The sequence below is a fragment of the Bufo gargarizans genome, chromosome 4, assembly GCF_014858855.1.
Source record: "Bufo gargarizans isolate SCDJY-AF-19 chromosome 4, ASM1485885v1, whole genome shotgun sequence".
Classification (NCBI taxonomy): Eukaryota; Metazoa; Chordata; class Amphibia; order Anura; family Bufonidae; genus Bufo; species Bufo gargarizans.
Window position 1 is genome coordinate 138,399,847 of NC_058083.1, and position 269,491 is coordinate 138,669,337.

Here is a 269,491-nt window from a genome sequence, read left to right on the forward strand (position 1 = left end):
CAGAGGGATGCAGCACTCTTAAAATTGCAAAGCTTCTGAAGCGTGATCATCGAACAATCAAGTGTTTCATTCAAAATAGTCAACAGGGTCGCAAGAAGCGTGTGGAAAAACCAAGGCGCAAAATAACTGCCCATGAACTGAGAAAAGTCAAGCGTGCAGCTGCCAAGATGCCACTAGTTTGGCCATATTTCAGAGCTGCAACATCACTGGAGTGCCCAAAAGCACAAGGTGTGCAATACTCAGAGACATGGCCAAGGTAAGAAAGGCTGAAAGACAACCACCACTGAACAAGACACACAAGCTGAAACGTCAAGACTGGGCCAAGAAATATCTCAAGACTGATTTTTCTAAGGTTTTATGGACTGATGAAATGAGAGTGAGTCTTGATGGGCCAGATGGATGGGCCCGTGGCTGGATTGGTAAAGGGCAGAGAGCTCCAGTCCGACTCAGACACCAGCAAGGTGGAGGTGGAGTACTGGTTTGGGCTGGTATCATCAAAGATGAGCTTGTGGGGCCTTTTCGGGTTGAGGATGGAGTCAAGCTCAACTCCCAGTCCTACTGCCAGTTTCTGGAAGACACCTTCTTCAAGCAGTGGTACAGGAAGAAGTCTGCATCCTTCAAGAAAAACATGATTTTCATGCAGGACAATGCTCCATCACACGCGTCCAAGTACTCCACAGCGTGGCTGGCAAGAAAGGGTATAAAAGAAGAAAATCTAATGACATGGCCTCCTTGTTCACCTGATCTGAACCCCATTGAGAACCTGTGGTCCATCATCAAATGTGAGATTTACAAGGAGGGAAAACAGTACACCTCTCTGAACAGTGTCTGGGAGGCTGTGGTTGCTGCTGCACGCAATGTTGATGGTGAACAGATCAAAACACTGACAGAATCCATGGATGGCAGGCTTTTGAGTGTCCTTGCAAAGAAAGGTGGCTATATTGGTCACTGATTTGTTTTTGTTTTGTTTTTGAATGTCAGAAATGTATATTTGTGAATGTTTAGATGTTATATTGGTTTCACTGGTAAAAATAAATAATTGAAATGGGTATATATTTGTTTTTTGTTAAGTTGCCTAATAATTATGCACAGTAATAGTCACCTGCACACACAGATATCCCCCTAAAATAGCTAAAACTAAAAACAAACTAAAAACTACTTCCAAAAATATTCAGCTTTGATATTAATGAGTTTTTTGGGTTCATTGAGAACATGGTTGTTGTTCAATAATAAAATTAATCCTCAAAAATACAACTTGCCTAATAATTCTGCACTCCCTGTAATGTGAAAGGTCAGAGGAGAATGACCAAGCTGGTTCAAGCCTACATGGAGGCAAGGTTAACAGCCCAAACAAATAAAAGGTGCAAACTCACATATGGATCGCCAGCCACCCAGTACCTACCAGTCATTGCATGGAAGCTAAGGGGGAAATTTATCTAAGACCGACGATTTACGCCAGTCTTTGAAATCTCCTACGATACCAGAGAATGTGGCTAATTTATGACGAGGCCCATGCCTCGTCATAAATTAGGTGTATCCTCCAGCAGACTGTGTGCCAAAATAAAATATACTGCAGCTCGAAGCCTTAATTTGCACCAGAAAAGTGTCGCAGATGAAAATAAATGTGTCTGCCTTGCTGGCCATGCCCCATCCCTCAACACGCCCAGAGAATGGTAAGCCTTCAGATGGATGGACTAGTCCAGAAGAAGACAACAGTAAGTTCCCCTGACAGCTAAAAAAAATGGGCACATGCTTACCAAAGCACAACTGAAGATTGAGCCCATCCAGCTTGGTCTGAGGAATCTCAGGCTTTGGCCTCATGCACACGACCGTTTTGCTGGTCCATATCCGAGCCGCAGTTTTTGCGGCTTGGGTGCGGACCCCTTCACTTCAATGGGGCCGCAAAAGATGCGGACAGCACTCCGTGTGCTGTTCGCATCCTTTGCTCTGTTCCATGGCACTGCAAAAAAAATATAGCATGTCCTATTCTTGTCCGTTTTGTGGACAAGAATAGGCATTTCTACAATGGGCCGCCTGTTCCGTTCCGCAAATTGTGGAAGGCAAATGGGCGGCTTCCGGTTTTTGTGGATCCGCGGTTTGTGGACCGCAAAAAACTGAACGGTCGTGTGCATGTAGCCTTTACTGCACAGTCCAGATAGTGGACCTTACTTTGGTGGAAAGCCATCACTCATTAAATGTTACCTTGTACCAATGTCTATGGCAGGTGGTAATTTAATGTATGGAGGAATTCAACAGCCTACCTAATTATTCTTGCTGACCAGGGTTAGATTGGCCCACCAGAGTACCAGAGGATCATCTGATCGGCCCATGGTCTAACACAGTAACGGTCAACTAATACAACAGGGCCCCCCAATAATCAACTTCAGATGATTTTGGAACCAATAACCAGATCGGGGGTGGATACCCTATATGTGCAGTCTGTGCAGTTGCATATGGGCCCAGTAGGACAAGGGGCCCACTACTATGTTATCAAGAAGACACCAATGCATCCTAATGTCTACTTACTTTTATAAAGGACTGTTAACTATTGTGATAGCTGTTACTGGCGAATGAAATCTGCAATAGAACAACTTGCTAGAAAGAAGCTCTATGACAAAGAGATATGCAAAGTTCTCAAACATTTTATTCGCCTGCTTCGCTGAATTGTACAAAAAAAAATTTGCTTCGTGAACATGAGATAAATATTAAGGACTTGCAGGGGTTGATAAAAAAAATAAAAAAAAAAATCATATTTACCTCATCCATTTGTGCGCGAAGAGGCCGCTGTGGCTATCTTGCTTGAAAATCCAGGGCGAAATCTTGTGTCTGATGATGTCATCATGTCAGCCAGAGTGGTGATGTCACATGTCACCGCACACAGAATTTCACAAAGGATCCTCAAGCAAGATGCTGTGGAGGCCTCTTCGCGCTGAAATGGATGAGGTGAGCAGGGCCGTACTGGCCTACCGGGATACCGAGAAATTTCCCCGTAGGCCACCTGCCCTGTGGCGGCTGGGGCCGCTTTAAGATGTGCCTGCACTTTCGGGCCGAAAGCTCTGGTGTAGTGGAGCTGAGCAGGCCGGCCGGCCTCCGTGGGAATGGGGCCCTCCGACCACCTGGTGTCGCTTTCATTTTCAGGCGCCGCCCATTCACTCGTCCCTTTCAAAAAACTATTTTTTAAACATATGCAAATGAGCTTCTGAAGGTGCCCAGGGGCAGCGTTACTGGGCGATGTGCCCAGAAAAACACACCTCTTTCAGCCCTCCGGCCCGCCCTTCTGTCCTATTATTGCCTCCTCCTCTCCCTCCAGCCGGCAGACGTCACGAGTGGCAAGAGAAGGCTGGGAACTGTCCCGCATCTGCGCACTGCTCTGCCCATTATGGGCAGAGGAACAGCTTTTCATATTGCGCATGCCCGGCCAACTAAACACAGCTGGCCCGCCGGCCTCTGGTGCCGCTCCTGACTTTCGCCAGCTGGAGGCGGTGGAGGTAATAGGACAGAAGGGCAGTAATAGGACAGTAACTGCCGCCCCTGGGCACCTTCAGAAGCTCATTTCCATACGTTTAAAAAGTGTTTTTTTTCACTATCTGGACGAGGGACACAGAAAACAAAGGTACCATTGTAATGAGGGTCAAAGAGTCTATAACCTGATCTAAATGGTCTAAAACGCTCATATTAGGTGAAAGACTCCCTTTAAATATACTAAGTTGGAATAACCTAGGCATCATCTGGATATCATTATAAATGTACAGCTAACAGCTGGTATATATTAAAAATCTTTAATGGACCATGCTGGTATAACCTGGGTACCTCCTGTATATAATGATATATGTACAGTTGGTATAACCTGGGTATCTCCTCTATATAATTATATATGTACAGCAGGTATAAGTTATACATCTTCTTGTATATAGTGATATGGACCATGCTGGTATAACCTGGGTATCTCCTGTATATAATTATATATGTAGAGCCGGTATAAGTTATACACTGTATACAAGAAGATGTATAACTTATACCAGCTGTATATATATAATTATATACAGGGGATACCCTGGTTATACCAGCATGGTCCATATCACTATATACAGAAGTTGTCTAACTTATACCGGCTCTACATATATAATTATATACAGGGGATACCTAGGTTATACCAGCATGGTCCATATCACTATATACAGAAGTTGTCTAACTTATACCGGCTCTACATATATAATTATATACAGGGGATACCTAGGTTATACCAGCATGGTCCATATCACTATATACAGAAGTTGTATAACTTATACCAGCTGTACATATATAATTATATACAGGGGATACCCTGGTTATACCAGCATGGTCCATATCACTGTATACAGAAGTTGTATAACTTATACCAGCTGTACATATATAATTATATACAGAAGATACCCAGGTTATACCAGCATGGTCCATATCACTATATACAGAAGATGTATAACTTATACCAGCTGTACATATATAATTATATACAGGGGATACCCAGGTTATACCAGCATAGTCCATTGAAGATTTATAACTTATACATCTACTTGTATATAGTGATATGGACCATGTTGGTATAACCTGGGTATATCCTGTATATAATTATATATGTAGAACCGGTATAAGTTGATTATTCTTAGTTCTGACCCAATTGGATGGGATAATGGTCTACTGTAGTGTTTCCCTTCCAGGATTCCTCCAGCGGTTGCAAACGCTGTCTGGGCATGCTGAGAGTTGTAGTTTTGCAACAGCTGGAGGCATCCTGGTTGGGAAAAGCTGGTCTACTGTAATAATATGAACAATGGGGGTTCTACAAAAGAGCTATTGTGGGGCAAAAGTTCATATTCGTGTTTACACACATGTTTTAAAAAGAACGCTTTCCCCTTTTATAAACAAGTAAATAAGGACACAATGCTGTGGGGCTGGTATGCAACTTTTTCCAGGGCTGGTTTTTATCCCCAGTCCAGCCCTTGAGGTGAGTATGATTCTTTATTTTTAACGCCATTTCAGGAAAAATCAATTTGTTACCATGAAGCACGAGGAAATTCGGCTTCACAGCGAAAATAATTTTTCCCTGAAATTCGGATCGCTCAAAACTAAAGACAAGCTCCTCACTCTCAACAAGCTAGCTGAAACATAAAGGGGTCCAGATATCCTATTAAACCTTGTTAATGATAAGCCCAATGATGACAAACGTTGTGGTGGACATGTATATGTCCTGTGTACATAGAGTGTGGTCCCTCAGAATCATTTCCTCTGGTGGACCCAAGGAACTTCAGTCCAACGCTGTTGCCGAAAATGTAAATCCACCTATCACCTCATCTTCACCCAGCAGGATCACACCTTGTCACAAGGCACATGGCACCTCAGGCCTGCTCCATGACATCAACCAGCTCTGAGGCAGGAACACAAATCACACTGTAAATGACTTTTAACTCAGTACAATAGAAGTGGTGAACTTCTTCACACGGTTTTCTCCTAAAGTAATTTTTTAGTAAATAATTGAGTGGACGCCCTCCTTAGAGTTTGACAAACAGCGTTAATAAACCTGTCAAGGCCCAGTTGGTGGTTAAATGTTGACTTAGCTGTGCTTGTAGGGATGCTGCAAACGAGACATCACCAAGTGCCAAAGGAGGATGAACACTTGTGAATCCTAAAAGGGCTCTCGTCCAACACTCTAACGAGTGAGTGCTCCAAGACATGAATTTTTAATATACACGTTATTATTAAACCTAAACATTTGTCCACGTTTTGTGGCCACCTTTGCATTCCTACAGTGACAAAACTTTCATTTAGTTGATAAAATGGACCATGATATAGGAAATTTGTTCTTCCCAGGACACCAAAAGAACAATGATTTACATTGAGCTTAAACCAAATGTTTAAGAGACAATTGACTGAAATGTTTATTGGACATGAGGATTATTACGTGTCTTTGTGACATATCTCATATCACAATACACTAATCCACAATGAAGCCCCAGAGATATAATAAGCATGTCCACCGTGATGGAAACATTTCTAGGACATTATGGGAGAGATCTATCAAAAGAAAGGAAACGTAGAGCAGTTGTCCATAGCAACCAATCAGATCCTAGCTCTCATTTCTTTGGGGTCCCTTTTTAAAATAAACGTCACAACTAGAGATGAGCGAATTTCCGCTTATGAAATTCGTTCACACGAATTTCATAAGCGGAAATTCGCTCATCTCTAGTTGTGACATTTATTTTAAAAAGGGACCCCAGAGAAATGAGAGCTAGGATCTGATTGGTTGCTATGGACAACTGTTGGTTAAAGGTGAATTGTGTTATGGATTCCGTTACCACGGACCATAACGCAATTCTATGACAGAATGCATAACGGAATGCATTATTCATTCCGTCATAATAGAAGTCTATGGGCTGCAAAACGTATCCGTCCCGTTTACGTTATGCAGGAGAGGACTCCCCTGCATAACGGAAACAGGACGGATCCGTTATACAGGCCATAGACCTCTATTATGACGGAATGAATAACGGAATGCCTCTAAAGGCGTTCCGTTATGCATTCCTTCATAGAATTGCGCTATGGTCCGTGGTAACGGAATCCATAACGCAATTCACCTTCAACCAACAAACGAAGCGTGAACGGATTTAAAAATATGAAATTCGCTCATCTCTACTCACAACCTAATTGGTTGCAACCAAACTGCTATAGGATCACCCTATACATTTGCCTGCCGATCAGGTATGTTATACATGCAATGCTGAGCAAACCAATATATTCTGAAGCACATTGGTTGAAGCAAGAATACTATTATACATATGCGATAACAGAGGTGAAGGGGTTAATGGTAGCCTTTCCAAAAGAAGCCAAAGAGGAGGAGAGGGGAGGATCAGATTTTAAGGAGAACTGGATCCCCTCCTCCTCAGGACTACAGGAACAAATGGGATATTCATCAGGAGCATGTCTATGCCAGAGAACCTCCCAGAGGGAAATGAGTAGAGACTCAGACTATAGGGCGATCTTCCATATAAAGCCCCTACAGCTTTCCAGCTCATACACCTTCCTTTAGTGCGACTGGTGAGGTAGTCATGAGCCCCGGACTCCGAGTGCTGGTCATCTCCATGCTCCTGGCTGCTCACAGCTCAGCCCAGCAGCATCCGCCCCATGAGAGGTAAGGAGATACATTGCTATTGGGATGCCTGACACTACACCCTGGTCTGCCAGGCATGCCCGCTGATATCTGCTCTACATCTTAACTGCTGCACCCTATATATATATTATACTATGTTCTTATTCAATGTCTACTGAACGTGGGAACTGATACATTCTGTTCACAGCGCTGCGGAATCTGTTGGTGCTATAGAAGTGATGAGTGATATTAGGAATACATAAGCATGCCGGGGTTGTTATCTATTACAATTATGGAATGGATACATGACTGAGCACTGTATTGCGTTAGCATCGCAGTAAGCGGTATGTCATTCTGTGGGGAGACCTTACTTTGTGTGTTTCTCAGGTAGAACTGTCCCGAGTGTCATGTGTTACCTGGGGTTATTATAACCATGGATTCAGAATATACTGCATGATGATGATGATGCAGTCTCATCTGTATCTGTCTATCTATTTCTATCTGTCTAATATCTCTCTATCTTTGTAATGTCTATCAGTTGTAGTAGAGATAACACTCATGCTTTATGAGACGTGTGATCTAAACTAAGTGCGCTAAGCAAACACTTTCAATTGCTTTTCAATGGCTTTTGTCTCAAGATAACGCGATGAGTTAAGAAATTGGAGTTAAGAGTTTGTGTGTTACCCCTGCTACATCTGTATGTCTATCCTATCTAATCATCTGTCTAGCTACAGTATCTATCTATCCATCCATCCCATATCTATCTATCTGTAATCTATCTATCTATAATATATATTACCCCTGCTACATCTGTATGTCTATCCTATCTAATCATCTGTCTAGCTACAGTATCTATCTATCCATCCATCCATCCCATATCTATCTATCTATCTATAATCTATCTATCTAACCATCTATCTATCTAACCATCTATCTATCTATCTATAATCTATCTATCTATAATCTATCTATCTAACCATCTATCTATCTATCTATCTATCTATCTATCTATCTATCTATCCATCCATCCCATATCTATCATCTATCTATAATCTATCTATCTGTAATCTATCTATCTATAATATATCTATATCTATCTACAGTATCTATCCATCCATTCCATATGTATCTATCTATAATCTATCTATCTAACCATCTATCTATCTAACCATCTATCTATCTATCTATCTATAATCTATCTATCTATAATCTATCTATCTAACCATCTATCTATCTATCTATCTATCTATCTATCTATCTATCTATCCATCCATCCCATATCTATCATCTATCTATAATCTATCTATCTGTAATCTATCTATCTATAATATATCTATATCTATCTACAGTATCTATCCATCCATTCCATATGTATCTATCTATAATCTATCTATCTCCTATCTATCCATCCTATATGTATCTATCTATCTATCTATCTATCTATCTATCTGTATCTATCTATCTCTATCTATCCATCCATCCATCCCATATGTATCTATCTATAATCTATCTATCTATCTATCTATCTTTCTATCTCCTATCTATCCATCCTATATCTATATATCTATCTATTATCTATCAATCCTCTATCTGCTCTCTCTCTCTTTCTTTGTTATATACGTGTGAAATGTTTGCTCTTGTCATACGTCGTGTTTACATCCTGTAACATCTTCAAACGCTCCAAATAAACCCGTTTGCTTCACGTATCTCCTGCGCTTTCCTTGATCTTTCCATTCATCCTGCTCGGTCTGCAGGGGATTTCGGAGACTGCTCCCATTTGTTATACAGTGGATGCCTTGACATTGGCTCCCCTGTTATTGGTCAGTGCGCTCCACTCCCTTACCATACCCTTCTCTGCATACATTATCCGGTTTCTTGATGTGATTCGATACGGTTTTTCTGATGTGGTATTAGGCTGCCTGTCTGGTACATATGATCTATTTTGGCGGCTGATGTGTGAAAGCTTTAACCACTTTAGTGTCATCCCTTTCCGAACATTTGCAGTTAATGCAGTTTTCTCTGGTCTTCCTGAATATCAGGCTCCTTTTTAAGGGGGCAGACGTTCATTTGATCTTATTATACAGCATGTGGTCGCCACACATCAAGGTCTATAAGAAGCGCGAGCGCTCTGCTAGCTGTCCATATAACTTCTTACCATGCATGCACTATTTCATTGCTGTAGTAGTGTACATATTGGATTCAAATTCAGTTGCAAATCCAACATATATTATACTACAAAGAGTTTAAAGGGGTTCTCCCATGAATAATATAAAATATGAAAATCATGCATCATATAGTACATGACAGCCTCTTCCTAACAAAGCTAGAACCAGCCCTGTACCCCACATGGATCTGGAGATCTCCCCATTCATTGCTCCAGTTGTTCTGCTAGATTTATTTAAAGCTGTCAGCTTAGAAGGTGTTTCCTTTCTCGGGGATGTGTCCTTTCTGCTGCAGCTGGTGGCTGTTGAAGGATAGAACTGAGCATGTGCTTCTATCTTAGTGAGCAGGACAGAGAAATTAGAAAAAGAACAAACAGCAGGTGGCGCTATACAGACAGACTTAATTGAATAATGAAAACTATAATACATTTTTAATTACTTGCAATTACAAAAGTGTTCAGATCCAGGTGCTGATTTGAAAGCTGTAGAATATTTTTTGTGGGACAACAAAAGTTTAAAGTTTCTGCCCTGGATGTGCTGTGGTTGTGAAGCAGATCCGCATGAGTGTTAGCTCTATGTCTAAGCCTCATCTTTTCCACACGGAATAAAAAAAAGTGCAGATTCTTTCTGTAGTGGTGCCAAAAATCTGCCACTGAATTTTCCTTTGAATGTGATTTCAGATGTGGAAATCCCATTAATATGCATTCACACGGGATGCAGATTGGCGTCAGAATTAAAGTGGATTTTGGCACATATTCCATGCCAAAATATGTGTCGAATCGGACCTGCATAAACGGACTATGGCACTATGAGGAGATCTATCATTCCCTGTGCGCCTTGAAAAGCGTTGTTAAAAACAAATAGATGCGACTTCTTAACTGCGATTTTTTTTCTACAAAATTGTCGCATCTGCCACTTTTTATGTCGTCCTCGTCACTTTTCATGGCAAGGGCAGGGAAGAGGGCGCGACCTAGGTAATGCGAAAAATTTATCTTCATGCATGACAGTTTTCAGTTTTTTTTTAAATTTATGTTACGTTTTTTGCGTTCCGTATACGGAACCATTCATTTCAATGGATCCACAAAAAAACCGGAAGGTACTCCGTATGCCTTCCGTTTCTGTATTTCCGCTTTTTTGTTCCATTCAAAGATAGAACATGTTCTATTATTTTCCGCATAACGGACAAGGATAGTACTGTTCTATCAGGGGCCAGCTGTTCCGTTCCGCAAAAAGCAAAATGCACACGGACGCCATCTGTATTTTTTGCGGATCCGTTTTTTAGTGATAAAAGCCAAATGGTTGTGTGCAATAGGCCTAATTTATGATGAGCGGTGTGTGCCTTGTCATAAATTAGGCGCATCCTCTAGCAGCGCAGGGGATATCAAGACAGGCGCAGAAGGCTCCAGTCTTGATAAATCTCCCCCTAGACATCTTTTTTTAGGTTGGTATTAGTGTTGTATCATGGATATTCATGGCTGTAGATCTGAGTAGTTAAAAGGATTCTCCAGGATTTACATACTGATGAGCTATCCTCAGGACAGGTCATCAATATGAGATTAGTGTTGAATGGGCTGAGCCGCACCTCATGGGCTCATGGAGTGCTGCAACCTCTTTGTACAGCTGATCGGCAGGGGTCCTGGGAGTCAGACCCCTCACCAATCGGAAATTGATGAACTGTCCTGAGGATAAGCCATCAATATGTAAATCCCCCCCAAACCCTTTAAACTACTAGATAAAACAAAAACTACTGAGCTCTGATGCTCCAACTACCACCTGCTTCCTCACACTGTCTTACCTGTTCTTATATCTCTAGACACTAAATCCACAGGCATCGTCCACACATTTCATTGTTCTTTTACTTAAAAAGAACTGGCATAAAAGATAAAAAAATGTGGCAGGACCGCTAGCCCCCACCCTTTCCACCCCTCCTTTTCAGGAAAGTGGCAAAGCAGCCGTAGGAACTTGCACAAAAATTGTTAAAAATGCTAAATTTGCCCCATTGTCCCTGTCCTTGACACATACAGAGCCATTATTTTGCTAAACAGGAACCAGTGCTCACAGATGACTACCGTGTTAGCTCTGTAGAGACAGACACAGAAGAGTCAGAATTCAGATCCCCAGAGGAGTAATTTAGGGCTGTATCGGCCAGGTCATCGCTAACAAGTGTCTGTAGGATCTGCTGGTGCCGCCGATTACCCGTTAAATGTTCATTGGGCAATAGCATCTTTTATGCAGTCACAAAAATAATCGTTTGCAGCAGATCATGCCCTCTAACCACTAATTTGCTATAGTCAAACAATGATTCTGTGTGGGGATGAACGAAGGCATTAGCTATCACTCCTCTCCCACTGTGGGGGCAATTGCCACATGTAAATGCAGTCGTCACCTCCACGGATGAGCAGGCACTTGCCGCAAAGGAACGGTTCCTTCTTGAAAATTGTCAGCCTCATCTGCTAGTGTAATACATCCCAGGTTTAAAGGCTATGTGCACCGTTGGGGGAAATTTTATTTTATGATTGCATTTTTTGGCTAAAAATCATTAGTTTATTTGGATTTGGTCCTTATTAAAAATATTGAGCCTTTCTGTCACAAATGGTTAACTCTTTTTCTGGCTGTGTGAATGGTACTTTCACTTTGTGCCAGTTATCTAATAACTCTTATCTCTAAAATACTAAAAGGTCATCAATACTTATTTAGGCAACTTTGTTATCAGTGAGATAAGAATTGAGCTATAATGAGTATTTAGGAGGTCAGAGATCATAGATATGGAGCCTTCAGCTCAGCTGCCTGGTGGAACAGAGTGGAAATTCAGATCCTGCTATTAGAGAAAATCAAGGCTGCACAGAGACAGGGGTTTAAAATTGTTAATAAAGACCAATTGAAAAAAAGATTTTTAGCTCAAAATGAGTACAATTCAATAATAAAATAAAATTGCCACCAAAGATATACATAGCCTTTAACTGTGCGCGCACCTACATTATCAGGCTTTGAGAAAAGATAAGCCTTGAAATTGTAGTCTGGAAATGCAAAAGCACCACACAATATACTTACGTGCATTGTCAGCCACCATTGTCACTGGTTGCTTGTTATTGTCCTTGCAGCACAATGAAATGTAAGCCAGCATGGCGGCACATCACATGTCCAGTGCAGCCAATGGCTGGTCTCCATGGCAATAGTGTGCAGTGATGTTATTACAGCACGCTAACCGCTGTGGTCATTGGAATAGATGTCATTATGCCTAGATAGCAACAAGTATTAAGGGATTATTGTAAGGAGATTTTAACCCCTTCAAGCCAGGCCTTTTTATTTTCATTTTAGTTTTTTCTCCCTGCCCTCCCATAGCCATAACTTTTTTTATTTTTCCATTCACATAGCCGTAGAAGGGCTTTCTTTTGTGGGATAAGTTGTACTTTCTAATAGCACTATTTAACCTATTGCCGTATGGGATAAATATTTTTATCTTTTAATAGTACGAGCGTTTTTGGGTCAATGCCTGTGATGTTTTCTTTAATTGTTTATTTTTATTTAAATTTTGTGGAAAAGGAGTGATTTTAACTTTTATATTTTTAAAATTTTTATATTTTTTTAAAACATCGAAATCTCAAGCAGGCTTCTGCCCATCACTACACTCCAACATCTTTCCAATCTCAGCTGGGGAAAGCCGTTACCAGAACTGGAGCACACAACTCCCGCATTTTCACCGCTCAGATGCCGTGGTCTCACTTTTGAAAACTTCATCTGAAAGGTTAAATGACTGCGATCAGAGTTATCATCGATTGCAGACATTAGCTCCAGGCCTTTATTGTGTAAAACACCAGAAACCTGGCAGCTTTGGCGCCCACTGCGTTCACGTGTGGGTGCCATATTTAAAGACCAGATATCTGCCGTACATGTATGGCGGATGTCCTGAAGGAGTTAAAGGAAACCTTTCACGTTGAACTAGTGCTTTGATCTGATAAGCTGATCTTATAGAGCAGTAGAACCTGAGCAGATTGATATCCCACTCAGTCATTGACAGCTTTCCCTCTATGAACATGCATGTATACAGAGATATCTGTCAATCACTAGGCAGGACGGCCCACTGGACTCTGAATCCCAGAATATGCATTGATGTAAAGAAATAAATGACAAGTTAGGCTACTTTCACACTAGCGTTCGATCGGATCCGTTCTGAACAGGATCGGATCATATTAATGCAGACGGAGGCTCCGTTCAGTACGGATCCGTCTGCATTAATAACTTAGAAAAAATTCTAAGTGTGAAAATAGCCTCGTACGGATCCGTCCAGACTTTCAATGTAAAGTCAATGGGGGACGGATCCGCTTGAAGATTGAGCCATATGGTGACATCTTCAAGTGGATCCGTCCCCATTGACTTACATTGTAAGTCTGAACGGATCCGCTCGCCTCCGCACGGCCAGGCGGACAGCTGAACGCTGTCCGCCTGTCCGTGCGGAGGCGAGCGGAGCGGAGGCTGAACGCCGCCAGACTGATGCAGTCTGAGCGGATCCGCTCCATTCAGACTGCATCAGGGCTGGACGGAGGCGTTCGGGTCCGCTCGTGAGCTCCTTCAAACGGAGCTCACGAACGGACCTATGAACGCTAGTGTGAAAGTAGCCTTACCGTATATTTTACTGAACCTTTTTAAAAAAAATGATACACCCGTCTCTGGCTCTATAAAATGATGCTGCTAGATTGGACTGCATTTTCATGTTGAAAGGTTCCCTTTAGGTGAGTAGCGTATTATGAGGTTTGTTTTTTGCCTAGTAGAAGATTTTATTAGGAGTAGAAATCCCTGTTTTCCCCATTTTCAGAGGAATAAAATGTGTTAAATGTTCATGCATCCCATACTGTTATCTTTTCTGACTAATTTTCAGTCTGAGCAACCATGCTATTTGCGGTATATGGTAGGAGAGATTTAAATTGTTAACATGTGAAGAATGTAAGTCCCTTTTCTGCGGGATACGTTATACTGGCAGCAGCAGACAGAAAGCGCTGTACATCTGGAGGAACCACGATCACATGCTAAATATTGGTAGAGTGAAGTGATCTTTTCCGTAAAATGAGGTTATGGAGAGGAGGACAAAAATACATAAGGAACCTCTTATGTCTAAGTCTCACTGTACAGTGTACGTGTGTGCGAACCTATGCCAAAATTCCACCAGCAAATTCCACCACATAAGCGGGTAATTACAATAATCCTATCATTTAGGGTTCATTAACACAACCGTAATTCTGGGTCCCGCAACTGTTCCTCAATTTGCAAAATGGGTGCGGAACTATTCATTTTAATGGGACCGCAAAAGACGCAGACAGCACACCGTGTGCTGTCCGCATCCGTAGTTCCGTTCCATGGCCCCACAAAAATAGAGTGGACAAGAATATGGTGCCGGCCATGTGTGGACTGCGGTCGTGTAAATGTAGCCTAATGCTGATACATAAGACTTATGTATATTCAGGTATGACACACACACACCGCCACCAGTTCCTTTATTAGCGGTATATAATGTCTTCTCACTGTCCTTTGTAGATGTGTTTATTTCTTCCAACTAGAATTACAAGAGGCTTGATGTCACAGTGCAGAAAGGAGTAGAACGTTCTACATCACTTATATAACAAGAATGCATGAAGTTTATGAGGTCCCAGCTGAGTCTGAGATCTTTTGTGGTGTAGGACGCAATGCTCTGGCTGACATCTCTTCTTGCTTAGTATTGAGTCAGACATAGCGGGCGGGTTTTAGGTTGTGGTATCTGAATAGTTTAGAAAACTATGCCAATTGCATGCATCAGGATGACGTACAGGGTGAAAACAGATGTCTAAGCTATTAATTTGTGCTTAGGATCCACTTCTAGAGGTTGTGCAAGTGACACGCTGTCTTTTTGTTGATAATTTTTTTATTTGTTTGGCAGCTTTAAATTTTTTTATTGTATTTTGCCATGAATAACAAAATGAAGGCGCTGACATCTAGTAGCCAAACAGGCTTTATTGTCTCATCTTACAGCCTACACTGAATGTTACAAGTAGGAAAGAGATTAATGGGGTTTTCCAAAAGTAAAATATTCTCAGGATACAGTAGGTCTTTAATGTCTGATCGCTCCAACTACTGGCACCCCTGACAATCAGCTGCTGGGAGGGGTGCTCCGGTGAGCGATGGAGCCTCTTCCTAGGGGAGTGATATCATGTTCATCGGTCACATGGCCTATGTTAAGCACAGTCCCTATCCACGTGAATGGGTCGGGGCTGCTATACCAAGCACAGGAACTATACAATGCACAGCGTTTGGCATGGTATGCTGTGACGAGTCCTTAGAACTCACCCGAGTGCTGCAACCTCTTCCAACAGCTGATGGGTGGGGTTCCAGGTGTCGGACCTCCACCAATCAGATATCAATGGCCTATCCTGAGGACAGGTGATCAGTATTGTACTCCCAGAAGGCCCCTTTAATGAAAGGTGTGTCGCACTATGTTTCTGTTCACACTTTTGCTTCCATTCTCAATACCATTACAATGAATTACAAAGTAGCTCTCCGGCATCTGCCTGGATGTCCATTGTTTAGAGAGGAAAACTAGCAATTCAGGAAGCACTATTTTTCCTATCATATATGACGGAATCCACATAAAAGGCTCTGACACAGATGTAAACATAGCCTTCCTCAGACAAAGCACAAACAATCTGAAAGTGTTAGTTTTCATGGGCGACTAAGCCTCACAAGGTCCACCAATATCAATAGGCCATGGTCATGGTCATGGCTCACCTCTTTTACCTCCCTGCACATTGAACTGTACACAAGTCACAGATGCCCATAACACTCTACTATACAGTCTACAGGCTCCTATGGGCAATGTGGCTGCTGTAAAGCACATCTCTGAATGCTGTTAACAGCAGTTCAGGCAAGATGGCTGCCCCCATAATCATATTCAAGAAACAGAATAACAACCATCAGTAAATTAAATCAAATTCGGTAGCACGGTGGCTCAGTGGTTGGCAAAATGGCTAGCAAATTCGACCAAGGACAACACTTGCATAGAGTTTATATGTTCTCACTGTGTTTGTGTGGATTTCCTCCGGGTTCTCCGGTTTCCCCCCACATTCCAAAGACATACTGATAGGGAACTTAGACTAGGAGCTCCACTGGGGACGGGAAGCAATGACAATGTTTGTAAAGCTCTGCGGAATACATCAGTGCTATATAAGTGAGTTGAATAAATTAGAAAAAAAGTGCTAGCAATAAAATAATAACTATAGGTGATACAGGTGGGACAGATCTGCAGAGGTCTTTTAATGTCACTAATAATTATACGTCCAGCCTCTGTTGACTGAACTGATGAGGGGGGGGGGCCCAGTCCTCTACTGAGGACTGTCTCCAAAAATGGCTCAGAACATGTCCCCTTCTGTTAATCCATTTGGAACTGCACTGAACAACTGTGGAGAACATTAGGCACTTTGGCAGTAACTCTGCAAAGATTGCATTTTTATTGTGACTATGATTTTGGATTGGAACTTCTGCTTTTGGGGGTTTGGGAAATTTGAACATTTCTATGCAGATATTTCATCCTCCTATATATGGATAATGTTAGTTTGATTTGTTTTCTATGATATCTGAAAATGTTGCTTTTGTTTCAATTTGTGATTCCGTTGATGTCGTTTAGCACTTGGGAATGGGAACTGCCAAAGCTTAGAACTGATAGTAAGTGTACAGTAGCATAGCCCTCTGTCAGTGCAGAGCGCTACCGCCTCGCTGCTCTCAGTATCTTCCCAGTGTAAGAGACATACTGGGAAGGCAGGGAGAAGAGTATGATGTGTCACTGTGCACTGTCATTGCTAAGCGCTGGCAGATCCCTGCTCTCTTCCCCGTGCCTATTAGGAGGGAAGCACAGGGAAGAGAGCTAAGCTAGCAGAGCTGCCAGTGGTTAGTTCTGGCAGCAGGTCAGTTAGGCAGGGACACAGCAGAGATAGGGCACATATAGGGAGGAGAGGCTGAGGTAGAGAGATAAGAGGCAGGCTGGAAGCTTCTGTATTTTACACACAGGCATCTTCCACACTCAGAAGAACGCTGAAGACGGACTCTCCTTAGCAATGTTCACAGCGTTTCTAAGGAGACTCTAGACCCCATTTTCTAGTACAAAGAAACACCTTTCACTAATTAAGTAGATTACACAAATGTTTAACATCCCAGTCCTTACATAATATTAAAATTATACTGAAACAACATTGAGGCATTCCAGAATATGCCAAGTGTGTAGAGTTTTTTGAGTTGAGACCTCCACACCAAGGTAGAATAATAGAGTGTAACGAGTGAGGTAGGGGGCGGCACCACTATCCCGGCTGCATACACAAGGATCATATGCTCCTGACGGCTGGAGAGGACGGCACACGATCGGTGGTGCTCAGCTGCACAGGTAAAGTTCGGTGTGAGCGTAATAAGAGATAAATGAAAACAGCGGCACTCACCCGTGTGATAATAGAATAATAGAGTGTTGTAGCCTTCATCATATCTCTGACTTATATTGGAAGATCTCCTAATGCAATGAAATTGAACTCCATATTTATGTGCCCCTGTGCCACTTTTCCTGTCACTTACGAATATTCCAGAAAAAGTGTGTGGGCTTCAGAATTGTGCTGGATAGGCTACATTTACAAAAAAAACAAACTCCAGATCTGACCTGGAGTTGTTTTCCCCCATGACAGATAAAGCACCAAATCACCAGGGCATGTATCCTGTTGAAGAATCTGCAACTCGGTGGCTGGGTGAGAGAATGGATCAACATTCGTCTTGTGTGCTACTATGAATACATCTCTCTCTTAATGTTTACTATATTGGTGCTTGTTATAACATGATGCTTAATATGTTTTTGTGTGCATTTGTTTTCATTGGGCACACTGTCAATATTAGGTTACTGACCATGAATATCCAAATTTGACAGTTTTTGTTGTTTTTTCTGAGCATCATTTTTTGCCTATCCAGGTACTGAATTGTGTTTTGTCTTGGACAGGTATACATTTACTTGTGGTGGAAATCTAACAGGAGAAACGGGAGTTCTGGGAAGTGAAGGGTTTCCTGGAGTCTATCCACCCAACAGCAAGTGTACATGGAAGATTACAGTAGGTTGATCTTTCTTTTCACATTGATTTACAGTACTTGCTTATTGCAATATTTTGGGAGTTTGAAAAGATATTATGTGGGTACAGAGGCTGTATTCACCTTGCCCATACTAAAAGGTTACTGATAACCTTAAAAAGTCAATGTATGCAGTACTAGTAATACATATTTATGAGTTAAGCTAGCCATAGGCACAGGATATTTATCTACAGATAATTGTCAATTTTAGATATTTATTTTTAGTAACTGTTGAGATGGCCAAACTCTTTAGGGTATAAGAGTATAAAGAACAGATACGGCTTCTCCTCTTTTTTAATTCACTCATGGTTTTGGCATCCAAAACGGCATCAATAAATATGACTATGTGGCTGTACCCTCAGATAAATCTTTAGCAACAGCCAAGGCTTTCCTATTCTGGAACTTTGCATCTTGTTATGTGTTGAGAAACTTTAAAAGGGTTGTCCTAATTATTTTTAAAAAAAGTACCCTAGAGTGCTAAAAAAGTGATAATATTAAAAAGAATGTCTACTTACCAAAGAGTCCCCCAGCCAGTCCTTCCCACTGGGCTTTGTTTACTTGGCTGCAGCAATGATGTTCTTTATACCCCACATCACCACCGCAGCTAATCACTGGCCTCAGCCATTTTGTGCTGAATATGGCTAAGGCCATTGTTTGGCAGCAGCAGTGACATGGCGTGTGGCACATCATTGCTGCAGCCAAGGAAACAAAGCTGGGCAGAGATAGCAGAAACAGCAGGTGATTAACTGGTGAGTACACCTTCTTTTCTATTTAATCACATTTCGTGGCTCTGCCCATATTTTGAAATAAGCAAAACGCCTTGAACAACCACATTGTCAGTTTTCCCTGAACTCCGCTCTAGGATGACTGGATACTAGTTGGTATATTGATGTCTCTCATACACAGCACACACAGAGGAGGTCTTATTCTCATATCTCTCTGTAGCAGACCCACAGAAATAGCAGCAGTAATGAGCAGTATAGCTGTGATTTCTGCACTGGGGTGAGATAGAAAATGTACTAGCAGCAGCTGTGTGTGCTCCTCTGCCTTTGTCTCCCTCTAGCAGCTCCTCCTCCCCCTCCCTGTGTAAACTGCAGACAATATGCAAACTGTACTAGCAATTGTATGTCCCCATGCAGTTTGCCTCAACCCGTTAAAAGGCCATTTAAACAACCCTTGATTAACTTTTCATATAGTTGCTCAGCACTCATTGTGGCCCCACATCGACCCATGCAAAATAATTGATTTTATTACTTTTCACTCGCAGAGAACTAAACATTTGTAATACATATTGCAAAGTGCACCCTGAAGTAAAACATAGGAAATGCTCGATAGCCGATCTATAGATTAGCATATGTAAACTCTAGTATCTTTGTAAAATACTTTCGCATTTCTCTAAGGCCCCATGCACACGACTGTAGTTCATTCATTTAATGGGGCCACAAAAGATGCGGACAGCACTTGTCCGCAAATTGTCCATTTTGCAGACAAGAATAGACATTTGTAACATGGTGCGGGACCTATGGAAGGGAAAATACAGGATGCACACCGCTGGTATACGTGTTTTGTGGATCTGTGATTTTTGGACATCAAAAACGGATATCGTCATGTGCAGGAGGCATAAGGGATCTGTCCTCAGTGTATGCTGCCCTCAAACAGGACAGCATAAAACTAGTGACAGATTCCCTTTAATAAGAGCTGAACCCGGACATATCCCATCTTCACCCCTCCAGCCCCCCTGATATGAGCATCGGGGCATGAAATGTTCCAATGCTCGCCTTTGCGCTGTTCTGAATCGCGCAGGGCAAAGGCATTTTTTGGAGATCCGTGACGTACCGGGCTCTCCATAAGGACTGCAGTGAGCGCAGTGATGTCACCGTCACTAATGGGCGGGCTTTAGCACTGCCCTAACCTTTAAAACAGCTAGGGCAACGCTAAAGCCCGTCAGAGCCGGTGACGACACCGGGAACACTGCTGGGCGGAAGTCTCCGCCTAGCAGTGTGCCAAGGTAACAAAACCCGAACAACCCCATTAATAACACATGAATGTCTGATGTTTCCTTTTAAGACATAAATGCATATAGTCTAATCACTATAAGAATAGGAAATATTAGATATAAATATCTAATGCTAATAAGACATACAGTTCATTTACAAGAGCACAAAATAATGCACTGAAAGTCCTAAATAATGTACATAAAAGGAATAACAGATCTGACAAGAGCAACTTGATGACAGTTTCCAAGTAGCAACATTGAACAAAGTAAAAACAAACTGGAATATCAATAAGATGTAAAAAGTAAATGAAGATATATTACAAAGGGATGAAATTTAGAGCCCTAGGAGATTGACTCAGCCTGTGTGCGCTCACCACTCCACTGGGGTAGCGGCATAAGGTATGTTACACTGTATTAGCTAGTCACAGAAGGTTACTGGGATGCCGATGAGTCAGCTGCCTATATGACAGTGTGATGACTACAGATTCCACAGATAAGTAAATGTCTGTTTTTCCAATTATGAACCTGTTACTAGCATGAATCCCATGAGTCATATCAGTAGGAGACATCAGTGTCTGTCTCTCCGTCTGTCTTCCCATCTGGCAGCATTGTCAAATTGAATGACATTGTGGACACTATATTAAGCAATAGACGAGATGCATCGGAATACAGGCTTTTCGGAAATTTTTGACAAAAATTTTAAATTGTGATTTGGCTGCATAAACAAGAATTCCCAGATATACTTCTGTTATCGGAAGCAGTAGGAAAATCAGATTATTTACGGCATTGAGTATGCAGAGGCATTTTTATCCAATGATCCATTAACTAGTATTGGAGGCCGAACAATTAATTCAGTGATTTTATGATGATTGGATATATCATTTTAAATCAGATATCAACCAAATAAAAAAATCACTGATCCATACATTCATTGATTTTTATGCCCTTGTACAGTTCTCTTTCTCTTTTGATAATACGTAAAGGGGTTGTCTGACTTCAGTAAACAGCATTTATCATGTAGAGAAAGTGAATACAAGGCACTTACTAATGTATTGTGATTGTCCATATTGCCTCCTTTGCTGGCTTGATTCATTTTTCCATCACATTATACACTGCTCATTTCCACGGTTACGACCACCCTGTAATCCATCAGTGGTGGTCATGCTTGCACACTATAGGAAAAAATGTTGGACTATGCATACTCCGGCGGTCCCGGCCACCAGAGAGCCTGGCATTTTTTCCTATAGTGTGCAAGCATGACCACCACTGCTGGATTGCAGGGTGGTCATAACCGTGGAAATGAGCAGTGTATAATGTGATGGAAAAATGAATCAAGCCAGCAAAGGAGGCAATATGGCCAATCACAGTACATTAGTAACTGCCTTGTATTCACTTTTTCTACATGATAAATTCCATTTGCTGAAGTTAGACAACCACATTACCATAGAGGAAGAAAGAATAAATAGTCTGATAGGGGAAAGGCTAGCAAAGGAACAGAACAGTTAAACCTATTCACACTGACGTTTACAATCACCTATAAAAATGCTACAAGAATGCACTACAATTAAGCTGGCCATATACATTAGATGTGTATCGGCCAAAGCCACCCATTTCAGCAGGTTCGGCTGAGCATGTAATGTGTATGATGGTCTTTTGACTCTCCTCCAATGGTTGCTATCAGGGAGATAAAGATTGGGCAAGTTGGATTTAAACTGCCTGATCCTTTTTTTCCCAGGAGGTAAGTTGCTGCCAGAGGTAGTGGCTTTCTCTCCTCTCCTCGTTAACTACTTATACATGCTCAGCCGAACCAAGCATGCATATGTATGGGATAATCGGCAGAGATAGCTTTTGGCGATATAAGCATTTAACCAAAAACTGTCTCATGTGTGTGGCCAGCTTTACCATACTTAATCATTTAATCCAATGTTGAATCATCAAGGGTCAAGCACAGAGGATATCTTTGTATGATGACATTGGCACCATAGCGATCATATGGCTAACCGTTCCCTGTGGTTTCCCATGACTCCATCAGAAGAAGAAAGAGTGGAGTCACTGCCCTGTAAAAGTGCTGATATTAACCATGGAAGCATATTAGGAAGTTGCTGTACACATAATTCCTGAACAATCCCCGTAAGTCTTTCCATTAGTAAGTGAACCTACACTAAATAAAATAAAGAAATACCTGCATTAACGATTACAACCTTTATATACTACTCTACCTGCACAAAGAACTTGGAAAGGCTAAACATTTTCCTATGATCCAATTGGGTGATGTCAGTATGTTTTTACAGTTATGGAGCAGGAGACATGTTGCCTTTGGTCCTTTCAATACATGCTCTGTATTACCAGCAATAACATGTTCTTATTACCAAACTCCAAAAGTTGAGAAGAAAAATCATAAAACTGTCCCTTCCACAGACTACAGGGTGCCATGGGTTGACAATGGAATTGTCCAGTCCTACATGCAGTAGAAAAATCCAGGTGTTCTACTTTGCCCTCGAGGAACTTGTTTGGCAGCCCGGGTGGTATATCTTATATTTACAAGTTTGCAGACCTTAAAACTGCAATCCCATGAGGGTGTGATGTTAGAAGATAATCCAAATGACTTCACTATATGTTCAGGAACATTAGGGAAAATAAATTCATTCCATTGTCACTACTGATATGAGGTATATGTGATCTTGCATTAAATAGGTTCTCTGAGATTAGAAATCAAAGGTATGGAATGGTACATGATCAGGGTCACTGCTGAGTAGGGGTGTAACTATAGGGGAAGCAGGGGAAGCGGCTGCTTTGGGGCCCTGACCAAGAAGGGGGCCCATCCAGGAAGAGGAGGACTAAAAGATTTTGTCAGGGCCCCCATAACAGTATAACACAATGATATTATATACAATGGCAGTATAGACAGTGTACAAAACGGATGGAACAGCTGCCAGGCCTCATCTGAGAGAGCGATCTTTACAAGCCACAGGAATGGGGGCAGCATAAAAGGAAGGGGTTGCGACAAAACTACTGGGGGAGGGGGGCTTCATTCAAAAATTTGCTGTGGGGCCCAGTCATTTCTAGCTACGCCACTGCTGCTGAGGCCACTGACTGGCCAGTCACTGTGACTAGATGGCTCATCGCACTTCTGGTCCAGCGATGACAACGAGATGGTAGATTGGCTTTGGCCCTGGAATGCTCTGAACAGAAAGTGTGCCATAAAATCAAGCAGCAACGTTTCGGCTGTATCCCAGCCTTTGTCAAGGCTTGAAAAAGGGCTAGGATACAGCCGAAACGTTGCTGCTTGATTTTATGGCGCACTTTCTGTAAAGTCCGTCCAAAAAAAGGATTCACTGGAGATGCTGCCGCTACCTCTCTTCATTTATTATCCTTAGGATAGGTCATCAATATCAGATAGGTGGGGTCTGATACCCCCAGTGTTCGGCTGTTTTGAGCAGCTGTGGCACCAGAAACTATACAGTGTATGGAGCAGAAGTGGAAGGCTCTGTACACTGTTTGGGAGATTTACACACCGGTCTTCCCCACTTCCATCAGATGTGCCACACGTATTAATAGGTGCGTGCCTCTTATTATTTGTGGCGCATCTGTGCAGGTCTGTTCACCAAAGCAGAGATCTACACCAGCAAGGGAGCTGTTGTTGATTTCTGCTATTATAATCTAAGCCAGTTTCCTGATGTAGATTATAATAAATGTGGCGGGCAGCCTATGCCACCCCCACACCACTTGCTACTTTAAAAAGTGGCGAGCAGTGCCTAAAACCCCCCAAAAAGTCGCCAAATTTTGTGCAACTACAGTGTGTGCCATACCACGGCTCTTTGGTGTTGGGATTTAGGCACACTGTATAGTTTCTGGTGCTGCGGCTGCTCACAGCAGATGATCGTGGAGTTGTCAGGTGTCGGACCCCTGCTATTGGTGACCTATACTGAGAATAGGTCATCAATATCTATCTCCTGGAAAACCCTTTTGATGTTTTTAGTTTAAAAGGGTTATCCAATGTCATAAACAGCCCCCCTCATGTGCCGGGCCCCTCACATGGAATATACTTACCTGGCTCCCCGCTCCTAGTCCCCGCACCGCCGCTGCTGCTTCTCTCCCTGTACACAGATGAAAACATCCAGTGTCGGGGGGGGGAGGGGGGCAGCCAATGGCAGGCGGGGACGGGGACGAGCCTCCCTAGCATTGTGGGTGACACTAAGGAGGCTCGTCCCCGCCTACCATTGGCTGCTTCCACCCGACACCGGATATTTTCATCCGTGTACAGGAAGAAGCAGCAGCGGCGGTGCGGGGACCAGGAGCGGCGCAGGGAGCGGGAAAAGCATGTTCCATGTCAGGGGCCCGGCACATGGGGGGCCTGTTTATGACATTGGATAACCCCTTTAAAGATGCAGAGAGCAGTCTGTTAATTGCAGTAGTTCCTGAACTATACAAATCAACCCCATTTATCTATGAAGATCTGCTTTATGTTACTCTGAGCATCAGATCTGGAATCAATCACTTTCTATCTACATATCCAGCAGTGAAGTAACATGTTGTGTGTCCAGATGAAGCGTACTGCAGGTTTTCAGAGCTCCGTTTACAGTAAACGCTCTCTTCAATTCAGCAAGGATCCATTTATTATTAGAAATTTGAAGACTGAGGAAAGCCGGCTGTATAGGGTTTCCGAGTATTGTTCCATGTTATGTCTTAACAGGGTCAGCAGTACATTTCACTGCAAGTAAATGTGTTTCCTTTATCTTCACTTCCTTCTTATTGGTATGTTGGAGATCACGTAGCAGATGGTACATTTGACATGAATGTTCTCAATATGTCTTTTTTTTAACTTCGAGAATGCTAAGGAAATTATCTTGATAAAACTTCACAGTAATACTGTACTGTATCTTGATATAAATGTCTGTAAAGGGGCGTCCAGTGAAGTAAACGGTGACCGCCATATTGTTATGTCTTGTTATATACATATGCTGTGTTGTGCTAGGTTATATAAATTGTGCTGGAAAGTGGAATATGTGAAGCATAATATACCTTTACTTGAGCTCTGTATGTACTGCGCCTTACAGACTGTAGCAGTGGGGCCCAGCCATAAATAGGAGCTGGAGCACCTCATGGTCAATCGACTAGCGTGCGTATCACAGAGCGCCGATGAGCCAGAGCGAAGTAAATACTGCAAAATCTAAAAAGGCCTATGCCGTGGTCATGCTCTGGACAGCTGCCAGTGACTGGTCAGGAGACATCTCTAAGTAACCCAAGTGTTTGTGGACCACTTCCAGCCTGTAACGTGGCGTGCATGAGAATGATACTCTACAGAGAGTAGTACCCAGAAATTTGGACCAAGCCATCTCGTGTGCCTTGTAACTGCCCACTAAGTATGTACGAAAAACTGTGAGTAGTTGCCCAGACAAGTCTACCCCAAGATACACTGTGACCTTAGTGTAGAGATTGTTCTGTAATTAGTGGCAACCTTCACTGTTGTGAGCACACTGCAATTGCAAGGAGTCTGCGTGTGTAGTACAGAGACTGTTCTACCACATGTAGATCACATATAGACCAGGTCTATTAGTAACTGCCATACCTCCCAACTTTTGAAAACCACAAGGCGGACCATGGCAAATGCTTCTAACTCTGTCTAATGCCTAGCTATCCATGCCTAATCCCACCCAATCCCCTTTGTGCCCCCCACACAGTAGTTATTTCCCATAGTGCTCCCATCATAATAGAATGCACCCTTAGTGCCTCCGTACAACAGAATGCCCTGTCAGTGCCCCCCACAGTAGTTACAACACAGCTGCCCTCTTAGTGCACCCCTTACAGTACTGCCCCTTTACAATAGTGCTGCCAGCTTAGTGCCCCCCTAATCCTTCTCTGGTCTGTCTTTAGATAATTACTTTTTGTTAGATGGGTCACCCTACAATAGGATGACCACAGGGTGTTCTGCTGCTGTGACCCCCTGTGATCAGCTGGAATCTGTAGCAGTACCTGGCAGCAAGTGTTCAGCCACAACAGGAGATATATAGAAAACGCATTGTCTGTCTGCCTCTGTTATTGGCTGTACCCATCAGTGATGTATTTTTTACAGGTACCTGAGGGTAAAGTTGTGGTCCTTTCCTTTCGGTTTATTGATTTGGAGAATGACAATCTATGCCGATATGACTTTGTGGACGTTTATAGTGGACATGCTAATGGTCAACGCATTGGAAGATTCTGCGGCACTTTTAGACCGGGCGCTCTTGTATCAAACAGCAATAAGATGTTGGTCCAAATGGTGTCAGATGCCAACACTGCAGGAAATGGTTTCATAGCAATGTTTTCTGCAGCTGAACCCAATGAAAGAGGTATTGTATGATACTCCTTGCACTAGACATAAATTTAGTAGTGTAAAACAGAATTAGGGTTAAGATTGTGTTTTTACCCTTTCCCATGCAATTTGTTATACTTGATTACTTGGCCGCCCAAAGGACATTTACACAAAGTGATATTTCCCAAACACTGAGGTGCGGAGAACACAAAAATCAACCACTACCAAGTGCAGTGTATAGTTGGACAGATTAGATTAGCAACACAGATGCTAGCAATTCCTGCCAAAGGGAAAGGTTGGAGACAAGGTCAGTAGTTATACAGACAGCAGGTGAAGTGGTAGTCAAGATCAAGTCTGGTGGACCATAAAAGAGCTGTACACATAGGTCAGGATCAGGTTAGTGGGGTCAGAGGCCACAGCCTAGGTAAGTAAGAGACAAGAAGTCAGTTTTAGCAGTTTAAAGAGGTTGGCCCATCTCACACATTGGTGGCATCAGAAGGATATGCGACTAATGTCAGATAGGTGCAGGTCCCACTTCTGGGACCCGCACCTATCTCTAGATATGGGCCCCCAAAGCGAAGGAGAGTTCACTGCGGATGCGGGCTATGCTCTCCATTCACTTCTATGAGAGTTCTGAAAAGAGACAAGCGACCATACTCTGATATTTCAAGATTTTCATAGAAGTGAATGGAGGGTGTACTGTCTCGTTTACTTTGGTGTCTCTGTTCTAGAGATAAGTGCGGGTCGCAGAGGTGAGCCTCTCTGACATTAGTGGCATATCCTAGCGATGCCACCAATGTGTGAAATGGGCCAACCCCTTTAATGCTATGTACAGGCACACCAAAGGCAAGTGTTTAAAAAGTTTAGACTGAGTACAAAGCAGAACACGTCCACCCCTGTAAATGTTGGGCATGTTTTTTAACAATAGCTTTTATTGATTTATTTATTTTTTAATAAAGAAGGCAAAAACTGTCAAAATTCAGAGAACGAGAGCACAACATCATGAACCAAAATCAGTGACATCTATAGAACTAAGTCTGGTTGGCTACTTAAGACCCGGGACAGTTGCACAACTAAGGTCCCCAGACTAAGGATAAACTGAAATAATAACCAAGGTTAAGTTTATAGGAGACCTGTCACCGCTCCTGAAATGTCAGTTTTAGTAACTACTTGTATTCCCCATGTAATAACAATTCCAGAGTCCAGAGCATCTATTCTTATGACTCTCTGTTGCGCCATTCCTGTATTATTCCTGATAGAAGTTTACAAATACATTGCCAGCAGTCTGCAGTAAAGGTACCTCTGGGTGTTACCAGTAGTGGGTGTGTCTGACTCTGTCCAATCAGTGCTGCTGGTGTCAGACTGTGCAGGGACACCCCCCAATTGGTAACACCCACTTGTACCTTTACTGCAAGCTGCTGGAAATGCATTCATAAATTCTAGTAGAAATTATAAAGGTACAACACAGAGTCCTAAGAATAGATGCTTCAGAATTGGTATTACATGGGGAATGCAAGTAGTTACTAAAACAGACATGTCAGGAGAGGTGACAGGTCCTCTTTAAGTTGATATGAGGAGACAAGGAGGACACAGGGGGGAGAGGGTAGGTAACTTTCTTACAATAGTATGGTTAATGTACTTTAAAATTTCACAATATTAATAGTACATTTTTGATGTTTAAAACCTAAAGGGGTTATCCAAGTTTGAATAAGTATGAATTGATGCCCAACCCTGCAACCCTGCACATACTTACCTGGTCCCCGATGCTGGCTTCATCCAGGTTTGCTCCACGGCTGCATCTCCTCTGCCACACATGACGCAAGGGGACTAGTCACTGCCGCGGCCTGCTATTGGCTTCACCCCCCCCCCATCAACGGCGATGGGGCGATCCTGGGGGAAGCCAGCATCGGGCATTCTAGAGGGGGGTATTCAAACTTGGATAACCTGTTTAACACAAAGCAAATAACATCTACATGTCTACAACTCATATATTTCTTCTGATTCTCGACCCATCATCCTAAATGAGAAGTATAATTGCAGGGGATCAGTACTGTGGAGGCCGCCTAGACAAACCTTCTGGAACCTTCAAAACACCCAACTGGCCAGATCGGGATTATCCTGCTGGAGTGACATGTTCATGGCATATTGTGGCTCCAAAACATCAGGTGAGACAAGAAAAGAATGACTATGATATCGCTCTGAACATTTACTAACCAAATTACTCCCCACGTCGCCCCTTGCCCTTCTGACTATTGGTTGACCAGCTGTATGGATCTACATGTATGGCATGTAGTCTGTGAGCAGCCTCATGCATACAATGGACCTTATTGTATTGTTTATTATGCTCAGTACTGTCCAGTCATAGCAGAGTGGACCTATCCCTCATACTATCCTTCCAGATCCACTTTCAGAGATGTGACTTGGTCTCTTAGTCAGATGATCTGTTACACCATTGTTTGTGGTGGCAATTCTAACAATTCTCCGCTCAGCTCCAGCGTCTGGTAGCCATTCTACCACCACAAGCATTGTATTCCTCCCTGTTTTATATTTTTCTGTGGTGTGGCTAAGATTTGCATTCTGTAATCTGCACTTTATGGCGCCTGCATGGTGAATTTTATCACAAGGCTGAAATTTCCCTTTATATATATTAAGAATTAATTTTCCAGGCCCAAATGTCCCTACGTCTAATTTAGGCTAAATGCACACGATCAGGATTGCGTGCGGATTTTCCGTGTGGATTTGAGTGCGGAAAATCCGCACTGTAGGTCATGTACATTTTATTCTATGAGAATTTTAAATTCTCAGGGCACACGATGCTGATTTTTTCCGCGCGGATTTTAACCTGTGGTGAGGATTTTAAAATCCGCAGCATGTCAATTTATTTTATTTTTCTTGACCGGATTTTCTTCATTCACTTAGTAAAATCCGCATGCGGAAAATCCGCACCGAAACCGCACCAAATCCACGCGCAAATCCGCATGCAAATCTGAACCAATTCATGCGCATTGACCGCACAGATTTGCCTGCGAACACCTGCGGATTTCAGTGCGGATGCTCCGCACATGAATCCTGAACGTGTGTATGTACCCTTACAGTTTACATTGGAATAACATCATATTACTGATGTATGGATTCTTATTTACAGCCTGCATTACAATCCAGAGGTGCATTTAAAATCCATCAGACTCCAGAGCTGAACTCACTCTCCCAGCATTTCTTGCTGCATCACAGAGCGTAGTACTATTGTGATTTGCTTACTGTCTATTAATCTAATCTAGAACTGACTGTCTTACAGCACTACAGAAGCATAACTAAAGGCCGCATAACATTACACTGTCAGATTCTTGTTTGCATCAGTCTATTATATAAGCCATCACAGTCGTTCCCTCCGTATTTATTTCTGTTGATTATCGGCAACACATCCCTCATAACACAGGAAGATGCGGTACCAATAACATGATCAAGATAGAAGATGCCCATCAGCTGATGAACAATCATTTGCTTGTTTATTGGTTGATTGACCTCATGATTATACGAGCCAGTTATCGGGAATGAGCGGTCCTATAAACACTTATTCTATCTGAAAGGCCTGAAAATTGCTCAGTGTAACAGGGGCTTAAACTGGTAGCAATGTGTCTACCTAGAGGCATATTCACCTTATCCATTCTGAGGGCTCATGCACACAAACGTATTTTTATTCCATGTCCGTTCCGTTTTTTTTGCTGCCCATATGCGGAACCATTCACTTCAATGAGGCCGCAAAAAACAGAAATTACTAGTGTGCATTCTGTTTCTGTATGTCCGTTCTCCAAAAAAATAGAACATGTCCTATTATTGTCTGCATTATGGACAAGGATAGGACTGTTCTATTAGGGGTCAGCTGTTCCGTTCCGCAAAATACGGAATGCACACGTATGTCATCCGTGTTTTTTGCAGATCTGCAAAATACATATGGTCATGTGCATGAGCCCTAAAGAAATTGGCAGCGAGGCTCTGTAGCATCTATGTCTGTCACTGCTTCTGTTACATTTGAAGGAAAAAAGCACTGCATGCCGATGTAATATGCAACCGGCGCCTCCCCCTAGGGCCATCTATATAACGCGTCCCAGGTGTAGAAATTGCCGAGTGGTATAGCCTAAAATGTCTCTTTATGTGTGTCACGGTGCTCCTACCTGGACACAGCTGGACCCCAGACTTTGGCTCCGAAGCAATAAATAAGTGGAATAATTGAGGGATAAAAGAATAACGAGTCCAGACCTTGAGAAGAAGTTCAAGGGCAGCTCCAAAACGATTTACAGGGTTTGTCTTGGTTCCAGCAGGGTTTAGCATGAAACTGGCAGGCAAACTCCACTCTGCTATATCTGTTTCTCTCTGACTCTGCTATACTGACAGGCTGGCTGTATAACTCAGGTTCTTCTGTATGCTGCACTTCACTTTGTAGTCTGACTCTAGGTGATTCCAGGTAACTTTCCTCCTGGCTCCTGAGGCTTTAATCCTTGGCCTCCATGGCCAGCAGAGCTTAGGGTGCTCTGGCTGGCGTGGACGTGCACCCCCTTTCCCCTAACTGGGGGTAAACTAGACTGACTATAACTGCCCCACCCTTCCTGCAGGAAGTAGGACTTCCCCACTTCTCTCCAGAGGGGGGTTAGAATGGAATGATAAGTTCCATTCTATCTACATACAGCTCTGCCGTGTTTGCTGCCACCTGCTGGTCAACCAGGCACATTACATGTGAACATAACAGTTCCATAACAAAATAGCAATGCACATTGTGGGGGACCTGGAATAAATACACAAGATGACATGAGGTTAAAGGCAGTAGCAGGGTGCAGAAGTAGTAACACCACTCTGGGGTGTTACAGATATCTCGGTACTCATGTTCTAGACAGCAGTCACAATGCTAATGTGAACAGAGTCTAAATTGTAAATGCAGCTTCTGACAATAAGAAAGGAAATAACTCAGCATCATACAAGAAAAGTACTGACGTGCTTAGATATACGCTCAACTTTTCATGTATTTCATTTGTGGTTCCCATTGATGTGAGTAGATGAAATGAAGGACGTTAATTTCCTTTTCTCTTGTTTAAGGTAATCGAAGTCAAGTTTGAGAAATTTGATGTGGAGAGGGACAACTATTGCAGATATGATTATGTGGCAGTGTTTAATGGAGGCGAGCTGAATGATGCCAAGAGGATTGGGAAGTTCTGTGGGGACAGTCCACCTGAGTAAGTAAACACAACTCACTAAATGCTAGAAGTGAATACAGGAGGTGATATAGAATATATTATATATGTAAAGAGCTCCAAAGCATATCTGAGATTGTAGCCACAATGTTTCTTATAATTTTTAATCATCTCATTGAGAGTCTGTTAATTGTTCTGTACACAGCATGCAATTTCAAAAGCCTGTCTATATGTCTATATGGCCAGGGCTCAGGTATTTGACTAGTGTATATTGGCCCATAAAAGATATGAATGTGGTTGGTTCTGCATCTCAGATTAATGTAACTGTCGTAGAAATTTCAGCAACAAATCATCCATATGGGTCATAGTTATATAGTACGATTGAAAAAAGACTGTCAAGACTAAATAAATGTAATTCCTATCTTTTCCCATAACTAAGACCCTCCATTCCCCAGCTTAGTCTTAGTCATTTGTACTAGTTTCAGCTCTAGGGCATCCTTTCTAAAAGCTAGTGTCCATATGCCGCACCAAAGCTTTGTAAAGTGGTAATATTACATCCCTATCCCGCGAGTCCATACCTCATTTAATACATGACAATATCCTGCTGGTCTTAGAAGCAGCTGATTGCATTAGAATTTTGCCACTGAAGTCTTTTAGGGTAAAAGGCCTTAAGGAAGGCTTTATCTTTGGTGCATTTATTTAGTCATTCTTTTATGTATCAGTGTTATTATTTAATTGTTGCAGTTTACCTATAATTGGGGTCTTATTTTCTGCTCCTTATGTTCAGTGTATTTACTTTGCTGCCCCCTATTTAAAATTCTTATTGAATGAATAAATAGTTTCAGTAGCTTTTTTTATACAGAGTCAAGTCTTCTGGCAGTCATGTCATTATGAATTAATTATATATTCATGTTCTTTGACACGTAGATGAACAGTATGTTTCCTGTTCAGTATTTTGATATTGATGTCCTATATTCAGAACAGACCATCAATATCAAATCAACAGGGGTCTGACACCCCACTCCCTTTCCAATCAGCGGTTCAGGAGTAGCTCTGGCGCTGGAACTACAAAGCTCTATTCCATTGTGTAGTCTACAGGTAAAGGTGCTGATAAAATTACCGATAAACTATAGAACTGGAGTCATTTAAACATAATTCTGTGCCAAAAACGTAGAGCAAAATACGGCAAAATTACAAGCCATCTAGTTTGCTCCAAATGTATCACATACCAATGTCAGTATTTACTCCATAAAGAAGGATTCGTGCCAAAATAGAAATCTGATAAGAAAAGTGCACAAGGTTAATAAAGTGGCGTTAGGGCCATCGCACTTATGAATGTGTTATGAGAGAAAAGGTGCAAATATTGTGTGTTCCTGCACAGATAGCCATATTCAGTACTTCCTGATCTTCTCCCATTAACTAGCATAAAAATGTTGCAATTTCCATCAAAATTTTGCAAGTCTGCACTACTCATTTATTATGCTCTGTACTGTATTTGATAAATTGGGCCTCAACTTTTAGAACTTTAATCTCCAGCTCTAAAAGTTAGTTATGGAGCAAATGGTGCCAAAATTGATAAATCTCCCCAAAGAGTGGTGTTAGGCAGTGACAGGCCTCATAGCTGCTAGGGGAGATTTATGGCAGGAGTTTCCATGTCTTCCCCATCAGTCATCAGGTCTGAGGCAGCACCAGGTGCCTCAATCAGTCTGGGATTAGAGTCCAGCCCAGGCTGTCAGTCAGGGGAGAGAGATTCTTTGTGAAACAGATTCCTGCTGAAGGCTCTGTACGAGTGGTCTCAGCCGGGCTGGCTTAGGAGCCACAGGGCTAGGTGCTAGCCTGGGCGTTGGGGGACACCGTGGCACCTGGGAAAAAGGGCCACAAGGCCAGAGTCGGGAGAACTACTGGGCCACAATCCCCCAAAAAGGTGTTGAAGGATCACCTGGACTGTATGGCTGGAGAAAGCCGCATTTATGTTCCACATCTGAACAGCGCTCGATCTAGGGTTTGTGGAGTCAGGGCTTGTGTTTTTGTATTAGCAAGTGCCTAGACTGGCAGGTGTTTGTTTTGTTTAATTTATGTTTTGTTGCTGTGAAAATAAGCCTCACGTTTGGACCTGCAATCTTACTGTTGTGAAGATAATTGTGAGAATGACCCCAGAAAAATTGCTAATCCCTCACAGTGGTTTAAAATGAACTTAGAAATAAACCATATGAAATAGAGATGAACAGATTTCCCGAGACTTGCTTAGAGTCCGATTTGGTCAATTTGGCCATCAGATTTAATTCAATCTGAAAAAATCTGACTCCAATAGAAAGTGCCATAGCCCTGAAAAGTCATGTTTGACACTTTAGGGTCTCCTAGGACTTTATCCAACCCCCTCAATAGCTGTCTTTAAAGGACATCTGTCAGCAGATTTGTACCTATGACACTGTCTGACCTGTTGTATGTGTACAATGCAGCTCAAGGCATCTGTGTTGGTCCCATGTTCATATATGCCCGCATTGCTGAGAAAAAGTAAGCTTTACTATATGCAAATGAGCCTCTAGGAGCAAGGGGGGGGGGGGGGTTGCAGTTACATCTAGATACTCTTCTCTCTCTGAAACTGTCACGCCCTCTGCACTTTGAGTGACAGGGCCGAGCAGTGAAAACATCATAATGCCTGGCCCTGCCAATCAAAATGGAAAGGCACTGGCAGTTGCAGAGGGCAGAGCCTTTAGGTGTAATGGTAACGCCCTCGTGGCAGACGCATAAGAACATGGGTTCAATACAGGTGCCTTCATCTGAAAAGCACGCATGCAACAGGTCAGCCAGTTTCATAAGTATCAATTTGCTGACAGATCCCCTTTAACTTTTCACTCACTAGGGGCGGACCTAGGTCCACCTCCTAGCAAACTAAAGGGTCTGAGTCACGCTCATTAACCCTGAGCTATCCATACAATACTATTGATTAGACAAATACAATAAATCTTAACATTTCGCTTAACAATTCAACATCAGGACAATCAACCTTGCATTAACCTTATTCTGGGGTACTGCACTACTACTACCCTCAGAGCCACAGCTACCATTTCTTCCATTCTCGCCTCTCCTCAGGCCACTGCACATATGCCATTAGGGCTAAAAGATAACCAGTTTCCACACTACCTTATACCTAAAAAGTAAGGCAAAATCTATATGCAATAAAACGTCACTTTTATTCATTTACTTAAAAGACTCATATATTTAAAACCGCAACAATATGTTGTATGTGTTACAGCAGTAACGGCGTGTTTTCAATTACTTACCTGGTAGGCCATACCTGCCTCCAACGGTCTTCCTCCGGGTGGGCCTAGCCGTGGAGTCTGCTCTGTTCCTTTTCGCAGGCTGCAGTCTGCATGCTGCAAAGGCCTCTTCTCCTCTGCCTGGAGTGTGCTTGCTCTCTCTGGCTCTTAAAGGGCCAGTGTGTGCACCCTAATCTTCACCAGCTGATGCCTGGCAAGCCTGGGGTGCCTAAGATATAAGTTTCTTTAGTATGCTAAGCCGTTTGCAAAGGTGTTCTGATCTGCTGTCTGCCGATGTACTAACCTCTACTTGTTTACTTGTATTGGATCTTCGCTGCCTGACCTGTGCCATGTTACCTGTATTGGCCCTACGCTGCCTACCCTGACCTCTTATTACCATATTGCACATACTCTGCCAGCGCTGACCTCAGCCTGTCCCTCATTACAATTTTGCCTGACCCCTTGGTGCCCTAGGGTCTCTGATACCCGTGCATTAGCTGTTAACCACATAGAGACTACTCTAGGAGGTAGCGGCCTGGTGGCTGAACTTCAGTGAAGTCCAGATCCCTGTTTAGGGGTTAAAGAGTGAACACCAGGGGACTGCCAGGATAACAACCTTAACAGTGTGTAGTGGATTAGATTAATGACATCAAATACACTGTTGAATGGCAGTGACAGCTGCTATATAATGTATAGTTGGGGAATGTTTCTGCAGGTCACATTCCTCCAAAATTATACACCAAGACAGTCAAGCTAAGCTAAAAGCTAAATTCAAAGCCCCCATGGTTCTGGCATTCTCAGGGGAACTGCACTGCAGCTTAGACCCTCACCTCTGCTGATTTTGGGTGGTCCTTGTGTATATTCCTGTAAAACCCTTTTAAGCGATCTTTCATTATGGTCCAAAAGTATGTGCTGTCTAAAATAGTGGACTCCTATCCTCAGGATAGGTCAACAATATCAAATCTGTAGGTCCAACACTTGCCACCCCCACCAATACGTTATTTTAGACAGCAAGATCCATCCACTGTGTTGTTTTTGGAGCCAGCATACTGCAGCTCAGCTCCAGTTTACTTGAATAGCAGCTCAGCTACAGTAGTGTCATCGACTGATATTGAGGACCTATCCCCAGGATACGCCATCCAAATGTAAGTTCTGGAAAAAAAGACTTTAAATCTATACTGTACTGTATATTTAATCTTTGTATATTTTCTTTATGTAATGAATTATACTGATACAGTGCCGTACACGTTTCACGGGGCGTAAGTTCCATTACCTCTTCATATTGGTATGAACTGTTTATTCTGCTTTTTCCAACACTTCTCTTGCACACATTCATATTTATTGCTCTGAACCAAGGACAAATGGGCGCGGTTCACTGCTTCTATTCCAAATGGCACATGTTCTAGGAACAAAAAGAGTGAAAAACAAAACTTTTTGTCCAAAAAGAAATAGACATTGGTGTTTTTTGAGAACTACATTACCTTCAGTTAGCAAGCCACAAGGCATGGTAATGGTTACATTCCCATTTGAGAAACAAAAACTACAAGATTTGACATTGAATATGATTCATGCAAAGAACATGGAATCACAGTAATTGTTAGTTTGATGTACAGTACTCTACTACATCTGTAAATGATCTGTTCTCCCCCCTCATAGAGCTATAAGTACATACCCAGAACTTCTTTAAGACAACAACAGTCCAGCTCTGTGTGCTATACCGATGCACAGACACACCTCAACAATAATGGATATCTATTAAACATCTTTAAGTAAGGGCCATACTTAGCTCAAAACGCGTAAGCAGTACATTTTTCCTGTGCTGGATCTTAACTTTATCAATAAAGCTTAAAGGGACAATAAAAGGGACAATGTCACCAGTTTCTAACCCCCACTTTTAAAACTATTGTTCTGTCCATGGCGCCCTTGTGATTACAAAGGTGTTGTTATAAGCTAAATCCGCCGTCTCGTTTTGATAAAAAAAACCTTTTATCTAACCTGTCAGTCATGTGGATAAGGTGCCCAGGGCGTTTCTCAAGGTCTGAAGATGCCGCCCGCCGCCGCCGCCGTTGGTGCCCAGCTCCTCCTCTGCTCCTTTCAGCGCCGCCTGAATGTAAAGAAATACGCCTCCAGACGTGCGGCTCCATACAGCGCTTGGCAGGCTCTGACTGGCTGGCGGCAGTGTTCGTCTTATGAGGAGGTTGAGCGAAGTGCGCGCGCATGCGCACTTCGCTCAATGAGGCTGAATCTAAAAGTCCGCACGGGCGCATCAGGCACAGGCCTGTGCGCACGCGTGGGATCTTTGAAAAGAAGGAGGGGGCACTGAGGGAGAGCCGGAGGCGTATTTCTTTACATTCAGGCGGCGCTGAAAGGAGCAGAGGAGGAGCTGGGCACCAACGGCGGCGGCGGGCGGCATCTTCAGACCTTGAGAAACGCCCTGAGCACCTTATCCACATGATTGACAGGTTAGATAAAAGGTTTTTTTTATCAAAACGAGATGGCGGATTTAGCTTATAACAACACCTTTGTAATCACAAGGGCGCCATGGACAGAACAATAGTTTTAAAAGTGGGGGTTAGAAACTGGTGACAGAGTCCCTTTAAGAAGTTTTAGCTAGGTCAGATGCTGCATTTTTTTTTTTTTTTTTTTTTTTTTGCGAGTTACTCATAACTTCCACCTTTGTGCTCCCTGTGAACCTTCAAATGTTTAGAGCAGTAAACAGGGCAGTGATTTCATATATTTTCTCCAGAGGTTTTGGCAACTAATGGACTCTATATTTCCATATACCTTAATCTATAGACAGGGACTTAAAGTAGTTATGTATGCTACAGTCCACCAGATATGTCGGCCGAAGGTCAGGGATCAAATTGAGAACATTAGAAAGTTTCACCTCTTTACATGCTAAAACAAATAAGGAGGAATTCTTTCATGAATGAGCCACAGAGTTTTTTATTCTTAAAGATAAAACTTTCACTATATAAAGCATTCCTCTAATGTTTGAAGGCAAAATATGAATATTCCTGAATGTCATGTGGTGGAAAAAATAATGAAATTATAACATTGTCCGCATCTTCATTGGAGGCTCCGTTCAGATTCCTTAAAAAATAGTCAGAAAAAGTCCACTCCAGTCTTTTTGACCAGAGTCTGTTTAGCTCAGTTCATCTCAGCTACATGTCACATCCAGCACTTCTGTTATTGTCACTGCTCTGCTCCTATAATGGAGCAGAACAATGGAAATAACTTGCAGTGATTTGAACTTACCCTTACTCCCCAAAAATAAAACCTGAGTGTATTTGGCTTTTATGATGCTAACTCTGGTTTCTCTGTCATCCATAACCCAAAAGGTCCTCCTCTTTCCACTTAGCTCATCCTGGTTGTCACAGTAAGAGAATAATACCCCTCTCACTGGACAGAGACATTCTTGGTAGAATTTTTACATGTAGAATATGAAACATGATCCTCTATCAGTGACCAAATGACAATTTGTTCACAAAAAACCCCATAAAAGTCTAGTTTAAGGCTCCATTCACACGTCCGCAATTTCATTCCGCAATTTGCACAACGGAATTGCGGACCCATTCATTCCTTTGGGGCAGCACAATGTGCTGCCCGGATCCTGAATTGCGGATCCGCACTTCCGGGTCCGTAATTCCGATCCCCAAAAATATAGAACATGTCCTATTCTTGTCCACAATTTCAGACAAGATTAGGCATTTTCTATTAAGTGCCTGTGATGTGCGGTCCGCAAAATGCGGAACGCACCTCGCCGATGTCCGTGTTTTGCGGATCCGTGGATCCGCAAAACACACACGGACGTGTGAATGGACCCTAATGGTGGCAAAAGTGAGAAAGGAATTAAGTAGCTTCTCTGACTATTTGCATTTCAGTGGCGTACATAGAGAAGCAAATGCCCCATAGCAAGGATAAAACCAGGCCCCCCACACAGGACAGAAGGCTTTCTGCCTAAACCATTTTCAATGACCTTTGGGCCATTTTTTCCACTGCTTCATTTGCTAACAGTTCCTTTAGAGGGTTGAGTCCTGACCAAGTTTCCAACTAAGGGCTTGTTCACACGAACGTATGGGTTCCATTGCCGTATTGCGGACCGCATATGCGGATTCGCAATAAACGGACACCGTTCCGTGTGCAATCCACATCACATGCGGACCCATTCACTTGAATGGGTCTACAAATCCGGAGATGCGGAGTGGTGCGGAACGGAAGCACAGAAAGGAAACTCACGGAAGCACTACGGAGTGCTTCTGTGGGGTTCCGTTCTGTACTTCCGTTACGCACAAAGATAGAATGTCCTATCTTTTTGCGGAACAGAGGGATGCGGACCCATTCAAGTTGAATGGGTCTGGATCCGTCCCGGAGGCCTCACAAACGTTCTCCATGCATTGCTGACTGCAAATTGTGGACCCAATGCACGGAACGGAACCCATACGTTCGTTTGAACAAGCCCTATGACTGGGCCCCTCTTGTCCTAAGCCCCATAGCAGTCAAATGGTCTGCTGCTATGGTAGTTACGCCCCTGATCTACTCCAGTCCCTTACTGGTGTAGATTTAAGTGTTCTTGTTTGCCAGGAAACTGGAGTAAAAGTTTTCTGGCAAGACTGGTGGAGAAATGCCGCTTGTGCATTCATTTTTGCCATGTATGACTTTCACACCACAAAAGAGGACTATTTTAATTATAAATCACCCCCATAGACTGGTAATGTGATAAAAATATTATGGAAGTGTCACTTTAATGTACCAAGTGGTCTACACATTTTTATCAAACAAATGTAGTAGTTCGATAGAGACACATACACTGAACAGTATTTTTGTCCATAAGTTGTTGTTTTTTAAATATACTTTGGTGGCGTCATTAAACCTTGTCTGTGACCTTTATCACCAGTGTTCCACTGATGAATTGGCTGGTGAATGTGACTTTGGTGATAGGAATAATCATTGTCAGAGCTCTAGTGGTGACCATATTGGTGGTCAGCGGTCCCATAAACAAGAATAACTAAAATAAAGTTGAATAGAATTGATAGAAGAGAACATATTTATTGGTATTTTATGGTCCTTCAACATTTAACACCCACCTAAACCAGACTATATACCATGTGTATGATCATTATATTTTGCATATGAATCAATATGTAATGTCTCATATTGTTTTCTTGTGAAGTGACACATTATCTGTCCTCTTTACAGACCCATAGTATCTGAGAAAAATGAACTTCTCATCCAGTTCTTGTCTGATTTAAGTCTAACAGCCGATGGGTTCATTGGCCATTACAAATTCAGGCCGAAAAAGTTACTGACGACCACGTCCTCTCCTGTCACAACAGCTGCTCCGACAACTGCAAGTAAGTCAGTCTGCCTTTCAAGAAGTACAGGACTGTTTGGCCAGTATGTTACTGGACATTTAAGACCAACAAAGGTTTCTGATGGAAAGGTTCTACCTGTAGCAAATTCTTCTCCTAATAGCTGAGATGCTAATCTGTAAATACCAAATTCTGCTTATCACAGATAAGAAAATGGCATTTTAATGGAATACTTCTGATGTTTATCGAGACAGGCCCTTTGAAGTTCAAGAAAGCTTTTGTGAACATCAATGAGGTTCCCAGGAATTACTCAGTGATTAGACAGTCAGTAATAGATTCCACTTAGCACAGCTTAATAACCATAATGAGAAAATTATCAGAAGGACGTATTTCAGCATTAGTAGTCACGGAGGCCTCTGAGAAATACTCTGTGTGGTCTTTACCATAGTTAAAGGGGTTGCCCAGGTTCAGAGCTGAACCTGGACATACCTCCATTTTCACCCCGGCAGCCCCCCCTGAATTGAGCATCGGAGCAGTTCATGCTCTGATGCTCTCATTTGCCCTGCGCTAAATCGCGCAGGGCAAAGGCATTTTTTGGAGATCCAGTGACGTACCGGGGCTCTCCATGGGGCTGCCAGGAAGCCCGGTGACATCACTGGCACTGATGGGCGGTATTTAGCACTGCCCTAGCCGTTTAACTGGCTAGGGCAGCGCTAAAGCCCGCCCATTAGAGCCGGTGATGTCACCGAATACACTGCCGGTCGGAAGTTTCCGCTTGGCAGTTTGTAATTGAAAACAAAAGAGACCCTGCCCTGCACGATTTAGCGCAGGGCAAGGGAGCGCATCGGAGCATGAGATGCTCCGATGCTAGGCTCAGGGGGGTTGCCTGGGTGAAAATAAGGGTATGTCCGGGTTCAGCTCTGAACCCGGACAACCCCTTTAACGCATAATTCCACCTAGTACGCCACATTGAACGGTCTAAAAGATTTACTGATATATTTATCTATTTATTGCTGTTACAGTGCTTTCACTCCACAGTAAAAACATTCCTTCCATCTTTCCTGCTTTTTACTAAAGAAAAATGACAGCACCCACATATTACATGTCTGTGGGATATTCAGACCAGTAACTTCAATGGGTAAATGCATGCCAGAAAATTCCATGTCCAAAATTTAACCTGCTATTTGAAGCTTTTCCTTGGAAAAAAGGACCTGCTTTTTGTTTAATCAGAACCTCTGTATTACCCCTGTGTAGCAGTCCTACAACAATGCAGGGAATTGGAGAGAAAAAATGTTAACAGCTAAAGGGGTTTTCCGGTTTAGTTCCTCTGTTGAGAATCCTTATCTCATGACCAAGAAACAAAGATTATCTCTCACTTTGGAGGACCTGTTTAGTCCTGCATTACACAAACCATGTATTGAATGTAATGGTGGTGGTCTGTGTCGACCAGCATCTCCACTCTACTGGCGAGGTTGACTGCTGGAATACTTACCCTCTCACTGCTGAACACCGCAGGCTGCTTGTGGTCTTCGCTACATCCTCCCTACTGCTCTCACTGGTGAGAGCTCCCGTAGGCATGCCCGCTCTTCCTGGCTCTTAAAGGACCAATGTGCATAGGCTAATCTGTCCCCAGTCTATGACAACATTCCCTAGGGTTTATATGGTGCCGTCACATTCAGTAAGTTGCCTGATCAAAAGGTTCTCAGCTTGTCTAGTCCGGAAAAGGTTGCTATCATACAATATGCTATGATCTCCTGTGCTTGAACTCTGTCTGATCACTGTATTGACCCTATGCTACCTGCCCTGACTTAATGTCTGTGTCCTGTATTGCATGAACTCTGCCAGCCCAGACCTCAGTTTGCCCTCTGACCATACTCCTATTTTTGTGGTGCCATGCACTGGTGTCTTTTGATCTGCCTGGGTCAACAGTCTCTGAACAAAGACTACTACTAGAGTTACCAGCCAGGTAGCCTCTGTAGCAAAGTCCAAATCCCCAAACAGGGGTGAAGGGGTCAATACAAGGCGACCATCTCCACAACACCCTCAGGAGTAGCCTCAAGCTAGATCTGTTCAGTGGTGCTGCAAGGAGATTGATTACCAAACCAAGTTTCCCCAAATATTACAGCTAATCAATAGAGGTCCAACTTTGAAAACAATAACTCAGTTATAGTTCCAAGGCTATATCAGCCCTCCATGGTTACATGCAATGACTATGTAACTACTTTTGATTGTAACATTCTTTGATCTCTTTGATTTGCACTACTCAATGGGACTGATTGCAACATTTCTCGTAAGAGAGGAAAAAAGTGGGAAATTATTAGCAGTAGTTTCTCTTTCTTCTCCTCCTTCTTCTTCTCCTTCCAGAAATATTTGTACTTCATTGTATGTTTCTTTCAAGCCTTGTAAGGAGTTACATTATAGTAATAACAGGTAACATAAACAGAAGTGGAAGTACCTCAGTCTTCTGGATTTCTGGTGCTCAATGGCGAAATGGACAGCTTGAAAGCTAAACACACTTATGGTTTCTCAGCTCACATATTGTTCTCCATAGACATTCATGGATTTGGCAGTCCCAAAGAAAGGTTTGCCAGACTCTACCTAATGGGATGCTGCAGACTATTGTACTTCAGTAGTACTAACATTACATTACATCATTATACTTTTTATTTGATATGGTTTGTATACTGGAGACTTTTTTGCTGGATCTTCGAAATATCGCATTGCAGTGCAATATAAAGGAAATATACTGAGGTGTTTCTGGATAGTCTTTTATTAGATTTTTTTGTGAAATCCTAATTAGTGTAACACAAGTCGTCTCCCTATATTCCATCAATGTCTTGTGGGTGCACAGCAGAGGAACAGGGTGAGTATGGACATATAAAGTAGTGGTCGTAGTTCAGCAGGAGCAGTACTATTTATGTAGTACAGCACTTAAGGAGGAGGAGACCGATTCCCTTCAAGCAAATACTCATGGTTAAAGAGGTTCTCCGGATTCAGAGCTGAACCCGGACATACCCATAATTTCACCCAGGCAGCCGCCCCTGACATGAGCATCGGAGCAGTTCATGCTCTGATGCTCTCCCTTGCCCTGCGCAGGATCGAGCAGGGAAAGGGCTAATTTATTCACTGTAACACACTGCCGGGCAGAGGCTTCCGCCCAGCAATGTGTTCTGTGACGTAATCGGCTCTAAAGGCTAGGGCAGCGCTAAAGCCCGCCCATCAGTGCCGGTGACGTCACTGGACTCACTGCTGGGCGGAAGCCTCTGACTGGCAGCCCAAAGGAGATCCCAGTACATCACTGGAACTCCACAAAATGCCTTTGCCCTGCGCGATTTAGGGGAGCTGCCTGGGTGAAATTCTGGGTATGTCCAGGTTCAGCTCTGAACCCGGACAACCCCTTTAACAACAGTATTATTACAGGAATAAGATCATAAACTGTAACAAACAACAACTAGCTGTGCACACATGGTTTAGGGATAATCACCCATATGGAAATCTCTGCTTTGGGCGAGCTCTTGACCTCTAATTTATGGGGTCTAAGGAAGACTGAACTGACCAGTTGGTTTAAAACTAGATTTTTTGAACCATTCTGCACCTATCAATGTTCTTGGGTAGGTAAATTCATAAAAAATTAAGCTGACAGTTGCCATAGATTAAAGTCTGTAACAATCTCAGACAGGGTGTAGTACTAGTATATATAAAGAATAAACTGTTTGTCATGCACATTAGGCACATTAGCTGAAAACTCGTTTGTCCAACAGCTATCTCACTCCACCATTGCAAAGATCGCAAAAATTGGCAGATGTGGTGGAGAAATCCTAAGACATACTAAACAGTGTGTCGTTTATCAGAATTATGTGATGTGTTAATGTCAGCTGAACCTAACTAGCCTATTCCTACTTGTATCTATGCCCCCGTTACACCAGAAATCTAACTTTTATAATATGTTAAACCTAGAAGCTCGTTTCTCCTACCTCTGTACTCGCCCTGCTGCACTTGATTGACAGGGCCAGGCAGCTGGTCTCCTCCTGCCGGCCCTGTCTGCCATGTATTTCGCGCCTGCGCCGTCCCGTTCAGCATTTGGCTCAGGCGCAGTGAGTGAAGGACGCTATATCAAGCTGTCAGTTCAAGGGGAGTCTCTTTTCTACTGGAGCTCATGGGGCATGTCCATTCTGCTGCAGTTCTCTCCCTATGACAGCACAGGAGGCAGTTGAAGGATAAAACCCATATCACTGAGATCCAGGTGCTGGTTTGAAAACTGTAAAATGTTTTTCGTGAGAGAACCCCTTTAAGTTTGGCCTAACTGAGTCCAATTTCTTCAAACTCATTTTCTACAGTCTAGATAGTAATATACATCAGTAATTTCTGAGAAGGTCTTGGAACAATTAGCATTATCATTTAGATCTTCCAAGATTATAAAAACCCTAATCCAGCATCTGGTGGCTTTGGGACGTCCCCATCTTACAGCTCATTATTTTAATAATAAAAGGTAGAAACAACAAATATGATCAATTTTTTGGCTATTTAATTGAAAAGACCTTACTGATCTCCACACTTTAATTTAGTAGTTAATTGGGTTGTAAAGTGTAATGGGTTTTGAAGAACATCACACTCTGTTGACCTTTACCACATGTACTCCCTGATGTGCTTGTGAATTTCTGTAATCTAAGCTGTAATGCCCAGAAGTTATTTCAAGCTGCCATACAACAGAGGTCTGGCTTGTTTCAATTGTCCGAAGGTTTTCTTTGGAGGTTTAGACTGACACTGAAAATTCTATGTTCAGTACTATAAATAAATCTGTCTGGGCGAGATGAATTAAAGGCCTGTAATATCTGACGATTACCTCTGTTATTTATACATTCCAACGTGGCTGACCACATAGCAAGCCAATGTGGTGTGTAAGCACTAGGTCCTTACATGTCCATTACTGCAGTGTTGATAGGGATGGTTCATCATTTAAATGAATTCAATAGGTAAGGATAAGACATTAAATACTCACTACACACAATATTATGGAATGAACACCACGTAGAAACATTATATCATAGACAGTATGTATCTTTAGGTTTCTTGTGTATCCCTTTTTGCTGAATTACCAGTATTCCATGTCCATAGCTTTAATGTTTCCAGATATTTGTGTTTTGTGTAATTCCCTTGCCTCCCCCGTGCTGTGAATATATGTGAATATGAACTTTTATTCCACCATATTCTGCTCCTGCAAGTGCACTGAGGGTGGCGCTGCACTGTGAAGTGCCCTCTAGCATCCCACCAGGATATCAGCTGTCATTCAATGCAGAGGGGACTGTGAAATATCTAAATGCAGAGAGCACTTCACAGTGAAGCCCTGCCTCGAGTGCACTTGTAGGAACAGAATCTAGTAGAATAAAGATTAATACTCGCACTATTCCTGATAATAAAAACTCCATAAAAAGGTATGCTTGTAGTGTGCTCCTGAGCCCCTACCTAGTGCTGCCAGTAGTTAACATGGTCAAAACTGCTGACAGATTCCCTTTAAAGATTTTGTCCCATGAATAAATAATACTTATCACAGTCAAATCAAGCAAAGCAAACCAGGAATCTCTACCCTGTCTATTCACAAGAGAATTTAGGTGGTGAGACTGAACTACTGAGCATGTGTGTCACTAGCACAAGTATGTGCCATATTTTACCATCAAAAGTGTGTGTGGGGGGGGAGGCAGTGTATCTTGTAAAGTGAATACTAGTGAGCGCTTTGATTATGGAAGCTCTCACTATTGTGCAGGGAGCGAAGCAGTGTGAGGGCTGCTGGGACTCACCCTCCCTTGTCTTCTTTCCTGGGGCCATGCTGCACTGTAATGTCTGACAGCATATAGCAGCAGGACGTAGTTGGTGCACTATGACCGATAGCTGCACGCAGTCAGATGACAGTGCATCGGGGGCCAGAGAAGACAAGGGAGAGTGACTGGAGGAGTGTTCATCAGACCTGGAGAGGAGTTGTGGAGCAGGAGAGGTAAGTGAAGTTACAGTATTTATTGTATATCTGATCTGAGGTCTGATGAGGGTCTGGCATGGAGGTCTGATAGGGGTCTGGCATGGAAGTCTGATCTGCTGTCTGTTAGGGGTCTGACATGGAGGTGTGATGGGCATCTGGCACGGAAGTCTGATCTGGGGCCTAACTTGGAGATCTGATGGGGGTCTGATATGTAGGTTGAATAGAGGTCTGATCTGAGGTCTGATGGGGGTCTGATATGGAGGTCTGATCTGAGGTCGGATGGGGGTCTGATGTGAGGTGCTGATATGGAGTTTCTTATTTTCCTAATCTAAAACCTGGGGTGCGTCTTATTATCAGGTGTGTCTTATAAAGGGAAAAATACGGGTGATGCAATATGAAAAATTGTTCTGTTGTGTCTGCTCTATCAGAGAAGTGTAATATTTCATTGAGGGATCACTTTCTTTCTGCATTGAACTATTCCATTTTTTCAATGGCTCCACAATATTATACTGATACAGTAGTGAGGAAAATGCAGCCCTGCAGTGTAGGCAGTGAAGTTTACAAAGCAATGTTTCAGCTACTCCACTGAGCCATTTCAAGCTTTGTGGAAAAGATGAAAGGTTGCTCTGTGAACAAATAAGGATTCACATCACCTTCTATGCCTCCGTTTGACGTATACATTACAAAAAAAGGATATAAAAATGCAGCACACCACGTTCTTGTATCCTGCACAACTGAGAACTCAAAATGGCCTTGGAAAAAAATAACTAAAAGTGGCCCCATGTTGTAGGTAGGTATAAACTGACAGAAGGTGGAGGAACACAAGTAGGTGGGCCAAGACATGTAGGCAATGACAACAGAAGTAGATTGTGACAGCAATACTGTAATGCAGAACAAAATACAACCCGAACAGAACGAAATACCACAGTGCAGCACAAAATACTGCCACCCCCGCAGCGGTATAAAACTGTATCATCGTCCCAAGGAAGACAATACAGTTGAATTTAAGAGGACACCTGCAGCCACTGGCCAGGTCCATAAGTACCTGATGCTCCTACATGATTTAATGCTGAGAGTTTTAGATCTTTATGTACCTGGTTGGTAGCCTTGAGAAGACCTTAGGTGGCCCCCTGGGCATTAGCCCACTGGAAAATTTCTCTGTAAGCTCTATGGCCAGTCCACCCCTGACAGTTTGTATTGAAATGAACTGTCTGTATAGTCTACATCTACATATGTTCTAGGTTCTACCGAGTAAGAAAAGCTGCTTGTAGCTCCTCTACATTATGGTTAATGGACCTCCCTCTATTTAATCAGACATCATTAATGGGGTATGGAAAAAAACTAATTAAATTAAGTGTGAACTGAACTTTAGATAACCCCTTTTTTCGTAGTTTTCTAGTTTTTTTTGTCTTTTTATGTCTAAAGATAGGGAACATACATGCATCGCTTTTTATTCTTATCCTACTTATGCTTTATCTATACAATTTTCCTTCATTTTGGCTTGTTTTTGTCCCAAGGCTACAATTTCCACAGCTTCATTTTTTTCTATATCTCACAATGATCACTAAATACAAATATACAAATATATTTGAAACGTTTGAGCTTCTGTATTATTGCCTTATTAATCTCAGCATGAATGTGTCATGATCTTCCTTTCGGCTGGTGGAGTGATGTAATGAAGAAAGTATGGAAAGCTGGAAGGAGGATAAATTATACCCCATATGTTGTCAGCCTCCCACATTCCTGGCTGCTAATGTTAAGTGGCATTAACCCCTGAATTGCTAGACAATCCAACAGTTTATTGGAGTACCCTCTATGACATGAACAGGGGCATGACATTTCCCAGCATAGTAATGTTCTTTCCAAGCTTCTAAAACAAATTATAACATTAGTGTAAGTATTTACAGCAATATTATGAAAATTCACAGATTTTGTTCCTAAATTCACTGCTAGAGAATGGTGAATATGTTGCCTGAAGTTAAAGGGGTTATCCAGTTTCAGAAACATCCCCCCATGTGCCAGGTAATATACTTACCCTGCTCCCTACGCCGCTCCTGGTCCCCGCGTCACAGGTGACGCTAGGGAGGCTCGTCCCTGTCCCTGCCTGCCATTGGCTGCTCCCCCCTCCGACACCGGATGTTTTTATCCGTGTACAGGGAGAAGCAGCAGCGGCGGTGCGGAGACCAGGAGTGCCATAGGGAGTGGGGTAAGTATATTACCTGTGAGGGGCCCGGCACATGGGGGGGTTGTCTCTGAAATCGGATAACCCCTTTAACTATATTAATTATAGATTTTCTGGATGTTTGCGGACTATTCAAAGGGGACCTGCCACAATTAAATGTAATTTTAACATACATCAGCATGAAAAACTAGTTACTTTTGTAATTTACTTACTGTTAGGCCTCATGCACACGACCGTTGTGTGCATCCGTGGCCGTTGTGCCGTTTTCCGTTTTTTTTCGCGGACCCATTGACTTTCAATGGGTCCGTGGAAAAATCGGAAAATGCACCGTTTTGCAGCCGAGGCCGTGATCCGTGTATCCTGTCCGTCAAAAAAATATGACCTGTCCTATTTTTTTTGACGGACAACGGTTCACGGACCCATTCAAGTCAATGGGTCCGTGAAAGAACACGGATGCACACAAGATTGGCATCCGTGTCCGTGATCCGTGGCCGTAGGTTGCTTTCATACAAACGGATCCGAAGATCCGTCTGCATAAAAGCTTTTTCTGATCTAAGTTTTCACTTCGTGAAAACTCATTTCCGACAGTATATTCTAACACAGAAGCGTTCCCATGGTGATGGGGACGCTTCTAGTTAGAATACACTGCAAACTTGGTACAAGACTGCCCCCTGCTGCCTGGCACCACCCGATCTCTTACAGGGGGATATGATAGCACAATTAACCTCTTCAGGTGCGGCACCTAAAGGGGTTAATTGTACTATCATATTCTCCTGTAAGAGATCAGGGCTGCCAGGCAGCAGGGGGCAGACCCCCCCCCTCCCCAGTTTGAATATCGTTGGTGGCACAGTGTGTGCCCATCGCCCCCCCCCTTCCTCCCTCTATAGTTAAAAATCGTTGGTGGCACAGTGTGTGCCCATCGCCCCCCCCTTCCTCCCTCTATAGTTAAAAATCGTTGGTGGCACAGTGTGTGCCCATCGCCCCCCCCTTCCTCCCTCTATAGTTAAAAATCGTTGGTGGCACAGTGTGTGCCCATGGGCCCCCCCCCCCTTCCTCCCTCTATAGTTAAAAATCGTTGGTGGCACAGTGTGTGCCCATCGCCCCCCCCTTCCTCCCTCTATAGTTAAAAATCATACTTACCTGCTTGCTGCTGCGATGTCTGTGACCGGCCGGGAGCTCCTCCTACTGGTAAGTGACAGTTCTTTAGCAATGCACCGCACAGACCTTTCACTTACCAGTAGGTGGAGCTCCCGGCCGGTCACAGACATCGCAGCAGCAGGCAGGTAAGTATGAATCTTCTACAATTGTACTATTGCTAAGTAACCATGGCAACCAGGGATGCAGTAGCTTCCTGGTTGCCATGGTTACCGATCGGAGCCCCAGCGATTAAACTGGGACTCCGATCGGAACTCCGCTGCCACCAATGATGGGGGGGGGGGGAGATGGAGGGGGGCGATGGTGGGCGCACACTGTGCCACCAACGATTTTTAACTATAGAGGGAGGAAGGGGGGGGGGGGCGATGGGCACACACTGTGCCACCAACGATTTTTAACTATAGAGGGAGGAAGGGGGGGGCGATGGGCACACACTGTGCCACCAACGATATTCAAACTGGGGAGGGGGGGTCTGCCCCCTGCTGCCTGGCAGCCCTGATCTCTTACAGGAGAATATGATAGTACAATTAACCCCTTTAGGTGCCGCACCTGAAGAGGTTAATTGTGCTATCATATCCCCCTGTAAGAGATCGGGTGGTGCCAGGCAGCAGGGGGCAGTCTTGTACCAAGTTTGCAGTGTATTCTAACCTGAAGCGTCCCCATCACCATGGGAACGCCTCTGTGTTAGAATATACTGTCGGAAATGAGTTTCACAAAGTAGCTCATATCCGACAGTATATTCTAATGTAGAGGTGTTCCCATGGTGATGGGTACGCTTCAAGTTATGTTCGGGTGTCCGCCTGGCCGTGCGGAGGCAAGCGGATCCGTCCAGACTTATAATGTAAGTCAATGGGGACGGATCCGTTTGAAGATGACACACTGTGGCTCAATTTTCAAACGGATCCGTCCCCATTGACTTGCATTGTAATTCAGGACGGATCCGTTTGGCTCCGCACGGCCAGGCGGACGCCAAAACGACTTTTTTTTCATGTCCGTGGATCCTCCAAAAATCAAGGAAGACCCACGGACGAAAAAACGGTCACGGATCACGGACCCACGGACCCCGTTTTTTCGGACCGTGAAAAAAAACTGTCGTGTGCATGAGGCCTTACAAAAATGCTCTAGTTGTGAGATATTCTCTATATTTAAAGGCACCCGTGTTTAATCAGTACAGTGGTATACATGCCTACCTGAGGTGGTCGCACATGCTCAGTTCCATCCTTCAACTACCACAGTACACACAGAATGATCTATTTCAATTGTTTACTTTTTTTTTAAAGTTGATGATTATGGCCTACAGCTAATGAAAACCCAAAAGTCAGTATCTCAGAAAATTAGATTATTACATAAGACCAATTATAAAAAATGATTTTTAATACAGAAATGTTGGCCTACTGAAAAGTATGAACAGTATATGCACTCAATACTCGGTTGGGACTTCTTTTGCATGAATTATTGCATTAATGCGGCATGGCATGGAGACAATCAGCGTGTGACATTGCTGAGGTGTTAGGCCTCTTTCACACGAGCGTGTCCGGATAAGGTCCGGATGCGTTGCGGCAAACCCACGCGAGTAGGTACGCAATTGCAGTCAGTTTTGACTGCGATTGCATTCCGTTGTTCAGTTTTTATCACGCGGGTGCAATGCGTTTTGCACGCGAGTGATAAAAAACTGAATGTGGTACCCAGACCCGAACTTCTTCACAGAAGTTCAGGTTTGGGTTCAAGGTTGTGTAGATTGTATTATTTTCCCTTATAACATGGTTATAAGGGAAAATAATAGCATTCTGAATACAGAATGCTAAGTAAAATAGGGCTGAAGGGGATAAAAAAAAAATTAACTCACCTTAATCCACTTGTTCGCGCAGTCGGCATCTCTTCTGTCTGTTGTGTGAGGAATAGGACCTTTGACGTCACTGCGTTCATCACATGGTCCATCACAAGATCCATCACCATAGTGATGGCATCACAAGATCCATCACCATAGTGATGGATCATGTGATGGACCATGTGATGAGCGCAGTGACGTCATCAAAGGTCCTTTTCCTCACAGATGAAGACAGAAGAGATGCAGGCTGCGCAAACAAGTGGATTAAGGTGAGTTAAATTATTTTTTAACCCCTCCAGCCCTATTTTGTATTCAACCATGTTATAAGGGAAAATAATAATGATTGGGTCCCCATCCCGATCGTCTCCTAGCAACCGTGCGTGAAAATCGCACCGCATCCGCACTTGCTTGTGGATGCTTGCGATTTTCACGCAGCCCCATTCACTTCTTTGGGGCCTGCGTTGCGTGAAAAATGCACAAAATAGAGCTTGCTGCGATTTTCACGCAATGCACAAGTCATGCGTGAAAATCACCGCTCATGTGAATAGCCCCATAGAAATGAATAGGTCCGGATTCAGTGTGGGTGCAATGCGTTCAACTCACGCATTGCACCTGCGGAAAACTCGCCTGTGTGAAAGGGGCCTTAAGGAAGCCCAGGTTGCTTTGATAGCGGCCTTCAGCTCATCTACATTGTTGGGTCTGGTGTCTCTCCTCTTCCTCTTGACAATACCTCATAGATACTGTATGGGGTTTAGGTCAGTGAGTTTGCTGGCCAATCAAGCACAGTGATACTGTGGTCATTAAACCAGGTATTGGTAGTTTTGGCAGTGTGCTGGTGCCAAGTCCTGCTGGAAAATGATATCAGCATCTCCATAAAGCTTGTCAGCAGAGGGAAGCATGAAGTGCTCTAAAATTTCCTGGTGGATGGCTGTACTGACTTTGGACTTAATATAACACAGTACACCAACATCAGCAGATGACATGGTTCCAGAAACTGACTAGAAACTTCACATTTGACCTCAAGCAAATTGGATTGCGTGCCTCTCCACTCTTCCTCCAGACTCTGGGATCTTGATTTCTAAATGATATGCAACATTTACTTGCATCTAAAATAGGACTTTGGATCACTGAGCAACAGTCCAGTCCTTTTTCTCCTTAACCCAGGTGAGATACTTCTGACGTCTCTAGGTCATGAGTGGCTTGACACAAGAAATGCGGCAGGTGTAGCCCATGTCCTGTATACATCTGTGTGTGGTGGCTCTTGAAGCACTGACTGCAGCCACAGTCCACTCCTTGTGAATCTCCCCAAATTCTTCAATGGTCCTTTTCATGACAATCCTTTCAAGACTGTAGCTATCCCTGTTGCTTGTGCACCTGTTTCCACCATACTTTTTCCTTCCATTCAACTTCCCATTAATATGCGTGGCTGCAACACTCTGTGAATATCTAGCTTCTTTAGCGATGACGTTTTGTGGCTTACCCTCCTTGTGAGTGAGAGTGTCTTCTGGACAACTGTCAGCAGTCTTCCCCGTGATTGTGTAGCCTACTGTACCAGACTGAGGACCATTTAAAGGCTTAGGAAACCTTTGCAGTTGTTTCGTGTTGATTATAGCTGATTAGAGTGTGACACCATGAGTCTACAATACTGAACTTTTTCACAATATTCTAATTTTCTGAGATACTGACTTTTGTGTTTTCATTAGATTGTAAGCCATAATCTTCAACTTTAAAAGAAATAAACGCTTGAAATAGATCACGCTGTGTGTAATGAATCTATATCATGCTAACTGTCAATTCTAATAAGTTTCACTTTTTAAATTATATTTCTGAAATAAATTAACTTTTCAATGATATTCTAATTTATTGAGATGCACAAGTATATGATGTCTGATTTTAGTTTTTAATTCAGTTATAGCATAACCCTTTCAAGGGGAAAGTATCATCAGAAAATGACGTCTTGTTTAGGTTTTTATTTTAAACATATTTTGAAACATTTTTAGTGGGGTTTTTGTTCTTGAAATATCGCAGCTTATACAATGGCTGCTTGAGCAGTCACAATAGGATCATTTGTCAACTTTGTTGTATAGGTTGGGACAGAATAGTCATCTAATTATCATCAGGGGTAGGGAATTTAATCACGCCCTTAGGGAAGTTTTAAGTTAAAAAAAAAAATAAGTAACTCCAACATTTAGGAAAAAAGAACAATGAATATTATTTCTAAATTGTTATACCGTAAGCTTCATGTTAAAATTAAAATGGTTAAACTTATGTAGACTACATTTCTTTGTAAGCTAGATAGGTTGTTATATACATTACAATGGAGGCCGGTCAAGAAGTGGAAATCATGAGGTGAAGCCTGTGCAATACAAAAGGTGAATGACAGTATGAGCTGTGGTGATACAGTGGATCACTGCTAACTCTTTGACCTTTCAGGGGAACCTCCTGTACAGTATTGCTTTTTTTAATTTATTCTATTTTTCTCTTACTTCCTGTCTAAAATGAGAAGCAGAAGGGGAACAAGGAAGATTTGGGTTATAGGATTGAGATAAGGCAGAAAATGGCTAGCATTACCTAAAGAATTCTAGTGAACTCCCATTCCTTCTATTATTTTAATTAATTTACTTTTTTGCTTCCTGCTTTTTCTTTGAGGATTATTAATACAAATAACAAGATATTATGCATATTAGGTACCGTATATCATGCTCCTTTATTTACATACAGAATCTAGTGAGAGTAGGATAAGCATTAAAGATCCAGTCTGTTTTAGGAACCGAATATTTTACTTTCAAACAATTACTCTGCAGTGGGCACAGAGTACTAGTATTTAAGATTCAAAATTAGCATAATAATAGTTAAATCAGCAGGGACAATCAAGAGAACACTCTAGGTTGGGTAAAACCCGAGCAGACCTGGGTGCATACCTGTAATCTAGACCGTCTTAGTGTCAAGGATCAGTGAGCATGGATACACTGAACCAAAAAACTGGTTTAGCTTTGGGCTAAACCCTAAGGCCCCTTTCACACGAGCGAGTTTTCCACGCGGGTGCAATGCGTGACGTGAATGCATAGCACCAGCACTGAATCCTGACCCATTCCTTTCAATGGGTCTGTGTACACGAGCGTTTTTTTCTCTCATCAGTTCTGCATTGCGTGAAAAACGCAGCATGTTCTATATTCGGCGTTTTTGACACAGCCTTGGCCCCATAGAAGTGAATAGGGCTTCAGTGAAAAACGCATTGTATCCGCAAGCAAGTGCGGATGCAATGCATTTTTCACTGGTGGTTGCTAAGAGATGTTGTTTGTAAACCTTCAGTTTTTCATCACGCACGTGAAAAACGCATCAAAACGCATTGCACCCGAGAGGAAAAAAAATTAACAACTGAACGCAATCGCAGACAAAACTGACTGAACTTGCTTGCAAAATGGTGCAAGTTTCACTGAACGCATCCTGAACGCATCCGGAGCCAATCCGTCACACTCGTGTGAAAGAGGCCTAAGGGTGTTATTCCGATGCTTCCCTGGCATTCACCCTTTAACCACTGTACAGGGATCTGGACTTCGCTGCAGGGGAACAACCAGACCACTACTTATTGGGATAGTCCCAGTATAGTTGGCAGCTGACCCACTGGGGTCAGGGACTGGTGCAAGCAGCAGAAGGTCTGGGCAGAAAAAAAACAAAAAAAAAAACACACCAAAACTGCAGGTATAATCTAAATAGTCGCATATTGATTATTTGGTTTTTGGGAGCACTTGACTGTAGAAAACTTGGAAGGATGGCTGAGATGCAGGAAAACTGCACCACAATTGTGGAAGCAGTTTGGACAGTTTCTATTACTGGAACTGCTGATAATAGCAACACAGAACTGGAGACACTAGGAGAGCTTGTGGGTGGGGTAGTGATAGATGCAGAAACAAGGATGGCAGGAACAAAGACTGTAGCACAGGCAGACAGACTAGGACAGTGATGGTGAACCTTTTAGAGACCGAGTGCCCAAACTGCAACCAAATACCCACTTATTTATCGCAAAGTGCCAACACGGCAATTTAACCTGAATACCAATACAATATATCTTCCATGTACTTTATCATTTAGCTATAATAGCTTAATAGCCTACATTCAGTGAGCCGCCTGTGCTGTTCATAGTGCGTCCTGTGCTGATGAATAGCAGGAAAAGTCTAAAGCATATTGGTACGCCATAGACTTTTTCAAAGGCGTGGGTGCCCACAGAGAGGGCTCTGAGTGCCGCCTCTGGCACCCGTGCCATAGGTTCGCCATCACTGGACTAGGAGAACTAAACCACAAACTTGAGCTGCGTTTCCTGCCACCCCCTGTTTTTTAGATCTGGCGTGAGTGGGGAAAGGTCGCAGATTTTTTGCGTATATCTGGCGCAGATTGCAGTGCAAATGTTATTTGGTCTGCAATCTGTGCCAGATATACACAAGACTTATGTTGACAGTATGTTGGTCCCCAACTATGACAGCCAGTTTTACATTAGATTATGTGTCTAGTAGCCTTATTGATTGAGAAATGACCATTTGCAATGCTATGCTTTGAAGAGAGCCAGCTGCTGTGTCATCTTGTTTTTTAGTGTATCCGACATATGTTCACAGTCCTCATATTATTGGAGCCATATGTCTATATATAATTCTCTCTCTCAACACCTCAGTAATTTTGAACCTTTTCCCTTTTTTACTCATTCCTTCCTTTCTGGTTTTTATTGTCATTTATATGACAGTGTATGTCATTGTTCTGGATTCACACAAAAAACTGTTAAACTGCTTATCAATTTCACCTTGCTTAAAGTATTGCATTGTAATACTACTAATGCCGTTGTTGACTCATCTACTTTAATGATACTCATTTCTTTCATTGTTTTTTCTTAGATCTGAAACCCACAGTTGCCTTGTGTCATCAAAAATGTAAAAGGACTGGGAACCTGCAGGGCCATTACTGTTCAAGTAACTTTGGTACGACAAAAGGGGCATCTCTAATTTTGTAATAATTTACTTCTGTGCATTTTAATACCAACTGGCAGAAAAAATCCTTCGGAGTTGACTTGTTGCTCGGCCTGTGTCTTACATTGCTGTCTGCAAAGTCAAAGGATTCCTTGAGAATCTGGAGACTGTAAACATCTGTCCTAGGCAAACGGCATAAACACAAATGACAGAAGGTGAACTGTTACTATATAAAGGTCTTTATTCAGACATCTTTTTCTACACGTTGTATTTGTGGAACGCGGTGGGTATTTTTGACCTACAAGGACAGGTTTGTCCCTTTGGGATCGAACCTTCTTAATGTGAGTTCTATAGGACGACAAAATGAAGGAAAACAGTAATTTAAGCATTTAAAACTATTTGGCTAAATAGTTTTACTTTCTGATTTTATTTTTATATTTACATATTGCATTGACTGTTAAACCAAAGTCATTTACATAGTGAAATCAATCACATTCCATTAAATAGACCAATTATAGTCAAAGTGGAGGGGACCCATTGTGGCTCCAAGTGCCCGGACCCTCATTGTTTAAGAGAATCCATTGAGGCTACTTTCACATCTGTGTTTTTGTTGGATTTGGCAGGTTTCTCCAAAAATGCTTCCGTCATGATAATACAACTGGCTGCATCCGTTATGAATGGATCCAGTTGTATTAGCTAAAAAAAAAAGCCACTAAAACCACTGTAAGTCAATGGGTGTCGGATCAGTATTCTTTTGTGTCCGAGAAAACGGATCCAGCACCATTGACTTACATTGTGTCTCATGCCGGATCCGTCAGCCCCTTTCACTTCAATGGGGCTGAGCTGCGCCTAGGTCATGTGACCGATGAACATGACGTCACTGGCCTAGGCAAAGCTACTGCGAGCGCCGGTGCCTTCTCAAACAGCTGATCAGCGGGGGTCCTGGGTGTTGGACTCCCACAATCAGATACAAATGACCTAGCCAGAGGATAGGTCATCAGTAAAAAAACTGTCAGAAAATCCCTTTAAGATACTTTGCATGTCTTTCAATTAATATGCTAACCATGGTTACATGCTGTATAATTAATTTCCGACCATTCTCTCAATTTTTCAAGTCATTACTGGGACCGTTATAACAACAGTGAGCAGAGGTGGAAGTGTGTATGCAACAGTGTCTATTATCAATGTGTATAAAGAAGGGACACTAGCCATCCAGCAAGCTGGAAAATCCATGAGTGTCAAGATTATCGTAGTGTGTAAACAGTGCCCAATGATCAGAAGAGGTAAGTAAACATTCATAGCTGACACCTGAATGCGAGAAATTTGAGACAATTGCTTTATCTTCAAATAGGGTTTTAACAATGTATAGTCTGAGATCTGAGTATTCTCATTTGGGGTTTGCCAATGGGATTTTTTTCTAATAGGGGCAGATTGGTTTTTAAAAAAATTATCAATACTCACCCTCACCAATCACCTAGCGCTGCCGTTACGATGCTTTTCTGATCCATGCTGCTCTCCGCTGCGTGGCCTCATGTATGACACACAGGAAGTCACTTGGCCTGCCTGTCCATACAATCACTAGCTGAGGTGGGGCAATGCTGTGGTCAGTGATTGACTGAGCAGGAAGTTCAAGGCATCGGCTCTTTGTACAACTCAGGACCAGGAAGTGGAGAACAGTGGGGACAGGCGCAGAGTATGGCAGTGAGGGGGCACTAGTGGGGGAGACTATTGTTTTTATTTTTATCCCATTATGCACCTAAAAATCCCCTTTCAACTTATTTTAAAAGATGAACTATTACAATACATTGAAAACTGGAATTATAGTAGTTTTCACACAGCTTTTCATAACAGGATTGTATATGCACTTACTTACCAAAATTAAATTAAAAATGAACTACCGTAGGTGTCAGCAGCAAAGCTTAAAGTTAATTGAACCTAACCTAATGTACAGGAAAAAACTGTTGTCCATCCAAAAGCAGTCATGTTGAATTTCAGGGGCTTAGGATTGGGAATGCATTCTGAAATTCTCTTTTTTTAATTAAAGCTGGTAAAAACCATACAGCTTATTATTAAAGGAACATTCTGTGAAGAACGTAAACATTGGGTTATGCTTAAAAAAAAGGGGTGTCACATGAAATCAGGGGTTGTCTCTTTTAAATCCTTTGTCATGCACTACTCTCTCAAGTCCGGCACTAGACAGTATATAGTGTATCAGTATTGCCTGGAGTGTTGCTTTGAGGAACATATTGAGGCAGATTTATTAAAGTATTTATGCAACTTTTGTGATGTAAATAAGTGGGGTGAAAAAGTTTATGTCAGAAAATTGTTGGCCTTGATTTAAATTTCGGGTGCATGAACTTCCAGAAGATGCTCCAAATTTATTAAGAGACCTGTGCCATTTAATAAATTTGCTACATCTTAAGTCAAGCGGCCATTTTACCAAGACTGGAGTATTAAATGCCAACCTTAGTAAAGGTTCCCCATTTTCAAATTTAACAAGCAACGCAAAGTACACCAACGCACACTAAGGGAAATCTGTCTTCATTGAGTCCTATTTATGAGTCAAATAGCCAAAATAGAATAATCCAGTGCGCCAAGTTTGCCTGTTTTCCAGTTTGAAAAAGGCATGGCTTATCATAAAGCGGTATGGCTTAAGATGCAACAAGCCAATTAACCATTGGTACCAACAGCTGGTAAGAAGTTAGAGAAAAGTGTCTAGCCCTGCACCAAATTTTTATATTTTGCAAACAATCACAAGCCAACCTAAGGGGGCATTATGTTCTGCTGGCTAATTTTGTAACAATGATGGGTGCCCTGAGAGTAGACACAAAATAAACCATGGTTAGTACATATTGTTATCACTGGTGCATGCTGTGAATAGGGACAGCCTGAATAAGGACTGACACACACTTAATTGTGAAATCTATTTTTGGGTCATTTTAATAAAGCTTGATGAAGGTGCACCATCGCTTCAACTATAACATGTAAATAACTTCTCATCTTATTGTTCTCTACTATAGGTTTGAATTATATAATCATGGGTCAAGTCGATGAAGAGGGGCGAGCAAAGATTTTACCGAGCAACTTTGTCATGAGCTTCAAAACAAAGAACCAGAAATTGCTGAACACATTGAAAAACAAGAGATGTTAGATGACGTTTCGGCATATGTGACTGTGCTTCTCCTGATGGAAGAGAAAGATAATATGACTTTAGGAATTCTGTTATTCAGTGAGTCTTCATCATCTCTTGGCAGTGCTTTATACTTTCACTGCTAGACTGGGCTGGCCATCATTAACCATTCTAATTTCTTGCACCTCCAGTCAGGGTAGCTCTAATATAAGCTTCTCCCTTCGAGATTCCATTGACTTATAAATTGAACTGTTCTAAGTTCCGACTACTTTTAAAGGGAATCTATCAGCAGTTTTGACCATACAAAACTTTTATCAGCACTAGGCCGTGGCTAGGGAGAACATTACAAACATACCTTTTGTAGAGTTTTTATTATCACGAGTAGTGGGAATATAAAGTTTATTTTGCCAGATTCTGCTCCTTAAAGGGGTTTTCCAAGTTTCAGATATTGGTGGCCTGTTCTCAGGATAGGTCATCAATATCGAGAACCTGGAAAATGCTTCTAAGTGCACTGGAGGCAGAACTGGAGTGACTCCCCACTGCTCTGAGTGACAGATGAAGTAGTCTCCTGGTTGGATGCTACAGCTGTCACTCAGAGCAGAGGGAAACAGCTCAATGCAAAGAGTTCTTCACATTGAAACCTCACCTCTAGAGTACATCTAGGAGGAGAAACTGGCAGATCAAAAGTTCAAATTGACATTACTCTTAATGATGAAAGCTCCACAAAATATATGTTTGTACTGCCCCAAACTAGTGCTGTCAACAGTTTAGCATGGTCAGAACTGCTGACAGATTCCCTTTAAATCTGTTTATTTATAGATTTCAGAAAATTATGAAAATTATATTTTTAGGAGTTAAAAGTATGGTGATGTAACATATGAGAAAAAACTAGTGCAATATTTATATTTTTAGTTTTTTTAAATTTTAGGAACATTTTTTCAGTGTAATAAATATTTTAAAATGCATTTTTTTGTTCAATTTATGCTTAATAAAGTCTATCCACTAGTATTTTATAGCCCATTCATTCTTTAAAGATTGGTGTAAATAAAAATAAATTAGACTTTCAATTATGGTAAAAAATGTAGATACAAACTATACAAATTTTGCAAACTTGACTAGCTACTAGTATTGTATAGTACTTGAATTTATTGGCTCAAGTGTATAAAGTTTAATGCAGCCTTAAAGTGGCACTATACTTTCATTAAACCTTTGCTATGTCATAGGGAGAGACATATCAAAAATTTAGGTTGGCGGGTGTCATAGTGTCATAGTACTGAGACTCCCATCGATCTCTAGAACAAGGGGAGAGAAGCACTCGCTTATGGGCCGAGATGGGGCCATAGACTTTATATTGAGTTCATCTCACTTTCTATCCTGCAGTGAAGAGAAAGAACGTGCTAAGTGAATGCTTCTCTGACCTCGTTCTAGAGATCATATGGGTTTCAGCACTCAGAATCCCACCGATCAAATATTTTTTATATGCAACATATCAAAGTGCCACTTTAAAGGGGTTATCCATCCTTTTGGACTTTTTTGTAACTGTTTGTAGAAGTTTTAACTATTGACAAAATCATGCTCATCAGCTCACCGTAATTCCGGTTTCGGCTCCCTGGACCTGTCCAGTTTTGAATTGGATTTCTCATTGTAGCAGTTCATACATAGGTTCACTTTCTTATTTCTGCATCTCCATTTTCTTGTGATATGTATCATTCCCAAGCAAAGTAATATGATGCACACTGCCTGGATCTTAGGACTCATGCACACGACCGCATGTATTTTGCGGTCTGCAAAACACGGATCTGCAAAAAATATGGATGATGTCTGTGTGACATCCGTATTGCATCCTTTTTTTTTTTTGCGGATCCATTATAACAATGCCTATGCTTGTCCACAAAACGGACAAGAATAGGTCATGTTCTGTCTTTTTAGTGGAACGACCATGTGGACATACGGAAACGGAATGCACATGGAGTCATTTCCATATTTTTTGTGAACTCATTGAAATGAATGGTTCCGCATATGGTCCGCAAAAAAAACAGAATGTGCATGAACCCTTACCCTGTTAAATCATAGCCAAGACAGTCCCTGAGCCGGGGAATACATATCACTGTTCTGGCATCTTGTAAATTAATTCCCTAGTAAAAGCAAGAATTTTAGGAGATACATAATAGAATTGTGGGACATGAGAAGGAAATCTTATTCTCATACCTGCCACCTTGTTCTAATGTCATATTTGTTATAGTTTCTTTTATATGTAAACAGAATATGCTTTCTATGTGTTCATCTTGAGAGAACATACATGGTTATGTAAAGTCTTTGACAGGTTGTATCATTTTCTCCATAGTCTTTATGAATATTTTGATCACATTCTAATCGAGCTATGACATGATAAATATCATTTGATCTGTTTTCTGCAAATGACTAATTGAACTTGACAGCAGCCTTCCAGCATAATTAATTGTGTAAGTAATTAGCTGTAGCATGGAGAAAATGCTTACATAAACTAATGACTAACAAGTGGCAATGGTGCAGCGTAGGAGTGAACGATGTAAAATAAAATAAAGTTATGTACCCTAAAATGTTACTAATGAAAAGTACTAGTCATCCCGCAAAAATTAAACCCTCACACAGTTCTGTAGAAAGAAAATAAAAAGGAAAGGGTTTTCGGATTCGGCAATGCAAAAACATTTACTTTTTCTTTTTTAAAGAGTTTTTATTGTGCAAAAGTAGTAGAATGTAAAATAGAAAAAAAATAAAAATTTACATATTTGGTATTGTTGTAATCAAGCTGATCCAGAAAGTAAAGTTATCATGTTATTTGCCCAAAAAAATGAACGCCGCAAAATGTATAACGTAAAAACTCAGTGGCAGCTTTATTAATGTTCATAATTATACAAAATGAGCCCTTTAAGGGCACACAGCATAACAATAAATACCCACACCAACAAACACAAAGACATACAAACATACAATCTTCCAGCCTATTACTTCTTAAGCAATGTAATCACCAAATTCTAAGGGTTTTATATTGTCAATTATAAACCCAAAATAACCATTTTCCTCCAATTCTCCCAAATTCCCTCCACCATCCCCTATCTTCTTCTCTAAGCATCAGGGAGATATAGATGTCAGCAATGAGTACTCAATAGTAAAAAAAAAAAAGCACCAGTGGTTTCTAATGCCTATTAAATTTCTGTAGCGTGTTGAAGCGAAGAGCCATCAATTGCTCTATTGGGTATATGTAGCTCAAGCGTCAAATAAGAACCTCATTGGATATACTGGGGGCCAGTTTCCAGAACTTACCTATTACAGTTCTAGTTATATGTAAAATATGCAATAGCAAGCACCGATAAGGCTTAGGGATGTTATCAATCCATAAAAAAGCAAAGCTAACACAGGATCCAGAGTTATTGGGACATCTAAAACCCTAGACATCAAAGAAAAAGAATCCTGCCACAAATAATAAATGAATGGGTATTCCCACCACATATGAAAAATAGGAACCCATTGGCCACATCCCCTCCAACACCGATCTGAGCTACTTTGATCACTTTTATGGATCTTCACAGGTGTAAGGCGCCACCTAAACATAATCTTCCTTGATAACTCCCACATTGCCATTCCCTTTCCAAATATTTTGGGCCAGAGATTTGCCTTCCTCCAATCAAGTGCATCATAAACACAATTCAAGTCATTCTCCCAACGCCTAAAGTGGGGGAGTTTAATAAACATTGGTGTAGTTATATTTGCGGACAAAAATTGTAAAATCCCGTCTGTAATTTAAGTGATTGAGTGAAATATGCTATATGTTCTACAGGAAGGCAGAGATCGGAAGTTGGGTGTCTCATCAATATAAGTTGGATTCTAAAATATGAATACCACTCATTTTCAGAAAGAGCAAATTTATCTCTTAATTCTTCATACTCAACAACCGTTCTCTATCATATAGGTAATAAACCCTATTAATCCCTGACTCTTACCATGGGGCAGGATCTAAATTCTCTACTTTGGTAATTAGATAGTTCAAAGGTAGCTTTATCCACTCGACCTCAGCTACATTCACTTGTCGAGACAAATACTCCCTTCAAACCTTCATGGAGACATCAATAGTAGACAAAGTTATCTGATCTTTATCCAACGTAGAATCTTTTCCAGACTTTAGAAAGCTAATTAAGAGAGCTTGAACCATAGCTGTCTCCTTCCACCTTTTATGTTTGTTTCGGGACCCACCAATCTTTCAGTTGGGACAATAGTACCGCACTATAATAATAGTTAATATCGGGTACACCCAAACTTCCCTGATGTCACATGAGCGCCAGAGGAGCGCAGAGCTGCACGATCGGTAGATCCTGATCAGCTCTGCCCTGTACAAATCCCCCAAAGGAGGGTGGTTTCCCCTGTAACTGGGGCTCCTTTAAATGCTCCAGATACAGTGGAAATAGTGCAAAAAAAAAGTCTCATTGTCTCCCAAGGGTCTTTTAGTGACCTCTAGGGGAGAAATTATGTCGAGAATATATATATATATATATATATATATATATATTAAGCTAAAAAAATTGCAAAAATTGGAAGCACAATAAAAAAAATATTTGAAAATACTAAGAAAATAAAAAAGCAAAAAAAGTCCTTTTGGTGGACATATGTGGCAAAAATATATTTAAAAAATAATTGAAAATTATATTTAAAACATTTAAAAAAGAATACAAGAAAAATAAAATAAAAAGGAAAAAGTACAAAATAAAAGAGTGCACACTGTCCCTCCAACAATCTTTTGATGACCTCTTGGGGACATATTATGAGGCAAAACTATATTTAAAAGAACAACTAATAAACCAATTATAAAAAATATAATAAAAATAAAATATGAATAAAATACAAATAAGAGTAGAAAATAAAAAGGAAAAAGTACAAAAGAAAAAAAAAGTGCCAGTGTCCTCTAAAGGTCTTTTTATGACCTCTTGGGGACATTATGTAGCAGAAATATATAAAAAATTAAGTACAAAAAAAAAAACACCCACACCAACCAAAACCGCTGCCATTATCGCCCCATTCACACAAAACTATACATATTATATAACAAAACGACATATGCAAAAAAGTGAACAAATTATAATTATTTATTATGGTGTCAGTTTAGATATTAAAAAAATAAGGAACAAAAGTTTGAAAAAAAATTACTTTTTAAAAATGTTTTGTACAGTTTCCCTCAAATAAAACTAAAAAATTATAAAGCGCTATGTCACGTAAAAAAAAGTTGTAACAATGATTTTGGTAGTCCAGCAAATGAAAAAGGTTACAACCATTTGTACCACCATGTGCGCTAAATCACAAAAAAGTGTCTGGTCATTAAGGCCTTTTTAGACTTGGTTATTAAAGGGTTAACCAATGAGCGCTTTCTCCCCCGTAACAGAAAGTGCTTACTGGTTATTGCAGGGCCCCTATAACTGGGGGCAGCAGGAGGTGGTAATGACCAGTGAGCGACGTCCTCTGCAGTGAAGAAAAACACTGATTTATGAATAGGAAGCAGGATGGAAGGAAATGTTGCAGTTTTTCCTGTAAAAATGATTTTTTAACAAGTTCTGCAGCATTGCCCCAGAAATAGAAGATTCATACTTAGCTGCTCCCTGATGCTCCGGTCCAACAGCACTGCCCCTGCTGCCTCCATCTTCCGGCCCATGCACTATTTACACCTGGCAGTGCATGGGCATAGTCACATGGACCACTGCATGGACCACTCCAGTCAATGACAGTGATTACATATGTGCTGAAGCCAGTCATTGGCTGGAGAGGTGTATGTGACTATGCCCACAGCCAGCTGGATGTAAACAGGACGGGGATCCGAAGATGGAAGCAGCAGGTGCAGTGTGGAGGACCAAAGCGGCGTGGAGCAGGTAAGTATAACTCTTTGGTTTCAGGGGCCATGTTGCAGGAATTTTTACTGGGAAATCCCATTAAGCCCCTAATACACTGCACGATATTTGAGCAAAATTACAGGGAACAAGTGTCCATAGGAACACTTATTCTTGATATCTGGCCGGTATAATTGTACCACTGATCGGCCGATAAACAAGGAATTGCTCGTTTGACGGCTGATTTGCATATTTTATCAGCATGAAAGATGTACAATTATCGTCAGCACAACTCCCTGTGTAATCACGGATGGCCTATCAATAATCAATATAACTAAATGAAGGAGGAATGATAGTGGTAGTGATCATTCCTCCCTATTCACTTTGCATTGGCTTGTGTACAGGGTCGGACTGGCCCACAGGGGTACAGGGGAATCCCCCGGTGGGCCCCTGAGCAAGGTCTCCCACCCCCTGCACAAGTGGCAAATAATACAGTAGACTTGCTGCCCTACATACATATATTCAATGTACAACACCTCAACCAGCTTATGTTCATATAAAAAACTTGTTAGATTATTTATTATATTTGAATGTATCCGTACGGTGGGCCCCCAAAATAAATTTTACTGGTAGTCCCTAGGTACCCCAGTTCGACACTGCTTGTGTAATAGGCGGTTGCAAAAGAGCGCCATTTTTTAGTTTGCGGCCCTTTGAAGTAGAACGATAGGACAATGCGGAGTGCAGACAAAAAAGGTTGTACACCCCTGCTTTAAACTGTATGAGCAACATGTGGAGTGAGCTGCCTATGACTAGGCTTAACCGTAGAACTGCAAGATGCCACCACATACATTATATGAGGGTTTAATAACTGGCTCTGGCTGTTCTTTATCCCACATTGAGGTCTGGAATGGCGCCAGTACACTTTTACGTAATTCCCCAGTGTTATGATATTTTTCTAAACCCTACAGAGTGCTTTCATTCATCCTATTACACTTACATTAAGGATAAAATAAAATTACAGAGAAAATAGAGCACGTAATAGATCATAGCCGGCTGCAGTTCAGTGAGGTACATTCAACTTGGTCTGCGAGCGGGAATAGAAACCCCCAGGCCATTCTGTGGATTCCAGAAAACGCTTCTGTTCCTCAGTCCTCTATAGTTTACACATTCCAGAAATAGTGCTAAACCACTGGGATTGCATTTAGCTATGATAGCCATCTCGAATGGCAAGAGAAGTCTGAAAGAATCACAATATCGTATTCCATAAAAGACGTGGCTAGAAACCTCACATCTTTCTGCTTAGGAATGGATCCTGTGCAATCGACTTTAAGCCTTTGATTTGGATTTAAAGGGGTAGTTTTTTATTTATTTATTTGATTATATAATAGGAAATCATACAATTGTCTAATATTCATGTATTTCACATTCTGCATATATACCTTTCTTATATCAGGTGGTTAACCCCTATATGCAGTAGAATGGTATAGCCCATGTATCAGTCCTGTGTATTGTATCCAAGACCTAACTGAAACATGAGATCAGTCATGTGACTCGCGTCACATCATATAATCCCTGACATTCAGTAAGCAGCAGGGTTACATGACGTACATGTGCTTGGTCAGCACACAGGACACATTCATGTGATAAGTAAATAGGACTAGTGGTGGAATCATGGTTTTTATTGCGGTTATTAGATTAACTATATTACTGTGTGCATTTACATGGTGGTCTGTCTGTAGGTGATTTGTAAAATGGCCGCCTGTCTCTAGGTTGTTAATAAAGATTAGTGTAGAAAAAAACCACAACAAACACAGATCTGTTTCTACACAGACACTGACATGCATGATGAGATACCACTACAGGTAGTAATACTGTATATACTGTATATGTTTTGCTCCTCAGTACACTACTATTAACTTCTTAGATACCTGGAGAGAAGCAGGATGTTGACCTCTCTGGATTCATTTGTATCTATGTTGTTAATATGCAGATACAATTTAGTACACTATAGCAGTGGTGTCCAACCATTTTTCGTCTGAGGGCCGCACTAGACTTGGTACAAATTTTGCGGGCTGGAACCAGGTAGCTTTGCAAGAAAGAAACGCAAACGCTGTGAGGGGGCACGTGTGAGCATTACTACTGTGAAGAGGGCACATATCTGGCATAACTACTGTGAGGGGGCACATATCTGGGCATAACTACTGTGAGGGGGCACATATCAGGGTATAACTACTGTGAAGAGGGCACATATCAGGGCATAACTACTGTGAAGAGGGCACATATCAGGGCATAACTACTGTGAGGGGGCACGAGTGAGCATTACTACTTTGAAGAGGGCACATATCTGGCATAACTACTGTGAGGGGGCACATATCTGGGCATAACTACTGTGAGGGGGCACATATCAGTGTATAACTACTGTGAGGAGGGCGCATATCAGGGCATAACTACTGTGAGGAGGACACATATCTAGGCATAACTACTGTGAGGGGGCACATATCTGGGCATAACTACTGTGAGGGGGCATGTGTGAGCATTGCATCTGAAGAGGGCACATATCTTGGCATTATTACTGTGAGGGGGCATGTGCTGTATACATGTGTGTAATGTATGTAGTGCAGTATGTGATTATCACACACTGCACTAGATACATTACACACATGTATACATCACATACTGCGCTGTCACCTTCTTCTGCAGGTCTACCTTGATGTCTGGTCTTTAGGCTTTAGTCAGATACTCCACCGCAATGCTTGCGCCGTGTGCCCGACACCACCAGGAGCTGGCCCCTCCTCCTTTCATCTCCCACCGGCTTCTCCTACAGCAGGGCACTATATCGCTCCAGTGCACGCCCAATCTTACCAATCAGGGGCGTAGCTAGAAATGACTGGGCCCCATATAAAAAAAAAATATGGCCCCCCCTCCCGGATCTCCCACACCCACATACCTATCGGACCTCCCACCCCTTCCAGAGCTCCCACCCAAACACCCCTCCAGGACCTCCCACCCCAACATCCCCACACCCCTCCCTAGATCCCCTTAAGTGTCATCCACAGATCCCCCCTCAGTGTCATCCAGAGATCCCCCCCTCAGTGTTATCCACAGATCCCCCCTTAGTGTCATCCACAGATCCCCCCTCAGTGTCATCCACAGATCCCGCCCTCAGTGTCATCCACAGATATCCCCCTCAGTGTCATCCACGGATATTCCCCTCAGTGTCATCCACAGATATCCCCCTCAGTGTCATCCACAGATATCCCCCTCAGTGTCATCCACGGATATCCCCCTCAGTGTCATCCACAGATATCCCCCTCAGTGTCATCCACAGATATCCCCCTCAGTGTCATCCACAGATATCCCCCTCAGTGTCATCCACAGATATCCCCCTCAGTGTCATCCACAGATATCCCCCTCAGTGTCATCCACAGATATTCCCCTCAGTGTCATCCACAGATATCCCCCTCAATGTCATCCACAGATCTCCTCCCCACCCAGAACCACTTCCTAGCTAATTTATTTACTGAACTTGCCTCTGTATAATTGAAGAGAAGCGTAGTAATCTCGCTCAGGCGCACTGGCAGAGGCCAGGAAAACGGTGCATGCGCACTTTGATGCCTCTGCCAGTGCGCCTGTGTGAGATTACGGCACTTCTCTTCAATTTCACAGAGGCAAGTGCAGTGAATAAATTAGCTAGGAGGCGGCACTGGGCTGGGAGATTGCAGGCACAGCAGCATCGCTTTGCTGCCCGTGCCGTTCGCAGCGCGCCCTGCGCTGATAAAGTCCTGTTACTGCGCGGGCCGCATGACACGGTTGGGGGGGCGTAGGTTGGGCATCACTGTACTATAGCATGCTAGCATGCAATACTGAAAGGTAATATGGAAACAGGTGTTCTGTGGATATGCCATAAATGTTGGCGCTATGGTGGCGGTCCTTGCACACCACCACTTCTCCCAGTGGACATGGCTGCCTCTCCTTTGCTCCTGTGTTGTTTCGGCTCAGACCTGACCGCTAGTGATGAGCGGCAAGGGCAATATTCGAATTCGCGATATTTCGCGAATATTTTGGACGAATATTTGCCATGTATTCGAGAATTCGCGGATTCATGATCTCCAGGCATTATTTTCTTGATTGCGAAAATTCGCATTAAAATTCGCATGAACTAGTATTTTTCGCAAAAATCGAATATTCGCAATTACGAATATATTTTGCGATATTCGAAATATTCGCGAATTCTCAAAGTGCCGATATTCGCGATTAAAATTCGCAATTCGAATATTCGTGATCAACACTACTGACCGCATTCCCCACATCCTACTTGGTGGGCCCAGCAGCCAGAGTAGTGCTGCTGGTGTTCCTCTCCTCCACACAGGCTGGGACCAGTCTCTGCTGTGCCTGTAAGGTGCACACACACTCGCTCTGGCTCTTAAGGGGCCAGTGTGCACACCCTCATCTTTCCCAGCCAATGGCTGGTCACCTAGGTGTACTTAAGGCACCTTCCCCTGCCAGACAGTGCTTGAGCAATAGGTTCTAGTATGCTACTTTCTTGCAATGGTGTGCCATAGCTTGTTTGCCTGTTCCATGTACCGACTTCTGCCTGACTTCTGGATTGGACCGTTTGCTGCCTGACCTAACCATAGACTGTTTATTGGATGGCATGAACCCTGCCTGTTCTGACTTTCGCCTGTCTCTGACTATGGTTTTGCCTGATCCCTTGATGCTGTGCACTGGTGTTTCTTAACCCCCATGGGTCAGCAGTCACTTAGACGCAGACTACTCCATGAGGTAGCGGCCTGGTGGTTTCCCTGCAGTGGAGTCAAGATCCCTGTACAGGGGTTTAAGGATGAAGACTAGGGAGGCACTTAGACAATGCATTTAGGAGTATTTTGAAGCCAAGCCCATTCAAGTGATACAGTAGATCCACATCCCCTTCATTGTGAGTACTCTTTTAGGAAAAGAACTGTTCTTGCATGTTTATTTTAACTACCGGTACGTTGTATTGTAATGGAGAGAAATGTAACTAAAAACATGTATTTTTATAATTAGTATTTACCTAGACCTGCTTTTACACTATTTCCCCAATTTGCAATACAGTTTTTCCTACATGGAGTTAAATGATTAACCTCTGGCATAATGTTTCATTTTCCTTCTAATAATCAAAATTCAGCACATAACATTCCACAATTTCTCAGAAACTTTGCAGTATTAAAATGGAAAATCAGAACTGTCCTCTTCATTTCCAGGTTTGTAAAACAACTGTTAGATCAATTTCACACTAACCATGATCAACTATGAAAGCCATGAAATGCATCTGGATTACTTAAATGCTTAAGCAGAAATAAATCTCATAGTCATAAATATAACATAATTACATAATTACTTTTTTTTATCTAGGAGAATGTTCATTACATCCTTATATCTATGAATCACAAGGGGCACCATATGATGTGATAACTAATAGTGCCACTACTGGTGGCACCATTAGGACCAAACAGAACCTTGCAACTCAATAGCATAAAAGAACTAACATTCTGTGTGTAGCATATCAGGGGCAGGTAAGACTTGGTTATGTACACTGTAAGCAATGCAGTGAGTGTGACAGTTATACCACCATTCTGCTAAATCGTCAGAGAAATTAGTCTTAATGCTATAGTCTGTGCATATGACCTGAACACTTGGTAAGAACCTGTCTATTGTAATAACATTCTACTCTGTCTATGGTAGCAGCAGATCCCTGATGGCGGTGGTGGGTTGTGCCAATTTGCCAGTAGCTACTTGGAATAATGCTAATAAGTGGCCCCTTAACAAAAAGTATATATGCAACCTTGATCCCTGGTGAGACAGTACTTTGAAGATCAAATGACTTGTACACATTTACTAGATTATAGACTGGATGAAAATATGGCGCAATTTAAAGCACCAAGGTTTAGAAAAGTTATCTGTGCCTAACCCATAAAGGGTTGCCTAATGTAAAGGGCATAACTTTGTGGCAAAGAGCATGGGCTAAGATGCGACAATTTGTGGGGTATAATTGCAGCGCAATTTTGGCATAAAATACTGTCTCAAACGTAGCCAACCAAAAGTTAGTATAGAATTAAAAGTGTCTCTCTATGGACCACATTTATCATGAGCCACGATGATAAATCTGGCATATGTCTAGACAGTTTGTTTAAGGATACGCCATCTACAGAATTTGTAAATCTGCCCCAATGTGTTTCAATATTATACTGTAAAACCCCTGTTACACCAGTGATATAATGCCAGTACTAAGTGATGTCATTAAGAAATTTCCATTCCTGGCAATCCAGTGAGTAGATGACCAAGTAGGATAATGTCAGGCTCTTGATGAGCCAGGAAAATCTTGTCTGGTGTCTGATGACTAAGTAGTCATTTCCAGGTCAGCCAGTGGGAGATTTTCCAGTTCTTTGTAATTCAGTTCCAGTATCCAATTATCGGGTTACCGTGCCCAGTTGTCATTAGGGCTGTTTCACACGAGCGGATGCCGTGCGTGGCATCCGCTCCGTGAAAGAGTGCCAAGACCTGATGCAGACTGCAGAGGCACGGAGCATTAACATGACTGATAATGCTCCGTGCCTCTCTGTGATCTCTTTACTACGAAATCACAGTTGTCACTGTGATTTCATAGTAAAGCATTATCAGTCATGTTAATGCTCCGTGACTCTGCAGTCTGCATCGGGTCTTGGCACTCTTTCACGGAGTGGATGCCACGCACGGCATCCGCTCAAGTGAAACAGCCCTTAACCTGGCTCTAAGTAATGTTTATCATTAACCTGGCTCTAAATAATGGTGCTTTGACTTTGCTTCTTTGCTAGAAAGCTAAAGATTGGCACACCAAAATAAGCTTATCCTTTTCTGTACCCATCCTAGCAGTCAGAGATTAATACTTTAGTCAAGCCATATATAGTGGATTAAAGGGGTTTTCCAGTTTGCATCAACATCCTTGAAAATAATCATTTATGAAGGTAGCTATAATTTGTAATGTATTTCTTTTACCTTTATTGCTTCTATCTTCTTCTGGGCTGTGGTCACATGACCATGTCCATGCAGCTCTTTATTTCCTCTGATGTTATGATCATGGGTGTGTCAGTGAGAGGGGAGTGTCTATGTAACTAACTGGGCGTCACTAGAGGCGGTGCTGGAGCTGTGGCAGAGAAGTGCATCATGGGATTGGTTGGATACAGCAACAGGAAATGCTACATACAGGAAACCAGAGTGATTTGCTTACATGGTAAAAGAAAATTGGGTCAGAAGAGTCCAAATTGAAAAAAAAGGGAAGATGTATTTGGGGATGTACATGATCATGGGGAAGATGCACATGATGTAAGCAACTATATGAGCATATCTGTTAAAAACCATAAGAATCATGGAACACCCCTTTAAAAACATCCACCATGATCAGTCATACTGGATGGCTCATTGTTTGGACAAGTAATTTCATCAAAATACGCTAGAATGTGACTAAGAGTTCATTAGCTATCACTGAAAGTCACTTTTGCACTACTCAAAACATGCTGAAAACTTAGCAACACAGTCATGTGCTTTAATACAATTTAAACAGCATCAAAAGATCCTTGGTTAAAGGAGTTCTCCGGGCTTTTAATATTGATGACCTATCCTCAGGATAGGTCATCAATATCAGATCGGCGGGGGGTCCGACATCCGGCACCCCCGCCGATCAGCTGTTTGAAGAGGAGGCGCGTGCCGTGCCAGCGCTGCCTCCTCTTCACTGTTTACCTTCTCCCCGTCGCCTCTGCAGCGGTGATCAGGTGTAATTACACCCAAGCTGTCCCATTCATTTCAATGGGACGGATCGCTCCTATACAAGTGTTACACCTGCTCACCGCTGCAGAGGCGACGGTGAGAAGGTAAACAGTGAAGAGGAGGCAGCGCTGGCACGGCGCGCGCCTCCTCTTCAAACAGCTGATGGGTGGTGGTGCCGGGTGTCGGACCCCTGCCGATCTGATATGGATGACCTATCCTGAGGATAGGTCATCAATATAAAAAAAGGCTGGAGAACGCCTTTAATCTCCATCCCCATCTCCAATAATAACCCAAGGATCCTGGGCTTGTATCACCCCATTCTATCTGAAGCTCCTGTCTCGGCTGATCTACCGCTTCTGTTCATCAAATCCAAAACTCGTAGTCAAAGATTCTGCAAAATTTTGCAAAAAACCTCAACAGTACATGCAAAAGCCCCACCACTGTGCAATCCCTTATTTTTGCCAAATAAATGAAGTTAAAGCCAGAGACATTTTGAGAATAATATATTTTATTTATAGAATTATTTTTATAGTGATTTCAAATAAATAAAGGATATGAAATAATGAATTTCTGCTCTGTAAAACAATGAAATAACTGTGACTCAAAGGAACAAACAATATAAATAATTTGATATTTTGTTCAGTTAAATAAATGTGTGTGAAATGAATGACATGCCAATGTACAGATGTAGCAGGGGTAACACACACACTCTTAACTCAAATTTCTTAACTCATTGCGTTATCTTGAAACAAAAGCCATTGAAAAGCAATTGCTTAACGCATTTAGTTGCATTTAGTTTAGATAACATGTCTGGTAAAGCATGTGTGTTAACCCTGCTACATCCGTATTTACAGAGAACCATAATAAAGCAAGGTATACATGTAAAGGAATCATACACCTCATAATAAACTGTTCTTAACAGAGCAGTTGAATGAACCATGTTATGCATTTTGTCATCATACTTTAAAAGGCTTGTGCAGGATCCTACAAAATGTAATTTAATTGTGTAAGCCTCGTCTGGTCTCCTACATACATAATAATGTACCTAAGTCCCCACTTCAGTCTCACTGCTCCCCTGCCCTCCACTGTTTACAACCCGAACCTCCAGGTTGTGGACGTAGCAGAGCAGCAGCCCATACTTCCCATAGTGCTGTGTGCTGCCAGATCCGCCAGAAATGTAAACTCCTATTACACCCTTCCCTGGGCTAAACACTGCCCACTAGACCCTCCATCATCCGCTTGCTGCCTCCTCCTAATGTTTCCTCCCACACATCATCAATATAACAAGAAGTGGACTCTGCCTACCCTACCTACAAAATAGTTTCTCCCGATCTCCGGAGTGAAACAGAAAAATGTACCATAGTAAGTTGCAGGGCCTGGCAGGGGAAGCACAGGGAAAGGGAAAAATGTATACTTGGATAACTCCTTAAGGGCTCATTTACACGACTGTACGAATGAGTTTGCATCCGTTCTGCAATTTTGCGGAACGGGTGCTGGACCCATTCATTTCAATGGGGCTGTCCGCATCCGTAGTTCCGTTCCTCGGCCCCGTCAAAAATATAGAGCATGTCCTATTCTTGTTCGCAATTGCGGACAAGAATAGGTATTTTCTATGATAAGCGGCGGCCATGTGTGGTCCGCAAATTGTGGAATGCACATGGGTCGGTATCTGTGAAACTGTGAAAACCATGGTGTCTAATGCACATTCTCCTCAGTAATCATGATGTCTAGTGCCACTGCTGTATCTTGTAGGTTTCTGAATAATAAAATATGAATTAGAATGGACTGTACTAGGATGATTGCATGAAATAATTCAGGAACAAACGGGGTGACAACTGCAAATATGCCTAGTTCTGTGTATTCCGGTGATGTCATTAAGTATTTTCCAGGCCGCTTCCTCTTGATGATGAAAGACTTAAAAAATAAAAGTAATCTCTGTTCCTCCATGCATGGGTTTGGAATGATCACACTGCCTGTGACATGCTGCATTACTGTGCAGCCTCACTTTTGTCGACCTGCATCTGTATTCTTCTAGCATCCTATTCAAGTAACATCACCTTCAGATACATGGGATCTGATCACAACTTTGTGTGGTGCCCCACCAAAGTATCATGGAGAATGTTCTTACCACACCTACTGCTGAAAGATGGCACATTCAAAAAATGTGTCCTGCTGCTTTCTTTAAAAAAAAAACTATAATGAGATGTACAATTTAAAACAATACGGAACACTGGGAAATCAGAAACATTTTTAAAAAATTCCCAACTCTTGCTCCCTTTATTTTCATACTGTATTTTCCGTGGTCCCACTTTGTCTCATATTATAATTAATACTTATTATTAATACTTAAATAAAACTGAAAAATCTCTCTGTGCACCAGGAGCTCATGCATGTCCCCCCTCCTCCTCCTTATGGTCCTGAGACAGGCTGTAAGACAAGTGGCCGGAGCATGAGCCTCCCTGCTGTGTCCTATCTGCAGTAGTACAAAAAGATTGTTAATCCCTGCCTGTTGGTTAAGCTCTGCTCTCTCTGTCGGACTCTAGTCAAATCTAGCTGAAGCAGATCAACAAGAGATTAACCCCGTTGTTCTCTGCAAGATTTCCACAAGACTGTTGTGTCAAGATCATGCAGAAAGTGCTGCAGACTGCCAAACAGTGAGGGCAACCAGATTCCTTGTTTACTTTTAGCATCCAGCTTTAGGTTTAGTGTTCGTTTTAAGGATATAAAATACTGGCACAAATGAATGCAGAATATACCAACACAAACAGCTCTGTAGACAAAAAGGGACAGTTCTATAATAAGGTCTTTAATTCCTGGGGTAGAACATTGCATATTTCGAGGTCCTGAAGCCAAGGAGGTCTCTCATCTCATTTCGGAATTTAGAAAGGTCCTGGCGGAGCTCATTTAGGTTTTCTACTGTGGCTTGGTCAGTGCTTTGCATCTTCTGCCTCATTGAAGTCAAGTATCGATGTACCAGACAGCACATGACCTTCTGGTAGTTCTCATCTCTCTTCTGCCTGAGACTCTTCCATTCCTATAATTTATAACCATGAACATATGTAATCAAATTAATTAGCATAAACCTTCACATAAATGGTAACAGAATAAAGTGAAACTCATAAGTAAGGAGTGTGTATGAGATTAGAAACACATGGCTGCTTTCTTCCAGAAACACTTCCACCCTTTTCGAGCATCATCTGATCCACATTTTTCAGTCCAATGCTTATAGCAGATGTAGCAACACCAACTTGACACTTAAAGTTCTAAATAAAGCGTTGCAACAACATTTTCACTTAACACAACAAAACCCAATAAGCAAGTCAAGTTAAAGTCTGCTGCAACATGTTGTTCTGTCTAGGAAATGAGCAAATGAGCAAGTTATCTTCTCCTCGTGCGGGCTAAGTGCAAAGTCGAGTGCTGACTGCTCCTTGCTTTGAAACCTTATGGTCCTAATGTGCCCATTAAAAAAATAAACTCTCACTTGACTGCAGTCCTGCCTTGCCCCGTTTCCTGCAGGATCAGGAAGTGACTTGGTCCCATGAACACTGTGGCCGATCACATTTGCTTGAACTGGCCAGAAAGAGCAGGAAACAGGACAAGGCAAGACTGCAGACAGGTGAGTGTGGTTTTTAACTTTAATGGGTCACAGGTTAGGATCATAAGGGTTTACTGGATCCTAAACCAGACAAACCCTATAAAGGGAACCTGTCACCACAAAGTGCAGTGCAACCTGCAGGCAGCATGTTATAGAGCAGGAGAAGCAGAGCAGAATGATATTTAGTTTTGTGGGAAAACATTAAGTAAAGTGTGTAATTTATACAGTTGAATCTGTGCTCAGACTGAACTCAGTTGTCCACAGGACCGTCTTATCAGAGATTGAAAGCATTCTCTGTATAAAGGCACATTTAGATTCAAATGTTAACAATTCATGTTGGGCGATAATCCAGTAGTGTAAATGTATGTAGTGAATGAACAATTGCACTGAAAACGCTCATTCAACGCATGTACAATCGTTTATGTGAACGAATAAATTAGCGTTCATCCTTACTGAATTGCCTTAATCTAAAGGTATATCATGAGATCTTTGGTGTCTTTTATGTAAATATAGTAAATGATCCTCAAATAGGTGATTTAGACTAGTTTCACACTAGTATAACAGCTCTCCGGCAGACCTGCAGGAGCTCTCTGGCTCTAGCATAGCTACATGTTACCGCAATGCCCACCAAAACTGCTATGTACGAATCCCAGCATATTTGACAGGTAGCAGCCGGATCTCCGCCAGATGACATTATAATCAAAGGGGCCAGTGGAAATTGCAGATGTCGGATCCAGAGAGTCTAGTGAATAGCTTAAATCGCATAAACAGTAGCTGTCAGTCACTGACTGCAAGGGGGTGGTCTTAACTTTAAAAGAGCAGAGACTTTTTTTAAAAAATTGATTATCTTTATTAATTAATATATCAAAACACTACAAATAGAAAAAAGGATGCAATTCCCCCCCAACCCCGATTCCCTAACCCCTCCCCTCCTACCTGTGGTGCGTCAAAAAAAAAAAAAAGAAAAAAAAAAAAAAATTATCACAACTAATCAGGTCCTCCAACCGGCCCATATCTTAGTCCACTTCTCCTCAGCTTCCCTCTGTTTATAAAGGATTTTCTCATAATTTTTTACCTTATTAATTAGATTTATCCATGTATTTATATCTGGAGTATATCGAGCAAACCAGGTCCGACTGATCAGGACTCTGGCCAACATCAGTATCCTACTCAGGAGGATCTTTTGATAGTTATGATTATTTAGTTTGGAAAGATCATTAAGCACAAGTACTTGTAGTTCAAAGGGGATTCGAATTTTTAGTTTATACATAATACAATTATTTATAGCATTCCAATAGTTTATGAGTTCTGGACAAGTCCATATCATATGAAGAAAATCCGCTCCTGCAGTGTCGCATTTAGGGCAGTTAGACGTGTCTCTTAATCCACATTTATTCATCCATAAAGGAGTGATATATAATCTATGGCAAATATAAAATTGTACTAAAACATGGTTAAAGTTCTGGGATAGTGAGCCTAAGTTCCCAAAAATATTCTCCCACCCTTCTAATTGTAAATTCGGACAATCTACCTCCCACGTTCTTTGTCCTGGTGACTGTGTATCACTAAACCGTGCCTTAAGTAATAACTTATATATATTTGAAATCTTTATTCTAGACAATGTACTCCCTACCCAATCATTCAAAAAGGATGAATTATCTATATCCAACACCAGTTTATCGTCCAGACTGGATAGTACTGAGCGCAATTGGAAATACCTAAACCATGAAAGGTTTTCTATATTATGTGTCATCTGTATAAATGGTTTAATCTCTCTATCCTTAACTACCTGTGAAATATACAGAATTTTATTCTTCTGCCAAAATGTGTCGGCTGCAATATCATCTAGCCTTTGTAGATACACATTATGCCAAAGAGGCGTAAATGTAAGTGAACCCTTCACCTTCAACCATGTCCTAGTTGTAGCCCACGTTTTCAGGAGTAGTTTTATAGTCTCTCTATAGCCTTGCTCATAGCTCTTCAATAGCCCGGATTCCAACAGGGTAAAAATATTATTATGAGCGTGACTGGTTACCAACTTCCCCAGCAGTGCGCTGTTCTCTGATTCATAGCACCTCAATAGCTGGGCTGCAATAAAATACCCTTTAAAGTAGGGGAGATTTAATCCCCCGCACTCCACTGATTTATACAAATATTCCAACTTTATTCGAACTCGCTTTCTTCCCCATATTAAATCATTAATTATTCTTTCCATGAGTTTAAAATACTTATCTTGTATCCAAATAGGTGTATTCCTGAGCACATAAAGAAATTGTGGTAGTATCACCATTTTAACCAATGAAACTCGGTCAGCTCTAGATAAGGGAAGTCTCAGCCAGATCCCTATTTTAGCTCTACTCCTTACCATTATGGGAATCAAATTAAGTTGTACAAAATTTTCAACCCGGGGTGATATAGTCAAACCCAAGTATTGAAAGGTGTCAACAATGTTCAACTGTGTCACAAGAACCTCTTTCTGTGGCAGGGGGTCTATTGGCATCAAGCTGGTCTTGGCCCAATTTATAAGAAGACCGGAAACCTCACCAAATGCTTTAACCATTTGAATAATCCTAGGAAGAGTAATTTCCGTATGGTCTATAAAAAAAAGAACATCATCCGCATATAAGGAAATACGGTCTTGTGATCCTAGCGTACCAAATCCTTTAACCTGATCATCCTGCCTGATAGCTATCGCAAGGGGTTCGATATAAATATCGAATAACAAGGGAGATAATGGACAACCCTGCCGCGTGCCTCTATATAAGTCAATACTACTACTCAGAATTCCATTAAGACTCAATTTTGCCCTTGGAGATCTATACAATAACTTGAGAGTACCTATAAACTTTTCCCCAAAGCCCATCCTTGCCAGGACCTTCCAGAGGAAGCGCCACTCCACCCTGTCAAAGGCCTTGGAGGCATCCAATGACAGGATGGAGCGAGCAGTCCCCCCAGGGGCCTGAATATTAGAAAAGAGTCGATGTAAATTATGATGTGTGCCCTTGTTTTGAATAAAGCCACTCTGATCCGGATGGACAATAGAGGAAATGACCCTAGAAAGCCTTATAGCCAGGACCCTCGCAAGAAGCTTTACATCTGCATTAAGCAGTGAGATTGGTCTATAGGATTCTAGATCTAAAGGGTCTTTGCCTTTTTTTGGAATTAATGTTATTACAGCTTCCATCATTGAATCTGGCAGCTTCCCTTCCTCCATTGATTCAGAAAAGACTTCCAACAATCTAGGGAGAATACAGTCCCCATATTTACTATAGAATTCATATGGGAGTCCATCTGAACCAGGAGTGGAATTGGCTGAGCATAATTTAATAGCTTCCTCAAGTTCCTGAATTGAGACCTCTAGTTCAAGTGCTTTCTTTTGCGCCTCAGTAATAGTTGGAAAGACGATCCCATCAAGATAGAAATCTATCTTATCATCTGTGATCTTGGATTCGGCTTTATACAAATCAAGGAAATAGTCAACAAAGGTCTTCTCTACCGGACCCTGTCCTGTGACCATCCTACCATCAGTCAGTCTAACCTTATCTATATATTTTTTGGATTGTTGGCTTGAGATTACTCTGGACAAAAATTTACCAGGTCGCCCTGACTCCGTGAAGTTTTTTTGCCCTTTAAAAAAAAGGCTCTGTTGGGCCTTGTCCAATAAAAAATTAGAGTATATCTGTGTTGCTCTTTGCATATTTTCCCTATTCTCCTCCGTCTTATTCATATAAAAGGATTCTGTCGCCAGTGATGCACGTTCTTCTAGATTTTTCAGTTTTTTCCCATACTCCTTTCTGAGGTTCGCGATGTTACTAACCATCAATCCCCTCATATACGCCTTAAAAGTGTCCCACACCACTTGAATTTTTGCTGAGCCATAGTTATTATCCCAAAATCGACCAATTTCATTTTGGATTATTTCATGTGTCTTTATAACTGATAGCCAATAAGAATTTAGTCTAAAAGGAGGTTTTTGTGTGTATCTTTCCTGAGATAAGCAGAGTTCGAGTAGTAACGGAGAGTGATCCGATATTGACCTCGTTTCATATTTCATTCGCTTTACCAGTTTCACATGTTTACTACTTATCAATGCAAGATCTATTCTAGACATCGATTTACCTGCTTTACTAAAACATGAAAAAGCCCTTTTCCCCTGTCCTAGATATTCCCAAACATCTTCAAAGCCAGCCTCCAGACAAAACCGTGCCAGGGGAGACCCCTGAACCAGACTATCACTCTTGACACTCGTAGAGACCCTATCACGTAGAGGATCAATGAGACAGTTGAAATCACCAATAATCAGTGTTGGACACTCTGGCCATTTATCCATAAATAATACCAAAGAATTAAGAACCGAAAAAGAAAATGGCGGTGGAATATAGACAAATGCCAAAATACATATCTTCCCCCTTAACCTACAATATAGAAAAATAAATCTCCCCTGACGGTCGACGGAGGATGCCTCACAAACGAAATCAATAAGTCTATGTATCAAGACAGTAACACCTCTCGAGTAATTGGAGAAAGTAGAATGATACGTGTGCGCGGCCCATCCCCTGTCGACCACCCTGGAGGTCTCTTCAGTGAGATGGGTCTCTAACAAGCATACTAGCAGAGACTTAAATGAATAAATGACAGGTTTTACAGAATCTTTTCTGCAGATTTCACTGCATTTCGTGGTAAAAGGTAGTCTTTAAAGGGGTTGTCTCAATTCAGCAAATGGCATTTATCATGTAGAGAAAGTTAATACAAGCCACTTACTATTATATTGTTATTATCCATATTGTATCCTTTGCTGGCTAGATACATTTTTCCATCATATTATACACTTCTTGTTTCCATGGTTACGACCAGCCTTCAATCCAGAATTGATGGCTGTGTGTCACGTTTCCTTGTGGGAGGGAAACACCACACCAAGCATAAGAGGAAAGGGCGGAACAGGGAATCAGGCCTGAGACCTAGCGAAGGAAGATGGATACCTTCTAGTAAAACCCTAACCAAAATCCTGACTGACTACCAGTATGAACAGATCCCAGAGGTAGGTGTGTTCATACGCAGGAATACATAGAAACATAGAATGTGTCGGCAGATAAGAACCATTTGGCCCATCTAGTCTGCCCAATATACTAAATACTATGGATAGCCCTGGCCCTATCTTATATGAAGGATAGCCTTATGCCTATCCCATGCATGCTTAAACTCCTCCACTGTATTTTCAGCTACCACTTCTGCAGGAAGGCTATTCCATGCTTCCACTACTCTCTTAGTAAAGTAATACTTCCTGATATTACTTTTAAACCTTTGTCCCTCTAATTTAAAACTATGTCCTCTTGTAGCAGTTTTTCTTCTTTTAAATATTCTCTCCTCTTTTACCTTGTTGATTCCCTTTATGTGTTTAAAAGTTTCTATCATATCCCCTCTGTCTCGTCTTTCTTCCAAGCTATACATGTTAAGGTCCTTTAATCTTTCCTGGTAAGTTTTATCCTGCAATCCATGTACCAGTTTAGTAGCTCTTCTCTGAACTCTCTCCAAAGTATCAATATCCTTCTGGAGATATGGTCTCCAGTACTGAGCACAATACTCCAAATGAGGTCTCACTAGTGCTCTGTAGAGCGACATGAGCACCTCCCTCTTTCTACTGGTAATTCCTCTCCCTATACACCCAAGCATTCTGCTAGCATTTCCTGCTGCTCTACGACATTGTCTGCCTACCTTTAAGTCTTCTGAAATAATGATCCCTAAATCCCTTTCCTCAGATACTGAGGTTAGGACTGTATCACTGATTTTATATTCTGCTCTTGGGTTTTTTTTTTACGTCCCAGGTGCATTATCTTGCACTTATCAACATTGAATTTTAGTTGCCAGATTTTTGACCATTCCTCTAGTTTTCCTAATTCTTTTTCCATTTGGTGTATCCCTCCAGGAACATCAACCCTGTTACAAATCTTTGTGTCATCAGCAAAAAGACACACCTAGCCCTAAAGGACCCTGGTACTAATGGCAGGGATGAGACTACCTGTTCCTCCAAAATAAAGGACGAACAGGAGTCTCCTACAGGCCTAATACAAACAATAAGGAAACGCAGTACACAGAACGCAAACAAAATACAAAAGGGAAAGGAAAGACTTAACTTTAACAAGGCTATGGAAGCATCAGAAAATCCGCCGAGATCCACACACCAGCTATCCACAACAAAAACTAAAGCTAAAGACGGCACGGCATTGTGGGAGATGCAACAATGAATAAGAAAGGTTAAATTACCACATTAGCAACACCTGAGGCAAGGGGAGTGGCCATTACCAGAAACAACACAGACACCTTTTGATCCACAAGGAAAATCTGTCAGATCAAACCACGTGTTGCCAGTCTCACTAATCTCCTGCCATCTGTCGCGGGAACGTCTGGGACACCGTGCTTGCACACTATAAAAAAAAAATGCCAGTCTCTTTGGTGTCAGGGACCATTATTAAAGCGTACATAGACCAGTGCTTTTTTCTATAGTGTGCAAGAACGGCCACCGATGATGGATTACAGGTTGGTCGCAACCATGGAAATGGGAAGTGTATAATGCGATGGAAAAATTTATCTAGCCAGCAAAGGAAGCAATATGGATAATAACATTTCATTAGTAAGTGGCTTGTATTAACTTTCTCTACATGATAAATAACATTTGCTTCATCTGTACCATAGAAGCCGAGTTCACAACTACCATGGATCTCATGGCGCTAACTATAGCCCTAACGAGGAATTTAGTTCCTACAGATTTATACAGCCTCAACAGGCCGTATTCAAATACTGCACATTTGATCAGTATTTTGCATTGGTATTTATAGGACAATCCTAGAAGTGAAACTTGAACACAGAGAAAATATATAATGGAAAGATTTAAACTATTTTGCACTCACTTCTGATTTTGGCGTGAAAATACTACTGAAAAGTTCTGAGAAAATCTGCAATGTGTGAATAAAACCTCATTATTGGCTCCACATACTGTAGATTCATAGCATATAAAAGCAATCTTAGGGTGAGATTTATCATCTCTAGCGATGAGCGAACCCGTGGAAGGGACTCGAACTTGACCCAAACTTGACCCCAAATCCGGACCCCATTAAAGTCAATGGGGACCCGACCTTCACCTTATTATTTTACCATGTTATAACGGAAAATAATAGCATTCTTAAGACAGAAAGCTAAATAAAATGGCCATGGAGGGTTTAAAAATAATAGAAAAAACTCACCTCATCCACTTGATTGTGCAGCCAGTATCCTCTTCTTTCTGCAGGACCTGCAAAAGGACCTGCGATGACGTCACTGCGCTCACCATGTGGTGAGTGCGGTGACGTCACCGCAGGTCCTTTTATCTTCATTCAGCAGGAGAAAGAAGAAAAAAAAGGATACCGGCTGCGCGATCAAGTAGATGAGGTGAGTTTTTTTTTAAACTATTTTTAACCCCTTAATGGCCATTTTATTTAGCATTCTGTCTTAAGAATGCTATTATTTTCCGTTAATACAATTTATACTTTATACCGAACTTCGCTCAACCCTAATCATCTCTCTTGGGCCACAAAAGTGACTTTACAAAGTCGCAAGCTGTGTGTTTGTGACTTTTTGAAAAAACTTTACAGGTTTGGCGTTCCGGCATGACGTTTTTTGTCCTCCATAACGGAAATCAGACGGATCAGTTATTTGTGGCCATAAATTTCTATTATGATGTATCAAAACAGAATGCTTCTTAACCTTTAGGATACCAGGAGGTTTTATCGTTTTTGCGTTTTCATTTTTCTTCCCTATTTTCCTTGAGCCATAACTTTTTTTATATTTCTGGTCACATAGCTGTATGAGGGCTTATTTTTTGTGGGACAGGTTGTACTTTCTAATTTCACCATTAATTATGGCATAAAATGTAGTGGGAAGCGGTAAAAAAATTCCAAATGGGGTGGAATTGGAAAAAATACACAATTCCTCCAATGTTTTACGGGTTTTGTTCACACATCATTTCATTTACGACAAAACTGACTCATGCCCTCCATTCTCTGGGTCAGTACGATTACAACGATACCCCATAGGTACAGGTTCTTTATGTCTAAATAGTATACAAATAAATTTAAACTTTGATAAAAAAAAATTAGATCATCATATTTTGTCTACTGAGCTGTTTAGGGGCTAATTTTTTGCAGAACATTCTGTAGTTTTTATTGATACAATTTTGGAGTGTGCATGACTTTTTGATCATATTTTATAAAAAAAAAATTGGGTAAGAGAAGAAAATGAAAAAAACGCAAATCGGGAATTTTACCCTTTTTTCCGTTACGCCATTCGCCGTATTGTTTTTTTTTTCTATTTTAATAGTATAGGCGTTTTTGGTCGCAGTGATACTCATGATGTTTATATTTATTGTTATTTAGGTATTTATTTTTTAATTATACGGAAAGGGGGATGAACTTTTATATATTTTTATTTTTTATATATTTTTTACTTTTTTTAATTTTGTGATGATTTTGTGGCTCATATATGAACCTATAAATGATGTATTTTCATTTTGTTCTATCAGGGATTTTTAAAATGCCATTTAAACTCAGTATTGCTCATTTCTTATCTTGGCCTGCCACCTTGTGGCCAAAATAAAAATTGCAGCATGAACACTTTCAGCCTTGTCAGCGAGGCTGAAAGTGTCCAGGGCACTATCGATGCCCCAATTGGCCACGCGGGGAATCGGTAGGAAGCCCGGGTTTTTGCGCATTTAGATGCCGTGATCTCAATTGGTCACAGCATCTAAAGCATTTAATTACCGCAATCGGCATTATTGCCAGTCACGGTAATTAGCCGCAGGTCTCTTCTGTTTGAAACAGCAGAAATCTGCCGGCCATGGCGCACGCTGCACGTGCGATCAGGCGCCATGTTTAAACATCGCTTCAGTGCCTTACATGTACAGCGCCGGTAGCGAACGGGTTAAAGGCTTCCATTTTGCATTCTGTCATAGAATTCCATTATATTCAGTTATAACGGAATCCAACGGGATTCCTCCACTGCCTGAACTCCGAACCTGAACCTGTAAAATTCGGGTTCACTCATCCCTAGTCACAAGTGCCTCTTTTTAAGCAACCTTCGCAACTTTTACAAAAAGGGCATGGCAGGGGTGGGAAAAGGGTGTGGCAAAGAGCCAAGACAAACTTTTTCGTCATTTACACCAGTTTTAGATTTCTGCTTAGGCACATGAACTGCAGGAGGATGAACCTAATTTATGACAAGGCCTGGACCTCTTCATAAATTAGCTGCATCCTCTGGAAGCCCAGTGGATATCAAGACCAGAACAGAAAGAATTGGTCTTGATAAATCTCTCCCTTAGTTTTATAGCTGAGGATCAGATAAAGCTGTGTATCCTTTTTATATGTAAACCAGTAATGCCATGCTACTGTATGATTAGTTCATATTTATGATCTGTCCTCAGGATAGGTCACCAATTTCAGATTGGCAGGCCAATCAGATATTTGAAGAGAATGCAGTGCTTCTGTGAATGCTGCATTGTCTTCACTTCTTGCCATCGACATTGCAGCAGTGAAGCAGTGTAATTACAGCTGCTCCATGCTATTCACTTGAATGGGACAGAGTGGATGTAATTACACTACTCCACCGCTGAGATGTCGACGGTAAGCAGGTAAACAGTGAAGAGAACACAGTGCTTACACAAGCGCTACATTCTCATTAAACAGCTGATCATATGGGTGCCGGGAGTTGGGTCCTCGCCAATCTGATGACTAGAGATGGCCTTGCGGTTCGCCTGGCAGTCATTTTGTGGCGAACTTTGCTCGTTAGCAATTCGCAAAACATGCAAACATACGGCGATGTTCGCATGCGCCATATTCTTTTGCATTGCGCTGAACTTTGACCCATGACATATCCATCAGGTAGGGACAGGACAGGCAATTGAGACGTTTCAGCACATGGACACACCCCCACCCTATAACAGAACCTGATCAGGCAGCCATTTTACATTCTGTGTTTGGCCAGTGTAGGGAGAGGTTGCTTTGTGGAGCAGAGACAGACTGTTAGGGACACCAAACGCTAGCTAATAGGGCCACAAAAGTCCTTTAAAGGACTGGTATAGGTGTGCTATCGATAGGTGTGATATACTGAGGGGTGTGATATACTTATAATATACTTTCTAACATAGAAAGTATATTATAGTGCATTTGTATTGTGCAGCAGTGTGCGGTTCTGCTGCAATACCTCAGGTATATAGAGGGACAAGCGGTACTGAAACAATTATTTGCAACGGGTGCGATATACCTGCTTCCACCAAATATTGATTGAGGCCTGCAATATACCTGCTTCCACAAAATAATGATTGAGGGGTGCGATATACCTGCTTCCACCAAATATTGATTAAAAGGTTCTATATACCTGCTTCCACAAAATACAGATTGAAACAAACAGCCAGCTGTCTAAGGTGTGTTTGATGATCCTCCATCTGACAGGGAAGCTTTGGGATCTGTCAATTGGTGCCGTGCTAAAGGATTAAAAGATGCATGCTGGAAAATAGCCACCAAAAGCCTGCTGTGGACAGCTGGGGGAAAACTGCTAACCAGGTGAAGATTTTGTTCTATGGACATTGCATGGTGTGTACAAACACCAAGACTGTGAATGGTCATTTTGTGTTTCCTTATGTGTGAATAAACAGCAAACTGTTTAAGTTAAAGACTTTGTAATTGCCTCTTTACTGCGTCCGCAAGCCTGTCTACCAGAGAAAAAGCCCACAATACCTGCTTCCACAAAATACTGATTGAGGTGTGCGATATACCTGCTTCCACAAAATACTCATTAGAGGGAATTGATATACCTGCTTCCAGAAAATACTGATTAAGGGATTGATATACCTGCTTCCACCAAATATTGATTGAGGCCTGCGATATACCTGCTACCACAAAATACTGATTAAGGGGTTTGATATACCTGCTTCCACCAAATATTGATTAAGGGGTTCTATATACCTGCTTCCACAAAATACAGATTGAGGGGTGCGATATACCTGCTTCCACAAAATACTGATTAAGGGGTTCTATATACCTGCTTCCACAAAATACTGATTAAGGGGCTCTTTATACCTGCTTCCACAAAATACTGATTGAGGGGTGCAATATACCTGCTTCCACAAAATACTGAATAAGGGGTTTAATATACCTGCTTCCACAAAATACAGATTGAGGGGTGCGATATACCTGCCTCCACCAAATATTGATTAAGGGGTTCTATATACCTGCTTCCACAAAATACTGATTGAGGGGTGCAATAGACCTGCTTCCACCAAATATTGATTAAGGGGTTCTATATACCTGCTTTCACAAAAAACTGATTGAGGGGTGCTATAGACCTGCTTCCACAAAATACTGATTAAGGGGATTGATATACCTGCTACCACAAAATACTCATTGAGGGGTGCGATATACCTGCTTCCGCAAAATATTGATTAAGGGGTTCTATATACCTGTTTCCACAAAATACTGATTGAGGGGTGCGATATACCTGCTTCCACAAAATACAGATTGAGGGGTAAAATACACCTGCGTCCACCAAATATTGACTAAGGGGTTCTATATACCTGCTTCCACAAAATACTAATTACAGGGATTGATATACCTGCTTCTACAAAATGATGATTAAGAGGTTTGATATTTCTGCTTCCACAAAATATTGATTAAGGGGTTCTATATACCTGCTTCCACAAAATACTGATTAGAGGGAATTGATATACCTGCTTCCCGAAAATACTGATTAAGGGATTGATATACCTGCTTCCACCAAATATTGATTGAGGCCTGGGATATACCTGCTTCCACAAAATACTGATTAAGGGGTTTGATATACCTGCTTCCACCAAATATTGATTAAGGGGTTCTATATACCTGCTTCCATAAAATACAGATTGAGGGGTGCGATATACCTGCCTCCACCAAATATTGATTAAGGGTCCATTCACACGTCCATGTGTGTTTTGCGGATCCGCAAAACACGGACACCGGCAATGTGCGTTCCGCATTTTGCGGACCGCACATCGCCAGCACTCTCATAGAAAATGCCTTTTCTTGTCAGCAATTGCAAACTACAATAGGACATGTTCTATTTTTTTGCGAAACGGAAGTGCGGATTCGGAAGTGGAGATCCAAAATGCGAACAGCACATTCCGGCCCCATTTAAAATAAATGAGTCATCACCTGTTCCGCAAAATTGTGGAACGGATGCGGACCCATTCTGCGGACGTGTGAATGGACCCTAAGGGTTCTACATACCTGCTTCCACAAAATACTGATTCAGGGTTTTTTATATACTGTAGGAAGGTGCAAGGGGCTGTCATTGATGGAAGATATGTGTCACCGAGGTTCCTGGCCTCGGTTAGGTAAGAGCTGATAGTTTTAAGTGTCAGCGGCAGCTAGTGCATGTTTGACACTGTTTGTTGTTAGTATGGCTGCAAAGCCGATCTGGACCGGCTCTTACTGGGAGTAGCCAAAGTGCTGGGTGGGTGGAATCGTCCCACGCTCCAGGCCGGGTCTTTATTGGCCTATAAAAAAACAAACAGCCAGCAGTCTCAGGTGTGTTTGATGATCCTCCATCTGACAGGGAAGCTTTGGGATCTGTCAATTGGTGCCATGCTAAAGGATTAAAAGCCGCATGCTGGAAAATAGGCATCAAAAGCCTGCAGTGGACAGCTGGGGGAAAACTGCTAACCAGGTGAAGATTTTGTTCTATGGACATTGCATGGTGTGAACAAACACCAAGACTGTGAATGGTCATTTTGTGTTTCCTTATGTGTGAATAAACACTAAACTGTTTAAGTTAAAGACTTTAAGGGGTTCTATATACCTGTTTCCACAAAATACTGATTGAGGGGTGCGATATACCTGCTTCCACAAAATACAGATTGAGAGGTGAAATACACCTGCTTCCACCAAATATTGACTAAGGGGTTCTATATACCTGCTTCCACAAAATACTGATTACATGGATTGATATACCTGCTTCCACAAAATGATGATTAAGAGGTTTGATATTCCTGCTTCCGCAAAATATTGATTAAGGGGTTCTATATACCTGTTTCCACAAAATACTGATTGAGAGGTGCGATATACCTGCTTCCACAAAATACTGATTAAGGGGATTGATATACCTGCTTCCACCAAATATTGATTGAGGCCTCGGATATACCTGCTTCCACAAAATACTGATTAAGGGGATTGATATACCTACTTCCACCAAATATTGATTAAGGGGTTCTACATACCTGCTTCCACAAAATACAAATTGAGGTGTGTGATATTCCAGCTTTCAAGAAATACTGATTAAGGGTTTTTTATATACCTGCTTCCACCAAATATTGATTGAGACCTGCGATACACCTGCTTCCACAAAATACTGATTATGGGGATTGATATACCTCCTTCCACAAAATATTGATTGAGGCCTGCGATACACATGCTTCCACAAAATACTTAATAAGGGGTTTGATATACCAGATTCCACCAAATACTGATTGAGGCCTACGATATTCCTGCTTCAACAAATATTGCTCTTCTCAAGGGACTTTGGCACAAGGTCATTTTGAAAATGACAGGCAGAGAGGCAGGCCGTTCCGCAGGGGTGGTAGGGGTTGGGCAGTTGCACCAGGCCGGAGCCTAAGTGGGAAGTTGGAGAAGGTGCGTACGATTACGTCAAAGGACGCACCAGAGTTGGTTGAGTGGCTCACTCAGCCTTCCGCTTCTACACCCTCCTAATCCTCTGTATCTGCACCCTCCTCACTCTCTGCTGTGCGCACCCCCAAAGACACCACCACCATAGCCCCTCCACTCGAGTCAGAGGAATTATTTTCCCATCCATTCCCAGACCTTAACAATGCGCAGCCATTCTTGGCATCGGATGAGGAATAGGAGGTAGCAAAAGCAGCCACACAGCGGTCTGGCGACAGTACCCAGATCAGCCCAAGGAGGGTGGTCCCCGCTATTGCTGCCTACTCCGAAATCTCTAATGTCAGTGGTGGTGAAGGTGACGATGATGACGTGCAGTTATTTATTACCAGATACCCCAGGGTCCAGGATGTCTTGCGGCAGGCCAGGAAAATCTCTGGCCATTTTAGAAGATCTTAAACGGCCATGGCTCGCCTTGCTGACGTTCAGCGGCGACACCACCTGCCCGTCAGACGTCTGATTTGTGACAGCCCGACGCGCTTGTACTCCACCTTATATATGCTTGATAGGCTGCTCCAGCAGCAACGTGCCGTTAACGACTACCTGTACGAACTCTGCAGCAGGACAGGTTCTGGGGAGCTTGGTTTCTGTTCACCGCGTCAGTGGCTGCTCATGCGCGACACATGCAGACTTCTGTGGCCATTTGATGAGATCACCAAACTGGTCAGTCGCAGCCAGGGCACCATCAGTGACATCGTACCTTACGCCTTCTTTCTGGAGCTTGCATTATGTTGTGTCATTGATCAAGCCGTCGAGGAGCAGGAGCTGGAAGATGAGGAAGTCGCAATGCTGAATGAATTCCCAGGGAGGGGTTACTCCATCTCAGACAAGTCAGCAGGAGTGTGAAGAGGAGTCAGAGGAGGATGGTGGCTGGGGGGAGGAGTAGGGGGAGCAAGAAGAGCAGGCTTTGAGGGAGACTTTAAACTTTTCGGGGATCCCTGGTGTTGTCCGTGGCTGGGGGGAGGAGCCCAAGGATGACATTCTCCTGGGCGATAAGCAGGAGCCAGGGCACTTCACCGCTTCCAATTTAGTGCAAATGGGGACCCCCGTATAAAAAGCATAAAGGGCAAGGACCAGTACTGGGTGGCAACGTACTTAGACCCCCCGGTACAAATACAAAATGGTGAACATGTTACCAGCATCACAGAGGGCTGGCAGAATGCAGCAATTTCAGGCCTTGCTGTGAAAGATGCTGCATTCTGCTGCTGCGGGCGCTGGCAGAGGAATTTCCACCCACAGCGAAACAGGTGTAGGTACCAATCCTACTGCGCCTACAAGAAGAGGGCAGTTTGAAGATGTGTTGGTCACTTTGGATATGAGATTATTCTTGCAGTCAACCCATTGACAGCCGCCGTACGGATCCAGCCTCAGGGAACGTCTAGACCGACAGGTGTCCAACTACATCGGGTTAACGGCCGATGTGGATGCTCTGAGAAGCTGGGTTGACTACTGGGTGTGCAGACTTGACCTGTGGCCAGAGCTGGCACAATTTGCCATGGAACTCTTGGCTTTCCCCTTGTTGAGTGTCCTGTCTGAAAGGACGTTCAGTGCAGAAGGGGGGATCGTGACCGATAAGCACACTCACCTAGCTCACGACAGTGTGGAATACCTCACATTTCTAAAAATGAATGAGGCATGGATCTCAAAGGAATTCAACACCTGTGACAACCATGTGTAATTGAATATCCTCTATCCGCCACCACCCAGAACAAAGAATGGTCCTTGTCTTATGTATATACAGCGGCATAAAAGGCCTTTTCTGTCAGGTGAATGCGTTTGGGGGCCTGTACTCCACGGGGCTACAATAAAATTGTTATTCAGTGACCGCCTAATGTACCTCCAGCCACATAATCACTTGTTCTTTTCTGTCAGGTAAATGCCAAATTTTTGGGGCCTGTACTCCACTGGCATACAGTAAAATTGTTATTCAGTGACCGCCTAATGTACCTCCAGCCACATAATCACTTGTTCTTTTCTGTCAGGTGAATACTTAATTTTTGGTGCCTGTACTCCACTGGAGTACAGTAAAATTGTTATTGAGTGGCTGCCTAATGTACCTCCAGCCACATTATCACTTGTTCTTTTCTGTCAGGTGAATGCCTAATTTTTGGGACCTGTACTCCATTGGCCTACAGTAAAATTGTTATCCAGTGACCGCCTAATATACCTCCAGCCACATAATCACTTGTTCTTTTCTGTCAGGTGAATTCCTAATTTTTGGGGCCTGTACTCCACTGGCCTACAGTAAAATTGTTATTAAGTGACCGCCTAATGTACCTCCAGCCACATAATTATTTGTTCTTTTCTGTCAGGTGAATGCCTAATTTTTGGGGCCTGTACTCCACTTGCCTACAGTAAAATTGTTATTCAGTGACCACCTAATGTACCTTCAGCCACATAATCACTTTTTCTTTTCTGTCAGATGAATGCATAATTTTTGGGGCCTGTACCGGCCTACAGTAAAATTGTAGGTTTGCACGGTTCGTCCATCACTATTGATTGACCTATCTTACAGATAGGTCATTAATATGGGCAAACTTGGCTTCAACTTTAAGCTGCATTTCTTCTTTGTATCCTCATGCCTTTTAGGGTATAAAATGTGAAAGGAAAGGCCCTGGCATGTTCATGGGGCCGTGTACAATGTAGGAACTTGCTGTGAAGGAAATCATTTCTAGAGCAGCCTTTACAGAGCCTGTCTTGGATTTTTCTAGTGTTCTAGGTCTCCTGTCCTTCACATGTTTTTAATGAAAAGCTGAGATGCTGGTGTTATATTTCACTCAAAAAAAAACTGTTGGGGTGATCATTTATTAATTAGTGCACATCCCTTAGTAGATGTGGTGCATTTTAGACTATTCTAAAGGCAGAAAATGAAGTCTATGGTGGGAATTTATGTAAATATATACACCTACAAAAGTAAAATTTGTGTGAAAGCATCATTTTGCACAAAAATATACAATCTTTTAAAATGTTATGCCATAGAAAGCAGGTGGAGCTTATAGTTAGGCTGTTCGTTCACATGGCCTACCAAAAGATGCACCAAATGTATTAGTATTTAGAGTTTTTTTGGGTGGGAAGCACATGGATTACTACTTCAGATGAATGGAACTGACTTTCAGTCACATACATTTTCTGCAATAAAATTGGCTGTGTGTGAAGGCACCCTAAAAGTTATAGGTCATGTCCCTCCCAGTAAGCCACACCTACATTTTCAACTTTTGCCAAACATGGTGAAAGAGGCAAAACTCGTGCTTAAAATGCAACTTTTTGCAAACTTGAAAAGCTGCTGATAAATTCCCACCGTGATGATTTTTATTATATTAAATTGTTTTATGGTCATGTATAGTATTTCTGCACCAAGTTAATAATTCCCCTAGCTTCACTGATCTGAAGGAATGATGACCCCTATTTAAAAATGTGAAGGCACAGAGATCTTGTTGTAAACTGTGCCCAAATTTAGTGCAAACTGACACAATGTGACAAATATATGGAGCAATATATGAATGGCTTTGCGCAAGAACGTGTATGAAGTGTTTGAGACATTTTTAATGTGGTCTGTGCCATTCCTAGCATTTTGTATTTACTAAGGGGTGGACAGATGTTTTGTGGGCACAGTTTAATTTTTAGCCAGATTTAAAACTTGTGACATTTGAAATGTTGAGCAAATAGTTTTTTACTCCCTGCCTTCCAAGAGTCAGTTTTAAATTTTTTCATTCACAAGTCATATAAGGACTTGTTTTGTTTCATTTTTTTTAATCTTTTTTATTAAATTTTTTGGGGAGATGGATCAACCAAAAAAACTGTAATTCACCCATTTAGATTTATTTTCCTTTACACATATAAATGCTATTATATTTTAATAGTTCGGTCATTTTCAGGGGTGGATATGAATAAGGCCTTAGGCTATATGCACACGACCGTGGTGTGTTTTGTGGTCCGCAAAACACGGATGGCGTCTGTGCCCGTTCTGCAATTTGCAGAACGGCACGGACAGCCTGTAATATAACTGCCTATTCTTGTCCTCAAAGTGCGGACAAGAATAGGACATGTTATTTTTTTTTTTGCTGTCCACGGAACAAAGCAACGGATGCGGCCCTATTGAAGTGAATGGGTCTGCATCCAAGCCGCAAAAACTGCGGCTCGGATGCGGACCAAAACCACGGCCACGTGCATGTAGCCTTATTCTCATTGTTAGCGCTGTAAAAATCTGAATGAACTGAATTCTCCTAGTGCTGCCGCGGTACCCATAGTAGTTGTGTGCTCAGCTTGTATGGTAAAGATGTAGCAAATGTTAACTTGACACTTAGCAAACTTTCACTTGACTTTTGCATTGTTTTTTTTTTTTTGTGTTAAGTGACAATTTTGCTGCAATAGTTTATTAAGCATGTTGTGTCAAGTTAGGTACATGTGTACGTATGTCACTGTTCCAAGTATTGTGACCTCTTTTTAGAGTAGATTTGATAAGGTGCAAATTGTGACAAATTTTATCACATGGCATGCAACTTTTTGAAATGAGCCCTACCACAATCTAGACACTTTCCACAAAATGCATCTGTTTCGAAATGTGCCAAAATTAAGAACTGGCGTGTGACATTTATTAAATTTGGAACAAAAGAAAATGGGTCAAACAACAGCAGACACTCCAAAAATCCATGAATAAATGAAAGTTACATGGAACTATCCATAAAGATAGTCTGCTTTTTCTATTTCATATTGTGCAAAAGCAGGGCGGGCGGAAGAAGCGGCAAGGCCTTGAGTGTAGGCTGCCTGCTCTCCTGCTTCTTTCTGCCCTCTTGCTTCTGCACAATATGGAATAAATAAAAGAAGATTATCTTTAGGGTCCATTCACACATCCGCAATTCCATTCCGTATTTTGCGGAACGGAATTGCGGACCCATACATCCTGAAAAAATAGAACATGTCCTATTCTTGTCCACAATAGCAGACAAGAATAGGCATAGTCTCTTAGTGCCGGCAATTTGCGGTCCGCAAAATGCGGAATGCACATTGCCGCTGTCCGTGTTTTGCGGATCCACTGATCCGTTGATCCGCAAAACACACACGGATGTGTGAATGGACCCTTATGGTGAGTGCCATGTTGTTTTAGTCTATTCTTGAATTTCTTTATGGACTTTGGGGGTCATTTATCATACTGAAATATGCCTATTTTAGGCGTATTTCAGGCACAGATTGAGGCGCAACGGTTAGCTGCGCAGTAATCTCCGACTTTTCCCCACTCGCGCCAGGTCTTGTGGGTGTGGCGTATGGGCGGGGAAGAGCCAGCAGGCCAGTCTCATTTACCATTTTCTACACCTGTTTCAGGTGTAGATAAAGGTCTAAATGTAAGACAGCTAAAGGCTATAGGGCTTTATTAAGACCAGCGTCTAAAACAGCGTTTTGCCCCTTGCTTCTTTAAATTGAGTGCCACCATAGTATACATGTGGCCCTGACCCTTTATATAATACTGTAAAATTTCTTCATAGTGGACAGTGCCAAAGGTGAATTTGTTTTCATTTTGGATTACACTCTCTAAGGGGGTAATGTATTATGAGGGCAATATTCAAAGTAATTTTTGGGATAAATTTACCACTGGATTCTTCGCCATTTGTTAAATTTCTTGCACAAATTTCCTAGTGTCTAATGCTTTCTATTATAAAGATGCCATCACTTTCTTCTCCACCAGGCGACTGAAGTAGACTTAAGTGATTTTTGGGCAGCATTTTAAAAATGTTGCAATTGATAAATATGGCTAAATATGTAACTCTGCCCACAAAATATCTGTGAGGCTACATTCACACGTCAGCGGAGTTCCGATCGGAACTCCGCTGCCACCAATGATGGGGGGGGGGAGATGGAGGGGGGCGATGGGCACACACTGTGCCATCAACGATTTTTAACTATAGAGGGAGGAAGGGGGGGGGGCGATGGGCACACACTGTGCCACCAACGATTTTTAACTATAGAGGGAGGAAGGGGAGGGGGCGATGGGCACACACTGTGCCACCAACGATTTTTAACTATAGAGGGAGGAAGGGGGAGGGGGCGATGGGCACACACTGTGCCACCAACGATATTCAAACTGGGGAGGGGGGGGTCTGCCCCCTGCTGCCTGGCAGCCCTGATCTCTTACAGGAGAATATGATAGTACAATTAACCTCTTTAGGTGCCGCACCTGAAGAGGTTAATTGTGCTATCATATCCCCCTGTAAGAGATCGGGTGGTGCCAGGCAGCAGGGGGCAGTCTTGTACCAAGTTTGCAGTGTATTCTAACTAGAAGCGTCCCCATCACCATGGGAACGCTTCTGTGTTAGAATATACTGTCGGAAATGAGTTTTCACGAAGTGAAAACTTAGATCAGAAAAAGCTTTTATGCAGACGGATCTTCGGATCCGTCTGTATGAAAGCAACCTACGGCCACGGATCACGGACACGGATGCCAATCTTGTGTGCATCCGTGTTCTTTCACGGACCCATTGACTTGAATGGGTCCGTGAACCATTGTCCGTCAAAAAAATAGGACAGGTCATATTTTTTTGACGGACAGGATACACGGATCACGGCCTCGGCTGCAAAACGGTGCATTTTCCGATTTTTCCACGGACCCATTGAAAGTCAATGGGTCCGCGAAAAAAAACGGAAAGCGGCACAACGGCCACGGATGCACACAACGGTCGTGTGCATGAGGCCTATGTCATCCGTTTTTTGTGGATCCGCAAAAAACGGAACCATGAATAAATTGCAATAATCAAATAAAGTTGTTTGGATTTCTTTGAAAAAAAATTGAAAAAAAAAATAAATAAAAAATTTGTTATGTGTTTCCATGTCTTCCGTTTTTTGCGGATCCATTGACTTTGTATTGTACCAGGATCCGAATTTTGCGGAAAAGAATAGGACATGTTTTATATTTAAACAGACATGCGGAACGAACAACGGAAACGGACAGCACACATTGTGCTGTCCGATTTTTTCCAGGACCCATTGAAAATGAATGGGTCCAGATCTGGTCCTGATCTGTTCCGCAAAAAACGGAACAGATCAGGAAAGAAAAAAACGGACGTGTGAATGGACCCTTAGCCCGTGTTTAAATACAAAATGCCAGGCATGGAACAAATAAACAAAAATAAAAAAAGACAAATGCTTCAGAAATAGTTAGCAAAATTTGCTCCACCAACAAAACAACAAAGAATACTCCACTGCCCTGTGGAAAATGTCTAGGCTGTGGTCGGAATATATCTGCTCTACTGTAAATAGCTCACCAAGGGGCATGGTATAAAAGGAAGAGATGTGTGTTAGCAGTAAGGGGTGTGTCCTGACATTTTACACCAAAACTGTGCAATAATTCTGGTGTAAAGTTCTGTGGCAAAGGAAGTTTAGGCAAAAGTGTATAGCCATGCACCAAACGTATCATCTAGTCTGAGCCACGGTGATAAATTTGCACTTTTCCAGAAAAATTGAGTGATTTTGCCAGTTTTGTCGGTGAAGTAGGCATTTACAAACTGATGACACATTTTGCAAATTTATTATTGCAACTTTTTGCACGGGGCGTACCCCAAAATGTTGCATCTGCATGTGGCCATGCTTGGTTCACCTCCACAGTATCTCCCCCTGGATTATGTTAACTGAAAATGTGTACTTTTATTCAATTTTTTGTATATTTGGACTATTCTGCATGGATATATTCTATATTCACTGCACGTGAGTTCATCTATCGAGACTGAAGAAAAAAGTAAAGCAAAGGCTGGAGCCCACTGTTGTATTTCTAGTGGATTCTAGTTACATGAGGTTGGGAGCCTGATGAAAGTGAATGCACAATGGTAATCCCTTATGTGTTGGCGATATTTATTTGATCATTCTGATCTTAGAACGTACTTTCTAAAGTAAAAACAAGCATGTTAGTGTTGAATAAAATAAAAATAAAAACTGACCTTTGCAATGAAATTATACTGTTTGGTCCCCTTCACATAGTGTTTATGGAAGTCACCAATTGTATGGAATCTGCCTCCCATTGATTTCAATGTGAGACAATGCTGGCGATCATGTGCCCGCATTTTATAGCCATTACCATGGCAAGAATGGACATGTCTATTCTTGATGCAGTCGCTACTATAAACCTTGGCCACATGAAAAGAATGGGAGGTAGTTTATGCATGCCTGCCGGCGGCTTTTTAGCATGGAATCTGCTCCTATATTATTATGACAAAAGACACCATGCGAATGGAGCCTTAGATAGTTGTAGTACTCTTAGGCCCCTTTCACAAGGGCGAGAATTCCGTGCAGGTGCAATGCGTGAGGTGAACGCATTGCACCTGCACTGAATCCGGACCCATTCACTCCAATGGGACTGTGCACATGAGCGGTGTTTTTTACGCATCACTCGTGCGTTGTGTGAAAATCACAGCACACTCTATATTGTGCGTTTTTCATGTGATGGACCATGTGATGAGCGCAGTGACCTCATCAAAGGTCCTTTAGCCAGGTCCTGAAGAAAGTAGAAAGAAGAGGAGATTAGGTGGATGGGGTGAGTTAAATTTGTTTATTATTTTTAACCCCTCAATGGACATGTTATAAAGGAAAAATAATAAAATCTACACAACACCGATCCCAAACCCGAACTTCTGTGAAGAAGTCTGGGTTCGGGTCTGGGTACCAAACATGCCGATTTTTCTCACGCGTGTGCAAAACGCATTAAAACGCTTTGCACTTGCGCGGAAAAATCGTGCATTATCCTGCAACACACCCATATCCTATCTGGCCCTCTCACGCGATGCCCGTGTAATAGAGGCCTTACAGTACTTACTCTTACAGTACTTCTGATCTTCAACAAAAAATTTCCTATCCTTTTCAAATTAAAAGGCATGTGTCATCAGAAAACAGCCTGGTTTAGATTAAGTTTTTATTTTTATATTTTTAGAATTCTTGGTGATATGTTTAATTTCGCATGTGACTATATTTTAAAAAAAAAATCCTGCAGTTTTCATACTGGTTTCTAAGCCTAATAATATGTCAAGGCTCCCTGTTCTGTTGAGATCCCTCCTCAGCAGTCATCTCATCACAGGCAGGTATACAATGACAGATATTACTAATATATAGATAACACAGGATCTACCATTTACAGTAGGTGATGTCACAGCTTATCTACTCCCCCTCTCTGCACAATGACCTCTACACGAATGTCACAGGGCATGCCTAGAACAGTCTCATATAGATGTCATTTGACTTATGGCCCCATAATCTTGCATAGACAATAAAATAAAAAATATTGGTTTTAATTGGTAAAAATATTGGTTTTAGTTTTCGGTCAAGACCTTAGAAATAATGCTGTTCTATTATGAGGTATACTGGACAGAGGAGTCACAGCAGGAACAGCTACCGTATGTAACATATGAATTAAATAGGTACACCTCTCTTTAAAACAGGTGTGGAACACCTTCAGAATATCAGCATCTCCTCTTACCATATGGCTCTCAGAAGATCCAATTTCCTGTATATGGAATAGGGATTTCAGGGCATAAATACTTCTTAACTTTAAAGTTCTATATTTTTTTGTCTTAATTATTGCTCGTGTTACAGTAAAATATATTTTGTACCTTCGTAGCACATGTTGTTTAAAATCAAATGGTACCACCGAATCCAAAAATCCTTTTTAATTTTAGGTTCTAATACAACAGGGGCTGGGGGGATATACTTGATTTCATTATACTTGCAACTTGCAAGTCACTATAGGTCTATTGGCTTCCCATGAAATTAGCCCATCTGTGAGTGTGTGTTGAGAAATTAGATTGTGAGCCTCAGCGGTTACAGAGACGTGATTGATGACAATCTCAGGACAGTTCTGCAGAACCATATGGGCACTATATAAGAACTAGAGCACCTGATCTTCAGTAGTAGTGGCTGTTATCAAACTAATAACAATATGGCTTAAATAAGCATTTATAAAGTCAGGAGATCAGAGATAAGAGCTACACATGAGCCATCAGATGATGGGATTCAATGAAAACAGAAACTGACAACCTGATTTTTAACAACAGACTGATTTTCAACCCTGTATCTTAGAAACGGAAGAACATTTTTAATAAATACCAACTGAAATTTTATTTATTTTTTTGCCTAAAATGCAATCATGAAAAATTATCTTAAAAGGCGTTTAAGAAGCCTTAGAAATAGGCTTCTTCTATGCTGCATTCCTTTTGTAAATCCTTGATATATATTTGGAAATTCTTGGAGGGTTAGCTTAGACTTGGATCTAAGGTAAGAATATTAAAGGGTTTTATGCTGTCTGGAATAGGTTAGAAAACAATTACTGATCTTACCTTGAGACTGTTCTGTCGCTTGACCCTTCCTGATGGAGTGTGGGAACAGATCCACTTGCTCAGACTGTTGAACAGATAGCATATAGTCTTGGGAGATGGGAGAATATTGAAAGGTGGGGGGAGCGTACATTTGTCATCAAAATAACTCAGCCACAGCTTAGCTCGGGCAAACTTCCACTCTTTATCCTCGTGGTTCTAGGAGGCCGAAGATACCAATAGATCAGACACAGATAGAGGGTAGGATGTAGAGAACTAGTACACCCAAGGTTATCTGCTTCGTTGGTTTGACCTCGGATCATCTGTATCCAAGTAGTAACAAAGGCATAGCTCCTTTGTCAAAAATGATAATAACTGCAGCAAAGGGTACATACAGTCAGATAACTGTTAATAGAAATAATATCCCCAAGGTCTTTAAGCTAAAAGGGACAGATCAGAGTGCCTTGAGCAATACAATTACTACTAATAATAAAAAATAATTATTGTAAAAGTCTCTCATACAATGTGACAGTAAATGGATTTTCACAATTAGAATTATATTTTCCGGTACTTATAAAAGAAAAAGGCAAAAAGAAAAAAGGCCCATATAGCCTCCAAAACGTCCTGTTTTGCCAGAACAGCTAATCTTTTTAATTGGACTTGTCCAACTTGAGTTTAATTTGGATGATAATAACTAACCATTGCCCCGCACACTTCGCCTGAAATATGCCTAATATAGGCATATTTCAGCTTAATAAATGACCCCCTACATCTTTAGAATACCTACATGTCGTCGCAACAACGGTTTTATTTGTATTATACAATATTAGACCAAATTTAGGACTCAATAAATAAAAATATATAGATAACTTACAGCGATGAGCCGGAAGCTTTTGTGCAGCATTGCTACCAGAAGCTTGGTCAATACAATCACAACCACCACGTTGTATGTGCCAACTATTACTGCTCCCACAAATGACGGAAGTTCATCATTGTAGCTAAATCTGGTTACAAAGAGAGCTACATGTGCCAGCGAGAAAATGTACCAGAACAGGGCATAACATGTGCCAATAAACCTGGAGAAAACAAAAAAAAATACAAAAGTATGGTAAAGTAGTAATTTATGAACACCTCTGCCTATACCACTTGTATGCACAATCACTATCTTACATGGAAGCACTCCTAGTACATCTAGAAACAAAATAAAAAAAAATGTAGCAGACTTTCACACTAGCGTTTTGGTTTTCTGGTATTGACGGATCCAGCAAAAACGCTAGTGTGAAAGTAGCCTTATTCATCACACGGGGTTTACACTGTAAATAATGTCAGATATAGTATGGCTTGCTAGTTTCTCATTTGACAAAACTCATAGTAACATCATTGCACCTATTGCTTTCTATCAAGTTACATGCTTGATAAATGTGGATTTTTAACAGTCTACCTTGTACAAACAAAGAGCATATACAGTAATGTGCAAAAGTTTTAGGCATGTGTTAAGTTTATTTTTATCAATTAACAAAGTGCAAAGTGAATGAACAACAAATCTAAATCTAAATCAAATCAGTATTTGGTGTGACAACCCTTTGCTGTCAAAACAGCATAATTTCTTCTAGGCACACTTACACAGTTTTTGAAGGAACTCAGCAGGAAGGTTGTTCCAAACATCTTGGAGAAATTACCACAGATCTTCTGTGGATTTAGGTTAGCTTAGATCCTTCTGTCTCTTTATCTAATCCCAGACAGGCTTGTTGATGTTAGGATCAGGGCTCTGTGGGGACATAATCATAAATTTCAGGACTCCTTGTTCTTCTTTACTCTGAAGATAGTTCTAAATGACATTGGGTCCAAAGATTTCTGCCAGTTCTGAGCAGTTGATGGCACAGCTGAACATCTGATTTCCAAAGCCTGATTTTCATTTTGGAAGTAAGCATGTAAGTTTTTAGCAAATGGAGTTGGGGATTTGGTCAGGGTTAATGCTGTCCTCAAAGATTTTTCAAAATGGTGTAAAGTAGAACTGGCTTAGTTGCCCATAACAAGCCAATCTGATTCCACCTTTCATTTTCCAATGGAGCTGTGAAAAATGAAAGGTGGAATCAGTTTGGTTGCTATGGGCAACTAAGCCAGTTCTACTTTACACCAGTTTGATAAATCTCCCCCAATGTCATTAAGAACTATCTTCAGCATAAAGAAGAACAAGGAGTCCTGAAAGTGATGATATGGCCCCAACAGAGCTCTAATCTCCACATCATCGAGTCTGTCTGGGATTACATGAAGAGACAGAAGGATTTAAGCAAGCCTTCATCAACAGAACACCTGTAGTTAGTTCGCCGAGATGTTTTGAACAACCTCCCTGCCGAGTTCCTTCAAATACTGTGTGTGTACCTAGAGTGTACCTACAAGAATTGATGCTGTTTTAAAGGCAAAGTGTGGTCACACGAAATATTGATCAAATAGATCTAATCACTTTGCATTTTGTTAACTGATAAAAATAAACTATTAGCATGTCTATTTTTGATAGCATTGTTCCTTAGTAGTGATGATCGAACACCTTAGTGCTTGGGGGCTCGGGCCGAACACATCGGGATGCTCGTGTGCTCTACCAATCACCTGAGTATAATGGAAGTCAATGGGAGGACCCAAGCATTAAACCAGGCACCCCCTGCTCTGAAGATGGGAGGGTGCCTGGTTCATATGAAAAGTTCATAAATTGATGGAAACACCACCGGAAATGATTCGGGAACAGCATGGGGAGGATGTCTGCATGCATCTTGGACTCCCATGTCGCTGCTGGGAGCGATGTTGTCCGGGTAGTACGGCACTTTTACAGACTGACAATAATACGCAAAAAAACAAAGATAAAATCGATTGTAGAGTAAAAATTGTTAGGAAACATTCTTTCCTGTATATTAACTTGTATATAAAGTGCAAGTTCAATCAAAAATGTTGATTTTCAGAACTGGGGCCATGATTAAGAGGGACGGCCGGTGGCATCTGTATTGTACAGCAAGAGGTGAAATTCTTGGACCAGCGCAAGACAAACCACAGCCAAAGCATTTGTTGCCATTAATGTTTTTATTAATCAACAATGAAAGTTGGAGGTTCGAAGAAGATCCCACAGGCGATCCGGCGGCGTTATTCCCATTATCCACCGAGCATTTTCTGGGAAAACAAACTCTTTGGGTTCCGGGGGGAGTATGGTTGCAAAGCTGAAACTTAAACTAATTGACAGAAGGGCATCACCAGGAATAGAGCCTGCGGCTTATATTTACTACGCACGGGAAACCTCACCCGGCCCGGACACGAAAAGGATTGATCAATTGATACCTCTTTCGCGATTCTGTGGGTGGTGGTGCATGGCCATTGTGAGTGGGTGGATCGAGACAATTATTGTGGTTCATTCCGATAAACAACGATAATACTCCTTCATGCTAAATAGTTACGTGACCCCCGGTGGTGAGGATTGTGTTGACCAGACTCTTGGATAGTGATACTGGACTTGTAGGTGAGGGCCTGCTGGTGAGCTGACCCTATAAAATATTGTAGGTGAGGGCTTGCTGGTGAGCTGACACTCTCAAACATTATGTGCAAGGACCTGCTGCCACTTTGTTGATTATGGTGACCACGGGTAACGGGGAATCAGGGTTCGCTTCCAGAGAGGGAGCCTGAGTAACGGTTACGGCTACCACTTCCAAGAAAGGCAGACGGGGGCGCGCAAATTACCAACTCCCGACTCAGGGAGGTAGTGACAATAAATAACAATTAACCTACAAAAGGCCACCTGTCAACCAGACAGCTACGATTACCACTCATAAAACATCTAAGGTAAACCAAAACGAACAAGTGGAAATGATGTATAAAAGTATAAATTTATTATAAAGTATAAGGGATGGAACAACTACAGATAATGCAAGAATACGGAGAAGCGCAGGGTCACAGACACCACAAAACACCAATGTATCTGTGGGTTATAACACACAGAAAGGTACAGTCCATTAATGATAATACAAGCTCGAGAGTTACCTGGATGGCCAAATGTTATGTCTCCGCAATGAGACTATGCACAAGTCATGCAAATGACCATACCAGGTACGAAAAAGAGCTTTATCACACTACACATGGTACTTAAATAGTTAAAGCAGACCATGGAAATAACAAGTACTCAAGTTGAAGTAAAAATCTTGATAATATGCACCATGGGTGTGTTGAGGGACTCACTATGGATGTATACAGAAGTCCCAGGCACCGGTGTGAACGATACTAACTCAGAACGTACCTGAGGACATGGTGGTGAGTGGACGGTCGGACCCTGGGCGCACAACCTCGACGCGCGTTTCACCTTACGGCTTCGTCAGAAGGTGAAACGCGCGTCGAGGTTGTGCGCCCAGGGTCCGACCGTCCACTCACCACCATGTCCTCAGGTACGTTCTGAGTTAGTATCGTTCACACCGGTGCCTGGGACTTCTGTATACATCCATAGTGAGTCCCTCAACACACCCATGGTGCATATTATCAAGATTTTTACTTCAACTTGAGTACTTGTTATTTCCATGGTCTGCTTTAACTATTTAAGTACCATGTGTAGTGTGATAAAGCTCTTTTTCGTACCTGGTATGGTCATTTGCATGACTTGTGCATAGTCTCATTGCGGAGACATAACATTTGGCCATCCAGGTAACTCTCGAGCTTGTATTATCATTAATGGACTGTACCTTTCTGTGTGTTATAACCCACAGATACATTGGTGTTTTGTGGTGTCTGTGACCCTGCGCTTCTCCGTATTCTTGCATTATCTGTAGTTGTTCCATCCCTTATACTTTATAATAAATTTATACTTTTATACATCATTTCCTACTTGTTCGTTTTGGTTTACGATAAATAACAATACAGAACTGTTAAGAGGCCCTGTCATTGGAATGAGTACTAAAAAATTACAGGGAGTGTCATAGGTATTTAGGATGAGGAAACTTTATACAGGAGAGGTACAACAGGTAATGACACTGTTCGCAGCGCCTACCGCAAAGGTACACTGTATCGCACAGATATACGAGGGCCTGCAGGTGAGCTGACCCTCTAAAAGATTTCCGCTGAGGGCCTACTGGCGAGCTGACCTTCGAAAAGATTTCTGCTGAGGGCCAGCATGTGAGCTGACCCTCGAAAAGATTTCCGGTGAGGGCCTGCTGGTGAGCTGACCCTCTAAAAGATTCTATTTTTTATATCTGCACACTTTACACTGCAGATGTGTCGTGGATAATTAAACTGTCCGCAGCGGCCACCATCTATAGATAAAGTATGATTAATGGCCTGCTGGTGACTCTCAAAAACATTAGGGGTGAGAGTCTGCTGCTGAGCTGACCATCTAAAACATTATGAGTGAGGGCATGCTGGTGAGCTGACCCTCTAAAAGATTTTCACTGAGGGCCTGCGGGTGAGCAGGCCCTGTCAAAAATTAAATGAGAGGGCCTGTGGGTGAGCTGACCCTGTAAACATTTTTATGAGAGGGCCTGCGGGTGAGATGACCCTGTAAAAAATTATATGAGGGGGCCTGCGGGTGAGCTGACCCTGTAAAAAATTATATTTGTGAGGACATATATACGAGGGCATTATATGCGACGAATAAGCATGTTGATATGATGGAAGAGGAGGAGAAAAGGAAGAATAAACCATATACCCTTTTTTTGTGGTGGAAGAGGTGCATGGGAATACAGAATATTCAGTATATTATAAACAACACATTTAAAGTGCCTTTATGTTCATCCGCTTTTCTCTGGTGGAGTCGAAAAGTCAGGGGAAATCCAGGCCTTGTTTTTTTATAAGAGTCATCCTGTCAGCATTTTCAGTTGACAGGCGGATACGCTTATCTGTTATAATGCCACCAGCAGCACTAAATACCAGCTCAGACAAAACGCTGGCAGCAGGGCAGGCCAGCACCTCCAAGGCGTAGAGTGCCAGTTCGTGCCACGTATCCAGCTTGGACACCCAGTAGTTGTAAGGCACTGAGGGATCACTGAGGATGCTGACACGGTCTGCTATGTACTCCTTCACCATCTTTCAAAACTTTTCCCTCCTTGTGAAACTAGGCCGCGCACCAGGGTGAGAGAGCTGGCGGGGTGTCATGAAACTGTCCCAGGCCTTGGCGAGTGTTGCCCTGCCTCTGTTGGAACTGCTGTGTGTTCCCCTTGTCTCCCCTCCTCGGTTGCCCAAGGAAGTACGGACTCTGTCGTCAGCGTTGTCAGATGGAATTTTTTTTAGCAATTTTTCAACAAGGACCTTCTGGTATTGCAGTGTTTTGCTCATCCTCTCCACCTGAGGAATGAGATATGACAAGTTATTTTTGTAGCGGGGGTCAAGAAGGGTGAATACCCAGTAATCAATGTTGTCTAAAATGCGTATAACGCGCGGGTCGTGGAAAAGGCAGCCTAACATGAAGTCAGCCATGTGTGCCAGAGTACCAACAGGCAAGACTTCGCTGTCGTCATCAGGAGGATGACTGTCCATCTCCTCATCCTCTTCCTCCTCTTCTGCCCACCCATGCTGAACAGATGGAATTAAACTTTCATGGGTACTACCCTCTATAACGGAGACAACCGTCTCCTGATCCTCCTCCTCTAAATTGTCCAATTCGCACTAAGAAGACGGACGGAGGGTGGTCTGGCTATCACCCTGCGTTATGTCTTCTTCCCCCATTTTCACCTCTTCCACATGAAAAGCGTCGTCCTTAATTGTGAGCAGCGAGCGTATGAGTAGACACAGAAGTGGGATGGTTACTCTGATAATAGCGTTATCGCTGCTCACCATCTGTGTTGATTCCTCAAAGTTTCTTAAAACCTCACAGAGGTCAGACATTCATGCCCACTCCTTGCTTCTGTTTAGTGGAAGCTGACTGGAAATGCAATGACCATGTAGCAGCTGGTATTCCACTACTGCCCTCTGCTGCTCACAAAGCCTGGCCAACATGTGGAACATGGAGTTCCAGCGCGTGCTCACATTGCACAACAGCCGGTAAGCTGGCAATTTCAAGCGCTGCTGCAGCGTTGACAGACCAGCTGAAGCTGTCGATGACTTGCGGAACCTTCACCAGTAGCTCAGGCAAATTGGGGTAGGTTTTGAAAACCTACCCCAGCTGAACCACTAAGTTTAAGACGTGGGCTAGGCATGGGATGTGTGTGAGCTTGCCGAGCTCCAAAGCCACCACCAAGTTGCGGCCATTATCACACACAGCCATGCCTGGTTGTAGTTTGAGTGGCTAGAGCCACAGCTCAGTCTGGTCTCTTATCCCCTGCAACAGCTCTGCAGTGGTGTGCTGTTTGTTCCCCAAACATATCAGCTTCAGCACAGCCTGTTGACGCTTCCCCACTGCAGTGCTACACTGCTTCCAGCTACCGGCTAATGGCTTACTGGTGCTGCACATAGATAATTCAGAGGTGGAAGTGGAAGAGGAGGCGGAGGAGGAGAAGTGGGGGTTGGAGCCACTAACGTAAGTGCTGGCGGAAACCCTGATCAACATAGAGCCTGCAATCCTCGGCGTCGGCAGCACCTGTGCCATCCCAGGGTACGACTCGCTCCCAGCCTCCACAACGTTCACCCAGTGTGCCCACAGGGAAATGTAGCATCCCTGCCTGAATGCACTTGTCCATGTGTCCGTGGTTAAGTGGACCTTCGCAGTAACTGCATTGGTCAGGGCACGTGTGACGTTTCGGGACACATGTTGGTGTAAGGCTGGCAAGGCACACCTTGAAAAATAGTGGCAGCTGGGGACAGAATACCGCGGGACGGCCACCGACATCATGCTGCGGAAGGCCTCAGTGTCCACAAGCCTAAATGGCAACATTTCCTGGGCCAGTAATTTTGAAAGGTGCGCATTTAGGGCTATGGTATGTGGGTGGGTGGCTGGGTATTTGCGCTTGCGTTCAAATGCCTGGGGTAAGGACATTTGGACACTGCGCTGGGACAGGGAAGTGGAAGTGGTCGCTGATGGTGATGGCAATGGTCCAGGTGCAGGGCGGGAGGCATCTTCTCCTGCACCTTCGACAGGCGATTGGCCAGCATATACCATAGGGGAAGAGGAGGCATTCGTCCCACTTATTACGGTGCTTGTATGCATGCTGGTGGTGAGGTTGCTAGTATTCACGCCCTGGCTCATTTTGGTGTGGCACAGGTTGCAAAATACTGTTCTTTTGTCATCCGCACTTTCCTAAAAAAAAGCGCCATACTGCCGAACACCTACTCCTTGGCAAGGGAGATTTACACAAGGGGGTGCTCCGTGGAACAGTTGCAGGTCTGTTTGGTGTGGCCCACCTTCTCCCTTTTGCCACTCCACTGCCTCTTCCAGCCTGTTGCGGTGTTGCAGATCGCTGCCCATCTGTACTGTTGTCCTCGCTCGGCTTTCCACCTTCCCTGTCAGTGACCTCATCGTCCACCAAGTCCTCTTCCACTTCCTCACTCTGATCATCCACCTGCTTTGTTGACCCAACCACAACCTCAGTGATTGACAACTCTGTATCATCCTCTTCATCAACCTCTTGAGACAGTAATTGCGGTTGACTTAATGGCAACTGTATCTCATCAGCATCCACCTCATTACACACTAATTGCAGTTCCCCACCGTCATCTTCTTGTGACTGTGGATGCTCAAGAGTTTGGAAATCAGGGCAGAAGATCTCATGTCCCTCTTCAAGCGTGCTTGGCGAGAGGGCCAAATCAAGTAATGGCGATGAAAAGAGATCCTCGGAATATCCGAGTGTGGGATCACTTGTTTGGCCAGACTCTCCATGGTGGGAGGAAGGGGGATCAGGGTGAGGATTCTGTTGACCAGACTCTTGGATACTGAGACTGGACTTGGTGAAAGACAGGGTGGTGCTTAACCGACTGGAAGCATTATCTGCTGCAATCCAACCGACCACCTGGTCGCACTGGTCTGACTTCAAGAGTTTTGTCCTGCGACACCCTGAAAATTGGGACATGAAGCTAGGTATCGTGGATGATTGTTTTTCTTGTGCTCTGGCTGCAGGCACAGTTTCAACGCGGCCAGGGCCACGGCCTCTGCGGGAACCATCAGCATTACGGCCACTTCCCCATACCTTAATGCTCGCCTTCTTAATATTAAATGTTATATGCACGCTTGACACACAAGATGTGGCATGGATGTCACAGTTCACAGCAAGCACAGTATATGGAAAAAGTACGCAAAAGTATGGAAAAAAGAAAATAGATTTCACTTATAGTTGGCCCTGACACACACAAGGTATTGCACAGATGTCAGAGGTCACTGCAGACACCCTTCTGTAGGAAAAGTATGGAAAAAATATACTAGATTTCACTTATATTTTTTCTATCTCTGGCCCTGACACACACAAGGTATTGCACAGATGTCAGAAGTCACTGCAGACACCCTTCTATAGGAAAAGTATGTAAAAGTATGGAAAAAGGAAAATAGATTTCACTTATATTTTTTCTATTTCTGGCCCTGACACACAGAACGTATTGCACAGATGTCAGAAGTCACTGCAGACACCCTTCTATAGCAAAAGTACGTAAAAGTATGGAAAAAAATACACTAGATTTCACTTATATTTTTTCTATCTCTGACCTTGACACACACAAGGTATTGCACAGATGTCAGAAATCACTACAGACAACCTTCTATAGGAAAAGTACGTAAAAGTATGGAAAAAGTATATTAGATTTCACTTATATTGATTGCACAGATGTCAGAAGTCACTGCAGACACCCTTCTATAGGAAAAGTACGTAAAGGTATGGAAAAAATATACTAGTTTTCACCTATATTTTTTCTATCTCTGGCCCTGACACACGCAAGGTATTGCACAGATGTCAGAAGTCACTGCAGACACCCTACTATAGTAAAGGTACGTAAAAGTATGGAAAAAATATACTAGTTTTCACTTATATTTTTTCTTTCTCTGGCCCTGACACACAGAAAGTATTGCACAGATCTCACAAGTAACCGCAGACACGCACTATAGAAAAAGTATGGAAAAGTATGGGGGAGAAAATTGATGACTATATTATATTGCTGCCACCACACACAATAGTCCTTGAAATGACTTTTGGGTCTTTGAAACGTTTTTCAACTAAATAGATTGCGATCACACTCCCTACACCATCTGTCCCTTCCTAAGTGCAGCTCTCCCTGACTAATAATGAGCCGAACACGCGCCATCGGGTGCTATATAGCACCCGATCACGTGTTCCGGCCAGCCAATCACTGTAATGCCAGTAACCAACAAGGCTACGGCTTTACAGTGATGGCAGTACTTACCTGCACGTTTATTGGCTGCATAGCAGCCAAGAAACGTGCGGGGAAGAGATTCGAGATTGGCGCTCTAGCACATGCGGTACTCAGCCGAGTACCAGCATGTGCCGAGCATAGCGATGCTCGAGTCGAACAGCAGTTCGGCTGAGCATGCTCGCTCAACACTATTCCTTAGCATAATATTTCACACTTGCATAAAATGTTTGCACAGTGCTGTATAATTCCCTTGATGTCTTTCTACCTCTTGCAGTTAGAGCCTACAATAACCCAAAAACCGAACCTCACTCCCCAACCTACTGCAACTTGTACAAAAAAAGAGCAAGGATTTAACAAGGTAAAAAAATCTAATTGTATTCAATAGAGTTGAGCGGACACCTGGATGTTCGGGTTCGAGAAGTGCTTCCCGGAACCCGAACCCGATCCGAACTTCGTCCCGAACCCGAACTCCATTGAAGTCAATGGGGACCCGAACTTTTCGGCACTAAAAAGGCTGTAAAACAGCCCAGGAAAGGGCTAGAGGGCTGCAAAAGGCAGCAACATGTAGGTAAATCCCCTGCAAACAAATGTGGATAGGGAAATGAATTAAAATAAAAATAAAATAAATAAAAATTAACCAATATCAATTGGAGAGAGGTCCCATAGCAGAGAATCAGGCTTCACGTCAGCCACCACTGCAACAGTCCATTGTCAGATATTTAGGCCCAGCACCCAGGCAGAGGAGAGAGGTCCCGTAACAGAGGATCTGGCTTCATGTCAGCAGAGAATCAGTCTGCATGTCATAGCAGAGAATCAGGCTTCATGTCAGCCACCACTGCAACAGTCCATTGTCAGATATTTAGGCCCAGCACCCAGGCAGAGGAGAGAGGTCCCGTAACAGAGAATCTGGCTTCATGTCAGCAGAGAATCAGTCTGCATGTCATAGCAGAGAATCAGGCTTCACGTCAGCCACCAGTGCAACAGTCCATTGTCATATATTTAGGCCCAGCACCCAGGCAGAGGAGAGAGGTCCCGTAACAGAGGATCTGGCTTCATGTCAGCAGAGAATCAGTCTGCATGTCATAGCAGAGAATCAGGCTTCACGTCAGCCACCAGTGCAACAGTCCATTGTCATATATTTAGGCCCAGCACCCAGGCAGAGGAGAGAGGTCCCGTAACAGAGGATCTGGCTTCATGTCAGCAGAGAATCAGTCTGCATGTCATAGCAGAGAATCAGGCTTCATGTCAGCCACCACTGCAACAGTCCATTGTCAGATATTTAGGCCCAGCACCCAAGCAGAGGAGAGAGGTCCCATAACAGAGAATCTGGCTTCATGTCAGCAGAGAATTAGTCTGCATGTCATAGCAGAGAATCAGGCTTCACGTCAGCCACCACTGTAACAGTCCATTGTCATAAATTTAGGCCCTAGCACCCAGGCAGAGGAGAGAGGTCCCATAACACAGAATCTGGCTTCATGTCAGCAGATAATCAGTCTTCATATCATAGCAGAGAATCAGGCTTCACGTCACCCACCACTGTAACAGTCCATTGTCATAAATTTAGGCCCCGGCACCCAGGCAGAGGAGAGAGGTCTCATAACACAGAATCTGGCTTCATGTCAGCAGAGAATCAGTCTGCATGTCATAGCAGAGAATCAGGCTTCACGTCAGCCACCACTGCAACAGTCCATTGTCAGATATTTAGGCCCAGCACCCAGGCAGAGGAGAGAGGTCCCGTAACACAGAATCTGGCTTCATGTCAGCAGAGAATCAGTCTGCATGTCATAGCAGAGAATCAGGCTTCACGTCAGCCACCACTGCAACAGTCCATTGTCAGATATTTAGGCCCAGCACCCAGGCAGAGGAGAGAGGTCCCATAACACAGAATCTGGCTTCATGTCACCAGAGAATCAGTCTTCATGTCATAGCATAGAATCAGGCTTCACGTCAGCCACCACTGTAACAGTCCATTATCATAAATTTAGGCCCCGGCACCCAGTCAGAGGAGAGAGGTCCCATAACACAGAATCTGGCTTCATGTCAGCAGAGAATCAGTCTTCATATCATAGAAGAGAATCAGGCTTCACGTCACCCACCACTGCAACAGGCCATTGTCATAAATTTAGGCCCCGGCACCCAGGCAGAGGAGAGAGGTCCCATAACACAGAATCTGGCTTCATGTCACCAGAGAATCAGTCTTCATGTCATAGCAGAGAATCAGGCTTCACGTCAGCCACCACTGCAACAGTCCATTGTCATATATTTAGGCCCAGCACCCAGGCAGAGGAGAGAGGTCCCGTAACAGAGAATCTGTCTTCATGTCAGCAGAGAATCAGTCTGCATGTCATAGCAGAGAATCAGGCTTCACGTCACCCAACATTGGAACAGTCCATTGGCATATATTTAGGCCCCGGCACCCAGACAGAGGAGAGGTTCATTCAACTTTGGGTAGCCTCGCAATATAATGGTAAAATGAAAATAAAAATAGGATTGAATGAGGAAGTGCCCTGGAGTACAATAATATATGGTTAAGGGGAGGTAGTTAATGTCTAATCTGCACAAGGGATGGACAGGTCCTGTGGGATCCATGCCTGGTTCATTTTTATGAACGTCAGCTTGTCCACATTGGCTGTAGACAGGCGGCTGCGTTTGTCTGTAATGACGCCCCCTGCCGTGCTGAATACACGTTCAGACAAAACGCTGGCCGCCGGGCAGGCCAGCACCTCCAAGGCATAAAATGCTAGCTCTGGCCACGTGGACAATTTAGAGACCCAGAAGTTGAATGGGGCCGAACCATCAGTCAGTACGTGGAGGGGTGTGCACGCGTACTGTTCCACCATGTTAGTGAAATGTTGCCTCCTGCTAACACGTTGCGTATCAGGTGGTGGTGCAGTTAGCTGTGGCGTGTTGACAAAACTTTTCCACATCTCTGCCATGCTAACCCTGCCCTCAGAGGAGCTGGCCGTGACACAGCTGCCTTGGCGACCTCTTGCTCCTCCTCTGCCTTGGCCTTGGGCTTCCACTTGTTCCCCTGTGACATTTGGGAATGCTCTCAGTAGCGCGTCTACCAACGTGCGCTTGTACTCGCGCATCTTCCTATTACCTTCCTATGTATTGTATTCAAATTCAGCTGAATATAAATTTGAGGCCTAGTATTTAGGCGCTGGGTGACAGGTATAGGTTTACTGACAGAATTAGACTTGGAAATGCACAGTAGCGGGTGTGTGAAGTTATTCTGAATGACCCTATGTGCACCTTGAATATGATATACCCTTTTAGGGATAGATTTCAAATAGCTCTGATACAGCAGAAACCACTAAATTATGAAATTGCTAAATTGGGAATTGTATTTCAACCCAGAACAAAACCTGTGCTTGGACGGACACTAAATAACTTGCCCAGCCACAGCAATTTAGCAGGATATAAATTTGAGGCCTAGTATTTAGGCGCTGGGTGACAGGTATAGGTTTACTGACAGAATTAGACTTGGAAATGCACAGTAGCGGGTGTGTGAAGTTATTCAGAATGACCCTATGTGCACCTTGAATATTATATACCCTTTTAGGGATAGATTTCAAATAGCTCTGATACAGCAGAAACCACTAAATTATGAAATTGCTAAATTGGGAATTGTATATCAACCCAGAACAAAAAATGTGCTTTGACGGACACTAAATAACTTGACCAGCCACACCAGTAACGACAGATTTAGCTGGATATAAACTTGAGGTCTAGTATTTAGGCGCTGGGTGACAGGTATACGTTTACTGACAGAATTAGACTGGGATATGGCCAAAAAATAACCACACTATTGCTGGTTAAATGCACTTGGTGTGACAGCTTGACCAACCACACTACTGAGGTTTAAATGCACTTGGTGACAGGCGCAGCTTGCCCCTGATGTAGTATATGGCCAAAACATAAACAGAATATTTGCTGGTTAAATGCACTTGGTGTGACAGCTTCACCCTGATGTAGGCTTTAGCCAAAAAACAACCACACCATTGAGGGTTAAATGCACTTGGTCGCAGCTTGTGCTGGCGCACCACAAGACACAAAATGGCCGCCGATCACCCCAGAAAAAAGTGACTGACAAACGGTCTGGGCAGCCTAAAAACAGTGAGCAATTGAGTATCAGCAGCTCAATGATGCACCGCTGCAGATCGATCAATTAATCAAGTCCTTTGGAGGAGTTAATCTGCCTAATCTCTCCCTACTGTCGCAGCCGCAACCTCTCCCTATGCTGATCAGAGCAGAGTGACGGGCGGCGCTATGTGACTCCAGCTTAAATAGAGGCTGGGTCACATGGTGCTCTGGCCAATCACAGCCATGCCAATAGTAGGCATGGCTGTGACGGCCTCTTGGGGCAAGTAGTATGAAGCTTGTTGATTGGCTGCTTTGCAGCCTTTCAAAAAGCGCCAAGAAAGCGACGAACACCGAACCCGAACCCGGACTTTTACGAAAATGTCCGGGTTCGGGTCCGTGTCACGGACACCCCAAAATTCGGTACGAACCCGAACTATACAGTTCGGGTTCGCTCATCCCTAGTATTCAATATAAATCATATGATCATTACAGGTGAGACTTAAAAGGGACAGAAAATGGAGACTGGGCCACAAAAGGGCTCTACAATGTGGAGAATCACAATGGGGGATAATATGACCATATACAGCAGGTAACAGACAATTGACAGAAGCTGTGAATATTGGAGTAGTTGCGGGTGCAATTGCTGTTCCCTGGTATTGAACAACTACCTGGCTCTTATTCACAGCGTCCAAGCAATGGATACTGTAGGGCAGGCATCCTCAAACTGCGACCCTCCAGCTGTTGTAAAACTACAACTCCCACAATGCCCTGTTATAGGCTGATACCTTCAGGCTGTTCGGGCATGCTGGGAGTTGTAGTTTTGCAACAGCTGGAGGGCCACAGTTTGAGGATGCCTGCTGTAGGGTATAAATGGACAGGGCAATACTACTCATAAAGATGGCATATAACAATAACTGCAAGCCACTAGTCCCACCCCAATCCAGATACCATGTTACCTACCCATGTTGCTGCTGAAAAATGGTGACACGGTTCCCCCACTGCTTCAACCTCTGAGTCTCACCTGTAATGATCATGTGATTTATATTGAATAAAATGAGATTTTTTTACCTTGTTAAATCCTTTTACTACCTCTTGCATACAATTACATTTATGAAGAAACTGGGCAGATTCAGGAAAGTGGGTCACATAAGTCTGCCAACTGCTTTGTTCACTTCCCCACAGTACTTCTAATAAAAATAGCTGTCAGGGAATTTAATGAAATGGAGGGGCAAACGAGGTGCAGCCAAATGCAAGCCTGGCCATGGAGAGATAATCAGTCATGGTAGGGTTAAGTTTAGGACAAGGGTCTAGATGTAGTGAGCAGGATCAGGAGTCTGTTATGGATTGGTCCAGGAGAACAGTGGAAGGAGAGAGAACTGGGTATCAGGCAGAAAGAGACACTATTCCCACCTGGAGCCTAAACCAGAAACAGCCCATCTGCCTTGGAGGAACCTTGTGGAGAGAAGGTCATGGATGGCATATTGAGATGGTCGGGACCCATAAGAGGTATAGTCACCATTTTTCAATTAATTGTTATGGACAGCATATAATAAACCAGGGAGAACCATAGACAGATTTGTAACCCTTAAAGGGATTTTATGGAATTACTAACTAACCTTAGGATAGGTCATCAATATCAGATTGGTGAGGGTCCGACACCTGACACCTATATCTACAGGGAGTGCAGAATTATTAGGCAAATGAGTATTTTGACCACATCATCCTCTTTATGCATGTTGTCTTACTCCAAGCTGTATAGGCTCGAAAGCCTACTACCAATTAAGCATATTAGGTGATGTGCATCTCTGTAATGAGAAGGGGTGTGGTCTAATGACATCAACACCCTATATCAGGTGTGCATAATTATTAGGCAACTTCCTTTCCTTTGGCAAAATGGGTCAAAAGAAGGACTTGACAGGCTCAGAAAAGTCAAAAATAGTGAGATATCTTGCAGAGGGATGCAGCACTCTTAAGTCTGGGAGGCTGTGGTTGCTGCTGCACGCAATGTTGATGGTGAACAGATCAAAACACTGACAGAATCCATGGATGGCAGGCTTTTGAGTGTCCTTGTAAAGAAAGGTGGCTATATTGGTCACTAATTTGTTTTTGTTTTGTTTTTGAATGTCAGAAATGTATATTTGTGAATGTTGAGATGTTATATTGGTTTCACTGGTAAAAATAAATAATTGAAATGGGTATATATTTGTTTTTTTGTTAAGTTGCCTAATAATTATGCACAGTAATAGTCACCTGCACACACAGATATCCCCCTAAAATAGCTAAAACTAAAAACAAACTAAAAACTACTTCCAAAAATATTCAGCTTTGATATTAATGAGTTTTTTGGGTTCATTGAGAACATGGTTGTTGTTCAATAATAAAATTAATCCTCAAAAATACAACTTGCCTAATAATTCTGCACTCCCTGTATACAGGGGATAGATCAGAAATCCACTGTGTAGTGGCTGTTCTGGGGTACTGCAACTCAGCTCTCATTCAGAGCTGAGAGGAACAGAGCTGAGCTGCAGTACACAGGCATCGAAAACTAGGTAGTGGTCAGAGCTTTTCAGTCACTATGTCATTTTTGGCATCAGTGTGTCACTGTGGAGAGTGGGGGAAACCCCCCACCGTACAATGTGGGGAAGATGGGATAGCAACTAGGCCTGGATGCCGGGAAAAGGGAGCTGATCACCTCCTACTGCAACCCTCATCCTAGCCCTGACCTCCTAACCGCATGAGTGAACCCAGATGGTAGGAGGGCTCATGCACCAGAACCTCAGACCCTAACTGGCCCTGATGATCCCTGGAATAAAGTTCAGGAAAAGGAGATGACCAGGTTATCCACAACACGCATGAACGTCTCTAGCAGGCCTAGGTGCAAGGAAAGGAAAGGCATAAAACAGCAACTGGATAGGCAGGTAAGAGCCCACAACAACAAGCACTCACCTGCCAAGATAACAACAACTGGAACCCATGCCTCCGTACTGGAACCCGATCACCTACCAGGACATAGCACAAAGAAACAAACATGGAGTCCAGCCAACCAGGATGCATGGCGGCCCCAGGCAGAGCTGCTAACTGACTGGTAGTTCCCCCTCCGGGAAACCCAGGGACCCCCTTCCGGAGGACACAACAGACAGGGGAAATCTCTAGCAACCATGCTGGATAACACCAAACATACCAGACATGGAACACCAAACTAGACATTACAACACACCCAAAACATAAACCAACACCAAACATACCAAACATGTAAGGAAAGGTACAGAACAGAGGAAACAAAGGGAAGACATCAAGGTGACATCGATGTCCAACTAGGTGGCCCTCAAACTGGACCGATGATACATCCAGAACTGGAGCAACTACAGCACATACCAAAGCTGGAGGACAACTAATTCAGCCTGCCAGCCACAGGCAGGTATAAACCCAGTGGCCACACCCAGCCAGATAGTTAACCTCAAAGACACCAAACAGGGGAAGAACAAGGAGAAGGGGAGAAAAGCACATACATGCTAAGACAACAATGTGTTGCCGCTGGCAACCAACATGCACAGCAAAAGTGTCACGGCGCACAACATCGAGGCCGTGAGACAGTGGCTGCCTGAAACAGATGATCGGCAGCAGGGGCGTAGCTAAAAGCTCATGGGCCCTGGTGCAAGGGTTCTACTCGGGCCCCCCTTCCCTCAGTGCTTTGTTGCCAGGGAAGCACATAGACTTCATGCTGCCTGAGGCAAAAATTTAAACGCCACCTTGACCTAACCCTTTCCCACCAGCCGAGGTGTAACTTGACCAGCATGCACTTTCTATAATACCAGTGTCTTCTTATGTGGCACAAGGGTCTTTGGGCCCCCTCAGGCTCCTGGGCCCGGTAGCGACTGCTACCTCTGCACCCCCTATAGCTACACCCCTGATCGGCAGGGGTGCCAGGTGAATGAGGACCTATCCTGAAGATAGACCGGTATATCTACAGTAAGTACAAGAAAACCTGTTTAAGATAGCACAATGCTGTGTTTTTGGTACTGCCAAAGGCCCTCCAAGGTCTCTTTTGGACACTACAATTCAATGATAATACTCATAATGTTTTGTTTTGAAGAGTTATAATATTTATGCAAAGTAATATTTTGTATGTTAATTATTTAAGAGACTGTTGTGGCTGTTATTTTTTCACACAAGGTCAGGTAGGTGGTCAGGAATATGTATTTCTAATATAACATATGCTTAGCTAGATCTACTAGATCTGTTTAAGATAGCACAATGCTGTGTTTTTGGTACTGCCAAAGGCCCTCCAAGGTCTCTTTTGGACACTACAATTTAATGATAATACTCATAATGTTTTGTTTTAAAGAGTTATAATATTTATGCAAAGTAATATTTTATATGTTAATTATTTAAGAGGCTGTTGTGGCTGTTATTTTTTCACACAAGGTCAGGTAGGTGGTCAGGAATATGTATTTCTAATATATGATATGCTTAGCTAGATCTACAATTTCATAGTCTAGAATTGTAGACAATCCCTTCTTGTAGACAATCCCTTCCCCTATGTTCAGTGGGGAAAACAGCAGTCTGAGGTCAGGTCTATTATCTATTACTATGATAAAAGTTAGACTGATAGAAGAATTACTGTTTCTATTATTTTGGTATAGCCAATGTGCATGTAAGTAAAGTTGTCCATTGGTGCCTAAACTATCATATCCACGTATTAGGCTAACCACAGCACACTTCAGAATGGGCACTTAGCAATAACATACAGTAATCTACTCTATGACTGATCATTGCCAGTGTAAGCTTTTTACAGTACTGCAGATGAGCAATATTAATAAGAACTTATCATTATCATAAATTTTTCAATCAGGGTCACGTAAAATTAGCAAGGGGCTTACGAGTGGAAGGTGTCATTGCTCTGGCGTTCACAGAAGATTCCAACGCAGTCCTTGGGTTCATCATCTGTATATCCTTTATCATACAATTGTGTTAGTCCAATGGTAAATGAGAACAGGACTAGAAGGAACATGCCAAGGAATTTTCCAAAATCTTGTAACATCTGACCCATAGAGATCTAAAAAAATTTGCAATAATTATATAAGATAGTAATAAAATCATTATATTTTTTATATAATATCTGGACATGAATGCAGCAGGAAATTTGAGGTAATTTCGTGTTTTTACCATTTATAAAGATAGTTCAATACTTTGAGTAGACTTCCTATCGAAAATCCCCACCAAACAGGACCTGAACTATAAGGGAGTGGTGGGCAAAGTACATGGTGATCTTAATAAGAATGCGCAAGGTCCTTCACTACAGTTATAAACTCATAAATACTATTTTTGCTCTCATGAAATTCCTACTTCAAAGCAAAACTAGATTTTAGATTTAGATTTCCAACTTTTATGGGATTAAATGGTTTAATGTCTGAAGCCAGTAGGATTTTATCTAGCAGCAGAAAGCAAACATGCTTGACTTCCCAAGTTTAGCAGAGTCACGTTGTCTATTCTCTGGCAAATAAAGTCATGAAACAGAGAGGCATTAGCGTGTAAATCCAGCCATGATTATATCCAGCTCTGATTACAGCTGGAGGATAACAGCTCACGTGCTGCACTGACATTCTTTGCTTTGCGGGATAGTAGGTACTGCTGAGACTGCTCTGCTGCACACTGTACCTCTGGGTTACAGAAACAGAATTCACGCAGAGGGTTGCAGGTGTATGACGATATACTAGCGTTATAAAACAATAACATTTAAAAATCACATCATTATTCTAGTGTTAGTTCCCTTTTTTATAGTTTGCACTGCTACAGTTTAAAAATGAACTATACATTAGATATGTAAGCGGTTTATGGTCTTTATGAATGGTGGGACATAAATGTCCACAAATATCCAATTCATCTTCAGTCCCTGGCTGTATTACAGTGTGCATGATACTATGATGTTGTATAGCCAGTGTTACTAAGAGAATGTGGATCCACTGTGTTACTTGAACAGATTTGGCTTTGGGGTAATCCGAAGTGGCCTCTCTTGGTCTTCACTATACAGGGATCTGGACTCTGCTGCATGGGAACCACCAGGCTGCTATCTCTAGAAGTCGTCCCTGTGTGTGTGTGGCTGACAGCTGACCCACTGGGGTTAAGAGACACCGTACAGAGCACTAAGGGGTTAGGCAACCCCGTAGTGGGGAACAGGCCATGGTCAGGGCAGGTAGAGTATGTGCAATCCAATAAACAGTCCAATGTCATGCTAGGGCAGATCAGGGTCAGAATGGAGATCAAGTAGAGCTCAGGTCAGGCTGCAAAGGGTCAAATCCGAGAAAAAGTCAGCAATTAGTACATGGACAAACAAATTTAGAGACCCAGCAAACCTCTGCAGGACACTAATGGACTAGAACCTATATCTCAGGCAGTTTTCCATAGGGGAAGATGACTGAAGTACCCCAAGGTATCCAGGTACTGGCTGGGGAACAATAGGGTGCGCATTGGCTCTTTAAAAGTCGAAGGGGGCGTAATGCCTAGCTGGAAATAAGTTAGCCACAATCTGTGTGGAGGAATAGAGCTACTCCAGTGCCTGAGCCTGCTGAGAAGAAGGAGAGAAAAGCTGGAGGAACTGTGCCACTGGAGCCTGGAATGTACACAGATACACTGATCTTCTCACAGTGTGGTTAAGGGCTCTTTCACACTTGCGTTGTCCGGATCCGTCGTGTACTCCATTTGCCGGAATTACACGCCGGATCCGGAAAAACGCAAGTGAACTGAAAGCATTTGAAGACGGATCCGTCTTCAAAATGCGTTCAGTGTTACTATGGCAGCCAGGACACTACTAAAGTCCTGGTTGCCATAGTAGTAGTGGGGAGCGGAGAAGCAGTATACTTACAGTCCGTTCAGCTCCCGGGGCGCTTTAGAATGACGTCAGAGCACCCTATGCGCATGGATGACGTGCCATGCGATCACGTCATCCATGCGCGTGGGGCGCCCTGACGTCATTCTGGAGCGCCCCGGGAGCCGCACGGACGTTAAGTATACTGCTCCCCCGCTCCCCACTACACTTTACCATGGCTGCCAGGACTTTAGCGACCCGGCAGCCATGGTAACCATTCAGAAAAAGCTAAACGTCTGATCCGGCAATACGCCGAAACGACGTTTAGCTTAAGGCCGGATCCGGATTAATGCCTTTCAATGGGCATTAATTCCGGATCCGGCCTTGCGGAAAGTGTTCAGGATTTTTGGCCGGAGCAAAAAGCGCAGCATGCTGCGGTATTTTCTCCGGCCAAAAAACTTTCCGGTCCTGAACTGAAGACATCCTGATGCATCCTGAACAGATTTCTCTCTATTCAGAATGCATGGGGATAATCCTGATCAGGATTCTTCCGGCATAGAGCCCCGACGACGGAACTCTATGCCAGAAGAAAAGAACGCAAGTGTGAAAGAGCCCTAAGCTATGTTGTTTGTGTCTGAAAACTTGTTTATGTCTGCAAAAAAAGCATATTCATTCCCATAGACTTGCATTGAATCTCTATACAAGTCTATGATAGACAGAAATTGTAACATTGTTTCTGTTTAGGTTGTGTGACTCCACTCAAACCCTCCCACTAGAAATTGCAACATTGTTTCTGTTTAAGCTGTGTATCTCCACTCCACCCCTCCCACTAGAAGGTTCTAGTTCAGCTACAAAGTCCCTGCAGATGGGGATCAGTGTTTAGTAGGGGAGAATCTGCCAGACTGCACTAGTGACCAGAAGAAGATGCTGAGATTGGGACGCTGAGCCACAGATCCTGGCTCACCAGCTCTGTGGCCAGGCAACCAGCGGGACAGCTAGCTCAAGGCTTTCCTCAGCACGTGGGTGCACCATGTCTTACAATCTCTTCCAGAGAGCAGCAACATGTGGTGACACCTCAATGATTTCCAGGGGACCCAGCGTAGTGTTGGGACCACCCCAAAACCTTGCAAGTGTTAAACTACTTTCACACTCGCATTTGTTGAGGATCCGTCTTGCATCTGCACAGACGGATCCGCACCGATAATGCAAACGCTTGTATCCGTTCATAACGGATCCATTTGCATTATTCATTCAAAAAAAGTCTAAGTCAAAACGGATCCATCTTGACTTACATGGAAAGTCAATAGGGGACGGATCCATTTTCAATTGCACCATATTGTGTCAGTGAAAAACGGATGCATCCCCATTGACTTACATTGTAAGTCAGGATGGATCTGTTTAACTCTGCATAGTCAGACGGTCACCAAAACGCTGCAAGCTGCGTTTAGTGACCATCTAAAAAACGCAACGGAGACCAAACGCAGACAAATTGATGCATTCTGAACGGATCCTTATTCATTCAGAATGCATTGGGGCTGAATTGATCCGTTTTGGGACGCTTGTGAGAGCCCTGAAATGGATCTCACAAGCGGACACAGAAACGCCAGTGTGAAAGTACCCTAAACTGTAAACTATACCACCTGTTAAGGAACTTCTACTATACTATGTTGTATATCATATATTCTTTCTAGTAGGATTGCCATTGTTGTGAAATTAGCATGACCTGCATGTACAGTAATGCTACTCTGCTGAATTATGGGTCTGCATTTTTAACATTGCAAATAAATTGAAGGACACCCAAGCATAGAGCCTCATGTTAATTTACATGATACATACCACCTACTGCTATGAAACCGTATAGTTTGCTTTGCATCACTGTACCGTGTGGTGTATAGTACAGAACATTACTGATAGCCGTTATTATAGCTTATTTTTTAGCAGCTATTATTATATTTGTATATAATTTTTTATTTTATTGTAGAGAAATAAAATGGCTAGAACATTATTATCAAGCACTATAGCAGCATGGCATCAGTTTAATCACACAACTCTAGTGACAGCCTCCCTTTAACCATTTATTGACCTAACAAAAAGGTAAAACTTTTGCTGTACATATTTAGTACTAATAGAGCATTTCATGGCTTCTTCTCCAATCATCTCTTAATTATTTCGAAGTTCTTTGGGAACAGAGAATAGTTCACTGACAAACATAGCCTAGGCATTTATGGCAAATTGTCATGCATGATAGGAGAGGGTCCTGGAGGTTAGAACCCGAACTTTGCACTTAGAATGAGTGGGCCTCCATGCGGGACGTGTGTGCCGTGTTACGCTGTTTCGAGTACTCCACCAACATGGCCAGTGCCGATGACGCCGTCCTCAGCGTTACTATCCCAGTTCTATGTCTCCTTGAAAAAACACTTCAGGTGATGATGGAAGAGGAGGAGGAAGAGGGATAATTTCCACGGTTATCAGGCCAGTCATTCACAAGTGGCTCGGAGGGTGGGTTCCTGCACCAACAGAGGCAGGAACCGAACTGTCCAGCCAGGACACAGTTCTGGAGGAGGAGGAGGAGGAGGATGATGAGGAGGAACTGTGTTCACAGCAGGGTGGCACCCAAAGCAGATCATGGGCATCACTGGAGCATGGCTGGGGGGATACAGAGGACACAGACGATGCACCTTCTACAGAGGACAGCTTATCGTTGCCTCTGGGCATCCTGGCACACACGACCGACTACCTGCTGCAGTGCCTGCGCAATGACCGCCGAGTTGCCCACATCCTAAGCAGTGCTGATTACTGGGTGGCTGCCCTGCTGGATCCCTGCTACAAGGACAACATGCCGTCCATAATTCCGTCACTGGAGCGTGATTGGAAGATGCACGAGTAGAAGGGCACACTGGTAGACGCGCTGCTGATGGCATTCACACCTGACAGCGGTGTGGAAGCACAAGGCGAAGGCAGAGGAGGAGAAAGAGTTCGCCAAAGAAGCTGGGGCACCGCCAGCACCTCAGAAGGGAGGGTTAGCATGGCCGAAATGTGGAAAAGCTTTGTCAGAACGCCACAACAACCAGCACCACCAGCTGATATGGAACGTCTTAGCAGGAGGCAGCATTTCATCAACATGGTGGAACAGTACGTGTCTGACTGATGGGTCTGCCCTATTCAACTGATGGGTCTCCAAATTGGGCACATGGCCTCAGCTTGCCCTTTACGCCTTGGAGATGCTGGTCTGCCCTGCGGCCAGTGTATTGTCTGAACGTGTGTCTAGCATGGCGGGGGAGTGATCACAGACAATCGCAGCTCATGTTCATTAAAATGAACCAGTCATGGATCCCACAGGACTTGTCTGTACCTTGTGCTGAATAGACAAGTATACCGTCCGCACCCAGCCATTGTTATACGCCAGCGCACTTTCCCTTTGCTTTCTCTTTTCCCAAATTTATAAAAAATTACTAAATAAATGAAAAAAAAATAACTATCTTGGCTATCTCCTTCTCCTCCACCGCCACTTCCACCTACACCGCGTCTACCGCCTCCTCAACCTCCTACTCCACTTTTACCTCCGCATCCTAGTTCAAAATTATTATTTTTTATAATCTATAATATTTAAAGTCATTTACCTATCCAAGTTTGTTTGCAGGGCAATTGTTCTGCTCTTACCCCCATTTTGCTTTCTTTTCCCGCCCTCTAGCCCTTACTATGACTATTTTAAAGCCATTTTAGTGCACCAAAGTTCGGGTCCCCATTGACTTCAATGGGGTCCGGGTTTAAATTCAAGTTCAGTTCAAGTTCAGGTCCCGAACCCAAACTTTGACCCGAAGTTCAACTGAACCTGGCGAACCCGAACACCCACGGGTCCACTCATCCCTAGTCATGATGTAATGCTGGGCCAGGATAAATGTACTTGTCTATTGAAACTGAAGTAGGCCATTAGCATGTTTATCATCATGTTCGATCCTTGGTGTTGGATAGGTGATAAATGAAGGGGCCCACTTTTGGTTTTATGTCCCATATGGCTCCTTGGAAATATAATAGAGATTGGTACTAAAATTGGAGTGGATTAATGGAAGGCCCATTGAATAAATTATTTCCGCATGAAGTGGTCATGATAAGAAACTTTTGTCCAATTAGACGTTGTTGTAGGTGTAACTTATGTAGATCAGTGGTTACTTAGAAGAATGATGTAATCTGTGTGAGTAACATTGAAGCTTATGGACTTCAGCACACTACTAATTATTACTTTGTCCTCAGGGGTATAAGAAACTGTGTCTGGGAATTTTAAGCAGACACTGTCTTTTTACCCCCGCTGCTTCACACTTTCATCTTCATGCCATAATCTGCCTGACTTTTATATTTATTTTTACTCTGTCTTGCTGCTCTTGTCTCCAAATAAACAAAATAATCTTCTCAAAGAAGAAGTTGCTTCAAGAATTTTTAATTTGCTGTGGCCAGTTTTCAACCGCTGCATTGCAGGGTGGTCGTAACCCGTGGAACTGAGCAGTGTATAATGCGATGGAAAAATGAATTAAACCAGCAAAGTAGGCAATATAGACAACCACAAAACCACAATACATTATTAAGAGCCTGGTAATAACTTTCTCTACATGATAAATGCTATTTGCTGAAGTGACACGACCCCGTTAAATTTAACTTGTACCAGGATCTTGTCATAAGACTGAAAAAACAATAGATGGTGCTGTTCATGAGTCATTACAAGCAGGGCAATAGTCCTCAGATACACCCTAGCAAGCTTATATTACCCCAGATAAAGTGCTAGAAGATGTGTGAATGATAGCAGCAATCCGATATACACCTCAGTGTTAGCGCAGGCTATTATAAGCTGAGTGCTACACGGAGTGTGGACTCTGTTGAGCAGTGTGTCACACTTACTAGTGCCCCAACAAGATGAACAGCGCCATCTACTGGTTTCATAGTCTTATGACAAGACTAATAGTCTTGTCATAAGACTATGAAACCAATAGATGGTCTGTTCATGAGTCATGAACAACGCCATCTATTGGTTTCATAGTCTTATGAAAAGACTATTAGTCTTGTCATAAGACTCAACACAGCCATATGTGTTTTGCGGGCAAATTGCGGATCCGCAAAAAAAAACGGATGATATCCGTATGCCATCAGTTTTAAGCACAGATAAAAGTAGGCAATACAGGGAACAAAACTGTGGAATAAGGGGTAATTGAATACACAGTGAAAAGTTGAAATAGGGTCGCCAAGGAGATTATAATCACCACAATCCAATACTCCAAAAAAAAAGATGACAGTTATACTTTAAGGACCTGTGATGACATCACAGGTCATGTGATCAGTGCAGAAGGCAGGGGTTAAGGAGGACCTGCGATGATGTCACCATCATGTGAGCAGTGCAGGAGAGGACGGCATTGAAGAGGAGAAGTCCTGAAGAAGAAACTGTAGTGAAGTCTGCTACATGAGGAGAGGTAAGTGAAGGGAGAGGCAGAGCAATGCTGGGAGTTGTGGTTATTTAACTGGGACTGTATGTTAGGGCTGAAGGGAGGGATGTTATCATGGGACTAATTGTTCAGGAGTGATGTTATTTACTTGAGGCTGCATGTTGGAGGTGGCAGTGGGAGGGGGTGATGTTATTTACATGGGACTGTATGTTGAAGGCTGCTGTGGGAGGGGTGATGTTATTTACATGGGACTGTATGTTTGAGGTGGCTGTGAGAGGGAGTAATGTTATTTACATGGGACTGAATTTTGAGGGGGAGATGCTGTTTACATGGGACTGCATGTTGTAGGCGGCTGGGGAGTGTGTGATATTATTTACATGGGACTGTATATTTGAGGGGCTGAAGAGAGAGAAGTGATTTTTTTTACATGGGACTGTATATTGGAGGGGGCCGGAGAGATGGTGTGATGTTATTTACATGGGACTCTATGGCGGAGGGAGGAAAATAGTGTTATTTACATGGGACTGTGTGGTGGAGGGGCTGAGGAATTATAATTCGTGAGGACACTACGAGGAGGAATATCACTAAAGGGGGCACTGCAAGGGAGAGCATTACAGGTGCAACTCATTTACACTGCCTGTCCAAAAAAAAAAGTTGCCACCAAAAAAAAAAAGGTCACACAATCTAATATTGTGGACCGCCTTTAGCTTTGATTACGGCACGCATTCGCTGTGGCATTGTTTGAATAAGCTTCTGCAATGTCACAAGATTTATTTCCATCCAGTGTTGCATTAATTTTTCACCAAGATCTTGCATTAATGATGGTAGAGTCTGACCGCTGCGCAAAGCTTTCTCCAGCACATCCCAAAGATTCTTAATGGGGTTAAGGTCTGGACTCTGTGGTGGCCAATCCATTTGTGTGAAAATGATGTCTCATTGTCACCGCCAGATCTCTGAGAAGTTCTGACAGACGTTTTTCAGTACTTCTTGCATGATGTTCTTTTGTTTTGGTTTCGCTTTGACATCTCTTCTCCCTCTTCCAGCTGTCATCTATTAGCAGTGATTGCCTCCCTTTATATCCCCTCCCATACTGCCTCACTTTGCGGTTTATACTACTTCCTGGATTGTGCTCATTGCTAGAAGTTTGCTACTGCTGGTTTCTCAGTTAAGTCTATCCCTTTATTTGTGTTTTCATGTTGGCTTAATTCTAGGTGACCCTGACTCCCTCCGTATTAAGTGCAGGGAGCCGGTGGTCGTGTCCCCTCACTATTATAGGGTTTTCAGGTGTCACTCAGTCTAGGTACGTGGACATGCAACATTCTATCACAGAGATCTTTGCATGGGCTGAGCAGTCAGGGAGAGCTATAGGGCTTTAATAGGGCTCACCCTTTTGTTCCTTAGTTTGGGATCAAGTCAGTCAGATCTTTATTTGTTACTTCTTGTTTTCTGCAACACCATCCGTGACACTCATGCTCCCTAAACCACTCTTTCGCAATTTGAGCCCGATGAATCCTGGCATTGTCATCTTGAAATATGCCCGTGACATCAGGGAAGAAAAAAATGTATGGAATAACCTGGTCATTCAGTATGTTCAAGTAGTCAGCTGACCTCGTTCTTGGAGCACATACTGTTGCTGAACCTAGACCTGACCAACTGCAGCAACCCCAGATCATAGCACTGCCCCCACAGGCTTGTACAGTAGGCACTAGGCATGATGGGTGCATCACTTCATCTGCCTCTCTTCTTACCCTGATGCGTCCATCACTCTGGAACAGGGTAAATCTGGACTCATCAGACCAAATGACCTTCTTGCTCCAGAGTCCAATCTTTATGCTCCCTAGCAAATGAAAGCCTTTTTTTCTGGTTAGCCTCACTGATTAGTGTTTTTCTTACGGCTACAAAGCTGTTCAGTCCCAATCCCTTGAGTTGTGCATTTTGAAATGCTCTTACTTTCACTATTAAACATAGCCCTGAGTTCTACTGCTGTTTTTCTTCGAATTGATTTCACCAAATGTTTAAGTGATCACCAATCACGATCATTCAGGATTTTTTTCCAGTCACATTTCTTCCTCGAATATGATGAGTCCCACTATACTTTCAGTTTATAATAATGTGTTGGACAGTTCTTAACCCAATTTTAGTAGTTTCTGCAATCTCCTTAGATGTTTTCTCTGCTTGATGCATGCCGATGATTTGACCCTTCTTAAACAGACTAACATCTTTTACACGACCACGAGATGTGTCTTTCGACATGGTTGTTTAAGAGATGAGAAGCAACTCATTGTACCAGTTGGGGTTAAATAACTTATTGCCAGCTGAAAGATAATCGCCCATGCAGTAATTATGCAATAGGAGGCTCATAACTATTTGCTTGGTTAAATCCAGGTGGCAACTTTTTTTTGGACAGGCAGTGTATTTCAGTAATGCAACTTAAAAGGTGAAACTAATATATGAGATAGACTCATGACATGCAAAGCGAGATATTTGTTATAATTTGGATGATTATGGCTTGCAGCTTATGAAAACCCCAAAGTCACAATCTCAGGTTCCCTTTGCTCAGGGGGTATGGATTAATTAGCTGACTAGAGTGTGACACTTTGAGCCTAGAATATTGAACCTTTTCACAATATTCAATTTTAAGTTGCATAAGGCCTCATGCACACGGCCGTGTTCCGCGGCCGAGAGCGGACCGTGGAAACCCGGCCGGGATTCCTCCTGACAGCATGAGCGCTACTAGTGTATTACTGTACAGCAGCGGCTGCATGAAGCGCACGGCGTCATAGCAACCAATGACGCCGTGCGCTCATGCTGTCAGGAGGAATCCCGGCCGGGTTTCCACGGTCCGCTCTCGGCCGCGGAACACGGCCGTGTGCATGAGGCCTTACTGAAATAAATTATTTTTTGCACAATATTCAAATTTTCTGAGTTTTTAACCTGTATAATAGGAGGGGCATTATAAATACTGGGGGCACTGTGGGGGCATTTCAACTGTGGGGGCTCTATAGGAGGGTCTTATAGATCCCCCTTATTTCTAATAATAGCACTATGGGGGGCCTTATTACTACTGAGGGGTCTGTAGAGAGCTTTATTACAACTGGGGGAACAATAGGGGGGCCTTATTTGTACTGGGGGGTCTGTGAGGGCATTATTAATAAAGGAGGGCTCTTCTACTAATGGAGGCACTCTTGGGGAGCATTATCACTGTTGGGGGCACAGTAGGGGCAGTATTACTAATGAGGGCACTCTAGAAGAGAATTACTATTGGTGGTTCTTGGAGCAGCACTATTACTATGGGGGCACTAATATTTCTTCAGGATAGTATTTGGGGGTATTGGGGAGCACAGTGAGCAGCAGGATAATACTGTGGGGACTCCAGGTTGTGGGATGATGATAGAAATGTGCAAAACCTAAGATGCTGTGGGTTACACTCTGCAGAGACGAGGCACAGCTGAAAGAAGGTCTCTGGATTGAGTGGAGAAGATGATGACAGAGAAGATCTACATCAGAGGAGACGTCACCTGAGAGGCCCTGGATGTCAGAGGTAAGTGCTGCTGTATAGCGAGTACAGTAAAATGCAGTGTGTGCGGGGAGGGTCGACTTAGGCTACTTTCACACTAGCAGTATCCTTCTCCAGCAGGCTGTTCCAGTGGGGGAACAGCCTGCCGGATCCGTGCTACCGCTAGTGCACTATGCCGCCGGAAGTCCGCTATGGTCCCATTCACTATAATGGGGGCGGGCTGGATATCCGGCCGCAGCACGGCTAACATGCCGAGAGGTGGGCTGAAAAAACTACAGCATGCTTCAGTTTTATTCTAGTCGCCTCTCTGCATGTTTTTATATAATGAATGGGACCGGAGCGGACTTCCAGCAGCACGGTGAACTAGCAGTAGCACGGATCCGGCAGGCTGTTGTCCCGCCGGAACAGCCTGCCAGAGAAGGCTACTGCTCGTGTGAAAGTAGCCTTAGAGAACTGGGCCATAATCATTGGGGCTTGGGCCCCGAATGCTTTGAGACCCTAGCAACGGCCCTGGTGCTTACAGTCATTGTCTCGTTGAAAGATGAAACTTCAGCGCAGTCTGAGGTCCAATTTTTTGGGATCCGGTCTTCATTAAGAATATCTCTTTAATTTGCTCCATTCAGCTTTCCCTCAAACCTGATCAGTTTCCCTGTAGGGATAGTATTGCCAAGTGATGTGCAGTACCTGGTTTCCTAAAATCATAACGTTAACAATTTAGGTCAAAAAGTTCAATCTTGGTTTTTAATTAAACCAGAGGATTTTGTTTCTCACAGTCTGAGGGTACATTAACACGACCGTATAAATGGATCTGCATTCGTGGATGCAGACCCATTCATTTCAATGTGGACAGCACACCGTGTTGTTCCGTTCCGCGGCCCGGCAAAAAATATGGAGCATGTCCTATTCTTGCGGACAAGAATAGGCATTCTCTATATAGCGCCGCACATGCCCAGTATCCGTGTTTTGCGGATCCGCAATTTGTGGACCGCAAAACACTTATGGTCGTGTGAATGCACCCTGAGAGTCCTTTAGGTGCTTTCTTGCAAACTCCAGCTGGGCTTCCATATGTATTTTACTAAGGAAAGGCTTTTTTCTGGCCATTCTGCCATAAAGCCCAGATTGGATTTTCTCTTTTTACCTCTCTTACCAAGGTCCTTCACTAGTGATTACTTAGTAAGGAGGTGTGGCCAGCTCTAGGAAGAGTATTTGACGTTTCAAACGTCTTCCATTGAAAGGGCATCTATCAGCAGATTTGTAGCTATGAAACTGGCTGACTTGTTGCATGTGTACTTGGCAGCTGTGTTGATCCCATGTTCATACGTGCCGGAATTGCAGAGAAACATTAAATTGTAATATATGCAAATGAGCCTTTAGGAGCACCTAGAAACTCTTCTGTCTCTGCAACTGCTGCGGCCTCTGCACTTTAATTAACAGGGACAGGGCCGTCTTTAATATTGATTGGACCCTGGGCAAAAATGTACTTGGGCCCCCTGGATCCCGCCTTCCCACACCTTAGCAGGCAATCACGCCTCCACCACAACACACACACAAAAAATCCACACATCTGGTAGAGTCCAGTGAATGACTGTAAATACTTCCAGTTCTGAAGACTCCAGCGGCTCAGGATCAGTGCTCTGGGCAGCTGGGCTCAGGCTGGAAGTGGGCACCGCTCTGCAGGAAGGAGACCAGGGCTCGGCTCACCCTAGTGTTACAGTGCACCCCAGAACCCCACAGTATGCAGTATAGCACCCTATAGTATACAGCACCACACAGTATGCATTATAGCACCCCACACTATACAGTACCCCACAGTATATAGTAGAGCAGTATAGCAGCCCACAGTATACAGCACCCCACAGTATACAACACCTCACAGTATACAACACCTCACTGTATACAGCACCCCAAACTATACACGATACAGCCCCCCACACTATACAGTAAAGCAGTATAGCACTCCACACTATACTGCACCCACAGTATACAGGCCCCCCCACACAGTATACAGCCCCCCCCCCGCACAGTATACAGCCCCACCACACAGTATACAGCCCCACCACACAGTATACAGCCCACCACACAGTATACAGGCCCCCACACAGTATACAGCCCACCACACAGTATACAGCCCACCACACAGTATACAGCCACCACAGTATACAGCCCACCACACAGTATACAGCCCCCACAGTATACAGCCCCACACAGTATACAGCCCACCACACAGTATACAGTCCCACACAATATACAGCCCCCCACAGTATACAGAACCCCACTATACAGTAGTTTACAGTATATTAACATAACAGCCCCTGTCACCTTTTTCTGATGTATTCCTCACACAAAAAAGCTCCACAGTTACCTTCTGCAACACTCCTGCTAGGAACTGTGATGACCTCATAGCCATGTGACCAGTAATTGCTAGGTTACTGGTCACATGGTGATGATGTCATCTAAGGTCCTAGATCACAACTTTAACACAGACAGCTTGACACCCGGGGCAGTAGCTAGCAGGGCTCAATAGGCAGCTACCTTGGGCCCCCCAGGAGCAACTGTGCCCGGGGCAGCTGCCCCTTCTGCCCCTTGGTAAAGACGGCCCTGAACAGGGACAGGCATGATTACATTTTTACTGCCTGGCCCTGTCAATAAAAGTGCAAAGCATAGCTTCTTGGTGTAATGGCAATACCCCAGTTGCTCCTAGAGGCTCCTTTTCATATATTAAAACCAAATTTTTCTCAGCAATGAGGGCACATATGAACAGATGCATTCAGCTGCCAAGTACACATGTAACAGGTCAGCCAGTTTCATAGGTACAAATCTGCTGACAGATGCCCTTTAAAGAAGCACTCCCACAAACATTTTTTTATTCTCTGACTTGTTATTAAAAAGGTATAGGATGTGAATTGAAGTGAATGTAATTTTCTTACCAGTGAATGTATTTGTGAGTTATAACCTCCCTTCTGATCCTCAGTTGTGTCATGTAACACTCAGAATAACACAAATAACACAGCTTCTTATGTGTGGACAGGAAGCCAGTTTAAGAATTACAGACGTGGACAAAATTGTTGGTACCCTTTGGTCAATGAAAGAAAAAGTCACAATGGTCACAGAAATAACTTTAATCTGACAAAAGTAATAATAAATTAAAATTCTATAAATGTTAACCAATGAAAGTCAGACATTGTTTTTCAACCATGCTTCAACAGAATTATGTAAAAAAATAAACTCATGAAACAGGCATGGACAAAAATGATGGTACCCCTAGAAAACACAGAACATAATGTGACCAAAGGGACATGTTAATTCAAGGTGTGTCCACTAATTAGCATCACAGGTGTCTACAACCTTGTAATCAGCCATTGGGCCTATATATATGGCTCCAGGTAATCACTGTGTTGTTTGGTGATATGGTGTGTACCACACTCGACATGGACCAGAGGAAGCAAAGGAAAGAGCTGTCTCAAGAGATCAGAAAGAAAATTATAGACAAGCATGTTAAAGGTAAAGGCTATAAGACCATCTCCAAGCAACTAGATGTTCCTGTGAGTACAGTTGCACATATTATTCATAAGTTTAAGATCCATGGGACTGTAGCCAACCTCCCTGGACGTGGCCGCAGGAGGAAAATTGATGACAAATCTAAGAGACGGATAATCCGAATGGTAACAAAAGAGCCTAGAAAGACTTCTAAAGAGATTCAAGGTGAACTTCATGCTCAAGGAACATCAGTGTCAGATCGCACCATCCGTCGTTGTTTGAGCCAAAGTGGACTACATGGGAGACGACCAAGGAGGACACCATTGTTGAAAACGAATCATAAAAAAGCAAGACTGGAATATGCCAAACTACATGTTGACAAGCCACAAAGCTTCTGGGAGAATGTCCTGTGGACAGATGAGACAAAAATCGAAGTTTTTGCCAAGGCACATCAGCTGTATGTTCACAGACGAAAAAATGAAGCATATCAAGAAAAGAACACTGTCCCTACTGTGAAACATGGAGGAGGCTCTGTTATGTTCTGGGGCTGCTTTGCTGCGTCTGGCACAGGGTGTCTTGAATCTGTGCAGGGTACAATGAAATCTCAAGACTATCAAGGAATTCTAGAGAGAAATGTACTAGCCAGTGTCAGAAAGCTTGGTCTCAGTCGCAGGTCATGGGTCTTGCAACAGGACAATGACCCAAAACACACCGCTAAAAACACCCAAGAATGGCTAAGAGGAAAAAATTGGACTATTCTAAAGTGGCCTTCTATGAGCCCTGACCTCAATCCTATTGAGCATCTTTGGAAGGAGCTGAAACATGCAGTCTGGAAAAGGCACCCTTCAAACCGGACACAACTGGAGCAGTTTGCTCATGAGGAGTGGGCCAAAATACCTGCTGAGAGGTGCAGATGTCTCATTGACAGTTACAGGAAGCGTTTGATTGCAGTGATTGCCTCAAAAGGTTGCGCAACAAAATATTAAGTTAGGGGTACCATCATTTTTGTCCATGCCTGTTTCATGAGTTTATTTTTTTACATAATTCTGTTGAAGCATGGTTGAAAAACAATGTCTGACTTTCATTGGTTAACATTTATAGAATTTTAATTTATTATTACTTTTGTCAGATTAAAGTTATTTCTGTGACCATTGTGACTTTTTCTTTCATTGACCAAAGGGTACCAACAATTTTGTCCACGTCTGTATATAGGACATTATGCTCTTGGGAACTTTCAGTGCAGCAGAAATTTTTTGTACCCTTCTTCAGATCTTTACCTCTATACAATCCTGTCTCTGGGCTCCACAGGCAGTTCTTTCCGCCTCATGACTTGGTTTTTGCTCTGATATGCATTGTCAGCTGCGACACTTTATATAGACAGGACTATGTATTTTCAAACTGTAGAGGGAAGGGTGACATTGGAATATATATATATATATATATATATATATATATATTGTCCTTGCATGGCAAGTGGACACATATGGGTCCCCTGAATGTGGGCCCAGTATGTGGATCTGTCCAGGTTGTGTGTATGTCTATGCATGTATACCTAAGTTCCCCCAGGTTGTGTAGGTATATATGTATATATATATATATATATATATATATATATATACTGATATGATCCCCAGGTTGAGTAATGTATATATGCATATATATCAGCCTAGTTCTGTTTAGGGATTGTTATGAGGTAGGCGTGTGTGGTGCTATGGTGTATCTGGGGGGATGCTCTCATTTACACCTTGGGCAGGAAGTCCTTTTATTCCTTTGTCTGTACAGATCCTGAGCTAGCCTCAGGGGGCCAACTGGAAGTTCAAGCATTCCGTCACACACCCACGATGATGTCATCACCCTCCTGTTGAAGAGGGGGGAGGTGGGCTGCTTTTGGGCTGATATTAGCCCAAGCCAGGACAAAGGCTCTCTTTCTTGGGACGGCCTCAAACAGACACACATGGGAGCAGCTCCATGAAGGAAAATGGACCGAACAACTCCCTGAAGGAAGAGAGGCAGAGCCCCACATGCCCCTGGAGATGGCTGAGTAACACTTTCCCTCCAGCATTGCAGTACCCCTAATACCCCTGCCCTTATTTACCCCAATTCCGGCATTTAACACCTTTTTACCTATACCACCGATAACTCCTGCTCCACCAACCATCCCCTAACACCGGCTGCTGAACTCCTGCAGTCAGTATTCACCCCTGCTGCTGACCTCCTGCAGCATTAACCTCAGCCCTGTCTGCCCCCACCCATTGACCCTTGAGGCAGCCCCAGTTAGCCCTGTAGCTGCCCTGTAATCCTTTACCCCTTCACTGCTGCTTTGCCTACCCCAGCAGCAGCTGAGTGTGTGTTAACCCTTTGTACCCCATAGAGACAGTGAGTAGCCAGACGGGTGGGTTGGTATTTATGTGTGTGTGAGTGTAATGTATAGATAGTGTGTGTGGGGTGGAATTGGAATTGTGTATTGTGTAGTGTAGTTAGGTTTGTATTGTGTTTAATAATATTGTTTATTGTAGTACTGTTACTTTGCTGGGGTTTGTGCGTCTATATGTATATATATTTATATCCATTGATCTATAAATATATATAGATATAGCACATTATTGGAATTGTATAGTTGTATTATGTAATAAATACTTTATTGTTCATAATACAGTGTGTAGTGTTTTTAGTAGTCGCCGCCCTAGTATAGTGATAGTAAGTCACATGTAGTGTAGTTCAGTGTAGTGTATATGCAATCAGAGGTAGTTAGTTAGCTAGATAGTATAGCTAGTTCCTATTTTCGGCATAAATAGGCGGAGTCATCACTAGACGACTTACGCATATTTATGAATATTAATAATTGAGATTTGCATAAATATTAATAATTAATATTCCCTTTAACACAAACCATGTCCAATCAAAGGAATTTACCACCAGTGGACATAAAATTTTACATGGACATAAGTATTCAGACCCTTTGCCATCTCATTTGAAATTTAGCTCTGGGTCCTGTCATTTCTATTGATCATCTTTAAGATGTTTCTACACCTTGAATAGAGTCAACTAAACTAAAATGTGACAAAAGGGAAAGTGTCAGAAGCCTTTCCGAATGCATTGTATGTGTAGTGTATTTATGGTGTATGTGTATACAGTGGTCCCTCAAGTTACAATATTAATTGGTTCCAGGACAACCATTGTAAGTTGAAACCATTGTAAGTTGAGTAATTGGTTTCAAAGCCCCAAAATTTCATCTAAGATAAGAGAAAATTAAGATTTAAGAAAAAATAAGCAGATAAATAAGACTGATATAACAGTCAGGAATAGCTGCTAACTAGCAACTAATCCAGCTATTTTACCAGAGAAGTGGCCTTGATTGGTTGGATCTGAGTCTGAGTCATTGTATATTGAGTCTGGTTTTAACTTACGATGGGGCTGAAATGACTATTGTACAGTATGTTGAAAATATTGTATCCTGAGGCCATTGTATCTTGAGGGATCACTGTATGTTTAGCATATACATGGTGTACATGTGTTTGTGTAGCATATATTCTCTATGTGTTTGTGTAGAGTTTATATGGTGTAAGTGCAGCACACAAATGGTTAATGCATATGCATATGCCTGCCCCTGCCAGCCATTCATAACAGAGTTGTCTTTATAGGAGAAACTATCATATAACTAATCGGTATCAGAGAAGTACAGCAAATAATTTGCCAAAATACAGTACTTTACTAAAAGTTATGTTGTGAAATGCTGTCAGCGGTGGAGTTTCCCATGATATTAATAGCTATAAAAATAAAGTAAATTATTTTACTGCAGGAACGATCACATCTACTCTGATGTATAAATAGATCTTAAATTCAGAACTTGGAGTTCTGTGTGTGGAAACTTGTAAAAACACAGACAACTGCAATGTACTGGTCAGGACTTGGTGTACAAGCTACAGCGAGTGAATAACCTGACTGTGGACTGTTAATGTGGGAATGCAAGTAAAAAAGCTGAACAGAAATACATTAAGGCCAGTTTCACACAAGCAGGTTTGGTCTGGGAAACATGCCTTCGGACAGAACACTGCTCCTCTAACCCGAACTCACAGCATAATGATTTATGATGCTGTAAGTTCCTGTCCAACGGCAAGTCTACTGTACCGTACCCACATAATGCAATGAGTACAGTACAGTAAACCTGTGATCAGGCGGGAACTCACAGCATCATAAATCATTAGAGGTGCAATCACACAGAGAGTGTTTCACAGATATCTATCTATCTGGCAGGGGGAAAGTAAAGGGTTGTAGTAATTCAAGCCTTTTTCTACTCTACCATACTGAAATGAATGAAGTGTGCAACCTGCAAGTGTATAAAGCCATAGATTAGCCTGCTTTTCTCGGCTCAAATAGATTAACAGTTCTCTCCCTATACACAAATGGGGACAGGTCCGTCAGTGAGGCCAACTAGGTTTTCTCTTAAATGTCTCCGTGTTTCTGAGTAAATCATTATTGTCTGTTACTAGGGAGCCTGTCAGTATTTCATGTTGCCAGTTGATTGGAGAGAAATACCATTATTACCTGTGGTACAGACTACTCTCAATCTAACTCTGCTTTTATAGGATTTTCATATGTTTTTTAACAAACAATCTGTGTGACAGTTGCACACTACAATGACTTATATACAGTCACAACCCATAATATGTTGAGTATTATGTCAGTACAGCGCAGTATTACAGCATTTACCTGTAACGGTCCCAGAATGGAACTGGTTGTGTACATGAAGAAAAGACGCAGATAGCTTAGCACATTGCCAAAAGCGAAGAGACCTTCTGCTACCAGTGTGGGATGGAAAGCATCCCAGTCCTTTCTTTCTGCAATGTGGTGGAACTGGAAGAGAGGAGCAAAGGAAACAGATGTGGAGTCACATCTCATGTTCATTTCTGCAAGGGGCGGAGGTGAATTAGTGGAATACAAATGATAACACAATTGTTGCATTACTGGAAGATCTCATATTATAACTCAACCATCCATATAATATTATATAATGAGATGTTAAAGAGAGGGACTGGAAACACCCTTGCCTAGCTATAAAAGTCAGATATGTAAGCACGGGGTAGTGTTCCAGGCTTACCACCCAACATTGCTGGAGCTCTTACACTGATGTCTAGAACTTCGTATATGAAGGTAAGGAAAACTAGAGTCAACAATACTACAAATGTTACTATAAGGTGACTGTAGCTGATACAGGTCGCACAAAGTATATTCACCTTGCTGTGGGCCACTATTTTAAGAGCGAAGGTTGCTAAATACAATGAGTTCATCACAAAGCTGAGCTGATTCCGAGATTCTTCCAAAAAATCTTCCAGGCCATCATACCAAAGGCGCTTCACATCGGACCAAACCATCCCTGAAAAAGAAACATGAGGTTTTAGGTGGGTATTATAGTCAGTGCATTGTGTGATTCCACACAGAGGTCTATCAATTGTCTGCTCTTAGTCATTCAATGGAGAAATGACATCCATCTTAAACCTGTCACCGAACAATGCAGGCAGCAGGTTATAGGAGCAGCTGAGCAGATTAACATATCGTTTTTTCAGGGAAAAATACTGTAAAACTTGTAATGTATGCATTTAAATCTTTGCTCAGTTGTAAACAGGGACTGTCCTCTTTATGCCTGCCAGCTATGAGTATATACAGAGAAGTCTGTCAATCACTGACAGGACCAACACAAGGTACTGAGCTGAGTAAAATGCAATGTAAGTGACAGGCAGCATGTTCTAGAGCAGGAGGAGCTGAGCAGACTGATATATAGTTATATGGGAAAAGATTCAGTATAAGGGCTTATGCACATGAAAGTATTTTCTTTCCGTAAAAAAGAGAACGCTTGATCCAGCACTTGTGAGATAGTTGCTCCAGCTTTATTGATGAAAATTGATCACATACAGTGGACCCCTCTGCACACTGGTGACCCTTTAGTTAACATGTTTCGACCACTTTTTGGTCTTAATCATAACTGAAGTATTTTCTTTCCGTGTCCGTTTTTTTTGCAGACCTTATGTGAAACCAATAATTTCAATGGGTCCACAAAAAAACGAAGGTTACTGCATGTGCATTCTGTTTCCGTAAGTCTGTATTTCCGTTCCACCAAAACATTAAACATGTCCTATTATTGTCTGCTTTACAGCCAGGCATAGGACCTTTCTATTAAGGGGCCAGCTGTTCCGTTCTGGAAAATACAAAATGCACATGGACGTCATCCGTATTTTTGCGGATCTGTTTTTGCGGACTGCAAAATACATACGGTCGTGTGCATGAGCCCTAACTTGTATTTCACTCCTTAAAATTCCTGCTTATTCTTGGCTTTGAAGTCAAGGAGGTGGTCCTATTAGTATAGAGGGAAGGCTGTCAGTCACTTGTAGGACCATCTCCTTGACTTCAAAGCTTAGAATAAGCAGGGATGTAAATGAATGACATACAAGTTGTACAGAATTTTTCCCCATAAAACTATATATCAATCTGCACAGCTCCTCCTGGTCTATAACATGCCGCCTGCAGATTACACTGTATTTCATGGCGAAAAGTTCCCTTTAAGGGCACGTCAAGTAATGCTTTATCATATACTTTTCCTTGTCTGGCATTCGTGAATAATAACATGTTTATTTCACTTGCTGCTGTGTTATCTTATAAGACATGGGCATGTTCCTGTAGATGTACTCCCACACAACCACAAGTCTGATTCACTGGCTGCTTCATTGTGCTGCCCGTGTCTGTATCCAGGCCACATCATAGTAATTAGGAGGATTAAACATTAATATTAAACAAATGACAAAAAAAACATTATACATTATTGATAATAAACAATGCACATAGGGAGAGATTTATTAAAACCGGTGTAAAGGAAAACTGGTTTAGTTGCCAGTAGCAACCAATCAGATTCCAAAGGAGCTCTGAAAAATTAAAGATGGAATCTGATTGGTTGCTATGGGCAATTAAGCCAGTTTTCCTTTGTACCAGTTTTGATAAATCGCCCCCATAGACTTTTGTCTTATGATGTCATCTAACAGGTTTCCACCATGGAAGATCCCATAAAAACGTCAATGAGATCCGTGACAAAGATGTTTTTAGGATCTGTTAGAAAATTGAGAGCTGTCTTGGCTCCATTATGAACTGAAGCCAAGATGCAAGTGTGAAACAAAGCCATTTACAATTTCACATATGCTACACATGCAATTTTCAAGGATCTAAGTAAAAAAGAGAACCTTTTAAGGTAATTGGTCAATAGTAGAGACCAGCCTGATTTTCATGCAGTTTCAGGAAAGCTTACATGGCAGCGGTACACAAGGTTTGCCACAAGCTGTTCTCCAGCCGTTTAGAGTCTCTTCACAGTTTCAGACTGGACACAGGTTTGTAGATTTGAAACCCTGGAGTCTGAGTTTTGTTAAACAGTGGATCTTGTGTGACTAACAGTTTTAGGTGCCAATGTTATGGGTGGCCAGGCCACCAAGAAGCAGAACCCATTAATGACATAGTAAAATTACTGGGATGAAATGCAGCACAGAAATGTAGTACAAATGTGCCTCTAAGCTCTCCTTTCCTATCACTATATCTGTTCGGGTCTGTTCACACTGTTGGAGTGTATACACTGGGAAATACGTCAACCTCTGTCAGATTCAAATACTATAGAAGAAAATCATTGGTATAGTACAGGCCCCATGTACCTATTACGGCTCCAATCAGGGATCGGAAAGATAATTCCCTATGGCTCACTGAAGTCTTCTGTATCACCCATTCTATGGCTAATGTTTATCTGGGAAGTATATAAAACATTTATTAATATACACTCATTGACAAAAATCATAACGCACCAAGATAGACATATCGGATGGCTGCAAAACCTCGGAATGCAGCTATGTCTCAGGCAGATATGTAAATGATTACAGGTATGGTATTATTAGACACTGGGTCTTGCTGCAAAAGATTGTAAAAGTTCTTCCCTCGCTGCCCTATAACAAGGTTCCCAGAGACTACTTTTGGGTGGTGTACCTCTTGGTAACAGATTGTTGCATGCTAGACATGCCTCCATAATGCATTCAATGTCATTCTGTCCAGTTGACAGACTTTGAGAGGGGGTGCATCATAGGACTGAGAGGATGGACATTTCCATAAATTGCCTGCCGTCTAGTTTCATAGTAAATTCAGACACAGGTAAAACCTTCCTTACAAATCTCTGTCTCTGCCTGGAACATTTCCAGACCCTTAGCAGAAATAATCTTGGTGTCACAGTGCCCATTATGTGTCCTGCCATTGACAGACAGCCACCATCGCCTTTGTAGTGGTGTTGTGAACAAAAGACCTGGACTGTTACTGACTGGAACTGTATTATCTTTAACAATAAATCCAGGTTCTTTTTGGGATCCTACAGTGGCCAGGTTCAAATATGGAGACCTCATGGTGAGCGCTTTAATCCTGCCCTTGCTGTGGAGAGACACACTGACCCAACTGCTGGTGTGATGCTCTGGGGAGTCATCGCATATGCCAGGCTGTCATGCCTAATAGTTATAGGAGGGAAACTAACATCTCAACAATATCTGCAGGACATCCTGTGGGCACATGTGTTGCCTCTCGTGGCAGGGCTTTCAATTGGCATATATCAGCAGGATAAGGCTCACCCACACACAGCAAGGGTTTCCCAGGAATGTCTCCGCCAGATTACACTTTCTTAGCCTGCTCGATCTCCAGATTTGTCACCAATCAAGTATTTACAGGAGCAGCTGGGACGTGAGCTTCGGCAACCTACTAGTGTGCAGAATCAACAGGCCCAACTGCAACATCTGTTGGTGGGCAAATTTGCAAGAGGATACCAACCATATCTCATCTTGTGTCCAGGCTAGAGGAGACCCAACAGGGCGTTAGAGCCTCCTTTCAACTGTACAGTTAATTCAAATAAACATCCTTTCCCTCGAATACTGTAATTATTTACATATATCATCATTACATTTACACGTATAAAGCTTCTTTCAAATCTAACAACTCCTTCTTGGTGCGTTTTTTTTTTGTCAATGAGTATATATGGCAGAAATGGGTGAACCAACTAACAATAAAAGGTGAGCATATACTGTACCACAGTAGGTTATTAATATCTGATCAGTGAAGGTCTGACTCCAGGCACTGTCACCTATCAACTGTTTGAGGAGGCCACGCCACTACTGTGAGAGTTTTGGCCTTCTCACAGGAAACCAAGCATAGTGCCATACATTGTATGGTAGTTGTTCTTGGTACTGCAGCCCAGGCTCATTCACCTGAAAGGGACTCAGCTGCACATAGGCCATGTTATCAATAAACATGACGTTACCGGTCTAGGAAGAGGCCACAGTGCTCAGCAGAGCACAGGGACCAACTCAAACAACTTATCAGATATTGATGATCATTAATATTGTACTTTGGGAAAAGCCCTTTTAATCAAGAAATATAGACCTTAAACACAAAAGCCAATATACAGGATTAGCAGGGGTTTAAAGAAGTAGTCATGTATGGACAATATGGGGGGCACCCAGTGTTCAGAATCCTCATCTATAAGCCAGAATAGAGAGACATTCTAGCAGACCCAGTGCCTTCAAGCATTACATGGGTGATCATTTATTTGAATAGTCACCAAGAGATTGAAATTGATTGAACATTTCAGATTTTTGCATCACAGTGACACTTATTCAATAACCAAAATGATCTTGGGGAAAGAGATATAGGCGCCTCTCAAGATACAGAGACTTCTCAGGATAAAATATTTTCAGCAATAGACTTTCCTGGGCCAATGCCTCATCAACATGGTAATTTCTCTGGTAAAACCTATATTGGCTTCTGTCTTGTAGCTCTGCTTTACACTAAAGTGTACTGCCTTCTGTCTGTACCAGGATGAGCTGCTTCTTTGGATATCAGGGGAGGATCGATACATTTTATTTTTCATTGTGTGATATACAGGACTTGAAGAAGCTTTTTTCTGTATCATAGAAAGTGATTTACAGCTTCTAGCATCTGTTTCTGAATGCTATATGTAAGGACTTGCTTTATCTGTCTTAGTCTAGTTTCACACTTGCTTTTATGAGATCTGTCAGGCTGTTCAGGCAAAGAACACCACCTTTTTTTTCCAGCCAAAACCCCACACTCATGCCTGTTGTGCCTTTTCCATAAGTGTAAACTGTTATATCTACTTATTTTAATTGTAATGGGTATGCATTGCCTTTAAGAGCAATGTTGATTTATATTCACTATTTTGTAAGGATGTTCATGTAGGCCGGAGTAAGTCCATGGGAAGATTACCGTGCCGCTCAAAGAGCTAGTGTTATTGTAACAATCTATTATATATTTAGACAGTTAGAAGATACACGGCACCTGCAGATTTAGAGGCTCCATTGTATTTCTTATCTGAACATGAATTCCACAGTTTGAGAATTGTCTAGATGTTCCTCTAAGTATACATTCATGTATCAAAGTTTGTCCCTCGGCTGTAAGACAAGGCTTGCAGATATCAGAGATGTGTAGTATAAAAAATATCAGGCATGTATGACTTAACCCTTAATGGTATGATGCTTATAGCTGATACAACAGTGCCACCTAGATATGAGCAGTTAATACTACACCAGTAGCAAAAGTGCATTCTGGGTAGTATTATGACATCACATTCCTTATCAATGCACACACCCATCCAACAATGATTGAAAAGTTCCAAACTAGGAAGGTGTGTTCATCTGATAAGTTTTGGGTTAAGAAACCAGATTCCAAAAAGAAATACAGAAAGAGAAAAAAAACAAAGAAAGAGAGGGAGATCTCTGAAGAAAGATTTGGATTATCAGAAAAAGTTTTGAGAGCTGACTGCCCCAAGACTCTGCACATCACTTGACCCTTGGGTAATGTATATTTTGCTTTATGTAGTATTGATCTAAATTAATTGGCTTGATACTTAGCCAGATACTCGCTCATTTGCGGACGTGTAACATTAGTTGCTACATCAATATTTTTGCTTGATTTCAGTTACGATGCATATAACTGAATTAGGCTACTTTCACACTAGCGTTCGGGTTTCCGTTCGTGAGCTCCGTTTGAAGGAGCTCACGAGCGGACCCGAACGCAGCCGTCCAGCCCTGATGCAGTCTGAATGGAGGCGGATCCGCTCAGACTGCATCAGTCTGGTGGCGTTCAGCCTCCGCTCCGCTCGCCTCCGCACGGACAGGCGGACAGCTGAACGCTGCTTGCAGCGTTCGGGTGTCCGCCTGGCCGTTCGGAGGCGTGCGGATCCGTGCGGATCCGTCCAGACTTTCAATGTAAGTCAATGGGGACGGATCCGTTTGAAGATGCCACAATGTGGCTCAATCTTCAAGCGGATCCGTCCCCCATTGACTTTACATTGAAAGTCTGGACGGATCCGTACTAGGCTATTTTCACACTTAGCTTTTTTTTGCTAAAATAATGCAGACGGATCCGTACTGAACGGAGCCTCCGTCTGCATTATTATGATCGGATCCGTTCAGAACGGATCCGATCGAATGCTAGCCGAACGCTAGTGTGAAAGTAGCCTAAAGGGGATAATATTGGAGAAACTCTCTGTTGGGAATCTTTATATTCCCTAGTTTGATATCAAGCCAATAATTTATAAGTTTTGTTGCAATACTACCCCAGACCCCAGAGCAAGGGCTTGTATCTGTCATTTTCTTGATTGAATTTTTGCGCATAATCCATTGATTTTATATCTCTCACAATTTTAAAGCCGTATTGCATAATATTCTTGTGTTGGTTGAGTAGTGTTTTGTTGGCACCATGAAGTGGCGAATTCTGGGTACTGCATATAATTGTATATTATTGAAATCTACGTTAATACATTTTTTATTGTATTTTAAACTATTGTATAATAAACCATTTATATTTTTGCATAAATGCTTGTACCCTGTTTTACTGATTGCACAAAATAATTAGGTTCTCGATCGAACTCTTGGAGATGTTTATGTCTATATCGCGGATCAATATAATTAGCATAATTTTTCTTTTGATCCGTTTTTATATATATATATATATATATATATAAAGCATTTGCTTTATATACCCGACATGCCAGAGACCGGACGGATCCTGGACGGATGCCATTATAGTTAATGGGGTCCTGCGATGAACAACAGTATCGGGCTAGGCTGGATCCGGTGAACTCCGGCAGGCTGTTCTCTGCTGGATCTGATAAATGCAAGTTTAAAACTACCCTAAATTATCTGCTTATTTTGCTTAAATCTTTATTTTCTCTTATCCGGGGGTGATATTTTGGAGCTTTGGAACCAATTGCTTGTTTTTTCATGGAGTTATTGACTCAAGTTTCAACATACAATGGTCGTCCCAGAAGCAATTAATAGTGTAACGTGTCACTGTATTTGCTTAGTGGTACTTTTTTGTACATGGACAGTAGTAAACACACATTACACAACATCATTTACGTTTACTTTGAACATCGTCGCAGAAAAAGCTTATTTGATCTGCCTGGTCAATACCATGATCAGACGTCTTGACCTTCACATAGAGTAGTCTTCATTATTTGAAGACTAGAAGCACAGAGATTAAAAAGACTCTTTTCTGTTGCGCTTGTGAGCGTCATAACTGTTAGTACACAGATCCTTGTAAACATGATGGTCTTATTCCAAGCCTGGCCGCAGCTCAGCAAACAGTTGAGGTCATTTATAAAAAGTTGGGATGATGGAGAAAAGTGATGTGGTGCTTGGCAGAGGATAATGTGGACTGTGTGTGTGGCTGACCAAATGTAATCACTTATTTGATCTGAATGTTACAGCAAGCCATACAACAAACAAAGCTGGCTGCTTATACAAGGGATTCCCAGAACACCACAGAGAATCTAGAGGTTCTCATGAAGAAAGCCTACACTGATGATCAACTCGCTGTATACATTTCATAAAATTTAATAGAAAAAATTGTAAGTAGCAAATTTCTAAATCACTTTATTTTAAAAAATCTGCCTGCATCCACCTGAAAAAAAGTTGTAAAGTCATGACCACTAGGGGTCTCACTTCTACCTAACTTGCAGTCCACTGCCTGCTGTCTGGCAAGATCCATCCCTGGTAACAGACACACAGAAGAAGGCGGAGAGGAAGTGGGGGCATGTCAGAGTTAGCTGAGATCCTGATAAAACAACTGCATCTACAATGCTTTCTTCAGATTATAGGAGACTTCTGTGTTTCTGTATGTGTGGTTTCCCCCTTTATATTTTGCTCTGTGAATTCTGGAGCTGAAAAAAAAACTGTGGGAAATAAGGGACGTGAGGTCACAGCTGGCAGATTTAACAGAAGTGAGACTGCTTCTCAGTGAAATGAATCTAGCTCTGCAGCTGAAACAGGGAATAATATGGCTGAGCAAGACATTAGGGAACCCAAAAATAGAACTGCTTCTTCACAGTTAAGATTGTATGAAAACGCACAGCCATTGTGCTTTTTTTGGAAACTCAGGTACGTCTTAAGAATGTCTTCCTACTTTAGACATTTATGGGATATCCACAGAAGCATGATTGTCCCCTGAAGCCAAGATGGGCAGCATTAGACATTTACAGGGGCTTTCCATTGAATTCTATTGGTGTTATGGATACAGTTAGATAGATTAAGGGGGCTCACTCTGTCCTCTGATCAAAGGCCCCACCGCAAAATCGCTGGGCTCTGATGTTTTGCTATGATAGATTGGAGGAGCCTTGTGAAGCCTGTGGCACAGTTTGACAGATGACCAGTGAAAATCCCATAGATTGCGATAGTATTCCATTGCAGTCCATGGTACAAGAGATCAGAGAATTGTATGTTCAAGTCCCCTAAGGGGTCGAAAAATGATTGTAGTAAGAAAAAAGTTTTAACAAAAAAAACACAAAAGCAAAACATTCTAATCACCCCAGGTTTTCAATTTTACATATAAAAAAAAACTATAAAAGAGTAAATTTATTGCCATAATCAAAAATGTCTAATACATTAGAAAATAAAATATGAAAATATTTTTCCAGCAAGGTGAATGCCGTAAGGAAAAAAACAGCAGTATCAGGTTGTCTTGTAATTTGTAGTGTATTTTGAATGCTGTAAAAACAAACCCCAAAAATAATGGCAGAACTGGGTTTTTCTTGCTTTCCAGTAAAAATAAAATAACTTGTCCTACAAAAAATAAGTCCTCATATGGCTATGTAAAAGGAAAATTTTAAAAGTTGTGGCTCTTTGAAGACGGGGAGAAAAAAACATTAATGCAAACACAAAAATTGGCCTCGTCCTTAACCCCTACTCGTCATATGACCTAATAGTACGTCATGGCGGCAAGTGACTTGCCTAATTTTGACGTACTATTATGTCATGGTGATCGGGCATGCCCGATCTCTGCAGGGGCCTGGCAGTCCCTGATAACCAGGCCTGTTAACAACGCTGTAAAAGCTGATGCCGGTGGACTAACCCCTTCTATGCTGCGGTCAGCGCTGACCATGGCATAGAAGGTGCATGCGGCGGATGAAGGAGCCCATCGGGTCCCCGCGCTGCTATGGCGGGGACCCAATGGGCGACAAGGCAGTCCGATGCCATGCACAGGCTGCCCAATGCCTTCCACAGCATCGGGACCTACCTTCTACGGGGGCCAAGGAGATCCAGGCAACCTGTTAGTGTATTACTTAGTGTAATACACTAACAGGCAATGCATTACAATACAGATATGAGGAAAAAAAGGAATTGTTGGTCCAGCTTGTATTCGTGGTAATCCAAAGCTTTATTCAATATTCAGTAAAATCCAGGTACAGGAATGCAGGTCTACATGTTTCAGGCACAATAAAATCCTAGCCCTTACTCATGACATTTTCCAGTACACTGCAGGAAGTTTTTATAGAGAGGAGGGAGGGACTGACTTTCTCACCTGAGATAATCAGGCTGAGGTTCAACCACTCCCATCCCATCCACAAAACAACACTCAATTAAAAGCAAACCATAAATTTATGTAGTTTATAAAAACATAAAAAGGAATAATAATGACATATTCAGAAAAAAATATATATAGTAATGATGACGGAACTGGGTGAGAAAAATGAGAAAGGAGGAATACTATATGATCCATGGTTTAAAGATCAATATTGTAGGATGAGGTCAAGTTTTTTATTCAGACCATGGGGTTGGCGACTTTCTAACTGGAAAATCCAGTAGGATTCTCTATTCAGAAGTTTGCGTTTTCTGTCACCACCTCTTAAAGGTTTTTTGACTTTTTCAATACCTTGTGCTGACATATATGAGACATCCCCACCATGCACTGTAGCAAAGTGGAGACTTGCCGCAGATACATTGCGGTTTGCATGGTGCGGTATGTCTGATATATGTTTTCTAATGCGCGTTTTTATGGCATTTGTTGTACATCCTATATATTGCAGCTTGCATTTAGTGCATGTTATGCAATAAATAGCAAAAGTAGTGTTGCAATTGAGAAAGGAGTGAATCTTAAAAGTCTGGCCATTAACAGTAGATTCAAAATTCTGGCTGATTTTCATGTATTTGCAACAAATACAAATGGAATGACCACATTTGTAGTTCCCCTTTGTAGATAACCAAGTGCTCTGAGTAGAGCAAGATTTGTCATTTCTAAAAAGGGAGGGACTTACTGAGCTAGCTATGGTGGGTGCTTTTTTAGCTGCACATTTTACGCCTTTTTGTGCCATTGCTGCCCATGCCTTGTCGCAGGCCAGAACCGGAAAGTGTTTTTTTACAATATTACAAATTTGGGTGTATTCTTTGCTATATTGTGTTACAAAAATATTTTTTCTTTCATAATTCAATGTCTCTCTGATATTGTGACTGTGTTTTTTCACATTAGTAGTTAATAGTGAATTTCTGTCAATATTTGATACCTCTCTATTGCATTTGTCCAACATTTTTTGTGAATAAGCCCTATGTGTCAATCTTTTAATAATATCTTCTGCCTCTGTTCTGTAGGCTGACTCGTCACTGCAATTCCTTCTGGCTCTAATTAATTCTCCCTTAGGTATATTCCTGATGGTATGTGTAGGATGGCATGATTGTGCATGCAGTAGTGTATTACCAGCTGTTTGCTTTCTGTGTGTGCTGGTGTATATGGAGGCTGTGGCGGAGTCCCCCCTGAGTCTGAAATCTAAAAATTCGATGTTATTCGTACTGTGTTGAACGGTAAATTGGATACCATCTACACAGGAATTCAGATAATCCGTGAACAGTGGTACGGCCGCCACATCGCCCGACCAGATAAAGATCAGGTCGTCGATGTAACGGCCATACCACCTCACGTGATCCGAAAAGGGATTAGTGTCGATGAGGAGAAAGCTCCTCTCCCACCATGCCATGAAAATATTAGCGATGGAGGGAGAGAACTTGGCCCCCATCGACACCCCTGATGTCTGCAGGAAAAACTTTCCATCAAACATGAAGTAATTTCGTCTCAGTAGGAAGTCCACCACAGCCACCACATACTCTGATAGCACCACAGAGAAATTTCCAAAGTTTTCCAAAAACCAAACCAGGGAGGTATGGACCATATTATGAGTTTATCAGGTGACCCGCTCCCCTCCTTTCAACCAGAATTGAAAACTCTATTGATGCATGGTTTCAATTTGGGCATTCTTAGCCAAAAAGATCAGGATTATATTTTTGTTGCCTTTCCTGTCACCCCTATTCTACATGCCTTACCAAAAGTCCACAAATTAATTTTTCCACCCCCCCTGAGACCAATTGTCTCAGGCATAGGGTCCTACTCTGAACGTCTCTGCCAGTGGGTTGACTCGTTACTGCAACCTTTGATCCCCAATATTCCTGGTTTTTTAAGGGATACCAAATCAGTTTTACAAGCAATACAGGAGTTGGAATGGTCCCAGAAATACTCTTGGGTCACTGCGGATGTAATTGCACTTTACCCCAGCATCCCTCATAATATGGTCCATACCTCCCTGGTTTGGTTTTTGGAAAACTTTGGAAATTTCTCTGTGGTGCTATCAGAGTATGTGGTGGCTGTGGTGGACTTCCTACTGAGACGAAATTACTTCATGTTTGATGGAAAGTTTTTCCTGCAGACATCAGGGGTGTCGATGGGGGCCAAGTTCTCTCCCTCCATCGCTAATATTTTCATGGCATGGTGGGAGAGGAGCTTTCTCCTCATCGACACTAATCCCTTTTCGGATCACGTGAGGTGGTATGGCCGTTACATCGACGACCTGATCTTTATCTGGTCGGGCGATGTGGCGGCCGTACCACTGTTCACGGATTATCTGGATTCCTGTGTAGATGGTATCCAATTTACCGTTCAACACAGTACGAATAACATCGAATTTTTAGATCTCAGACTCAGGGGGGACTCCGCCACAGCCTCCATATACACCAGCACACACAGAAAGCAAACAGCTGGTAATACACTACTGCATGCACAATCATGCCATCCTACACATACCATCAGGAATATACCTAAGGGAGAATTAATTAGAGCCAGAAGGAATTGCAGTGACGAGTCAGCCTACAGAACAGAGGCAGAAGATATTATTAAAAGATTGACACATAGGGCTTATTCACAAAAAATGTTGGACAAATGCAATAGAGAGGTATCAAATATTGACAGAAATTCACTATTAACTACTAATGTGAAAAAACACAGTCACAATATCAGAGAGACATTGAATTATGAAAGAAAAAATATTTTTGTAACACAATATAGCAAAGAATACACCCAAATTTGTAATATTGTAAAAAAACTCTTTCCGGTTCTGGCCTGCGACAAGGCATGGGCAGCAATGGCACAAAAAGGCGTAAAATGTGCAGCTAAAAAAGCACCCACCATAGCTAGCTCAGTAAGTCCCTCCCTTTTTAGAAATGACAAATCTTGCTCTACTCAGAGCACTTGGTTATCTACAAAGGGGAACTACAAATGTGGTCATTCCATTTGTATTTGTTGCAAATACATGAAAATCAGCCAGAATTTTGAATCTACTGTTAATGGCCAGACTTTTAAGATTCACTCCTTTCTCAATTGCAACACTACTTTTGCTATTTATTGCATAACATGCACTAAATGCAAGCTGCAATATATAGGATGTACAACAAATGCCATAAAAACGTGCATTAGAAAACATATATCAGACATACCGCACCATGCAAACCGCAATGTATCTGCGGCAAGTCTCCACTTTGCCACAGTGCATGGTGGGGATGTCTCATATATGTCAGCACAAGGTATTGAAAAAGTCAAAAAACCTTTAAGAGGTGGTGACAGAAAACGCAAACTTCTGAATAGAGAATCCTACTGGATTTTCCAGTTAGAAAGTCGCCAACCCCATGGTCTGAATAAAAAACTTGACCTCATCCTACAATATTGATCTTTAAACCATGGATCATATAGTATTCCTCCTTTCTCATTTTTCTCACCCAGTTCCGTCATCATTACTATATATTTTTTTTTCTGAATATGTCATTGTTATTCCTTTTTATGTTTTTATAAACTACATAAATTTATGGTTTGCTTTTAATTGAGTGTTGTTTTGTGGATGGGATGGGAGTGGTTGAACCTCAGCCTGATTATCTCAGGTGAGAAAGTCAGTCCCTCCCTCCTCTCTATAAAAACTTCCTGCAGTGTACTGGAAAATGTCATGAGTAAGGGCTAGGATTTTATTGTGCCTGAAACATGTAGACCTGCATTCCTGTACCTGGATTTTACTGAATATTGAATAAAGCTTTGGATTACCACGAATACAAGCTGGACCAACAATTCCTTTTTTTCCTCATATCTATATTTCTCCTACTTCGGGTGAAGGAGCCGGTCCGCGCTATATCAGTGAGAGCTGCTCAAACTCCTGATTTTCACAATTACAATACAGATGTATTGTAATGCATTGCAGAGGGGATCAGACACTCAAAAGTTGACGTCCCAGGGTGGGACAGAAATAAAGTTAAAAGAAAAGTGCATTTTTCATTGAAGTCCCATTCATTTCTATGGGGCCAGGGCTGCGTTAAAAACGCTGAATATAGAACATGCTGCATTTTTTACGCAACGCAGAACTGATGCATGAAAAAAAAAACGCTCATGTACACAGACCCATTGACATGAATGGGTCAGGATTCAGTGCGGGTGCTATGCGTTCAAGTCACGCATTGCACCCGCGCGGAAAACTCACTTGTGTGAAAGGGGCCTAAGGCTGGTTTCACACGGGCGTTGCGGATTGAGGCTGGATGCGTTCAGAGTGCGTTCAGTGAAACTCACACTATTTTGCAAGCAAGTTCAGTCAGTTTTATCTGCGATTGCATTTAGTTGTTCAGTTTTTTCCGTGCGTGTGCAATGCGTTTTGATGCGTTTTTCACGCGCATTATCAAAAACTGAATGTTTACAAACAACATCTCTTAGCAACCATCAGTGAAAAACGCATCGCATCCGCACTTGCTTGCGGATGCAATGTGTTTTTCACGCAGCCTCATTCACTTCTATAGGGTGAGGGCTGCGTGAAAAACTCAGAATATAGAACATGCTGTGATTTTCACGCAACGCAGAACTGATGCGTGAAAAACAACGCTCATGTACACAGACCCATTGAAATGAATGGGTCAGGATTCAGTGCGGGTGCTATGTGTTCACGTCACGCATTGCACCCGTGCGGAAAACTCGCTCGTGTGAAAAGGACCTAATAGTTTTAGTCATGCAAACGCAATCAATCAACACCTTACCTCCATGACTGACGCATGAGTCCCAAGTATTTAATTCTACTTGAGAAAGTCAATGTCTAGTAAAATGTCTTCAAGAAAAAATACAAGTCCAGTTTCTCTCAATTATTACTACTGATATACCATCACCTGGATGAATGAGAAACTTCACAGACTCCCTTTGTAATCATTTTTTCTGCAGTGATATTTGCCTTGTAACTCCCCTTTCCCCTGCCTGTCTCTTGTAATTAATTATCTACGGTTTGTCCTATACTTTATTGCTTTATCTATATATACATAGGATTACACTTAGGCTACTTTCGCACTTGCTTTGTTAATTCCGGTATTGAGATCCGGCAAAGAGTCTCTATACCGGAATTAAACGGATCAGTTGTGATTTTGCACATCAGGATGTATCTATTCTGTTAGTATGCTGTTGTGTGAAATCAAAATGGAAAAAAAGCGAACCATCACTAAATACATTAAAAGTCAATGGTCCGTTTTTTTTTAAGCTCCATAAAAAAACGGATCTGTCACCATTGACTTACATTGTTTTCTGTGCTGGATCCATTTTTTTCTGTTTCATGACCAGACACAAAACTGCAACTTGTAGCGGTTTTGTGTCCGGTTACAAAACAGAATACTGCCGGAACATCCTGATGCATTCTGAAAGAATCTCTATTTCCATTCAGAATGCATGAGGACTAAACAGAAAGATTTTTTTCCGGTATTGAGATCCTCTGCCGGATCTCAATACTGGAAAAAAACAATGCAAGTGTGAAAGTAGCCTTAGGCCTCTTGCACACGAACGTGTGCGCCCTGTGGCCGTGCTGCGGTCCGCAATTTGCAATGCACGAACACCAACCGTGGGGAAGCCGCAGCGGATCGCAGACCCATTCACTTTAATGGGTCTGAGATCCGCCCGTTTCGCAAAAATATAGGACATGTTCTATCTTTTTGCGTAACGGAAGTACGAAACGAAACCCCACGGAAGTGGAGTGCTTCCGTAGAGTTCCATTCCGTGCTTCTGTTCCGCATCTCCAGATTTGCGGACCTATTCAAATGAATGGGCCCGCATCCGTGATGCGGAATGCCCACGGAACGGCGCACGTGTATTGCGGATCCACAAATGGCGTCCGCAATACGGCAACGGAGCGCACACGTTCGTGTGAAAGAGGTCTTAGGAAGATTAATCTTGTCTCTATTAGAATTTATTGGACTAATTGTAGATACTTTGTACCTTTTTACTTGTTTTGTGGGTGACCATGTGTTAATGTTTTATATAAATTAAAGGGGTTGTCTCACTTCAGCAAATGGCATTTATCATGTAGACTAGAATTTATTTTCTCCCCAAAAAATCTATAAAATATAAAAAAGTCTGCCTCAGTGAGGACTGTTAGAGCATTATTATCTACAGTATGTTGTGTTGCTAATTTGTGCACGTATTAGTTGTATTTAGATGGATTTATTTTTTGGGATGAGCTCTGAGGGACACTTTTGATGGGGAACAGTATTGTCACTAGTAGTGCCTTACTATCAAGTGCGGACACATCTGTGAGGTTTATTTTTGCAAGATATTAACAAAATTAATAAAATATTGTGAACAAAACGTTAACCATATTGAACGAGTGTGTAGAGAGCAGGATGCGTTTGTTTTAACCAGACACACAGATACCAAGTGTAATACAAAAAGACACACTGTACATCTGCGAAGCCTAGGAGAATGTTACAGAAGATGTCATCAGCATCAGCTATGCATTTTGGTGCAATGAACAATTTCTGAGAATACCATCAAGAGGTAAAGAAATAAGTGAAATAGTAAATATCTTTTCCTGAGCCTAATTAATGGGTAAATTAGAAAATGATCCCGTCAGCGGAGGTATATATTAACATCACATTAAAGAGGACCTGTCGCCTCTCCTGACATGTCGGTGTTAGTAACTACTTGCATACTCCATGCAATAAGAATTCTGGAGCATCTATTCTTACAGCTCTATGTTGTTCAAGTCCTCTATTACTCCTGTTATAAATGTTTTGGTACCACACAGTCTGCCACTGGCCACTGGATAGTGTTGGTCTGTGCAATGACACCCTTCATTGGCAATACCCAGCTGTACCTTTATTCAGAAACTTCTAGCAGGAATAACAGAGGAATGACACAATATGGAGTTATAAAAATAGATGCTCCAGAATTTTACATTCATGTGGTAATGCATTTACGTACAAAAACAGAGATGTCAGGAGTGGTCCTCTTTAAATAGAAATACCAATGCATTAATTTAGATTATTCTTAAAGGGGTTGTCCAGGATTTTACAAGGGCCATAAATATCCAACATCCCTGCTGATCAGCTGCTCCAGAATAGCTTCCGCCCCCGAGGTCAGAACCAGAATCACACAGCTCTGTTGTATTAAAGTGTGTGGTTCTGGTGTTGACTTCAGACGCCAGAGCTACTGTAGAACAGCTGATTGCTGGGGAAGTGGGGTGTCAGAACCCTGCCGATCAGACATTGATCGCCTGAGGACAGGCCATCACTTATAAAACCCAAGACAACCCCTTTAATGTAAAACAAGCACAACTCTTTGCTTACCTATAAGCCATATAATGATCAGGTAGTCTATTCTCTCCAAGGCTGGTCCCATAGTGTTCTTTTTATCTTCATTGTAGACTAGGGAATACAAGTTAAGGAGTAGTAGGAAAGTAAAGTAAGATGCCCCATGGATGATAAACTTCATGAAAGGTGTGTGGATCATTCGGCCGACTTGTGTCTTTGGGGCTAGCAGATAGCACAGAGAAAGGATTGGCCAGCAAATCCCCACTGTGAGGACAATCAATATCTTCTTGCAGGTGTGCTTCCTTCTGTAGCTTGCCAACTGTCCAAACCAGACTGTGTTGAGGAACTGTTGGCAGTTGGATTGTGATACAAACTGAAATAACAAAAATATGCCACAAATAAATTTGAATTTAGCATAAAATTGTATAGTGTTGTGTAAATGACGTATACTCATCATAACTCAACTATTATGGTAATTTAAAGGGCATCTGTCAACAGATTTGACAGGTGTTATGATGTTTCAATCAAAGTGCAAAGACCGCAGAAGTTGCAGAGAGAGCAGAGCCTCTAGGTGTAATGGCAGCGCCCCTGTTGCTCCTAGATGCTCATTTGCATATATTAACACTTAATTTTTCTCAGCAATATGGACACATATGAACATGGGACCAACACAGATGCCTTCAGCTGCCAAGAGCACATGTAACAGGTCAGCCAGTTTCATGGGTACAAATCTGCTGACAGATGTCCTTTAAAGTGACCTCCGCCATTAAAGGGGTTGTCTCATCATGGACAATGGGGGCATATCACTAGGATATGCCCCCATTGTCTGATAAGTGCAAGTTCCACCACTGGGACCTGCACCTATATCGAGAACGGAGCCACGCAAGGTGGTGGTTGGAGGACTTTGCTCTAGCTACCACCAAGCTGGCTCCCCATAGAAGTGAATGGGAGCATACAGCGCATGCACGGCCCCCGCTCCCATTAATTTTTATGGGGCCGACGGAAATAGCCGAGCCAGCTCTGGGCTATTTTCGCCGTCCCCATAGAAAATGAATGGAGGGCGGCTGCGAACTCCACAGTGTGCCCTCCTTCCCTTGCGGGGCTCCGTTCTCGATATAGGTGCGGGTCCCAGCGGTGGGACCCGCATCTATAAGACAATATCCTAGCGATATGCCCCCATTGTCCATGATGAGACAACCCCTTTAAGAGTTCTGGCTATGCCATAATGGCCACACATGATTATCACTTCTGTCTTCAGTGTCTTACATACCGTAGTAGTAAGCACCATCTGTACAGATTTAGGCAGTACTGTGCTGTTCTGATGTAGGGGACAGCCAAACATCGCAGGTCCTCTGTGGATTTTCTGCAATCTAGCCAAAATCCATGGCAAAATCAAATAATATGGAGTATGCTGCAGATCTTGGTGAAAGTGCTGCCAATTTGGATTTCAAAAACCACACCGCATGTGAAGTTATGTGCGGATTTTGTTGCGGAAAACATCCAGTGTGTGAAGGAGATCTGTCAAAATCTCTTCCATTTTGTAAATGATGATGATTGTCCGCACACAGTTCCATTACTGAAAATCCACAGCAGTTATGAAAGCCAAAACCAAGAGTGGACTCAAAAATGAGGAGAAATTGAATCTGTCCTGTATACTTGCGCTCTTTTTATGATTCACTCCAGATTTGGGCTCCCAAAACTGCCTCAGGAAACCTGACCATGTGACCGTACCCCACCTCAGTATTAGGGCTCGAGCACACGTCTGTAGCCGTATTTGCGATCTGCCAATTGCAGATTCACAAAACATGGATACAGGCCATTGAAAATGAGAAACGGAACATCCGGCCCTCTAAAGAACTGGCCTATCCTCATCCATAATACGGACAAGAATAGGACATGTTCTTTTTTTTTTGTGCTGCGGGACAGACATATGGATGTGGATGTCCGCATCCTTTGCAGCCCCTTTGACGCTAATGGGTCCGTATCTGATCCCCAAAAAATGTGGATCAAATACGGACAAAAACAATGGTCGTATGCATGAGCCCTTTGAAAGGCGCACCATTCATACATGTTCAGATAACGCTTGCTACATCTGTATGTCAAGACAAGTCATTTCTACCTTACCACAGAATGACTGCCACACAAGATGGAATTCGTTTGTACATCTAATGTTCTGGAGTCAAGTAGTGTAGTGCTCCTTTTCTGTGATTTTGTTGCATACAGTTGCAAGAAAAAGTATGTGAACTCTTTGGAATGATATGGATTTCTGCACAAATTGGTCATACAATGCGATTTGATCTTCATCTAAGTCACAACAATAGACAATCACAGTCTGCTTAAACTAATAACACACAAAAAAATAAATGTCACCATGTTTTTATTGAACACACCATGTAAACATTCACAGTGCAGGTGGAAAAAGTATGTGAACCCTTGGATTTAATAACTGGTTGAACCTGCTTTGGCAGCAAAAACTTCAACCAAACGTTTCCTGTAGTTGCAGATCAGACGTGCACAACTGTCAGGAGTAATTCTTGACCATTCCTCTTTACAGAACTGTTTCAGTTCAGAAATATTTTTGGGATGTCTGGTGTGAATTGCTTTCTTGAGGTCATGCCACAGCATCTCAATCGGGTTGAGGTCAGGACTCTGACTGGGCCACTCCAGAAGGCATATTTTCTGCTGTTTAAGCCATTCTGTTGTTGATTTACTTCTATGCTTTGGGTCGTTATTCTGTTGCAACACCCATCTTCTGTTGAGCTTCAGCTGGTGGACAGATGGCCTTAAGTTCTCCTGCAAAATGTCTTGATAAACTTGGGAATTCATTTTTCCTTCGATGATAGCAATCCATCCAGGCCCTGACGCAGCAAAGCAGCCGCAAACCATGATGCCCCCACCATCATACTTCACAGTTGGCATGAGGCTTTGATGTTGGTGTGCTGTGCTTCTTTTTCTCCACACATAGTGTTGTGTGTTTCTTCCAAATAACTCAACTTTGGTTTCATCTGTCCACAGAATATTTTGCCAGTTCTGCTGTGGAACATCCAAGTGCTCTTGTGCAAACTGTAAACGTGCAGCAATTTTTTTTTTTGGACAGCAGTGGCTTCCTCTGTTGTATCCTCCCATGAAATCCATTCTTGTTTAGGGATGTTAGCATATGCCAGAGACTTTTGTAAGTCTTCAGCTGACACTCTAGGATTCTTCTCCACCTCATTGAGCAGTCTGCGCTGTTCGCAGTCATCTTTAGAGGATGGCCACTCCTATGGAGAGTAGCAGGAGTGCTGAACTTTCTCCATTTATAGACAATTTGTCTTACCTTGGACTGATGAACAGCAAGGCTGTTGGAGATACTTTTATAACCCTTTCCAGCTTTATGCAAGTAAACAATTCTTAATCATAGGTCTTCTGAGAGCTCTTTTGTGCGAGGCATCATTAACATCAGGCAATGCTTCTCGTGAAAAGCAAACCCAGAACTGGTGTGAGCGTTTTTTTTATGTAACCAACACCTCCAATCTCATCTCATTGATTGGACTCCAGTTGGCTGACACCTCACCCCAATTAGCTCTTGGAGATGTCATTAGTCTAGAAGTTCACATATTTTTTCCACCTGCACTGTGAATGTTTATATGGTGTGTTCAATAAAAACATGGTAACATTTAATTATTTGTGTGTTATTAGTTTAAGCAGACTGTTATTGTTTATTGTTGTGACTTAGATGAAGATCAGATCACATTTTATCACCAATTTGTACAGAAATCCATATCATTCCAAAGGGTTCACATACTTTTTCTTGCAACTGTATATTTTATGATTGCTTACATTTTTTATACACACTGAACATATAGTGAGAACATATAAACTTCGGTGTCCAAAAAACACAACATTTTCTGACTTTTTTGTGGTTTTGGGCGTGCTGGGCAGGGGTGAACCAGCGCATTTATTCCCATCTACACCAGGAAACTGGTATAGATTATACCCGAAATGTACATCAGCTCCCTTGGTGGCAAAAATTTCAGCTGCGAAAAAATTATTTTGAGACGTGTGGCTCTTAATAATTGTGAAGCATCTGAACCCAATGGGGATAGATTAAAACAGGTAACACTGGTCTTAATATTCAAAAAAAAAAAAAAACTCATGATACCCATTTTTGGAGACAGACAACTGTATAGGAAAACACAGTCGGCTGCCCTTTTCTATCTCCAGTAATGCAAAATGAACCGTCTAGAATTTATGGACATGTTTGTGCCAAGAACATTTCCCATGTTTACTCAGTATATACACTGCAGTGGAAATAGATTGCTGTGAATTGTTTTTCTCATTGCAGGTTTTTCTGAGATAGGGTACGGCCACACAGTCAAGTTTTCTGGTGCAGTTTTTGAAACCAAAATAAGGCGTGCACCATGAAAGGAAAAAGATTATTAAGAACAGATTTAATTTCTCTTTTCTGTATCAACTCCTGGTTTTGGCTTCAAAAACTACATCAAAGAACTTGAACTTGTGCTCATCCGCATACACCTACTTCTTTTTGATTGTATTTGATTGCCAGCTTTAAACGGCTTAGGTTCATCCGCTCTTCAAGCAGTCCCCTCTTATCCACTGGTTCATCACTGGACTGATGGTTTAAGATCACTTCCAGCTCCCTGGAATTCCTGGCTTGAGCCAACAAGTCCTTTGCAAAGGTCTTACACTTTTGAGCAAGCTCTTCATAATCATTCCTGAAGGATTCAGAACAGAAAAAAAAAGTTTTTTTATTGAATGTACATGTGTAATCTAGAGTTAGGTACATCAAGGGCTGGTTTCATGGAGTGTTTTGGCTGTGCTTCAGTATGCTGCCATGGATATTTACTGTGTTGTATGGTATTTTTTGTTTAAAAATTAGATGCAATTTTTTAACAAAAATGCAGCAAAAATCTATGGAAGAAATGTCACAAAATCAGCAAATGTAACCTAAAATCAGTAATCAATGAGTAAATCTAGAAAACAACCACAAGATACACATTGAAACTATTTTAGTAAGTCAACATAAATCACTAAAAAAAATAAAAAAAATCATACATGATATGATCAATAAATATGCAGCTGTACATGGTCACAATTAAAGAAATCACCGAAAATAATAGCACTCACATAACAATAGATACAACAATTATATATAAACTAAAACTTCATTCTGATAAAATCTGAGACTCTAAGCCAATATATTTTGATCACAACACAACTGTGCCCACCTACCACGGCAAGGTGATCTTGGTCAAGCAGGGGCTTACTCTATTTAATACCTATCTCTGTACCATGAGACATCTACATTTAGAAAAGCTGACCCTGCACATATACTGTGCTGGTACTTGTAACGTCTGTGTGCATTCAAAGGCTGCAGCGGTGACCTGCTCCCCTTTTGTCATGACAACTGGTCATGTAACAAAAGAGGAGCAAGCCACAGCTGGGGCCTGTGATTGGCTGCAGGGGTCACAATGGATGTTGTTTTCTGCGCTGCAGGGAGAGGAAGAGCCGGCCCTAGAGCATTAGACACAGAACCTAGCAGCGGAGAACAGGTATGTATGATCTCCACTACGGGTTGGCCACTCTGGGAGGCCTTTATTAGTCTTGGATAACCCTTTCTGCCTGTAATTGGTAAGGTTTGTGCCTCCCATACAGCAGCTCCTGGGTTCCTGGGTTGGGGAACCTGTTGTTAAAGAGGATATGTCACAACCAACTGCAGAGCAATCTGCTATCTTTGTATACACACTTACAGAGAATGCTATCAATCACTGATAACACCTCCCCCGTGTACAGCTATCAGTGATTGACAGCTATCTCTGCATACACACTTAAACAGATAATGCCATTAATCACTGATAACACCTCCCCTGTGTACAGCTATCAGTGACTGACAGCTATCTCTGTATACACACTTACATGGAAAATGTATTTATTTATTATACTCACTTATATAGTGCTGACATATTCCAGAGATGAGCATCAACCTGTCCCCAGTGGGGCTCACAATCTAAGTTTGCTATGCGCCAATCCTGTCAAACACTCCCTGTCAATATAGAGTCCTTAAATATCAGAAATAAGGGTCTGGCTATGACATTACTTAATTCTCTTAGGATATGGGGGTGTATGCCATCTGGTCCTGGCGATTTATCTATTTTAATCAATTTAAGACACCTCTGTACTTTTTCCTGGGTCAGACAGGGCGCTTTTAATGGAGAATTTACTTTTACATTCTGCATTTCATCTGACAGTTTATTTTCTTCAGTGAATACAGTGGAGAATTTAATAGCTTTGCTTTCTCCTCATCGCTCTCTGCAACTCCCCCCTCATTACTCTGTAAAGGGCTGACACCTTCAGATTTATACTTTTTACCATTTATAAAATTGAAGAACATTTTAGGGTTAGTTTTGCTCTCTTTGGCAATTTTGGCAAATCTTTCGGTCTCTAGTTTGGCTGCTTTTACCCGTATTTTTCGCCCTATTAGATGCACCGGCCCATAAGAGACACACCTAGGTTTTTGAGGAGGAAAATAAGAAAAAAATATTTTTAACCAAAAGGTGTGCTTTTTGGGGTTTTGAACTAATGGTGGTCTGTGCATGACACTACTAAGGGGGATCTGTGGATGGCACTGTTATGGGGGGGATCTGTGGATGGCACTGTTATGGGGGATCTGCAGATGGCACTGTTATGGGGGGATCTGTGGATGGCACTGTTATGGGGGGATCTGTGGATGGCACTGTTATGGGGGGGTGATCTGTGGATAGCACTGTTATGGGGGGTGATCTGTGGATGGCATTGTTATGGAAGGGGATCTGTGGATGGCACTGTTATGGGGGGCGGATCTGTGGATGGCACTGCTATATATGTGTCACCCACAGATCCCCCACCCCATAACAGTGACATCCACATATCCCCCCACCCCATAACAGTGCCATCCACAGATCACCCCTCCCCATAACAGTGCCATCCACAGATCACCCCTCTCCATAACAGTGCCATCCACAGATCCCCCCCCCCCCCCATCACAGTACCACCCACATATCCCCCACTCCATAATAGTGGCATCCACAGATGCCCTAATATACCGGAGCTAAACCTATGGGAGGGGCCGGTGTCATGCAAATGTGTCGGGGCCTGTGCAGTCACTGTACTCCGGCCCCGCCGCTTACTCACTGCTTTATTGCCTAAACCTTTTATAATAATAACTTTAATAGAAGTCCCGACCCCAGCCCCATCTTTACTACTTGCTAAATGTCCTGTAGCAGGCAGAGCAGAGCGGGTGGCCGGCCGTAACTAACTGATGTCACGTGCCTGCGCCGCCTACTTTATGAATAAAGTAGGCGGCGCAGGCACGTGTCATCAGTGAGTTAAGGCCGGCTGCCCGCCCTGCTCTGCCTGCTACAGGACATTTAGTAAGTTGTACAGATAGGGCTGGGGATTGGAACTTCAATTAAAGTTATTATTATAAAAGGTTTAGGCATTAAGGAAGTGAGTGAGCGGCAGGGCCGGAGTACAGTGACCGCACCGGCCCTGCCGCATTTGCATGACACCGGCCCCTCCTCCCTCCCCCCTCCAGCTGATACATTGCAGTCTGCGATGCTGCAGCATCGCAGACTGCGATGTTCAATGGCAGCATTCGTCCCATAAGACGCATGGGCATTTTCACCCCACTTTTGGGGGGAAAAAGTGTGTCTTATGGGGCGAAAAATACAGTATTTTTTTTTACATATTCATTTTTTTTCCTTATAGTTTTTCAGTGCTTCCTCACATGTTTTAGTGATTTAAATGCTTTCTTTTTATCATTTTTTGCTTTCTTTACAGTTCTATTTATCCACATTTGTTTTTTCTTGTTCCAATAAGGTATGTATCTCCCACAATTAGATTTTAGGATGCTTTAAAAAATATCCCATTTTGTGAATGTATTTTTATTTTTGAGGACTTTGTCCCAGTTAGTCAGAGCCTAAGTCTCTTAGTTGGCAAAATTTTGGTTTGGTATTTTTGTTCCTCCCTGTAGAAACGCTCTTTTGAATGACAATTGAAAGGTTATTACTTTATGATCACTATTTCCCAGGTGTCCACAAACCTGCACATCGGTTGTTCTGTCAGGTCTATTGGTTAATACTAAGTCCAGTATGGCCGTCCCTCTAGCCGGGTCCTGAACCAGTTGGGAAAGGTAATTGTCGACCTCATTATGATCTGTCGCCTTGTCTATCTCGTTTAGTAGTAGATTTTCGGTGGACTCTGGTATATTTAGTGGTTTATAATAAACTCCTATTAGTATTTAATTATTGTTTTTGCCTCCATGTATTTCTACCCACAGTGATTCCACATGTTCATGTCCCTCACTTATATCTTCTTGGACTGTGGGCTTTAGACAGGACTTTACATAAAGGCAGACCCCCCCCCCCCCTCTCCGGTTTTGGCGATCCTTTCTAAACAGACTGTAACCCTGTACATTAACCGCCCAGTCATAGCTATCATCCAGCCATGTCTAAGTTATTCCCACTCCTCACACATCACTAATTCCAGTTCACCAGTTTTATTAGTCAGGCTTCTGGCATTAGTACATATACAATTAAGAGGTTTATGTATATTTTTTTCCCTACACATTTCCTTCAGAACTGTTCTAGTCCCTCCTTCCATTCCTCCCCCAGTCCCATTACCTTGCCCCCAGTCTTTATTTGCACTATCCTTCCATCCTATAATGTAATTACCCTCCCCCAGTGACGTACCTCCAATAGAGGCAGACCATGCAGCTGCTATGGGGCCCCTGGGGGAAGGGGGCCCGCAGTTGAAGATAGGCCCCGCCCAAAAATTGCAGTTGTATAGCTACCTGTGAAAAGAGAATGTGAGAAGTGGTGAAGGACCTTTGGTGATGTCATCAACTATGTGACCAGTGCAGGAAGCCAAATAATAGCAGAGCAGCAGAAGTCTGAAGGACCTTTGGTAATGTCATCATCATGTGACCAGTGCAGAGGACTGGTGAAAACCCTGTGTGGATGTCGCTGTGAAGGGGTGGAGCTTCTGTATGGTGCCTGCTGGAGGAGAGGTTAGTGGTGCCCAGGGATAAACCATATAACATCCTATAAAAGCTGGGAGTTGTAGTTCTGTCCTGTCTATGTAATTTCAACTTAGGCCCTAGTACAGTCTGGTAATGCTGGGAGTTGTAGTTCACTCATACTTCCTCTCTGTAATGTATACTGATGCCCCATAATAAGTCTGGCCATACTAGGGGTTATAGTTATTTCCTTTTACAGCTCCCACCTAGTACAACTGGATGATGTCCTATAATAATCTGGATATGCTGGGAGTTGTAGTTCTCTCTTCTTAGGCTGGGTTAACATCACCGTTTAGTTTTCCATTTTGCGTGCAGGACTTTTTTCCGTCTAAAATAACGGATCTCAGACAGAAATGGCATAAACGGATGCCAAATATGCAGACCTGATGCTTGAAATACAGGATCAGTTTTTTGCTTTATTTTTCTCTTTTGACGGATCAGAAGAACGGAAGACTAAACAGTAATGTAAACCCGGCCTAATACTCTCTCTGTGTAATATCCACTTGTATCCAATAATAACAGCCTGGGCATGCTGGGAATTGTAGTTCTCTCCACTTTTACCTCTCTCTGTGTTGCCTAATTTCCAATAATAACAATCTGGTGACGATGCGACTTGTAGTTCCCTTGTCACTATTATAATGTTCTACCTGTCATAGGAGCACAACAACGAAAATCACTGCAATTCCGGATCTGGCACTTCTTGGACGACAACATCTGTTGGATCCCACTGACTGTGATGAGATCTAATGGGTTCCATCTGCCAGGTTATAAAATTGTGTCCAGCATTTATGATCTGAGCTGCGAATGAGGCCCCAAAACAGATGTCATCAAAGCCTTATATGTTCTCTAGCATCATTATGCTGTTCTGCAGCAGCTGAGGTGTGTATTATGAAGTTCTGCAACAGCTGAGGTATGTATTAGGAGGTTCTACAACAGCTATGGTGTGTATTATGATGTTCTGCAGCAGCTGAGTTGTGTATTAAGATGTTCTTCAGCAGCTGAGGTGTGTATTCTGAAGTTCTGCAGCAGCTGATGTGTATTATGAAGTTCTTCAGCAGCTGAGGTGTGTATTATGAGGTTCTGCAACAGCTGAGGTGTGTATTAGGATGTTCTGCAGCAGTCAGAGAAACATCAGTTGTGAGTGGATTAAATCCTTTCATTTTTGGTCTGTCCCTGTCCTATTCCTCTGCCAGCACGCGTCGTACTGTGACCTGACTGACGAGTCCGGACCTGACCTGATCCAGCAGTGTCACCAGTCCAGACTCCAGACCAGCTTGGTGAAGATCTGCCCCGGCCCTGACCGTGCTCTGCCAGCAGCACAAACAGTAAGTCAGCATTTGGGAAGAGGTGAAGCAGGAGCAGGCACAGTCCATGGGAGAATGATGGCCCACTATATAAAAGGTAGCAGCAGTGGGCACAGTCCATGGGGAAGGGTGACAACTATATAAGTAGCAGCAGTGGGCACAGTTCATTGGGTAAGGCTAGGTAATCACTTGCGATCAAATTTTGGTATTCTGTTCCAGCATACAAGCAGAATTCCAGAATCGCCAGATCCAGCATATGCCAAACACTGCTGGCACAATCATGGGGTCATTCGAGATCCGGCATGCAGCTGTGTTTTGCCCTTTGTTTTTTCCAGAATCTGCAATGGAGGCTTCTGCTGGAACCTCTGCAGCAGATGTGCACATACCCTAAGGGGTGCTATGGGTCACTAACAAGGGGGCCCAATTCAGATTCTTGCCATGGGGCCCAGTGGTTTCTATGTACGCCCCTGCCCTCCCCCCCTAGTCCCTAGTTTAAACACTCCTCCAACCTCCTAGCCATCTTCTTCCCCCACAGCTGCCCCTTCCCCATTGAGGTGCAGCCCATCCCTACGATAGAGCCTGTAACTGACAGAGAAGTCGGCCCAGTTCTCCAGGAACCCAAACCCCTCCTTCCTACAGCAGTTCTTGAGCCACTTGTTAACCTACCTAATCTCCCGCTGCCTTTCTTGTGTGGCTCGTGGTACAGGTAGTATTTTCGGAAAACACTACCTTTGAGGTCCTTGCCCTAAGCAATCTATTTTTTATTGATTGGTAATTATCACAAACACAACATTCGGGTGGATACCCCGACAAGCAATACAATGTATGTGCAAAGGATATAGGGTGCGCAGACCCACTTCTCAGAAAGTACATCATTAAGCAAACAAACAGTCAAATTCGGGAACTCACATCATAGGTCTCAGGTCTAACTCTATGAGACATTAATATTTGCCGAACCCACCTCGCAAGTGGAGGCCTGGTTCTCAGTGTACAGTACATGAAAAGACTCCCTTTTGTTGTGGCTCGCTATCTGGTAATCGGTAGATAATACACCGGTAATAGTTAACTATCAGTTGTGTCCTGCACTTCCAACCTACCCAATCTGCCCTTCAATTGCTCCAACAGATACCAACCCGTTAGAGTGAACGGTTGCATTATACTCCTTATTTCCGTGTCCGACATGTAACAGACAATAAAAGATCTCCATTTCTTAAAAAGGTTTTGTGCGTGCTTGTCTTTTGCATTCATGATAAAAATCCTTTCTAAGTGGAATACCTTTTTCGTGCAGGAGATGCTTAACGTGTGTGATACCTTTGGACCTCCACTCAGTAAACAGCCTATTAGTCTGGCCCTGCTTAAATTCAGGGTTTCCCCACAAGGGAAGGTGTTTGGATATGCGGTAAGGCAGCCAATACTTCCGTCTTAATATTCTCCAAGACGCTATGGTGTCCTTTATAAGAATAGAGCTTTTAATTGCTGTTGGAATACTTGTCAATCTTGCATGTAATAATGCTGCAAGGACAAAATAATTTTTAAGGATGCTCCACCTACCCCTAACTCTGTCATTGGTCCCGATACAGACCATGACTGCTGGATCTTCTCCAGCCCGTCCAAGTAATCTGTCAACCTGATCCGCGATGTGTCGAACTCGAGCGCCAGGAAGACAACACACCGTTCGACGGTGTACCCCTAATAATTGAGTCTCCCACTACCAGCACCTGTCTGGCCTGCCCTGCACTCCTGCTTACTGGAGCTGACATTCCCCTGACTAGCAGAGGAAGTGTCTGGCTGCAGCAGTGCTCTCCCTGAATTGACATTCCCCTCATCTGCCAACCTTGCAAACTTGTTGGGGTGTGACAGACCAGGGCTAGCCTCCCTAGCACTCTTCCCTCTGCCCTGCTTTCTGCCCTTCACTACCACCCTCCCCCACATCTAACCTATAGAGTGCCTGCTCAGTAAGCAGCAAACTCTTTTCCAAATTGTCAACGCTTCTCAATGTTTAAAACTTGCCCGTTTAGATAATCGATGTGCGATTCCAAACAGGTAATTTGCTCACATTTTGAACAAAGATATGCACCCTCAAACAGCTGTTCCAGGACTACATACATACAGACAGACACGATGTGCACTGGACTGTGCTGTCAATAATGGAACACATACTAAATGGGGATTACGCAAGAAAAGAGAAAAAATACAATACAGTATGCAGCCATGTCTAGGCTCTTACCCTACTTGTGCCATACCTTTTTAGAGTACGCTCGTGGGTGTTCCATCATCTGTGTAAAGCTCAGATTAGCATATAAGATAACATATCATATTACATATCACACCTCTGTGTCAACACAGAGGGCACAATAATAATGTGTGGGGAATAATTTTGTACATCATAGTCACATCTCAGGTCAACATTTCAGCTTAGGTTAAGTGTCCACTGTAAGAGGGTGAAAAGGTAACCTGTTGCAACCAGTTAACTATGAAGGATACATGCTTATCGTCATCTCAAAGAGGTTACATTGCATTTTTACATTGAGAACAATGGTCAATGTCCATATCCATGCACAGGGCAGCCAGCATATCCACGGTTTGTGTCTACCAAAGACAGATCATAGCAGTCATTTAGTAATTCTGTATAAAATAGAGAAGAATCTTGTTGCTTACCTAAATTCCACCTCCACAAGACTCAGTTCCTTCAAATCTGCACTGAGCTCGAATGCCCGTAAAATAGGATCTTCTTCGGTCAACATGATTAGGGCTGGACTGGCCAAGCATCGGTAAATGTCAAGCCGAAATCTGCAATAAACATATGTGACATATGAATAGCTGCTACAATATAAAGTGTATTCTACGCAATATGTAATTGATGACATAATTGACTGATCCCAGACATCTTTATGTCACTGCCAGTTCTGTGAGAAGGTCTGGCAGACGTCCTTCTCTACCTCTTGCATGATGTTCTTTGTTTTGGTTTCACTTTGTCATCTCCTTTCCTTCTCCCAGGTGTCACCTATTTAGACTAATTGTCTCCCTTTATATTCCCTCCCATACTGCTTCACTTTGCGGTTTATATTACTTCCTGGATGAAGTGTTCACTGCTGGAGGCTGCTGCTGCTGTTTACTCAGATAAGTCTTTTCATGTATTGTGTTTCCTTGCTGGTTTGATTCTAGGTGAATATAATGTAAAAGTGAATGGGCACTCTGATATATGCAGTCACATATAGAAATTAGTAATTAGCGAAAATGTATTAACCACCTCCGGACCGCCTAACGCAGATGTGCGGTCCGGAGGTGGCAGCGCTGCGCACAGTCACGCATATACGCGTCATCTCGCGAGACGCGAGATGCCGCGACTATGCGCGCGCGCATGCGCAGTTCGCGCCGGCATTTCGCACAGAAGTATTTCGTCAGCAACCTGCCAGCCAATGATCGTGGCTGGCAGGTTGCTGATTTTTAAAAAATCCAATCAAAGTGCCAGATAGCAGATCATATTTGTAAATATGATCTGTTATATGGCTGCCTGCTCCTCTGCTGGTTCTTTTCGTCGGTTGGATCCAGCAGAGGAGCAGGCTTCACAGTGAGTACACCAAACACTACACTATAGCCCCTGATCACCCCCCTGAACCCCAATTAACCCTTTGATCACCCCTGTCAATCACAAGTGAAAAGAAAAAAGTGATCAGTGCAAACTGTCACTTTTTTTTTTCACTGTTATTGACCGTTAGGTTTTAGGTATAGTTTAGGTCCCTTGGTTAGGTAGTTAGCGATCAGTTAGCGCCCAGCCCACCGCACCGCAGTCCGTTATTCGCTGATTAGCGTATCGCTAATCAGCATTTGTACTTTTATAGTATCTGGAAGTGATCAAAACTGATCACGGTCAGATCTATAATTGTATTAGTGTCACTTTAGTTCGCCCTCCACCCAAAACGCAGTGTTTGCCCGATCAGGCCTGATCGGTCGCCCACACGTGCGTTCGCCCACACCCGCCCCACCGCAGTGACAAAAAAAAATATTTTTTTTGATCACTGCACATTCACTTTACACGCACTGCGGCGATAAAAAAAACAGTTTTGATATTTTTTATCAACCGCAGCGGCCTCCGGTACTTCGCTAGCCTCCCCTTTGTAAGACAGGCTTGCTTTTTTTTTCTTGGGTAGTCTCAGGGAATACCCCTAAATTTAGTTGCCCACATGTCTAACAGGGGGTATTCTTCTGAAGAGGCCTACAGGCTTCTGACCCAGTCGGATGAGGAGTGGGAACCCTCATCTGATGAATCCAGCGGGTCAGAATACGAACCTGTAGAAAGCAGTGGCTCTCTGACCCAAAGTTCGGACGAGGAGGCTGAGGTCCCTGATACCACCAGGCGTACCCGGCCCCGTGTCGCTAGACCGCAGGTTGCGCAGGATCCGCTTCAAGAGCAGCAGAGTGGGGCTGGTGCTGTCGGATTACGTGGTGAGGCATACACCAGCAGCCCAGCCCTCCCTGGACCTAGTACCAGCACTGCCGTACAACCTGGTGAAGTAGCGAGCACCAGAAGGGCAGTTGAAGCTGGTACGGTGGCACGTGCAGTAGTGACCCCGTCGCAGCCACCGCAAAGACGTGCCCGTAGAGCCCCTAGAATCCCAGAGGTGCTGGCAAACCCTGATTGGCAGTCCCCAACTTCAGCCGCACCTGTCGTTTTCCCTTTCACCGCCCAGTCTGGAGTTCGGGTTGAGACGGCTCAGATCGGTTCGGCCCTGGGATTTTTTGAGCTGTTCTTGACTGCGGAGCTTTTAGACATAGTTGTGGCCGAAACAAACAGGTATGCCACACAATTTATCACCGCTAACCCGGGAAGCTTTTATGCCCAGCCTTTCCGGTGGAAACCAGTCCAAGTTTCCGAACTTAAAACATTTCTGGGCCTCCTCCTCAACATGGCCTGACAAAAAAGCATGAATTGCGGTCATATTGGTCCACGAACCCGATTCATCACATGCCCATGTTCTCTGCTGCCATGTCCAGGGCACGTTTTGAGGCCATCCTGCGGTTCCTGCACTTTAGTGACAACACCGCCTCCCGTCCCAGGGGCCACCCTGCTTTTGACCGGCTCCACAAAATTCGGCCCCTCATAGACCATTTCAACCAGAAATTTGCAGATATTTATACCCCAGAGCAAAACATCTGCATAGACGAGTCCCTGATACATTTTACCGGGCGCCTTGGCTTCAAACAATACATCCCAAGCAAGCGCGCCCAGTATGGGGTCAAATTGTATAAGCTCTGTGAAAGGGCCACAGGCTATACCCACAAATTTCGGGTCTATGAGGGAAAAGATCAGACCCTGGAGCCGGTCGGTTGCCCTGACTACCTGGGGAGCAGTGGGAAGACAGTTTGGGACTTGGTGTCACCCTTATTCGGCAAGGGGTACCATCTTTATGTGGACAATTTTTACACAAGTGTGGCCCTCTTTAGGCATTTGTTTCTAGAACGGATTGGCGCCTGTGGTACCGCGCGAACTAGTCGCGCGGGCTTCCCCCAACGGCTCGTTAGCACCCGTCTTGCAAGGGGGCAGAGGGCCGCACTGTGTAACGAAGAACTGCTCGCGGTGAAATGGAGAGACAAGCGTGACGTTTACATGCTCTCCTCCATTCACGCAGACACGACAATACAAATTGAGCGAGCAACCCGTGTCATTGAAAAGCCCCTCTCAGTCCACGACTATAACCTCCACATGGGAGGGGTCGACTTCAATGACCAGATGTTGTCTCCGTATTTAGTTTCCCGACGCACCAGACGCTGGTATAAGAAGGTGTCTGTATATTTAATTCAATTGGCTCTGTACAATAGTTTTGTTCTCTACAGTAAGGCTGGGAGAACTGGATCCTTCCTCAAATTTCAGGAAGAGATCATCGAGAACCTCCTGTATCCAGGAGGTTCCGTGGCCCCAACCACCAGTGTAGTTAGCCGTCTACACGAGCGACATTTCCCCAATGTCGTTCCTGGTACCTCAACCCAACAGTCACCCCGAAAAAGATGTTGTGTCTGTAGCAGGAGTGGAATAAGGCGTGACACCCGCTATTTCTGTCCTGACTGTCCGGACCACCCTGCCCTATGCTTTGGAGAGTGTTTCCGGAAGTACCACTCACAGGTACACTATTAGCATAGGGATCATCTCACCAGGACAGGCACACAGGGCTATTAGGGCCCATTCACTCACTGCTGCTGCAAACGTCTCCTTTCACATGGGACAAAGTGCATAACGCACTTCGCCACATCTTTGGGCGATTTGCGCTTTGCACATTGACCCATGCGGAAGGAGAGGTTTGTTCTATAAAGGTAAAAAAAAAACAAAAAAAAAAACACACCAGTAAGCAAACACGTTAATGTTCAGTTAAAAAAGTTAAAGTTTATATGTTCTGTTGCAAAGTTAATAAAATTATTTCGTTGCGGCCTGGTTTTTTCTTTTTTTTTTTTTTTTTCTTTTTTTACCTTCCAGGTGGACCAACCGATAGACTAGCTGCAGCACCGATGTGCATTCTGACAGAAGCATTGCGCTGCTGTCAGATTACACGCAAGTCGGTGTATGCGGCGCTGCAAGACGGGATTTTCTCCTCTGCAGTGACAGATACGTTTGCCGAGGCATACGAGCTGAGGAGGAGGCGGCGTTCCTATGCTTTGGCAAGCACTTTGTATATATATATAAAAAATAAATAAAAAAATCCCGGCAATGATTTATTCATCCACATCGATTGATGTGAATGGAGAAATCTGGTTTGCCAGGGCATACGAGCTAAGTGGGTATGGATGTAGGGCGGAGCTCCTATGTCCTGGCAGACGCCTTTCCCCTCCATTTTTTTTTTTTGGCAGAGATTTTTTCATCCACATTGATCGATGCGAATGAAGAAATCTGTGCCGTTCATTTTTTTCTTTCAGCCCAGAGGCTGAACGAAAAAAAAAATCTCATTACCTGTATGCTCAATATAAGGAGAATAGCAGAAACTCCTAATGCTGGCCATACATGTAATGATTGCGGAGACCCTCAAATGCCAGGGCAGTACAAACACCCCACAACTGACCCCATTTTGGAAAGAAGACACCCCAAGGTATTTGCTGAGGGGCATATTGAGTCCATGAAAGATTTAAATTTTTGTCCTAAGTTAGCGGAAAGTGAGACTTTGTGAGAAAAAAATAAAATAATCAATTTCCGCTAACTTATGTAAAAAAAAAAAATAATTCTATGAACTTGCCAGGCCCCTCATTGGATACCTTGGGGTGTCTTCTTTCCAAAGTGGGGTCACATGTGGGGTATTTATACTGCCCTGGCTTTTTAGGGGCCCTAAAGCGTGAGAAGAAGTCTGGGATCCAAATGTCTAAAAATGCCCTCCTAAAAGGAATTTGGGCCCCTTTGCGCATCTAGGCTGCAAAAAAGTGTCACACATCTGGTATCGCCGTACTCAGGAGAAGTTGGGCAATGTGTTTTGGGGTGTCATTTTACATATACCCATGCTGGGTGAGAAAAATATCTTGGTCAAATGCCAACTTTGTATAAAAAAATGGGAAAAGTTGTCTTTTGCCAAGATATTTCTCTCACCCAGCATGGGTATATGTAAAATGACACCCCAAAACACATTCCCCAACTTCTCCTGAGTACGGCGATACCAGATGTGTGACACTTTTGTGATGCCAAGGTGGGCAAAGGGGCACATATTCCAAAGTGCACCTTTCGGATTTCACCGGTCATTTTTTACAGATTTTGATTGCAAAGTACTTCTCACACATATGGGCCCCTAAATTGCCAGGGCAGTATAACTACGCCACAAGTGACCCCATTTTGGAAAGAAGACACCCCAAGGTATTCCGTGAGGGGCATGGCGAGTTCCTAGAATTTTTCATTTTTTGTCGCAAGTTAGTGGAATATGAGACTTTGTAAGAAAAAAAGAGAAAAAAAAAAAAATCATCATTTTCCGCTAACTTGTGACATAAAATATAAAAAATTCTAGGAACTCGCAGTGCCCCTCACGGAATACCTTGGGGTGTCTTCTTTCCAAAATGGGGTCACTTGTGGCGTAGTTATACTGCCCTGGCAATTTAGGGGCCCAAATGTGTGAGAAGTACCTTGCAATCAAAATGTGTAAAAAATGGCCTGCAAAATCTGAAAGGTGCACTTTGGAATATGTGCCCCTTTGCCCACCTTGGCAGCAAAAAAGTGTGACACATCTGGTATCGCCGTACTCAGGAGAAGTTGGGGAATGTGTTTTGGGGTGTCATTTTACATATACCCATGCTGGATGAGAGAAATATCTTGGCAAAAGACAACTTTTCCTATTTTTTTATACAAAGTTGGCATTTGACCAAGATATTTTTCTCACCCAGCATGGGTATATGTAAAATGACACCCCAAAACACATTCCCCAACTTCTCCTGAGTACGGCGATACCAGATGTGTCACACTTTTTTGCTGCCAAGGTGGGCAAAGGGGCACATATTCCAAAGTGCACCTTTTGGATTTCACCGGTCATTTTTTACACATTTTGATTGCAAAGTTCTTCTCACACATTTGGGCCCCTAAATTGCCAGGGCAGTATAACTACCCCACAAGTGACCCCATTTTGGAAATAAGACACCCCAAGGTATTCCGTGAGGGGCATGGCGAGTTCCTAGAATTTTTTATTTTTTGTCGCAAGTTAGTGGAATATGAGACTTTGTAAGAAAAAATAAAATCATCATCATTTTCCGCTAACTTGTGACAAAAAATAAAAAGTTCTATGCAGGGGCGTAACTAGAAGTGACTGGGCCCCACAGCAAATTTTTGTAAGGGCCCCCCTCAGCGCGCTTCGACCATAAGGGCATATGGTCGTGTGCATGGGCCCTTATTCATTTTTTTTTTGTTTGGTGTGTGCGTGTGAGTGTTGGGGAGGAGTGGGGGGGGGGTTTATGGTCACCAAAACCATGTTTTTAGTATTTTTTATATTTTAAAAGGGAAGACTTTTTTGTTTTGTTTATTTATTTATCTTTATATAAAACATTGGCAAGGGGGGTGATAATGTCTTTAGCTTGCAGTACATGGCAGCCTCCCCTTTCTGCCCGCAGTTCTGCCATGTACTAGTGGTTATTATGGCACATATAAGCGCACACCCTCTGCATATATAAGAGCAATAAAATAAGCAGTAGTAGATGGCAGAACAGCAAGCAGGGGGGCACAGGTCAGGGCGGCACAGACAAGGGCCGGAGGGAGGGGGGCACAGACAAGGGCCGGAGGGAGGGGGGCACAGACAAGGGCCGGGGGGGGCGCAGATAAGGGCCAGGGGCTGCACTGAAAGGGCCAGGGAGGTGCACACAGGGGCCAGTACGCAGACAAAGGCAGGGGGCACAGATAAGGGCCAGGGGCCAGGGAGGCGCAGACAATGGCTAGAAATGTATGGGCCCCAGCCCCAGCCAGAGCAAATTTATGAATGCCCAGAGCAACTTCCCCATAACCCCTCCCTCAGCAGCGGCTTGTAAGACTCCTACACTCTCCACACAACGTCGGATGTCCCACTCACTCAGTATGTATGCCCCTTAGTACCCCCAAACAGTAGTTATGCTCCATTATTTCCCCTTTACAGTAGTTATGCTCCCAGGCCCAGCATCCCTTATTGCCCCCACGCCACACAGTAAAATGTTATTATTATTCCCCATTAGTGTCCACACACTAGTTATGCCAATCAATGAATGCCCATTGCCCCTTTATTGCCCCAGCCCCCACAGAGTAGCCATATTCCATTAGTACCCAACCTCAGTCAGTCACAAAGACAAAGTAGTTACAAGTTCAACTTACTAGCTACCACACTCTGGCTCTGGGCTGGCTGGGCGCTGGACTGCTGGTGCTGGACCTGACATGGATGTGGTGCTGCTCTCAGTGCTCTGCCTCTTCTTCTCTACTGCTGCCGCCTGCGCAGCTCCTCCTGTCCTCCTGGCTGCTTCGGGGCCGCAGACTTCGCTGCGCAGCCAAGGGGCCCGGCGCCCAGCGTGTGTGTGAAAGTTTATTTTCAACTTGATTAATGATTCGATTCTCATTCTTCACAGCAGGCGCAGCGGCAGCCGCCCCCCCCCCCCCCCCAATGTGATCGGATCGGATCATGATCTTTCAATCATCTTTCTATTCTTACTGTCTCCAGTCTCCTGAAGTCTGCGCAGCGCGCAGACTGTATTAAGCCCGCCCACATACTGATGGTTAAGAGCAGAGCAGGGAGCGGCAGGCGGCAGCAGTAAGTGACAGGAGGCGCAGACTTCAGGAGACTGGAGACAGTAAGAATAGAAAGATGATTGAAAGATCATGATCCGATCCGAACACATTGGGGGGGGGGCGGCCGCCGCTGCGCCTGCTGTGAAGAATGAGAATCGAATCATTAATCAAGTTGAAAATAAACTTTCACACACACGCTGGGCGCCGGGCCCCTTGGCAGCCCGGGCCCCGAAGCAGCCGCTTCCCCTGCTTCCCTGGTAGTTACGCCACTGGTTCTATGAACTCACTATGCCCATCAGTGACTACCTTAGGGTGTCTACTTTCCGAAATGGGGTCATTTGTGGGGGTTTTCAACTGTTTGGGCATTGTAGAACCTCAGGAAACATGACAGGTGCTCAGAAAGTCAGAGCTGTTTCAAAAAGCGGAAATTCACATTTTTGTACCATAGTTTGTAAATGCTATAACTTTTACCCAAACCATTTTTTTTTTTTGCCCAAACATTTTTTTTTTTCAAAGACATGTAGAACAATAAATTTGGCGAAAAAATTATATATGGATGTCGTTTTTTTTGCAAAATTTTACAGCTGAAAGTGAAAAATGTCATTTTTTTGCAAAAAAATCGTTACATTTTGATTAATAACAAAAAAAGTAAAAATGCCAGCAGCAATGAAATACCACCAAATGAAAGCTCTATTAGTGAGAAGAAAAGGAGGTAAAATTCATTTGTATGGTAAGTTGCATGACCGAGCGATAAACGGTGAAAGTAGTGTAGTGCCGAAGTGTAAAAAGTGCTCTGGTCATGAAGGGGGTTTCACCTAGCGGGGCTGAAGTGGTTAATATCACACAATGGTTTCAGATGATGGCTGTTAAAAGGACCCTATCTAAACCTGTGTCTAATATAGCATGCATAGTTTTATACAGACAGTAAAGGATGAAAATAAAAATAAAAATAATACTAGATAAAAAATTGGACAATATATAAAAATATATAAAATATAGCTGACAAAATATTTGCGCAGTGTGGAAGCTGTATCACTCAATTTCTATGAGCAGTATAAACACAAATAGCTCCACAGTATACGTGGCCTGGTGGATTTTTGTGTAGAAAAAGCCTGTATTAAGCCCGCCCACATACTGATGGTTAAGAGCAGAGCAGGGAGCGGCAGGCGGCAGCAGTAAGTGACAGGAGGCGCAGACTTCAGGAGACTGGAGACAGTAAGAATAGAAAGATGATTGAAAGATCATGATCCGATCCGATCACATTGGGGGGGGGGCGGCCGCCGCTGCGCCTGCTGTGAAGAATGAGAATCGAATCATTAATCAAGTTGAAAATAAACTTTCACACACACGCTGGGCGCCGGGCCCCTTGGCAGCCCGGGCCCCGAAGCAGCCGCTTCCCCTGCTTCCCTGGTAGTTACGCCACTGGTTCTATGAACTCACTATGCCCATCAGTGACTACCTTAGGGTGTCTACTTTCCGAAATGGGGTCATTTGTGGGGGTTTTCAACTGTTTGGGCATTGTAGAACCTCAGGAAACATGACAGGTGCTCAGAAAGTCAGAGCTGTTTCAAAAAGCGGAAATTCACATTTTTGTACCATAGTTTGTAAATGCTATAACTTTTACCCAAACCATTTTTTTTTTTTGCCCAAACATTTTTTTTTTTCAAAGACATGTAGAACAATAAATTTGGCGAAAAAATTATATATGGATGTCGTTTTTTTTTGCAAAATTTTACAGCTGAAAGTGAAAAATGTCATTTTTTTGCAAAAAAATCGTTACATTTTGATTAATAACAAAAAAAGTAAAAATGCCAGCAGCAATGAAATACCACCAAATGAAAGCTCTATTAGTGAGAAGAAAAGGAGGTAAAATTCATTTGTATGGTAAGTTGCATGACCGAGCGATAAACGGTGAAAGTAGTGTAGTGCCGAAGTGTAAAAAGTGCTCTGGTCATGAAGGGGGTTTCACCTAGCGGGGCTGAAGTGGTTAATATCACACAATGGTTTCAGATGATGGCTGTTAAAAGGACCCTATCTAAACCTGTGTCTAATATAGCATGCATAGTTTTATACAGACAGTAAAGGATGAAAATAAAAATAAAAATAATACTAGATAAAAAATTGGACAATATATAAAAATATATAAAATATAGCTGACAAAATATTTGCGCAGTGTGGAAGCTGTATCACTCAATTTCTATGAGCAGTATAAACACAAATAGCTCCACAGTATACGTGGCCTGGTGGATTTTTGTGTAGAAAAAGCCTCTATTGCAATAAGACGCCTTGTAGATAATGTCCACAGGTTTTCCTGTATAGTGTGAAGTAATGTTCATAGATTCCCAGCAATGTTATATTGCATATTAGTGATAACGGTAAATCGAACCTGTGAGCAATATCACTTTTACATATGTCATCGGTCTGTTGCACTGTAACTGTTGTGCAGCAAAAAGTCACTGTTAAAGCAGTTCAGTCAGCTCTCAGTGTTTGGAGATAGTACTCACGTTTTGCAGCTTCCATTCGTGGCATCCCACGTGCTGTAACTGAGACGGTAAGCTTACCTACTGCTTTATCCAATACAAGGCTCTTTTGCTTGGGTTGTATATCGGATCTTTGATCCACTGCTAGGTTGTAGCAGGTTGTAACTGTATCAAGTTGTTACGTTCGCGGTCCCGGTAATTCAGCTCGTTGCGTGTCTAAAAGTCTCTAGAGCCCCAGTGCTGAATGGCCAATTGGCTGTATGCCTCTTCCTATCGGACTCACGGAACCGGGTTTCCGCTGGTGGATACCTTTTAATGAAGCGCTTCACTTGTGGATAATTCAGTCGGTATTGACCGGCATGTGTCCGGCTTTTTCAATCTAATGACCGAGTATCTTGTCTACGCCAGGCGCGTTTCGGGGACTATTCCTGTCTCCTTCCTCAGTGGCTCTGCTCGGTCTCTGTGTATAGCCGGGTTTTATACTTGTCCTCTCCAGACTGCCTGGAAACAGTGGACTGGATTCCATAGTCAATCGTTGGTAATTTGTCCTTGCGGTTCTCTTGCGATATGGATGCGTCTTTGGGTGGACTAGTGCGTTTTTTGGTTCAGGATATCTCCATCCCTTAAAGCAGGGTTACCCAACTCCAGTCCTCAGGGCCCACTTGCCGGTCAGGATTTAGGAGTATCCCACAGAATGAATACCTGTGGTAAATGCTGATGGATGGACACTGATTATATCACCTGCTCACTACTAAGGAAATCCTGAAAACATGACTGGTAGGTGGGCCCTGAGGACTGGAGTTGAGGACCACGGCCTTATAGTACAGTCTCTATGTATTATTTTTCACTCAATGTTTTGCATTAATATCAAATCGCTACATGTTCATAAATTTCTCATAGAAAGTGTGATAATAGCAGTATCAGCAGAATGGTTAAGACATTTTAAAATATATTTATCACAAAATATAATATTCTGTCTAGATGTTTCTCAATAGAAAATAGAATGTTATATATAGAAAACTGTTAGAGTATGTCTTTGTTTCAAGAGGGAATTCGATATTAGCAAATAATATATTTTCATGTTAGCCTGCATTGTGCATTTTGGCTTGAACTTATATTGATAATAGAGAGAGTTACTTAAGATCCGATGCAGACGGATCACTCTAATTCAGTAGGAGGTGTCGACACCTCCTACTGAATTAGAGTGATCCGTCTGCATCGGATCTTAAGTAACTCTCTCTATATCATGGGCGTCGGGATCACCATAGCAGCCATAGCAATGACTATGGGGCCCAACGCCACTGGGGGCCCGGGCCGCCGGCTAAGGATTATTATAATTTTTTTATTTATGTGGCGTAGCTACAGGGGTTGCAGGCCCCTCCAGGACAGACAGAGAAAGCGCTATCTGCAGGGCCTGCAGGCTGTGGGCAGTGCGATAGGGCGCGGCCGGAGGCAGAGAGGCATACCTGCAATGAGGAGATGGAGTGGTCCCACTCCCAGTCTGGGTGGCAGTCCAACTGGCCGGAAGTGGAGGAGGCGGAGCGTACAGCAAAGCTGCGTGCTGCTGGGCCTGGCAGCGCTGCTGGAGTGTGGGCGCGCAGACGTTCAAGTGGCTGTGAGGTGAGGGCTGGCTGACTCTGGGACTGGTAAAACTTACTCTGGAGTCCTGGACCATTATATCTGGGGAGGAGAGGGGAGCAGCACCCTGGAGGTCTGGACCAGTACATTTAAGGAGAAGGGGGAGCAGGACCCTGGAGGTCTGGACCAGTACATTTAAGGAGAAGGGGGGAGCAGGACCCTGGAGGTCTGGTCTGGACCATTATATGGGGGGGAAAGGACACTGGAGGTCTGGACCATTATATCTGGGGAGGAGGGGGGAGTGGGATCCCCAAGGTCTCGACCATTATATCTGGGGAGGAGGGTGGAGCAGGACCCTGGAGGTCTTGACCAGTACATTTAAGGAGAAGGGGGAGCAGGACCCTGGAGGTCTGGACCGGTACATTTAAGGAGAAGGGGGGGAGCAGGACCCTGGAGGTCTGGTCTGGACCATTATATAGGGGGGAAAGGACACTGGAGGTCTGGACTATTATATCTGGGGAGGAGGGGGAAGTAGGATCCCCAAGGTCTGGACCATTATATCTGGGGAGGAGGGGGGAGCAGGACCCTGGAGGTCTGGACCATTATATTTAAGGAGAAGAGGTGAGAAGGATCCTGGAGGTCTGGACCATTATATAGGGGGGGGGGCAGGACACTGGAGGTCTGGACCATTCTATCTAGGGGGGAGCAGGACCCTGGAGGTATAGACCATTATATAGGGAGGAGAGGGGAGCAGGACCCTGGAGGTCTGGGCCATTATATATTGGGAGTAGGGGGAAGCAGGATCCTGGAGGTCTGGACTATTATATTTAAGGAGAAGGGGGGATCAGGACCCTGGAGGTCTGGACCATTATATTTAAGAAGGGGGGAGCAGGACCCTGGAGGTCTGGACCATTATATTAAAGGAGAAGGGGGAGCAGGATCCTGGAGGTCTGGACCATTATATAGGGGGGAGCAGGACCCTGGAGGTCTGGACCATTATATTTAGGGAGGAGGGGGAAGCAGGACCCTGGAGGTCTGGACCATTATATAGAGAGGAGCAGGACCCTGGAGGTCTGGAACATTATATATTTGAAGTAGGGGGAAGCAGGATCCTGGGGGTCTAGACCATTATATATGGGGAGTAGGGGGAAGCAGGATCCTGTAGGTCTGGACCATTATATATGGGGAGTAGGGGGAAGCATGAACCTGAAGGTCTGGACCATTATATAGGCAGGAGGGGGGAGCAGGACAATTGATGTCTGGACCATTATATCTGGGGACTGGCGGTGGAAGATTTAGGGTGGGAGGTCTAGAAGGGGTGTGGGGATGTTGGGGTGGGAGGTCCTGGAAGGGTGTTTGGGTGGGCGCTCTGGAAGGGGTGGGGGTCTGGAAGGTATGTGGGGGTGGAAGATCCGGGAGAGGGGGGCCCATAAAAAAATGTTGCTATGGGGCCCAGTCATTTCTAGCTATGCCCCTGCTCTATATATAACATTCTATTTTCTATTGTACAATTTTTTATCTAGTATTTTTATTTTCATCCTTTACTGTCTGTATAAAACTATGCATGCTATATAAGACCCAGTTTTAGATAGGGTCCTTTTAACAGCCATCATCTGAAACCATTGCGTGATATTAATACATTTTCGCTAATTACTAATTTCTATATGTGACTCCATATATCAGAGTGCCCATTCACTTTTACAAATTATATTGACTTGGTGAGTAGGGTGACGCACTAGATTGGAGCACCTATACATAATCAGGAAAAGGGTTTTACTTTGATTCTAGGTGACCCTGACTCCGTCCGTATTAAGTGCAGGGAGCCGGTGGTCGTGTCCCCTCACTATTATAGGGTTTTCAGGTGTCACACAGTCTTAGGTATGTGGGCATACAATCGTCTACAATTGAGACCCTTGCATGGACATAGCAGTCAGGGAGAGCTCTTAGGGTTTTATAGGGCTAACCTATATGCTCCTTAGTTTGGGATCAAGCCAGTTGGACGTTTATTCATAAGTTCCAGCTATCCGCAACATCATCCGTGACATTTTAAGAGTCCTAACCTGGAGTGTCTTAGACTGTCCTTCTTATTCTTGGCTGTACACAGGGTACATTCACAGCCTACAGCATGAGGTTTTGGAAGAGAGACATCTTGTTTTAAGAGCATTGTCAGGATCTCATAGTTGTTTCTGTGAGCAGCTAAAATAACAGGAGCCACATCCATGGTTGTGGAATACTCTGGATTCTGTATACGCTCTATGAGTTTCTGCAATAAGAAGCAGATGTTAAAAAGCATAACATTCAATATATTCTCTAAGAAAAAAGAATCAATGATAAATAATGCAGCATGCGTACAAGGTCCATCCTAGGTGGGTAGTAACTACAAGTAATAATGCTATAAAATCTGTTAAAAGGGTTGTCCCACAAAAAGAATTGTGCATTTTGTAAACCAGTACCTGGATCTAAATACTTCTGCAATTTGCATAGATTTAAATATTAGGTATACCCACTGAGTTATTTAATAAAATCTATCTCTATAGTGGCACCTGCCCTTTGTTCTTTTCCTTATTTCTCTGTCCACCTCAGTAACATCACTGAGGTGGATACATATGCTCAGTTCCATCCTTCAGCTACCACTAGTTATATCTTTTATGGACTAAACATTTACTGTTGGACTGGACTGCACAACTCGGCACCTACCACAATTGTTGGCCTTGTAGACCATTTTGGACGATGATTCAATAAGATATCTACTGCTCCCACCACTTCAGAGTCTATTGCCACCAGCAATGCATCTGTGGACTACAAAATGAGTAATATACATAAATAACATGCATGTTCTTATAACAGTATCATTTCATTCAGTGCTAGTGCTTGTGCTTTCCTAATACTGACCCTAAGACTAAATAAACTTGCTTACATCATTTAAAACCAAATCAGAAGCATAGCCAATGACTAGGTACCCAGAAAAAAAGACATCTGTGGTACCATCCAAAACTTACCAAAGAGCCCTCTGCATCATAGACATCATCAGGGCTCACAAAAGGAGACCACCTGCTACCCCATATATGATGAGACTTGAGGAGGCATGACAAGAGAAGAAAGTGGGTGAAAGATGAACAAAGAGAGGAAGACACAATGAGAAATGGGAGGGATAAACATGGCAACATAATGTCAAACTGAAGTACACAATGCTTGGCTAAAAACTCTGTTTACAACTGGATTTACATTGTTCAAAGCTATTAAAAATACTTGTATAACATTTGCAATCTTCACCTTCAAGTACAGTGGTCAGAGGGAAACTGTTGGCACAACTGATCAGATGATCCCAATGACTCACTTGTGCCCGACCACAAAAGTGCTGTCAGGGGGCCAGTATGGTTACTAGTTTTCATTTTCCATCAGATAGAGTCTATAGACACCACATACATGTCCTTTGCAACTATCAGGATGCTTTTGTGTAGGTGGAGGCTGCTGATGTGAACATACATTAAAAGGGGTTCTCCAGGAATTAAGAAAATGAAAATAATTAAATATTACTTTATTATAAATACATTCCCTATTTGTCTAAGGAGCAATCATCAGAGGAAATAAAATGGTTACCGTCCTATTAGTACATACAAAACCTGTCCTAACCACACAGGAGAACAAGTTACTTAACAACACTGAAGTAAAGAGCTGCCTCATCCTCCTCTCTGCTCTGCTTATCAGGGATTTTGATCCTGAATAGTGATGGACGAACATCTATCTAGACGGTTTGCGAACGCGATCGCGCAAACGCGATCAAATGTTCGCGAACCCCAAGTTCGCGGCGGGTCCCATTCATTTTAATGGCAGGCGAACATGAAAAACCTTCAGCTCATATTTTCAGCCAATAAATAATTACTAGAAGTGCCCAAATAGTCCCACAACATGGACAGTGACATACCAGGTGTATTATTCAAATTTACGATCTCCATTTATTATTTTTTTAAATGCGAAATATCGGCAATATAATTTTCGCGTACGCGCATGCGCAAATGCACTATACAGTCCCCAAATGCACTATAAAGAAAGTATATTGGTATATAACACCCCGCTTCAATCAGTTTTTTTGGGGGGCGACTGGTATATCACACCAGCAGAAATTATTTGTTCCAATAACGCTTGTCCCTCTATATACCTGTGGTATCGCAGCAGAACCGCACACAACTGCCGCACAATACAAATGCACAATAATTTACTTTCTACATAGAAAGTATATTATAACATTGCACAAGGAAGGCAATCCATTAGAATATACATGAAGATAAAACGTAACCTTTAATAATTTTACTATGAGGGTCCATTCACACGTCCGGACACCGGCAATGTGCATTCCGCAATTTGTGGACCGCACATCGCCGGCACTATATTAAAAATGCCTAATCTTGTCTGCAATTGCGGACAAGAATAGGAAATGTTCTATTTTTTTGCGGAAACGGAAGCACAGATGCGGAAGTGCGGATCCGCAAATGCGGAAGTGCGGATGCAGACAGCACATTACGGCCCCATTGAACATGAATGGGTCTGCACCCATTCCGCAAAATTGCGGAACGGATGCGGACCCATTTTGCGGATGCGTGAATGAAAAAGATATCCCTCAAAATAATAATAAATTATTAAAGTTAAAGGGGTTCTGCACTTTGTTTTAACTGATGATCTATCCTCTGGATAGATCATTAGCATCTGATCGGCGGGGGGTCCGACACCCAGGACCCCCGCCGATCAGCTGTTTGAGAAGGCAGCGGCGCTCCAGCAGCGGCGCGGCTTTCTCACTGTTTACCGCTGGCCCAGTGACATCACTACTAGTATCAACTAGTGTGTGCGGGGCTAAGCTCCATTCAAGTGAACAGAGCTTAGCCCCACCCACGCTAGTTGATACTAGTCGTGACATCACTGGGCCAGCGGTAAACAGCAAGAAGGCCGCTGCCTTCTCAAACAGCTGATCGGCGGGGGTCCCGGGTGTCGGACTCCTGCCGATCAGATACTGATGATCTATCCAGATCTATCCAGAGGATAGATTATCAGTTAAAACAAAGTACAGAAACCCCTTAAGCAAAAAGCATAGATGTGGTAGGCAATAACAAGTGCTCGGCGGCACTAAATCAGGTGCTCAACATCACCAAATCAGAAACCATATATCCAACCACAATCCGGGGGGTTCCAGTGCACATCCATGAATCCCGGAGGGAAAGCAAAAACCATCTATCCCTGGGCTAGATGATGATGCGGTATTGAAGGACAGGGTGGGCAAAGTATTGTCCCTGATATTGCCCTACAGGGGGGTGCTATTCTGGCCCTGATAGCCTAACCACAGACCACCCGCCCTGATAAGAGCGACCCCGTCCGGAACCTTAACCTATATTAAAATGGCCCTAGTAAGCCCCTAGCCCCCTGACTTCCAGGTGATCACTATATAGATCTATGTGTTTTTGACTCATTTAAAAGTATAAGTATATCACACCCCCTCAGTATATCACACATATCGATAGCACACCTATACTAGTCCTTAAAATGACTTTTGTGGCCCTATTAGCTAGCGTCTGGTGTCTCTAACAGCCTGTCCCTGCTCCACACAGCTACCTCTCCCTACACTGGCAAAACATTGAATGTAAAATGGCGGCCATATCAGGTTTATTTATAAGGTAGGGGGTATGTCCATGTGCTGAAACGTCTCAATTGGCTGTCCTGTACTACCTGATGGATGTGTCATGGGTCAAAGTTCTTCATAATGTAAAAGAATATGGCTGGCGCGAATTTCTAAATATGTTCGCATGTTCGGCGAATCGCGAACACGCAAAGGCCGAAACGACCGCCGGGCGAACCGCAAGGCCCCCTTATCCTGAATACAGATGATAAGATCTTCAGTTTGATCTCTGTGGGAATGGAGTATATGAGGAGACATGAAGTACAGAGGGGATGGACAGAACAGGCTGTGGCAATGGAGACTGCATACAAGAGCTGCTGCTCATCAGCCACATCCCCACCTCCTCTCTGTACTTCATGTCTCCTCATGAACTCCATTCATACAGAGATTCAGCTGAAGATCTTATCAGCTGTATTCAGGATCATAATCCCTGCCAAGCAGAGCACAGAGAAGGATGAGGCAGCTCTTTGTCTCAGTGTTCTGAAGTAACTTGTCGTCCTGTGTAATTAGAACGGCGACCATTTTATTTCTCCTGATCATTGCTCCCCAGGCAAAACAAGCCATTCTAATTAATGAAAGGTATTTGGGAATATACATCAGATCTGGCCAATCATCTGGGTGAAGAGAAGGCCGGGCACCATACGAGTGCTGCCTTCCCTTCATTGTTTACCTGCTCGCCTTTGACATTGCAGCGGTGATCAGATGTAATTACAAGAAGTCGTCCCATTTACTTCTATGGGACAGCTCCTTGCTATACACTTGAATAGGAAGGAGCCATCCCATAGAAGTGAATGGGACAGCTTGTAGTTAGGGATGAGCGAACCCAAACTGTATAGTTCGGGTTCGTACCGAATTTTGGGGTGTCCGTGACACGGACCCAAACCCGGACATTTTCGTAAAAGTCTGGGTTCGGGTTCGGTGTTCGTCGCTTTCTTGGCGCTTTTTGAAAGGCTGCAAAGCAGCCAATCAACAAGCGTCATACTACTTGCCCCAAGAGGCCGTCACAGCCATGCCTACTATTGGCATGGCTGTGATTGGCCAGAGCACCATGTGACCCAGCCTCTATTTAAGCTGGAGTCACATAGTGCCGTCTGTCACTCTGCTCTGATCAGCATAGGGAGAGGTTGCAGCTGCGACGTTAGGGCGAGATTAGGCAGTGATTAACTCCTCCAAAAGACTTCATTCAGAGATCGATCTGCAGCTGTGGATGATTGAACTGCTGCTATTGAATTGCTCACTGTTTTTAGGCTGCCCAGAGCGTTTTTCAGTCACTTTTTTCTGGGGTGATCGGCGGCCATTTTGTGTCTTGTGGTGTGCAGCACAAGCTGCCACCAAGTGCATTTAACCCTCAATGGTGTGGTTGTTTTTTGGCTAAATCCTACATCAGGGTGAAGCTGTCACACCAAGTGCATTTAACCAGCAATAGTCTGGTTATTTTTTGGCCATATACTACATCAGGGGCAAGCTGAGCCTGTCACCAAGTGCATTTAACCCTCAATGGTGTGGTTGTTTTTTGGCTAAATCCTACATCAGGGTCAAGCTGTCACACCAAGTGCATTTGACCAGCAATAGTCTGTTTATTTTTTGCCCATATACTACATCAGGGGCAAGCTGTCACCAAGTGCATTTAACCCTCAATGGTGTGGTTGTTTTTTGGCTAAATCCTACATCAGGGTGAAGCTGTCACACCAAGTGCATTTAACCAGCAATAGTCTGTTTATTTTTTGGCCATATACTACATCAGGGGCAAGCTGTCACCAAGTGCATTTAACCCTCAATGGTGTGGTTGTTTTTTGGCTAAATCCTACATCAGGGTCAAGCTGTCACACCAAGTGCATTTAACCAGCAATAGTCTGGTTATTTTTTGGCCATATACTACATCAGGGGCAAGCTGCGCCTGTCACCAAGTGCATTTAACCCTCAATAGTGTGGTTGGTCAAGCTGTCACACCAAGTGCATTTAACCATCAATAGTGTGGTTATTTTTTGGCCATATCCCAGTCTAATTCTGTCAGTAAACATATACCTGTCACCCAGCGCCTAAATACTAGGCCTCAAATTTATATCCAGCTAAATCTGTCGTTACTGCTGTGGCTGGTCAAGTTATTTAGTGTCCGTCAAAGCACATTTTTTGTTCTGGGTTGAAATACAATTCCCAATTTAGCAATTTCCTAATTTAGTGGTTTCTGCTGTATCAGGCCTACTTTAAATTTATCCCTAAAAGGGCATATTAGATTCAAGGTGCAGATAGGGTCATTCTGAATAACTTCACACACACGCTACTGTGCATTTCCAAGTCTAATTCTGTCAGTAAACCTATACCTGTCACCCAGCGCCTAAATACTAGGCCTCAAATTTATATCCAGCTAAATCTGTCGTTACTGGTGTGGCTGGTCAAGTTATTTAGTGTCCGTCAAAGCACAGTTTTTGTTCTGGGTTGAAATACAATTCCCAATTTAGCAATTTCCTAATTTAGTGGTTTCTGCTGTATCAGGCCTACTTTAAATTTATCCCTAAAAGGGTATATCAGATTCAAGGTACACATAGGGTCATTCTGAAAAACTTCACACACACGCTACTGTGCATATCCCAGTCTAATTCTGTCAGTAAACGTATACCTGTCACCCAGCGCCTAAATACTAGGCCTCAAATTTATATCCAGCTAAATCTGTCGTTACTGCTGTACTGGTGTGGCTGGTCAAGTTATTTAGTGTCCGTCAAAGCACAGTTTTTGTTCTGGGTTGAAATACAATTCCCAATTTAGCAATTTCCTAATTTAGTGGTTTCTGCTGTATCAGGCCTACTTTAAATTTATTCCTAAAAGGGTATATTAGATTCAAGGTGCAGATAGGGTCATTCTGAATAACTTCACACACACGCTACTGTGCATATCCCAGTCTAATTCTGTCAGTAAACGTATACCTGTCACCCAGCGCCTAAATACTAGGCCTCAAATTTATATCCAGCTAAATCTGTCGTTACTGCTGTACTGGTGTGGCTGGTCAAGTTATTTAGTGTCCGTCAAAGCCCAGTTTTTGTTCTGGGTTGAAATACAATTCCCAATTTAGCAATTTCCTAATTTAGTGGTTTCTGCTGTATCAGGCCTACTTTAAATTTATCCCTAAAAGGGTATATCAAATTCAAGGTGCACATAGGGTCATTCTGAATAACTTCACACACACGCTACTGTGCATTTCCAAGTCTAATTCTGTCAGTAAACCTATACCTGTCACCCAGCGTCTAAATACTAGGCCTCAAATTTATATCCAGCTAAATCTGTCGTTACTGGTGTGGCTGGTCAAGGTTTTTAGTGTCCGTCAAAGCACAGTTTTTGTTCTGGGTTGAAATACAATTCCCAATTTAGCAATTTCTTAATTTAGTGGTTTCTGCTGTATCAGGCCTACTTTAAATTTATCCCTAAAAGGGTATATCAGATTCAAGGTGCACATAGGGTCATTCTGAATAACTTCACACACACGCTACTGTGCATTTCCAAGTCTAATTCTGTCAGTAAACCTATACCTGTCACCCAGCGCCTAAATAATAGTCCTCAAATTTATAGTCAGCTAAATCTGTGGTTACTGCTGTGCCTGTATTAGTGTAATACGGTACCTAAATAGATAGCCAGATAGTGTTAGTTGTCTTTAAAAAAAGGCCTGAATTTGAATTCAATACATTGGGTCAAATAATATTTTTGTTGTTGTGGTGAACGATAACAATGAGGAAAACATCTAGTAAAGGACGCGGACGCGGACATGGTCGTGGTGGTGTTAGTGGACCCTCTGGTGCTGGGAGAGGACATGGCCGTTCTGCCACAGCCACACGTCCTAGTGTACCAACTACCTCAGGTCCCAGTAGCCGCCATAATTTACAGCGATATTTGGTGGGGCCCAATGCCGTTCTAAGGATGGTAAGGCCTGAGCAGGTACAGGCATTAGTCAATTGGGTGGCCGACAGTGGATCCAGCACGTTCACATTATCTCCCACCCAGTCTTCTGCAGAAAGCGCACAGATGGCGCCTGAAAACCAAGCCTATCAGTCTGTCACATCACCCCCATGCATACCAGGGAAACTGTCTGAGCCTCAAGTTATGCAGCAGTCTCTTATGCTGTTTGAAGACTCCGCTGGCAGGGTTTCCCAAGGGCATCCACCTAGCCCTTCCCCAGACATAGAATGCACTGACGCACAACCACTTATGTTTCCTGATGATGAGGACATGGGAATACCACCTCAGCATGTCTCTGATGATGACGAAACACAGGTGCCAACTGCTGCGTCTTTCTGCAGTGTGCAGACTGAACAGGAGGTCAGGGATCAAGACTGGGTGGAAGACGATGCAGGGGACGATGAGGTCCTAGACCCCACATGGAATAAAGGTCGTGCCACTGACTTTCACAGTTCGGAGGAAGAGGCAGTGGTGAGACCGAGCCAACAGCGTAGCAAAAGAGGGAGCAGTGGGCAAAAGCAGAACACCCGCCGCCAAGAGACTCCGCCTGCTACTGACCGCCGCCATCTGGGACCGAGCACCCCAAAGGCAGCTTCAAGGAGTTCCCTGGCATGGCACTTCTTCAAACAATGTGCTGACGACAAGACCCGAGTGGTTTGCACGCTATGCCATCAGAGCCTGAAGCGAGGCATTAACGTTCTGAACCTTAGCACAACCTGCATGACCAGGCACCTGCATGCAAAGCATGAACTGCAGTGGAGTAAACACCTTAAAACCAAGGAAGTCACTCAGGCTCCCCCTGCTACCTCTTCTGCTGCTGCCGCCTCGGCCTCTTCTGCTGCTGCCGCCTCGGCCTCTTCTGCTGCTGCCGCCTCAGCCTCTTCCTCCGCCTCTGGAGGAACGTTGGCACCTGCCGCCCAGCAAACAGGGGATGTACCACCACCACCACCTCCGTCACCAAGCATCCCAACCATGTCACACGGCAGCGTTCAGCTCTCCATCTCACAAACATTTGAGAGAAAGCGTAAATTCCCACCTAGCCACCCTCGATCCCTGGCCCTGAATGCCAGCATTTCTAAACTACTGGCCTATGAAATGCTGTCATTTAGGCTGGTGGACACAGACAGCTTCAAACAGCTCATGTCGCTTGCTGTCCCACAGTATGTTGTTCCTAGCCGGCACTACTTCTCCAAGAGAGCCATGCCTTCCTTGCACAACCAAGTATCTGATAAAATCAAGTGTGCACTGCGCAACGCCATCTGTGGCAATGTCCACCTAACCACAGATACGTGGACCAGTAAGCACGGCCAGGGACGCTATATCTCCCTAACTGCACACTGGGTAAATGTAGTGGCAGCTGGGTCCCAGGCGGAGAGCTGTTTGGCGCACGTCCTTCCGCCGCCAAGGATCGCAGGGCAACATTCTTTGCCTCCTGTTGCCACCTCCTCCTTCTCGGCTTCCTCCTCCTCTTCTTCCACCTGCTCATCGAGTCAGCCACACACCTTCACCACCAACTTCAGCACAGCCCGGGGTAAACGTCAGCAGGCCATTCTGAAACTCATATGTTTGGGGGACAGGCCCCACACCGCACAGGAGTTGTGGCGGGGTATAGAACAACAGACCAACGAGTGGTTGCTGCCGGTGAGCCTCAAGCCCGGCCTGGTGGTGTGTGATAATGGGCGAAATCTCGTTGCAGCTCTGGGACTGGCCGGTTTGACGCACATCCCTTGCTTGGCGCATGTGCTGAATTTGGTGGTGCAGAAGTTCATTCACAACTACCCCGACATGTCAGAGCTGCTGCATAAAGTGCGGGCAGTCTGTTCGCGCTTCCGGCGTTCACATCCTGCTGCTGCTCGCCTGTCTGCGCTACAGCGTAACTTCGGCCTTCCCGCTCACCGCCTCATATGCGACGTGCCCACCAGGTGGAACTCTACCTTGCACATGCTGGAGAGACTGTGCGAGCAGCAGCAGGCCATAGTGGAGTTTCAGCTGCAGCACGCACGGGTCAGTCGCACTACGGAACAGCACCACTTCACCACCAATGACTGGGCCTCCATGCGAGACCTGTGTGCCCTGTTGCGCTGTTTCGAGTACTCCACCAACATGGCCAGTGGCGATGACGCCGTTATCAGCGTTACAATACCACTTCTATGTCTCCTTGAGAAAACACTTATCGCGATGATGGAAGAGGAGGTGGCCCAGGAGGAGGAGGAGGAGGAAGAGGGAGGTTTTTTGCAACAGCAGAGGCCAGGTACAAATGTGGCCAGACAGGGCCCACTACTGGAGGACGAGGATGAGGATGAAGCATGGTCACAGCGGGGTGGCACCCAACGCAGCTCGGGCCCATCACTGGTGCGTGGCTGGGGGGAAAGGCAGGACGATGACGATATGCCTCCCACAGAGGACAGCTTGTCCTTACCTCTGGGCAGCCTGGCACACATGAGCGACTACATGCTGCAGTGCCTGCGCAACGACAGCAGAGTTGCCCACATTTTAACGTGTGCGGACTACTGGGTTGCCACCCTCCTGGATCCACGCTACAAAGACAATGTGCCCACCTTACTTCCTTCACTGGAGCGTGATAGGAAGATGCGCGAGTACAAGCGCACGTTGGTAGACGCGCTACTGAGAGCATTCCCAAATGTCACAGGGGAACAAGTAGAAGCCCAAGGGCAAGGCAGAGGAGGAGCAAGAGGTCGCCCAGGCAGCTGTGTCACGGCCAGCTCCTCTGAGGGCAGGGTTAGCATGGCAGAGATGTGGAAAAGTTTTGTCAACACACCACAGCTAACTGCACCACCACCTGATACGCAACGTGTTAGCAGAGGGCAACATTTCACTAACATGGTGGAACAGTATGTGTGCACACCCCTCCACGTACTGACTGATGGTTCGGCCCCATTCAACTTCTGGGTCTCCAAATTGTCCACGTGGCCAGACCTTTTATGCCTTGGAGGTGCTGGCCTGCCCGGCGGCCAGCGTTTTGTCTGAACGTGTATTCAGCACGGCAGGAGGCGTCATTACAGACAAACGCAGCCGCCTGTCTACAGCCAATGTGGACAAGCTGACGTTCATAAAAATGAACCAGGCATGGATCCCACAGGACCTGTCCATCCCTTGTGCAGATTAGACATTAACTACCTCCCTTTAACCATATATTATTGTACTCCAGGGCACTTCTTCATTCAATCCTCTTTTTATTTTCATTTTACCATTATATTGCGGGGCAACCCAAAGTTGAATGAACATCTCCTCTGTCTGGGTGCCGGGGCCTAAATATATGCCAATGGACCGTTCCAATGTTGGCTGACGTGAAGCCTGATTCTCTGCTATGACATGCAGACTGATTCTCTGCTGACATGAAGCCAGATTCTCTGTTACGGGACCTCTCTCCTCTGCCTGGGTGCTGGGCCTATATATATGCCAATGGACTGTTGCAGTGTTGGGTGACGTGAAGCCTGATTCTCTGCTATGACATGCAGACTGATTCTCTGCTGACATGAAGACAGATCCTCTGTTACGGGACCTCTCTCCTCTGGCTGGGTACCTGGGCCTAAATATATGCCAATGGACTGTTGCAGTGGTGGCTGACGTGAAGCCTGATTCTCTTCTATCACATGCAGACTGATTCTCTGCTGACATGAAGCCAGATTCTCTGTTACGGGACCTCTCTCCTCTGCCTGGGTGCCTGGGCCTAAATATATGACAATGGACTGTTGCAGTGGTGGCTGACGTGAAGCCTGATTCTCTGCTCTGACATGCAGACTGATTCTCTGCTGACATAAAGCCAGATTCTCTGTTACGGGACCTCTCTCCTCTGCCTAGGTGCTGGGCCTAAATATATGACAATGGACTGTTACAGTGGTGGCTGACGTGAAGCCTGATTCTCTGCTATGACATGCAGACTGATTCTCTGCTGACATGAAGCCAGATTCTCTGTTACGGGACCTCTCTCCTCTGGCTGGGTACCTGGGCCTAAATATATGCCAATGGACTGTTGCAGTGGTAGCTGACGTGAAGCCTGATTCTCTTCTATGACATGCAGACTGATTCTCTGCTGACATGAAGCCAGATTCTCTGTTACAGGACCTCTCTCCTCTGGCTGGGTACCTGGGCCTAAATATATGCCAATGGACTGTTGCAGTGGTGGCTGACGTGAAGCCTGATTCTCTTCTATGACATGCAGACTGATTCTCTGCTGACATGAAGCCAGATTCTCTGTTACAGGACATCTCTCCTCTGGCTGGGTACCTGGGCCTAAATATATGACAATGGACTGTTACAGTGGTGGCTGACGTGAAGCCTGATTCTCTGCTATGACATGCAGACTGATTCTCTGCTGACATGAAGCCAGATTCTCTGTTACGGGACCTCTCTCCTCTGCCTGGGTGCCTGGGCCTAAATATATGCCAATGGACTGTTGCAGTGGTGGCTGACGTGAAGCCTGATTCTCTGCTATGGGACCTCTCTCCAATTGATATTGGTTAATTTTTATTTATTTTATTTTTATTTTTATTCATTTCCCTATCCACATTTGTTTGCATGGGATTTACCTACATGTTGCTGCCTTTTGCAGCCTTCTAGCTCTTTCCTGGGCTGTTTTACAGCCTTTTTAGTGCCGAAAAGTTCGGGTCACCATTGACTTCAATGGGGTTCGGGTTCGGGACGAAGTTCGGATCGGGTTCGGATCCCGAACCCGAACATTTCCGGGAAGTTTGGCCGAACTTCTCGAACCCGAACACCCAGGTGTCCGCTCAACTCTACTTGTAGTAACACCTGCTCACCATTGCAATGTCAACAGCAAGCAGATAAACAATGAAGGGAAGGCAGCACTCGCACAAGAGCAGCCTTCTCTTCATACAGCTGATCGTTGGGGGTGCTGGGTGTTGGACCCTAAACGATCTGATATTGATGCTTATTATGAGGATAGGTCATCAATATTAAAATCACAATTTAACAAAAGGCAAAAGCATTAAGATCACAATGACTATACACAGCAGTTTCTAGGAAATTTACTCAACAAGGCCGATATTAAAAAAGTGCCACACCTGCCAACATTAAACAATGTTAAAGGGGTTGTGCAGCTGATCGGTACGGGTGCTGGATGTCGGCCCCCACCCATCTGATATTGATTACCTATCAATATCATGACACTGCACAACCCCTTTAATAATAACGCTGCGGATCAATATGTTTTACCATTAATGCCATTATGTTTCTCAATTTCCTCAACATAATACACACCTCAGCTGCTGCAGAACAACATAATACACAAATAAGCTGCTTCAGAACATCAAAATACACAAATCAGTTGCTGTGCCTCCTAAATCTCATAATACACACAAGCTTCTGCAGAACATTATAATACACACCTCACCTGCTGCAGAATATAATATTACAAATCTGAGATGCTACAGAACATCATAATACACATCTCAGCTGCTGCAGAATATAGTAATACAAACCTCAGGTGCTGCAGAACATCATAGCACACATCTCAGTGGCTGCACAACTTTATAATACACATCAGCTACTGCAAAACATCATAATAATACTTCAGCTGCTGTAAACCTCATAATACATACCTCAGCTGTTGTAAACATTATATTACATACCTCAGCTGCTGCAGAACATTATAATACACACTGCTGCATAACATTGCAATGACAATACACACCTCAGCTGCTGCAGAATATTGTAATGATAATACACTCCTCAGCTACTGCAGAACATCATAACATGAACAAGCAGTTTAATATGTGGCAATACGATGGCTACAGCCTCTGCTCATGCCTAAAACAAACCATCTGTGGGCCAAAAAAGCACCACTTGTCAAAACAAAGTTGTACAGTATGTATACATCTGAGCCGATCTATTGGGCTTAGTCAGAAGAACGATTTTCCTGTCTGCTTGCAGTCCGAATATAGAATGGACAGCAGCCAATTCACGTGTGCAATTTCCCAGATGGACGGGAGTAAAATCGATGCTTTATTGCTCTTGTATTGTGCATGCAACACCTGAACCGCTCGCGGTTCATCAGGACTGGAGTTAGAGCGTCAGAACATTTGGTTCTGATTAACTGTAGGAGGTCAGGGTGTTGCATCTATAATATGGGCACAAAAAAAAAAACTGCATTACACTTGTCTGGAAGTGGCCAAATACTGGGGGGATTTTTTTTTTTACTATTTGAAAATGATCATTTATGGCAACACACAGTGAGTTAAATTTATTTTCGGAAAAGCTTTTCCACCCATCAGAAAAATATTAATGTTTGTGTGTGTTGCAAGTGTTTGGTGTGACTTATTTGGCACCAAATCTGAATGCTGGTAAATACCTGGGTCGTGGCATCAATAAATGGCCTAACTAGATGCAGAGTGATGATTAGATAGATGGAAAGAAAAAAACGTCTACATGTGTCAATGAGAGAGCAAGATATGCCCTCTGACTGATGGGAGGGAGGTGATAACATGTATAGAAGTCCATGTTACCCCTCCCTCTGGGGTCATCTATAGTAATACAAGAATAGGAGGATCTATACCTTTCTTCTACTCTGCAGCCTGTCTTTACCTGACCGCCCTCTCTTCCTCAGGCAGGCCATGAGACTGAAATGGGGTGGAGACTGCATCAACTCAGTCTATCTCAGACTATATAGCAGCTACAGATACAAGATAATCGTTCTAAAGCAGAGAATCTAAGTTTTATAACTAAACCAGGACTGACAACTTCACCTGGCTGTATCACAGCTAAAATTATTATCTTGGTCGTGTTTTAAAGCTTAGATGAACTTTAGGATCTGGTCTTTCATTAACTATTGCAATGCTCTGTCTACAACCATACTGTTAAGCCATTAGCTCTGAATACAGATGTGCACTACACAAATATTGTATAAAAATTTGTAAAGAGTGTATGTTAACTAAAAGTGGGGCATGGAGAACACACTGGAAATAGCAACAAATTGATAAAATGGGATTACAGACATATTGGGGCAAATGTATGATAGAACTTGTGCTAGAATCCATCGATCATAGCACCAGTTTTTTGGCACATGTCCTTTGCATGGCATATATTAACATGAGTTATAAAATGCACTATTTTTGGTTTAGACATTATTTATGTCTTCTTTTGTCCTAACCTAAGGCATTTTTGTTGCATATTGTTGTCTAAAAGTATACCATCCCCAAGATGTTATATAAAGTGGTGTCACATTCTGTTAGTAGAAAGACCGGTGGCACATTATGTCTTACATGACGACATGCTGCAGTTTGTCGCATCTACCCTACAGGCTGCCTTAGACAAACAAATATAACAAATGTTCACAATCTTGGACCCATTTAACATAAACACCTTGTAAGAATAATTTACAATTTACAACACATTTGACATAGAACGTACTATTCATACATATGGCCCAGGCAAAATATTCTGGAGCAGAATACATCGCTATTAGGAAGGAGCAAACTTTTGTTTTCAAGTTCGGCGTACAAGGTTTGGGTTCAGGTTATCTAGGAATACCGCTATGAATTCTGCTACCATGAACCATAACTTATGCCCGCTATTTAATAAATCTCCCCCATTGTCTAATGATAAGCAGATGAAAATGCTGGGGCTTATGTGAATGCCCAACATAGTTAATCTGCAGAACAAAGAGGAGATGCCATTTATCCATTCTGCTGCTATGTAGAAAGCAATAATCTCCAAGATAATCATGGAATAGATGTTCATAATACATTTTCAGTATGGGTACAAATGGAGCACAGCATGGTATGCAGTCATGGAACGAAGTAGATAAAATGCATGAACCACATGACAACAAAGACGTAGCTAATACTTATATATCTACCTGACAGCCATGGTCCAGAAGAAGTTGTAGAATATCCAGGTTCTCATTTTCAATGGTTATTGTAATAGCGTTTCTTCCCAGGACATCGACTGAATTAATATTTAATTCCTCTGAACTGTTCTCCTCCAGGAGCTTTTTAACCATATAGTAGTCGCCTATAGTAGGAGAGATGAAGAGTCAATGATTAGGACTTGTACAAGAACTCCAGTGAAAAATACAAAAAAAAAGAAGCAAGAACTCTTCGCGGGAAAGTATGTCTCACTATTTTTACACCAACTTCTGGCTTTGACGCATGAAAAACTGCTGCAAAAAGCTGTATGTGACACCTAAACAGGGTGGATAAAAATCAATGATTAAAAAAAAAAAATCTAAAAATTTTTGGGGATTTAAATTGGATTTTTTAAATATAAAATGCTTTTTGAGGAAAATATATTACCATCCAAAGGTTATTCCATCATGAAATAAAGATTTGTTTTTTAATTATGTAGAATAAGGCCGAATGCACACGGCCGTGTTCCGTGGCCGAGAGCGGTCCGTGGTATGCCGGGCTGGATTCCTGTTCAGAGCAGGAGCACACGGCGTCATTGGTTGCTATGACGCCGTGCGCTTCATGCCGCCACTGCTGTACAGTAATACACTATACGAGTGAAGCACAAGGTGTCATAGCAACCAATGACGCCGTGTGCTCCTGCTCTGAACAGGAATCCAGCTCGGCATACCACGGACCGCTCTCGGCCGCGGAACACGGCCGTGTGCATTCGGCCTAAGGCTGTATATGTTTAATTGTTTTGGTAAATAAATTCCATTAATACATTCACAATGTCATGCTCTTCCAGAGGTTTTTGTAAGATTATTGGGCAGTTTCTCTGCCTACAAGATATTATCACAGATGCTTGGTTTACTTTTGCAGTTATCAAAACTGAATTTGACTCAGCAGAGATCACATGCCTCTTCTTCACAGCAAAAATGTTATAACATGAACAGAGTTGAGAAAAATACATTAATCCTAACTTCTACAAACCTCTGAATACAGAATCAACCTAATCAAACTAATATGAAAAGTTGTTATTCTGAAAATCTTCATCTACTTGCATATTATAAGTTATACCAGCAAGAATTTGTCTTTATGTAGAAAACTATGATTTAAATCAAATCCACCCTGCACCTAAAGGATAAATAATTGATCTCTTTTTTATACCTGTAATGTACTGTATGCTAATACACTAGGATCTGTCACATTGGCACAAACCACTGTTTTACGGTGGGTTTTTTGTGGCGTTTTTGAGCTCAAGAAAGAAGTGGGTTGGAAGGGAATGAAAAATATAAAGGAAAGACTTGTACTTCTTCCTGCTGGATCCATGTCTGGCTTTGGCTCAAACACTGCAGCAAAACCTATGTGAATCCATCCTAAAGGCTGGATCTACAACTCGACCTTTTGCAGAACGTTTAACACTTTAGCACCCTGTAACATGCCATTATGTCACAGAGCACCGGTAGTTTGGTTCTGTGCGGTAATGGTACATCACGGTAATGATGCGGGCAGGTGCCAGCTGTATTATACAGAAGGCAACTGGCTCTCACTCACTACTAACTCTGATCCTGGAAGTTTAACCCCTCAAATGCCACGGCCAATAGCAACCACAGCATCTGAGAAAGAGAAGGGGGAGCCTTCCTCCTTACTCTGATCATCACCCCACAAATGCAATTGCAAGGTACCCAGTATTTTGCATGGCAGCCAGACGCATTCTGAAGGGCAATACCCCTTGAAAAAGCTGTACGCGAAACGTGCGTTGGGGAGTGGACCGGTGGTATTGCTGCACGATACAATCAAATCAATTGGTCAGTATATATAATGGTTTCCATCATGTGTCAAATACAATTTTGATTATTGTTATTGCCCTAATTTTGATAACCTTGGTGTATATCTTCACACCGGCCTGTGGCAAATTCTGACACATATATACATGTGGATATTTGTGGTATCTAATAGCTACAGCTTTTTGATACTATATGCCCACTACTCATGACCATTTGGGTATAATTATGCACTTGCACTTTACCTTAGATATATGTATTGGCAGCCCACCATCGGTTCACTTGGTTTTTAACATGTATTGTAACCTGTATGTATTGTCTTATTTGTGACCAGTGCTGATCATGTGTCTTTTGTGATTTTCTTAATAAAACTGAGTATTTTTTGTACTATTGCAGTATATATTCTTTGAATTAAAGTATACTTTGCTTACCTTACTCCTTCAATCGGCTATATGCATTCTGAAGGGCGCCAGGCCGGGTCTGCCATGTCCTGCCCAATACTATGTGCCTGTTCCTATAGTGTGCAAGCATGTGTACTGATGCTGGATTGCAGGGTGGTCGTAACCCCTGGAAACGAGCAGTGTATAATGTGTTGAAAAATGAATCTAGCCAGCACAGGAGGCAATATGGACAATCACAACACATTAGTAAGTGTCTTGTATTAACTTTCTGTACATGATGAATTCCATTTTCTGAAGTGAGACAACCCCTTCAAGTATCAAACTCGGCTGTATCCTTAAAGGGGTATTTCGTCATGTGAAGTATCCCCTATCCTCAATATAAGGGATAACTATTAGATCAGTGGGAGCCCAATCACTGGGACCCCCACCAATCACAAGAATGGGGATCCGTGATCTACGGGTCCCTCAAAATAAACAGATCAGCTGATCGGGCAGGTGTAAAGCCCAGAGTGGTGCTGCCACTCCTACACCCTGCTACTGTCCTTAATGGTCTAACATAAAGTTATCTATGCATTATATTCCAGGTCCTCTCCATAATGTGCATCTATAATAAATGTTTGCAACTGTTTATAACATGTAATATGACTGGTTCACCAGCAGGTGGCAGGAAACCTGGCAGAGCTGTAAGATTGAAAGGGAACTTACCATTCCATTCTAACCCCCCTCTGGAGAGAAGTGGGCTTGTCCTACTTCCTGCAGGTAGGGTGGGGACCAGTTAGAGTCAGTCTAGTTTACCCCTAGCTAGGAGAAGGGTGTGCAGAGGCAGGTCTCTGCTGGATGTGCCCACGCCAGCCAGAGCACCCTAAGCTCTGCTGGCCATGGAGGCCAAAGCTTAAAGCCTCAGGAGCCAGGAGGAAAGTTCCCTGGCATAACCTAGAGTCAGATTACAAAGTGAAGTGCAGCATATGGAAGAAGCTGAGTTATACAGCCAGCCTGTCAGTACACAAGAGCCAGAGAGAAACAGATATAGCAGAGTGGAGTTTGCCTGCCATTTTCATGCTAAAGCCTACTGGAACCAAGACAAAGCCTGTAAACAGTTTTGGAGAACGTTTATGCAAAGTAAAGCTGCCATTGAACTTCATCTCAAGGGCTGGACTCAAGTTATTATTTTGTCCCTCAATTATTCCCCCTATTTATTGCTTCAGAGCCAAAGCCTGGGGTCCAGCCATGTCCAGGTAGGAATTCCAGACTGTCACACACATAAAGAGACATTTTAGGCCGCACTATACCACTCTGCAATTCCTACACCTGGGACACGTGTTATAGAGAGGGTCCTGGGGTGAGGCAAGCACAGCCTTCCGGAGATACTGTAGCTGAGTAAAGCGATTCCAGGTGTACATAGCGACTGAAATCTACTCCAGTCAAGGACTGTAGTAGATTTTAATTGAGGGGCACAGACTGCCGAAGGATGTGAGCCTTGTCATAAATTACAGAAAAAAAAAATCTTAATATTAAGCAATGAAAGTGAAGTTTTAAATAGGTAAAATCTAGTGTGACAACTAGGATCTCTGGACTTCGGGTATTTGTTTCTTTATATTTTCTATATCCCCAATCACACTAGAGGGGTGTCATTCAGCAATCGTCATAAATTAGCAAAGACCGACGATAAATGACGCCCAGTTTTCCTTGAGTGTGTTTTAGTGTACTTTGCACAGACTGCAGCTCACAACACTACCACTAGGTGGCCACATACAGACAAATATAGGATACACATCTTGTGACAGAATCTAACAAAATCATCATCTTTAAGCCAAGAGGGCATGTACAGAAGAAATCCCTACTTCAGCGCCATGATGTACAGTTATCTCAAGGTGTAGGAAGGAGATAATGATAACAATGATAACAATAGTAAATGAGGGCTTTAGGGGTAAATTTAACATAAAGGAGCTTTTTAAAACCAATTTTGCTTGAGTCTGCATGGGTGTAATATGCACTGTATTTTTCAAACATTGCATATCACTTGGTACATCTTTTAAAATCGCACTTTTTTTATTAATTTTTTTTACACCACTCCCATATCGAACAGGAAGTTTGATGTCACTATCTGCGACTGAAAATCAGCTCCATTAATCTGAATTGGGTTGTTTTGGTGAGAAGCACATGGATTTCTGCCAGCCACAGTCCGATAAATGTAACTGATTTTCACCAAAATCTGCAGCATGTGAAGGCACCCTATAGGCCCTTTTACAGGGTTCCGTTATTTCAGACAATTATTGGGAATGGACGAATGTCCGATAATTGCCTGATCTTTAGGGGAGATGAGAGCTGAATTTATAAGCTGCAATCATCTCTGCTGTGTGCAGGGCTGTTTTAATACATTGGTGGGACTGGGACCTGTGCAGACATTTCATGAGTGTGCCCCTCCTTAGTGCCTCCTCACAGTAGTTATGCCCCCTTAGTGCCAACAAAGATATATGGATTTAATGTAGAATAGTTAGCATGAGCACACACAATTCATAATTAAGATATATATAATTTTATTAGTAATTCAAGTATAAACATGATTGGCATAACAAAACATTTTAAAATTCATTAGGCTGGTGGTCCAGGACTGGGAAAATCCAATAAAGTGCAATGGACTGGTCGGAAATTGCTAGTTACCAAAGATCCAATGGAAATACATGTAATATAACAGGTATATGAATAATACAAGTAATGACCTTGATAGTAAATAAAATTAAAGAAAATCACAGCAAGTGCAAACAATTAAGTCTACCAAGATCAATACAAGATATTGTAAACAAAAGTAATAACTTATGGGGGTACACACATACTGACCAATAGTAAGTCCCACCATCCTTATGAATTTTAAGTGTTTTTAACTTAATTGTGTTGTGCCAATCATGTTTATACTTTAATTACTAATAAAAATTATATATATTAATTATGAATTGTGTGTGATCATGTAATTCATATATCCTTGTTAGTTCTATGTGTTGTCAGGGATATGGGTTAACTATTATTATATGGGGAAGTATTTCTGGTGTTTCATTGCCCTCTTAGTGCCTCTTCACAATATTTATGCCCCCTTAGTACCCTTCACAGTACTTATGCCCCGTAGTGCTTCATCACAGTAGTTATGGTGCCTTAGTGCCCCTTTCAGTAGTTATGCCCCCTTAGTGCCTCCTCACAGTAGTTATGCCTCCTTAGTGCCTCCTCACAGTAGTTATGCCACTTTAGTGCCCTTCACAATAGTTATGCCTCCTTAGTGCCCCACACAGTAGTTATGCCCCTTTAGTTCCTCCTCACAGTAGTTATGCCCCCCTTAGTGCCTCCTGACTGTAGTTATGCCCCCTTAGTGCCTCCTTGCAGTAGTTATGCCCCCTTAGTGCCTTCTCACAGTATTTATGCCCCCTTAGTGCATCCTCACAGTAGTTATGCCCCCTTAGTGCATCCTCACAGTAGTTATGCCGCCATAGTGCCCACTCACAGTAGTTATGTCGCCTTAGTGCCCATCACAATAGTTATGCCCACTTAGTGCCCAACACAGTAATTATGCCCCCTGTGGGGATTTGCTCTGGTAGACAGGATAAGCGGACGCAGTATATAGGCAACAACCAGTTCTTAAATCAAACAGTTCAGTGTGTATTCACACTCTTGGCAAATTCAAACACAAAAAGTCACCTTTTGGTTTTAGTGTTAGTTTACACCCAGCTGGCAGTTCTGCCTCAAAGAGTCCATGAACAGACTTTAGGCAGCCTGGTTTCCCTCACGCTGGTCTCAGACCTCCAAGCCCAGCACAAGTCTCAAATCCCAATACAGAGATCCTTTCTGCTGAACCCAGCTGTCTTTTAAAGGCAGCTAGGTGTTGTCAAAACCCGGACCGGCACATGAGTCCAGTCCGGTGTTTGACCCCACCTGGCCACTAATCAGTCAAGCAGCACACACTGGGAGGAAAATACCTGCCTCTCCATACAACTCTCTTTACTGTGTCACATACCCCACCCCTTTGTTCAACCTTGAGGGGGTGAACACATGCAAAACAGTGCATCCGGGACAGGGCATCCGCGTTTCCCTGCAACAAGCCTGCTGTGTTCTACCGAGAACTTAAAGTTCTGTAAGGATTAGAACCACTTGGTGACCCGGGCATTCCTCTCTTTGGCCTGGCTTATCCACTTGAGAGGGTTGTGGTCAGTCACCAGACGGAACTTTCTCCCCAACAAATAGTAGTGGAGAGACTCAAGTGCCCACTTGATAGCCAGGCACTTTCTCTCCACTATACTATACCTGGTCTCGGCTGGGGTGAGCTTGCGGCTGAGGAAGACAACGGGATGCTCCTCCCCGTTGACTTCCTGAGACAGTACAGTGCCGAGGCCTACTTTGGAGGCATCCGTTTGTATCACAAACTCCCTCTTGAAGTCGGGCATCAAAACCGGTGATTCACACAGGGCCAACTTCAAAGCGGAAAAAGCTCTTTCCGTCCGATCATCCCAGCGAACCATCACTGATTTTCGTCCCTTCTAGAGTTCTGTCAAAGGTGCAGCTAGAGTAGCAAAGTGGGGGACAAACCTCATGTAATAGCCCACCATTCCCAGGAATGACTTTACTTGCCTTGCCATGACAGGTCAGGGCCAGTTCCGTATCGCCTCTATTTTGTTCAATTGGCGTCCTTGCCCAATGACATATCCTAGGTATTCAGTCTCCTCTAACCCTATCACACATTCAACGGGGTTGTGGCAGTCACCCCTACCGCTGGCCCTTCGGCCTCGGGTTCCCAGGGTTCTGGCCTCTTACTTGAGCAAGGCCAATCCCCTGGGGTTATCCCTGACTCTTGGGACCAGTAAGTCTCATAGCTGGCCACAGTTCCGGGAAGCCCAGGAAGTCTCTTCCTATTATTAGTTCATAGTGTAGATTTGTGGCGACGGCCACTTCATGAATACTCCTGCCGGCAAACGTGGTTAAAGACACCAGAGGGGTGGGGCAGTCTTTTAAGTCACCATGTATGCACATTACCTCGACTTTCCAGCCAGTAAACTCAGCGGGTCGCACCAGGGTGGCCTCATTGGCGGATCCGGGGGGGGGGGACAATGGGGCAATTGTCGCCCCCCGAGAATATAGTGAGACAGGGGCGGACTTACCATTCCAGGCCCGGCAGTGGTGGCAGCGGCAGGGAGAGATGAGCGCTTCCATATTCATCTGTATGGATCCTCAGGACAGCGATATAGATGAATGGTGCGGAGGAGCAGGGGAGAGTTGTTTCCCTTGCGCGTTCCTCTGATAGGCTACAGGCACTAGGCCTGCAGCCTAGCAGAGGCCGGTTCAGGCGGCGCGATGACGTCATCATGCCGCCTGAGCTGTACAGAGCGGGACACAGGCCAGAAGAGGCCTGCATCGCATCGCAGTGTCATGGAGGTAAGTATAAGTGTTTATTGTTTTAATTATTTGTTAGTACAGTATGGCAACAAGAGGGGTGGGGCTCTATATATTGGCACGTTATGGGGGGAGCACTATGGAGGGGGGAAGGAGCACAATCGGGGCATCTAATGGGGGCCCTATATACTGGCACATTATGGGGGGCACTATGGAGAAGGGGGGTAAGAGCACTATGGGGACATTATATAGGGGCATTTAATACTGGCACCCATTTTGGTGCCACTATGGAAAGGGGGAGAGAAGCATTATGGGGGCATCTATGTGGGGCAGTCTATAGGGGCATATTATACTGCCACATTATGAAGGACACTATGGGTACAAGGATGATCACGATGGGGGCATCTTCTGGGGGCACTATATAGGACAGGGAGGAGCACTATGGGAGCATGTTCTGGGGGCACTATATAGGACGGGGAGGAGCACTATGGGGGAATCTTCTGGGGGCACAATATAGGACTATTTTATACTAGCACAAATTATAGGGGCACTATGGGCACCTTAGCTCAACTGGGGGCACTAAGTGTTTTTTGTAGTGGCACACAGTATGGGTCATTGGCTCACATGAGGGGACTCTGGGGACATTGACTCTACTGGGGGCACTAAGAGGAGTTTTTTTTTTTTACTGCCACACAACGGAGCATTTTTTGTACTGGCGCACATTATAGGGGGCTTTATTACAACTGGGGGACTATGGGAGTATTATTACTTCTGGGACACAATTATTGTGGGGGGCAACGTAGGAGCACTATTACTACTAAGTGCACTCTGGCACAGAATTATTACTATTGTTGGGATTTTGGGGAGCACTATTACTGTGGGGGCGCCCTGGCACAGTATCAGCTTAGCACAGTTATTTTTGGGGGACATTATAGTTACACTATTAGTGTCAGGGACACTATTTGCTGGGTGCAGTTATTTTTTAGGGCATTGTGTTCCAATAATTATTGAAGGGGGTGCTATCTGTGTGTAACTAGTATTTCCAGGGGGTTTATCTGTTTCTACAGTATAGTTTTGGGGGGCACAGCATCTCAGTATTGGGGGTGCATGATGGGATGTTGAGAAGGTGGGAGGAAAAGAAGGAAACTAAGATGTCTGTCTGTCTGTCAAACTCTGCAGAGATGAGAGATGGCTGAAAGAAATCATCATGGTGGTCTGGTCTGAATGGAGAAGATGAAGAAAGAACATCTATATCAAACGAGACGTCACTGGATCTAAGAGGTATGGGCGCGATATATGGGTGGGGCTTTGTGTGGGTGTGGCTTGAGGGTGGGACACAAGGGCCTCATAATCTCCTATTGCCCCTCCCGAGACCAGGATCTGGATCCGCCACTGGGTAGCCCTTACCAGGATCACCAGACTCCCAGAGTCCAGCAGAGCCACCGCTAGAGTGTCTCCCACTTCCACCTGGCACAGGTGATTATTATCTGGAGACTCCCTGGTACCTGTTGCACACAGCTTCCTGGCATATACAGTCAGGTCCATAAATATTAGGACATCGAAAGAATTCTAACATTTTTGGCTCTATACACCACCACAATGGATTTGAAATGAAACAAACAAGATCTGCTTTAACAGCAGACTGTCAGCTTTAATTTGAGGGTATTTACATCCAAATCAGGTGAACTGTGTAGGAATTACAACAGTTTGCATATGTGCCTCCCACTTGTTAAGGAACCAAAAGTAATAGAACAGAATAATATTCATAATCAAACTTTCACTTTTTAATACTTGGTTGCAAATCCTTTGCAGTCAATTGCAGCCTGAAGTCTGGAACACATAGACATCACCAGACGCTGGGTTTCATCCCTCGTGATGCTCTGCCAGGCCTCTACTGCAACTGTCTTTAGTTCCTGCTTGTTCTTGGGGCATTTTCCCTTCAGTTTTGTCTTCAGCAAGTGAAATGCATGCTCAATCGGATTCAGATCAGATAATTAACTTGGCCATTGCATAACATTCCACTTCTTTCCCTTAAAAAACTCTTTGGTTGCTTTTGCCGTATGCTTTGGGTCATTGTCCATCTGCACTGTGAAGCACCGTCCAATGAGTTCTGAAGCATTTGGCTGAATATGAGCAGATAATATTGCCCGAAACACTTCAGAATTCATCCTGCTACTTTTTTCAGCAGTCACATCATCAATAAATACAAGAGAACCAGTTCCATTGGCAGCCATACATGCCCACGCCATGACACTACCACCACCATGCTTCACTGATGAGGTGGCATGCTTAGGATCATGAGAAGTTCCTTGTGTTGATGTCCCAATATTTATGGACCTGACTGTAGTGACCGACGATAGCCATAGTTAGTGTCCATGGGCTCAACCCTATAGGGAAATGACACCGCCAACAGATCACCGGAGCCAGGTGGGTACCTCCCGGACGGGCTTCTTCGGCTCCAGTCTCTAGGTCTGGGATGGGGATTGTCAGGGTTTAACTGCCCCCTTCCCGAAAGAGTCCCCCTTTAGTTTCCTGGTAGCCTAATATCGTTCAACCAGGTCCACCATCTCAAGGGCATTAACAGGAGACGTCTGGCCAATCCAATGCTGAAGAGGGTATGGCAACACGCTCCAGAACATATCAGCTAAAATATGGTCCAGCATAGCAGCGGGACTCAGTACGTCCAGTTGTAGCCATTTTTGCAAAAGGTGGAATAAAGCATAATACTGGAGTCTCGCGAGCTCAGCTGGGTTAAACTCCTACTGGTGCACCCTCTGGGCCCGGACCAATACATTCACCCCAGCCTCACCAGGATCTCACCCTTGACTTTCTGGTAATCGGCCACTTGCTCGTCTGGTAAGTCGAAATACACCAGCTGGGACTCGGATGCCAGGAACGGAGCAACAACCTCAGCCCACTGACCTTGGGGTAGATTCTCCCTCACGGCCACTTTCTCGAATACTGCCAGGTAGGTTTTGACGTCATCCATGGTTGCCATCTTGGGGATCGCCGTGCAAACCGCTTTCCTGGCAGTTCTGCCTCAAAGAGTCCATGAACAGACTTTGGCGGCCTGTTTCCCCTCACACTGGTCTCAGACCTCCAAGCCCAGCACAAGCCTCAGATCTCAATACAGAGGTCCTTTCTGCTGAACCCAGCTGTCCTTTAAAGCCTGCTAGGTGTTGTCAAAACCCAGACCGGCACATGAGTCCAGTCCGGTGTTTGACTCCACCTGGCCGCTAATCAGGCCAGCAGCACACACTGGGATGAAAATACCTGCCTCCCCATACAACTCCCTTTACTGTGTCACACCCCTTAGTGCCTTCTTACAGTAGTTATGCCACCTTAGTGCCTCCTCACAGTAGTTATGCATCCTTAGTGATTCCTTACAGTAGTTATGCCCCCTTAGTGCCTCCTCACAGTAGTTATGCCCCCTTAGTGCCTCCTCACAGTAGTTATGCCCCCTTAGTGCCTCCTCACAGAAGTTATGCCCCCTTAGTGCCTCCTCACAGTAGCTATGCCGCCATAGTGCCCCATACAGTAGTTATATCCCTTTAGTGTCTCCTCACAGTAGTTATGCCACCTTAGTGCCTCCTCACAGTAGTTATGCCACCTTAGTGCCTCCTCACAGTAGTTATGCCACCTTAGTGCCTCCTCACAGTAGTTATGCCACCTTAGTGCCTCCTCACAGTAGTTATGCCACCTTAATGCCCCTCACAGTAGTTATGCCCCCTTAGCTCCTCCTCACAGTGGTTATGCCCCCTTAGTGCCTCCTCATAGTAGTTATGCCCTCTTAGTGTCCACAAACAGTAGTTATGCCCCCTTAGTACCCCTCACAGTAGTTATGCCCCCTTAGTGTCCACACACAGTAGTTATGCCCCCTTAGTGCCCCTTACAGTTGTTATGCAACCTTAATGCCTCCTCACAGTAGTTATGCGCCCTTAGTGCCTCCTCACAGTAGTTATGCCACCTTAGTGCCACTTCACAGTAGTTATGCCACCTTAGTGCCTACTTATTGAGCACCCAACCTCTTTTAGCAGCTGATCGGGTGTCAGACCCCTGCCAATCTGATACTGATGACCTATCCTAAGGATAGGTCATCAATATACACTCACCTAAAGAATTATTAGGAACACCTGTTCTATTTCTCATTAATGTGATTATTTAGTCAACCAATCACATGGCAGTTGCTTCAATGCATGTAGGGTTGAGGTCCTGATCAAGACAATCTCCTTAACTCCAAACTGAATGTCAGAATGGGAAAAAAAGGTGGGCTACAACAGCAGAAGACCCCACCGCGTACCACTTATCTCCACTACAAATAGGAAAAAGAGGCTACAATTTGCACGAGCTCACCAAAATTGGACTGTTGAAGACTGGAAAAAGGTTGCCTGGCCTGATGAGTCTCGATTTCTGTTGAGACAGTCAAATGGTAGAGTCCGAATTTGGCGTAAACAGAATGAGAACATGTATCCATCATGCCTTGTTACCACTGTGCAGGCTGGTGGTGGTGGTGTAATGGTGTGGGGGATGTTATCTGGGCACTCTTTAGGCCCCTTAGTGCCAATTGGCCATCGTTTAAATGCCACGGGCTACCTGAGCATTGTTTCTGACAATGTCCATCCCTTCATGACCACCATGTACCCATCCTCTGATGGCTACTTCCAGCAGGATAATGCACCATGTCACAAAGCTCGAATCATTTCAAATTGGTTTCTTGAACATGACAATGAGTTCACTGTACTAAAATGGCCCCCACAGTCACCAGATCTCAATCCAATAGAGCATCTTTGGGATGTGGTGGAACGGGAGCTTCGTGCCCTGGATGTGCATCCCTCAAATCTCCATGAACTGCAAGATGCTATCCTATCAATATGGGCCAACATTTCTAAAGAATGCTATCACCACCTTGTTGAATCAATGCCACGTAGAATTAAGGCAGTTCTGAAGGCAAAAGGGGGTCCAACACCGTATTAGTATGGTGTTCCTAATAATTCTTTAGGTGAGTGTATATTACCTAATAACCCCTTTAATCCTGTCTGTTGGGCAAAATGAAGTCCTTTACTTAGGTTAATTTCAGAACTTGACAGCTTGTGGAAGAATATCTTCCTACCCAAGGGAAGCAGACCACATCCTTTCAGGCACTGATGGCTATCAGATATTTAGATAGGAATCAGTGGTAAAATAATTTCAAGCTTTAATTAAGACTTCTGCACATTTTTTTCTTGGTGTTTTTTTGCTTGAAGAAAATGCTGTGAAATTCACATATTTAGGCCTCATGCACACGACCGTTGTGTGCATCCGTGGCCGTTGTGCCGTTCCCTTTTTTTTTTTTCGCGGACCGTTTTGCAGCCGCATCCGTGATCCATGTATCCTCTCTGTCAAAAAAATAGGACCTGTCCTATTTTTTTGACGGACAACGGTTCACGGACCCATTCAAGTCAATGAGTTAAATACAATAGAGGGAGGGAGGGGGGGCCGCACACTGTGCCACCAATGAGTTAAATACAATAGAGGGAGGGAGGGGGGCCGGGGGGGGGCACAAACTGTGCCACCAATGAGTTAAATACAATAGAGGGAGGGAGAGGGGCGCACACTGTGCCACCAATGAGTTAAATACAATAGAGGGAGGGAGGGGGGCCGCACACTGTGCCACCAATGAGTTAAATACAATAGAGGGAGGGAGGGGCGGCCGGGGGGGGGGGGGGGGCGCACACTGTGCCACCAATGAGTTAAATACAATAGAGGGAGGGCGGCCGGGGGGGGGGCGCACTGGCCACCAATGATATTCAAACTGGGGAGGGAGGGGGGTCTGCCCCCCGCTGCCTGGCAGCCCCTGATCTCTTACAGGGGGCTATGATACGCACAATTAACCCCTTCAGGTGCGGCACCTGAGGGGTTAATTGTGCGTATCATAGCCCCCTGTAAGAGATCGGGTGCTGCCAGGCAGCACGGGGCAGTCATGTACACAGTTTGTAGTATATTCTAACTAGAAGCGTCCCCATCACCATGGGAACGCCTCTGTGTTAGAATATACTGTCGGATATGAGTTTTCACGATGTAACTCAAATCCGATGGTATAAAAGGGACTCCTGACTGTACATTGAAAGTCAATGGGGACGCACCATATTGTGTCAACGTCAAACGGATCCGTCCCCATTGACTTGCATTGTAATTCAGGACGGATCCGTTTGGCTCCGCACGGCCAGGCGGACACCAAAACTACTTTTTTTTCATGTCCGTGGATCCTCCAAAAATCAAGGAAGACCCACGGATGAAAAAACGGTCATGGATCATGGACCAACGGAACCCCGTTTTGCGGACCGTGAAAAAATACTGTCGTATGCATGAGGCCTTATTTAAAGTCTTTTTCCGATGTGGTGCTTTTTAGTCACTTGTTTTGTGGTTTTTTTTTTTCAGACATCTGAAAAAATTCTAAAACCAGAGCATGCTGCCATTTGCAACAGCGGGTCTGCAATATGTGGTGACCGGCCATGTGCTCCCCGCATCACGGATGCAAACCCATTCAGAACGGAGGCACGGAACCCCTTGCAAGCACTACTGAGTGCTTCCGTGGTGTTTCTGTCCGTGCCTCTGCACCGCAAAAAAAATTGAACTATTGTCACAACCAGACAGCTGAGAAGCTCTGACAGAGGCCTTTCAGAACCTCCTCCTTGGGTTTCTGTGTTGTGGTATTCAGTTCCTCCTCTCGTTAGCCTCTCTCAGCTGTCATGTGTTGGACTAATTGCTTCCCTTTAAATTCCTCCCCAGAATGCTTTTCTGGGCGGCTTATACTTCTTCCTGGAGTGTGTGTGCATGCTGACTTTGTTCTCCTGTTTGCTACAAAGCTAAGTGTTGTACCTTTATCTGTTATTTTCTGTTTGCTGGATCCCAGGTGACACTGACTCCCTCCGTATCTTGTGTAGGGAGCCGGTGGTCGTGTCCCCTCACTATTGTAGGGTGCTCAGGGCTTTATAGTCAAGGTTCGTGGATATGCAAACCTCCACCATTAGGATCTTTGCATAGGCTGAGCAGCCAGGGAAAGTGCCAGGTCTTCTGCAGGGGTCTCCCTTGGTTCCTTAGCTTTTGGATCCAGCGAGTCATTTATACATGTTGCTTTGCCTTGTTTCCTGTACACCGTCCGCGACATTATAAGCCGCCATAACCGTCTCAAGCATGGATCCGGTTTCACTTTTGGCTGAACGCTTCCAGGGTCTTTCAGTGGAGGTAGCTGATCTCCGTAAGACTTTTTCTCAGCTTCAAGTGACCGGTTCAGCTTGCGTTCATGGAGTTTGTTCTGAGCCTAAGATCTCGCTCCCGGATACGTTCTCCGGGGGTAGTGAGAATTTTGTGCGTTTTAGAGAGGCTTGCAAACTCCATTTTCGCCTTCTTCCCCACTCCTCTGGTGATGAGGAACGGAGGGTGGGGATCATTATATCGCTGCTCAGAGGTAACGCTCAGTCCTGGGCCTTTTCGCTGCCGGAGGGGGCATGGCCTCTCCGTTCAGTGGATGAATTCTTTTTAGCCCTGGGTCAGATATATGATGATCCGGATCGTATTGCTCTGGCTGAGTCTAAACTACGTCTATTATGCCAGGGTAAACAATCCGCAGAAATATACTGCTCAGAATTTCGGAGATGGGCAGTTGATACTGGTTGGAATGATGCTGCGCTCCGAAGTCAATTTTGCCATGGTCTTTCAGAGGGATTGAAAGATGCATTTGCCTTTCATGAGAGGCCTATTTCTTTGGACTCTGCTATGTCTCAGGCCGTTCGTATTGACAGGCGTCTTAGAGAGAGAGGAGAGATGTCCCCTTCCTGTCATACTCAGTCCCAGGACAGTGCAGCAGTCCCATTTTGTGCGCAGGGGTCTCAGTTGCCGTCAGCCCCTTCTGAGCAGGAGCCCATGCAGCTGGGGTTGATTGCTTCTTACAATAGAAGATTCAGCTCGCATGGGAGGGTTTGTTTTTGTTGTGGAGGTATAAATCATTTGGCAAATATTTTTCCCTCTAGGAGATTCAGGCAGTTTTCTGTGAGTAATAAAGAAACAAACAGGAAAAAATCTTTTAAAAATGTTCCGTCTGTTACTATTGGCAGGGTTGAGGCGGAAATTGAAGGTTTTCCATTTGCTTGTAGTTCCCGTTTTGTCCTGCCGGCTAGGGTGGCGCTAGCGAGCAAGAACATTTTTTGTGAGATTTTTGTGGATAGTGGAGCAGCGGTCAATCTCATTGATAATCAATTTGCGATAACTCATGGTTTCCAGGTGCGCACTTTGGGAAAGGATATTCCTGTTTTTGCTATCGATTCCGCTCCACTTTCTCAAAAATCATTAAAGGGCATAGTTCACAATATCCGTTTAATTGTGAGTGATGCTCATGTTGAGGATGTGTCATGTTTCGTTCTTAGCGGTTTACCTACCCCTCTGGTGTTGGGGCTGCCCTGGCTCACTAAGCATAACCCCACCATTGATTGGCAAGCGAGGCAAATAAATGGTTGGAGTGACTTTTGCAGAGAGAATTGCCTCATGACATCTGTTTCTGAGGTTGCTACTAAGACTGTACCATCTTTTCTCTCTGAATTTTCGGATGTCTTCTCTGAGAGTGGAGTTCAGGATTTGCCCCCGCACAGGGAGTACGATTGCCCTATTAATCTCATCCCAGACGCCAAGCTGCCTAAATCTCGTTTATACAATCTTTCCCAACCTGAGAGGATCGCTATGCGTGCTTATATCTCTGAGAGTCTGAGAAAGGGACACATACGACCCTCGAAGTCACCTGTTGCCGCTGGTTTTTTCTTTGTTAAGAAAAAAGATGGTTCTTTAAGACCTTGTCTGGATTTCAGGGAGCTGAACAATATCACAATTCGTGACCCTTATCCGCTTCCTCTGATCCCGGACCTGTTTAACCAGGTTGTTGGGGCTAAAGTCTTTTCCAAATTAGATCTAAGAGGGGCATACAACCTGGTCAGGGTCAGAGAAGGGGCCGAATGGAAGACGGCCTTCAATACCCCTGAGGGCCATTTTGAAAATTTGGTTATGCCTTTTGGTTTGATGAATGCCCCAGCCGTTTTTCAGCATTTCGTGAACAGCATTTTTTATCATTTGATGGGAAAATTTGTATTGGTGTATTTGGATGACATTTAGATTTTTTCTCCCGATTTCAAAACTCATAAGGAACATTTACGTCAGGTCTTGCTCATCCTGTGGGAGAATAAATTATATGCGAAACTGGAAAAATGTGTGTTTGCGGTTCCAGAAATTCAATTTCTGGGGTTTCTTCTCTCCGCTTCTGGTTTTCGCATGGACCCCGAGAAGGTCCGCGCTGTGCTTGAGTGGGAGCTTCCTGAGAATCAGAAGGCGCTGATGCGTTTTTTGGGCTTTGCCAATTATTACAGGAAGTTCATTTTGAATTATTCTTCTATTGTTAAACCACTCACTGATATGACCAGAAAGGGGGTAGATTTTTCTTCTTGGTCAGTAGAGGCGCGTAAGGCTTTTTCTGATATCAAGGAGAGTTTTGCTTCCGCTCCCATCTTGGTGCAACCTGATGTTTCTTTACCCTTCATAGTTGAGGTTGATGCTTCTGAGGTGGGTGTGGGGGCGGTCTTGTCTCAGGGTTCCGCTCCTGCCAATTGGCGACCGTGTGCCTTTTTCTCAAGAAAACTCTCCTCCGCAGAGAGAAATTACGATGTGGGAGATAGGGAATCGTTGGCCATCAAGTTGGCTTTTGAGGAATGGCGCCATTGGCTAGAGGGAGCCAGACACCCTATTACCGTATTTACTGACGATAAAAATCTGGCCTACTTGGAGTCAGCCAAGCGTCTGAACCCGAGACAGGCCAGATGGTCTTTGTTCTTTTCTAGGTTTAATTTTGTTGTCACGTTCCGCCCTGGAGTTAAGAATGTGAAGGCAGATGCCCTGTCACGTTGTTTTCCGGGAGGCGGGAATTCTGAAGACCCGGGTCCCATTTTGGCTGAAGGTGTGGTGGTCTCTGCTCTTTTTCCTGAATTGGAGGCAGAGGTGCAGGCAGCCCAGTCAGAGGCTCCTGATCTTTGTCCTCCTGGGAGGTTGTTTGTGCCTCTCGCTTTAAGACACAAGATTTTTAAAGAACACCACGATACGGTCCTTGCTGGGCACCCGGGGGTAAGAGCCACACTGGATCTCATCGCTCGAAGATTCTGGTGGCCTGCGCTTCGTAAGTCGGTTGAGGGTTTTGTGGCAGCCTGCGAGACTTGCGCTCGTGCCAAAGTCCCTCATTCACGGCCATCAGGTCCTCTCCTTCCCTTACCCATTCCTTCCAGTCCTTGGACACATCTGTCCATGGACTTCATAACGGACCTGCCTCGTTCCTCGGGGAAGACCGTGATTCTGGTGGTGGTGGACCGTTTTAGCAAAATGGTGCATTTCATCCCTTTTCCTGGTTTGCCCAATGCTAAGACGCTGGCGCAGGCATTTATTGATCACATTGTCAAATTGCACGGTATTCCTTCAGACATAGTCTCTGATAGGGGCACGCAGTTTGTTTCCAGATTCTGGAAGGCTTTCTGTTCTCGCTTGGGGGTTCGGTTGTCATTCTCTTCTGCTTTCCACCCGCAGTCGAATGGCCAGACAGAGTGCGTCAATCAGAATCTGGAGACATATCTGCGCTGTTTTGTGGCGGAGAAGCAAGAGGATTGGTGTTCTTTTTTGTCCCTTGCTGAGTTTGCTTTAAATAACCGTCGTCAGGAGTCCTCTGATAAGTCACAATTTTTTGGTGCATATGGGTTTCATCTGCAGTTTGGGACTTTCTCGGGAGAGGGGTCTTCTGGTTTACCTGATGAGGACAGATTCTCCTCCTCTTTGTCATCTATTTGGCAAAAGATTCAGGATAATCTAAAGAGCATGAGTGAGAGATATAAGCGTGTGGCAGATAAGAGACGTGTGCTTGGTCCGGACCTGAATGTTGGTGATCTGGTGTGGTTGTCTACCAAGAATATCAAATTGAAGGTTCCCTCCTGGAAGTTGGGTCCTAGGTTTATTGGGCCTTACAAAATCCTGTCTGTCATCAATCCTGTTGCATACCGTCTTGATCTTCCTCAGACTTGGAAGATCCATAATGTTTTTCATAAGTCCTTATTGAAACCTTATGTTCAACCCATTGTACCCTCGCCTTTGCCTCCTCCTCCGATTATGGTTGATGGGAATCTTGAATTTCAGGTCTCTAGGATTGTGGATTCTCGTCTTGTCCGCGGTTCTCTTCAGTACCTTGTTCATTGGGAGGGGTATGGTCCTGAGGAGAGGATGTGGGTCCCAGTGACGGACATTAAGGCCTCTCGTCTCATCAGGGCTTTCCATAGGTCCCATCCTGAGAAGGTGGGTTCTGAGTCTCCGGAGTCCACTCGTAGAGGGAGGGGTACTGTCACAACCAGACAGCTGAGAAGCTCTGACAGAGGCCTTTCAGAACCTCCTCCTTGAGTTTCTGTGTTGTGGTATTCAGTTCCTCCTCTCGTTAGCCTCTCTCAGCTGTCATGTGTTGGACTAATTGCTTCCCTTTAAATTCCTCCCCAGAATGCTTTTCTGCGCGGCTTATACTTCTTCCTGGAGTGTGTGTGCATGCTGACTTTGTTCTCCTGTTTGCTACAAAGCTAAGTGTTGTACCTTTATCTGTTATTTTCTGTTTGCTGGATCCCAGGTTACCCTGACTCCCTCCGTATCTTGTGTAGGGAGCCGGTGGTCGTGTCCCCTCACTATTGTAGGGTGCTCAGGGCTTTATAGTCAAGGTTCGTGGATATGCAAACCTCCACCATTAGGATCTTTGCATAGGCTGAGCAGCCAGGGAAAGTGCCAGGTCTTCTGCAGGGGTCTCCCTTGGTTCCTTAGCTTTTGGATCCAGCGAGTCATTTATACATGTTGCTTTGCCTTGTTTCCTGTACACCGTCCGCGACAACTATTTTTTTGCGGTGCGGACGGATCATGGACCCATTCAAGTTGAATGGGTCTTGATCCATCCTGGCCACCGCACGGATGTTTCCCGTGCATTGGGGACCGCAAATTGCAGTTCCTATTGCATGGAAAGGCCGCACAACGTTCGTGTGCAAGAGGCCTTACTGTGGTGCTGCTCTCCTCAACCTGATGGGTCGACTCCTCCACTCCTCCAAACTAGCCACCGCTCTGCCTCTGAACGGCCCACACAGGGGCAGTGCGGGAAAGTGGTATCCTCACTGCTCGTCTCCAGCTCTGAGTGCAGCAGCTTTCCATCTCTTTGCACTATGTGCTGTGCGCAGCGCAGACTTCATAAATGCAGGGCACAAAACCACAGCTGGATCCCATGGACAGCAGAAGAAAACACACGATTTTTGGGGACTGTCTGTAAATTTACGGATGGTTGGCAACCCTGCATCCATGTATATGTTCCGCAAATTATAGAACATGTGTAGTGTCCCACTCCTGTGTGTATGGTCCACTCCAAATTGTTGGGTAATATAATGTTAATCTATACCATTTCTTTGTCTATGCTGCTAAATCCATATTTCAGGCTGGTAACCCGCATTACATACTTTTCACCACTAGATGTCTCTAACACACTACTTATATAGTGCAGACGCAGAAAGTGAAGGGGGAGTAGAGAATAGGGGTGGAGGAGTTAGGAGGCAGGAGAAGAGACAGTCTTGTCTCTGTCCTCCTGGGCCTAGCCCAGGAGAACTAACTGTTTTCAACCATTGAGTCCAAAGATCAGGACTATAGGATCCTACACTGTAGAGTACCCTTCAGGGGTATCAAGTGGATTATGACTTTGAAGACCACAACCTTTTCAAACAATGAAGCAGAGTCTTTGCCTGCGATGAGGGAGATCGCCCTTGGGTTGTTGGATCATTGAGCTAGAGACTATAGGCGAAGGAAGGTAACTGTCATTTATCAGACTCCAGACTCCTTTGCATCAGGTGGAGAGATTTTAAGCTTCTGGCAGATCCACCATAATCAAGGACAGAAAGGCCATCTGTCAGAATACTAATTTACAAAGGATCTAAACTAATAGTGAAAGGTTGAGAGATCAGAGCAAGACCAGGACCCAAACACATGTAAGAACATCTTCCTTCACTCAAGTGGGCTGGAGGTAACCTATGCACTTCACCATAAGTAACCTGCTAATTTGGATTTTGCAGCTTTACCCTTTTTGGCATCTGTATGAAAGACAAAGTGATGTTATTAGATGCCTTACTACATCTGACAAGCAAAGTTCCTGCTTGGTTCAACCACTGCCTCTGTCATCATTCCACTTCTCCTCCTCATTGCACCCTATGATGCTGGCGTCACGAACACAGGGGCCCAGCCGCAAAAGCACCTTACACCAATTACCATCAAGGGCACCTCAACCAACATTTGGCTGGTGTTCCTTACAACCGAGAGTGCCCCGGAGGATTTCGTGCTGTCTTCCCATCCACTGCACTGCCGGCGCCAAGGGACAACTAAACCTTGAGTACTACTATCCTCGGCACCTTATCACTAGTGTGCTCACGCGCACATCCTCCATATGGAGCCCCGGCATGTTGCACATGTGCTAGTCCATATTGCAGACAAGAATAGTAATTTCTCTTAATGTGATTGAGAAAAATGCAGATTGCACACAGAAGGTGTCTGTATTTCGCAGCTCTGGTTTGCAGACCGCAATACGGACATGGTCGTGTGCATGAGGCTTAAAGGCCAGTTCACACACAGCTTGTTTTGCTGATTTTGGAGTCTTTCCGCCTCAAAATCAGCTCCACAAAAACGCCTCAAAAACAGCCTCCCATTCATTTCAGTGGGAAGCAGCACTTTCACATGGAAAAAAGAAGCAGCCTACTCTATCTTGAGGCAGAATCCACGTTGAATATCCCCATTAAATGAATGGAAAGTGTCAAAAGCCAGCTGTGTACGTGTCCGTTCGTTGAGCGTTTTCAGTGCCGTTTTAGGAGAGAATCCTCGCCAAAAACCACAAGCTGAAAATGCAGTTTTGTACTGAAGTAGACAATTATTGGTTTAAAAAACAAACCGCACTGGGTAGAGAGGTAATTTGAAAAAACACATTGAAGTTAGGGAACCCCTTTAACTCCTTAATGACTGTGTACGTCGTGATGTGGTGTTAGTTACCGCATCTTGACATGCACAGTACGTCATGAGATCATAGTGTCATCGCAAGTACACTTGCGGTGACACCGGCATGTAAATGGCGCCCGGCAGGGACCAATCAGCGTGGTCCCTGCCTTTGAATCGCTGTGATTGGTCAGTCAGATTTAACTGACCAATCACAGCGTTCAGCAGCGTAGCTCCAATCTCTTCAGTAAGCGTTGAGGAGATCAGGGCTGCGCTGCTGTGTTGATCCCCCCCCCCTTCTCCCCTCCCATCGGGCCACTGCTCTGCTGTGGCAGGGTTCCGATGGTTAAGATGGCAACTGGACGCCTTAGTCTACTTTCACACTAGCATTTTGGCTTTCCATTTCTGAGATCCGTCATGGGCTCTCACAAGCAGTCCAAAACGGATCAGTTTTGCGCTAATGCATTCTGAATGGAAAAGGATCCGCTCAGTATGCATCAGTTTGCCTCCGTTCAGTCAGCATTCCGTTCTGGAGGCGGACATCAAAATGCTGCCTGCAGCGTTTTTCTGTCCGCGATGTGAAGCAATGGGGACGGATCCGTCTTCTCTGACACAATAGAAAACTGATCCGTACCCCACTGACTTTCAATGGTGTTCATGATCTGTCATGGCTATAGAAGACATAATACAAACGGATCTGTTCATGACGGATACATGCGGTTGTATTATGGTAACGGAAGCGTTTTTGCAGATCCACGACAGATCTGCAAAAAATGCTAATATGAAAGTAGCTTTACACATGCATCCAGGCTTGCCATGGTATGTAAGCCTATACAGTGTACTGCAGTGTATTGGAGAGCCATCAGACCCACTGGATCTTCAAGAACCAAAAACCAAGTGGGTATGAGTCAAAAAAGTGTAAAAAAAAAGTATTAAAAAAAGGAAAAAAGGAAAAAAAAATTCTACCATTTTCCCATATACGCACACTTCTAATTGGGTAAAAATTAAGAAAATAAAATACCCTAAACATGTTTGGTATCGCCGCGTCTGTAATATTTTGCTTTAATTCTTGTAGAATACCTAAAGGGTTAACAAAGTTTGTAGAATCAGTTTTGAGTAACTTGGGATCAATTATGGGGGTTTCTACTATGTAAGCCCCAGAAAGTGACTTCAGACCTGAACTGGTCCTTAAAAAGTGGTTTTGGGAAATTTTCTTAAAATTTTTAAGAATTGCTTCTAAAATTCTAAGCCTTCTAACGTACCCAAAAAAATAAAATGACATTTACAAAATGATGCCAACATAAAGTGCACATATGGGGAATGTTAACTAATAAACATTTTATGAGGTATTTATGAGGGGGAGTTGCAGAGAGCTGAGGGGGGAGTTGCAGAGACGCACAAGGAGAAAGCAAAGCTATTAAATATTTTCTTCGCCACTGTATTTACTGAGGAAAATAAACTGGCAGATTAAATGCAGAATGTAAAAGTAAATTCCCCATTAAAAGTGCCCTGTCTGACCCAGGAAGAAGTACAACAGCGACTTAAAATAGACAAATCGCCAGGGCCAGATGGCATACACCCCCGTATTCTAAGAGAATGAAGTAATGTCATAGCCAGACCATTATTTGTGATATTTACAGACTCTATACTGACAGGGAGTGTTCCACAGGATTGGCGCATAGCAAATGTGGTGCCAATATTCAAAAAGGGTGCAAAAACAGACCCCGGAAACTATAGGCCGGTAAGTTTAACATCTGTTGTGGGTAAACTGTTTGAAGGTTTTCTAAGAGATGCTATCTTGGATGATCTCAATGAAAACAAGCAAATAACATCATATCAGCATGGCTTCATGAGGGATCGGTCATGTCAAACTAATTTAATCAGTTTCTATGAGGAGGTAAGTTCTAGACTTGACAGCGGCGAATCAATGGATGTCGTATATCTGGACTTCTCCAAAGCATTTGGCACTGTACCACATAAAAGGTTAGTATATAAAATGAGAATGCTCGGACTGGGAAAAAACATCTGTATGTGGGTAAGTAACTGGCTCAATGATAGAAAACAGAGGGTGGTTATTAACGGTACACACTCAGATTGGGTCACTGTCACTAGTGGAGTACCTCAGGGGTCAGTATTGGACCCTATTCTCTTCAATATATTTATTAATGATCTTGTAGAAGGCTTGCACAGTCAAATACCAATTTTTGCAGATGACACTAAAACATGTAGAGTAATTAACACTGAAGAGGACAGTATACTACTACAGAGCAATCTGGATAGACTGGAGGCTAGGGCAGATAAGTGGCAGATGAGGTTTAACACTGATAAATGTAAGGTTATGCACATGGGTAGGAATAATGCAAGTCACCCGTACATGCTAAATGTTAAAGCACTCGGTAACACTGAAATGGAAAAGGACCTAGGAATTTTTGTGAACAGCAAACTAAGCTGTAAAAACCAGTGTCAGGCAGCTGCTGCCAAGGCCAATAAGATAATGGGTTGCATCAAAAGGGGCATAGATGCCCGTGATGAGAACATAGTCCTACCACTTTACAAATCACAAGTCAGACCACACATGGAGTACTGTGTACAGTTCTGGGCTCCTGTGAACAGGGCAGACACAGCAGAGCTGGAGAGGGTTCAGAGGAGGGCAACTAAAGAAATAACTGGAATTGGGCAACTACAGTACCCTGAAAGATTATCAACATTAGGCCTCATGCACACGACCGTGCCGTTTTTTGCGGTTGGAAAACCGCGGATCCGCAAAAAATGGAAGCCACCTGTGTTGCCTTCCACAATTTGCGGAACGGAACAGGCGCCGGCAATATAAATGCCTATTCTTGTCCGCAAAGCGTGGACAAGAATAGGACATGTTATATTTTTTTTTTGCGGGGCCGCGGAACGGAGCCACGGATGCGGACAGCACACAGAGTGCTGTCCGCATCTTTTGCGGCCCCATTGAAGTGAATGGGTCTGCATTTGAGCCGCCAAAACAGCGGCTCAGATGTGGACCCAAACAACGGTCGTATGCATGAAGCCTTAGAGTTATTCACTTTAGAAAAAAGACGACTGAGGGGGAGATCTAATTACTATGTATAAATATATCAGGGGTCAGTACAGAGATCTATCCCATCATCTGTTTATCCCCAGGACTGTGACGAGGGGACATCCTCTGCGTCTGGAGGAAAGAAGGTTTGTACACAGACATAGAAGAGGATTCTTTACGGTAAGAGCAGTGAGACTATGGAACTCTCTGCCTGAGGAGGTGGTGATGGTAAGTTCACTAAAGGAATTCAAGCTGGGCCTGGATGTATTTCTGGAGTGTAATAATATTACAGGCTATAGCTACTAGAGAGGGGTCGTTGATTCAGGGAGTTATTCTGATTGCCTGATTTTTCCCCCTAAAGCCTCATGCACACGACCGTAGTTCTGGTCAGCATCCGAGCCGCAGTTTTTGCAGCTCGGATGCGGACCCATTCACTTCAATGGGGCTGCAAAAGATGCGGACAGCACTCCGTGTGCTGTCCGCATCCGTTGCTCCGTTTAGTAGCCCCGCAAAAAAAATATAACATGTCCTATTCTTGTCCGTTTTGCAGACAAGAAAAGGCATTTCTAAAATGGGCCGCCTGTTCCGTTCCGCAACTTGTGGAAGGCACACAGGCCGCTTCCATTTTTGAAGATCCGCAGTTTGCGGACTGCAAAAAACAGAACAGTCGTGTGCGTGAGGCCTTAAGTGGGAACATGCAGGATAACAGGCCGAACTAGCTGGACAAATTTCTTTTTTCAGCCTTATAAACTATGTTACTATGTTACTATGTATCTCTTTCTGTTTTAAAAGCAGAGAAATTGAAATTTTGAAAATTGCACATTTTTCAATTTTTTTTGTAAATTTGGGATTTTTCTTATAAATAAAGGTGAAATATATTGACTCAAATTTATGACTGTCATGAAGTACAATGTTTCACGAGAAAACAATCTCAGAATGGCTTGGATAAGTAAAAACGTTCCAAAGTAATTACTATATAAAGTGATACATACAAAAATAAGCCTGGTCACGAAGGTGCAAAATGGCCCGTCATTAAGGGGTTAACAACTATTCCACCAGACCTAAAAGCATCCCAGAAGAGTGAAAATCAAACAGTAGCTGGCGATTGACCAGCAGACCTCAGGGAAGGGTGGGCCACCGAGGTGTTCTCACACTCTAATATACACAATAGCACAAAGCACGGTAGAGGCGAGGAGCAGTCATCCCTTGCAGTGTCTATCTCTGGCTTACAGGGAAGTCCTGCCCAGAGAACCAACATTTTCCCCCTACCATTGCTACAGCCATTTTGACAACTGTGTGTGACTGTGTGCACCCCACCAACACATAAACATAGTAATATCCAGCTGTTGAAATATATTCACACATTTCCAGGAGGAATAACAGAGGAACAGTGCATTGCAAGCTTCTAAGAAAAGATGCTCCTTGATTGCTATTCTATGGGAAGCACAAGTATTTTCACAACAGAAATGTCAGAAGAGCTGATAGATTTTCTTTAATAAGTGAATATTTGTATGTTGCTGAAGTAATTCATGATTACATTTCTGTCACCCGTAAGGAGCCACTAGTATTTCATATTTAAAGAGGACCTGTCACCTCTCCTGTCATCTCTGCTTTAGTAAATAATTGTATTTATCAATGACATTATTGAGGGTCATCTTTTCTTTGAACATGGTGTTGTTTGTTCCTCTATTATTCCTCCTACATCATATGTTTAAATTGAGAACCTGGTGTTACCATTCCCCAGGGGGTTGTCCCTACACCATCTGACACTGTCAGCTCTGCATAGGCAATGTCAGACTCTGTAGAGACACCTCTAAGTGGTAATGCCAAGTTGTTAAGTTCTAGGAGGAATAACAGAGGAATGGCACAAATAGTTAAGGCTGCGTGCAGCCTGGAATTGTGGGTGGAGCGACCTCCCCTACTTAAACCCCCTGGTCCAAGCAGGAGGGCGCCCGTGTTCTTTGCCTAGCATCACCTGCGCCTGACGTCACTTCCGGGCGCATCTTCAGACGTGTCCTCAGTCCTCATCGCCTCCCGCCGCATCGCCTCCCGCCGGTTCGCCTCCCGCCGCATCGCCTCCCACGAGTTTCACCGCTCTGCGGCCGGGCAGACGCGCCTGCCATGGGCACCTCGTGTTCCCCCGGTTCACAGCCCGGCCGGAAGCTCCACGCTGGCTCCCGGCCTCACGACTGCTACCGGAGCATGCGCCGCCCAGACGCCTTCCCCCTCCAGCTTCCGGTCCCTCCGGCGCACGCGCCGCAAGTTGGTGCGGCGCAGCTCGGGAGAGAGGGGGGGACGGCGCCGCAGGTATGACTGACGGGGCTGTGGTCCGGGGCGCTATCCGGCGGCACCTTGCAGACGCCGGCAAGCAAACTAAGGCATTGGTTGGCCAGTTCTGGGTGGTGGCTGCAAGGGAAGGTCACGGTGTCAGGCCATCTTCCTGCCTGTGTTGCTCAGTGAGGGGGTCCGAGCGGCAGGACCAGCAGCACAGCCGCCCTGTTTGCGGGGGGCTCCGCTTCTCCGTGCGGGCTAGTCACCGGCTGGCTGCCTGGCTGTTGGCCTGCTGCCTCGTTTAACCCCCGCACTGCTGTGGAAAAAAAATAAAAAATACAAATGAATGTTGTGCATTAACACCTGTTGCAGGCCCCGGTCAGCCCGGGCTCCTAGGCCAAATCACGCGGTTACGTGTCATATACTCATCCCCTGGGGGTCTGTGGTATTCCGTGAGGTCAGGGGTCAGGTTCCTGAACCTCTCAGGCGTCACGGCTGCCTTCAAATCGCCCAGGGTCCCGTCTTCACTGAATCACCCAGGTCAAGTCATTCCTGATACCGCCCAGGTGTCAGTTGTTCCCCGATCCGCTCAGATGTTAGGTCGTCTCTGTAACCACCTGGCGTCATATGTTCCCTGAAGCGCTCAGGTGTAATGTCTTCCCAAAAAATCACGCAGGTGTAATGTCTTCCCTGAATTGCTCAGCATAAGGTCTCCCTGAATCGCTCGGGTATGATGTCTTCCCTGAATCGCTCAGGTGTAATGTCTTCCCTGAATCGCTCAGGTGTAATGTCTTCCCTGAATCGCTCAGGTGTAATGTCTTCCCTGAATCGCTCAGGTGTAATGTCTTCCCTTAATCACTCTAGTCTAATGTCTTCCCTGGATCACTCTAGTGTAATGTCTTCTCTCAATCGCTCAGGTGTAACGTCTTCCCTGGAGCACTCTAGTGTAATGTTTTCCCTGAATCACTCAGGTATAATGTCTTCCCTGAATCGCTCAGGTGTAATATCTTCCCTGAATCGCTCAGGCGTAATGTCTTCCCTGAATCGCTCAGGCGTAATGTCTTCCCTGAATCGCTCAGGCGTAATGTCTTCCCTGAATCGCTCAGGCGTAATGTCTTCCCTGAATCGCTCAGGCGTAATGTCTTCCCTGAATCGCTCAGGCGTAATGTCTTCCCTGAATCGCTCAGGCGTAATGTCTTCCCTGAATCGCTCAGGCGTAATGTCTTTCCTGCATCGCTCAGGTGTAATGTCTTCCCTGCATCGCTCAGGTGTAATATCTTCCCTGAATCGCTCAGGGGTAATGTCTTCCCTGAATCACCCAAGTGTCAGGTTTCCCTGAATCGCTCAGGTAGTATGTCTTCCCGGATCCCTGAATCACTCAGTGGTCATGTTTCCTCAGGTCGCAGGGGTCATGTCCCGGTTCACAGGTGTCATGTCTTCCCTGAATCATTCAGGTTGTCTTCCCTGTTTCGCTCAGGCGTCAAGTTTCGCCAGATTACAGGTGTCATTTTACCCAAGAACTGCATGTGTCATGTCTTCCCTGAATCACTCAGGGTTATGTTTTCTCCAATTCAGGTGCCGTATTCCCAAAAATCGCATGTGCCGTATTCCCAAAATCGCAGGGACCCGACCCCCGACTGACTCAGGGGTCGGGTCCCTGATTCGCTCGGGTGTTATGCCTCCCTTAGTCACTTAGGGGTAAGGTCCCCTGAATCGCTCAGGTGTGGTGGGGTTCCCTGAATCGCTCAGGTCAGTTGTTCCCATGGTGCATATTTTCCTGAACAGTCTGGTTATGTATTCCCCTGATTCACGCAGGTCAGGTTGCCTGATTCGCTCAGGCTTCTGTTTCCCGGCCTCCCAGGGAGTAGGCAGTGGCCAGGTCCAACCAGATTCAAGGGGCTGCCCGACCCTCCTAGATGTCTGTTATCTTCATGAGGGTGCATATAATTGCCTGCGTTGCTTAGGATTCCATGTCGCCTGAACCGCTCAGGAGTCAGGGCATCGCCCGATTTACGCGGGTTCCATGAATCAGCTTGTAACGCTCAGGGAGTTGTTCAGCAACGTCCGGCTGATTCCTGGTTACCCGATTCGTGTCCTGTGTCTGGATTTTTGTCTCCGCAGGTTGTTGCGTGCGGCGCGACTTCGGGCTCTGATGCTGGCTGTCCAGGATCACCCAGCAGTTGGCCATGACGCCCAGGCTGCATCCCGGTTCTCCATCGCCCCTTTCCAGTGCCACCAGATCGCACCTCTCTCCGGGTCTCGTACCGACGCAAGCTTATTTTTTCTTGTAAGCAGGGCCTCAGGCCACCGGAATGTCGATCCATCCTCAGTTATATCGTGGGGCTCCTCCATGCCCGGTCGCTCCACGGTGCCGGGTTTCAGGTAAGTTCCAGCCGAGTGGCGGCATAACGTTTCTCCGCAGCTCGGAGCCTTCCTTCATTTATCACGAGCCACCATTCCTAGGTCTTCAGCATCGCCGGAGTTGGCGGCGCTGTCCGTTGATTCGGTTAGGTTGCGATCCTTTCTATACCATGTTCATTTCTGTTCCTTCGGATTCTCAGGTTCCATGTATTTCCCGGTTTAGCTCATAATGCCCATTTTTGCCCATTTTCCCAGGTCTAATTCCCGGAGTCGCGCGGGTTTACGTGTTTCCTGGATCGCTCGGGACCATGCATTCCCCTGGGTCGCTCGGGTTCATGTATTTACCTGAGTTCCTTGGGTTATGTTCCAGAATCGCCCGGGTGCATGTTCCTGGGTCGTTCGGGTCATGTGGGTGCCCAAGTCACTCAGGTTCTACAATTCCCTGAATCGCTCAGGTCAGGTATTTCCGGAATCAATCAGGTTCAGGTATTTCCCTGAATCGCTCAGGTTTTGTATGTTCCTGCCTTTCAGGTTGCCGGTATCTCCAGGTGGTATGTTTTCCTGGTTCACCCAGGTTACGTATTTTCCGGGATCACTCAGGTTTGTTTCCTGTCTTCAGGTTGGCGGTATTTCCAGGTTGTGTTTTTCTTGAGTCACTCAGGTTACATATTCCCTGAATCGCTCAGGTCTTTTCCCCACAGGTGGTTCGCGTTTGTCTGAATCGCTCAGGTCTTTTCTCCCACAGGTTGTACGCAGTTGCCTGAATCGCTTAGGATCCGAGGTATTTGCCTGGAACACTCCGGATTTCCAGCAGTATCCAGTGGCTTTCATGGCCTGTTGCCACGCACCGCCACCTGTCATTCAACACCATCAAGCTGTATTGGCCGGCATTCAACACCAGTGGATGCTCGGCGACCCCTCTGCCAAATCCATTTTCATATCAGGCCATCAAGCCATCCTCAGGGTTAGCGCGGCGGTCCAGATGCGTAGACAACCAGTGCCAGGCGAGCTTCCGCAGGTTGGCAGGTGGCCCCAGACGGTCTCCCCTTGGGGCAACCAGCAAGCATCATCACCAAGCAGCCATGTACCTAGGGTTCTATGGGCTCTAAGACCCGGGGAGTTTACCTGCAGCACGGTCAACCGAGCGACCCTCGGTCCACTTCATTCGGTCCATCCCAGCCACCGAGTCTAATCAGGCTGATCCTCCCACCGAGGTAGAGTTCTTCCCTACGGCCAACTGTTGGTGTCCCGCCAAGGCGCTCCAAGAGCTTCTGGCCTCACTCCAGTCTCCCGCGTTAGACGACCCGTTACTCCCAATTAACGGTAGGCCCCCCTTCTTCGGCCCAGTTGTCTCCAATGTCCGCACTTGACGGCAGGGTTGGGGTCCAACCCTAGCACAGCATCCGGGCGCTCCTCTCGCGTGGGGCCGCTTCCACGGCAGCCAATCATCAGGTGCCGGCACGCGTCGCCCGCGGGTGGTCGTTGGCGGTCGTCCTGCTGCGCAGGGTGCATTCACAATCCGCGAGTTGAGATTGTCAGAGCCTTTTGTTCTTGGGCTTTATGGGTTCCATGATGCTCCATAAATACATTGCACCCTACTCCAGGCCGGTTCTCTTTGCCCACTTATCTAGGCCTTACCTCGTCACTGGCACCGGGCACACTCCAGCCAGTTGGTTCAGGGCAGTACATAGGCATGCCTACTCTGTTCCTCGATTAGCTCCTCCCACAAATAGTTAAGGCTGCGTGCAGCCTGGAATTGTGGGTGGAGCGACCTCCCCTACTTAAACCCCCTGGTCCAAGCAGGAGGGCGCCCGTGTTCTTTGCCCCACCCTCCCATCCCCTTTTTCATTCACTCCTCCTGGGTGGCCCACTTATCTAGGCCTTACCTCGTCACTGGCACCGGGCACACTCCAGCCAGTTGGTTCAGGGCAGTACATAGGCATGCCTACTCTGTTCCTCGATTAGCTCCTCCCACAACAGATAGTTATGAGAAAAGATAGTCCAAAAATCTTATTTCATGAAGAATACAATTATTTATTACATGGACATATCAGGGTTGGTAATCAAACTGGCACATGCAGCAACCTCACGAGGAACACCACATAACCGATTTCATTCATACAGAATTTTTACATTAACGTTTTCAGAGTTTAAAGGTGTGACAGCGCCAAGAAGAATCTCTCAGAGAAATGTGTGTTGGAGGGTGCGGTGGAGGGCATCGTAAAGGCATCATGCACACAAATCATTTTTTTTTTGTTTACGTTCCGTTTTTTGCGTTCCGTATACGGAACCATTCATTTCAATGGGTCCGCAAAATAAACGGAATGTACTCCGTATGCATTCCGTTTCCGTATTTCCATTCTGTTCAAAGATAGAACATGTCCTATTATTGTCTGTGTAATGGACAAGGATAGTACTGTTCTATTAGGGGCCAGATGTTCCGTTCCGCAAAAAAACTAAATGCACACGGATATCATCCGTGTTTTTTACGGACCACAAAATACTGAAAAAGGCATACAGTCGTGTCCAATAGGCCCAAGAGTTCTCATGATGTGGCTCACCAGGGTCAGCATGTTCATTATATATGTTCATTTATTGTAACCATATGACCATATTTTCGGTCTGGATATAAATCACATTTTTTGCGGATTAGATGCAGAGCTATTCATTTCAATGGAGCTGCAAAAGATGCAGACAGCACACCATGTGCGTTCCACAGTCTCGCAACGCACGATATGGAGACAGTCGTGAGCATGAGGCTTTAGGGGTAGGTCACACGACCATATTTCTTTTGCGGGCCACAAAACGTAGATCAGCAAAATGCAGATGACATCCATGTTGCATCCATTGACTGTATTTTGCAGCCACGAATAACACAAGTTCTGTCTTGACAGAACGGACATGAGAATGCGGAATGCACATCCATGTGCTTTACACATCCATTCCTCAAAAGATAGAACATATTCTATACTTGTCCGCAAAATGCGGACCGCAAACCTATTGAAGACAATGGCTCAGCAAAGAAAAATGGACGGCACACAAACCGGATCTGTATTTTGCAGATCCACGATTTGTGGCCTGCAAAACGGATACAGTCATAGGCATGAGGTCTTAAGCTGCTTTCCAACCGTCAGTGTTTGGTCAGTGATTTCCATCAGTGATCGTGAGTCAAAACCAGGTGTGGGTCAAAAACACAGAACAGGCGCAGATCTTTCCCTTATACCTTAGGGCTCATGCTCACTAACATTTTTTGTCCACATCCCATCCCCCATCCGTTTGATTGAACTGGATGGGCTTACAGTAGGTCTTTTTTCAATCAGCTAAGTAACCATGTAACCAAAGCTGAAGATGTGACATTTTGCACCAAAATTGTGTTACTGTTCTGTGAAAGTTTATCATCTAGCATCAGCCACTGTGATAAATCTGGTGGATCGTTAGACCTATAGTTTATACTGTGTGAATTTTTGGCAATATTAGTAAGTCTGCCAAACACCTGTAGACATGACTAGACCGATAATAAATAGATACAGTGCCTTGAAAACGTATTCATACTCCTTGAACTTTTCCACATTTGTAGCAAAGACTACACAAGGTATCAATTATGTCTGATGTGAAAACAAAATGATACATGCCTTTCAAAAATTTTAATAAATAAAAATCTTGAAAGTGTATAATGCATTTTCATTCAGCCCTCTGTACTCTGATACCCCTAAATAAAATCCAGTGTGTTCAATTGCTTTCAGAATTCACCTAATTAGTAATGAGTCCACCTGTGTGTAGTTTATTCTCAGTATAACTACAGCTGTTCTGTGAAGGCCTCAGAGCATCATGAAAACCAAGGAACACTCCAGACAGGTCAGGGATAAAGTTGTGGAAGCTCTGAACATCTTACGGAGCACTGTTCAATCCATCATCCGAAAATGGAAGGCGTATGGCACAACTGCATACCCAGACATGGCCATCCATCTAATTGACAGCCCAGGCAAGGAGAGCACTAATTAGCGAATCAGCTATAAGGTCCATGGTCACTCTGGAGGAGCTGCAGAGATCCACAGCTCAGGTGGGAGAATCTGTCCACAGGACAACTATTAGTCATGTACTCCACAAATCTGGCCTTTATGGAAGAGTGGCAAGAAGAAAGCCATTTTTGAAAGCAGGCAATAAGAAATCCTATTTGTAGTTTGCCACAAGCAATGCAGGGGGCACAGCAAACATGTGGAAGAAAGTGATCTGGTCAGATAAAACCAAAGTTTAATTCATTTGGCCTAAATGCAAAACGCTATGTGTGGTGGAAAACTAACACTGCACATCACCCTGAACACACCATCCTCACCATGAAACATGGTGGTGGTAGCATCATGCTGTGGGGATGCTTTTCTTCAGCTGGGGCAGGGAAGCTGTTCAGAGTTGATGGGAAGATGGATGAAGATATATACAGGGCAACTCTGGAGGAAAACCTGTTAGAGGCTGCAAAAGACTTGAGACAGGTGTGAAAGTTCACCTTCCAGCAGGACAACGACCTTAAACATACAGCCAGAGCGACAATGGAATGGTTAGATCAAAGAATATTCATGTGTTAGAATGGCCCAGTCAAAGTCCAGACCTAAATCCCATTCAGAATCTGGGGCAAGAAAATAAAAATTTGCTGTTCAGTTCACAGACGCTCTCCATCAAATCTGACTGAGCTTGAGCTATTAACCCATAGCAGAACGGGCAAACATTTCAGCCTGCAGATGTGCAAAGCTGGTAGAGACAGACCCCGGTAGCTGGTAGAGAAGACCTGCAGCTGTAATTACAGAAAAAGGTGGTCCTACAAAGTATTGACTCAGGGGGGCTGAATACAAATTCACCCCACACTTTCCAGATTTATTCATTATAAGCATGTATCATTTTCTTTTCACGTCACACATACTTGCTACTTTGTGTTGGTCTATCACATAAAATCCCAATAAAATACATTTAAGTTTGTGGGTGTAATGTGAAAAAAAATGTGCAATACTTTTTCAAGCCACTGTGGATAGATATTAGATAGACAGATATTGAAAAATAGATAGATAGATAGATAGATATTAGATAGATAGATATTAGATAGACATAAAATAGATAGACATTAGACATTAGACAGAGCAGTTCTGTGAACATCATGCCAGTGACGTACCTTTCTCGCAGGCCAGCAAAAAGAGCTTTTCATCTAAATTAGTCTCTTCCTTCACTTCTCTGACATCTTTCAGAGCCAGACATTTATTTGGGGAGGAGGAGTCAGTGCTCTGGTATAGAGCAGCCATTGTGACCGAACTCCCATCGGTACCTTGTCCCTGTGTCCTTCTCTGCTCTGAATTAACCCTTGCTGTTACAGTGTTATTGTGCCTTCTGCTCCCTTCCAGCTGCACAGGGGTCTGTGATGCTCGGATGTAATGAGGGGCCTCATTGGCTGTTCTCTATCTTTCTCAGCCAGTGCACAGGGCTTTATCATTGGCTCTCGTCTGGATTTGGCTTGCACGCTCATTGGTCTGCTGCAGAACAGTCAGTGATGGGGGCTGCTTTCCCTGAGGAGCTTGCTTTGCATCAGCTGTCACAGGACAATGCTCACTGCTGCCAGATATCATTACTGGGGCATCTGCTCTTACATTCCCAAATTAACCACTTCAGCTCCACTCAGGCGTGCAGCAGTAATCCTCCCTATATGATGACATGGCTTCTGGGCTTATCTGGGAATTGTGTCTATTCAGTAAGATGTACAATACCCCCTGATGAGAGAATATTAACATGAATTATGTAACATACCGTAAGGCCACGGCCACATGTGACAGGTCCGTTGTGGAATTAGCAGGAGAAAACTGCAAGGTCTTCTGCTGCTTCCAACCTTTTCATAGCGTTTGTGCCATGTTCATATGTTATCCTGCATGTTCTTTCCCCAGTAGATCCTCCATCTACTTAACCTGCCAAATTATGGATGCAGATTTCATATATATACAGTACAGACCAAAAGTTTGGACACACCTTCTCATTCTCTTCTCAGAGTTTTCTTTATTTTCATGACTATGAAAATTGTAGATTCACACTGAAGGCATCAAAACTATGAATTAACACATGTGGAATTATATACATAACAAAAAAGTGTGAAACAAGTTGGTAAGGCTGATTAGTCTGCATTTGTGGGAGGGACGGAGGCTCTTCATATACGAGCCACAGCCTCACTCACAGGCCGCATGTTACCTTGTCCGTCCAGGTTCAGCCACGGCTGATACTATATGCTTTTGTCTTGTTACCTGGATCGCTCAGGCCGAGTTACATGTTGTATGTCACCTGGATCGCCCAGGTTCAGCCACTGCAGATACCGGCTATGTCATTTGTCTTGTTACCTGGATCGCCCAGGCCGAGTTAAATGTTGTATGTCACCTGGATCGTCCAGGCCGCGTTAAATGTTGTATTTCACCTGGATCGTCCAGGCCACGTTAAATGTTGTATTTCACCTGGATCGTCCAGGCCACGTTAAATGTTGTATTTCACCTGGATCGCCCAGGCCACGTTAAATGTTGTATTTCACCTGGATCGTCCAGGCCACGTTAACTGTTGTATGTCACCTGGATCGCCCAGGCCACGTTAAATGTTGTCACCTGGATCGCCCAGGCCACGTTAAATGTTGTATGTCACCTGGATCGACCAGGTTCAGCTACTGCAGATACCATGCTATGTCATTTGTCTTGTTACCTGGATCGCCCAGGGCAAGCTAAATGTTGGGTGACAATTGGACCGTCAGGTTTAGCCGCCGCTGATACTACGCTATATGTCATGTTTTGTTGTTAGAATAAGTCTCTGCCATACCCCACTCTATCGGTATATCGGGTTTACTCTACTCGCACCCAGAGCTGCGTTCACACGTCCTATACTACTACAGGTTCTTTCCAGGCCCATTTCAAGAACTGCATTCATGTCGCTGTTACATCTATGTTATGCTCCGTTCACAACCAGAGCTGCTGTTATACCAAATTTCATGCTCTGCTTATACCCAGAGTTGTGTTCACACTTCTACTGCTACACCAGGTCGTATACCCCACTCACCAAAGCCGCTTTCCATGTCTGCTGTCACATCAAGTTAATATTCCGTTCACATCCAAAGCTGTGTCCGTATGTCTGCTTTTACATCTTGTCCTATACTCCATTCACTACTAGAGCTGCGTTCACGTGTCTGCTTTCACATCACGTCAATACTCTGCTCACTTTCAAATTGCATTCATACGTCTGCTTATACCATGCTTTTCATGCGTTACCCATACTCGGAGCTGCGCCGATACCATGTTTTTTAGGTACCACTCACATCCAAAGCTCCATTCACCCATTTGTTGTTACATCATGTTGTACTCTGCTTCCACTCAAAGCTGCATTCTCCTGTTCATTGCTACTTCATGGTTTTACTCAATAGTCTCACCTGGGCAGTCTGCACCCACCACTCTGGTTCTTTAATCCTGGTTCATGTTCACTCAGACTGGTCTCCTGTTACTTCTGGTTTGTATTCACTTAGATTGGTCTCCTGCCCCAGTTCACCAAACAGCTCCTCAGCAGAGGTCACTGGGCCAATAGGAGTAAGTTTCCTGCTATGTTTTCACAAGCTGTTCATTTGTTTGTCACGATAAGAGACTTCTCTTAGCGAACTTGCAATGCCTCAGGCTCTTGTTTTTCTCCCATCTCTGTTTCAATTTCATGTTTACGTTTATGGTTTGCGGTGGTTAGTGGTTTATGTATGCACGTGCTTCGGATTTCTAATGTCTATATATTCAACGCCTGTTGGCAGTTATGTTCCTTAGGCCACCTTCTAGCCAATCCAATCATTCAAGCCTCTGCATATCCTATCAGGTCCGGCTTACGTTTTAATTACTTATCGTCACCGCAACGTCATCCCTCTGGCTTCGGGGGCCTCTGGTCGGGGGCCCTATGATTGATCCGGCCTCATGGCTCCGGGGGCCCCTTGACTGTTTTTCATGTTTTGTTTTGTTTGTTAGGGATACGACATGGTTTTAGGCTGGTTAGTGTCCCAGGTTTGCTGTTGGAGGGGGTCATGGTTATGCGAGTCCCCAAGGCATTCTGGTACTGCATAAGTGGTTTAAAAAAAACAAAAAAAAACATAAGAGGCTCGCCCGAGTGGCTGTTCACTTATAGGACCTCACGATTGGCACCGACACTTGTAGTTCGCACGGCCACCTGATACTTTTTTCCGCCATATGAGTCTAGCACGCATGGCTCCCGCCATAAGGGACTCACACGCATGGCTCCCACCATAAGGGACTCGCACGCATGGCTCCCGCCATAAGGGACTCGCACGCATGGCTCCCGCCATAAGGGACTCGCACGCATGGCTCCCGCCATAAGGGACTCGCACGCATGGCTCCCGCCATAAGGGACTCGCACGCATGGCTCCCGCCATAAGGGACTCGCACGCATGGCTCCCGCCATAAGGGACTCGCACGCATGGCTCCCGCCATAAGGGACTCGCACGCATGGCTCCCGCCATAAGGGACTCGCACGCATGGCTCCCGCCATAAGGGACTCGCACGCATGGCGCCCGCCATAAGGGACTCTCACGCATGGCGCCCGCCATAAGGGACTCGCACGGGACTAGTACTTGCGGATCATTTCAGCCTCATTTCATTATAAAGCTTTACCCCATGTCATTGTCTTTCTAGGTTATCGAGTCCCGGTTGATTACTAAACCCGTCGGGTTAAGCCCCAATCTTTTGCCCAGCCGTCCTCAATTCTAAGGTTCGCACCCCGGTGGCTACCCGGCCCCATGGGCCCCTGGTGGTTGCTTCAGCCCCATGGCTTCAGGGGTTCAACCAATGGTTGTCTGTGCCTTTTTACCACGACCAGGAATTCATTTTCGATGGTGGCTTCATTGCAATTGCATTCCCTCAGTTATGGGAGGGCATAGACAGAATCTTGTATATTATGGCCTCATAGCTTTTTGTCGCACTAACCTCAGACTCCCTACAACCACGTTAAATCGGGTTTTGGACAAGGTTCAGCATTTCCTCACGGTAGAAGATTCGGATAGTAGGTCGGTCTTCACTTCTCAAGCGTTAAAACAATTCTCAGGGGCAAACAGTAGAACAACGCGCGGACCACGGCTAGCAGATAGCTGTTGTCTGGGGAACTATTCAAGGATTCTCTTCCTATCTACATAGTTCTTTTGGTTTGGTTTCGGTCCCACGATCTCCTGAGGCTGGGGCATTGCCAGTACTTACACTAGAACCAAAACTTTACAAGGTTCAGTTGGTTTTCATGATCCATTTCACAATGTATTCCCGGTCCTCCATTCTGCTTTGGGGCAGTATCCGCAATATTGAGCATCATGTCTCTGGCCTTGTCATCCACAAGATGGGTTGTAGGTCTCCTTCTGGCCTTGCCTCATACACCCCAACCTTTTCGCTCTAGATCCCTGACACCTTGCAGTTGGCTTAGGGATTAGTTTGCACATGCCATTAGAGTTCCTTTTCTAGCCTACTTGGCTTGGTTTTTGCCCACTTACAGGCCTACCCACAATCATGGCTTGGGGCACACAACAAGCCATTTAGTCAGGTCAGCTAAGACACGCCTAGCTGGGTTAGGTTGTTCCCGTTGTTTCTCTCCTTAGGGTTCTTCGGATATCTCTTGGCCGTAGCCATGACCACAACTGAAAATATGTCATATTCTAGGTTCTTCAAAGTAGCCACCTTTTGCTTTGATTACTGCTTTGCACACTCTTGGCATTCTCTTGATGAGCTTCAAGAGGTAGTCACCTGAAATGCTTTTCACTTCACAGGTGTGCCCTGTCAGGTTTAATAAGTGGGGTTTCTTGCCTTATAAATGGGGTTGGGACCATCAGTTGCGTTGTGGAGAAGTCAGGTGGATACACAGCTGATAGTCCTACTGAATAGACTGTTAGAATTTGTATTATGGCAAGAAAGAAGCAGCTAAGTAAAGAAAAACGAGTGGCCATCATTACTTTAAGAAATGAAGGTCAGTCAGTCCGAAAAATTGGGAAAACTTTGAAAGTGTCCCCAAGTGCAGTCACAAAAATCATCAAGCACTACAGAGAAACTGGCTCACATGCGGACCGCCCCAGGAAAGGAAGACCAAGAGTCACCTCTGCTGCGGAGGATAAGTTCATCCGAGTCACCAGCCTCAGAAATCTCAGGTTAACAGCAGCTCAGATTAGAGACCAGGTCAATGCCACACAGAGTTCTAGCAGCAGACACATCTCTAGAACAACTGTTAAGAGGAGACTGTGTGAATCAGGCCTTCATGGAAGAATATCTGCTAGGAAACCACTGCTAAGGACAGGCAACAAGCAGAAGAGACTTGTTTGGGCTAAAGAACACAAGGAATGGACATTAGACCAGTGGAAATCTGTGCTTTGGTCTGATGAGTCCAAATTTAAGATCTTTGGTTCCAACCACCGTGTCTTTGTGCGACGCAGAAAAGGTGAACGGATGGACTCTACATGCCTGGTTCCCACCGTGAAGCATGGAGGAGGAGGTGTGATGGTGTGGGGGTGCTTTGCTGGTGACACTGTTGGGGATTTATTCAAAATTGAAGGCATACTGAACCAGCATGGCTTCCACAGCATGCAGCGGCATGCTATTCCATCCGGTTTGCGTTTAGTTGGACCATCATTTATTTTTCAACAGGACAATGACCCCAAACACACCTCCAGGCTGTGTAAGGGTTATTTGACCATGAAGGAGAGTGATGGGGTGCTGTCTCAGATGACCTGGCCTTCACAGTCACCGGACCTGAACCCAATCGAGATGGTTTGGGGTGAGCTGGACCGCAGAGTGAAGGCAAAAGGGCCAACAAGTGCTAAGCATCTCTGGGAACTCCTTCAAGACTGTTGGAAGACCATTTCAGGTGACTACCTCTTGAAGCTCATCAAGAGAATGCCAAGAGTGTGCAAAGCAGTAATCAAAGCAAAAGGTGGCTACTTTGAAGAACCTAGAATATGACATATTTTCAGTTGTTTCACACTTTTTTGTTATGTATATAATTCCACATTTGTTAATTTATAGTTTTGATGCCTTCAGTGTGAATCTACAATTTTCATAGTCACGAAAATAAAAAAAACTCTTTGAATGAGAAGGCGTGTCCAAACTTTTGGTCTGTACTCAAGCTCACTAAACCATCTAAGAAATACCTTGAGTGGGCGACCTTTCCACTAGGAAATATTGTGACAAAATGAGAGGGAGTGGCGCTTCTCCGGACCTTTTCTCTTCCACTGGACCCAGATTGCTCCTCAGCTTGACCATAAGTAGCTGATTCTTCCCACCAAATCTCTCAGCATCCAATCATCAGTGGTCTTGACACACCAGTCCACACTCTCTGAAATATGCTCTGGACCACTTTACTGACCTTCAGATCAAAGGTAAACAAATTAACACTTTAGAGGTCTAAACTATAAGTACCACTAAATACATAGCAAACATCCTGATCCCATGTGGCCCCCATATCTAATTGCTCTGGGAGCCTTACAGTCATCTCTCACAGCCCATATATCCTACAAGGGATGGAGAAGGTTGGAACTTGGTATTATGATGTTGTATAAACCAGTAACAGTAGGGGAGCCCTATTTTGATTTTTGGTACTAAGACATACCTCCTCTATATATTGTGTAAAGCCTCTCAAAGACCGTGCCTATCGTGTATAGTTGCGACCAACCAGATTCTTTTCTTACACTTCTTGTAAACAATATTGATAATGAGATCATTTTCTTTGTCCTGTGTGGCTCAATTTGCTGCTTCTAAATGTCTACTTACAGTATCTTGGGTACTCCACACAGTGGTTATTTCGAAGACTCTTACACCCTGATTCCTCTGCATCCTGAAAACCCAAGGATTTATACAAAGTGTTCAGGTCTCTCCGGGCATAAACGCTACTATAGGTGTTAGGGTACTTTCACACTAGTGTTTTTCTTTTCCAGCACTGAGTTCTGTCAAAAGGGCTCAATACCAGAAAAGAACTGATCAGGCATATCCCCATGCATTCTGAATGGAGAGTAATCCATTCAGGATGCATAAGGATGCATTCAAAATACCGGGAAAAAATAAATGCCGGATCCGTTTTGCCGGATGACACCGGAAAGACGGATCCGGAATTTCAATGCATTTTTTGCCTGATCAGGCATTTTTAAGACTTACTAATGCCATCAGTTGGCATACGTTTTGCCGTATCCGGCAGGCAGTTCCGGCGACTGAACTGCTTGTCGGATCACTCTGCCGCAAGTGTGAAAGTAGCCTTAGACGAGGCATTTATGACTGTAGAGGCCAGAGGAGATCATAGCCACACAGTATGCAGATTCCTGAGGTTGTCAGGATCTGCTAAGAAGAACCTCAGGTTAATAAGACTTTGTGGGTCTGTTCACATTATGTTACAGAAAACCATTAGCATTTTTCATGTATTTCTGTGCTTTCTTGCATATTCTCTGTAGGTACAGTCCAGTCCAAGTGTTGTTTTCCGTGTATGCCTTGCTTTTCTGCATTTAAGCTCATTTTATCTTTTACTAGCTGAAGGACCCGGCTTCGCTCTGGTATATTTAATCTATTTAATGTTTGTGTGTGTCATTAAAAGATATTAACACTATCCACTATAACAGTGACATCTACAGCATCCCGCCCCCAAAACAGTAACCTCCACAGCCCCCCAACCCTTAACATTGACCCCCCCCATAGTTGCCGATCCTTTAAAATTGGACCTCCACAGCAGCCCACCCCCTTCACTTTGACCTTTACAGCAGCATTCCCCGTTAACAGTGACTTTCACAGCCTTTTGAACAGCTCACTCTAAGACAGCAGCACTGTGCTGTCTGAGTGTAAGCTGCAGGGAGAAAGTCACCCTCCCTCCCATCCCTGCAGCTGACAGAAGTTGATTTTTACCTTCATTTTTTCAATCCTCATCGGCTCAGGAGTGGGAAGGGGACTGGCCTAACCAAATTGGGGGCGTGTCCTTTTGAACAGCTCACTCTAAGACAGCAGCACTGTGCTGTCTGAGTGTAAGCTGCAGAGAGAAAGTCACCCTACCTCCCACCACCACCATAAACTGCATTTTCACAGGATAAAAACATCTATTGCTGGAACAAAGGCACATCTGGAAATAAGGTACTAAGTGCTATTAGGCCATGGCTTTACTTCAATAGCAATTATCCTGGTGACAGATTTTCTTTAAAGCTCTCCTACAGCAGTTAGGATAAATGGCTGGGTTGTTATGGAAACCTGGAGTAAAACTGTGTATGTGGAGGCTTGAGGACCTGCAAGCTTCTATTGGCTGATAAGGGTCATGTGACCAAGCTTCTATTGGCTAATGCATTTTTTTGGGAATATCTCAGGAACGGTAAATCCTAGAGAGCTGAGACCTGGTCTAAAACCTTTCCAGACACCTGATGTACCTGTGTGCCAAATTTCGTGATTGTAAATGTGACGGTGCGGATTCCTTTAGCGGACATACACACACACATATACACTCAGCTTTATATATTAGATGTATGATGCCATGACTAAGGGCTCCTCTGCCCGAAACCGGTCGGCACAATGTTTTTAACTTGCTGATATGAAATAAAAACATGTTTGCTTATCCTGCAAGTGCTGATCAGACTACACTACAGACAACGTGAAAATAATCAAGCCTTTGACTAAAACAGAATCTCCAGGTTTTTTTTGTTTGTTTTTTCAGAATTAGGACCTATTCACAAGACTGACTATCATATGGACCTGGGAAAGTTAGTGGTGCTATTCACACCACTGTTATTTGTTCAGTCCATACCAAGAAAGAATATGTTCTAGCTTGGGTCATGTCTCCCAGGACTTTGGCCTAGACACCATTGGAAACAATGGTCTCCACTGAACCCTAGGCACAGTGCCTCCACATTTTTTAATGTTACACCCACAAACTTAAAGGGTTTCTGTCATGAGAAATAATATTCTGTAGCTATTAGCGATGTGCTAATGCAGCACACCAGACCTGCAGGGTATTAGCGACAGTGAGGTCACGGTATGGGCAATCGAGGGTTACTCACTTTTCTGAGGAGAACCCTGGGCAGGCATGCAACAGTGAACGAGAGGCAGACACTAGTCCCTCTGGGGCACACTCTGTAGATAGGGACCAGGCCTGATGGTATGTGAGGTGCCCTGGATGTTGCAGGTGTTTTGAGTGCCTTAGGTAAGGTCCCTTTAAGGATCGTGACGCCAGTGCCTGTAATGGTGGCACACCGGTTTGCAGGAGGATTAATAGAGTAGACAGTTGGTAAACCAAACGTTGCTTTACTTGGTGAAACAGACCAACTTTTTACAATCAGTTGCAGTGGTATATAATGCAGTCCTTTACAGTATAAAATGCACAGCAGGTTTACTTCACAGCAGGTTTCAATCTTGCAAGATACTTGGAGGGTATACAGTTAATGCTTTGCAGTACAATGCTGCTCTATCCCCACAGCTATGCTAACTGGCTGGATCCCAAGGCCCGGATGCCTAATTGCTGGCTTAAATCCTTGGTATAAAAATCCTTCCTCCAGTATTGGCACTTTCTTAAGGTTACAATACCTTCTTTTCCTAGCTGTCTTCACTGCTGGATTGGAAAGGTGACTGCAGGTTTCTCCCAGGAGGTGCTGTCCTACTACTGGGGTGTCTCAACTGAGCTATCCTTAGCCTCAGGAGCTTCAGGCTGACTAGGTGACTCCTCTAGTCCCCTGGAATACACTAACACTCCCCTGTCTGGGCCGTCCTATATAGAACTAGGGCTCTCTAGCTCCCTCTAACGTCTGGGAGGCTAAACTGCACCCTGACAGGCTCGACACCCAGTTAACACAGGGAAATACAACACATGACAGTAAATGCAATAAACACATTAACCCTTGTGTAGTGCCCACCTTTAACTAGTGGGACACTACATACCCCCACGCTATGACGTTGCCTGTCCTCGGCGCAACATGAGGGGTCAGCCCATCTGGAAGCGGCAGCCTGAAAGACAAATGAAGAACATGCATACACAGCAATCACCACATTAACAATATAAAAATTGACAAACAGTGTCACTGAAAGGAGTGGTGAAAAGGGGCGTCGTTCTCTTCTCTCAGGATAATGTAAGGGAACAGGGGCGCTGACCTGGTGCAGCGTATCAATAATACCAGGATAGTCCATTATAAAACTTTAAATGCAAATAGTCCATAAAAATGCAAACAAACATAAGTCCTTGGAGGCTTGGTTTCCCGTGAGGGGCTACCTGGGCCCATAATGTAGTCTCCAAACCTCACAGGTGGGTGCCCCCTGGTAGAACGGGTGGACCTCCTTACTGGCAGGGGTTCTTCCTGCCTGGACTCAGGAAGGTCAGAGGAGCCCACCGCCTCTGGAGCTACTTCAGGAGCTCTCTGGGGTAAGGTGTCCTGAGGCTGAGGGCTAACAGGAACGGGAGCCGGAACCATTAAGTTCAACCAGGGTGTGAGATACCAGTGGAGCGGCTCTTTGTCATGGATTAAGTTCTCCACAGCCTGCATAGGGTCCATAGGTGGAGCTGGCAATTCCGTTTCAGAAGACTCAGGCTCCATATCCTCTGCCGCTGGTTCTCCTTCTATACAAGGCTTGAGACGATTCCTATGAACAATTTGAGAACCTTTACCTTCTCTGGAGACTTGGTAAATATGTGCTTTAGCATTGGGGATGGCAGAAATAATATAGGGAATCCTTTCCCGTTTACTGTCCAACTTGCTGGTCCGGTGGTTGTTTTTCAACCATACCTTGTCTCCAAGAGCCAGGGGTTCCGCATGGGCAGCCTGGTCATAGTCTTTTTGCTGCCGTTCCCGAACATTCTCCATGCATTCCTGAACGATCTTAGCATTGATGAGACGTCTTTGGTGCTCCACTACCCAATCAGTCCTTGGCAGTGAGTTAATCACATCCGGCACTTGCACACCCAGGGAGTGATCCGCAGGCAACCTCCCTTGTCGGCCAAACATCAAATAGAACGGGGTGTTGTTGTAAGTATACATGAGCTGCAGCAACAGAGTAGGCCAATCACCCCTCGTCTCAGGGGGTACTGCTCTTAGCATTTCAATGAGAGTTTTATTCATTTTTTCACAGAGTCCGTTACCTTGCGGATGATAGGTGGTGGTCCGGACTTTCTGGCAGTTATGCAGCAGGCACATCTCATGAAACAGCTGGGACTCAAACGCAGACCCTTGGTCGGTGAGGATCCTTTCTGGGCAGCAGGAAATGCTTCCAGAACGCCTCCGCTGTAGTCTTGGCTGTCAGGTCTCTCACAGGCACTGCTACAACAAACTTGGTGAAGTAATCAATAATAGTCATGGCATAAGTATACCCTGAGCGACTCGGCTCCAACTTCACATGGTCAATAGCAACAAGTTCTAAAGGAGTTTCACTTACGATAGGATGGAGAAGCGCCCTCTGGTCATGGCGTTCAGTTCGCCCCACAGCACAGGCAGTGCATTCTCGGCACCATTTCTCAATATCTTCTCTCATCCCAATCCAATAGAATCTTCTGCGAATGGTGGCCTCAGTCTTCTGCACACCGAAGTGTCCGGACTGGTTGTGATACATATCCAGCACCAGGCTGGCATCCCGACATGGTAGGAGAATTTGGTACACTCTATCACAGGACACTGGATCCAGACTCCTTCTGAGCAACAGGCCTCTTTGAAGGAATAGTTGGTGGCGATGTCTCCACAGTCTTGCTGGTTCTGGGTCTGGACTCTTCCTGCGGATTCTCTCAGGGATTTTCCCACTGGTAAGGAAGTCGAGCAGTTCACCGAGGACCCTACTTTCGGACTGGAGCTTAATCCATCTTTCTTGATCGCCTCTGGACTCAGGACCATCTGATGAGGGAGGATCAGCAGCAGGGAGATCTTCAGTACGGATATTATCCTGCTGGGCAAATTTATTGTAGAACGCTGGCATTTCCACTTCTTCCCAGGCATCTTTTGGTTCATCTGGGGCCTCTGTAGTGGGAAGCCGCGACAGAGCGTCAGCGTTATCGTTGGAGCGGCATGCCCGGTATTTCACAGTGAAGTCATAGTTGGCAAGGCGGGAGGCCCATCTTTGCTCCAGTGCCCCTAATTTGGCGGTATTCAGATGCGCCAGGGGATTATTGTCCGTGAAGGCAACAAATGGTGTGGCAGCGAGATAGTCTTTAAACTTTTCGGTCACAGCCCACACTAAGGCAAGAAACTCCAGCTTGAAAGAACTGTAGTTCTGGTCGTTCTTTTCAGCTCCCTTCAGGGATCTGCTGGCGTAGGCAATCACCCTTTCTTTGTTATCTTGCACTTGAGCCAACACGGGCCCCAGGCCTCTTTTACTGGCATCTGTGTAGAGGTGGAATGGCTTCTGATAATCTGGGTAACCCAGAACAGGGGGTTTAGTCAACGTCTTCTTTAGGAGTTGAAAGGCAATTTCCCGTTCTTCGTTCCATTCAACAGGAATAGGAGTTTTTGGGCTCTTCTTTGGATGCCCCCTCAGGAGTTCCTGGATGGGATCCGCAATTTGTGCGAAATGCGGGATGAAACGCCTGTAATACCCTGCAAAACTGAGAAAGCTTCTCACCTCTTTCACGGTCGTAGGAGTAGGCCAGTTGCGGACAGCAGCAAGTTTATCAGGATCAGGCTGTACTCCTTCGGCACTGACAACGTGCCCGAGGTATTTGACCGCTAGTTACAGCAGGTGGCACTTGGATGGCTTGATTTTGAGGCCATATTTAGTAAGAACTTGAAACACCTCTCCCAGGTGCTTTAAATGGTCCTCATACGTCTTGGAGTATATAATGACGTCTTCCAGGTATAATAGTACAGTCTCAAAATTCCTATGGCCTAAACAACGTTCCATCAGCCTCTGGAACGTTCCTGGAGCGTTACACAGTCCAAACGGCATATAATTGAATTCAAACAGGCCCATAGGTGTAGTGAAAGCAGTCTTTTCTCAATCTTCTGGGGCCATGGGTACTTGCCAGTACCCACTGGTTAAGTCCAAGGTGGAGAAATAGGCTGATGACCCCAGGGCAGTCAAGAACTCCTCAATGCGTGGCAATGGATATGCATCTTTGTGGGTGATTTGATAAATTTTTCTGTAATCCACGCAGAACCTTATGCTGCCATCTTTTTTCCGGACAAGAACTAGGGGCGCAGCCCAGGGACTATGACTGTCCCGAATTATATTAGAGTCTTTCATCCCATCTCTTTCACAGACTGATAGGTAGTAGGTGGTATGGGTCTGTATCTCTCCTTAATAGGAGGATGAGAGCCAGTGGGTATGGCGTGTTTGATTACACTGACCTCTCCATAGTCCGTGGAGTGCTTGCTGAAAGCCTGGTGGTGCTCCTTCACCAGATTCAAAACTCTATTTGCTCCTTCGGGTGGATTCATTCCCCACATGTAGTTCTTCCCACCAGAATGTTGTAGGGGTACTGCTGCTCTGTGTGGTCTGGAACGCCTCCGTGGCAGGCAGACGGATCACATCCTGGAAAGACACTTGGAAAAGCTGAGCAACGGGGCAATGCTTAAGGAGAGTAACGGGGTGATCACCAAAGTTAATTAAACGGATAGGCACTTTACCTTGAGACGCGGTCACCAGGCTCTTGGCTGTCCGAATGAAGGGATGATTCTCAATGGGAATAGGTTCCACTAGGGCTTGATAGTCCTCGCCCTGGATCCCTAACACAGCACGGCACCACAGGATGATCTGGGAATTTGGAGGCAGTATTACCGGCCGGTTATCCCGGATCTGGACAGTACAAATTTCTCCTCTTTTGTTGGCGAACCTTTGTTGAGCACACAGCACGCTGATAGTCTTTTGAATGACTCTTCGGGAAGCAGGCGAGGCTGAAGATATAGTTTGATTCAGGGCGTCAAGCACTTTGGAGTAACAATTTTTAAGAACATTAGTCCCTAAGATCACAGGGTGTCCTCCTTTATCTCCTGCTTGTACCACAATCACGCCTTGCTGTGGCAGGGTGGCTTCTCCCACCTGAAGGGTAGGTTCCCAATACCCATGGCCTTTCACTGGCTTACCGTTGCTGGCAATAATATCTAGCCAGGACTCTGGTGGCTGGGTGAGGAGACTTGGATCCCAGAACTTGTCAAAGGCAGGTCGTTGAATAGTGGTGACCTGTGACCCAGTATCCAGCAGGGCTTCAAAGGGTATCCCGTTGATATATATTTTAATTTTTGGACGGTATCCTACATATTTAGGCATCCAGCTTGGATACTTTGGACCTACTGTTCTACCTCCCGAGGGGTCCTCTGCCTCAGGGGTTGCCCGTTGTAACTGCCAGCACATTGATTCAGTATGTCCATATTTCTTACAATGGTGGCAGACAGGCTGCTTTCTACTTCTGGACCGGTAACTCGGTCGCCCATCAGGTTCTTTTGGATATACATCCCTATAGGCAGGTGGGAGTCTTGGAGGAAAAGGGCCTTCATCTTCCAGTAACAATGGTCTCTCCCACTCCTCAATTTTCTTGCACACTTTCTCTAAGCTTAGAGTAAGATGGTTCACTTGCTCCATTAGTGCTGCCACTACATCTGTGAATGGAGCCTGGGTGGCCTAACTGACTCCTGCAGGCCCCACATTAACAGTCTTTGGCTGACAAGCCTGAGGTTCAGGGAAGGCTGCTGGCCCTGCGGCAGGGTTCTGGCCTAGTATACTGATGGCCAATTCCTTAAAATCCAAAAATGTACAGTGGGGGTGTTGAGCTCACAACATCCGTAGCTGGCCCTTTAAATGCTCAGTACTTATGCCCGCAATGAACTGCTCTCTAAGAGTCCTGTCCTGGTACCTCAGCTTCTTTGGGATCCACTTGGACTACAGCTCTCAATGTCTCTTGTAAGGACAGGGCAAAATCGTGGAGCGACTCCCCAGGCTGCTGCTTTCTGCTGAAGAAATGCATTTTAACTTCTGACACCGTTCTGCCCTCAAATGTGGTGCCTAAGTGATCAAAAATCCGTTCCAGGCTACTCTTCTCAGAACGGGGCCATGACATGACTTCCCTGCCCCTTCTAACTGTGCTAGGAGGATTTCCATTTGTTGTTCGGCAGATATGGGATAAAGCCGGAACAAGGCCAGTATCTGGTCCCTAAAGTCCTTTAACTTGTGGGCTTCCCCTGAATAACGTGGGAACCAGGGGGCCCCAAAATAATACGGCATGGTTAGCGGCATCAGGCTTGGCGGTGCCGCGGCGGCAGGGGCCCTAGAGTCGGCTGTGGGTACTTCAGAAGGCACGACTGGGGCCGCCTGCCCAATTTCCTCAGGTGCGGACATGGCGTTAATAGGCGGGTATGGCCCTTTAAATGTAGCGGAGCGGACCGGAGCGGGAATGTAATAACTTTTTCCAAGTAAAGTCTTTGGTCACTAAAGGGATCCTCTCCGGTGCCCTGGCAGGGATCGGGAATGTTCCGGTAAGGTAATCGGAAGGGCCAGCAAAAGTTTAAAGTCTGTACTTACTCCGGTGATGCTCGCTCCAGATCTCGCGAGATGCGTGGCTACGTGCGTTGGGCGTCCTGCGTACAGCGTCAACAGGTAGGCGCGGCCTCTCGCAGCTCCGGGACTCAGGTAGGTGGCACCTTTTCTTTCCAGACAGGGCGGCGTTCTTCCTCCTTGTTGGCTGGACGATGACTCCACCTTGTTCTTGTTCGACTCCACCTTGTTCTTGTTCGCGCCAAAGTCCTTTTTTTCGCGCCAAGCGGGTCCCACAAGGCGCACTTGTAATCCAGTCAGGTTAAGCGGCCATCTTTGAGCAAAATCGCTGTCTATTCACTGACAGCAAGCGGTGGCTTACGCAAACGGCAAACAGTCCAGACAATATAATCTTCACACCGCAAATTATTACAGTTCACTTTGGCCCAGCAATTTTCAATAAAGCAATTAGGGCTTGGTCACTTTAAGGCAAATAACAGCACACAGTTTTTGTATCCGCAATGGCGCAGGAATGATCGTATCCTGTTCGTGATGCCAATTTATGCAGCACACCAGACCTGCAGGGTATTAGCGACAGTGAGGTCACGGTATGGGCAATCGAGGGTTACTCACTTTTCTGAGGAGAACCCTGGGCAGGCATGCAACAGTGAAGGAGAGGCAGACACTATTTCCTCTGGGGCACACTCTGTAGATAGGGACTAGGCCTGATGGTATGTGAGGTGCCCTGGATGTTGCAGGTGTTTTGAGTGCCTTAAGTAAGGTCCCTTTAAGGATCGTGACGCCAGTGCCTGTAACGGTGGCACAGCAGTTTGCAGGAGGATTAATAGAGTAGACAGTTGGTAAACCAAACGTTGCTTTACTTGGTGAAACAGACCAACTTTTTACAATCAGTTGCAGTGGTATATAATGCAGTCCTTTACAGTATAAAATGCACAGCAGGTTTACTTCACAGCAGGTTTCAATCTTGCAAGATACTTGGAGGGTATACAGTTAATGCTTTGCAGTACAATGCTGCTCTATCCCCACAGCTATGCTAACTGGCTGGATCCCAAGGCCCGGATGCCTAATTGCTGGCTTAAATACTTGGTATAAAAATCCTTCCTCCAGTATTGGCACTTGCTTAAAGGGAACCTGTCACGGGGATTTTGTTTATAGATCTGAGGACATGGATTGCTAGATAGCGCTAGCACATCTGCAATATCCAGTCCCCATAGCTCTGTGTGCTTTTATTGTGTTGAAAAAACGATTTGATACATATGCAAATTAACCTGAGATGAGTCCTGTCCCTGACTCATCTCACATACAGGACTCATCTCAGGTTAATTTGCATATGTATCAAATAGTTTTTTTTTACAATAATAAAAGCACACAGAGCTACGGGGACTGGGTATTGTGGATGTGCTAGCGGCCATCTAGCAACCCGTGTCCTCAGATCTATACACAAAATACCAGTGACAGGTTCCCTTTAAGGTTACAATACCTTCTTTTCCTAGCTGTCTTCACTGCTGGATTGGAAAGGTGACTGCAGGTTTCTCCCAGGAGGTGCTGTCCTACTACTGGGGTGTCTCAACTGAGCTATCCTTAGCCTCAGGAGCTTCAGGCTGACTAGGTGACTCCTCTAGTCCCCTGGTATACACTAACACTCCCCTGTCTGGGCCGTCCTATATATAACTAGGGCTCTCTAGCTCCCTCTAACGTCTGGGAGGCTAAACTGCACCCTGACAGGCCTGACACCCAGTTAACACAGGGAAAAACAACACATGACAGTAAATGCAATGAACACATTAACCCTTGTGTAGTGTCCACCTTTACCTAGTGGGACACTACACTAATGTCAGCAGTACATAACAGTGTGCTTAATAACTCCCTGCCTGCCGCCGTTGTCTTAAAATAAACACTTTTAAAATATGCTAATTAGCCTCTAGGTGCTATGAGGGCGTTGCTTCAGCACCTAGAGGCTCGGTCTATGAGTTCTCCTCATCGTCCATTAAATCCCTGTATTTGGCGCAGGTGCAGTGAGTGAAGGACGCGCTCCTGCTGCTGTCTTCCTTCCTTCGGTGCAGGCGCAGTGAGGAAACCGGCAGCAGGAGCACGTCCTTCACTCACTGCGCCTGCGCTGAATACAAAATGGGACGGCGCAGGCACGGGATTTAATGGGCGATGAGGAGAACTCAGACATCAATCAACAGGACCTGGGCGTGCTAAATGGTTCGTACACCGAGCCTCTAGGTCAGGCATCTCAAACTGTGGCCCTCCAGCTGTTGCAAAACTACAACTCCCAGCATGCCCGGACAGCCTACAGGTATCAGCCTACAGCAGGGCATTGTGGGAGTTGTAGTTTTACAACAGCTGGAGGGCCGCAGTTTGAGATGCCTGCTTGAGGTGCTGTAGAAATGCCCTCATAGCACCTGGAGGCTCATTAGCATATTTTACAAGTCTTTATTTTAAGAGAACGGCAGCAGGCAGGGGGTTATTAAGCACACTGTTATGTACTGCTGACATTAGCACATCGCTAATGTCCGTCAGCTGCATAACGTGATTTCTCATGACAGAAACCCTTCAAATGTATTTTATTAGGATTTTGTGTGATAGACCAACACAAAGTAGCAAGTATGTGTGATGTAAAAAGTAAATGATGCATGGTTTTTAAAATTTTGAACAAATAAAAAGTGAAAAAGTGCAGCCTGCATTTGTATTCAAACCCCTGTACTCTGATACCCCTAAATAAAATCCAGTGTGTCACCAATTGCCTTTAGAAGTCACCTAATTAGTAAATAGAGACCACCTATGTGTAATTTATTTTCAGCATAACTACAGCTGTTCTGTGATGACTGCAAGTAATTTAGAAGGAAAGGTCTTGGAAACAATGGAAATCCTCTTAAAAGCTTCTTCTTTTATTAATCATACAAACAGCAGAAACAGCCACTTGGTACACGGAATAAAACGTTGAAGCGTTTCGGGTGCTGGACCCTTAGTCGTAACGGTGCTTCATAGTGTGACCCCACAATTTAAAGGAGTATGATGACCAACCCTCCAAAATTCTGAGGGATAGGGCACCAACTCCATTGGTTGTCCCACTATGCGTCACACCCTGCTTACAACCTGCTGATCACATTAGATGTGTTACACACTGTGCGGCAGTATTCACTCTAGATTAACCCTTATGGAACCAAATCCCATGTTCCAAACCCATGCAGGGAAAGGACAGTGTGAACAGCATGCTCCATATAACAACTTGTAAAAACATGAATAACAAAACCAATATGGCACCATACGTTGTCGTGGGATGCAGATCCAGAAGATTACATATGTATACAATTTATTTCATTAATGCTACTGCAAGAAATGGAAACAGTCGATCTTGATGATTAAATTTACATAGTGGATGATAGTGAATTAGTTAATTGCATGTCTGGTGTATTAAACATTGTGCGGGACCTCCGCCTAGATTGCGTCCCTGGGAACCGTCATCCTAGCCTCCCAGGCTGATACATGAAGAGCAAAATAACCGCACCGTGTGAACAGAGCGCTAAGCATTAACACTAGAAACATATGTGTATGTGTGCTCAGCAAGAAAATTGAAGACTGCAGAACCAGAGCGATCACATCACTCCCCAGTGGACCGCATATTAGAGGGATTGTATATATTAAATAGCAGAGTATTGCTGCAATAGTAACAATGGTCATTCTGGTCCTGGCATCTGCTTTAATCACTGATACACATACATTAGTTATTTTTTCAGATTCAAACCATTAGGAACTCTGGTGTTGAGTCTGAAAATCCAGAAGGCTTCTCGTAGGCGAAGTTTTTTGCGATGGTCCCCCCCCCCCCCCTCCTGGGTGCAAAGACCCTCTCTATTGCAAAGGCTTTGAATGTTTTAACCTGGCGAGCATGCATTTGTATGAAGTGTCTCGCTGCATTTGAGATATTCAGAGCATTCGGGTTGTGGATGTAATTAAGATGTTCCAGGAGTCGGTTCTTAAATTTGCGAATCGTACTCCCGACATACATCAGATCACATTCAGTGCACCGTATGATGTACACCACTCCCTCAGTGTTACAATTAATGTAGCTTTCTATTCAAAGCTACATTAATTGTAACACTGAGGGAGTGGTGTACATCATACGGTGCACTGAATGTGATCTGATGTATGTCGGGAGTACGATTCGCAAATTTAAGAACCGACTCCTGGAACATCTTAATTACATCCACAACCCGAATGCTCTGAATATCTCAAATGCAGCGAGACACTTCATACAAATGCATGCTCGCCAGGTTAAAACATTCAAAGCCTTTGCAATAGAGAGGGTCTTTGCACCCAGGAGGGGGGGGGGGGGACCATCGCAAAAAACTTCGCCTACGAGAAGCCTTCTGGATTTTCAGACTCAACACCAGAGTTCCTAATGGTTTGAATCTGAAAAAATAACTAATGTATGTGTATCAGTGATTAAAGCAGATGCCAGGACCAGAATGACCATTGTTACTATTGCAGCAATACTCTGCTATTTAATATATACAATCGCTCTAATATGCGGTCCACTGGGGAGTGATGTGATCGCTCTGGTTCTGCAGTCTTCAATTTTCTTGCTGAGCACACATACACATATGTTTCTAGTGTTAATGCTTAGCGCTCTGTTCACACGGTGCGGTTATTTTGCTCTTCATGTATCAGCCTGGGAGGCTAGGATGACGGTTCCCAGGGACGCAATCTAGACGGAGGTCCCGCACAATGTTTAATACACCAGACATGCAATTAACTAATTCACTATCATCCACTATGTAAATTTAATCATCAAGATCGACTGTTTCCATTTCTTGCAGTAGCATTAATGAAATAAATTGTATACATATGTAATCTTCTGGATCTGCATCCTACGACAACGTATGGTGCCATATTGGTTTTGTTATTCATGTTTTTACAAGTTGTTATATGGAGCATGCTGTTCACACTGTGCAGTTTTTTGTCCTTTCCCTGCATGGGTTTGGAACATGGGATTTGGTTCCATAAGGGTTAATCTAGAGTGAATACTGCCGCACAGTGTGTAACACATCTAATGTGATCAGCAGGTTGTAAGCAGGGTGTGAAGCATAGTGGGACAACCAATGGAGTTGGTGCCCTATCCCTCAGAATTTTGGAGGGTTGGTCATCATACTCCTTTAAATTGTGGGGTCACACTATGAAGCACCGTTACGACTAAGGGTCCAGCACCCGAAACGCGTCAACGTTTTATTCCGTGTACCAAGTGGCTGTGTCTGCTGTTTGTATGATTAATAAAAGAAGAAGCTTTTAAGAGGATTTCCATTGTTTCCAAGACCTTTCCTTCTAAATTACTTGCAGCCTGCAGTGGGGACACTCCCCTAAGGTTACTGGAGTCGGGACTATTGTACAACCAGGAAGGTGAGCTGGATAAAGTTTTTTTCTGTTCTGTGATGACCTTAGAGGTTTGCTAGAGAAGATCAGTGCTAAACATCAAACAGACAGGTCAGGGATAAAGTTGTAAAAAAGTGTAAAGCAGAGTTGGGTTCTAAAAAAATATATCTCAAGCTCTGAACATTTTGTGGCACAACTGCAAACCTACCAAGACATGGCCAACCACCTAAACTGACAGCCTAGGCAAGGAGCGCATTAATTAGAGAAGCAGCCAAGAGGCCCATGATCACTCTGGAGGCGCTGCAGAGATCCACAGCTCAGATGGGAGAACCTGTCCACGGGACAACTATTAGTTGTGTACTTCACAAATCTGGCCTTTATGGAAGAATGGCAAGAAGAAAGCCATATCTGAAAGCAAGCCATAAGAAGTCATGTAGAAGAAGAAGGTGCTCTGGTCAGATGAGACCAAAGTTGAACATTTTGGCCTAAATGCAAATCGCTATGTGTGGTGGAAAACTAACACTGCACATCACCTTGAAAACACCATCCCCACCGTGAAACATGGTGGTGGCAGCATCATGCTGTGGGGATGCTTTTCATCAACAGGGACAGGGAAGCTGGTCAGAGTTGATGTGAAGATAGATGGAGCTAAATACAGGGAAATCCTGGGGCAAAGGTACAATTTCCAGCAGGACAATGACTCTAAACACACAGTCAGAGCTACAATGGAATGGTTTAGATCAAAACATATTCAGTTACAGTTCGAATGGTCCAGTCAAAGTCCAGACCTAAATCCCATTGATAATCTGTCGCAAGTCTTGAAAATTTTATGATTTTTCTATTTTATTACGTAAAGTCATGATTTTATGAAAGACACAGAGGCGAGTATTGCTATATCTTCCTTTACTGTCCGTCCACATAGCAGCAGTGGTGTCACCAAGGGTGGGCCACTGCCCCCCCCCTACATCACGCTGTACCCCCCCCATGTGCCCCCCCAACTAAAATGCCACCCCCCAACTGAGCGTCTGTAGCCGGGCACAGGGAGATGAGCGCTTCCATTGCTTGTGGTGCGGTGGGGAAGGGGAGAGAGAGGCGTGTCCCTTCCCCTTCCTCTGATAGGCTGCAGGCACTAGGCCAGCAGCCTATCAGAGGCCGGCGCAGGCGGCGAGCCATACAGCGTACATCGTGCCGCCTGAGCCATACAGCGCAGGACACAGGCCGGAAGAGGCCTGCATCGCAACGCTGACATGGAGGTAAGTATAAGTGTTTGTTTTTTTTACAACAGTTTTATAGGCACATTAGGGGGGGCTTATTATTGGCACATGATGGGGGGGCTTATTACTGGCACACAATCGGGGGCTTATTACTTGCACATGATGGGGGGCTTATTACTGGCACATGATGGGGGGCTTATTACTGGCACATGATGGGGGCTTATTACTGGCACATGATGTGGGGGGCCTATTACTGGCACATGATGGGGGCTTATTACTGGCACATGATGGGGGGGCTCTTACTGCATGATGGGGCTATCTGGCACATGATGGGGGCTTATTTACTGGCACATGATGGGGGGCTTATTACTGGCACATGATAGGGGGCTTATTACTGGCACATGATGGGGGCTCCTGTTACTGGAACATTGGGGGGGGCTCTTAATACTGGCACGTGATGGGGGGCTGGGCTTTTATTACTGGCACATTGGGGGGCTCTTGTTACTGGCACGTGATGGGGGGGCTCTTGTTACTGGCACGTGATTGGGGGCACTTACTACTGGCACATTATTGGGGGCACTTATTACTGGCACGTTATTGGGGGCACTTATTACTGGCACATTATTAGTGGGCACTATAGGGACATCTACTGAGGCCACAAAGAAGGGTTATTTTATATGGGGGGATCTGTACGTAGCATTTTATACTGGGACACATTATGGTGGGTACTATGGGGAAGGGGGGAGAGGAGTACTATGGGGTCATCTAAGAAGGAGTACTAAGAAGGGGCATCTACTGGGGCACGATATATGGGGCATTTTATACTGGTACATTATGGGGGACACTAGGAGGAAGTGGGGAGAGGAGCACTATGGGGGCATTTACTGGGGGCACTATATAGGGGTATTTTATACTGGCACATTATGGGGACATTAGCTCAACTGGAGGCATTACAAGGGGGTATTTTTTGCATTGTCACATTATTAGGAGAAATTATTTCTACTGGGGGGCATTATGGTGGGCTTTATTACTCCCCCATGGTATGACCCCCTAGTAGTAGCAGCACCAGCCTCTCCCTGCTCTGCTATCCCTCTGCCCCTTCTCCAAATCCTTATTATGAAATCTTTCTCATTAGGATAAAACAGATCAGCTCCACCGAGCCCCCCAGCTAAAGTGTTGAAGTGGTGTCCGAGATCCCCAAGGGTCAAGCCAAGTAACTGTAAGTTTTCATGTGAAATATGTTTATGTTATACACATATAGCCTACACTGTGCCACACAATATACAGTATACCTCTACACTGTGCCACACAATATACAGTATACTTCTACACTGTGTAGTCTGTTCTATAAGCACCATTGTTCTGTGGCGGCAGACAGAAAATAATCTGGAAGTGCCCCTCCCGAGACCAGGCTCTGGATCAGCCACTGGTCTAGACCGCTCACAGGAGTGTACATTTCTTCTAAACTGTAATCCGTATCCTCTGACCTGCAGAAATCAGCGATCGCTCGGTAACAACTAAAAGGCAGTACCTGTAGGCTGTAGTCTGGCCCTGTTACCGAAGCTAGCCAAGTGGTGTAAGGTTAAGGTACTAGCAGAGATGAGCGGCCGCTTAATCCTGATTTAAAGTTAAAGTTACTGCAGGATATGGATTACAGTTTAGAAATGTCAAATGTACACTCCTGTGAGCGGCGGGGAGGGGGATCTGTGGATGACACTGTTATAGGGAGGGGGATCTGTGGGTGACACTGTTATAGGGAGGAGGGTCTGTGGATGACACTGTTATAGGGAGAGGGATCTGTGGATGACACTGTTATAGGGAGGGGGATCTGTGGATGACACTGTTATGGAGGGGGAAATGGGGATGACACTATCATGGGGTGGATCTGTGGATGACACTGTCATGGGGTGGATCTGTGGATGACACATATAGCATAAGATGCTGTATACAGTATGTGTTATCCACAGATCCCCCTCTCTATAAAAGTGTTATCCACAGGCAACTAGGACATGTTCAAATCTGAGTGATTGTTTTTTTTTTTTAAACCACAGACAGCAGGACTTTTCTTCCCTGTTGCGGTTTTAGGCATTGGGTAAAGTATTGCAGCATTTCTAAGCATACTTGTGTAAATGTATTGTTGTTATAGCTGCCCCCCCTACTTTTGTCCTAGCCCCCAGTGTGCACCCCCAAAATTTAAAAGCTAAAGACACCACTGCATAGCAGCAAAGAAAAAGAGCAAAGACATTAGAATAAACCATGACAACAGGCCACTCCCATGCCTAGGTCGTATATATATAGTCCATATCTCCCAAAATCCTCCTCTTTATTGGCGGGATGCCACCCAGACGAACTGTATAAACTTCGGATAAACTTCCTAAAAATACGAACTGGAGAACCGGAACAGAGGAACTATAACGTGAGTAAATCCGGAAACTGCAGACTTCTATTCAAGTTGCGCACGTTATCAAGCCCTTATCCTGCAAAGACAGAAAACACATAAAAAGGACATTACTCTCCTCATGGGAGACGTGGTAATCAAAAATCATAAAATGAACAGTCACTACCAATAATAGCATTGGCGAAACCAAAAATCTTCTGGACTCAAAGACATAAGAGGGTGGGTAGAAGGGAGGGGCAATACTCGCCTCCGTGTCTTTCAAAAAATCAGGATTTTACGTCATAAAATAGGAAAATCATAAAATTTTATTTTAAGACACGGAGGTTCCTATTGCTAGTATAAAGGTGCTACATGACCGAAGAAAAGGCATGTTGAGGAGGGCGAAAATAGAACTCGCTAAATGTGGACACCCTGAACCAATCCGCTAGTTTCATGATGTCTTCCAGGCGCGCCCCTGAGATCATCATAGAGGTAGCAGAAGCTCCTCTAGCGGAGTGGGCTGTAAAAATTGAAGTATCCACCCCTACCATGGTCATGATCCATTTAACCCAACGCGCCAGAGTGGTGCTGGCGACCGGAATATAAGGGCGGCGGAAGGAGAGAAAAAGCTGGGGAACGGCAGAAGATCGATGCGCCAGAGTACGAGTTTCGTACTCCTGCAAGCAGGCCACCGGGCAAAGTGCCGGAGAAAAGAATATCCTGGGGTACGAGACCGATCGGATGTGAGTCTTGGTACGACGCGTGATGTTAAAGGAAACCCCCTCAGAAGTAAAAGATCTGGCATCGTGATCCAAGGCACGGACGTCCAAAACCATCTTGCAGGAAATTAGGCAAAATAGAGTAACCAATTCACAGAGGAGACATCCCACGTAGTAGAGAAGGAGGACGAGACAGACGTGAACTCCACAACAAACTGCACACCAACGGTCAAAGCCCTTGATGTGCAGAGGAAATTGCCGATCTATGCAAATTTATCGTGCGGTAGGCCTTACCGTCCTCAAATAACGACGTAAGGAAGTGTAGAATCTCTTCTACAGGCGCCGAAATGGGATCCAAATGCCGAGCCAAGCACCAGCCAGACCAAGATCTCCAGGCTGATTTATAAGCTTCTCTTGTGCCGGGAGCCCATGCGTCTTCCAATTGTCTTCTAGTTGCATCCTAAAGCCCTTGGACTCCCCAGGAGTCCCTGAAATTCTGCATGCTAGAAGCCATCTGTCACTACCAGAGCTTTGAGATGTTCTCACAGCTCTGTGTCTCCACCCCTGTGATGCTGTCACTTAGAGTTTGGAGGTGTTCTCACTGTTCTGTTTCTCCGCCCCTGTGATGAGGTCTTTACTCCCAGCTGTCTCTCCTGCGTTTGATTTCCCTGCCTTTAAATCAGCCCCTCCTCCTATTGCAGGGCGTGGATTATATTTCTCTTTTCAGTTGTAGCTCTGCCTTGAGTATCTTCACTTCTTAAGCTACTAGTTCTCTGGACCTGTGTTCTGCTGCTGCAAGCACTCCGGATATTGCCAGCAGCCCTTGGATCCGTCTTCTCTGCGGCTGCAGCTCCATCAGCTAAGTGTGCAGACTTTGTTGTGTACCTGGTGATTTCCTGACTGGATCTGAGGTGGCCACGGTTCCCTCCATATTCTGAGCAGGGCATCGGTGGCCGTGCCCCTTCCACTATTGTAGGGGTTACAGGGCTCATCAGTCTAAGGTACGCGGGCATGCCTCGTTCCACCATTTGGATCCGGGCATGTGCTTTAGCAGCATAGGGAGAGTGTTGAGGGTCTGACAGGGGTCACCCTTTCTCTTCCCTAGTTTGGGTCCGGTCAGTAGCTCTTCTTACTGTGTATGCTCTGGTTACCCTTAAACAGCCGTGACATTATAATCCACCAAAACCGTCCTTGTTGACATGGATCCGCTTTCTGACCTGGTTGACCGCATGCAGGGTCTTTCTTTGGAAGTAGCGGATCTCCGTCAATCTGTGACTCTGCTACAAGCATTGGGCTCTGCTCCGGCTCATGGAGTCTGTTGCGAGCCAAAGGTCTCACTTCCGGAAACGTTCTCCGGGGGCAGTGAGAATTTTGTTCGCTTCAGAGAGGCATGTAAACTCCATTTTTGTTTGTGTCCCCACTCCTCTGGTAATGAGGAACAGAGGGTGAGGATTGTCATCTCCCTGCTCAGAGGTAATGCTCAGACTTGGGCTTTTTCGCTGCCATCAGGGGATCCTTCCCTTCGATCTGTGGAAAGATTATTTGTGGCCCTGGGGCAGATATATGATGACCCGGATCGTGTTGCTCTGGCAGAATCGAACTTACGTGTTCTATGCCAGAACAAACTGTCTGCGGAGCTTTATTGTTCTGAATTTCTGAGATGGGCAGCTGATTCAGGCTGGAATGATGCTGCACTCCGAAGTCAGTTCTGTCATGGTCTCTCAGAGGGTTTGAAAGATGCCTTTGCTTTCCATGAGAGACCAACGTCCTTAGAGTCTGCCATGTCATTAGCGGTACACCTTGACAGGCGTCTAAGGGAAAGAAACAAGACCTCTCCGTCCAGCCATTGTCAGTCTAGGGGCAATAGTGCGGACTCATTTAGTATGCAGGGGTCTCATCCTGTCTCGCTCCCCTCTGAGGAGGAGCCCATGCAGCTAGGCCGACTTGCCCCTGATAAAAGAGGATTTAGTCCTCAGAATATGGTGTGTTTTTGTTGTGGGGGCATAGGTCATTTGGCAAATGTTTGTCCGTCTAGGAGATTCCTGAACTGTACTAAGAGCGATAATAAGAGAAAAACCTCAAGAGGTACATCATCAAGTTCTGCTTCATCTGCTACTTTGGGCAAAGTTGATGTGGGAATTGATGCTTTTCCTTTGACCTGCAGTTCCCGTTTTCTCCTGTCTGCCAGGGTGGCACTAGAGAGCAAAGTCATTCCTTGTGAGATTTTTGTCGATAGTGGAGCGGCCGTCAATCTTATTGACACTCAATTTGTAGCCTTGCATGGTTTTCAGGTTTGTACATTAGAAAAGGATATACCTGTTTTTGCTATTGACTCTGCCCCACTCTCGCAGAGATCTCTGAAAGGCATTGTTCACAATATCCGGCTAGCTGTAGGTGACACTCATGTGGAGGAGATATCTTGTTTTGTCCTTAACGGATTGCCTTCTCCTCTAGTTTTGGGGCTACCCTGGCTCACTAGACATAACCCTACTATTGATTGGCAAGGAAGGCAAATACATGAGTGGAGTGACTTTTGTAGAGAGAATTGTCTCACAGCCACTCTTGCAGAGGTGTCTACTAAAACTCTGCCATCATTTCTCTCTGATTTCTCGGATGTGTTTTCCGAGAGCGGTGTTCGGGAGCTACCTCCTCACCGGGAGTTTGACTGTCCCATTAACCTCATTCCCGGCGCCAAGCTGCCAAAGGCACGCCTCTACAATCTCTCACAACCGGAAAGACTCGCAATGCGAACCTATATCTCCGAGAGTCTCGAGAAGGGGCATATTCGTCCCTCAAAGTCGCCTGTTGCCGCGGGTTTTTTTTTTTGTTAAAAAAAAAGATGGCTCTCTGAGACCTTGCTTAGATTTTAGGGAGCTGAACCGTATCACGATTCGCGATCCCTATCCCCTTCCTCTAATCCCGGACCTCTTCAACCAAATTGTTGGGGCCAAGGTGTTTTCCAAATTGGATCTGAGAGGTGCGTACAACCTGGTCAGGGTCAGAGAGGGGGATGAATGGAAAACGGCCTTTAATACCCCTAACGGGCATTTCGAGAATCTCGTTATGCCTTTCGGCCTGATGAATGCTCCGGCCGTCTTTCAGCATTTTGTTAATAGTATTTTCTATCATTTAATGGGGAAATTTGTATTGGTGTATCTTGATGATATTTTGATTTTTTCCCCTGATGTTCAGACCCATCAGGATCATCTTTTTCAGGTCCTGCAGATACTGAGGGAGAATAAACTGTATGCCAAGCTGGAGAAATGTCTTTTTATGGTATCGGAGATTCAATTTCTGGGTTTTCTCCTCTCTGCTTCTGGTTTTCGCATGGATCCGGAGAAGGTCCGTGCTGTGCTGGAGTGGGAGCTTCCTGAAAATCAGAAGGCATTGATGCGCTTTCTGGGTTTTGCTAACTACTACAGAAAGTTCATTTTGAATTATTCCTCTATTGTCAAACCCCTTACTGACATGACAAAAAAGGGGACGGATTTTTCCTCTTGGTCGGAGGAGGCGCTTGCAGCCTTTTCTAAGATTAAAGAGAGTTTTGCGTCTGCTCCCATCTTGGTGCATCCCGATGTTTCCTTACCTTTTATTGTTGAGGTGGATGCTTCCGAGGTGGGTGTGGGTGCAGTTTTGTCCCAGGGCCCCTCTCCTGCCAAATTGCGACCTTGTGCCTTTTTCTCTAGAAAACTCTCCCCGGCAGAGAGAAACTATGATGTGGGAGATAGGGAGTTGTTGGCCATCAAGTTGGCTTTCGAGGAATGGCGCCATTGGTTGGAGGGGGCCAGGCACCCTATCACCGTTTTTACCGACCATAAGAATCTGGCGTACTTGGAGTCGGCCAGGCGTATGAATCCGAGACAGGCCAGATGGTCTCTGTTCTTCTCCAGATTCAATTTTGTTGTTACTTTCCGCCCTGGGATCAAGAATGTGAAGGCTGATGCTCTCTCTCGCTGTTTTCCGGGAGGAGGAAACTCAGAGGACCCGGGTCCCATTTTGGCGGAGGGGGTAGTTGTTTCTGCTCTATATTCCGATTTGGAGGCCGAGGTCCAGGCTGCCCAGTCTGAGGCACCTGCCCGTTGTCCCTCCGGGAAGTTGTTCGTGCCTCCTGAGCTACGTCACAAACTCTTTAAGGAACATCATGATACGGTTCTTGCTGGTCACCCCGGGAGTAGAGCCACGGTAGATCTCATTGCTCGGAGATTTTGGTGGCCGGCTCTTCGTAAGTCTGTGGAGGGTTTTGTGGCGGCTTGTGAGACGTGCGCTCGCGCTAAGGTCCCTCGTTCACGACCTTCAGGTTCCCTTCTCCCGTTACCCATACCTTCCCGTCCTTGGACACACCTGTCCATGGACTTTATCACGGATCTTCCTCGTTCCTCGGGGAAGTCGGTGATCCTGGTGGTCGTGGACCGTTTTAGCAAGATGGCTCATTTCGTTCCTTTCCCTGGTTTACCCAATGCTAAAACGTTGGCGCAAGCTTTTGTCGATCATATTGTTAAATTGCACGGCATTCCCTCTGAGATTGTTTCCGATAGAGGCACGCAGTTTGTGTCCAGGTTCTGGAAGGCTTTCTGTTCTCGCCTGGGGGTTCGGCTGTCCTTCTCTTCTGCTTTTCACCCGCAGTCGAATGGTCAGACTGAGCGCCTCAATCAGAATCTGGAGACATATTTGCGCTGTTTTGTGGCAGAGAACCAGGAGGATTGGTGTTCATTTCTCCCTCTTGCTGAGTTTGCTTTGAACAACCGTCGTCAGGAATCTTCTGATAAGTCACCATTTTTTGGTGCATATGGGTTCCATCCGCAGTTTGGGACATTCTCGGGAGGGGCTCTTTCTGGTTTACCTGAGGAGGAGAGATTTTCCTCATCTTTGTCTACCATTTGGCAAAAGATTCAGAGTAATCTCAGAAAGATGAGTGAGAAGTATAAGCGTGTGGCTGATAAGAGACGTGTGCCTGGTCCGGACCTGAATGTGGGTGATCTGGTGTGGTTGTCTACAAGAAATATTAAACTGAAGGTTCCCTCCTGGAAATTGGGTCCCAAGTTTATTGGGCCTTATAAAATTTTGTCAGTCATCAATCCTGTTGCCTTCCGGCCTTGATCTTCCACGGGTTTGGAAGATACATAATGTATTTCACAGATCTCTCTTAAAACCATATGTCCAGCCCACGGTACCCTCCTCTTTGCCTCCTCCTCCGATTTTGGTGGATGGCAATCTGGAGTTTGAGGTTTCCAGAATTGTGGACTCTCGCATTGTCCGCGGTTCTCTTCAGTACCTCGTTCATTGGAAGGGTTATGGTCCTGAGGAGAGGATGTGGGTTCCGATGTCGGACATTAAAGCCACTCGCCTTATCAGGGCATTTCATAGGGCTCATCCTGGGAAGGTGGGTCCTGGGTGTCCGGAGTCCACCCGTAGAGGGGGGGGGGTACTGTCACTATCAGAGCTTTGAGACGTTCTCACAGCTCTGTGTCTCCACCCCTGTGATGATGTCACTTAGAGTTTGGAGGTGTTCTCACTGTTCTGTTTCTCCGCCCCTGTGATGAGGTCTTTACTCCCAGCTGTCTCTCCTGCGTTTGATTTCCCTGCCTTTAAATCACCCCTCCTCCTATTGCAGGGCGTGGATTATATTTCTCTTTTCAGTTGTAGCTCTGCCTTGAGTATCTTCACTTCTTAAGCTACTAGTTCTCTGGACCTGTGTTCTGCTGCTGCAAGCACTCCGGATATTGCCAGCGGCCCTTGGATCCGTCTTCTCTGCGGCTGCAGCTCCATCAGCTAAGTGTGCAGACTTTGTTGTGTACCTGGTGATTTCCTGACTGGATCTGAGGTGGCCACGGTTCCCTCCATATTCTGAGCAGGGCATCGGTGGCCGTGCCCCTTCCACTATTGTAGGGGTTACATCAGTCTAAGGTACGCGGGCATGCCTCGTTCCACCATTTGGATCTGGGCATGTGCTTTAGCAGCATAGGGAGAGTGTTGAGGGTCTGACAGGGGTCACCCTTTCTCTTCCCTAGTTTGGGTCCGGTCAGTAGCTCTTCTTACTGTGTATGCTCTGGTTACCCTTAAACAGCCGTGACACCATCCAAAAGGAGGGGATGCTCTTGACCCACGGGCCCACGAAGGAGACCCGGACACTTTGGCAGAAGAATGGGATCACTATTGTCAGCTCCAGCAATTGAGGGAACCAGGACTGGGTGCCCCAAAATGGAACCACCATCCCCAGATCGGCTCGTTGTCGGCTCACCTCGGTTCAGGACCCGCAGGATCATGGCGAAAGGCGCATACATTAGGGATCCAGACCAATCCTGGAGGAAGGTATCCACCACTTCTGCGTCTGGATCTGGGCGCCAACTGAAGAAACGGGGAAGCTGCGTATTCAGACGGGAAGCGAAGCGGTCGATAGAGAAAGGACCCCAAAGAGACGAGATAGCATAGAACACCTCCTCGTCCAACTTCCAATCGCTGCCATCCAAGAGATAACGAGAACTCTAATCCACCTGGGTGTTGTGCAGACCCGGAAGGTATTCCGCTAACACCGTAATGTCTCTGGAAAGACAATAAGACCAGAAATCCTTCGCTAGATGAGTAAGCATTGCTGAGTGTGTGCCTTCCATGTAGTTGACATAACGGACTGCTGAGATGTTGTCCATGCGCAGCCTGATGCAAGCCCTGGCCTATGCCGTTCGAGAAACTCTGAATAGCAAACGAGCCCGCCAGAAGTTCCAGAGCATTGATGTGAAGTCTGGATTCGTCTGCCGACCAGGGTACTCCTGTGGTTACCCCATCGCAATGTGCGCCCCAACCTAAAAGACTGGTGTCCGAATCCACCATAAAGTCTGGTCGCGGATTGCAAATCGCCTTGCCGTTCCAAGCAGAGAGATTGTGTATCCACCAGGTCAGTTCGTCCCTGGTCTCCGAATCCAAAGATACAGTATTAGGTCTGCATATGAAGCTTCGGCATGGAGATGAGCAGTCTTAAGAAGTTGAAGGGCCCGATAATGGAGTGGGGCCGGGAAGACCACTTGGATAGAAGAGGATAGGAGGCCGATGATTCGGACCAAGTGACGAAGATAAATTTGCGACATAGTCAACGCCATGCTTAATTCCCTGCGGATAGCTTTGACCTTTGCCGGAGGGAGGCTTAAAGTTTCCGTAAGGGAATTCACTGTAAAGCCTAGGAATTCCATGATCTGAGATGGAGTTAGAACCAATTTCTCCCGATGGAGTAGGAAGCCTAAACGAGAGAGGAGGTTCATTGTCCAATTTAGATGTTTGAGAAGAATGGAATGATCCTGCGCTAAGATGAGAATATCGTCCAGGTAAATCACTAGGCCTACTCCTCGACTGTGGAGCCACGCCATAGCTGGACGCATTAGCTTGGTGAAACACCAAGGGGCGGATAAGAGACCGAACGGAAGACAGGTGAAACACCAGACCTCCCCTTTCCATAGAAAGCGAAGGAGGTCTCTGGAGGACTCTGTGACCGGGTATGCGTCCTTGAGATCAAGTTTCACCATCCAATCCCCCTGAAGAAGTAAGTCTCTGAGGAGGTGAATACCTTCCATCTCGAAATGTCGGTAACGGACGAACTTGTTCAAGGGCCGCAGGTTGATAACGGGTCGCATCTGACCCCCTTTCTTTTCCACTAAAAAGATGCTGCTGAGAAAACCCGAATGCGGGTCTGGAGCTCGTTATATCACCTCTTTCTGGTAGAGGTCCGACAGCTCCCTGTTTATCAAAAGTGCAGATGGGCCCGAAAGAATCAGAGGATGGGGAAAAGGAATATGATGTGGGAAATCCACCAGCTCTATGTGGAAACCTCGGACTGTGGAAAGGACCCACTGGTCCGAGGTGATGCGTGACCAGGCATGAGAAAAATTACACAAATATTCGAAAAACGTAGAGGTAGAAGGCTTACCGTAAGGTCGTCTTGAGCTTGTGGACCCTCTGTAACCTCTAGTGGGTCCTGGTCTGCCTCTGGTAGGGAAGAATCCCGATGGTTGTCTGGCATCCTGGTAAGAGGATCTTTGTGGAAAGGCTGATCTATGTGAGTAGGAGCCTCGACCCAAATCTCGGGTCTGATATGAAGAACGGCCGGGCAGGCGGCCCCTGGAACTGCCGGCCCTGGTGGAAACCCGACAATGAAAGACCCTCTTCATAGAGGACTGGGCTTTGTCGAGAGCCGTAAATGCGCCCACAAATCGGCTCAAATCTTTGAAGGAATCTCCAAAAAGTAAGCCCTGAGCATCTTTGCCTGCCTCAGTGAGGGTGAGATTGGCCAATTTAAGCTCAATCCTGAATAGGATGGCCTTGCGTCTCTCAATAGAGAGGGACGTGTTGACATTGATGGAAATGCAAATAGCCCTTTGGATCCAACCCCGAAGCTCTTCCGGGTCCACCTTTCTATCATCCGCCCTAGCGGATTCTGCCAATTCGAAAATTCTGGCTAAGGGGCCAAAAATATCCAGAAGTTTATCCTGGCAGGCTTTAAGAGCTGACTCCAGGCCCTTACAGGGATTCCATCCCGATTTAGATAGGAACTGTGCCATCTTAGGATCTACAACCGGGGTATCACAGACTTTGTTGGGCACTAGCGGTCTAGGGCATTCCGCCCTAAGCTTGTTGCGTGCCTCCTTACTGAGAGGGCAACACACCCAGGTCTCTAAATATTTGGCCACATGGTCCACCAGGAGCCACTCTGCCGATCTCGGGTGATGGAGGACATCCGGATCGAAAAGTGGTTCTCCCGACGGGTCCACCAAAGAGACCGAGGCGTCAGTAGCGGCATCAGTTAAGGCATTGCTACCAGCTATTAAGGAAGGGGCTGGGATAGCTCAGTCCCCCGTCATACCTGAAAATTAATCTTCAGAATCGTACAAGGCATCTGCCCTAGCCTCCTCATCGGATCCGACCTCGGAGTCAGAATCAATATCAGGCTGTGCTCTGGCACATTTCCAATGCTGCGCTTTTTCTGGAGTGGATAGGCTCTTTTGCGCATCGTGGGCGCGTTATCTTGGGTGGTAAAGTAAAAGTAACACCATTCACAGTGTTTCTAGAGGCAGGAAGGCACTGGGGTGGTTCTGACCCTTTTTGGAAGAATATGGCTGGGACCGAAAGGCCTCTGAGATTAACCTAGTGAGTGTATGAGACATGGATCCCATGGCTGCTATAATAGCGTTCAAAACCGCTGAATAGCTGTTAGGGATGTCGTCCCCAGTGGGTAAATGACCTAGGTTTTCAATATCAGGATCCTCAGGAGCATGAGGATTAAGGGGGGACCCATGCTGAGACATAGTGGAAGATAGGGTAAAGATCACCAAGGTAAATATGACTGACCTATATGCCTCTTATAAGCTAGAGGGAGTAAGTCACGTCCCACTAGCTAAGGGAAGGAATGAGGCAGACAATAGAACCTACACTAGTACCCTTACGCGTTAATGAGGCACCACGCTAGAAGACACACGGTGTCTAGACAAAGATGGCGGCGAACTAAAATGCAAGTTCGCCCCACGTCATAAAAGGGGCGTGACTACAGAGCAAGAGAAGCAGCGCGAATGCTAAGAAAAAACAGGGAGAGGAATGTAATATGGCGACCGAAGTAACGCAATACTACGGGCGCAGTAAGAGGAGCGAGAGAGGGGAAAGCAAGATGGCGGCCGAAGTCTTGCGATACTTCGGCCGCGCACCGACTTCAAGAAAAAGGGACCGTGGCGCGGGAAGCACGGGAAGCGGGGCAAGAGGATGAAGGAGGGAGCGATTAGTAAGAGAGAAAAAGGGGGCCGAAGCTAGGAAAAGACCCATGCCAGCCCATATCATTCCAAAGGGTTCACATATTTTTTCTTGCAACTGTATATACGACCTAGGCATGGGAGGGGCCGGTTGTCATGGTTTATTCTAATGTCTTTGTTATTTTCCTTTGCTGCTATGTGGTGGACAGTAAAGGAAGATATAGCAATAGGAGCCTCCGTGTCTTACAATAAAATTGCTGTTCCCTTACGTCCTCAACAGCAGCACAGATGGGGTTAACTGCCCCTGTGGACTGGTAGGACCGGCGGAATTTTAATGAGCCCAAGAACCAATAAACGATCTTCAGCTCCCTGAAAGGGAGGAGATCACCCCCCAGACCACCGTGTTTTTTTCTGTCCTCTGGACAGGTGGACTGGCGTGTCGCTCCCTCTCTGGGAGCTGAAGATTGCTTAAGGGTTCCTTTTTCCCTCCTTAAAGCTTAGCTCGCTTTCTATGGATCTCAGTGCCTTTATTTTAGGCCTGATCATGGCGATTTCGGTCTGGGGTACCGTTGGGGAGGAGGGGGGCGTCCCCTCCCCTCTTCTTTCATCATCTGTAGACGGTCCTCCGTTCCTCCGTTACCGCATGTGTGCGGCGCTATGGGCGCCGCCATTTTCCGGAAGTGACGCGCCCTAGGTGCGCTACGTCACTTCCGGTTTTTCCGAAGCGATGCGGTGATGTATAAAACTCACCTTTCTTTAAACTGGCTCCCTAGAATGACATCCTGGACTTAGGAATTAGTCTGGGGAGACAATTTTTCGTTTAGGTAGAGCCAGTATAGGCTCTGGTTTTTCTGAGTGCTTGCTTTGGCAGCACATATACAAAAAAAAAAAGGGAGTGGTGCTGATCTCGTTTCAGGAACCCGCCCATTGGGCGGGGTTTCCTCCTTTTAAGCGCCCAGAGCCCATCAGTCAGTGCTCTGGTTGTGTTGCTTTTACAAGTTAGCTCCAGAGCTCTCCTGTGCTTTGTGATATTCCTGCAGTATTGCTTTGCTTGGGTTTTGTACTTCCTCTTCTTTCAGCTCTATTTCTTCTAGTGCTGGTGGGCCCCCTTAAGGTCTGGTTTTCTCCACCTCCTGATGTTGTAGGTGTTATGACCTGTTTTGTTTCTTCCATTACAGACTATGGCTTCCCCTAAGGAGGATCAGCGGAAGGCTGGGGCCAAGAGGAAGCATTTGGCATGTTACGAATGTAACACACCCCTAGTTGACAGCTGTCCTTACTCCAGATGTGAGAGTTGTCGCACGGCATCCACGGAACCCACGATGCAGGAGATGTTCCAATGGACCAAGACATACTTGGATGATTCCATCAAGGGAGTAGTTCAGCTACTTAATGAGAGGCTACCAGGTCCCTCTCAGACTCCCATGGAGGTGGTCGCACCGGTCGAAAGACCTACCCCCTGTTCAGTGGGGTCTTCTTCTTCTGAGGAAGAAGAATCTACTTCTTGCTTTTTTCCTCCAGAAAAGACGCAGAAGTTACTCAAGTCCATTAGGTCGGGGGACCAGGATGTTGACATGGGGGAGTCCTCCGATCCCGCCGGTCGGACACAG

General features: G+C 44.1%; 2 protein-coding genes across 3 annotated transcripts; one reads left to right on the plus strand and one right to left on the minus strand.

The window, feature by feature from the left end:
* The first annotated feature begins 6,938 nt into the window (after positions 1-6,938).
* PCOLCE2 (procollagen C-endopeptidase enhancer 2) lies at positions 6,939-60,665 on the plus strand. Its single transcript, XM_044290247.1, has 9 exons — positions 6,939-7,162; positions 18,275-18,383; positions 26,469-26,724; positions 28,728-28,852; positions 31,776-31,912; positions 40,330-40,484; positions 56,462-56,545; positions 57,649-57,816; positions 59,554-60,665. The coding sequence occupies exons 1-9, from the start codon at positions 7,080-7,082 to the stop codon at positions 59,682-59,684; spliced, it is 1,248 nt and encodes a 415-aa protein (XP_044146182.1). The 5' UTR covers positions 6,939-7,079; the 3' UTR covers positions 59,685-60,665.
* Positions 60,666-73,840: 13,175 nt separating this feature from the next.
* Positions 73,841-233,418, minus strand: TRPC1 (transient receptor potential cation channel subfamily C member 1). Of its 2 annotated transcripts, XM_044289915.1 has the most exons (14): positions 233,200-233,418; positions 198,735-198,889; positions 184,287-184,361; positions 183,985-184,086; positions 183,348-183,550; positions 169,690-169,821; positions 161,192-161,387; positions 156,709-157,045; positions 139,699-139,838; positions 139,175-139,318; positions 120,117-120,292; positions 101,777-101,978; positions 100,927-101,121; positions 73,841-76,325 (listed from the first exon to the last, which is right to left on the minus strand). In XM_044289915.1, exons 1-14 carry the CDS (start codon positions 233,324-233,326, stop codon positions 76,098-76,100), a joined length of 2,412 nt encoding a protein of 803 aa, XP_044145850.1. In that variant the 5' UTR covers positions 233,327-233,418; the 3' UTR covers positions 73,841-76,097. The 2 variants fall into 2 exon arrangements, with proteins under 2 accessions (XP_044145850.1, XP_044145851.1); XM_044289916.1 differs by lacking the exon at positions 184,287-184,361.
* Positions 233,419-269,491: the final 36,073 nt, after the last annotated feature.

Excerpts from the sequence above, each read along its gene's own strand:
- TRPC1 (XM_044289915.1), bottom strand. The coding sequence starts at position 233,326 with ATGGCTGCTCTATACCAGAGCACTGACTCCTCCTCCCCAAATAAATGT. Across the intron at positions 120,293-139,174 it reads CCATTCTGGGACCGTTACAG|ATCTCTATGGGTCAGATGTT; the intron begins GTAAATGCTGTA and ends AAATTTTTTTAG. Across the intron at positions 76,326-100,926 it reads AGCGACAGAACAGTCTCAAG|GAATGGAAGAGTCTCAGGCA; the intron begins GTAAGATCAGTA and ends TATAAATTATAG.
- PCOLCE2 (XM_044290247.1), top strand. The coding sequence starts at position 7,080 with ATGAGCCCCGGACTCCGAGTGCTGGTCATCTCCATGCTCCTGGCTGCT. Across the intron at positions 28,853-31,775 it reads TTGTGGCTCCAAAACATCAG|GTAATCGAAGTCAAGTTTGA; the intron begins GTGAGACAAGAA and ends CTCTTGTTTAAG. Across the intron at positions 40,485-56,461 it reads AGCTGCTCCGACAACTGCAA|ATCTGAAACCCACAGTTGCC; the intron begins GTAAGTCAGTCT and ends GTTTTTTCTTAG.